A 288,358-nucleotide genomic window follows, 5' to 3' on the forward strand; every position below is an offset into this window, starting at 1 on the left:
ACAGACTGGCAAACTGGATAAAGAGTCAAGACCCATCAGTCTGCTGTATTCAGGAGACCCATCTCACATGCAGAGACATACATAGGCTCAAAATAAAGGGATGGAGGAAGATCTACCAAGCAAATGGAGAACAAAAAAAAGCAGGGGTTGCAATCCTAGTCTCTGATAAAACAGACTTTAAACCATCAAAGATCAAAAGAGACAAAGAAGGCCATTACATAATGGTAAAGGGATCAATTCAACAGGAAGAGCTAACTCTCCTAAATATATATGCACCCAATACAGGAGCACCCAGATTCATAAAGCAAGTCCTTAGAGACCTACAAAGAGACTTAGACTCCCATACAATAATAATGGGAGATTTCAACACTCCACTGTCAACATTAGACAGATCAACGAGACAGAAAGTTAACAAGGATATCCAGGAATTGAACTCATCTCTGCACCAAGCGGACCTAATAGACATCTATAGAACTCTCCACCCCAAATCAACAGAATATACATTCTTCTCAGCACCACATCGCACTTATTCCAAAATTGACCACATAATTGGAAGTAAAGCACTCCTCAGCAAATGTACAAGAACAGAAATTATAACAAACTGTCTCTCAGACCACAGTGCAATCAAACTAGAACTCAGGACTAAGAAACTCAATCAAAACCGCTCAACTACATGGAAACTGAATAACCTGCTCCTGAATGACTACTGGGTACATAACGAAATGAAAGCAGAAATAAAGATGTTCTTTGAAACCAATGAGAACAAAGATACAACATACCAGAATCTCTGGGACACATTTAAAGCAGTGTGTAGAGGGAAATTTATAGCACTAAATGCCCACAAGAGAAAGCAGGAAAGATCTAAAATTGACACTTTAACATCACAATTAAAAGAACTAGAGAGGCAAGAGCAAACACATTCAAAAGCTAGCAGAAGGCAAGAAATAACTAAGATCAGAGCAGAACTGAAGGAGATAGAGTCACAAAAACCCTCCAAAAAATCAATGAATCCAGGAGTTGGTTTTTTGAAAAGATCAACAAAATTGACAGACCGCTAGCAAGACTAATAAAGAAGAAAAGAGAGAGGAATCAAATAGACGCAATAAAAAATGATAAAGGGGATATCACCACCGACCCCACAGAAATACAAACAACCATCAGAGAATACTATAAATGCCTCTACGCAAATCGACTAGAAAATCTAGAAGAAATGGATAATTTCCTGGACACTTACACTCTCCCAAGACTGAACCAGGAAGAAGTTGAATCCCTGAATAGACCAATAACAGGCTCTGAAATTGAGGCAACAATTAATAGCCTACCCACAAAAAAAGTCCAGGACCAGATGGATTCACAGCTGAATTCTACCAGAGGTACAAGGAGGAGCTGGTACCATTCCTTCTGAAACTATTCCAATCAATAGAAAAAGAGGGAATCCTCCCTAACTCATTTTATGAGGCCAACATCATCCTGATACCAAAGCCTGGCAGAGACACAACAAAAAAAGAGAATTTTAGACCAATATCCCTGATGAACATCGATGCAAAAATTCTCAATAAAATACTGGCAAACCGGATTCAGCAGCACATCAAAAAGCTTATCCACCATGATCAAGTGGGCTTCATCCCTGGGATGCAAGGCTGGTTCAACATTCGCAAATCAATAAACGTAATCCAGCATATAAACAGAACCAAAGACAAGAACCACATGATTATCTCAATAGATGCAGAAAAGGCTTTTGACAAAATTCAACAGCCCTTTATGCTAAAAACGCTCAATAAATTCGGTATTGATGGAACGTACCTCAAAATAATAAGAGCTATTTACGACAAACCCACAGCTAATATCATACTGAATGGGCAAAAACTGGAAAAATTCCCTTTGAAAACTGGCACAAGACAGGGATGCCCTCTCTCACCACTCCTATTCAACATAGTGTTGGAAGTTCTGGCTAGGGCAATCAGGCAAGAGAAAGAAATCAAGGGTATCCAGTTAGGAAAAGAAGAAGTCAAATTGTCCCTGTTTGCAGATGACATGATTGTATATTAGAAAAACCCATCGTCTCAGCCCAAAATCTCCTTAAGCTGATAAGCAACTTCAGCAAAGTCTCAGGATACAAAATTAATGTGCAAAAATCACAAGCATTCTTATACACCAGTAACAGACAAGCAGAGAGCCAAATCAGGAATGAACTTCCATTCACAATTGCTTCAAAGAGAATAAAATACCTAGGAATCCAGCTTACAAGGGATGTAAAGGACCTCTTCAAGGAGAACTACAAACCACTGCTCAGTGAAATCAAAGAGGACACAAACAAATGGAAGAACATACCATGCTCATGGATAGGAAGAATCAATATCGTGAAAATGGCCATACTGCCCAAGGTTATTTATAGATTCAATGCCATCCCCATCAAGCTACCAATGAGTTTCTTCACAGAATTGGAAAAAACTGCTTTAAAGTTCATATGGAACCAAAAAAGAGCCCGCATTGCCAAGACAATCCTAGGTCAAAAGGACAAAGCTGGAGGCGTCACGCTACCTGACTTCAAACTATACTACAAGGCTACAGTAACCAAAACAGCATGGTACTGGTACCACAACAGAGAAATAGACCAATGGAACAGAACAGAGTCCTCAGAAATAATACCACACATCTACAGCCATCTGATCTTTGACAAACCTGAGAAAAACAAGAAATGGGGAAAGGATTCCCTATTTAATAAATGGTGCTGGGAAAATTGGCTAGCCACAAGTAGAAAGCTGAAACTGGATCCTTTCCTTACCCCTTATACGAAAATTAATTCAAGATGGATTAGAGACTTAAATGTTAGACCTAATACCATAAAAACCCTAGAAGAAAATCTAGGTAGTACCATTCAGGACATAGGCATGGGCAAGGACTTCATGTCTAAAACACCAAAAGCAACGGCAGCAAAAGCCAAAATTGACAAATGGGATCTCATTAAACTAAAGAGCTTTTGCACAGCAAAAGAAACTACCATCAGAGTGAACAGGCAACCTACAGAATGGGAGAAAATTTTTGCAACCTACTCATCTGACAAAGGGCTAATATCCAGAATCTACAAAGAACTCAAACAAATATACAAGAAAAAAACAAACAACCCCATCAAAAAGTGGGGAAAGGATATGAACAGACATTTCTCAAAAGAAGACATCCATACAGCCAACAGACACATGAAAAAATGCTCATCATCACTCGCCATCAGAGAAATGCAAATCAAAACCACAATGAGATACCATCTCACACCAGTTAGAATGGCAATCATTAAGAAGTCAGGAAACAATAGATGTTGGAGAGGATGTGGAGAAATAGGAACACTTTTACACTGTTGGTGGGATTGTAAACTAGTTCAACCATTATGGAAAACAGTATGGCGATTCCTCAAGGATCTAGAACTAGATGTACCATATGACCCAGCCATCCCACTACTGGGTATATACCCAAAGGATTATAAATTACTCTACTACAAAGACACATGCACACGTATGTTTATTGCGGCACTATTCACAATAGCAAAGACTTGGAATCAACCCAAATGTCCATCTGTGACAGACTGGATTAAGAAAATGTGGCACATATACACCATGGAATACTATGCAGCCATCAAAAAGGATGAGTTTGCGTCCTTTGTAGGGACATGGATGCAGCTGGAAACCATCATTCTTAGCAAACTATCACAAGAAGAGAAACCAAACACCGCATGTTCTCACTCATAGGTGGGAACTGAACAATGAGATCACTTGGACTCGGGAAGGGGAACATCACACACTGGGGCCTATCATGGGGAGGGGGGAGGAGGGAGGGATTGCATTGGGGAGTTATACATGATATAAACGTTATGCACATGTACCCTAGAACTTAAAGTATAATAAAAATAAAAAAAGAAAAAAAAAAAAAAAAAAAAAAGAAAATTGCATGACTAGGTATGGGAGATATTATTTTTTCTCTTTTATAGTTGGGGAAACTGAGGATCAGAGAGTTTACAACACTTGCCTAAGGTGATACAGCTATAAAGGGTCCACCCAGGTCAAACCAGGGTTCCACTTAACTTAGACTCTTCATTTATCTGTTAAATTTGACTTATGTGAAAATGGTCTATAAACTATCAAGCATCAAAGAGTGAATTAATCATGCAGTTATTAAGTTTAAACTTCAGGGACCCTGGCTGGGCATGGTGGCTCACGCCTGTAATCCCAACACTTAGGGAGGCCAAGGTGGGTGGATCACCTGAGGTCAGGAGTTTGGGACCAGCCTGGCCAACATGGTGAAACCCTCTCTCTACTAAAAATACAAAAATTAGCTGGGTGTGGTGGCAGGCACCTGTAATCCCAGCTACTCGGGAGGCTGAGGCAGGAGAATTGCTTGAACCCAGGAAGTGGACATTGTGGTGAGCCGAGATTGCACCATTGCACTCCAGCCTGGGCAACAAGAGTGAAACCGTGTCTCAAAATAAATAAATAAATAAATAATAAATAAATAAATAAATAAATAAATAACCTCCAGGGATCCCTCACTTTCCAGGGCCTGTTCTAGGACCTCGGGAGGGACCTCATTAATATTTATTTATAATTTTGCATTTTTTAACTTAAAGAGCCCCCAACCCCACCAATTATGTAAACTTTGGGCCCACAAAACTTGCATCTGGCCCTGAAAATACCATATTATTCTAGACTAGATGGTCACATGGTCCTTCCATTCTTATCACCTACCGCCTCATGGAGAATGTGGTATGAGTAGAGCCTTCTCTTTTCTTTAGTATTATTCATCATTCAAATTCCTGATATTTCCCTTCTCTGGAACCTCATTTTATTTAGACAGCAAGCTGTGTTGGGGACCAACAGCTTCTAGCCACTCAGCAGAAAAGTATTAATCTTTTCTCTGGCCTCTCACATGTGACATCGCCAATGGTGTGTTTCCAACCCCTTGTGAGAATGTCCAATCTTTTAATTATAGTAAATGCAGTCAAGGAAAAAGGGCCTTGATTTTAAACAAACAGCTGTGAATTCTGCATTTGCATGTCATGCTCTGAAGTAGTCTTTTTCTGAGTCATGGATTATAAATTATCAATGTAGATCAAGCCACAAAAAGTACTGTGTTTGTTAATTTGGGGCCTTTGGAAAGGGCAAAAAAATTCTAGTCAAATATCCTAAGAGATTCTGCACTCTTCAAAGTAAAACATCTTGGTAAGTCACTAATAGTTCTTGAGTGACTACACATTTAGGACGAGAATATATTTATGCTAAGTGAATTACGTTTCTAGAGCTGTGACAAGGTTGAATATGTGATTACTAGAAGATTCAATAAACACTTGAAAATGTAGAATTAATGTAAAACTTGATTTGGAAACTAATTTGGACCATAAGATTACTGGGACAAGACGTATTTTTTGTTTTGTATTAAAATAAACCCAGATATGCGTAAGGGAGTATTTGTTTAAGCAAAAGTAATGTCACTAATAATCCATGTGACTTTAGACTGCAATGATGATAATAATAATAATGATAAAAATTAGCCCTATTGATTGTTTACTAGGTCAGGTACTGTGCTAAGCACTTTATTATATCCATTATCTCACTTATTCTTTACAAGTCTGTCATTGTCCCCGTTCTTCGGATGAGGACCCTGAGGTCAAAAAAAGTTGAGTGATTTGCCAAGGTAGTTTGATACATTGTGTACCTGAAATTTGAGCAAAGTCTGTCTGATAGCTGAACACAAGCTCTTAACCACTCTGCAAGCTATTTTGCCTTTTGGGGTTCAGCTTTCCTATCTGCAAAATGAAGGGCTTGGCCTTCCTAATCTCTGCCATTTCTTTCAGCTCTAAAACTCTAGAGTGCTATGATTTCAAGTTACAATCCTCTGGCAGCAAAAGAGCTCTTGGTAGTTTACTAATATGTTTGTTTTTCTAATTGATCTCTACCAGCTCAGGGTAATTAAAACCCCACAGCTCTTACATTCCCCAAACAAACAGAAGCATGCATATTCACCACTCCTCACAGCAGTGCACATGGCATTGTTTATGCATGGCACCTAAGATAAAAACCAAATATGGTGGAAAGTAGCAAGCTTTGTGAGAACAGAGGAGTAAGTGTGTGTACCTTCCAGTCTAATGTTCTGTAAGTTTCTGCTTATTTACCAACAGTAGTAAGTGTTGACCTGATCCAAGGCTCCCATCAACAACCTCAGATGTTCTGTTGGTAAATCATACTTTACATTCATGGTAAATGCATGACAGAATGATGGGTTTAGAAATTTAGAAAATCGTTTAGCAGCTAGTGATCCAGGTAACCATTTATTATGGCCACAATAACAGAATTATCAATATGAGAAAAAACACTCAGCCTTTCTGGATTAAGATACTCTCATGGCTGATTCCTTTGTGCACAGCCTTAGTTACCATGGGGATCATGATGAAGAGTGTTCTAAGTTCTTGTCTTTGCTGCCTGGTGAGTGCGTCCTTTCCTTTGGGGTAAAGCTATATGCCTGAATGAAGACAGAAACAACAGGATTTCCTACAAGGAGTGTGGATGATGCATCACCTTATGTAGCCAGAGCTCTTCAAGTGCAGTCTGTTAGGACAAGGAAGAGGATTCTTTGTTCATTTCATGAAGAGTTACTGATTACTTCCTTTCCTGGCTTTGTGTTAGGTGGCATTGTAACCATTATCATGAAGTATTTGAGGCCGTGCCCTCAGGAGCTTATAGCAAGGGTGAGAAGATGTATGTAAAACTCTATCTGTAGGCTTACCACTGCACACATTTCTTTCTCTAACTTTTCTTAACTTCATGATAAGGTGATATTGGAAATAGACCTTATGGGATAAGAATCTGGACATACAGAAATTGGGGTAAGGATGTAGAGGATGAAAAGGCAGGAGGAGAGGTTAGGTGAGGCAAGACAAGAAGCAATCTGGGCCTAGGACAACACTGTATTTTTCCTTTGTAACATCATTTTAGTTGTCATTTTTTGTGTGTGTTATTATTTATTTATTGACTGTCTCCTAGATTGGAAGGTAAGCCCTTTGAGATCAAGGACTAGGGATGAGGTCTCTCCTATTCATTGATGTATGCCAAGTGCCTGTGACCACATATAGTTAGATAAAGAGGCTCAGAAAATACATATCTTGTAAAAGGAGGAAGGAAAGTTTGGAAAGGGACTCGCCAATGGTGAAGGCATAGCTAGAATCTCAAGATCAGAGGCGTAATAGTAGTTTAATTGCCTGGAGAGTTAGACAAGTGTTTTTTTTTCTTCCTTTTTTTCTTTTTTCTTTTTTTTAAGTCAGAGTCTTATAGTGGTCATAATCCTATCTAGGCAGATAGCAAGAATTTAAAAAAATAGAAGAGCAGGCATTAAGACTGAGCAACAGAGGAGAGAATGGGGGCAGTTTAATTTAGTTCAGCAAGCAGGTACCATCTATGAGCCAGGCATTATGAAGTGGCAAGGGTATGAGTGTGTACAAGAGAGGTCAAGATCAGCTTAAATAGAAGTTTGAAGGAGGGAAGATTGTATCTTTGGGATAAATAGTAGCTTCACAGAAGAGGCAGTGTTTCAAGGAAAATTTAAATAACCAGATTTTATCATTTTTCCTAGAATGCAATCCAAAGTCTAATCTTAGATTTTTCTAGAATGGAAGTGGAGAGGCCATTCCAATAAAAAATAGAGGTGGGAAGAGAAATAGCTCCAATGGAGCAAGATTATAGGTGAGCAAACTGACCTTCCTAATGGGTCTGTGAGTTGAATCCAGGTCTATCTGACTCTAATCTGGCAAGAATGATTACAATAATAATTAATCATTATTGAGCTACCTACTTTCTTATCTGCTTGGGAATCTCTTTTCTTCATGAATCAACTCAAGCATGACTACCCTGATACTTTCCCTGTAAACCTCTGCATGGGGTGCTTTGTATGTGCTCTAATTAGAGTATTTATCTCACCATATTGCAGTTGTCTAAAAACACCCATTTGGAGCACACTGGATTGTGAACTTGATGACGAAATAGACTGAATATATCTACTGCCTTCTACAGATGAACTCCAGGTGGCTCTTCTTTTTGTAACCAACAATTGAATTCAAAATCTCATGTGGGATCATCAGATGAACAGAATCTGGATTAAATGCTGTGCCCTAGCTGAAAGAGAGGCTGGAGAAATGAATTCCTGGTATCAGTTTTGTGACAAGGGACTAATAATGTGGGGAATCTCCTGTCATAGTTGTGGCAGGTAAACACAGATGAGGTAAACATCCAAAAAAGAAATACAGAGAAAGCAGAGCTGTTAAATTATTTCCTGAAGCAGCTCTGAGTAAAAATTAGACACTGGTTTGAGTATGGGTTACGGATAAAGGAAGAATGGGAGAAATGATAAAGGAATTAACATCCTTACAATAACGCAGGTGAGCCACACTCTGTGGAGGCAGCAGGTGGCAGAATTTACCATCTTGAGCTCAATATGGGCATCAGTGGTGGGACATAAGTGATCTTAGGGGTATATGAACATATTTAAAAATATTTTAATAGTTATTTTAATGTGTTACAGGAAAATAATTAGCACATCAAACCTGTGAGTTCACAGCTGTTATTGCTTAGGAGAAGGTTAAGTTTAAGTTCAGTTTAAAAAGTTATTCAATATTAAAATGATTAAATAAATAATACAGCAGGTGGCACATAGCTATGGCATGATTTCTGAAGGTAGCATGGGAATGGCTGAAGTTTGGGGAAGTTCATACATGGAGACAGGAGGCCAGAGCTTCACTCATCACCTACGTGTGTTTTATCTCACTGGGCCTCGTTTTTTGGGGGTAATCTATCCATCTATCTATCTATCTATCTATCTATCTATCTATCTAATTTATTTTTAATTCAGCTTTGAAGTTCAGGGGTATATGTACAGGTTTGTTATACAGGTAAACTCATGTCATGGGGCTTTGTTGTACAGATTATTTCATCTCCAGGGTATTAAGCCTAGTACACATTCATTATTTTTCCTGATCCTCTCCCTCCTCCCACCCTTCACCCTCTGATAGGCCCCTGTGTGTATTGTTCCCCTCTGTGTCCACGTGTTCTCACCATTTAGCTCCCACTTATAAGTGAGAACAGGCGGTATTTGGTTTTTCAGTTCCTGCATTAGTTTACTAAAGATAAGGGCCTCCAGCTCCATTTGTTTTCCTGCAAATGACATGATCTTGTTCCTTTTTGTGGCTGCATAGTATTCCATGGTGTAAATGTACCAGATTTCTTTATCCAGTCTACCATTGATGGTTCTTTAGGTTGATTCCATGTCTTTGCTATTATGAGTAGTGCTGCAATGAACATATGCATGCATGTGGCTTTATGATAGAATGATTTACATTCCTTTGGGAATATACCCAGTAATGCAACTTGCTGGGTGGAATGGTATTTCTGTGTTTAGGTCTTTGGAGAATTGCCATACTGTCTTTCACAGTGGTTGAACTAATTTACACTCCCACCAACAGTATACAATATACAAGTGTTCTTTTTTCTCTGCAACCTTGCCAGCATCTGCTATTTTTTGACTTTTTAGTAATGGCCACCCTGACTGGTGTGAGATGGTATCTGATTGTGGTTTTGATTTGCATTTCTCTAATGATCAGTGATGTTGAGCTTTTTTTCCGTGTGATTGTTAGCCACATATATGTCTTCTTCTGAAAAATGTCTGCTCACATCCTTTGACTGGTTCTCAGTTTATACTTTATGTTTTATCTAACTGGGTCTCAGTTTTATACTTTATGTTTTATCTCACTGGGCCTCAATTTTATACTTTCAAGGGGAATAACACTATCTTGGCTTCCTGAAGTTAGGGTCAAGACTAGACTAGACTTGTAATCTAGACTAGACTTAGAGTGTCCAAGTGACACTTACTTGGTTTGCCAAGACTAGTTGTGAATTCTTAGGAATTTGATCTATTCATTCTCATTATTCAGCCGAACCTGCAAAATGTCAGAGCTCTGAGTTATCACTCTTTAAATGCGAGACTTCACCTGAGTGGCCTTTGGGGAAAATGAGTCATCACGGGTGGGCGGGTTTCTCCATTTGATAAGTGATTTAAGCTCAAGTTTTGATTTGCACTAGACATGAGTCCATTCCCTGGCTCAATGTGGCCTCCTACAGCTTTTCCATTCACACATCCTCCCACTTAGTTACTGGCCACTGTCTTTCCCACTGTGAATTACTGAAAAGTATGCATTCTCTTCTCAGTGTCTAGCTCCTAGTCTGGTTCAGTGTAGGTCCCTGGTGAACGTAAAAATAAAGCCCTTGAGAGTGGACGTTATTCTACCATGTCAATTTAGCTCTCAGGAAATTGTATGGACTTTAAAAATGTCTCCCCCAAGAATCATTTAGTTACTTATTCCTTAGGAACCACTGTGGTTCAGCAAGACCTGGTGCTTCAGGAAGCAAGGTTAGAAAGAAAGGCGGCTGGGATGAGCGGCGTGGGATGGGTGCTGTGGAGCACGTTGTCTTTGTTAAGATGTTGGAGCAGCTTTGGCATGGGGAGAATCTGGCTGAAAATGAAGTCATAGCAATGAGGAAAACCTGGACTCACTGCTTTCAGGACTTGTGCAATGGTAGCTGGAGCTGTGTCTTACTGGGATTTGTATATAAGACAAACATGATCCTACATTCATAGTTACCTTGAATGTAGGATCTACTTAGAGATTATTCTTAAATTTAGCTTAGATTACATTGGCAGGCGTTTTTTGACTCTACTAGTTAAGGTAGGTCAGCCACTACACTAAATAAAATGGGGCTAAAGATTATACCTTCAGTCAGCAACCTCAAACATAAACCTTTCCATTCATGAATAAACCAAGGATGAACCATTTGATAAGTTACCTGCCTCATTTTATCTTCAAGTTAGTAATAGCAATGTTGATAGTATTACTGCTCACCAAATATTCAATTTTTCTTATGGTACCTTTTCTGCAGGACAGTTATATATTTCCACCTTGTTAAACTCACAAGCAGCGCTATGATTTGCCTTAGCCAATGAAGAATGGGCCAAAGCAATGTATATCTCCCTGTGCTGAGAATTTTAGATGTTCTGTCTCATTTAATATGGTAGCAACCTTGTGAGATAGATACTTTCTTTAATGTCTAGATGAGGCTGCTGAAAATCAACGAAGCTGAAAAGGTTTTTGTAGTCACATCACCTGCACATGTGTTCAGGATTTGACCTGGCCCTTGCTCTTAACTGCTTCACTTTATTACATCCCTATCCCAACAACTTTTGTTAAGCCGTCATCTAACACAAGTGCCAAAGATTCTGATTCTCAGATACCTCAGGTACCAATCCCTGCAGGGAACAAACCTAGAAAAGTAAGGTGTAGCCTTTCATAATCTGGGGAACAAAAGAAGAAAATGTAGCTGATCTATTGCTGACAACCTACTATTTATTTTATAAGAAAAGACTAGAGTCATATACACATAAAACAATGCCCTATACCTGTAAAAATAATCTAGTAATTTTATTACACTAGCTTGATAACATGTTGGAAATTATATAAAGAACACATATTTATCACCAATAAAATGTCATTGTACAAACAAACTTGGGGGAATATAAATATATAGCATGTATGTTTACACAATAGGTTTATATTATAAATGTATACAAAATTTGCTTTGGAATAATGGTCTGGATGATGCATATTTAAACCTCAACATATACATGTCTTAAAGTTTAGTTTAAAATACTGTTGGTGCCAGTATGCACCGTTCACACAGTAGGGTTCCCCAAACAATGACAACAAACTAAATTAATAATGATGTAACTAAACCACAGTAATGTGTAATTGAAAAACAAGGACAGCAGCAATTTAAAAACCACAACACTGATAATATGCTGACAGCAAAGGATTCATCCTGTGACTTGAAAATTTCAGCTGTTTGTTTGTGAGCTTGTGTTGGAACTGGCAATGTTGCCAAGCATTGTGTAGGAATCAGAATTGTTAGCAGAAGCAATGAATTTGTGTGCTCAATAAACTAGTAATGTGCTAACTTGAATTTATGAAGACTGAAATTTAGTGACCTAATTACCTACTTGCTGTTAGTCCTCATGCCTATGAATTAAACCAGGATCAGTTTCCATTAGGTCAAATGGCAGCCAATCAACGGGTCTCACTGGTCACAGTTTGATAATCATTCTTCTGGAAGTCAGCTTACCTAGCTTTTCACAGACCCTTATTTTGATAAATCTTCTGGCAAAATGCAAAAAGCTTCCCAACTGAGGCTCCAGGCATGGGGCGTCCACTTCCCATACACTTTCAAAAAAGTCACTGGGGATCTATTGCTCACTTTGTAGAATGCATTTGGTTTGCCAGGTGCTTCAGGTCTGGGAGAGAAGTGTCTTGTGTTGAAGGCTTGCATGGTTTGCCGCGGTCCAGTGGTTACCATCGTGTTTCCTAAAGTTGGGAGAATTCCAGTCCTACTGTTTCATGACCAACAGGACCATCCTATTGGTATTACCAGCTTCCTTCATAGATACAGTGCCAAGTATATGGTGTTTCAGGCCCTGGTGGAGAAGTTTTTTGGTTCCTGGTGGGAGAGCCTGGCTAAAGGCCCTTAGGTGGCGTTTCCCCAGGGCTCCTGTCTGGATCACTATGCAGGTAACTTTACTAGCTTCCTCTCACTTCTCAGTCTTGCACCCCTACCTACTAATTGCCCTCAAGTAGAGGTGAAGGGTAATGCATGACTTAGAGACTCTTCCAATGAACGTCACCTTTCTCAACTGAAGGCATTTTTTTAAGTTCAAATTTGGTCACTCTCAACTTAAGGTATCCTGCTAGCACAATTTTCCTGTGTGTTTTCTCAGCATTTATAACTTATGATACTCTGTGTTATGGGTTGAACTGTGTGTCTCAAAACAGACATGTTGAAGATCTAAGCTCCCAGCACCTCAGAATGTGATCTTATTTGGATATAGAGCCTTCACAGAGTTAACCAAGTTAAAATGAAGTTATTAGGGTGGGCCCTAACATGTCATGACTGTTGTCCTTATAGAAAGGAGAAATTTGGACACAGAGACAAACACGCATAGAGGGAAGACTGTGAAGACATGGGGAGCATGGCATCCACAAGTCAAGGATGTCCGAGGCTACCAGAAGCTAAGAGGGAGGCCTGGAACAGATTCTCTCTTAAAATGGTCAGAAGGAATCAACCCTGTCCACATTTTCATTCCAGACTTTTAGCCTCCAGAACTCAAACAATAAATTTCTGTTGTGTAAGCCATCCAGCTATGGCAGTGCCAGGAAACTAGCATACAGTGTCACTTTGTTGGCAGTATTAATCCATTAAAATTGAATCCAGTTTTTGCAGTGGCATGCATCTATAGTCCCAGCCACTTGGGAGGCTGAGGCAGGAGGATCACTTGAGCCCAGGGGTTTGAGACCAGCCTGGAAAACATGATGAGAGCCTGTCTCTAAAAAATATTTAATTCAGTATAACAAATGCCTGTAAACGAATTCAGGCAGAGGTGGTAATAGTTGATAATGGTGTAATGTGCTCCTCCCTCCTCAAGCCCTCCATATCTCTTCCCCACTGAGACCCACACTTTCCTATCATCTTTCCACTGTCCCTCTTCTCAAGCAGGAGGAGGTTCTTGGTTTACTCTCTACCCAGTCTAGACTCCTTGGACCATCATTATCATCACTTTATTGCATTCCATCAACTAGTTCACCCTCTCTGTCTTCATTATGTTCCTCTGGAAGACCCCAACCTGGATTAAATTCCACTGTCTGCTTGTTCCTGTGCAGTTCAATGTGGTGGGAGAAAACACACAGGCTGAACATCACATCTAAATTAATAACCACTAGGGCTGCCAGAACTGCCTGGTCTAGTCTTTCCCTTCCTTTACTATGGACAATTTTACTTCCCTCTCCTCGAAATTCTAGTATCCCTTTCCCTCCTCTTCTGCTCTCCACTCTCAGCTAATGATTTTGCTTCCCACTTCACACAGAAGTAATCAAAAGATGTCTACATGTTCCAATTTCCACACCTACCTGAATCTGTGCTGTTGGGCTCACTGGCCTCTTGTGACTACGACGGGCTTTCCACATGCCTTTCTAAGGCCAGCCCCTCCTACTGGCCACCAGACCTCAGCTCTTCTCCCTATTCAAGATTTGGTTCTTGGGCTGTTTCCTTCTTTCTGGCATCATTAATCTGCCTGTTTATTTGTTTCCTAGATATTTCCCATTAGCATACGAACATGCTGTGATTTTTCACATCTCAAAGAAAAAGAACCTCTCCTGACACACACCTTTTCCAGCTGCCACTCTATTTCTCAGATCTTCTTACAAGAAAACGAGTTGAACAAATTGTCTTTATGTTTTTCTCCAATCTCCTTTCATTCTCTCTTGAAGTCACTTGAATCAGTCTTCTGCTCCCAACACTCCACTAAAACTGATACTGTGAAGGTCATACAAGGATCTCCAAACTGCTAAGTCCATTGGAGTATTCTCAGTCCTCATCTCACTTGACTTATTAGAAGCACTTGACACAAATGATTCCTTCCTCATCATTGAAATATTTGTTTTTCCTTTGGTGCTACGACTCTATACTTACCCATTTCCCTCCCATTTTAATAGCCACTCCGCTTGCAACTCCTTTAATGGTTTCTCTTCATTTCCCAAACACCTTAATGTTACCATGTTCCAAGACTCAGTCCCTGGAATTCTTATCTTTTATATGTATTCCCACTTGGTAGGTGAGTGTGGTGTCTTCCTCAGGGTTCAAAGTACCTACATGCTGATCATACATATGTTTATCTTTCAGTTTTCATCTCTCCCTTGAATGCCAGATTGAGGTGACCACTTGACCACTCCATTTAGATGGCGAATAGGGTCTTCAGTTTCACATAGCCAAAATGAAACTCCAGGTCTCCTGTCCCACCAGTAAATTTTTTCTTCCAGCAATGTCCTTTTTGTATTTTATATGCATTCTTTTAGAGACCGTATCTTGCTGTGTCACTCAGGCTGCGTGCAGTGGCTTGATTATAGCTCACTGCAACTTCAAACTTCTGGGCTTGGTGATCTTCCCACCTTAGCCTCCTAAGTAGCTAGGACTACAGGCACATGCCACTATGCCTGGCTAATTTTTCTATGTTCTGCAGAGGCTGGATCTCTCTGTGTTGCCCAGGCTGGTCTTACACTCCTAGGCTCAATCAGTTTTCCCACCTCAGCCTCCCAAGGTACTGGGATTACAAGTGTGGGCCGCTGAATGCAGACAGCAATGTCCTTTTCACAGTACGTGGGAACTTTCCCTTTCAATTGCTCAGACCTCAAACCTGACATTTACCTCTAACTCATATTTTTATGTTCAATTTCTGAGAAAGGAAAGATGTTGATTCATCCTTCAAAAGGAACACAAAACTCAGTGACTCTTTCCACCTTCACCAATCACTTTTTGGTCCAAGCCACCATCACCTCACACTTGTTTTTTGCAACAGCCTCCTAGTTGGTTTTCGTGCTTCTGCCCTTGACACTCTATAGTTTCACCAAAGTAGCCCAAATGATAGACTGATTTTTAAAAATAACACTTTATTGGGTTATCATTAACCTACCATATAATTCACCATGTAATGTTCAATTCTCTTTTTTTTTTTTTGAGATGGAGTTTCACTCTTGGTGCCCAGGTTGGAATGCAATGGCGTGATCTTGGCTCACCACAACCTCTGCCTCCCAGGTTCAAGTGATTCTCCTACCTCAGCCTCCCAAGTAGCTGGGATTACAGGCGTACACCACCACGCCCACCTAATTGTGTATTTTTAGTAGAGATGGGGTTTCTCCATGTTGGTCAGACTAGTCTCAAACTACTGACCTCAGGTGATCCGCCAGCCTCAGCCTCCGAAAGTGCTAGGATTACAGGCATGAGCCATCATGACCGGCCTGATTTTTAATCTATTTACAGATTTGTGCAATTGTCACCACAATAAATTTTAGAGCACTTTCATCACTTCTAAAAAGAAGCTCCATTACCATTTTCAGTCACGTCTTATTTCTTCCTAACCTTCCCTGCCCCCTTAGTCCTAGGCAACTGCTAATCTACTTTCTGTTTCTATCAATGTGCTTATTTTGGACATTTTATATGAATGAAATCTTACAATATTTATCCCTTGTGAAGCCACGCCTGGTGGCTCATGCCTGTAATCCAAGCACTTTGGGAGGCTGAGGCAGGCAGATCACTTGAAGTCAGGAGTTTGAGACCTGCCTGGCCAACATGGTGAAACCTCGTCTCTACCAAAAATATAAAAAATTACCTGGGTGTGGTGGTGCACACCTATAATCCCAGCTACTAGGGAGGCTGAGGCAGGAGAATCGCTTGAACTCGGGAGGCAGAGTGAGCCAAGATCGCACCACTGCACTCTAACCTGAGCCACAAGAACAAGACTGTCTCAAAAAAAAAAAAAAAAAAAAAAATATATATATATATATATATGTATATCCTTTGTGACTGGCTTCTTTCACTTAGCATAATGTTTTCAATGTTTATCCTTGTTCTAGCATGTATCACTATTTCCTTAAAGTGTCTAAAAATATTCTATAGTATAGATAGATTACATTTTATTTATCCATTTATCAGCTGATGAACATTTGGGTTGTTTCCATGTATTGGGTATTATGAGTAATGCTGCTATGAACATTTGTATACAAGTTTTTGCATGGGCATATGTTTTCATTTTTCTTGGGTATAAACTTAGAAGTGAAATTGCTAAGTCATGTGGTAATGATTGTCTAACTTTTTGAGGAACTGTCTAACTTTTTGAGGAATTGTTTTCTAAAGTGACTGCATCATTTTACATTCTCACCAGCAATGCATGAGGGTTCAAATTTTTCCACATCCTTGCCGACACTTGCTATTATATGCCTGTTTTTGTTCTAACCATCCTAGTGGATGTGAAGTAATCTCTCATTGTGTGGGCTGATCCTTCAATATGTAAGTCAAATCCTGTCACCTGCCTCTTATGGGCCCTGGATGGTTCATAGCTCACAATGGTTTTTAAGGCCCTATATAATTGCTCCTCACACATCCTGATTCAACTTTCTCATCTCATTTCCTGCCACTTCCTCTTTTGCTTACTCTGCTGTTTGGACTTGAAGTCTTTGCAGTTACTGTTCCTTCAGCCTAGAACATGTTTACTCCATATGTCCATGTGACCTGCTCTGTCACCTCCTCTGGGTCTGTGTTAAATTGTCATGTTGTCAGTGGGATCGTGGTCACCCACTAACTCATAGCCCTTCCTAGCACATTCCCTGCTGGACTTTTCTCCATGGCTCTTGACCCCATCTGAGATGCAATAATAGATTTTACTTGCATGTTGTCAGGTTTTCCCCACAAAAGTTACATTCCTTGATAAAGGGAATTGTGCCTTCTTTTTCTCTATGCCTGTTCCTTATGCTTATAACAGTGCCTAAAACATACTAGGAGCTTGAATGATACGGAATGAATAATCACCTAAGAGAATTCTGTGCAACTCTTCTTTAAGCCGAAAGAATTAAGTTTGCTGTGGAGTTTTAGATACCACAGCCAGCAAATGAAAGTATGTTGGGCTGGAAAAATCTTTCAATAGATAGGTATCCTGAGCTACATTAATTTGGTAGCTTATAGCTCTTTCTGATGAGGTCTATATTGCTATGGCCTTGACAAAAATTGATACTTAAAAAAAAGTTTTTTTTTTTTTTTTCCCATCTAAATTCTCTTAGTTCTTTTAGGGTAAGGGAAAATAAGGTGGAATTGGAATGGCTGTTGGGTAGGGCAGTAACATATTTGCCAGATATTTACTGTATTAGTCTGTTTTCATACTACTATAAAGAACTGCCAGAGTCTGGGTAATTTCTAAAGGAAAGAGGTTTAATTGACTCACAGTTCAGCATGGCTTGGGAGACCTCAGAAAACTTACAATCGTGGGCAGAAGGGGAAGGGGAAGCAAGGCACCTTCTTCATGAGGCAGCAGGAAGGAGAAGCGCCAAGCGAAGGGGAAAGAGCCCCTTACCAAACTATCAGATCTCCTGAGATCACCATTATCAGGAGAACAGCATGGGAGAACCTCCCCTGTGATCCAGTCACCTCCACCTGGTCTCTTCCTTGACACATGGGGATTATGGGGGTTACAATTCAAGATGGGGACACAAAGCCTAACCACACCAGAGGAGAGGTAGCGTTAGAAATTTGGCTCCATTTGCCCCTTAGATACCCCAAAAGATGGTGCCTCATAACTATCTGGAATAACAAAAGATGATGGGCATGTGTGTATATGTGTAGGGGGGTGCCCATAAGGACAGGGTTCTAATTTCTGCCATGTCACTAATTTTCTGTGTGACCCTGAGTATGTAACTTAGCCTTCCTGAGCTTAGTTTCCCTATTTGTAAAACAAGGAGGTTAGACTACATGATTTTTGAGCTCTTCCCATCCCTGAAAGTTCATATCCTGTCATACTTTTTACCTAATGAGATGTTAACTCTGGCTTCATTTTAGGACTTAGGGTCCTGGGAACTGGCAGCTATCAGCAAATAGTCTCCAAATGAAATTTGAACACAGTGGAGCTTAATGTATTTTTGTATTTGGGCTTTGGGTGATCAAACTTTGAACTGGCAATATAGGGAATTCAGTTACTATTTTTGACAAGCGGTTGGACTTACTGAATGATGGCAGCATTACTAATGAATCAAGGAACAAGGACTGAGTTAACATTTTCCAAATAGTTGAAGGGCCTTAAAAGGTTGACCCTAATGAGGACACTAGATTCTTTTTAGGAACCATAGCGTTTGCCTTGCAAAAACCCTCATTATGCAGAATGAGCTACTTAAAGCCAGAGGAGAGAGGTGGTATGAGGGGAGGAGGGTTAGAAGAGGAAATAAAGCTTTGGGGATGATGGGAGCTCAAATGGTCTAGGCAAGAGGACTATTATTTTGCTCACAATAGATCAGTTAGATTCTTACTTGTGTTTGTTTGTTGGGAGAGGAGGAAAGTGGCGCTCATGAAATTGTGAGGGTAGGAAGGTGGGGTTGGTGGGTCTTTGTGATGCTTGTGGAAGTAAAAGATTTTCTTTCCGTACAGCAAATTTACTATTAATGACACAGAAAAATCAGAGCTAATTTGCACTAATGTGATGACACATCCTAAGATCGTCTTTTTGGGTGATAGTCTGACCCTGTGTGATTGTTTGACATGCCCTAGGGTTACCTCAATCTAGAAGTTCCCTAGTGGGTTGAGTTAGGGATGGATGGGGCTGGAACCTAAGCTATGGATGAACTCCCTGGCCATAGCCTGCCAAGAGGCAGAGAGGATGAAGGGCATTGGAGAAAGTGGAAATATGGTCTAGAACTTATGCCTCAGCTGCTGAGTGTCTCCATGGTCTTTCTGCTGACATGGGATCCTAGGGTGTGTATACACAAGAGTTGCTGGAGCTACCCTGGCTTGTGAGTCTTCATGCATGGCTCTGCTCATTGTAACCTGTGGATGCGAGAAGGGAACTTTCATTCCAGATCATGGTGATCTGTGGGTTTCATGGTGTTGTCAACATGGATTAGTCAGTAGTGATTTCCTGGAGCACTTTGTTGAGAGGATTCTAAGTTTCATATCTAGGTTCAGCATAAAAGAGTACCTTCATGCATTAGCAATGTCTGCCTTGAGTGAGAATGGTAAGAAGTATGTGCTAGCCATGTATTTTCAGTATCTGACCCAATCTTGGAGACAAATTGAGGTCAAAAGAGGGGAAGTGACCTATCTGAGGTTACACTGCTAGTTAGACAGGTGGGGAATAAACCCAGGTCTCCTTTCTCTGATGCCAAGGATTTTTCATTTTGCCATGCTGGGATCTACTTTCATAAAGTCTTCTGTTCCATAAGGATAGTCACAAAGTATGTAGGAAAACATAAAGCCAGGAATGACTGGGCATGTGATAACATATAAACAACCCGCTTTGAGCCATATTGTGAACTCTGCTTTTGTTCTTGGTCCAACAGGGCCCAAAATAGCGCATGTCTGCTTGCATTGTCTGTGAAAGCTGCAGTACTGTGGAAGCCACAGAAACCCTGTTCTTTGAGCAATTAACCTTTTTAAAGGAAAGTTCATTATTTTATAGAGACACATGAAGTATTTACATTTCTTTCCAATATTTTACCCTCATAACTTATAATTTGGGGCCTTTGCCTTTTGGAATTCTTAGTATCTGCTTTCCTCTTAAAGGTGAAGTTGCTAACTTAGGCTTTGGAAGATTTTCATTTTATTTCAAGCGTTTGTGTCTAATGGGCTCTCTAATGCTGATTCCCTCTTCATGCCTCCAGCGGCTGGGAGGGGAGGCTGTTCTTCAGCAATTGCCTTGGTGGAAGGGAATTGCCTTGTTCATGGTGTGCCCTTTGTCTAGGGGCAGTCTCCATTTAGGAACTGTCTGCAAAAGTGTTCAAAAGTGGCTCTGAAGAGCCATTCTGGCTCCAGTCCTCCCCATGGGGTCAGCTGAAGTTTCTGTTGCAAGCACAACAGTTAAACTTTTTCCTATGCTCAATCCTACTTAACCTTCCCTTCTTACAGGCATTGTTCCTGAGAGCACACACCAATAAACATTTTGTATGTATATCACCATCTCAGAGTCTATTTTATAGAATAGCTACCCAAGCTATTCCGGTTTCTGAAGGTGTTGAACCAAGGGACAGAATATAAAGTTGGATAATGGAGAATTTACCCAATATGAGAGCATTTTTCCCTGGACACACAATTTTAACACATTGGCAAAGACCCTGGGAGACAGTGCTAGAATGGCTCTTGGAAACTCGGAGAATGCAATGACCCACACCAAATGAAGTAGAACTGGCAGAACTGCCCAGGTAGATGGTGAAGCCATCAGAAGGCTCATAGAAGAAGCTCTGCTAGAATATTTATACAAGATAAGGCCAGAAAAATGATTAATTGACCATTTTCCATAGACGGGTCAGGAGAACATTCTTACCAAAGCAATAAGGAATATGCTAGTGAAGTGAGCACTGACGTGGCCTTGGATACATAGACCAGTCATTGATCTGGTGAGTGCATTTATTTTATCTCCAATTGTATTAGTCAGGGTGCTCCAGAGAAACAGAACCAATGGAGCCAATGGTATCAGTCCCAGTCTGAGTCCACAGGCCTGGGCGCTAGGAGCACTGATGTCTGAGAGCAGAAGATGGATGTCTCAGCTTAAGCAGAGAGCAAATTTGCTCTTTCTCTGCATTTTGTTCTGTCGAGGCCCTCAGTGTATTGGATGATGTCTACTTGAAGAGGGGGATCTTCTTTGCTCATTCTGCCAATTCAAATACTAATCTCTTCCAGAAACACTCTTATAGACATACCCAGAAATAATATTTCGCCATCTATCTGGGTATCTCTTAGCTCAGTTAAGTTGACACGTAAAAATTAACCATCGCAAATTCACCCTTTATCAACTTGGCACCCATATACATTGCCTTAAACAGTACTTCATCTCTCCACAGAGACAATAGCAAGGTCATAATTCTGTTTAATGTGATAAAACTAACTCTGTGTACAACTGAAAACCTACTTATCCCTTCCCTAGAAGAGGAGGTAAAGTCCTTGAATAGTGTTTACTGTTCTACTGATATTCCATAACCTAAATACTGTGATGTAAAATTAACAATACTTATATACTGACAAAAAGTCACTATAACTTATGTTACATGATAACATAATAGGAAAGAAAGCAAGGATACTTGCTTAATATATGTATATATACACACAAATGTGTATGAATAAAAATAAATTCCTCATAATGAATAAAGAGGAAATCTTCATGACAATTACAGTCATTGCCTCTGTTACTGGTCCTGTATATGGTCATAGCTGCTATTTCTAACTGCCTTCTTCTACCATCCATTCTTTATTCTCTTTGCCTTCAACAAGCATCTCTGCTGGTTGTGGTTCTTTACCTGGGATACTTAGGGAAGAGTTACGCAAACTTTCATTCCTGAAGGGTCTGGACCATTAGTAGTCCTGCCTGGATTGGGTTGCTGTAGTTTTCCATTGACCTTAATTAATCACAGGACATGATAATACTAAGAGATGCCCTAAGGGAAATCCTGCATTTCAGACAAACTCTTCCTCAACTGCATTGTGGAATAATATCCCAATTTACCCTTGGTAATCGGGATCAATCATCCCTGCCAACAGTATAACTCCCTTCTTTCCCTGTTGATTCAGAGGCACAGGGAACCCAAAGTGGCCAGGTGGCAATCTTAACTTCTAGTTTAATGGAATCATTATTGTGTCTCCTGGTAGAGGCATTCCTCTGACCTCTGGGCCAGTGAAGGTCAGCGACTAAGACCTCTGAACCAGCAGGGCATAAAGTTATGGGAATAGGAAGCAACAATTTTGTTAGTGGGTCCCTAGGGGTAGTGATGAGTGGTGCCACCCCACCTTCATCATTTCATTCCTGGACCCATTAATCCTGGATATGGGAGACACAGAACCATATAATGTGCATTTCTTCAGAGAATCTATCAAGCCAACTGCTTCTGGATGGTGGAGAACATGATAAAAGCAGTGAATTCCATGAGCATAGGACCATTGCCACACTCCTTTTGCAGTGAAGTTAGTTCCTTGATCCCTTGATCAGAAGCAATGTTGTGTGGAATATCATAATGGCATATAAGGAATTCTGTAAGCCTATGGATAGTAGTTTTGGCAGAAGCGTTGCATTCAGGGAAGGCAAATCCATATTCAAAGTAAATATCTATTCTAATAAGAACAAAACATTGCCCCCTTCATAATGGAAGCAAGTCAGTGTAATCAACCTGCTACCAGGTAGCTGGCTGATCACCCTGGGGAATGGTGCCATATCAGGGACTCGCTGTTGGTCTTTGCTGTTGGCAGATTAGGTACTCGGTGGTGGCCACAGGCGAGTTAGCTTTGCTGAGCGGAAGTTCCTGTTTCTGAGCCCAAGCATAAAATGCATCCTTCCTACTGTGATCACCTTATTCATGAGGCTATTGGGTGATGACAAGAGATGCTGACTGGTATTTTATCCACTTTTGTTGAACATTAACATGGAACACAAATATCTTCACTTTTCTGATCATTCAGAGTCATTTATCCACGTACCCTTTCTCCATATTTCGTCACCAATTTTGCAGTCATGTTTCTTCCAGTTCCCCGACCATCCAGCCAAAACACTGGCTACAGCCCATGGATTGGTATAGAATCACATCTTTGGCCATTTCTCCTTCTAAGCAAAGTGCACAACCAGATGCACTGCCTACAGTTCTGTCTACAGAGAGCATTTCCTTTCACCACTCTGTTCAGGTATGTTCCAGAGAGGGACTGCAGTGGTACAGTTGTATACTTTTGAATGGTGCCTGCATTTCATGCAAAACCATCTGTAAGTCTGGCTTGAGTCTTCTCTTTCTCTGTCAGCTGACTATAGAAAACTCCTCATGTGACCATCTCAGTGCAGGCTAAGAGACAGAAGGCAGTGTAGCTGTAGCAACAGTGGGGACCATGGGCATTTGGGCCACTTCTTCACATAACTCATTTGTGTGTTCAGGCCTGCTGGGGCCCTGATCACATAAGTACCACTGCCATTTGATGATGGAATGCTGCTGGGCACACTCATCTTTATGGCTAGGTGGATGTAGGTTTGATAATCTCCATCATAGCATTTTTAAATTCACCAGTCTGACTCCCACCAAAAAACTGATAGATTCTGGTAGTTGACAGTAGACCACGGTAGCTTCAGACAAGTAGTGATCCCAATTGTGGTTGCTATGCTTGATGTTGTATCTTTGCTAGAGTAGGTTAACATAGTTTCAGATATGTAGACCAGTGTGTGACTATTGAGCTGATGAGCGCATTTTTCCCATCTCTATCATAAGAAAGATCAGAAGCATTCTCATTTATGTGGAATGGGCATTCTTTGCCTAGGGATTTGTTGTTTTTCCTTTTTATTGTCGTCATATAGTCTGAAGGGACCTAGATCATAGGGACATTGCACAGAGCATCACCCTGGTCCTTTACATTGATGATATCATATTCATTGGATCAGATAAGCAAGAGACAGCAATTAACTGGAGGTTTTGGTAAGATATATGTGCTCCAGAGGGTGTAAGTTAAACACTAGGAGTACATAGATGAAAGTTGGTGACACTGATGAAAGTTTTAGAGTTCATGTTGTCTAGGTTATGCTGAGACATCCCCTACAAAGAAAAGGAAAAATGGTGTAACTACTTCCCTCTACCACTAAGAAATAAGGACAGATTTTAAGTTAGGCTTTTTTTTGGGGGGAGCTCTGGGGCAGAATATTTCACCTTTGGCAATACTGCCTCAATCCGTTTATATATGACATGAAATGCTGCCAGTTCTGAGTAGCATCAAGACCAGGAAAGAGCTCTATAGCAGATCCAGTCTGTAGTGCAACCAGCCCTGCCACTTGGACCATTAGACCTGGTAGGTCTTATGGTACTATAGGTCTCTATGGTGGAAAGGACTCTATGTGGAGTTTATGGCAAGCCCAACAGGAAGATGACAATGTAGACTTCTAGGATTCTAGGGTAAGGCCATACTATCTGCAGTATAGAACTATATAGCTTTCAAAAAGTAGTTCTTGGCATGCTATTATTCCCTGGGTGGATAAGCTATCTGACTTTGTACCATCAAACAGCTTTGTGGCTGGAGTTGCTTACTATGATCTAGACTCTCTCAGATCTACTAAGAATGGCTAATCCCCTCATGGTCACCACCACCATCATCATTATCATCATCACCTGGCATTGGCCATGAACAGGGCCAGAAGGCACAAGTAAGCTGCACAAGGGGTGTCCAGACCCTTATGTCATCCTCCACTTTGGCTCTAAGCCCTCTTTCTCAGCACACACTTATAGCCACATGAAGGGTTCCTTATAAACAGCTGACAGAGGAGGAAACTGTGGAGGAGAAAAGACTAGATTGGTTAGCTTAGTATGTGAATGGAAGTCGAGAATGGGCTGCTGAGGCTCTACAGTCCTACCCTGTGAAAGGGAACAGTGAGGTGAGATCATCTCAATGGGCGGAGCTTCATTGGTTACACTTGCTCCTCCACTTTGTGTAAGAAAAGAAGTGGCCCAAGGTAAGAATACACGCAGACATGGGCTGGGCATGGTGGCTCAAGCCTGTAATCCCAGCACTTTGGGAGGCCAAGGCGGGCAGATCACGAGGTCAGGAGGTCGAGACCATCCTGGCTAACACGGTGAAACCCCGTCTCTACTAAAAATAAAAAAAAAAAAATTAGCCAAGCATGGTGGCAGGCACCTGTAGTCCCAGCTACTTGGGAGGCCGAGGCAGGGGAATGGCGTGAACCTGGGAGTTGGAGCTTGCAGTGAGCTGAGATTGCGCCACTGCACTCCAGCCTGGGCCACAGAGCAAGACTCCATCTCAAAAAAAAAAAAAAAAAAAAAAAAGAACACACACAGACTCATTATCAGCAGGAGATGCTTAGATTGGTCAGACAGGGGCCTGGGAGCAGGAAGATTAGAGGCTGGAGGACAAGATCTGGGGAAGAGGTATGTCAGCGGACTTGTGGAAAGGGACAGTAAGTCTGAAGACCTTTGCATCACTTATTAACCCTCACCTGCGAGCATTCTCCCTAAAAATGGCACTAGCAACCAAGTATCTTCTTATTGTGAAATCTTGGCCTTTGACCAGTAGGTTGGCTGGCTTATCATTTGATTTTCAGGTTATTTGCTATGACTCCAGAGAGAACTTTTTTGACCACCTTAACAAAGGGCTTTCCCTCACTGCTCTATCATATCACCTTTATTTTTATTGTTCTTACATAAAATGATTTTGTTTGTAGTACGTTATCTGTGGCTTTGAATGGTCTCCAACTATGGAGAAGGGGTATCTTTGTCCCATTTATCACTTTATCTCCTATGCTCAGAACGATTTCTAACTCAGAGTCTGCATTCATTATATATTTGTTGAATGAAGGCATAGAAGCAAGCAAGGTTAGTAAAGTCATACAACCAATAAGTGTTAGAAATGAGGTTTGAACCCAGGTCCAGAGTGCTAGCTTTGTGACTTTGGACAAGAGACTAAACATTTGTCTTTGTGCCTTAGTGTCTTCATTCCTGTATGCAGGAATGATAATAGTATCTATCTCTAGGTTATTGTGAGGATTAAAGGAGTTAGTATATAAAAGTATTTAGAATAGTGTCTGGCATATATTTGGCATGAGAGAAGTGTTTGCTGTTATCAGGTAGTGGAAATGTGATTGAACTTGGCTCTGATTGGCTCATCAGCTTTGGTAGACCCCGGAAGTGGCATTTTTGAGGGTACAGGGAACTTGTAGGAAAAGGAACAGTGACTGATAAAAGGAAAGGATAGGTAATTGTAAATTTACCTTTATAATCCCACCACTCCTATATTGCGTATGTAATGTACACAAAGCAAAGTGTTGGGCACCATGGGGAACTCAAAGACAGCTACAATATGATCTCTGTCTTCAAGCAGGTCTTTTCCTAGGTCACAATTCCTTACAGCCACATCAATGAGTCTCAGGTCACCGGGGCAGTGCTGAGGCAGGAAGTGTCCTTCTCCAGGGCTGAGGATAAATAGCTATTGACACCTGCTGTCATCTCAACCGGTTTATATACTTTCCCAGTCCAGGTGTATGAGAACATCTGTGGAAAACCTGGGAAGCCTTCCTCTGACATTGACTCCAACTTCACTTTGACTCGTGTCACTGAATTTGTTCTGTAGTCCACCATAGGTCTTGTCTGAGAAAGAAGTAAATGTAGCCTTCCTGAGAACCTTAACCTGACCACTTTGGGCTTGACTTCTGGACTTCTGAGCACAAAGGACCTTGAGTACTGGTTTAGGAGGAATTGATGGGCCAGAACTGCTTGGGTTTATATCACTGGCTGATGGAAGCCTGTGGCCACGTTTTCACTCTTAACACTGAAAACTTTACCCAAGTTACTCTCTGGTGAATTGTATTTAACTTTGCCTAGTAGTTTGTGCCAGCATTGTTTACTGCATACTACAGTGAGTGCTGAGCTTATATGTATTGCATGATTTAACTGTTACGTTTTATCATTTGGGTTGAACTTCATGCATCAAGGTAAATAACAAAGTCCATTATGTCTTAATTTTGTACACTCGTTCATTGCTACAGGCACAGTGGATTCTGTATGTCTGACAGTGGGGGCTGATTTTTAACATAGGATGCCAGGAGAGTCCTTGCTTTGCTAATATTAGAAATAGGGTCTTTTCTAATGTGAATATATGTGAAAAATTCTTATTCAGCAACTTACATTGCTCTTCTTTTTGCTGCTAGCAATGTATTGTTGGTGTCTCCTTTGCTCTTGGTCTCAGGAAAGGTTATATGTTGTTTTAATAGCATGTGTATATAATGCCCATTAGTACTAATGGGATGTATTCTTTCATCAGGACATAATCGCCGACAGCATGCAAATCAGCACATTTGTTCTTCTTCAACGTTTGCTGAAGGCTCTGTTCTTGGGCAACATATGGTCTCCAGTCACCTCCTCACTTTGCTCTGAAAATTTTCCATTACACATCTTAATCACCAATTTTCCCCTCTGTTTAAGAAATGAATTAATGCAATACAAATAGGAATGATGACCACTTTGAGATTGAAAAGTACCTCTTCTTTTGGCTGCCAAAACCCAGTGTTACATTTTTATTTTTCATTTTTTAAATTTATTTTTTACGTCACTAATTAGCTCCTCAAAATGATTTTTATGTCTGGCATGCATGGGGTGTGAACTATAAAAATTATAGTTTCTAAGCTTTTTTTTGCTGTGTTCTGTGGAAAAAATTTCCTTTATCAAGCAATTTCATAGGCACAGGGGATAGTCGTTTAAGATGCATCACGGACAGCATTTATTCAGACAGTCAAAGTAATTTTAGAAAATGTGTGGGTCTGATAACAGCGAATCTGATGAATACCCAGAAAGAAGAAATTATTGAAAGAGCACCTACTATGTGTCAGACACTATTTATCATTTAATTTTCTTAATGGAGAAGGCATCTAAAATAACTGACCCAGATTTATTCATTCATTTGGACATGACTCTTTTACACACACACACACACACACACACACACGCACAATTACTGATGTCTACTTTGTTCTAGGTGTTGTGCTAGGCACTGAGGATAGCATAATGAGCGTGATAGGCTTGGTTCCTGCTCTTATGGGGTTCGCAATCTAATTGTGAGGATAGATAAAATATAGTGAAACAAATAAATAAATCAATAAAAAACAAATGGTAAACACTCCAAAAGGCTATAAATAGGATGTTGAAATAGAGGATAATTGGAGTTCACTTTAGAAGGCCCTTCTTTGATCTTGAATGCCAAACTGCAAGTAGGGACAAGAGGCTTGATCCAAATCCAAGTTTATCTGGCCCCAAAGCTGTTCTCTCTATTACACCTGCGCCTCCTGAGCAGCTGCCTTCTGAGTTTTGATGATCTCTATGATTGCTAAAAGTTCCTGAGTCCCTACTATGTCGCAGGCCTTATTCAATTTTGTATGTTGCTTTAGCTACCTTATGAAGTGGGAATAACTTTTTTCCTTATTTTGCAGATGAGAAAACTGAGACTTAAGAAAAATCTGCAACTTGCTCAAAGTGACAGTGCCACTTTCTTGTCAGTTCCAATGCTCATGTTCTTTTTTTTTTTTGGATGTAGATTTTGTTTTTATTGTTGATTTGTGCTGACAGAAATAGACATTTCATCATGTAAAATTCCTGTTTTTCTGGGAAAACCTATTGTTTTGATCTTCTTGTTTTCTGACTCGGAAGTATCCTTTCTTTTTTTTTTTAATTTAATTTTATTTTTTATTATACTTTAAGTTCTAGGGTACATGTGCATAACGTGCAGGTTTGTTACATATGTATACTTGTGCCATGTTGGTGTGCTGCACCCATCAACTCGTCAGCACCCATCAATTCATCATTTATATCAGGTATAACTCCCAATGCAATCCCTCGCCCCTCCGCCCTCCCCATGATAGGCCCCGATGTGTGATGTTCCCCTTCCCGAGTCCAAGTGATCTCATTGTTCAGTTCCCACCTATGAGTGAGAACATGCGGTGTTTGGTTTTCTGTTCTTGTGATAGTTTGCTAAGAATGATGGTTTCCAGCTGCATCCATGTCCCTACAAAGGATGCAAACTCATCCTTTTTTATGGCTGCATAGTATTCCATGGTGTATATGTGCCACATTTTCTGAATCCAGTCTGTCACAGATGGACATTTGGGTTGATTCCAAGTCTTTGCTATTGTGAATAGTGCCGCAATAAACATACGTGTGCATGTGTCTTTATAGCAGCATGATTTATAATCCTTTGGGTATATACCCAGTAGTGGGATGGCTGGGTCATATCGTACATCTAGTTCTAGATCCTTGAGAAATTGCCATACTGTTTTCCATAATGGTTGAACTAGTTTACAATCCCACCAACAGTGTAAAAGTGTTCCTATTTCTCCACATCCTCTCCAACACCTGTTGTTTCCTGACTTTTTAATGATTGCCATTCTAACTGGTGTGAGATGGTATCTCATTGTGGTGCTCATGTTCTTAATAGAGAGATTTTGCAGCCACTCTTTTTTCCCAGGCCCAAGGGTTTTTATTGCACTCCTTGAGAACAGAAACTTAGGCAATGCAGACTGGCTTAAGCGATGTTCTCTCTCTCTATCTCTTGCGGTAAAATAAAATAAAATAAACCACCCTCATCCCCCAGCCAAAAAAAAAAAAAAAAAAAGACACACAAGAAAACCCCCCAAAGCATTCATGCCTAGATGTTGAGAGTGAAGAATAAAATGTATTTGGAATGGTGCTTTACTTCTTAAAAGCATCATATATTTTTTAGATTAAAAAAGTGATATTTGCTTATTATAAGCAATTTGAAAAATAAGAAATAATAGAAAAAATGTAAAAGCAAGAATAAAAATCACTTAAAGTTTTGCCACCTGGAAAGTGCAGTATTTTGGTTCTTTGAAGCAGTTTTTGAATGTATAGTAACAAAGATGACTGGCCCGTATACAGCACTTACTATTTGCCAGGTGTAACTCCGCACGGTGTACAAATATTAACTCATATCCACGGTAGTCTTACATGGAGGGTATTATTATTATCCCAATTTAATTGATGAGAAACGTGAAGTAAAGAGTGATTAAAGTAACTTTCCCAAGACTACAGGGTCAAGCTACTCAAACCGCACAGCCTGGTTCTGGAGCCCATGCTTCTCTTCTCCTATCTCACTTTTCTCTGTAAAATGTATATTCACATTATCTATCTATCTATCTATCTATCTATCTATCTATCTATCTATCTTAAAAACCTGAAATCAAATTTTACTTATAATTTTATTATTTTTATTTTTATTTATATTTTTTTGAAACAAGGTCTTGCTCTTTCCCCCAGGCTGGAGTGCAGTGGTGCGATCTCAGTTCACTGCTGTTTCAACCTCCCTGGGCTCAAGGGGTCCTCCCATCTCAGCCTCCTGAGTAGCTGGGATTATAGATGTGGGCCACACCCAGCTAATTTTTGTATTTTTTGTAGAGATGGGATTTCACAGTGAGGTCCAGGCTGGTCTTGAACTCCAGGGGCTGAAGTGACCCTCCCTCCTCAGCCTGCCAAAGTGCTGGGATCACCGGCATGAGCCACTGTGCCTGGCCAGATTTTACATACAATTTTAGATTCTGTTTTTTTTTTTTTTTTTTTAAAACATAACATTATTCAATGGGCATTCTTTCAATATCCTTAAATTTTCTTTAAAATATTTCTAATGAATGTATAGACATGTGTTATGTAGGAATCCCCACTGTTGCACAGTTGTTTCTGGTTTTTGTTATTACAAAAAATGATTACAAAATAAAAAAAGGACTACAGGTGGCCCATGCCTGTAATTCCAGTGTTTGGGAGGCCAAGACGGAAGGATTGCTTGAGGCCAGGAGTTTGAGACCAACCTAGGTGACATAGCTAGACCCCATCTCTGAAAAAATGAAAAATTAGCTGGATGTGGTGGTGCACTCCTGTAGTCCTAGCTACTTGGCAGGCTGAGGACCTGTCTTTTAAAAAAATTCAATGAATGTCCATGTTTGTAAATCTTTGATCAGGTTTTTGATTATTTACTCAGGACAGACTCCTGGAAGAGGGTGACTTGCTCAGAATTTTGGCATTTGTTCAAATCTTTGGTGGAGTGGAAAAAGGAAGAAAAAATAGTTCAGAAGTGTGGCACAGATTTACATGACAGAGAAACTCAGGAGAGTTAGAGATCTGAGTGAGCAGAGGAAAAAATCATGGAAGCCTTCTTTGAGGAGGTGGGACAAAGCATGAGCTGACCTTGGACAATGGGAGCCTGCTGAGGAAGGGCAATTCTCCGAGACTCTGGATGCCCTTTTTCTCTAAGTCAGTTGACACAGGCACTGGGCTGGTAAGACAATACTTCTTTGAGCAGAGTCTTAAAGGACAGAAAGGAATTTCTAAGACTGACAAGGATGTGAGGGGAAGAGGTAAGTGGGCCTGTTAGGTGGTGGGAACCATGTAGGCAGGCCCAGATGTAGAGATGTGAGAGAACCTGGAGGGCCTTGAGTTGATGCAGGGAGGGTTTGAGAAATGCTTAGGAGAAGCAGGCAGGGGCTAGATGGAACCTCATAAGGTCCAGCACATCATGTTAAGGATGATGGATTTTTCAATGTAGGCAATGGAGAGCTGCTGAAGACTTTGAGCTCACAGAGAGACATGATGACATTTGCATTTCTGATAGACCACCGTGGGGCCAGGGAGTAGACAAAGACAGAGGAAGACCCTTGTAGGAGGATGTTTTGGGGGCCTGGAGGAGAACACTGCCCCGACACAGGCCTGCTTCCAGTTGCTGTGCACACAGCAGGGCCTGCAGCCATCTTCATCACTCCTCATGCCCTGAGGAGTACAGACCGAATATTTATAAAATACTGACATGGAAATGAAAGCGCTGCAGAAACAAAGAGCACAAACACTTCCTCTATTTTGTTGAGAGTTAACATCCATGAGGAATATGCGTGTATGTCAGAGCAGAAAATAATGAGGCAATATACTTCCTTAAACAAATTCAGTTCATCATCGCCGGGGCCTGTGCAGGGGAGGATGGTTGGGGGCACCTTCCATTGTCGGTGTGGCGGCTCCTTTCCGAGCAGACAGGTCACTCAGTGCTTTCTTTCAGGCAATTATTTTCTAGATGACTGGAGATTTCGATCAACCAATCAAGCTTTTATAGAAGCCACTTTCCTTGATTATGTTCCTGATCTTTAACTCAGGGAGAGATTTTCCTCAGTATGGCTTGACAGCCTCAAGTTTTCAATTAATTTCTCTCTCCTACATCTTGCTTTTGCTTTCAGTTGGGCAGCTGGAGTGTTCACAGGCTCACGTGAGCTCCTGACATGATGTGTGTGTGTATGTGTGTATGTGTGTGTGCACACGAGTGCATGTGCGTGCTTTGAAGGCATCAGAAATCTCTTTCTGGCCTTTCCTTGATGAGAAATGTCCTGTCAAAGAGCAGTGGGACTTGTGAGCAGGAAGCTGGATGAACAAGGGGAGTCGAGAAGAGGTACTGTGGATGTGGAGGATCCTGATGCCTAGGGTGGCTGCGCTCAGGACCAGCCCAGAGATATGTAGAATAAGGCAGCACGGATCAGTGCTTTCAAATGCAGGAGCCATATCCCTGCTTCCAAATATACTGACAAATATTTTGAATCATAATGAATGCAAATCTATTCTAGTGTGATTTATTCCACAGAAATGATTGCTTTTCTTTCAAAATAAAATTATTTGAATAATATATAAATGACTTAAAGGTAAGTATAATTATACTTAAGGTATATATAATCTATAATAACTTGCATAATATTTAAATGACTTAAAGTTTCGGCAAATACAAGTTAAGATGTTATGTGAAAGTTGGTGAAACTCTTGAAGGTGGCACATGTATTTCTTAAGATGAGGAGACCCTGGTGTTATGGAAAGGATTTTGGAGTCAGAGAGACATGGATAAAATCCAAGATCTGCCTGTTATGTGTGCCTGTGGGAAAATAACTTAATTGCTAGACCTCAGTTTGTTAGTCTGTAGAATGGGCATTTAAAACCTACCTTTCATCATTGCTCTGGGGTCTGGAGATTCATTCATGTATTCATGCAACCTTGAGATATTAATTGTCTGCTATGTGCCATTCACTGCTCTGGGCACAGGGAATACAGCAGTGAATCAAAGTTCCTGTCCTCATGGAGCTCTCATTCTAATGGGGGAGATGGACAATAAATATATAGATAGTTATATAAGAAACTACCAACTACTGTGAAAAATATGTCAGAATAAAGGAGATGTTATAGCAAAGCCTCTGAGACAGGAATGTGGTAGAGATGTTTGAGGAAAGCAAGGTGGTCACAGTGTGGTGAGAATGAACAGAGGGAAAGGGAGAAAGGGAGAAATGAGGTTAAACAGGTAGTCAGGTGCCAGGGCAGAGAGTGAGTGCCTGGTAGACTAAGGTAAACCTTGGGTTTTACTTTAACTGTTGATAGAAGATGATCAAAAAGTAGTATCTATTAAAAATTATATTCAATTAATATTAGAATAGTTTTATATCTTGTACCCAAGCTGTGCAGAGCACAACGTTAGGCTCCTAGGTTTTGGGTATACCAAGATAACCTGGACAGAGGGGCTCAAATTCTTGCTAGGGGAACAGTAGACTCTAATCAATTAGTATCTGACATTCATTAAGTACTTGCTACGTGCCAGGCCTAGTTCCAAGTGTTTGCCTTTAATGGAATAGCTTGTGTAGTCCTTATAAAACAAAAGTACAGTATATAGTCAGTTATTATCCCCATTTTACAGTTGAGGAAACTGAGGCACAGAGAGACTTACCATTATACATACTGCCTCTCAACTTCCAAAGAAAGCACAGTGGCCTAAAGGTGCTTCCCTGAGGTTGGAAGTGCAGTGGGAGCACAGAACAAACATTACCCCAAAGAGGGATGCCATAGCCACGGGACTGCAGATGCTCTGAAGGGAAGCCGCCCCTGCTAACTGAGACAAACATGTTGCCTCTCCTCTCTGTGCTTCAGTTTCCTCATCCATAAAATGGGATCAGCAGAGGGTATCCATTTTATAGGCTAGGCATGATGATGAAAGGAAACAGTGGACAGGAAATGCTTTTGCACAGAGCCTACCACATGGCAAGTGGCATTCAAGTCTCAGCAAGAGATTAAGGAGCACTTATGAACTGGCTCTCCTGGGCCTGGCCTTGAGGCACGAGGAAGACTTTAACAGAAAACAAAGGTAGAGAAGTTAATTTCAAGTTGATGGGGAATATTTCTGGAAATTAATAGAATGTTCAAAGTGCATGGTGTGGCTGGAGCTCCAGACTTGTGGTGGGTGAGGGTGTAGCAGATAATTCTATCAGTCTGTGACATTGAGGAGACCTGAACTACCATCCGAAGAGCAGTGGAGTAGTCTGCGAGAGGGGCCATAACAAGATACCACAGATTGGGTGCTTAAGCAACAGATATTTATTCTCACAGTTCTGGAGGATGGAAATCCAAGACCAAGGTCTTAGCAGGATTGGTTTTCTCTGAGGCCTCTCTCCTGGGCTTGCAAGTGGCCACCTTCTCACTGTGTCTTTCTGTGGTCATTCCCTGGGCCAGCATGTTTTCTGTGTCTTAATCTTTTCTCCTTATGGAGACACCAGTCCTATTGGACTAGGGCCTATCTGTATGACCTCATTTTACTTTGATTACCTCTTTGAAGGCCTTATCTCCAAGTCCAGTCATATTTTGAGGTATTGGGGGCTAGAACTTCAGCATATGAATTTGGGGGGGCACATAATTCAGCCCACAAGAGACAATTCAACATGGTGGGGGTGGCGGCTGTGATGTACCCTGTGCTGTCATAGACATGTCCAGCAACAGCAGGAGGAGAAGAGAACACTTTCCCAGGTTGCAAATCCTCCAAGTCTGACTTGCACAGTGGAGAGAGGGTGGATAGGAAGGTGAGGGATGAGACATTTCAGGGGTGGAACCTACAAGGCTTGGATACTGATTTCTCTGACGCCTTGGAGCTATACAGAAATAAACACAAAAGCAAGAAAATCCAGATTTGCCTTACCCTGGCCTCTTTCTCTGTCCCCCAGGGATGAGTCTACTTATAGCTCCTTAGTTTTCCCATCTGTTAAGTGGGAAAAATACAACCAGGATCTCATGGCTCCCAATGGGATGTAGTCATATGTTACTATAGCACTAAGACTTTGTGCAAATGCAGACTGGTTTTGTTCTCCCTGCTAATAAACTGTCTTTCTACCAGAATACAGTACCAACAAACTTACATTTTCTGGATATCAGAAAGCAATGGTTTGGGTTTGAGCTATTCACTCACTTATGATCTGAGCTTATTCTAAAAAGACTTTGCAGTTTAGTCTAATTGGGTAATTGGGATGTTTCCAGATGAAATTCAACTTGTAGTTTTAAAACACGCTTTGAAGAACTGGTTGCCATGGCGCTTTTCTGCTGACAAGATCCTTCACTGGCTCCCACTAAGCAGCAATAATGGGCTTCTGTTTATTCTGTTTTAGGTTACCCCACCTGAACATCCTCCTGGGAGGAAGCAGGGCATGAATCTGAAGGAATTAGTGAAGTCCTTCCCTAGCCATCCTTGATGGCGGAGTGGGGGTATGTCTCAGCAAAAAGCTTTGTCATTGCAGGGGCTGGAGGGCTTAGACCTAGTAGCAGCCCAGCTGCCATGCTGGGCTTCCCAGACCACTTCACTCCTGGGCAGCTGGGAGTTGAGGAAGAAACCACTGTGCATTTGTCACCGTATAAACCAGATGGCTGCTTCAGGATATGAACACTAATCCCCTCATATTTGTGGGCAAATGAGTGTCTGGCAGAGAGAATTGCCTTTATTTTAAGAAATAACATGGTCTTAAATATTAATATTCATATTTTTATAGTATCACTGTTTTAAATTTGAGAAGATCTTTGTTCAAAGTCAATTTTTCAACCTATTGGACACCATTCTTACCCCTCGTCCTTAGACTTTTTGTACCCAAGTGTTTATTGTTAGAATGTGAAACATCTGCCCCAGATGCAGTATTTTTGGCCTCATTAAGAGTTTTTCTAGTTCCTCTTCAGTTATGTCAATATTTACCTTGGACAATGCTTTGTATCCTTTTGTTTATAATTCCAGAATTCTCCAAGACAAACTGATTATTCATGACTCTCTGGCCTGGGTTACAATTTAAACATACCTTATGTTGATGTTTTAAGAGTATGAGTCCCCCAAACTATTTCTACTATTTCTCCTAGATTCATAGTTCATAATCTTTCATTCTCACTTCATACCTTATATTTTTCGTCCTTCCAGGTATCTTCTAAACATATCCTTTTTTTGTGTGGATTATATTCTTAGAACATGAGATGCAAACTTTTTCTTCCTTTGCCTTTAAAATTCCATGATCCTAGCTGGGTGTAGTGGCTCACACCTGTAATCCCAGCACTTTGGGAGGCCATGGTGGGTGGATCACCTGAGGTCAGGAGTTCAAGACCAGCCTGGCCAACATAATAGAACCCTGTCTTTACTAAAAATACAAAAAGTTATCTGGGCATGGTGGTGGACACCTGTAATCCCAGATACTTGGGAGGCTGAAGCAGGAAAGTCACTTGAACCCAGCGAGTGGAGGTTGCAGTGAGCTGAGATCACGCCATTGCACTCCAGCCTGGGCAGTAAGAGTGAAATTCCATCTCATAAAAAAAAAAAAAAAAAAAATCCCAGGATCCCTCTCTCCTGCCAAGGATGTTTTTGTAACAGTGCATTGTACCCACATTCTTCGAACACTTCCATTGTTTTCCTAGAGAGCACACTCTTCCACACTGCCTGCTCCCTCTTATTAAATTTCTGATCACTGATATAAAAGACACATGACCCTTGTCTTCCCTGTCTGAAAACTATAGTTTAACCTCAGGACAATGAGTATAAGGAGGCCTTAGTGGGTAAACAGACATCAGAAAGCTCAAGCATGTTTTTCTCAAGTGACCCAATTATACAGAGTCAGTCATCTTTCCTTAATCACTCAGGATTTTATGAATCTACATAATAGTTTCAGTTCTCGACGTGTGTCTTGGAGTTGTAGATGACTTTAAATTTACTATTTTACCTATATTATTACATTTGATCCTTATAAAAACATTATGAGAGAGACCCAGAGGGTTCAAGTAACCTGTTTAAGATTACATTGTAAGTGGAATAAGAATAGTTTTTGCCCTTAAGAATGTTTATATTAATATACTATTTGAGTTTATACAAGTCTTTCTGTTCCTCTAAAATAGTACACGGTTTCTTAATTTGGGAGACATTGCTTGTGCCGTTTCCTTTGCTTGAACTACCTAACTTCTCTCTTTGATTAGATAAACTCTCACCCGTTTTTCAAACCTCAACTTCAAGTTCATTTCCTCTAGAAGTATTCCCTGATCTCCCGAGACTGGGCTAGGATTTCTTTCTCTGTGTTCTGTAACACCCTTCAAAATATGTAAATAAATTCATCCCAGTGTCTGCCACCTAATGATAAATATTAGTTGTGATGTCATTCCCTATCCTATCTCTTATACTTTATGTATCTTGCTTGCCGTTGTATCCCCAGTTACTAGCTCTGGGGAGGTGCACAATAGTTGTTGAGTGAATGAGCAATGCACAATGAGTCTTATAATTGAGGTAGTCTTGGGTCCTTGAACTGAAGAGCAAATGCTGGAGAGGGCACTGAGATTGTCTAGAGAAGTTTAGGCATTTCCAAGTCTAATCCATAGACTACCATCTGAGTGTTAGTGCTAAAATGGTTATCTGTTGTTTGTCTGCCCAACACCCTTTTCCCTTATTTTGCCATCACTCTCTCACTTTTCCTTTGGGGACTGTCCCCTCCCCCTCTTTTGATCAGTGTTGTTCAGGTGGGGATCCCAACATCTCTTGAACAGAAATAGGTCTAATAAGCATATTCCATCCCCTAGGTGCAGTGTAAAGCTTATGGATGGCATTAAACCCAAACTGGGTTGATGCACGTAACCCTTGGATTTCTGCTGAAACTCTTAGAGTAGAGGGTCTGTTTTTTTTCTTTCTAAGATTGCAAGCAACAGAACAAGCCTGGAACTATATAGGTTCTTTGGGAATTTGTGAAGACATCAGTGAATCCAACACAGAATATCCAGAGCCAGGAGATGGTGATAGAGTGAAGGCATAATAAAGACATCATTTGAGTATCTGGGGTTCAGTGGTACCTGAAGCAGGATAGAATTTCCAAGTTTATGAACTGATAGATGCCCTTTCTGTTTGCAGCTAGTTTGAGGTGAATTTTTGTCAGTCACCAATAGCTGATAGTGTTCCGACTAACTCAGTTGGAAACAAAATATCATGATATTTTTATTACTGATATTAGTGCTTTATTACTGATATTAGTGCTTTATTACTGACATTAGTCCCTTTGTGGATGTGCCTTATGCTTTCACTTTTTCATATATGTTTTGCATTCATGCAACTTGTCTTAAATAGTTAATCATGAACTAAGTAAGCGAGCATATTTTTGACTGACTTTTCCCAAGTCCAATGTCACGTGACAGGCTCATTGGATGTCCCCCAGTTCATATTTGAGCTGAGTACATGCTTGGGATTCTTTTTCTGGGAATTGTGTTGACTTTACACAGATTCATCTTTCACCCTCTCACACTCTGCCTGTTGGGCTCCTGGGGTAAACTGTGGGAGAGTGAATTTGCTGGGATCTGGGAGGGTGACCTGTGATCTCAGAGTGATGTAAGCAGACTCCTGAGCCTGTGGAGTCAGAGCCTCAGAGCTGAACCTAACTGAGTTTTGCATCCAGATCTGGGCAGACAAGGCCTTCAAACCCTCTTTGGAGAAACTTCATTCCCCCTTAGAGAGCTGAAGAATCACAAGGAATTGCAGGCTATTTGGTTTTCATGGTTGGTGGACACTGGTCTCTAAGTGCATGGGCTTCTTTGTCCTATGAACTGAAGGATGGATGCATTCCTTTTTCCCAGAAGCCCTCTATGAAATACCAATGAAGCTCCCTATAGTGCTTGTTTACCATAATCAATAGATGAATCAATTGCTCTCTATACCTGATTCAAGGAAGTAATTAAAGCAGGGAGGCAGGAGTATCATTAATAGAAATTCAGTCCTCACTAATTGCCAAAATCTATTTCTGGAAACTGGATCATTGAATGCATCAGTGTATAATGGATAATATATTCCCATTCAAACAGTGTTATATTTGGGAATTGTGTTCTCAAACAAGGCTACAGCTTTACATATCTCAGAGGTGACCTTTCATTGTCCTGAAATCCAAGATACAAACTGCAAAGTCTTAAGATAATGACGTTAGGATCTAATTACTATTAAATTGCAAAAATGTAAAGTGACAAGTTTAAAATGGAATTATATGTTCCATACCTATTGTTTATATGAGGGCCTGTATTATTCATGAAGTATTCATATATCATTAAAAAATGTATTTGACTATCACAAAAAAATGTATTTGACTATCTCTACTATCTCAGAGAGTAGTGTTACACTCTCTGAATCTGGTAAAGACATGTAGGAGTAACATGCAAATCATCACGTATATAATAGAGTAAAATTTCAATTAAAAAGGCATAAAATTATCCATGAGGTGAAACCCATTTTTGCCGTGAACCACATTTATTATTAAGAGGTAAAATCAGCTTCTCTTCTTCAGGAGGCAGAAGTAGGCAAAGTTTAGCACTCACTTCCATGTGGCATATTAAGCAAGGATATTTTGCACTTTCTTCTCATTGTAAACATTCTTTATTTGCTCTTTTCCTGTGATGTCCTAATAATAAGATTTGGCTTTAGGCACATGGGCAGGGTGAGGACCTAAAAATCCTGAGCTAAGGCATGGGCTCCAGCTCACCCTATCAGAGAGCTCTACCTAAAGGCCTGGGACACAAGCACAGCTGACAATGAGGTATTATTTGCCTTCTTTTTGTCAGGATTTCTTTTGCATATGACTTCCCAAGAAATTTCCTAGGAACATAGGTCCCTGGGTCTTGAGGACACCATCATTTCCATTCCGTCAGTACTTTATAGGATTCCTACTGGAACCAAAAAAAGAAAAAATGTTTTCTTTTCTTTTCTTTTCTTTTTTTTTTTTTTTTTTTTTTTGAGGCGGAGTCTCGCTCTGTCGCCCTGACTGGAGTGCAGTGGCCGGATCTCAGCTCACTGCAAGCTCCGCCTCCCGGGTTTACGCCATTCTCCTGCCTGAGCCTCCCGAGTAGCTGGGACTACAGGCGCCCGCCACCTCGCCCGGCTAGTTTTTGTATTTTTAGTAGAGACGGGGTTTCACCGTGTTAGCCAGGATGGTCTCCATCTCCTGACCTCGTGATCCGCCCGTCTCGGCCTCCCAAAGTGCTGGGATTACAGGCTTGAGCCATGCGCCCGGCCAAATGTTTTCTGCTTAGCCCCAGTTAACCTGAAAATTCAATTAAACAACATTCTCCAAACACTACCGTTCATTGACGATTAACTATGCACATTCTTGGAAAGGCCAAACTGGATGAAACTGACATTTTGAGAACTATATTTTGCACTGGAATAGAAGTTGAAATAGGAATATATTTTTCCTTGCTTGTTTTGATAGCATTTTACTGATAGGAAGTTTGGGGAAGCTTGAGGGGGCAAATATTGAGCTTTTGATTTATTATCAGTGAACATTTTCTCCAAGTTGTACCCCATTGCTTCACTGACAAGTAATGTTTCACAGAATTATCTTTTTGCTTTGGAATTTTATTGCTGCTTTCTCTCTTGCTTCCCTAGAAGATTGTTGGATATATAAGGGTTACAGTCACTGAGGTTAGTGTTGTCTTCTGCATTGGAGGAATTTTCTTGACTTTATCCCAGAATTAGTGAGTATAGCCAATGACTGTGCTGATAGATCCATTCTACTTGGTGACATACTCTTGCCAGAGCAACTGGCAGATGGTCCAGTGTGGAGGATTGCACTGGAATGGGGAAGATGCTGTTAGGAGAGTGGGTCCTATTTATTTAAAGTCATAATCCTCCATTTTTCTCCTGATATTGAGCATTCCTGCTTCATAACTTTGTTCCACCACTCTAATTAGGCAGGCAGCCTTCCTCTGCCATTTTATTTTATTTTATTTTATTTTTGAGATAGGGTCTCACTCTGTCATCCAGGCTGGAGTGCAGTGGTGCAATCTGGGCTCACTGCAGCCTCAGCCTCCGGTGATGGAGTGTTCCTCCTGCCTCAGCCCCTCAAGAAGCAGGGACTACAGGCGTGTGCCACCATGCCCAGCTAACTTTTGTCTTTTTTGTAAAGATGAGGTTTTACTGTGTTGCCCAGGCTGGTCTTGAACTCCTGAGCTCAAGTGATTTGCCTGTCTCAGCCTCCCAAAGTGCTGGGATTATAGGTGCGAGCCATCGCATCTGGCCCTCCTCTGCCATTTTATATTTCCACTTGGTTGTACTTCATTTTCAAATCCAACATTTTTATTCCTGACACAGGAAACTTTGCCCAAACTACTCTTGGGTGAATGTCTGAGGACGTTATTCCATAAGTCTACAGCTTGATTCAATCTTCTGCTGAAATTATAACCAGGAAACAACAGAGTCAATGAAAGGAGACAAGAGGTGCTAACTGAGTGACAAAGGCAATCTCATTGCACTAGGGTTTTTCAGACCAGTGATAGACTGGACACAGAGCACATGCCCTGTAAGATGTGTGTGGTGTTGTTTTGTCTTTGGATTGTATTACTGTGCCTTGAATGACATTAGCTCTTATACATCTTACGTTTCTCTCAGAACATTATTCTCAGAACATGCTACCTTATGTTCCAGGCCCAGGGTGTAAGAAACCTATGAATAACACATTTGTGAGTGTCTAGAAATCCAGATATTGTTTTTTGTTTGTTTGTTTTAAAGTGTTCTTGATGGAAGGAAAAGGAAGCCTCCATTTGCTTTTAAGGAAAAGATAATTTCTTTCCCCCAATGTCCCTTGGATAGCTAATGCTCTAGAGACAGGCATGGACGTGTCTATGGATATAGTCGTACAAGCTCAGAATTTTATCCTTGATTTGTTGGGAATCTTTTCCTTAGAGTCCTTTCATGGATATTAATTATCAATTTTTATTTTTAAGCTGTGGATAGTTTACTCACCCTTGAGAGAAACTTTCTTATGTAAAAGTTGTTTTCCATGGTCCCAAGATGGAAAACAACAACTCTTTAATCAAAAGACTCTGAGATACTGGCGCCACCTTTGTCTCTGGTTCCCAAAGAATGTTCTTGGAATCCTGACACCATAAGGAAAGTGTGGCGCAGCAAGCCTTAAGGGAGACTGTTAAAGCAAGACCCAAATCTTCTGTGCATAGCCAATACGTACTTTTTCTCCACCATCTTCTTCCAAGTAGTTATCATTCCTCCTCCATGGAGATCCTGCTTTTCCTGCCCTTTCCAGCCTTTAGCTGATACAGGGAGTATGGAAAACGTAGAGTGTTCCTTTAGTACTTTATAAAATCAGATCTTCTCAGGAGGTCACACCAAGGGGAATGTTGCTAAAAACAACTGGCTCTTTGGCAATGCTAATCTGCATTTTCCTAAAACATATACCCAAGAGGGAAAAAGTGCATGTGTTAAGATGAAGATGGAGAATGAAGTTATTGATCTTCTTAAAGTTCATAATGTTGGAAGGGTCATGAGAGTAACACACTCTCAAACTGAGTAATAATCTACAAAGAGTTAAAACAAAAGTTCCTCCAGCCATAGCTGCACCCAAAGAAGTGGGACAGAAGTTCTAATTAAGAACTTTGATTTACCACAGATTGTTTGAGTCTTATATGAAATTTGGAAAGTTTCCCTGACATCAAAGGCTGTTTCTTTTGGCTAATCTATTGAGTATGTTGTACCTGTCCTCCCATGAGCCCCCCACGACTGGGAACATATGTCAGATTCTTCTTGTGCCAGTAATTTAGAGGCTCGTGATAATAAAACATCCTTTTTCTAAGTAAAAAAAGAGAAGTCCTGGGGAATGTTAATGCAGCAGAGAATAGCAATGATTTACTCCTCCTCGAAAAAAATATACCAAGTCTGATAGACCCATATCAGAATATTATCTGCATAATTTGAAAATAACACATTGAAGGAAATAGGCCCAATCTCAGTATCCTGCTCACATTTACATCTGGAACAGCTGCCAGGGCCTCTCAGAGTAGATTTTGTTCAGTTCTGCAGGACCGATCTGAAACCCAGGCAGAAAATGAAAGTGAGCAAATTTACCTCTGGCATTCAAAGAAATGCTTTTGGTCAAAGTGAGTATTTCTGACCATGACTCATTTTCAAAAGAAGCATTGAATTCGCTTTGTCATCTTTGCCTGGATCGGGCTCAATCAGCCCTTTTATGATTTTTAAAATATCCTATATAGCCGGGATGGCATTTATTAGGCTTCAGCTATTCAATATTGCATTTCAATGTATAAAAGTCACTGTTCAATTGAATATTGAGTTTTCTAAGGAAGTAAACCTACAGAAAAGAAATTTGCAAGAATCTAAAATAAATGAGTTTGAGAAAGATCAAACTGCCCTATGGCTGTTTCAAAGATCAAAAGATCTCTCTTTTATAGAAATCAGGAGCAGTTTGAATAGCCTCTTTCCTCTATCGCAAAGCCCCATTTTTTCACTATCATTGATAGCTTGGGACTGCACCATAATGGTATGAAAGGCCTTGGGGAGGAGGGAGACGATTTCATTCCCAAAAAGGACGCAGGACTTTTTCGTCTGAAATAGCTGGCTTTTAATTTAATTTGATCTGGAGTCCAGTTGAGTGAGCAAATGAAAACCTGTCCTCAGCTCCTTCAGGAGGAGCAGTGGCCTTGAGGGGCATGAGAGGGTCTCCTGATAATTGTTTTTAAAGGCTACTGTGTATCTTTGTTTCTGCCTCTAGGAGAGGCTGGGTTATATGGTAGATCACCATCTTTGAGTTCATGTGTTGTGCATAACCTTAGGAAGTTACTTAATCTTTGTAGATCTCAGCTGCTTCATGTGTAAAATGGGGATAATAATATGTACCTTATTCTTGAAGTAAGCTCCTTCCAATTCAGGGCCTTTGCTAGTGCTGTTCCTTCCACTGGGCTAATTCATGCTTGGCCCCAGAACCCAGCTGGAGTAGCTTTCTTCTGGGAAGGTTACCATGGACCCTCAGACCAAGTCATGCTAACTCTTCCTCCTCCCCCTCCATTAGACCTTGTGCTATGATTTTCCTTGTAGTACTTGCCTCAGTTATAATTGAAAACATTTTGTGTAAGTACTAATGTCATGTTTGGCTCCTTCTATAAGGGATTAGGAAACCTAACTTATTCATCTGTCTCATAAACTAGAACAAAAACAAAATATTTATTTAATGAATGAAATCAACAGAGACAAAGTCTACTAGCAAACGGTAGGTGATTAAGAAATGGCAATCTCCCTTATTCCCCTACACTGTGAGATCCTGGAAGCCAGGACAAGCCTCACCTCTTTACCAGAAGCCCCTAGGATGGGGTCTTGACAAAGTAGCTGATTCAGGAACATGTGTGGATGTGCAGGTGGACATTGTCAATCATTTCTCTCTACCTATTTGCCTTCTTCCTCAGCCTGTTCTCTGTCTTCTGTCTAAAAGTGCACTATCAATTTTCAGAGAGATGCTAGAACCCTTGTTCATTTTCTTATATGCCAAGTTTTCTCTATATAGTTTCATGAAAGCTCCATAGATGAAGTTTGCAGTAAGAGGCAAGAAACTGGGTCGTGATCATGGTGTTTCTAGCCCCATTTAGAGGGTTAGGTGGAGAGGGTGAGTTGAAGTTGTCAGCCCAGGGAACTTTACATGTGAGGACAGCTTTTAAACATCACCAACAACATTATCATCATCAGCAACAACTAATAACAGCTTCTCTAAATTTTAAAAAACCTTTGCCTTCTTGTCTAGGGAAAAAAAATCTCCATCAACATCATAGACCACTCATGGGTGTCTACCATTAAAATCTTTTGCTGTGATTAAGGCCATTATTCATAATAAGTTCCTATATTAGTTATTAACTATTTATTGTGAATTAGTTTCTCAACCATTTCATCTGAGAAGATGAAGGGTCAAGTATTAGGTCACTTGGTTGCCTATGTGGGAAGGAAGCATTTCTGTCAGAATTTAGTTGTACATAACATAATTCAGTGTAGTTTTTTAGCAGAAATGAGTTTCATACAAGGAATAAGAGCTTACAAAGATCACTAGAAAGGCTGGAGTTCTTTAGGCAGAACTTCCAGGAATCACACCTCAGAACAACGCCTCAGGACTGGCCCACGAAGGCAGTTGCTGCCTCTGCCATGATCAGGTTGGTGAATAAGGAGGTCACCTCTACAACTGCTGGCTCTGCACCTCACCACGTCTATCCAACCTGCACTTGCCTCTCAATAGCCACAGTGATAGGGTCTGGATCCTGGGGACTCTGTTATAGTTCCCACATGTCTCCACACTGTGCTGATTAGCAGAAGTAGTGGGGTGCAGCCTCAGCCTTGATGTCTGCTTCTATCATCCAGCTCTCATGAGGGAGTCTGTTTGGCTCACGCTGGGTTTCACATGGAACCTAAGCTGCAGGAGACTCTGGGAAATGAGGTCCTTGGCTTTTCTGACTCTTGAGGGCCATGCAGTAGCGTTGAGGAGGGATCTTTCAATGGACCAGAGTGAATCAGTCTGCAGATTCTATTGCAGGGGTTACATAGTCGGGGCGAGGCGGGATGGGGGTGCCAGAGGAACATTTTTGAGAGACATATAAATGGAGAGGGGACTGAAAAGAATCTTGACTGGCCTCACAACTTTGCCTAGAGCTGGTCCTGGTTATTAATATGAGGCATTTTGGGAGTGCCACAACAGGGAGACATTACTGTTTTCCTTGGGTAAGTGGTTTTGAGGTCTGTATGTAAAGTTTCTTGAGTAAATAGGCTCCTTCTTCTATGCTCCTGACATTTATGGTGGTGTGTTTTAGTTTCCTTCTGAGCAGAGACGGAAAAGTGTTCCTATGCCCTGTTCAGACACATCTACTACTGGGTAATCTTTCCTCATGCTAGTGTCCATCTTTAAAAACATCCCCATGACATTGAGTGAAAAGAGAAGCTTTAGATGCTATCCAGGAATGTCCAGCACTTTTATCTACTGGGTAAATTGCTATTTTCCTGATGAAGAGACCCAAATGAGAGCTGGAAGTCAGTTATTTTGGATGGATCATGAGAGCCCCTCTGAGTTTTGGAAGCAGGCACTATCCTGCCATCTTCTTTTTAACATTCCATCTAGCAAACACCTTAAGCTTTAATAAACATCTTCTTTAATAGTGTTGACTCCAAGCTAATAAGGCAACTAGCAAATCCAGTGAAGGTAAATTTCTCATTAACAATTTATTTAACTTTGTTGAAGAGAGTAATTCCAACTTCTGCTAATTGAGTTTGTAATAAAAACATGGATCCATTTTACTGCCACCCTCAGGACCTTAATCAAACTCCAGGAAAGGTAAAGTCACTCTCATTAGCAGACTAAGAGGCAAAATCCAGGATGGAATGGAAGGTACCGGAACACTGTTAAATTCTAGAAACTTCAACAGGATTATAAAGCAGAGGCACAGACTGGCATTTCACAGTGTTTTGAATTTCATTTGCCAGAGGAAGAGCCCTTTTGACATGAAGCTAAAGCTGTGTGTAAGACTTTGAAGATACTGGCTTTAGTATGTGGGTGATGTGTTCAGTTTCTCCCCCTTTATTTAAGATCTCTCTGTGGAATATGGAAAAGTGTGCTGGCTAGACCTGTAAGAGGACTTGCCCTTTTTTCAGTCAATCCAAAGCCTTTTTCTCTGGCTCCAGGAGGTGGCTGTAATTTAGGAGTTTTATAAGGAAGCACTGAGGAAGACCGCCTAAAGTGACGGCCCTGTGGGCAGAGGGACATGTGGCGTGTCTGTGATCGGCCAGCGATTGAATTTGAAGGGATTTAATAATTCTTCATGAAATTCTCTGCTTTTTCTTCAGACTTTCCTCTGGAAGCCTGCTTAAATGCGTATTATTTCTTCTTAAGTGATTTTACAGGTCGTTTATTTTGGATTTATGAGCATCAACATGTTTTAAAAGGTATTAGCGAGCTGTACTGCTGGATACTTGTTCTGTAAATCAGTAACTCTACTCTCTATCAGCATCAGATAATAAGAAATCCTTCAAATTATTACTTTTTTTCTTCTTATATATTCATTCAGGCAACAAATATTTTAAAACACCTACTGGGTGCCAGACATTGTGCTAGGTTCTAGAAATACTCCAGTGAAAAGATAGAAATGGCCCTTGCTCTCAGTACATTGTAAACAAAATGTTTAAGTTCGGTGTCTATATTATTGTGAAATTATAGGGAAAGAATCTGAGTTAAAGTTCCATTCTCATTCAGCACTCTTCGTCTACTGAGTCAACATCTATATGGAGAGGCATGACCAGAATATGGTTCCTCTGTGTTTTTGACATATGCTGGTATGTGGCTCCGTTTAAGATATGAAGAAAAGATGAGTGGGGGGAAAACTTCCCCTTCTCACCTCATCACTTTCTCCCAAAGTACCTGTCCCACAGAATTTGAAATTGTTCAATTGGTCCAAGTTTTTGCCCCAAAAGAGAAAATGCCCCAAGTGCTGTCAGAAGTCCTGAAACAGCCTATTTCTGGGGGAGACATCTCAGTTCCTACATCTGCATATACAGCTTTCTCTTTGTCTGTGTCCCATTCACAGGGCTGAAGTACAAGGTGCTGGGACCAGTTGTCGGTAAAGGGAGTGTGATTCAGTGAGTTAATTACATCAGGATGGAGAAGAGAAGCAAAAAGCCCAAGCCAGGTAACTGGAACTACCTATGAAACTGGAGGGGTGTGGTGAACAAAAGCAAAAGGATCAGTCATAAGGTCAGGAGCAAGGTGAGTCAAGGGAAGTGGTTCAGAAAGTAGACTGTGAGGAACATTGGGAGGTGGGGAGTAGGGTGACTGTGTTTTATCTCAAGCCCTGCTTCTCAGTGTAATGGGTAGGGGACTGTCAGCTGAACAGCTCTTATTAGGCCACATACATGGAGCCCACCAGAAGTAGTTGGCTGTGCAGCAGCTGGAATTCTCCCCTAGGACAACTTGTTCACTTCACCCACAGCATTGGGAAACCTGGATGAAGAAGAAGGTGGGAGAAGAAAAGGAGGCCACCATTTTCTCTGCAGGAAATGGTGGTTAACTCAAAGCAGAGGAGAATTCAGCAGTGTACATGAAGCTTGAGACTTTACAAAATACTTTCCCATCCTTTTCTTTTGTCCTTCTCAGTAACCCCAGGATGAAGAAAGGTAGCTAGATGGAGGATGGTTCTCCCCATTCCACAGATGATGAACTTGAAACCAGCAAGAGTGAGTGAGTTTAAGGTCATATAACTATGTAGGGTCAGGGCTTGAGTGTAAATCTCCTCATTCTAGCTGTAACTCTTTCCATTACAATTTACTAGTATTCAAATGATATGTAAAAAATAAGCAAATAATGAAAAAGAGCATTTTGCAAGACATAAGGGTAAGATTGTAACCACATCTCTGTGATTCCCCTGGAGATTTTGGCATTTGCGCTTGGCCACCTCCTGTCTCACTCTTTTGGCCCTGATTGGGCACTGGTAAAAAGGTGTCTGTGAGTATCTACCACATCTGCCTCCCCCAATACACAGACTGGCATTCTTTCTATGGCCACAGTCTTAAGGGTAATTAAGATTGTGGAGTAACAGGAAATATTTTATTCAGTAAGATTATACTCATTTGCTTATTCAGTTGCTGAACTATCTTCCAGGAATACATCAGAAGGTTTTACCATTCTATTTGCCTGCCTTAGTTGGGAGATCTGAAGGAAATGAGTTTAATTCACCCTTCACATTTCTAATTAAAACTTTTTACATTTCAAGCTTTTTGACAGGAAAATAAAAAGAAAAATTATGTGGAAGGCAGCTTCAAGAACACATAATCCATGTGTGATTGTTTGAGAGCAAGAAGGGTTAAAAAAGGCAACAACAAAAAACCTGCTCATTTTTGCTGCTTGCTTAAGAAAAAAACAACTCAAGCCATCTCCAAATGTAGTTTAATCCATTTTCAGACTCTATACATTATGCATCAAGATTTTGTACAAAAGAAATTTGAGAGGAGCGTTTGCATGAAACCACTTCAGTGGATTAAATTTGCAGTTCAGCACATTAGACTCAAAAAGTATACAAGACATTTTGAGAGTCCTGTCTCCTTCCTTTATATGCATAGTTCCTACTTCAGGTCAATAAGTTTTTAAGAATGAGTGGATTCCAGCAGCTGTCTTTAAGGAAAAAATTAAGAAAGGATTTGGTCTACCTTCCACTTAGCTTCCCAATGACTGTAAATGTTTGAAGAACAGAAAGCCTAGTTGAGAAGGTGGATCTAAGCTATTCTGTGGACCTCGAAATTCTTTTAGGCAAAGCCGCCCTATCCAAGGTGGAAAAGCTAATGTGAAAAGACATTCTCAATAGAAGGAGTTCACACAGCGACGTCATAACTGCAAACCCCACACACCTTCAGTTCAGAGTTGAGATGCCACTTGCGTAGACCACCTGGTTAGGAAGCTCAGTCAGTCATCCAGATGTCTTCATCTAGTGGAGGCCAAACATCACTGAGACCACATCTGGATGTTTAGTGGGCCAATGACATTTTTATTTCCTGCTGTTTAAATAATGGATTTGGGGGATCTCGGGAACATAGTTTCTATTTCCTCTTACCCCAGAGTTGCTCTGCTGCAGGAACACACTTTATGGCAATCGGGTCAAATCAGGAGCAGCCAGAGAGCCACCGGTTTCTGGGCTGTTAATGATGGGAGGTCCTAAACTGACAGGCGGAGTCTGACGTCTAAACATCATGACTGTTATAAACCAGGAGGTGTCCAAACAGCCTATGGAGCACCTGAAAGTTTCTATAATAACTTGTATTATTTTTTTCAAGTGTTGAAAAGTTCCTAGCAGTGTGGCTGGTTGCCTGGGTTACAGTGTTGTGTTGACAGCTCTGTTCCTTTTCCTGGCAGCTGAGGATCTGCATAGTGACCAATGAGAGGGGAGCATTCTGCTCTGAACTTTCCATTAGGCTGGTGATTCACTTTGAAATCCACACTTTATGAATGCTGTGAATTCAATGTAATGTAGCTGTTGAGGTGTCTACATTCGAATTGGATTCCATTAACTTTATGGTGTGATTAAGTGTCTGACTCATCAGGACTTGGGATTGAATTTATGTGCTTCTGAGAGCCCTTTTGTAGACTGGCAGTTTTGATGAGTGTAATTTGATGTGTGGCATTGGGAGAACAAACCTAGTTGATACCTAAAGAGATATCACCTCAAATATAACAAGGATCTGAGAAGCCAAAGTTGAGCATTGAGGTGGGTGGTCACTCTCAGATGTGCATAGAGGAGCTACTCGTCAGCATGCATATTTTTTTCTTTAAAGAACTTGATTTTTGTTTGTTAGGAGGGACTTAAAGGTCTGCCGTTATATTGGCTTTCAAATTTTAAAGTACTTAACTATTAATTAGGGTGCTTCTTAAAAAAATGCCAATTTCCAGATCCTGCCTTCTGATTCTGAAGGGCTGGAATGGGATGCAGGAACGGAATTATAGACCTCCCTGGGAGAAATGCTGACTTAGTTGTTTTGCATTTGGAGGAGTGACAGGCCTCATCCATGGCCTTCCTCACAGCTAATGGTAAGAGAGTCAAGCCCAGAACTGGATCTCTACGTGTTGCCTCAGGGATCGTTCATCAGGTACTTAGTTCATGCTCATGCGAACTGACATTTACGACACGGAAATTATTGGTAGTATGAAAGTCATATGTGCCATGTTAGAAAGGAAAAGAACATGGAGTGGCAGAGAGTGGCATGTTGCAGTTTAGCAAAAATCAGTTCTGAAATCTCATTTGAAAATTTAAAGTTCTCCTTAACACATAGGGGTTAAATGGGAGATGCACAATGCTTCACATATTTGAGTCAATTTTAGGCAGTTGCTAAGATAGCAGTGTACAAAATATTTTTACTTTTGCATTTCCCTTTATAGATTTCTTTGGACTTAAATACACTGAAATTTTAATTTAAATTCTCCATGTATTTAAATTTAAGAATTGATGAAATTAAACACTTTTTCATTGTTGCTAACAATTTGTATTTATTCTTTAATTCTTTGTGAATCATTTTTCAGATCCTTTGTGAACTTCTCTACTGAGTTGCTGGCTTTTTTTGGTATTGTTTTTAAAGAGCTGTTTTTTATTAAAGTTATTAACTCCATATCTGTCATACAATTTCCTGAAAGTGTTTTTCTGTTTTTTGTTTATTTATGGTTAATTTTCTTTTATATGGAGCAGTTTAAACTTTTTCTACAGAAACATTAAACTCATTGCTTTTTTTTTTGTTCTTTGTGATGATGTTTCATCAGAGTTATTTGTTAAAGCTCTCCCTATCACAAGATCAGGAAAATCATTACTTATACTATCTTATAGCTATTTTGTAGTTCTAATACTTGGATTTGCTGCTTTCACTTGTTGGTATGCTTTGTAAAGTGTAACATATACAATATAAATATATAACATATAAACATTATTCCTCAAATAGTTGTCCTAGCATCATTTCCTGTATATTACTTTCTAATTGGTTTGTGGGGTTTCAGGATCGGGGAAGTACCAAACTCAATTCGCAACACGCGAGTTAGTTTGAATTTCTTTCTTCTAAATCTTTCCTTGCCACCTCGTAGTCGGCAGGACTCGAACTTGCGCGGGGAGACCCCGGTGCATTTCTAGTACATCGCCTTAACCACTCGGCCACAACTACCCGGCCTTTCTAATTGGTTTGTAAAATACATGGTAACTACCATTTATTGTATACTTAGGTACAGTGCTAAATATATTTAATGAATTATTCATTTTAATGCATATATATTTTATTTGGTTCTTACAACAACATTCTAGGAGTTATTTTTAATTCCCTTTTACAGATGAACAAACAGAGGCTTAGATAGCTCAAGTTGCTTGTCTATTAAGAGGCAGAGCAGAGAGGCAACCTGAAGATAGAGTGACTCCAAAGTCCACAGACTCAGTTACCCAAATCAGTTTTACCGCAAAACACATTCTTAGTATTAAGGTCATTTTAGGGTTTTGTATTCTGTTTCATTAACTAGGTTTCTATTTTTTTGCACTAATATCATACTTTTAAGTGTTTTAGCTTTATAATGGTTTTAAAACTGAAAGCTGTCACACTTTATTACTCTTCAGCTTTTCAAATATTGAACTCTCACTGGTTCAATATTCATGTTCACCTCAGACTAACATCAGCAAATACAAAAATGTTTCCTGAGATTTTCAGTGGAGTTACTTTTAAAACTTGACATCTTTCCTATATTTAAACTTTGCATCTAGCAAAATGTCCTTTAGAAGAGTTTTATAATTTTCTTCAAATAGGTCCTTTACATCTTACTGCCACTTTAAGTATTCTGTATGTTTGTCACTCTTGTAAGAGATTTTTTTCCATTATATTTTCTAACCATTGTTAATTTATAATCTTTTTTTTTTTTTTTGAGATGGAGTCTCACTTTGTCACCCAGGCTGGAGTGCAGTGGCACGATCTCGGCTCATTGCAACCTCCACCCACTAGGTTCAAGCGATTCTCCTGCCTCAGCCTCCTGGGTAGCTGGAATTACAGGTGTGCACACCATGCCCTGTTAATTTTTGTGTTTTGGGTAGAGATGGGGTTTTGCCACGTTGGCCAGGCTGGTCGCGAACTCCTGACCTCAAGTGATCCTCCCATCTTGGCCTCCCAAAGTGTTGGGATTACAGGTTTGAGCCACCGACAGAGCCTGGCCAGATAATCTATGTTTTAATATTTATTTTATCATTTGGCTTCTTACTGAAATTTTTAGAATGATTTTCTCATGGGTTTTCATTGTAGATAGTCTTACAGTCTACAAATAATAACGATTTTGGCTTTGTGTTAATTATACTTTTAAGTCCTACATGCTGTCTTATGGCAGTGGTAGAAAAATCAAAATACTATTGGTGAAAACAGCCAACCAACCATCGTATCAGTTTGCCTTCTGCACTTTCTTTCACAAGAAATTTACAAAGTACCTATTCCGTACCAGACACCGTGGTGGTCGACCTTGGGGATAGAGCAACAAACGAGATAGAAACAGTTTCTGTCCTTCTAGAGCTACAGCCTAGGCTGGAGACAGACATTAAACATGGAATGATACAATTACTTCAAATCATAACCCTTATCTCATTCTTGATTTTAATGGGAATGCATCTGGTGTTTCAATTTTTAGTCAATTTGAGATATTCTTTAAGATGTGTTCTTCTAAGACTAGTTTTCTAGTTTTTTTTTTTTTTTTTTTAAATAAAGTCAGTTTGTCTCTTGACTTTTAGGAAAAGATTTCTCAGTGTTGCCTCCTTTCACCTGTTTTCAACTTCATGCATTTTATAAACAATAAACCTGAAGCTTAGTTGGGGTGATGTGACAGGCCTACCATTATGAAATTGATTTCGACTGAATCCTTGCTGGAATCTATCTCTAGAATGTATCTCAGTACTGCAAGGGCAATGTGTCTATTTATCAGATGTCGTGAGCCTGTCAATGTATCTAACTTAGATTGGAAGCTTTTCCAGAACAAGACTGTTTCTGGGATGCTCTTTGGGCTTTCCTGGGTCAAAACAGTGCCTGCTGCATTCTAAAGATTGCTACTTTTAATCTCCAAGCTTCCAGTGGGTTGATCTGGAGGCTGGCAAATGACACTGAAGGCTGGGATGCAGCATACACCTGTCAGAAGCAGTGGTTAATTCTTCTTATTCATAAAAAGTCAATATAGAATGCATGAAAAACACAAAAAGATTTTTAAAAAATCACCTGTAGTTTCACCACTAACAGATAACCCTCCAATTTGTTTGAATTCTTTTTCTTTGCCTATCAATGTTCCCCCACAAACACAAGTCATACTAAATGTTAGAGTTCACCCTTTGATCATTCGATAATATATTATAAACAATTTCCCAAATCTGTAATTGTCTTATGATTTTGTTTGTTTTATTTCCTCCATTGAGTGCTGTGCAGTGTCCTGGTGATCCATCTGTCTATTCATTTGGAAATAGTTCTAACAAATAAAGGAGCCTATGAGGACACCTTGAATAAAGACACTTAACTAAATCTGAAATAGCCACACTTGGTTGAATGAGTGATGACCATGTCATCAAAATTTCAGCAGAAAGGAAATGGCAATAATAATTCAATATGAGGCCAGCACCCTAAGAGCTGAATAGACTTGGTTTCAAAAATTTCTAGCTATTTTTCACAGACATGTTAGAATGCAGTAGCTTTTTCTATGACAATTATTTTTAAACCACACCCACACATAGAGATAATAATTAGCACCAGTAGCATAATCTTTGAAAAAGAAGAAAATTTCTATCTATTTGTTTATCTATCTACCTGTTATCTATATCTAAATTTGGACATGAAGAATGAAGAGAATGTTAGGTCATTTCAAGATATGAAATATTATAAAGGAAAGATCACTTTGTGGAGTAGAAATGGCAATTACCTGCCCAATAGCTGTTCTTTTTTTTTCCCTCTCTAACAGAATCCCAGTTTTGTTCAAGTATTGGCTGACTGTGTTTTTCAGGGCCATCCTCTAGTCCTGGTTAGCAAATCTTAGCCCACCTAAATCTATCATGAGAATTCTACTTCACTTATCAATATCTGGTTTAGGGTTCACCATGCGACACAATTCTGGCTAAAGGGACACAGAAAATTCTCTTGGCAGGCTTTGGGAAGTTTTTCTTGTTCTTAAGAAGAGATATAAAAGAAGAAAAAATGTTTCTTAAAAATTTTTTTTTGAGTATTTAGTCCTTTTGAGAGTTTATTGCTGCCATTTTTGGACTATAAAGGAACAATACTGGGGACAAAAGCCAAGGTGCTGGTGAGGGCACCACAGATAGAGAAATGATCTGGGTCCTCCATGACGTCATGAAGGGTCTCTACGTCTTTTTTTTTGTTATTTTTTGGGTCATTTTGAGTTGAGAATTTTGCTTTCTTGCAGCCAAGACTATGCCAGCTGATTCAGGTGGTATCCATCACAAGTGGACAACTACTGACTGAGCATGTTTGCAGGAGGGAAAAACGAAGTTCTGTTTCTCTTTCCAACTCTGTGTATGATCTGACTGTGCCTTTTATTTTAACCTACGGAACTGTCTACTATCCAAGCCAGATTAATACTTCAGAAATACATACTAGTATTTAGAATTGGATATAGTTAATATCCATAGCAGTCAACACATCAATATTGGCTCTGCTGAGGGACTTAGCTGGGTTCTTGGAGTAGGTATTTAGTAAATAATTTTTATTTACTAATAGTGAATTAAAGACTATATCAGCTGAAAAAATGACCTTGGCCTAAGGGGAAAATTACTAGCACATTAATAATTTAGGGTCTTGTTTTTTACATTTCTTATTAGAGAAATCCCAAGCCAATCATAGACATTTAAAAAATTACTAGCCTCACTTGAAGGAGAAAGCAGTTGAGGTGTGGACCCTGGTAGAAAATTCCTAAGTGTGCAATTCATCATACTTGTGAAGCTCAGTCAACTATTTCATAGAATGCCAGTTTAGGAGGGACTGTGGGCTTATATAAACTAAGAAGTAATTACCTTATATAATAAAACTATAAGCAGGTCCCTAGTTAATGAATTTGCTAGTTGTTTTTCCAGTTTATAGACATTGACCCATATGAGACATATTATGTATGTATAACATAGAAAGACCTATCGATTGAGTTAATTAGAACAGGCTAAATTGTTGTAAAGAAGGGACCCAAGAATGAAGTGGCTCTAAGACGTGGAAGTTTATATTTATTGCTCATCAGACAGTCTGGATGTGTGCTCCAGTTTGGTGAGTTTCTCCTGTCATGTGTTTATTCAGAAACTGAGGCTGGTAAGTGCACTGTTACCTTCAAATTCTCATTGTCCTCACTGCTATGCAGCCAGCAGAAGACAAGAGGAGAGAACATGCAGGAGGTGTTGCCTGGTCTTGAGCAAAGCCCTTAACCTAGCCAATTTCATTTCTGCCCACATTTCACTGCGTAGAACTTCATCACATGGCCATACCTAACTGCAAAGGGATCTGGGAAATGGAGTCCAGCCACATGGTTAGGGAGAATGGGAAAATGGATTTTGGTGGGCAGATTCTGACACATATGTAGGGTAATAGAAAGAGCACTGGGCTGGAAAATATCCTAATTGGGGTGACCCCATCCTCCCAGGTCTCTTCTTCATTCTCCCTACTGCAGCTAGAGTAATCCTTGCATAGTGCAAAATGCCTGTCCTTCACCAACCACCTCCAAGTTTTGCTTAAAATCTTTTAGTAACTTCTGATTGTATTTAGGACAAAGACAAAACTCTTTACTCTGACTTACAAGGTTCTGCATTATCTAATCTCCACTTACCTATTCATCCTCAACTTTGAAAAATGCTCTTTCTTACTTAGAGACTTCAGCCACACAGGCCTCCTTTCATACCCTCTGCCTTCCATATTCTATTTCCACAGGGATTTGCACTTGCTGTTCCCTTCACTTAAAAACTTCCTCCTCTCCTTGCTTAATGAGTGCCCAATTCATCCTTGACATGTGACTCTCCACTAGAACCTTCCTTGATTTAGTCAAATTTCTCTATGTGAGCTCTTGCTGCAGGGTATACCCTTCTTCATAGAATGCATTATAGTTTTTTAAAACTAATTGTTTATGTGATTGATTAAAATCTACCTCTCTCAGTAGACTATAAACTCCATGAGGCAGTGGTTTTATCTGTTTTGCTGATGTATGCTTAGCATAGCTTCTGACACACAGAAGACATCTGGTAAACATTTGTTGAATATAACCATGTTTGAATGAATGAATGATAATGTGGATGCTAATTTGGACTTTGCCATAAATTACTTGTGTTATTACAGTGTCTTTTCACTTTCCTGGCCCTCAGTTTCTTTATTGTGAAAGGGTTAAACTAGAAGATGTTTAGGACTTTTACCACCATGGTCCTACGGTAGTACTATTTTTAAATCGAATCTCGTTGGTCATGGATTTTGTTCGATCATTCAGTTATGCATATTAAGCAAATGCAACAATTCTGGCTTTGGCAAAATCAAGTGAGAACACTTTTTATTTGGAATTTTTGACTATTGCAAATTCAATGCAAACTTTAAATTTATCCTAATCCATAAAGTCCAATAACAACCCAAAAAAGGACTGGGTAGAGTTAATGAAAAATAATCATATCAATTTTTATACTAAAAAAGAAGAAAAAATCTATATTTTGTTGGTCATTGTAACAGTTTAACTCAACTCCCACGTGAGGTTGGAAGATGAGTACTATATTACTTTTATTCTGTTTGAATTTGGGCCTTGGTTTTGTGAAAGCTATACACGTATTGACAATGCATTAATATAAAATGTCACTGGTATAAACAGGGCCTAGGGGCCGGGCGCAGTGGCTCACGCCTGTAATCCCAGCACTTTGGGAGGCTGAGGCAGGCATATCAGGAGGTCAGAGATTGAGACCATCCTGGCTAACATGGTGAAATCCCGTCTCTACTAAAAACACACAAAAAAATTAGCTGGACGTGGTGGCAGGCACCTGTAGTCCCAGCTACTCAGGAGGCTGAGGCAGGAGAATGGAGTGAACCTGGGAGGCGGAGCTTGCAGTGAGCCGAGATCGCGCCAGTGCACTCCAGCCTGGGCGACAGGGCGAGACTCCATCTCAAAAGAAAACAACAACAACAACAACAAAAAAAGGGCTACTTTTTTCCTCTTTTTGATTTTGAGATGAATATTTAATGAAAATATTAATAACCAGGCTATTTTGATCTCTTTGTTTTTGGTGCTAGGATGGCAGGTGATATGATTATTACCAAGCTTGATTTCAAGTAGCTGGATAGCATTTATTTGTTTATGTATTTATTGTGTTTTCCATGTTATATAAAACAAGGACTGCTCATTTAGAGAAATCTTAGCAGAATCTAAAGAAGCCTTACCTCATTGTGAGCCGCTTGAGAGACTGGGGCCATTCTATATATGGTTGATTTCTCCCTCTGTCTCTCTCTCTCTCTCTTTTTGCTTTAGAGATGGGGTCTCACTCTGTCGCCCAGGCTGGAATGCAGTGGTGCAATCATAGCTTACTGCAGCCTCGAATTCCTACGCTCAAATGATCCTCCTCGAATTCCTACGCTCAGCCTCCCAAGTAGCTGGGACTACAGGCATGTGTCACCAGGCATGAATAATTTTTAAGTTTCTTTTGTAGAGATGAGGGTCTCTCTATGTTGCCTAGGCCGGTCTTGAATTCCTGGCCTAAAGCAGTTCCCCTGCCTTGGCCTCCCAAAGTGTTGGGATTACAGGCGTGAGCCACTGTACCCAGCCTGGTTGATCTCTCTATTTAAGATCAGCTGATAGAACACATTATAATGTTGTGTCATACAATGAGTTTGGTACTAAAATAAATCAATGTTCTCTGCTTTTATAAAGTATGCATATTTTTGGAAAGTTTCAAATTCTACTATGGAACTAAGAAGGTATGAATAGGTCCAAAATGGATGAAATTTACAATTACCTCTTTAAAATGGGATGTATTACTTTCTCTTTTTTCTGAGCATATTTTTTCTAATTTGCAAGATGACTATATTTCATTTTCCATGTGGCATTTGCAAGGGGGTATCATTTTATTAATAGTGACATCTGACTGTGGACATTTTTTCTTCTAAATAATTTTGTTTTGACTAAGATTCTTTTAAAAAATTAATAGATTTTATTCTTTTAAAACAGTTTTAGATTTTTTAAGGATAGTTGTAGATTTGTAGAATAATTGAGCAGATAGTACAGAATTCCCCCATGCTGTCCCCACTCCAGCACTGCACACAGTTTCCTCTTAGTATTATTATTAATCTTACGTTAGTATAGTACATTTGGTGCAGTCGATGAACTACTACTGACACATTTTTATTAATTGAGATTCATAGTTTATTCATATTTTTTAAGATTTCCTTTTTCTGTTCCAGAATCCCATCCAGGATACCTTATTACATTTTAGTTGTCATTCTCTTTAAGCTCCTCTTGGCTGTGGCATTTTCTCACACTTGCCTTGTTTTGATGATTTTGGCAGTTTTGAGGAGTACTAATCAGGTAGAGACTGTTCCTTTATTGGAATTTGCCTGATGTTTTCTTCATGATTAGACCGGGGTTTTAGGTTTTTGGCATGACGATCACAGAGATCGTCACCATTTTCACCTCATATCAAGGGTACATGAATTAACATGATTTATTGACTGTTGATGTTGACCTTGATAACCTGGCTGAAGCAGTGTTTGTCAGGTTTCTCAACTATAAAAGCACTATTTTTTCCACAGTATATTCTTTGGAAGTCACTATGTACAGCCCATTCATCAGTGGAGTTACACTCCTCCTCCTTTGGAGTGGAGTATCCACATAATTTATTTGGAATTCTGCAAAGAAGATTTGGACCAACATTATTTTAAGTAAGTGGGTTTATATGGGTTTGAGGATTATCCTTATAAGCATTTTGTGGTTATAATTCTGCATGTTATTTTGAAAAAATAATTCACTTGTGTGTCTTCTGTCTCTAGATTATAAACGTCATTAATTCCATGGACTCCCTCAAGTCAAGGACCTTAATTGTCTTCTTTCATTGTGGTACTTAGAAAGCCCAGAATAAATTGCAAACTAAATTAAAAGGAAGAAACAAACACCAAAATGACCATTGAAGACATTTTCAATGAACATTCTCTGAAGCTAAAAATTATATTAACATAAAACACTTTGGCAGCTCTGACAAATACAATATGATAAACCAATCTTCTTCACTGAAGGTACTTCTGTGAAAAGGAAAGTCATCCTGAAGGCAAAAGGAATTTTTAGTATTCTCTCTTTGGTTTGAAATTATTTTGATCTGGATGGAATTATTTTGATCTGGATTCATTTTTCTTTGGAAACTTAAATTAATAGGTATTTTGGCTGTCACGAGGGGGTCTTGACTTCTCTTATTTAACAAATGAATGTCCAGGAAACAAATGACTTTCATGTCCAGAAGAGGGACGTCTTCCAGAGGCTGAAATTTGAGATGTCAGAAGTATTTCTCCTCTACAATTGTTGGGAAAAGGAGCACATTTATTCTCTAGGGGAACTGAAACATAATGAAATGCAATCTAAGAACATGCAAACTTATTATCTACCAGGATGATTGAATGGTTCCAATCAAATGAAGGACAGAAATAGGGGCTTTATATTCAGATTTTGGAAAAATGATTCCACAGTTATATTTAGGCACAAGAGTGCCTGCAAATACCTGAAATAGTGGCAGTCTGTGGCTTGTTTATAACATAATGAATATGTTTGCTCTTTGAAACTTATCATGGGATCTAGGCAAAAAGTTTTCCAAATTATGCCTGCAAATGGAAGAAACATACTTTATTGTGGATGACGAGAGAAAAACTGCTCCTAAGTGATAGGTTGGTATTATTTTTAAACTGGCTCTTCAGAGGGCAACCTTTATGCCAAAGACTACTTAGAGTAGGTGGACTTTGTCACTTTAAAAAAGTCAAACATTTTCTTTATTTCTCCCTCTCTTAGAAACTGCTATGAAGTGTTGCTATGACATCATTAGCAGTAGGACTCTTTTTATAAGAATATTCCCTTTTCCAGGTCTCCATGGCTAGAAGTCTTGGTACCAGAGAGATGACCTTTTTAAAAACACAAATCTGATGTCACTTGCTACTTAACATTTGTCAACAATGAGTCATTGTTGAAAAATAAAAATCTGTGGCCAGGCACGGTGGCTCACGCCTGTAATTCCAGCACTTTGGGAGGCCAAGGCAGGCAGATCACGAGGTCAGGAGATCGAGATCAACCTGGCTAACAGGATGAAACCCTGTCTCTACTAAAAATACAAAAAAATTAGCCAGGTGTGGTGGCGGGCGCCTGTAGTCCCAGCTACTCGGGAGGCTGGGTTGGGAGAATGGCGTGAACCCGGGAGGTGGAGCTTGCAGTGAGCCGAGATCGCGCCACTGCACTCCAGCCTGGGCAACAGAGTGAGACTCCGTCTCAAAATAAATAAATAAATAAATAAAATATAATAAAAATAAAAAATAAAAATAAAAATCTGTAATGTGGTCCACAACCCCACAACAGCGTTGGCTCTGGACAATTCTTCAACTTCAGCTTGTGTCCCAGGGACTTGGCACATGCCTCGTTCTGTCAGAAACATATCTTCCTTCACCTTCTCTTTGGTTAAATTTTACTTCTTGGGCCCAGCCCTGATGTTGATACCCATAGGAAGATTCTCTGACCTTTTAGATGCCACCAAGCTCCTTTGCCCTGTATTCTCCTAACTCCCTGAGCTTGTCTTTATCACAGTTACTATTAATTGCCCCCACTAAGTTATTAGGGCAGATACCATGTCTATTTGGCTCACCACTAAATGCCCAGGCACACAGAAGGTGCTCAACGAATACATCACAATGAATAGATGAATGGAAATGAGTTATATATTCTATCCTTGGATACATTTTTCAAAAACTTAATGCACTCATTAGCATAAGCAAGTTTGTTCCCTTATTATAGTAATAAGGGAACGGCAACACACTTGCTTATTCTAATAATATTATCATATAGTAAGGAAAAGGAAAGGTCAGCTTTCTCTTTATTTCATGTCAACTACGAGATGGCTAGATGAAGATAAAGGTTAAGCACTTGGGTTTTGTGATCATACCGGCCCAAGTTCCAAACTTAATTCTACCACCTACAGGCAGTACGATCATGGAGAGTTACCTAAACTTTCTCTGTATTCCAGTTTCGTCATCTGTAAAGTAGGTCAGACTTGGTTTGGAAGCCCCGTCCCACCAATCATTAAATGTGTAACTTAGTTTAGGTTAATAATCCCTCTAAGCTTCAGGCTCCATAACTATAAAATGAGGCTAACTCTTAAAGACTAATAGTATCTATCTCTCTCTCTCTCTCTCTCCCCCCCCCCAGGGTTATTAGGAAGACTAAATGAATATCATCTTCCTAATAACCATAATATATTTATATTATTAGCACACATTATATATGCTAAATGAATATATGTATATATTTTCTTATAAATATATGAAAAAGTGTTCAACCCATGTGGAGTAAAACAATAAAAGCAAATTAAAGCAATAGTGTGACATTATTTTCTATCGGAACATCAAAGACAAAAAATTGACTAACGTATGTTGTTGGTAAAATGTAGAGAAAGAGGTATTCTTATACACTGTTGGTGGGCATACAAATTGGTGAAATATCTTTGACAATATCTAAGAATATTGGAATGCACATACAATTGGACCTAGGAATTCCGCCTCTAGAGTTTTGTCCTACAGGTATAATCATACACATTCACAAAGATGTGTGCGCAAGGGTGGCCATGCAGCATGGCGATAACAAACTGCTGAAAACAAAAAAGTTCAGCAGGAGGACCCATCAAAAAATCATGAAATTGATAAAATGAAATATTACATGGTTACTAAAATGTACTGATAGGAAATTATCTCTCAGATATATTACTTGCTGAAAAGGAATGTAAAGAGCAATATTAAAAAAAGACCACTTATGCATGTATTCAATTGTTTGAATGGGCAAAAAATACTTTTGAAGGTTGTGGTTGCTCTTACTCCTATTATTATATCTTCAAGTTGGGCTGCCAGAGCGATCCCTGGGCTTCTCCACCATGGAAAATACAGGAGAGCAGAGTGGCAGGGTGGCTACCATGGGATGACTTCAACAGAGGGAGAGGACATGCTGCCCCACAGGTGCCAGTGGAGAGACAGAGAAGGCTTGGAATTCTGGCAGACAGCCTAATCAAGCAACTGGGCAATGGGTATTAGGGATGGGCAGCGGCATATTGAGTCCTCATAACCACTTCAGAAAAAGTATTACTTCCAATTAACAGATGAGCAAATAGAAGTTGAGTAGCCTGTCCAAGGTCACACACTCACCAGTGTGAAGCCAATATCACACTGTGGGAGTCTCAGTCTAGAGACCACAGCTTTAGGCATGTTTACATATATTGTCTCTATATGGTGTTTAGGGATCCTAGTGCTATTTTGGTTCGGTCTTAGAGTCCTGATACTTCTGACTGATATCCTTGCTCAAATAAGCACTCTTTATTGGAAATGCAGGTCTATTCTGTGCCAACGATTGCACGTGAAGCTGTTTTTGGTGATTTCTGGAAGCTCCTTTATTCCACATTTGCAGTCTCCCGAGTTTCAGTTTGTTCTGGAGAAAACACTGCTTGATAGAATCCAGACTTCATGATCCCTCCTACTGATCTGCAGCCATCAACATTTTCATTCAGAAAGGACAGCTCAGAGAAGAAACACATCTCCAGACCTTTTAGTCTTGGAACTGCAGGAACAATAAACATTGTTTTACCTTAAAAGGTACTCTTACTTCGCTGATCAGTGTAGTTAGAAAATTACCAAATGCTGTCAGATCTGCCTGTGCCCCCAGTGAATACATTTTGGGCAGTTTCTTTGAACTGATGGAGAAAGTAGGGCTAAAGCTGATATTCAATCAAGTGTCACCCTGATCCAAGTACTGTATAACCTGGAAAATTTTTGAAGAAACTGCTCTCCATTCCAGTATACTCTGAAGTATAAGAACTTTGGAAAAGAGTTTGGTAGTAATTAATTAATTTGTCCAACTGGGGACAATCAGCTGGCAAATTTATATTTTTTTCTTTTGAAATTATATTTTAATAAAGGTATTTAAAGACTTGAGATTTTAAAAAAATCATTCCACTGCAATATAATGGTTAATTTTGGGAACTCTATGAGTTTGATTTGTATTTTAGATTTTTACAATCTATATATAGGTTGGTCTTTAATAACCATTTATACATTGCTTCTTTTTATATAGGTCATGTATTCTCCTGGGAGAGTAACAAGATTAGAAATAACAAATACAGTACAGAATAAATTAAAGTGCTTCAAACTGCATTATATAATTTCAGAAAATTGGTTTCACACTGAAACGTTTAAATAAGAAAACCAAATGATTTCAGTAAAAAAAAAAAAAAAAAAAGAAAGAAAGAAAAACCTCGTAAATGCACTTGAATTGCTATTGTTTAACAAATTTTATCCTCAGTAGTGTGGTACTGGTATCTTTTCACAGTGTTCCAGTAATGTGGCAGTTCATTTGGGTCAAAATGGATAAAGTTATTATCATTTTTCTTTATTTCTGGTTATTTAAAAAGTTGGCTTCATTCTCCTTGAAGATGAATAGCATTTATTAGTCAAAACATCAAAGGACTATCATAAAAGTAATTGTATTTTTATATATAATTCTCCAAACTCTTGTATACAAAATATTCTTATTACACTTGGTGCAATAAATTCAGAGGCTGTTATGGGATGGGAGATAGCAAAATTGGGACCAATACTTTCCTAATTACTTAGGAAAATAAAAAGTGGGGCTTGGTTTTCCTTTCACAACTAAGTGATGGAGATACGACGCTCCAGAGAGTCTATTATTCTGACTGGTTTTGTTTGTTTCTGTGAAGTTTAGCATCACTCTCCTTGTACCGAGTCCTCAGGCCTTTTTCAATTTTTCTATTCGTGCATTAAAGGCCTCTTCCTGTATTTGCAGTTTTTCGTTTATCTCGGTCTGTGAAGACAATCATAAAAAACGTGGTTATGATGGAGCTATCTTTTGCTGCACATTGTCTTTGTGGTTTTGACATACTATAGTGCCTAAAGACAGACATTATCCCTCACACACCTTCCTGTTTTGCAGACATAGCTGTGTTTCAGCCTGTAGTGATGTGATAACACTTTATCATATTTCTCTGCACATTTCCAATGTATAGCATGTCTGCTATGAACAGGAAGTGGTATTTGGACGGCCATTTTTCACATAGCCTTGTGTTGGAAGATAGGATAATTTATCTGTATTTTCAGACAGACTTTACCAATAAGCACCGAATCAGAATAACTGCTTTGGGCTCAGTTATTGCAGTGCTGTGGGTCCCTCCACCCATCTGCAATGGATGTCTGTGTCTTCTGTGTAATACATTCTAAATGAGATCCCAGGAAGCTTCTGTTGCGAAAAAACAACACAAATAATCTTACAATTAGAACAATTCCCATAATTAAGAGTATTCATCATACATTAGAACTCTTGGAATGATGCCACTTTGTGGTATATTTTTGGTAAAAAAAAGTAAGCAATTACTCTCAGGCTTTGTGATTGCCGAGGTGGTGATAGCATTTTGCCTCTGGCAGTGATCTTCTGTGGACTCATATTGCTACCTGCACAATTCCACAAACACTTTCACATTATCTAAACATTAGTAGCCCTGGAAATGTCTTCCCTTTTTCACAAGCAATAATAAAATTAGGTACAGATAAACCAGTGGTGGTTGACTGGCAAAATTGGTGTTTTTGTTCTTGTTTAGGTGATTTAAAAAATGTCTACCACTGTATAAGGAGTAGCTTATACACATCTGTGTTAATAAACTCAAAGGTTACATTTCTAATAGCTATAACATTATTTGAGGGCTTCAGGGTAACTCTACTTTGCAAACCTTTTATTATTTTAATTTAAATAGAAGACATTTAAAAAAATCAAATACTGTTTTAAGCCCAGACATAATTTTTCATATTTATTTACAAGAGTGTAACTGTAACAGATAGTTTTGAAATGTCCATGCTGCCTTATCTGATGAGATTTGATCTCATCTCACAGTAAGATACGATATTTCTGGAAAGATCATATATGTGCCAACAATTCTGGGTTCAGAATTCTCATAAGTATCAGTCTTTTCTGATTCAGGCTTTAGTAAACCTTGGAATCAATCTCTGGCCTCTGGTTTCTTATCTTTTCCTTTCTTGGTGGTTGGGTAGAGGAGGCAAGGAGGAATGGAACCGTCCTCCAGGTCACAGAGGAACTCTTTCTTTAGGGTGTACTGACTCTAAAGAAATCATCATCTACACACGATTTTAGGTAGGGTTGAAAGGAGCACTGGTCTCGGACTGGGAAGATCTAGGTACTAGTTCAGCTATGTCGCCTTAGGTAACTCATTTCACCACCTGGATTTTAGCTCTTACCTTAAAAACTAAGTAGGGGAATAGGATTATGTTAACATCACACTCTAGTTTTTGGATTCGTAATTCCAACTTCCAATTTTGTGACATACTTCACCAATGTTATCTTTCATTGTTATGATGTCATGAAATACTTAAAAATCTGTTACTCCTGCCTCATTAAAATAAATAAATTTATGGCATACAACATATTGGACCACATGGGGATTAAAACGGATTGAAATAAGTTTACCACAATTTCAAAGGATTGGGAAGAATTGCTCCACTCAAACAACTGATTCTTCCCACTTTCAATTAATGTCCCTCTATGTCCACCAATAATCTCATTTCTTTTCAGCTAAGGATTAATGTGCTTATCATCTACCAGTTTCTGTTTCACTACCGCAGAGGGATTTTACATTTATTTGGAGGCCTTTCTGGTATTTTACTGAGACAGAAATTATCAAAACAAGTGTAGGCCTTGGGAAAAGGTTCACGAAGGTGCACCTAAAAGAGTGGCATACTGACAGAGGTGAATAATGTTTCAGATCTCCAGACTTTAGTGCTTAGTACTTTAGTTCAGTCACAACCAGCGGAGTTTGGATCTAAAGGCTCTGCTTCTAGTCAAGAACAGGCTGCCATTAGTCACTTTTCTTTATCATTCTTCAGAACCTTGCTGAACAGACAAACAATCCTGCAAATACTGTGGTTGGGTCTGGCTCTACATTTTTTTTTTTAAGGAAAAAATAATAGGTTCAGTAGTCTCTCATTGACCACTTCTTTGAGATGATCTCACGCTCAGCTTTTCTAACCTGGAAAATTCAAGTTGACCTAAAAACATCTAGCGTCCCAAGATGGCAAACTTCCCTCAAACTTTTTACATTATTTTACCCTATTGCTTAGACAGGGCCAACAGCCAACATGTAATGTAAGAATTTAGTGTTAGCATTCATATTTCTCTGAAATGTAGTTCTTTAAATATATTTAAGTTTGCTCCATTGGGTATAATTTTTATTACACAACTCAGGGCCAAAATAATTTCATTTTGAATGTATCTTTAAAATTAAAATACCTAAACTATACAGGCTTAAAGTGTTTGCTCTATTCAGTGTAATTTTAATTAACATCTCAGGGCCAAGATAACTTCATTCTTAATAAATCTCTAAAACCATAAAATGAGTCAATGGGAAAATAAGTGAATTAACATAAAAAACTTAAGGATTTATACTACATTTTCAGAAATTTCTGTATTAGAGAAGGTAAAATATGCCTGAAACCACATAGAAAAGGAGTTTTGAAAAAAACTGTACTTAAAACATGAATTATTTACTGCCAGTTTTTTTTGCAGAAATTGTAATAACAGTATGACCTTTATACAAAGCAGGAGAAAAAAAACTGTGGGAAAATTTAAAACATCTCACAAGCAGTAATTCATTAAATGTTCCTACAGCAGGTAAATGTGTTCAAATGGCATATATACACTGACCACTGACACACAGCTACCTTTGAAAAGGGATATGGCAGTTCTTAGAGCAAGGAACACTGGAAGGCAGGTTTTAGAAGTGGAAAATAACCTATACATCTATAATAGGAGGAGGAATTTAGGTAAGCAGAGAGTAATTACCCAACTTGGAATCTGACCAAGACACAAGGGTAAACACGGAAAAAGTGCCACACCACGGGAGTATTAACATCCAAAGTAGTCTGGTTGTGATATTAGAAGTTATGTGGTTTTTGTGGATAGCACTGGAATTAGAACTAGAACCCAGGTCACAGCTCCCATTCAGGGTCTTTCATTAGTTGTCGACCCTGGGAACTCTGGACAAATAACTTAAGTCTTTCTGTGTCCCATTTTTCAATTTATCAGGGGAAGTGCCTGCCTCACTCACGTGGAGTTTACTAGGATTACTGAGAAAAAATACATAAAGGGGTTTGCCATCTCGAACCATTGTATAAATCCACATCATCATGCTATTTCATTGAAAAATTGGCAGTAATTTGGCCCAGGCTGATATCTACAAATCCACTTACTATGGAAATGATTGTGGCACCTAGCGGATTTGCATCCCTGTTCTCTGGTCCATGTCCTCTCCATGCTTAATTACATTTAGGTGAGCAAGCTATTGAACCTCCAGGATGGCTTCAGGCCAATGGGAAGATAACATACAGATACACAGCTATCATACAGAGTAGGGGTATAAATGCTGTAGACTGTAATACTTAAAATAATTTCAATGAATAGTTAAAAACATACTGTTCACTGCATGGAAGACAGCTTTGGTAAAGACGTTTTCGAATTTTTGGGCCTGCAAACAATTCAGTTATTGTCTAGTAGTTCCTCGGCAATAATTTCAGAGCTGCAGGATCGCAAAGGAGCCCAGAGCCATGATTATACATAAACTATATTTAGATGAAATGTTATCAAATCTAAAAAGGAGATATGTTCTGAACTCAGCTTAATTCAACTGCACTCTGCCCTTCTACACAATAACCAGTTATTACATTCATGGGGTTGTTAACAATAAAGCTTTGTGTAAAACGTGTTCTTCCACTATTTCTGGTAAACACTAAACACCCCTTATTAAGCTGAGGACTTTGGCTGAGCCTGTTGGCACCAAATCATTAAATGTTCGTGTAAATAGTGCAATAACATTTGATGATTAAACAAGTAACAAGGTATGTTTATGCCAAGCTAATCTTGTGCTCTTTTTAAATTAGTTGTTAATACAGTGGGCTTTTAATATATGGTCTCATGTTCAGATGACAACTAAATCTTCTCCTGAGGTGCATTAATATTTTAAATATGCACTAGATTGCCCTCCTGATTTACAGTCATTTCTAAAGAAATTGCAAGTGTGCCCAGAATATGCATTTTACTTATTTAATCATTTGGTCTGAAAAATTATGTGAATTCCTGTAAGTCTTTGAGTTGGGGTAGAAATGGCTGTTTGTTTTTTGAACAGAATGAGAAAGAACTAAACATAAACCTAAGCCAGTTAATAAATCATTGGCAGCTGCTATTCATATGGCTGCTGCCATCACTATGTTCGTGTAGTTATTGGTGTAAACTGCTTAGCCATTAATGATAGGTGAAAAGGAACAAACTGTCTGAAAGGCAGTTCAAAGATCTGAAAGTCTTTAGAAATTTGGGGAAAAGACTTAGCTAAGGATTAAGGTTTTATCTTCAGTGTTTGCCATTTAGAAATGCACTCCAATTCCTTTTGTATGAGCAACATTTACAGTTTGATGAGATATAAAGCCTTTACCGTGTTATTGGTTGGATTTTGTCGTTGATTTTGTTAACTGATAACATGCACCACACTAGATGCTGTTGGAAAATCTATTTTGTGATCTTACTGAATCTCTGATGACGCAACTGAGAATTACGTGAAGCTGTTAAATTGAACTTCATCATAAGCATCACTCGTGCTGGCAGTGTGGGGAGTGTTTATAGACATTAAAGTTAAGGTTGGCTAATTAACCAGTAATAAAGTAAGTGAGCATACTATCAATACTGAGTACCTGAATGCTGATTAAAATGTCATCTGTGACTTGATCCAGCACTGATTTTACATCTTCAATGGTGAACCCAACTAAAGGATCCATGTTTGAGGTGTCAGTTTCTGGCTGAGACTCCTCAGGACTTTGTTCTTGATCCAACCCCTAGAATATTGAAGGTAAACAACACTCAGGTGATTTCTAGAGCATTCGGTGATTTATATGGAATGTAAAACTTCTTGTTTTAAATTTATTTTATTTTACTTTAAGTTCCAGGATACAAGTGCAAAATATGTAGGTTTGTTACATAAGTATACGTGTACCATGGTGGTATGCTGCACCTATCAACCTGTCATCTAGGTTTTAAGGCCCGCATGCATTAGCTATTTGTCCTGATGTTCTCCCTTCCCTTCCTTGCCCACCCTCCAACTGGCCCAGATGTGCATCGTTCCCCTCCCTGTGTCCATGTGTTCTCACTTGAACCTCAAATTTCTATTGGATACTTTTCTAGCAGAAACAATGTCAATCTGGAGAGAGATTTTGATTTGATGTTACTCTGCATTTATATTCCTATTCATAAGGATTATGACAGATCAAGTCATGGTATCAACGTGGTGCCTAGGGGAAAGTGAAGGTGGAGATTAGGAAGGGTGGGGTGGAAAGGATTAAAATTGCTGAACTACCATCAGCAGACTCATCTTTGAATCGACACTTCGAGAAATATTTGTATTTGGTTGGGAAAAATCAGAGACAAAGAAAATGAAGAAAACATTTAGTTTGTTTCCTCCCATCCCAAGAGAATATAATGATGAGGTAGGGTGAATGAAAAGACAAAAAGAAATATACCTTCATTTCTGTATCCAATGTTGTGGGGGGCTCTATGAATGTTGAATAAATATCAGACGACATTCCTTCTTCCAGAGGATTTGGGAAAGGGCCACATGCAGACTTGACAACCTCTATCACTTGCTGATGGGAAGAAAAAAGTTGAATTATGACACAGCCTTTGGTGAGCAACCACAGTTTCGGTCAGTTCCGTTACGTATGTACCATAGTTCCAAGTCTGTTATCTTTCAAGTGCCACCTCCTTTGAATTTTTGATGCCATTGCCCTCTTGGTTCTCTAGTGCTTTTTGAGCTCCATTTCTCAAAATTAACACTTTGTTTTCCCACTGTCTCATTCCCTTTCTATACTCTGTGGTTTACGATTTCATGTAGTATCTCCTCGATCTTAACTGTTTTGTGCTTCAGTATCCCCTTTCTCCTGACTACAAGCCCTCTATAGGTGGAGAACCAAGTTTTAGATGCTATGTGTATCTTCTCTAGTTCTGGCAGAGGATTAGGTATTTAATACACTTAATGACATCCTGATGGGGACTGCTATGACTCGGCAGAATGTAGCTGCTGAAGTGGCCATCAAGAATTTGGTGATGCAGACAATAAGGGCCGCAAAGGTTAATATATGAAGCTGGTAGATCAGGGAGAAGATTTGCCAAAAACACAGAGGGCAAGGCAAGACTTCACTATGAGCATTTAAGAATTCTTTACAGCAGCGTGCCGCTCAGAAGGAGGCTGATGGTTGGTTAACACTGGAAATGAAGGGAAAGGAGAGTCAAGGAAGCCAACTTTGGCAGTGCCCATCTCTATCTCGGGGGAGGGAAAGGGGAGATGAGGGTATTAATAACATTAAACATCTGATTCATTTAATTGGGTGTTGTTCTAATTCCATGTTTAATAAGCAGTATTTTGGTTATAATTTGAGTTCCCATCCCAGGTGATCTGTAGAGACATGCCCACTTGAGGGTTCTCGTTTTCACCCCTGCTACATGCCTCATTGTAAATTGATAAATTGTTTTACTTTATAGGAGCCTGTTATTGTGGCCCAGAGATGAAGTCACCCACAGTATGCTGACAAAGTCAGGCCCTGAGATTAGAGCTTCAAACGTAAGTTTGAAGACAAAAATTTGAAAATGTATAAATTCACCAAATAATTATCATCCTGTGAAGCCTGAAAAAGAAAAACCAATGAAATAAGCCTGAATTCATTTTTAATGTCTCCACGAGATTTCAAATGAATTTGTATGTTACATGTCACCATTTAAATATTAATGTTTTTGATTTAGATAGGTTTTGGAATGTACTGGAAGCTAAGTTTTATTTTTGGTCTTACAAATGCTTATGTGTTTTGCATTGAATTAATATTATTAATTTTAACTTGATTTTATACAAAGTTGCTGCTTAGTGTAAATATATAGAAGCCCCAACATGTCCTAACTTTATAGGCAAAAAGATTTGGAAACCAAGAGGTTAAATGATTGGCCTAAGGTCAAATAATTACTTCTTGACAGGGCTGGGAGTTAAACTCTGATGTGCTGACTTCTTGTCCTTTGTGGTTTTCAGTAAACTGTAATACGTCATTAAGTTGCCATATTTGGAAATTACTGCTATTATCAAGCACTTAATTTTTATTCCGTTAGGTGACATCACTCCAGATTGTTTATCTTAAGTCAACTAAATGTTAATCAAAATAGAATATTTGGGAAACATAACAGAACGGTTCTTTTCTCTTATGCACTTCCACGAGCCATTGCATTTTTCGTAAATGGGGCATACAAGAATTTCATCTTCCCACAAAATGATTTGTACCTTTTCTCAGCACTCTTGTTTTTCATCCTTCCTTTACCTTCTATTGCTCTTTATTTTACCAAGCTAGGAAAAGGAGACAGCTAAACATATTTTAGTGGCCTCTGAAACATTATAGGTAAAATAAATAAGCTGCACATGGGAATCAGAGACAAGGGAAGATGATGAGGTATTTACTTAGTGGTATAGACTTTAATATACACTGAGGAATAGGAGTGGGGGTGGTGGGGATGAGTGAGACGGCAAAAAGAAGAGAGAAAGGAATTGAATGGAGTTTACTGAATTTACTGCAGGCACTGAGATAATCTGCAAGGTAAAAGTGTTCTTTTTAAGGCGGTAGAATTTTCTCTGGTCTACTGTCACCATATTTGTCTTGTTGCTGAGCTTGACCATACACAGGCTAGGCCTTCCTGCTCACTTGCCCTCACCCCCTGTGGAAGTTCTCAATAGGTTGCCTCTCCAGCCTGGTAGTAGCAGATTCTACCATCGGCCCTTTTCTACTTGTACCCATTTCCCCGTCAGATTATACACTTCAATGTAAGCAGGTATTTGTGTCCAATTCTCTCACATCCCTGTGCTCTGGACTTCTTTATAAGGCTCATCTGAATGACTCACCAACTACCCAGTTTCCTGGTCTTTGGCACCGTGTGTGTGTGTGTGTGTGTGTGTACTGGGCACACACTTGGAAACTTGGAACTTCCCAGCTTCCACATCATCATTTCTTTGGTGGAGTGAAACTCCCAAGAACCTGAAGTTCTGACTGAGAGTTGAGCTTTTCTTTGCCCTCATTTTTATGAGTGTAGCCCACATAACTATTAATTTGATTTAATTGGTGCACAGAAACTAGGGGGTGAGAATTTCTTCAGGGTGTTTTGCATACTATTAGTGAACCAAACCCTAGCTCTGTTTTTCTTTTTTATGAAGAATTACGCTTAGCTGTGTTAGTGAGATACTGCAAGGGAAAGAAATGTCCCAATTTCAGAAGAGGGTAAATATAAAGTCTTTTCATTAATAATAATAAAGTACATTGTCAAATATATGGCTTGAAATAAACATAATGCCCAGAAGCATCACAGTGATTTTTTTTCACATTAAAAATGGTAGCCTTTTTAAAAAGCAAGTTTAAGGAAAATTAGAATCAATAATTGTGGTGAGAGCCCAGAGCCAGAAAATATGTTTAAATGAAACCGTCTGATGCAATAGTTTCTTTAAAAAATACAATTAGGCCTTTGTATTTTTTTTTAACAAAACCTCATGTTTTACAACATCGCTGGTTCTGTAATAAAATCTATTTAAAAACAGAGAGACATGGTCAGCTTTATTAAGTTAGATTTTCTGAAAGAACGTTATAATTTCCTCAAGTCTATGAATAGTTGAAGCAAATTAAATAAAGCTAGTTTTATAACTATTTTTATACATTCCTGCAGAATTGTAATTGTCTCATTTTTTTTCCCTCAAAAGTCTAATATGTTACCTCTTAAATCTGGAAAAATAAAAACAGAAAAGGATCAAGAATGTTTATTAAAAAAACACTCCTATTTGGTACCCTGATTTAGCAACCTCCCTTTTTCTATATGAGAATAGCACCCATAATCTTCAGATCAGGAAACAAAGGGAAGGCCTTTAAGTGAGTTGCCTGAGGCCTAATGCTGAGATTAAAAATCAGGAGTTTCTGATTATACACATATATCCATTTGGCCAAATGATTGCTTTTGTTTGACTTTCAAATACCCCCTAAATATTACTTTGAATGTAAAGCAATAAATGTATTTCTCTTGCCATTTTTGAATGCTTGAACACAAATGGATATAATAAAAACAATCATGTTGTTCCATGTGAATGCCATTTATATTTTTTCTGATAATGAGCAGACCATTTGAACTAAGGTGAGTACATTAAAAGCTCTAATAAAGAAGAGAATAGATTTCTAAACAGAATAATGGACTGTTAAGTGAACATACAATAAATAACATCTACAGATGTGGTTGCTAGAAAATTAGTTTTGCATAACTTGCCAATATACATTTCCCCCAGATGTTATCTGTTACATGAAAATTAAGTTAGTTATATTGTTCATTACGTGCACATTGCATTAGTGTTATTTAAGATGGTTTACATCTTTACTTGACTTGTGCTATGGTATTTAAAGTTGAATTGTGCTATGGTATTTGAAGAATATCAAGTAAATGGCTTTTTGGCATAATTTAATACTTGTAAGTATAAAATTTCATTGACAATCATTATGTATCTTAAAAAATCAAGGTTGTTATTTACAAGCCAAATAAAATCATAAGAAATCTTTAAAAAATTTGCATATTCAAGATGAAATGGACATCTGCCATGGGAATAAATACTAAGAATTTTGAACTCTCTTGGAACTAAGTACAGGGTCAGTTTGAATCTAAAAACATGCTATAGGAATTAGACTCTGCTTCTAGATCTTACTGTGTCTGAGAAGTGGTATAAAGATTTTATCTGAAAATTTGGTCACTTCATGCTTTCTTTTTTCTACTTTCTGTGTTAACATTATCAATAGTATGAGCTCTGATGTAGTGTTTTACTTTAGTAATGCTTGTTTGGAGAAAGTATAGTGATTTGTGTATAGTGGTTGTGCCACTGAAATCTATGACTAAGGGGGTAATTATTAAATTATTAAAATCTATTATTAAATTTTTAAGATATTAAATATGCAGTTGAGATTACAACTTTCCACTATTTTGAATAGCAGAAAGCAAGATAAATCTGCTCAAGCTTTTTTGAGACACAGGCACATAGACAAAATACTGGTTTGCTTTGTAAAGACATTTGTTTGGAATTGTCAGATGATGACTTCATATGTAAATCAGAACTTACTATAAAATGTCAAAGTTTCAAAAAGTAAACTTTACTGCAAACTTTCCTGACTATTAACTAAGGGAAAAAAAGCACAGAAATTCCTGTAATGTTTTAACGATTTTCCCCACTTGAAGAAAGGCATTACTCATTTGCAAGTCTAATTAAGAAGTACTTGTGTGGTTCTGGAAATTTTTAACAAAAACTTGCAATCCATTGCCCACAATATATGGCACATAAAGTAACAACATATGAATGCCACCTGCAAAATGCAATAAACTCTAGTAATGTCATACTGAGGCCATAAATTTTAAACGAAAAGAGGAAATTCAAAAGCCAACATTATCAGAGAAACTAATTAATCCATTTTTAAAGTATTTTTCTTTTGTGATAGGGCCATTACAAACTTCTTAATATACTCTGTAAATGTAGAATATCAATTCTACTAACAAGAGTCCTCCTCCTCCTTTGCATTTTTGACTTGGAAATAAATTTGCAAATGCAGCACATTAATTTTCTTTCCTATGCTTAATATGCAGTATTTACATTTTGAAAAGGTTCAAAATGTTGCCAGGCTTCTGCAGAGTATGAATAGACATCTAATAGCAAGTTCTATTTTTATCCACAGCATACTGGTAGTTTGAACATTTATAACTTAATAGAGCTTTAAGACCACCAGATCCACACATGCTAATCACCTAAACAGTGAACGGTAACACAGTACAACAAGTTAGGACAGGAAATGAAGATTACCCATTCCAGCTGAAGCTGCAGGGAGAAATTTAAGTTGGCAGGCCACGGTAAACCAATTTGCAATCTGGCTAGGACACTCCAGTTAACACCTTGTGTCCATTTTTATTTATCTCTTGATTTGATCTTGTTTTGCTTGGGCTTCAAATAATAATTTTTAAAAAATTAGATAATTAAAGTAACTGATTCCAGAGTATTTTAGATATCTTTTGAATTTTTAAGTGTACTCCTGCTTAAGGCCAATACTACAATTTGGAAAGAAATCTGAGTATTCCTATTTTAATGACCTCAGACAATAAAATCCTCTCTCATGAATCAGAAAAGGAGCATCTTCTTGTAGTGTAAATGCAATTTAAAAGGAAAAGATGTTTTGATCTGGCCATGGTGCAAACATTTCCTGAGGGATAGAGCAGTGCTTCAGATACCCAGATATTTTCTAAAGATGCAATAATCTGGAAGATAGATCACGGAATTATAGGCTTTAGACTTGGCTCTATTCCTAACTGTGGGATGCTAAGAACAACCCTAGACCTCAGTTTATTTATCTGTAAAAGGAGGACAATGATAATTGCCACCTGGCTACTTCATCGAATTGTTTCAAGCACAAACTAGATAATGTGGATGAAAATGCTGGGAGTTCTTCAAAGGGAAAGCATTATTAAACCTCAAGGTGTATTATTATTATTACTTATAATTACTGTTATTATTGAAAGGATCATCTTTCTAATGCCATCATCGAAAGACAGACTAGAGTAGCCATACTGAGGACGCTGGTCCATGCTATTTTTATACGTAATTGTTAACATTGCCCAAGCAGCCCAATTAACTGGGAAGAATTTGTTAATGAGGACATGCCATCACTGTGTTTCCATATAGTGACAGTCTTTAAAATATCAAACATATATTCAATACCATGTTATTTGAAGAGTTCTTTGGTCCCAAACAATTTCTCTTTTGAGACCTAGATAGAATGACATAATGAGGTAGATATGTAGCATGATCAGGAGTAGGGCAAGACACCTATTTAGAAAAGGAGAGTGTTTACACCTAACTTTCCAATTAGAAAATCTGCCTCTCCCCTTCCCCCACCCAATTTATCACTCTCTTTATCTTTTGTTTTTCAGCTTCAGATATGGCCTGTGGTTGCCCTGATTGCATTCATTTTTAAAAGATTGCCTTTAACAAATTTTGTCAAAAGTAAAGAGTCAGGGCTTACAGGGCAAACTTTCAACACGTCTCTCTTGTGAAAATGAAATACTGGAGCTCTTCAACTACTAAATTCAGCATTGTACTTTTGATTCTTAGATTGACCTTACCTTGCAACTTCCTCAGGGTGAGAGATGGAAAAGTATGGTTCCATTATAAATAGTTTAAAAAATCTAATGCTTTTCAAAATATTTTTTAGAAGCCACTCAGAGTATATTTGTTTAGCTTACTAGGTTACACTCTAAAAGGCATACCCTTGAACTCAGTATAAAATATTTCAAACAATTCTAAGCATAGATTTTTGTTCGGTTTCTTCTAGAGTGTTCTATTTAAAATTGAGGTTTTTAATATTTTAAATTTTATTTTATGGAGATTGCATTTTCATTACACAGTATGATAGCTTATATGAAGATGAAGCTATTTCAAGGCTCTCATATTATACTCTTTTTGAATAAGCACCTATAATTTGCAGAAATCATATGAGATAATAAATTATAATGGTTAGAACAGAAAGAAACGACAATGGAAGAATGCTAGGTCCTTGGTTCGAGTCTTTCTTTTTTTCATGCACTTCCTGTTATGTTGACAGTTGAAACTACCTGAATAGGAGGAGGCTGAAACTATTTGGATAAAGCTATCATATAATTTACTTAACTTCAAAGCATAGTGATTGAACTGCACTTCAGTCCTGAAGTCTGCAATTGAAAGATGGGGGCGAAACTTCTTAAAACCATATTCATTTAGAAATAAAAAGTTTTTGGTGCTAAATTAGAATGTTTGTAAAGTGCTATGAAATCTTCAGAGAAGTCAACCTAATATTATTATTTCTGACCTCTTAAAGCCAAGATGTCTATTTTAAGTAATCTGACATTAAAAATACGCTGACAAATATAGATTTAAAAAACAACACAGGAAATTGTAAATCAGTTGGTAACCCTTAGCATCAAGGAAATAAGAGACCATGAAAATGTAGTCATTTACTTTAGTCAACCTCAGCCTTAATTTTTAACTAAAGAACATTTGCAGAAAGCATGATGTTTACGTTTAGATATTTTATTCATAGTTTGTGTATTTCCCTTTTCTCCAGTAGGCTCATAAATTATTACCAGGAAACATGTTACAGTTCTAAATATTTCCCTTTCTGCTTAGCTCTCCCTAGCCCCTACCCTTTTTTTTTTCCCTTTTTTAAAAAAAGTCTCATTTAGTGATTCTTTAACCATATTAGGCACTTTTCTCTGGTCAGCAGGCAGGATTTTCTTGCTTTGGAGGAAACTACTGCCAATTAGTTGTATGTGCTTGGCATTCTAGAAACAGGACACTTGCAGTGAGCACCCAAGTCCTTCCTCCTAGGCAAGACAGCTTTTTATTCCATACATGGCAAATGTCATTATTTCAGTGACCTAAAGAAGCATGTCTTCCCTTATAAAGAATGGGTCTAGGTACTCTAAATTTCTCTGGCTTTTCATGAAATCTGAAATCTCAGAAATTAACTACAAAACTGATTTTGTGGACAAAGGTGTACATAGCAATACATGTTCTCAAAAGAGACCTCTCACCTACAATCTGTGAATCACACTAGTTTAGTTAAAAATAAACAAACTGAAATAGCAGCAGCTCTGAAAAATCTAGGTGGTATCTTTATTCCAGATTTGAATGTTCTAAAAATGTGGATTTTTTTTCCCCTTAAATGTGTAGTCAGAGTTCTGGATTGGCTCTGCTGCTCAGTCTGGGATGTGGTTTCTTTGTTTGTAAAATTAGGGAGTTGGACTAGGTCATCTCTAGTCCAGCTACAGATGTTACATCTTATGTTACTAAATTTCAAGTGGCTTTTTCTCTATTTAGACAAAACTCAAAGTTGCTTGCCTGTGTAGATCCCCAGATTCAGTATTTTTCTGTCATGATGTAGAAGAATATTTGGATTACACATTTAGTGCTTACTGGAATCACTGACAGGCTGAAGCTTGTCCATTTATTTTTCCTTAATTACCTTCCCCAAACCCGCTCCTCCTCCAATTCCTTTATCTTTTGGTGGCATCACCAGCTTCTCAGTTACTAGACTCAAAGCCTTGCAGCTGTCTTCAGCCCTCTCACTCGTCCCTAACGTTAAGTCAGCCATAAAACTCATTGGGGGCACCTACTGATGCAGGTCCCACCTGCGCCCTTCTATTTTTTGAAGCCTTCAGCTCCATGTTCTTGCCTTCACAGATCTTGAGCTCCAGCTGTACTAGACTACTCACTCTTTTCCTGCTTGCCCAGTGCCTGCAGCAGAGTGGATGCTCCATAATTGTTATATGGGAAAAAAAAAAAAAAAAAAAAAGGCAAAGCAAAGCAGAGCAAAGCAAAGCAAGGCGTGGAGGAAGCTGCGGTCTCAGCCCCGTCTTGCCTGTGCTGCTCCCTCTGCTGGGGGCGCTTTTCCCCACATCCTGCCAGCCCATCTCATCCATCTGGACTTCTCACCCAGCTCAATCACTTCTGCGAAGTTTCTCCTCACCACCCTTGTGCTCTCAGAGTTTCTTGCTTATTCCACTTCATAGTATTTGTCATATTGGCCTTGAGTGACAGCCAGGCAGAGTGATCTCTTGCCATTGTGTGGAAACAACTCAAGGACATGGGGCACATCATATTCAACTTAAGGACCCCTAGGCTCAGGTCTTTGTACACAGGGGGCAGTCATTGGATGTTGAGTATTTCATCAGAGTGTCCATTCATTTAAAAATCTTCAGGGCTGCCTCGTTTGTTAGACCAGCTGCAAATCACTTTAAATATTTGTCTTGAAAAATGGTAACACTTGGAGAAGCAAACCTAGTCATTGTATTGTGGCATCAGGTGCAACTGTCTGTATTTCGTATCAATGGAGCCCTAGAGTATTTGTTTGATTAGCAGAATTCCAAACAACCAAACAGATTCTCACTGATTTGACTTCATTGATAGTTCTTGTTATCATTTTTTTTTGAGACAGAGTCTTGCTCTGTCGCCCAGGCTGGAGTCCAGTGGCACGATTTCGGCTCACTGCGACCTCCACTTCCCAGGTTCAAGCAATTCTCCTCCCTCAGCCTCCCAAGTAGCTGGGATTACAGGCGCCTGCCATCACGCTAAGATAATTTTTGTATTTTTAGTAGAGACAGTTTTCAACATGCTGGCTAGGCTGGTCTCGAACTCCTGACCTCAGGTGATCCACCTGCCTTGACTTCCCAAAGTGCTGAGATTACAGGCATGAGCCACTGCGCCTGGTCTGATAGTTATTTTTAACTGACTTATAATTAAACTGTTTTATAGACACAGTGTAGTTTAAAATCATAAAGAGTTCTTCAGAGATAACACACCCCTCCCTTAGCTCCTGATGAAAGTAACTTCGGGAAGTGAATTTCTAGGAGGGCTGACAAGTTGCCTGACTCTAGGGGCCATGATTCACATCGCTTTCCATGAGCTTCCTCTGGTCCCCCACTTACAATACAATGTGAAAGGTACCCCCTGGGGTTGTGCAATGGGGAGGCCCTAAGGGCAGTGCTGGCCACCATTCAGGAAAATAAAGTGTGATGATGAAAAAAAAAAAAAAAAGCAGTTCTCATTTATTGAGAACTTACTCTGTGTTTGGCATTGGGTTGGTTAGAAAGCACGTTATAAATAGTATAAAAAGTCGTACTGCATTTGGAGGAAAGGTTTTACTGATTTCATTTTTTTGATAAAGAGCCAAAAGCTCAAAGAAGTTAAATAACTCAGCCAATGCCCCACAACTAAAAAATGGAGAATTCTTTCAGAACTTGAACCCGGATCTATCTGACTCTGAAACCCATGCACCTAACCTTAGGGGGAAGGGGAACCCTAGTAGTTCATTACGGATTCCAAAAAATGTTTATCTCTAGTTTATAAATGAGGAAATACAGGTTCAGAAAAGTAAAATGACATGTATATACTGGAGCTGTGAAAGCGGGCATTCTCTGGTAAATTCAGAAAGAGAATTTGTTCACTGGCTTTACATCGTGTTGGCACGAACTACAGTGCATTGTTCCAAAATAAGTCAGTGAAAGTCAGGAATGAAGGGTTGAATAGGTTTTAAAGATGGCAAGATATAAAAAGCATTTCATGTATAAAGAAAGCTGAGAACACACTTAATTCATTTGTGTAAACAGGAAAGCATAGGGACATCAGTTTGCTTTTGGCCACTAAAACTGCATGTTCCTGCTCAAATGGCAATTTGTCCTATTTGTTATAAGTGTAATGACTGTTTTCACTGGAATCACAGTTTTCTCTAGGAACAGGCATGCAGAAAAACAACCAATAACCTAGACAGTTAAAAAATACATAGAGAAATGAGGATGGTCACGTGACCCGAGCTCCTGTGATTACTCTTCCACTGTGCGCTGTAATGTGCTTTAAATCCATTTTCATATTTTTAATTAACACTTACTTCCAAAAAAACTTTCTGGAGGCCATTTAAATCACAAATGGGGAAAAAACAAATTTACTTTATCAGAAAATTGACTATAGACTATGTTGGTGGCTTTTATTATTTTTACATACGAATGATTAAAATTAAATATAGTCCGATTGTTCACGACAGAAGGCAGTGAAATAATTTTCATGGCTGATATAATTTTCAAGTCAAACCTGGGTGAATAAGATATTAGTTCTGTTGTGGATGAGTCTCATTGTCCATCCCGTGGCTCTGATTCCTGATCAGACCCATTCATTTCATAAAAGGAATTATACAGCTGTACCAAGTAACTCTTCTAACAGAGACCCAGGGGTGCATTGGAGTTTTCTCAACAATTGTCCCACAGGGCCTAGAGTGCTGCTTCGGCCCTATGGATTTTAGGCACCTATTTTCACGGTTTGAATAATTTATTTTCTTTGAGTGGGAAACAGAGAATGCCATCTTACTGCACAAATACTGTTTTAAAACTCGAACACCAAAAAAGCTGTATCATCTGCTAGGTCAGAACACTGCCACTGTCACCAGTCAAAGGCATAACTGCAGCTCTCTGAGGATTCATGTTCATTCACAGTTCTGCAGCAAGGGTCACAGTTTCCTTGTCTAGAAAATGGCCATAACAGTGGTTACCCACTGCCTGTTTTCTTCAGAGGACTAAATCCATATGTGGAAGGTACTCACACAGTGCCTGGCGTGTAGAAAAAGCTTAAAAGTGTGAGGCTTTTTGTTTTTTAAATTTCCATGTCACATATTTATGTCTGCAACAATGCTAAACAAAGCTCTCTGAGGGTAGGGACTTGGTCTGTTTTGTTCCCAACTTCACTGCCTGGCAGGTAGCTAAGAAATAGTGGGAAAATAAATAAATACTTACTGAAGAATTAAATAATTGTAGGAAATAATTGTAGTTTTATATGGTCAGTAAGTCACTATATATTGCGATTGTCCCCTTTATAGAGTCTCTTGATTAATAGTGCCAAATTTTAGGGTTTTGTTTTTCTCCTGTATCTCTCCCCACTTCAACCTCCCCAATACAACCTGTACATCAGGCTGCTCCTCAGCTGGGTGTCCAATCCTGCTCCTTGGCTTTTCCATATTCCTCCTGTGTTAATGGTCTTCCAAAAAGTGTCCATGCTAGATGAAGTTATGTAGAATGAACTGATTGTGGTGATAAGACCGGAATATTAGGATGGGTATAGCCTGTTATCTGATGAGAGAATTATTCCCACCAAGAAAACCTTAGAAGGGTCCTTCTGGTTTTCACACTTGTATGAAGGCAGCCTTGATATGAAGGTTTGCTAATGAAGCCGATGAATCTGGCCCAGTATGTTAATTTACTTGATCCAGGGAACTTTCCAGTATTTATAAATTAACTCTGTACACTAGGCAACTAATATTTATATAAGAAAATCAGAAAACAGCACGTTCTGCAACAGAGCACTTCAACAGATTGAAGTATCAATCGACTCTAGCAAAGCTAACATCGTTTAAGTAATCAAAAACAAGCAAGGACAATGAGCTACTACTGTTGGGAAACTCTGCTAGAAATAAGAAACCAGGGCTAAAAACATTCAAATAATAAAGGAGCATTGCAAAACCAAGCCATAGCATTAATTGGCTTAATCTAATTATACAATCTACAATTAAGCCTTAACATATTTCAGATTGCTAGTATCATTGGAAACACCAACCCACTGATTATTGTCATTGCCCCAGGAAAAGATGAAGGTTGTACCTTTGAAAGATCTGGTGTTCAAGGTATGTTTTGAAGAACAGATAGACTATCAAAATGTTATGAAATGACACACTCTGTTTCTTTAGCTTCTGTTTGTGTTAGAAGCTTATTATTCTCATTCTACTCAACAATGCTGTGTAAATACTAAGAAATGACTGGGAAAGTAATGTTACTACACAAATTCTTTATCTAAAAAATACCAGTTTCCTTGCAGTGTATTTTGCTATAATTGGTATATTTATCTACTTATTGGTAAATAATTTTATTTTGGTTTTAGACACAGAAATGCAACATTATAACTAATTTATTCTTTTGTCAGATTGATTTTTCTGTTGGTAGATCATAAGACATTTTATTATTTTTACAAGAATTTTTTAAAAGCGTTTGCTGTTATATCTCTGAACTTCACCATCTCACTAGCATCTGTCAGATATAATCACCTACAGAACTACCTTATAAAGATTACCTTATCAGAAAAAGTGTCATCTTGTGAGCTTAGGTGTGAGAGTTGCAAAATAAAGCTGAGCTACACTAACAACTGCTGTGCTAATTTATTGTAAATTATGTTTTTTTTTTTTTTGCAGAGATAAGACATGAGAAGTGTTTCTATTTAAATTCATTTCCTATTATTTCAACATATACAAAACAGCTTTACAAAACAGAGAACAAAGAATACTCCTTAAATAGGCTCTAGTGACAGTGAAATTTATTTTCTAAGCTATTAGTACCAGTCATGTCATACCATCCTAGGTGCAGAATCAGACAGAACCATTAAGACAAAACATGGATGCTTAGAACACGAGATGGTAATTACTGATTGTCATGTGAAGAGTGATGATTTATATGATATGAACTGGAAATAATTGTATGGCAAGCTGATATACAGCAAAGCTTTAATTCACTAGGCTGACACTATAAACTCATAATCTGCAGACCAAGCACCAGCCATGATAGATTACAGCGGTTCAGAATATATAAGCATGTCTTTTTCATGAACATTCTGGAAACCATAGTTCAGATGACCCCAGTAAAAACAACCGCAAGGTTTTTAACCAAGCTGGTTCCCTAAGAAATGTAAAAATCATAATGAGTCATTATATGATGAAAGTTCAGAACTAGGTGGTAGTGAATCACATGAAGTTATCACCTTTAAATCACCAAGGAGAGCATAAATTGTGTCCTATAAAGCACCACGATTCTCGGTGCATTTTAAACAAGATGAACGTCTTATATAAACATGATTTTATTATTATATTTATTGTGATGATTATTAAAACGAGTAAAATTTAGTGCATATAAAAGTGAAGAGCTAATGTTGCTGACCAGAGCCAGGAAAAGCATAGGCCTATATTTTGTAGACTCCTTTGTGTGACTCAGCCAATATATGTTGACCTATTCTGGTTTTTATGAGTACATGATAAACATGGGAATTTGTGTGATCCTTAAAAAATGCATTAGCAGATAGGGTTTGTGGAAAGAGGCCCTCAAATCCATCTTGGTTTTTAATTCGAACTAAGATTTGAACTGTAGTGTCAGAGAACCAGTTGTAGGTCAACCCAACTGTTCCATCCTCTCCTTTTTAAAGAACACTTGAGGTCTTTCAAAGAAAATGGAGTTGAAATACATTTGAGAAAAAAGTGAAAAGCCATCTTGCTGTGACCCTCTGCCAGTACGCTTTACACTACAACACATCACACGTTTAAAAGAAGAGTCTTGTTTTTTGCGTAAGATTTAGATTTTGGTTCAATTCAATCGATCTGTGCGCGTTCCATGTGCAAAACATGTCATAGGCAGGATTTCTGCCTCAAAAGAGTTAAGGTCTGAAGGTGGAGAAAGAAGGCAGGGATACAAATGCCTGTATGATTCATTGTAACACTATTTAAAAATGTCTACAGTTGGGCCACAGGGGTAGAGGACTGTTGGGTGAGTCCTTGATTTTAGCTGACAGCAAAACAATGTACCTGTTAGGGATGGGCCAAAGAGAAGAGCAAGGACAGGGAGGGGATAGTGGGGTTTGTAGGTGGACCTTGTCAACTAGCTATGCCTCATAATAGTTACCCAAAGCCAGAGGAATAACTGGCATTAAGTGACCTGGAATATAAAAACATGTCAAAATAATCTTGGCTCTGGAAGAATTTGAGTATAATTGTTAACTTCTGATAAATATTACTTTGATTATAAAGAAGAACAGAAGAAACACAGTTTTTGGTCAATGGTTATTTTTACTTAAAACGTTTATAGTTAGATGGATACAAATAGACCTCTGGTCATAGATTATGAAAAACACATTTGATAGTAGATATAAAAATTCTAATATTAATAACTACTGACATTTATGTAGTCCTTTCCTCCCAAAGCTCTTGACAAACATTACTGACTGTATACACAGAGGAATAGCATTGAAATGCTGCTACCCTTTCAAAAGACTAGACATTAATTCAAGGAAAAAGTAGCAAATGGAAATATAGGTCTGCAGAATATAGTGTGCATTTGGAAATGAACTCATACCATTTCAACTTGCTTGCAAAGTGTTTGCCATATTTTATTTTTATTTTATTGAATTGCTGGTGTTATTTAAGTTAATTATCTTACTAAGACCTCTATGGTGTTTGTCATTTTTCTTAGGTAGGGCCTAAGCTGATTTATGTTACAATAGGGCAGTAAGTACCAGGGCTGATGTTGTCTCCTTTCTGAGGACAATAGGTCTGACTCTCTAGCACCTCCTAGTGTGAGGAGGGCTGATATGCCAGCACAATATAGGAGTGCCATGTACTGAAGGACTAGTTTTATTTCATCACAAACTGAGATTGTACGTGGTTATCTGAGAAATACGAGAAATACCACCTGGCTCAAACAAGTTTAATCATACATTAGGCCAAATGAGTTGCTGCTGAGCTGCTTGATGACTTGATTAAAATGATGCTATGTTTGTTCATTTGCTTGAACAAAGTGTAAATTACATGGTAGTAATCATTTTTAAAAGCCAGGAAACACGAAATGTTTAATGTGCACGTTTAGAGCCCTCACTACAAAATACGAACAATTTTGCTGCATTCTCAAAGTATGACTGAAATAATAGAAATATAAATTAAGGTTATTTACATTTCTTGTAATAATGTTATACTTTGGAAATTTCAATTCAATTCAGGGTTTATTTCAAATCACTTGTTTTAGATTTTAACATTCCTCCTGCCTTCTTCTATAAATCCTGTGTATCTTCAAACGTTAAGTTAAGGTCTCAGCAATTATTTAAAGCTTTCATTTTTTTTTTTCAGAAGACAAGGAACTTTATATTTTATAAACTCTCATTTACATTATCATTTTCACCTTCACTGAACATGCACTCCAAGCCACGTACTGTACTAGGTTATGGGGATTCAGAGACAAACAACACATAGTCTCTGACTTTCAAGGAGGTCTCAGTCTATTGTGTGGGTGGTGGGGACGCTTGGTAGGAATAACATAATTTGCAGAATGAAACAATTATTAGAAGCATATGTAGAGTGTTCTAGAAATATAGAAGAAGGATAGCCAATTTATTTTTGGTGGGAGGGAAGAGAAGAACGGATTCAGAGAAAGCTTAAAAAGGGAGGTGGTGCTTGAGTTGAATCTCAAAGGAGAAATAGGAGTTAGCATGCAGATGGGGTTGGATAGGGAGGGAAAACACCAGATAGACAGACAGAGGAAGTGGCATGTACAAATGAATAGATACATAAGGAGAGCATTCTAGAACAAAAGATGTGTGTGACATTGGTGAAAAGCTAGGGTCAAACAGGCCTGGGTTCAGCCCCAGCTTTGGTATTTTATAACTACAAGACCTCTGGGCAAATCATCTAATCTCCTACAAGCCTTGGGTTTTCCACCCGTTAAATGGGAGAGATGACCTGCTGATTGATAGTAAACCAATTGGTAGAGCCAACTTTCTTAGAAACATATTTAAAAATGCAAAAATTAGAAAAATGGAAAGGAAAATTAAAGTGAAATTTAGTCGAGTGCTAATGCTTTAAATATTGAAATGTAAGTGTTTTAAATTTAAAATGTGATTTACAATCTTTCAGAGTAAGTCATGCCTAGAAGTAAGTATCTGTTTGTCTTTTGCTATGGCTACATTGAAAGATGGAGAAAAAAATAAAAAAGAAATCAAGGGATTTATTTTCCATATGTCCAAATAATATCCAGCTTTTTAAAAAACAAGTTTAGCAAAAGTTAAGACAATGTATTTCCCTCATCATTTGTTGAGAGGAAGCCTGCTTGATTAATGTAATTAAAGGGTTGCTTGTAACTCAAGACTCAATTAAAAAAATAAATTTGGCCTTATTACTTTACTTCCAACTGGTGGTTTTCCTAGTGTGATTTTTGAGCTAAAATCTGCGGCTGCTTTGTTCATGACACATGAATTGTTTTAGCACATCCTTTCCCCTGCTGTGCATATGATTAAGAAAGCAGAGGTTAAATAGTGCAGTAAAGAATTGGGTAAATTCATTCTATTTTTGCTCACGGTGCCTTTTAGTCCCCCTCCTCCTTTTCAGGACTAGAAGAACACAGAAACCTATTATCTTCTCCTGAAATTATTTAAGATATGTTCTTATGCTGAAAAAAATAACTTCTCTCTCAGCATTTTCTAGTACACTGATTTTGTGATGTCTGTGCTATAGATATTGTCTGTATTGGCAGGAAAACCAAATGCAAGTACATCCTACCATTTATTGAGTGCTAATGTATGCTGGGCACTGTAATAAGAATTTTGCACACATTGTTTTATTTTTACTTTGTGATAATCCTATAAGACAGGGATAATCATTCTCATTTTTAGACGAGGAACAAGAAGCTCTGAGAGGTGATGTTACTGTTCCAAGGCCCCACAATTAGCAGGTGACAGAACTAAGGTGCTAAGTCTGGTCTATCTCATTCCAAATCTGGGCTCTTATCCACTTGTCTTTTTTTTCTTTGTAGCTTGAGTTTGAGTCAAAGGATTTGAATCTAGTTCTGGTGGAGCATCTTGCATAGAGTTGGTGTAACACATGTTACATTCAACGGAATAGAAATCTTATGTCATGAGTGTAAAAAGCAGTCAGTTCTTGCCCTCTTTGAGTTTATAGTCTAATGTGGGTGGCACAATAAAGTACAATACAGTAGGCAGCATGGAGGAAACATGACAAACTTAAGGTCCCGGGCAAATAAGCTTTTTTTCTTCCCTTAGCCCTGTCTCCTCCCCAGTGTTTCAGCTACTCAAACTAAATCCTGGAAAGCATTCTTAATTCCTCCCTTTCGCTCACTCTTTGTACCCCATTCTTCGGCAAGTCCTGTCATATATGCGCTGAAATGAAACTGAAGTAGACTTCTCTCTACCTTCCATGCCACCATTCTGTTCCATGTGACTCAGACCACAGCCATTACCTTCTACCTGGTCTCCCTGCTCCCCCACATTTGGTGAGAACCATGTACAAACAGCAGCCAGAGATTTTGTGAAGCCTGAAGCTAAATCGGGACACAAAATTAGGGACAGAAGTGAATCTATAGAATTCGCAGAAGCGGGTATACGGAATAATAAAAGAACAACAAATTACTTTTATTAAAAAGCTAACAAATTCCAAAAATAGCACAAAATTAAAAATTATATTTAAAAATTAAGTGCTTAACCTATCTCAATAATACACTTTACCCTACTTTTTTGGACTTCAATCAGCTCTTCAGGTACAACAATATTCGGATATTATTTTCCTTAGAAAAAAATAGAAAAATTAGTCTTTCTTCTAGCTTGGTTAAAGGATATGTTTTTAAAGTTATTAATAGTTTAGAAAAACTTTAGCCTCACAATTTATTTTTGGTAACGTCCTGTAGATTTTAGCATTGATGTCCAATTTCAGAAAACATTTAGCAAGTTTTCTTCATACATTAACTATAAGATTTAAGCTTCTTTTCAGGTTATTTTATGCAGGAAACAATTTAAAATACTCTTTACTCCTTAAATAGGTGGCACTCATTAACCAAGTTGTGTTGTTGCCCTCCTTGTAAAGTCATATTGTACAATTTATGCTACCTTAATCAATACAAGGTTTTTTCTTGTAAAAATGCAAGAAGCTTAAATCTATTTTTAATGTTGTCACATTATTCACTTCTATTAATTGCGTTAGCAATTAATAATACGCAATTCACTGCTTCCATTTAAAATGTATTTCTTCCTCTTATTGGATTTTTGAAACATATTGTTATTTATTTTATTTTATTATTTTATTTTTTTCTTTGAGATGGAGTCTCACTCTTGTCATCCAGGCTGGAGCGCAACGGTGCGATCTTGGCTCACTGCAACCTCTGCCTCCTGGGTTCAAGCAATTCTCCTGCCTCAGCCTCCCGAGTAGCTGGGATTACAGGTGCGCACCACACCCAGCTAATTTTTGTATTTTTAGTAGAGATGGGATTTCACCATGTTGGTCAGGCTGGTCTCAAACTCCTGACCTCAAATGATCCTCCCGCCTTAGCCTCCCAAATTGTTGGGATTACAGGCATGAGTCACTGCGCCCGGCCCTCTTATTGGATTCCTACTTTAGTTATGACCTCAATTTTGAGGGGTTATGATTTACTTCTTGTAAATTAATTTACAAGAAGTTGTTAAATTAATTTCTATTGATTTCATTGCTCATTTATATTGCTCCTGTTTCACATTCCACTATATTTTAATTTTTTTCTCAGTTCTCCATAAATAAGTCAATTTAAAGATGACAAAAGAAGGTACTCTGAATATAATTCCAAATCTGAAGTTGTAATTTCTCACTTGTTGAACTAAAACATTCCAAAAGTCTGCCCAAATTGCAGTTAAAATGGTATATTCAAAATTTACTGAATAAAATGTTTGCATTTCATTTGCACTTTGGTTTTTATTCCAAGTCTTCAAAAATATATTTTAGAGTTCTTAAAATGTCACTTAACTCATGGCAAGACTTGAATAGCTTTTTACACAGCTGATGTTTAGATGAATATCCCGTAGGCTTGCTGCTTGCTCCATACATTTCAAACCTGGTTTCCCCTCCATTACTCACACATGTCCAGAGCCTGGCCGCAAAGGACACACAGTCACACTGCAATATGACAGGACCTGGCACCTTTCTATCATGATGTCACAGTTTATGGTATGAGAAGCTGTATCTACACAAAGATGGGTATAGATTATTATACAAGAGTTCCCTCTCCCAGTTGAGTGGATGACCTTTCTAATATACATATCCAGTCCTATCTGTTTGTTGGAAGTTTATATTTTGTCATTCTAATATCACATTAAACTTAATGTATTTAAAACTAAACTTGTATTCACATCTCTTACTATTATTATGAAAATTGGCTTCGAATTATGTTAATGGCTATGTTAATGACACAATTTCTCTTTTAGATCCTGTTGTTCAAATGTGTGCAAATTTTGGTTTGTCTTAACTTCTCAGGTCTTTTATATCCAAGTGATTACCAACTTCTATGTTAAATTTCCTTTATAGTTTTTTTTTTTTTTTTTTTTGAGATGGAGTCTCACTCTGTCACCCAGGCTGGAGTGCAGTGGTATGATATCTGCTCATTGCAACCTCCGCCTTCTGGGTTCAAGAGATTCTCCTGCCTCAGCCTCCTGAGTAGCTGGGACTACAGGCACGTGCCACCATGCCCGGCTAATTTTTTGTATTTTTAGTAGAGACGGGGTTTCACTGTGTTAGCTAGGATGGTCTCGATCTCTTGACCTCGTGCCTAAGCCTCCCAAAGTGCTGGGATTAAAGGCATGAGTCACCGCACCCAGCCAATATATTTTACATAAGTCCATTCGTTTCCATTACCATTGCTATATGGTAGCATTAGAAAAAATAACTTAGCAATTTCCTAATTTTCTAATTAATCTCTCTGTCCCTAATCACTTTTCATTTCAAAATGTTGTTATAACATTGCCAAGTTACTTTGCTCAAAATACTGCTGTTATACCAGTCTCATGCTTAAAACTTGCAATCTAAATTGCTGTTTATAACATTTACATGAGAACTTTTACCAAAGATATAATTTTAAAAATGAACTCAAATTTCTCAAGAATTAAAGCTACTTTCATATCTAGTAAATATTTTTAATTTGGATGAATTTGGTGGAAAGCCAGTCTAAATTTGAGAGCAGTCTGAATTATAGAATATTTCTAAATAAAACTTCACTTTCAAGTGGTAGCAATTCTCAACCTCTCAAGCAAGATTCCTAGAGAATTTATCCCTCATGCCCAAGGCATCAACTTTTGTAATGAGTTAATTTCTCTCCTATGCATCTAGAATCTTACTAACTATGCAGCCATCCTTGAGAAAATTCAGAAAATAGTCATTTAATTGTTTTCTGTAGAATGTAGTTCTGTTGCAGATCCCTATTAAAAAAGACTGGTATAGTAACTGACAGAGCTAATGAAAGGTTACAAGTTGAGATTCTGGATATACCTTAATGACTTAAGAAAGAAAAAAAAACCTCACTTATAATTAGCAATGTACATTTGCATATAAACAACAAATGCTGCCAAATTCAAACTGCTCTGCTTAAGAGAGCAAGAGCTGGTTTATAAACAGCCTCCATGTAATATTCTCTAAATTAGGAGTGCCTTTGTTCTTTTATAGACCAAACTTTACTATTAGTGCAGACCAAGTTGATATATTTGAAATTCAGTTATTTGGGTTTGATTTAATATAGTTTTTACTGTGCATAATTTGCAAGAAGGTTCAAGCCACTACAACATTTATTGTACAATTGTTAAGACGTAGACTACAATAATATTTACTTACAATTACAAGAAAAAATTTTTTTGAGAAGACAAAATATGTTATAATAGAGGTGATTCTGGACTTATCATTAAGATGTTTTGAATTTAAATATTTAAAAATTAAAGGTGGCTAATTTTTGTTTACTAGCAATATAATATTTGTTTACTAGCAAAAATATATTTGTTTACCAGCAATATAAAGTAGTGATATTGGTATATTTAGATGGTATTATATTTAGCTGTTAAAGTGACAGAAAATCCAAAATTCCAGCAGCTTTGACATGATAGTATTTTATCTTGCCTTCACATGAAAGTCCAGAAGTAGGCAGTACCAAGCTGTATGGTGGCTCTGCTTTTCACAAAATCTTTTGGGATCTAGGCTCCTGCTACCTTTCTGCTCCTGTAACTGGCCTCCATTCCTGTCTCTTTGGGGGAGTGGATGGTAGATGAATGTATGCTGGCAAATTATGCACAGTTGCAGCAAAATTTAATTTGCTGGTTTTCAGCCATTGGTTGTGCATTAGAATCTCCACAGAGCGTTTAAAAACTAGAGATGCCAAGCCGTATCCCAGACCGATTGAATTAGAATGCTGGTGGGGGAGGTGTTGTAGTTTTTTTAAAAAAAATTTAATTTATTGTTTTTTGTATACTCTTTAATTGGTAAGCAAAGATATTTGCTTGTTTTTCCCAGATATCATTTAAAAATTTTTTTGTTTTAGATTTGGGGGTACATGTGGAAGTTTCTTACATATATAAACATGTGCCACAGGGGTTTGTTGTACATATTATTATATCACCCATATATTTAACTCAGTACCCAATAGTTATCTTTTCTGTTCCTCTCCCTCCTCCCACCATCCCCCTTCAAGTAGACCCCAGTGTCTGTTGTTTCCTTCTTTGTGTTCATAAATTCTTATCATTTAGCTCTCACTTATAAAGAGAACATGTGGTATTTGGTTTTCTGTTCCTGTGTTAGTTTGCTAAATACGATAGCCTTCAGCTCCGACCATGTTCCTGCAAAAGGCATGATCTTGTTCTTTTTTATGGCTGCATAATATTCCATGGTGTATATGTACCACATTTCCTTTATCCAGTCTGTCACTGATGAGCATTTAGGTTGATTCCATGTCTTTGCTATTGTGAATAGTGCTGCAGTGAAAATTCGCATGAATGTGTCTTTATGGTAGAATGCTTTATATTCCTCTAGGTATATACCCAGTAATGGGATTGCTAGGTCAAATGGTTACCAGTTCTGCTTTTAGCTTTTTGAGAAATCACCACACTGCTTTCCACAATGAGTGAACTAATTTACACTTCCAACAACAGTGTAGAGGGGTTCCCTTTTCTCTGCAACCTCACCAGCATCTGTTATTTTTTGACTTTTTAATAATAACCATTCTGACTGGTGTGAGACGCTATCTCATTGTGGTTTTGATTTGTATTTCTCTAATAATCAGTGATATTGGGCTTTTTTTCATATGCTTGTTAGTCGCATGTATGTCTTCTTTGGAGCAATCAGGCAAGAGAAAGAAATTAAGGGCATCCAAATAGGAAGAGAGGAAGCCAAACTATTTCTGTTTGCATACGACATGATTCTTCCCTATCTATAAAACCTCATAGTCTTGGTGCAAAAGCTCCTTCAGCTGATAATCAACTTCAGCAAAGTTGCAGGATACAAAATCAGTGTACAAAAATCACTAGTATTCCTACACACCAGCAACAACCAAACTGAGAGCCAAATCAGAAAGGTAATCCCATTCACAACAGCCACAAAAACACAATAAAATACCTAGGTAAACAGCTAATGAGGGAGGTGAAAGATCTCGACAATGAGAATTACAAAACACTGCTCAAAGAAATCAGAGAAGACACAAATAAGTGGAAAAACATCCCATGCTCATGGATAAGAAGAATCAACATCATTAAAATGGCTATAGTGCCCAAAGTAATGTGCATATTTAATGCTATTCCTATCAAACTACCAATGACATTCTTCACAGAACGAGAAAAAATTATTTTGAAATTTATATGGACCCATGAAAGAGCCCAGATAGCCAAGGCAATCCTAAGCAAAAAGAACCAATCTAGAGGAATCATGTTACCCAACTTGAAACTAAACTACGTAGCTACAGCAACCAAAACAGCATAGTATTGATACAAAAACAGGCACGTAAACCAATGGAACAGAATAGAGAGGCCAGAAATAAGGCTGCACATCTATGACCATCCGATCTTTGATGAAGCTGAGAAAAACAAGCAATGGGGAAAAGATTCCCTGTTAAATAAATGGTGCTGGGATAACTGGCTAGCTGCATGTGGAAGATTGAAGCTGGAACCCTTTCTTACACTACATATAAAAATCAACTCAAGATGGATTAAAGACATAAATGTAAAACCCAAAACTATAAGAACCCTGGAAGACAACCTAGGCAATACCATCCTGGATCTAGGAATGAGCAAAGATTTCATGACAAAGACACCAAAAACAGTCTCAACAAAAGCAAAAATTGACAAATGGGATCTAATTAAACTTGAGAGCTTCTGCAGGCAAAAGAAAGTATCAGAGTAAACATACAATCTACAGAATGTGAGAACATATTTGCAAACTATACATCTGACAAATGTCTAATATTTAGCATCCATAAGGAACTTAAACAAATTTATAAGAGAAAAATAAATAACCCCATTAAAAAGTGGGCAAAGGACACGAACAGATACTTCGCAAAAGGCGGCATACTTTTGGCCAACAAGCATGTGATAAAAAGCTCAGTATCACTGATAATTAGAGAAACATAGTTTGTTTTTAAAGCACTGCAAGTGATTCAGCTACATGGTCAGGGTTCTGAGCCACATTACTTCAGAACTGCTATGGGAAGGAATTATAGGAAAGACTGAGTGAGAATTGTGAGCACCTCTTCAGACCTCTCTTTCTTCCCCTCACTTTCAGACTTGGTTACATATTCTTCTCTTCTCCAACTCTCATCAAGCCTTTGGAGCAATTTTTGCCATGGCTCATGTGACAGAAGAAATAGAGAGGGAAATGAAATTTAGGATTAAAACAAAAACATTCCTGAAATAAACTTCAGTGATAGATAAAAGCTAACATTCACATCTGTAAGGTCAACTCCTTGAAAGCAAGGCCCTCATCTTTTTCAACAAGACCTCCATTGGACAACAGAAGCTCCAGAGAGGTTGGCCGGGGAATAAGCTATATTGGTACCAGACTGTAGCTCTCTGTCTAACTTTGGTTGCTCCAGGGTGGGAAACGAGGACTAAAGATGTAAGGGTTACAGCTACCTCATCTTAGATGATTTCATCTCAATGACTTTATCTGATTTTATTGATAGAAAACTGCTCTCAGATCTGCATGGAGCCTACAAAGAGAGCAAACCAAGTTCTTGATGATACTAAATTAGATTTCTGGAGAGGATGTGTTCTGAGCCCCACACATTCCCTTTTGACTATGAGCCCTGTGATGCTTACTTTACTTTATAAATGGCTTTTGGGGGTTCATCCTGGATCGTTTTGAGGGATATTTTCTAGCTGGCTCCCAATTTTATTCTCTTGACTTGAAACTATTCTAAAGAGGTATCTTAGATATCACCTTCACTCATTAATGGAACTTTATGTATTCCTGGCCTTGGAAAAATCTCATTCTTCTAAATTCTCTTTTGAACACAGAACAATGAGAATGCGCAGTACTAAACATATTTTATTTAAAATTTTAAGGTTACTTTCAGGTTAGGTTGAGTTTCTCAGTTATGTTTCTTATCTAATCTGGTCCCACAAATTAAGCCATTTTTACTAAAGGAAACGAACACCATCTTCCACCCTGTTCTGCATTTTCTCATCCTATTTCTGTTCTTGTTTTAAGATTTTATCCAATACTTCTAGTTTGGATGAGCTTACTTACAATCTCTTTGATCATGGTCATTCCTACAGAAAGCACTCCACTTACTTCTTTAGTTATGAACATTGCCAGTTAGCTAATGGTCTGTAATTACAGACATTTAAACTTTGAAAAACCAATGTTTTCTCCTTCCCATTTTCAAGAGACAGATTTAAAAAGATTTATGTGAAGAGACAAAAATCCATTGTATTTCTTGTTGACATAAAATGCTGCATATAACTTTCTGGTTTTTCTCTTAAGTCTTTTTAGTTTCTTTTTTCCCCCTTCCTACTTCTTGAATAAAGTCTTAATTAGGTTCTATGATTCTTAACACCTGTTTAATATCCCATTGAAGAGTGAAGGTGGGCTTCAGGTTTTCAGTAGTTAACAGGCATCCCTGGCAGTCACAAATTAGAAAAGCTTGGGTGGTGGAGCACTGGGCTGGGCTGCGGAGGAAAAGAGGAAATGCAAAAGGAAATACCTAATCCATTGACCTGAGAATTTTGTATACATTGAAACTTAATTATAAAGGTGTACAAAGGATAAATGTGTAAATAGGTCTCAGGGCATATATGAGTGTGCATGTGTCACATATGATAAAATTCACATTTTCATACCCTTGAAACTAAGAGGAAAAGGAGGCTTAGGGCAGAGAGAAAAAATAAATGAACCAAATTATTTTGAAATAAATAACTAATAAGTAGCATTACTTTATCTTCAGAGAAAAGGTTAACTCTTTAACTGGGGGTGGGGGTAAGCGGGGGGAAGTATCACACTTTGAAAAAGAATCACTGTTTGCACATTTTTTAATGAATATAAATGAGTGTATAGTCTAAACTTTTGTTGCTATTTTTTGTTTTGTGATTCTACAATATTATAATCTTTATGCTTTTAACAAGAAAACTCTTTTTATTACATAAATCTCTAAATATCTTAGCTGAAGAATTTATCTTCCTAGTTCAGGAACTGATTATGCTCTCTCCTTTTTAATATTCAATTATTTAAGTAAAAATTGAGGTAACATCCACTAAAATAAAATAAGAAATGTAGATAAAATGACAAGTCTCAATTTGTATTTTGAACTGCAAATCTTCTGTACTGTGAATGTTTCTTGTATTTTAAAAGTAATTTAAAGTCTAGTTGCAAATGAAAAAAAATGACCAAACTATATTGAACTTTGGCAAATTTGAATGTGATGACTCTCACTTAGTTTGAAAATCATTCTCATGGGCACAAAAATGAAGTTTTAACCAAACCTCCACAGGAGGGCACTATAGTGTGACTCTGGTGTAAGTTGCAGCCACAGCAATTCATTCTGTCCTTCTCCAGCTCTTGGTTAAAAACCTTAAACAGTGAGTCCTTCTCTTGGATTAGAAAAGTCTAGATTTCAAAACTCAAGCTAGGTAGATTTCATATATGGTAAATATTTTTTCTTTGCTAAAACATGGCTATAGGTAATTTAACCTTTCTTTTCAGGCATACATTCAACATAAAATCTTGTCTCAAAATACAGCAAAAAATGGCAGGATGCATGCTCTGAATGAAATAAACTATAAGTAGGTTAAAATTATATAATGCTTTAAAATAACAGAAATAGTTTAGAACATTTGGTTAAGCAATCAAAACCAAAAGACATTACAACAGATAAATGCATTTATTACTTATAAATGATACTATGTATAAAAAGCACATATAAATGGTATTACTTAAACATGGTATATATTACTTGCAATGGTATGTCTAGCTAATTAGATGGTAGACAGTTACACAAAACTTAGTAAATGTAGAAACAGAATCAAAACATAAATACCAAAGCATTTCCAAACTGGTTCGCCTCATCCCAATAAAAGCTCTGAAAACATTCACTGTAATGCTAAAGATGGAGATGAAGGCCATAAAGATGGCCAAGATTAAGATTGAATAAGTGTTTCTCATCCTAACTTTCAGTTTCACTAGTTTATTTTCAAGTTGTTCTTCAGGAGATAACATATTTTGATATTTTACTAAAGTTTTTAAAATCAATATAAAAGGAATTGTAATCTTGGCAATTGCCATCTGTCTTTATGAGCATTGCCTTATTATTTTGAGGACTAACAGAGCCTTGCAAATCCAAGAAAGCTGTATCGAATAGACAGTTTCATTAAATTTGAAAAGTCGCAGGAGCAGTAGTTATAGATACAGATTATATGGTTCTAATAACTGTTTACATAGCAAATCTATTTCCAGTAAGGAAACTTTTCATTTTTCAGTTTTGCCAAAAGGATTTAGGTAAATCCAAGACCGGTACAAAGTCAAAGTGGGCTATATCAGCAGGGCTTAACTTTTGGGTGTAGTTGTTGTCTTTACAGTCAACTATTGATAGATTTAATGTTCTGGGAATTTACAATTGAAACAAAGTAATGTAACCACAGTACAAATCTGACAGCTTTCTGAACCTGCATTCTAGATTAGACATTGATGGCATCATGTTTTCCTAGAAATGAAAAGTACTTGCTTAAAGCAAAGGAGTTCTCTAAATTTTTGATGGTTCACACCTGGATTGAATAATTAAATTTGTTAGTAATTAAAACGCTAGTTCATCACTCCCCTGGGGAATCCAGGCAGACTGTATTAATTTAAATATCTTTTCTTTCAGCTCATACAGATCTTTATGCCAATAAAGGATTCAAAAAGTAGATTTAAAGAAAGACTTGGGTAATCTGCTTTCACATAATAAAATTACTTTTAAATATTGTTATAAAAAACTGGCAACTTTTATACAGTCAGACAAACAACAGAACCATATACAATCAAAATTTTCTTTTGCTTTTAAATCTGGAATCTAGTTAATCAGAACATTTTAATTATGAGATTCTTCATTGTTTAGAAATTTTAGAACAGGTAAATTGTAATCAAATGACTTGATACCAATCACTCAAAATAATGCAACTTCTGGCATCTATCTTAAGGGTGAAGCAATTTCTACTGGATTTTATATGATTTTGAGGTACTAAAAGATCTCCCTTTAAAAAAGAAACTTTCCCCTCCTTCCCTTCCTCCCCCTTTCCTTCCTTCCTTCCTTCCTTCTTCCTTCCTTCCTTCCTTCCTTCATTCCTTCTTTCCTTCTTTCCTCCCTCCCTTCCTCCCTCCCTCCCTTCCATTTTTAATGTTTTTCCAGTCAGAAAACAGTGCCAATAGATTTTTCATAAAATATCGTATGTCAAAAGCAAATTTTGGTTAAGCAAAATGCTCCATACTAATCAAAATTTTGCTGCAAAATTCTGTTTAATTTCCAAGTTTGACTCCTTGAAAGTATTTTGAGGGGCAACTGTTGTATTTCTCTTAAAACAAAAAAAAAAAAAAAATGAGAAAGTGAAATATGAGATTTGGTAAATACTAAAAACCTCTACAATGCAAGGGAGATAAGAGGAAGATCCTGGGTTTTATTTGGGTTTCATCTTCAGGTGAAGGACTGAAAGAACCATGCCTCCTCGGGGAGTATTATGTAACAAAACCCAGTGAAAACAAGAGCCAGAATGTATGGAAGCAGCTTCTCCTGATAGCTCAGATGAACATTCCTAGAATTCCCACGATTTCGGGAATTCTGTTTGTTTAATTTTTTTTTGAAATAACGTCACATTTACATATAGTTAGAGAAATAATACATAGTGCTCCCATATAACTATTGAAAATAAATTGCAGACTAATGCAGCATCCCTTGTCATACTTCAATGTGCATTTCTTAAGTACAATCACACTTTCCTACATAACCAGAAAACAGCTATTAAAATTAACTTAGATCTAACATTACCATATGATCGCTCTACTGCAATAACATTTACCAGTTATCCCAATAATGTTATTTATAAGTCCAATATCCAATTTAGGAGCATGTGTTGTATTTAAATATTCCTTTAGTCTCTTTCAATTTACGAGAGTTCTCAGTGTTTCCTTATTTTTCTTGACCTTGACATTTTTAAAGAGCCTACAACAGTTACTTTTTAGGATCTTCCTCTTTGGGTTTATCTGATGTTTCTTCATAATCTATGCATTTTTGACAGGAATATTACAGAATTCATGTTGTTTATCTCGATGCAGTATATGAGGAGGAAACAATGATAATTTGCACTATTACTTACATTATGAATGTTTATTACTTAGATAAAATGGTATCTACCAAGTTTCTCAACTGTGAAATTAATTATTCAGTACATTATATTTATTACTTAAACAATTAATAATAATTTTATGGGAAAATACATTGGCACTCTTTAAATATTTGATTCCTTACCAAACTTACACCTACCAAGTTTAGCACTCTTTGATCATTCATTCCTAAATCGATTACTGGGATGGTTACTAAAGGACAATATTCTAACTCTATTGTTTCTTTTGGATTTATTAGTTGTCATTCTACTGATGCATCTTCCTTCCTCTTCATATATCTACTTTTTTTCATTCACCGATTTATAACTGCAGTGCTTCATGGATATGTATTTTACTCAAATAGTTACAATTTGTTCCTATCATAATTTACTTGGATGTTCACATTGGCTAGTAGGAGACCCTTCAAGCTGGATCCTGTGTCTTTTGGGCAAGATCCCATCATTCTTCTTTACTTTTTGTCATGATAACATATTCCAGCCCCATCGAATTTTTTCCTTTCCCAAACCCAAAGTCAGGCATTTCTTAAGAAGCCATGGTTTCTTTTATTGGACAATGGTATTTAGAAACCAAGAGCTGGGTGCTAAGAGTGCTCATTGTTTTGTTTTGGATAGCGTATTTTACTTTTAGTGGTGAGAATGCAACGTGAGATCTATCCCTTTAACAAAATTTTAAGTCTACAATACATCATTATTGACTGTAGGTACAATGTTGTGCAGGAGATCTCTAGAGCTTTTTCATTTTACTCGACTGAAACCCTATGTCCATTAATCAGTAACTCCCCATTTTCCTCTCCCTGCTGGCCTCTATTTTAGATAACTGATATAAGTGAAATCATACAGAATTTGCCTTTCTGGAACTGGCTTATTTCACTTAGCAGTATGTCCTCAAGGTTTATCCATGCTGTCCATATTGCAGAAGTGTCTTCTTTTTAAAGGCTGAATAATGTTCCATTGCATGTATACACCACATTTTAAAATCCATTATCTGTTGATGGGCATTTTGGGTTTTCTACATCTTCGCTATTGTGATTAGTACTGTGGTGAACATAGGAGTGCTAAAATCTCTTTGGGATCTTGATTTAAATTCTTTTTGATAAATATTAAGAAGTGTGATTGCTGGATCATATATGGCAGTTATATTTTTAATTTTTGAGGAACCTCCATACTGTTTTCCATAGTGGCTAGAAATTTTGCATTCCCGCCAAAAGCATACAAGTGTACCAATTTCTCTACATCTTCACCTTGTCTTTTGTTTGTTTTTGATAATAGTCATCCTGACGAGTGTGTGATTTTAATATGCATTTCCCTGATGACTAGTGACATCGAGCATTTTTTTCCCATATACCTGTTGGCTATTTGTCCGTCTTCATTGGAGAAATGTCTTACACTGGATTTATGATTCAATGAAAGCACAACAACAACTACTAGAAAATGAAATAGTACATCGTATATAATCATAGATAATAGTAATCAGAATCTCAAAGTAAATCATAATCCTTAAGTTTGCTCATTGCTAATAAAGTATCATTGTTCCAGCCCTCTTAGAAGACAAAGTTAGAAAAAATATTATATTATGCCTTATTATACCTATCTGTCTATTTGTCTTAAAACCCTTAGTTCACACTGATACGTCTAACACCACATGGTTTATTCTAGTCTTCCCCCTTACCACAGGTATAACTCCCTTCTACAGTCATAAAGCTCATTGTTTTTGATATATTTACATATTTGCCTAGTTCCCCCCATATGTAACCACATTTCAAAGCCGTGCTATGAAAATCTTGACTGTAGACATGCGCTGCCATTACCCTCTCTCCAGTATCCTGGCCATGACTTCAAGAAGGAGAATGCAAATGGGATGAAGAAAGGAGGAAGAAGGAAAGGCTTAGGAAACTTGCCTCTGGCTATAGTAGTCTCCTATACTACTACCAGTTGTGTTGACTCAAAGGTGGCCTGTGGATGGATAAGCTCCATCTAGCTAGCCTCCTTGTGGTTGTGCTGGCAGAAGCTTAGCTTGGTCAAAATTTCTGAAAATTCAAATTCTGAAGTAATCTTTTGGGATCTATTTAATAGTAATTGAAACAATCAAATTGCATATGTATGTGTATTTTAAAAACTGGTAATTCCTTGTACTCTCAAGGGTTCAATACATTTTTCACCTTTAAGGAAGTTACAAATGTGAAGAGATAATACAAATTATTATTTCTTTGTAATTGACAAGAAGAATTCTATTGAATTCACTTATGAGGATTGATATGTTTTTGCCCAGAGATCTACAGGGGCTGGGTGATATTTGGTGCTGCTTTGCCAAGACTGACAGGCCATTTGTAATGTTGGCAGGTCTGTCTCCACAATTCTGTATTTCAGGAAAGGTATTTTGTTACCAAATATCGCAGAACTGACATGTCAAGTGTTAAAGGCCTTGTACATAAACGTAGGTAAGAGCTAACTTTGTGTATTTAAGGGAAAAACAAACAAAAAAGTAGAAAAACCAACAATACACAAGAAGACTTACAGATCTAGAAGAAGCTAAATAAATCAGAAAGAAAGATAAAAAAATCAGAAAAATATAATACCCATATCTTTATATGTTTTCAAACGCATATTGAAACAAAGGTTCAAAAATGGGTTTAGTCCTTTGAAATTACAGTCTAAAAATACTGATGTGTGTAACCCACAGGTTTTAAGGATCTAGAAATAAAATTTAAAACCAATTCTGTAACAGATGCTAATGTAAATGATGCTTACAGGCATTGATAAAACACTTTGCCTTCCTTCTACTAACATATTCCATAATTATACTGTGACTTAAATAGTTTATATATAGAGGGACGAATGTGGAACAGGAGAAAAGTATTCATACATTAGCATTCAGAGTAAGTAATTCAAACATCTAATTGTTCCAGCTCAAGGCATATTTAAAAATATTATCAGTTAGGTGTTCAAAATTATTTTGGTCTATTTTGTATTGAGTCATGCTGATAATTTGCAAAATTATAAAATGTTCCCAATCAACGTAAATACATGCTACAGAAAATACAGAAAAGGAATAGAATGATAATTATCAGGAAAATATTTCTGCTTTTCTTTTATCCTAGAAACATGCAAAAATCTTTCTTTTTCCTTAACCAAGCTTCTCCTATTTGAAGAGAGTTATGGATGAAAACAGACATTTCTAGTTTTTTCTTCTTTTACAGGAGAGAAATTCTGTGTATAAGGGGTTTGATTATACATTCTTTGAACTCTAGAGCTCTTTCAGATGCATTTTAACTAACTTAAAACAATTTAAATCTTTCTTCAATATTCTGAGACTATCAGTGAAAATCTTATTAATGTAAAACTATTCTTGAGATTTATGAAATGAACAATTTATACATCTTTCTTTTTTTTTTTTTTTTTTGAGATGGAGTCTCGCTCTGTCACCCAGACTGGAGTACAGTGGCCGGATCTCAGCTCACTGCAAGCTCCTCCTCCCGGGTTTATGCCATTCTCCTGCCTCAGCCTCCCAAGTAGCTGGGACTACAGGTGCCCGCCACCTCGCCCGGCTAGTTTTTTGTATTTTTTAGTAGAGACGGGGTTTCACCGTGTTAGCCAGGATGGTCTCGATCTCCTGACCTCGTGATCCGCCCGTCTCGGCCTCCCAAAGTGCTGGGATTACAGGCTTGAGCCACCGCGCCCGGCCATACATCTTTCTTTTTGTAACTAGATAAATTTGAAATTCTTAGATAATTGAAAATTCCAGTTTTATTAGTGTAGGTATAGAGATTATGATGGATTTTTTTGATTGTAGAGTATAATTGGTTCAATTCAATAAGCATTTACTGAGTACTTCCCTATGTTAAGATCTATGGTAGTCTAAAAAATAAGAAATAATCCTACCCTTCAAGAAGTTTATAATCTGATAGAAGGTGATAGCTCTAAGATCACATTTTATCTCTTATAATTTTGTGTGTGTGTGTGTGTGTGGCAGGGTCTTACTGTGTCGCCCAGGCTGGAGTGCAGTGGCACAACCTCGGCTCACTGCAACGTATGCCTCTCAGGCTCAAGCAATTCTTGTGCCTCAGCCTCCATAGTAGCTGGGATTACAGGTGTGCGCCACCACACTTGGTACTTTTTTTTTTTTTTGTAGGGATGGCCAGGCTGGTCATTTTGCCATGTTGGCCAGGCTGGTCTCCAACGCCTGACCTCAGGTGATCCATCCGCCCCCAGCCTCCCAAAGTGCTGGGATTACAAGAGTGAGCCACTGCGCCTGGCCTTATTATTATAATTTGTACAAGAGCCATAAATGAAGGCTGTAGGAGTAAAAAGGAGGTCATCCAGTTCTGGGCCATCATATATGATTCCATGAATAATAATATTTTTTAACTATTATGAACGCACAAAGTAACCCCTCTTACAACATTTTCTCCACCAGATAAAGGGGCTTTATTGCTTTTTACTCATAAAAATAAACAGAATCATTGTAAAAGAGTTCAAGCAATACAAATAGTAAAAATATTTTTAAAAAACAAAATCACTCCAAATCCCATTGTAAATAATTAAACATTTTCCCAGATATTTTGCACTGTAATCAAGTAAAAATGTAGCCCACATTTTTTATATTGTGACACTTAATATTATATATGTACTTATTTTAATAAATAAGATACCATGATACAGGTATTTTGTAATTTTGTTGTCAATCTCCTGTGGAAATGCACAAGCTCATAATTTTTAATCAGTATGTAGCCTTATGTTGGATGTATGTACAAATGTGTGCTTAATCGATTTCTTATTGAGGAACACTATTTTCCAAATTTTCATGATTGTAATAAATAACACTAGAACAGAAATCTTCATGGACATATTGTTACACATATTGAATTATCTTCTTGGAACAAAGCTTTGAAATTAAAATTGCTGTGTCAAGGGGTATGCCTTCCTAAAATTTTGATTTTAAATAATTGCACTATAGTGGAGTTCCAATTTAAGATTCCACAAACAGTATGAGAGTTTCTCTCACACAGGGCTAACATACAAACTTGCCAATCTGATATAGGAGGGACAGTGTCCTACTATCTTGTTTGTATCCCTTTTATTATTAGCAAGCCTGAATATGTTTTTCATATATTAGGGGACATTTTCTTTCTTTTTTTAGGAAATGCCTGTTCATGTTGTTTATTTTGCTGTTGTGATGTTTTCCTTTCTCTTATTGATGTATGAGATGCTGAAGATATTAACCCTTTAACCTGTGTTACAAATAATATTTCTTTTTTAAAAAAGTTCAAGCTTGTTTTTGGTGCCTGATTCAATTAAAAATATAATTTTGATGTTTTACAATTATCCATCATTGCCTTTGTGATTTATGAGACATTTTCAAAGGACTTCCCATCCAAAACTATAAACAAATTATGAATGTTCACTTATATAAAATCTACTTCTGGTATCTAATTTTTAGATATGGGAGTGTTTTCCCGTTTTCCATATTTCAATCATTAATTTGAATGCCATGTTTATCAGATATTAAGATAAAGAAAAGGCTCAAAGCTATTTCTAAACTCTTTATTGTGCTACAGTGATCTGTTGGTCTTTTCTATATCCTGTATAATTGTATACAGTATAGTCAGCTTTTCTTTATTACATCATATGTTCATTTCTCCAGATGAAAGAATAATTTTGCAATATTCTCTATTCTCAGTCTACATATCCTGAATGGGGATACTCCAGTCAAAAATTTTGTTAGAAAAAAAAAAAATTTTGTTAGAGTTTTGATTGGCATCGCATTGGATTTAAACATTAAGAAAGGGCTTGAATTTGTATAATATTGAGTATTTCTATCAATGAAGAAAGTATGCTTCGTCTGTCAAGGTCTTCCTTTAGTTTTTTCAGGAAAGTTTATAGTTTGATCATTTGGGTCATTCTTTTGGGATTTTCATAGCTATCTAAAACTTTTCTTACTTTTGTGAATGGACTTTTTACTCTGCTATATTTTCTAATTATATTGCTTAAACATAAAAATGCTACTGACTTTTGTGTTTTGGCTTTTAAAGCCAGCATACTGAATGCTACTTTTTTTTTTTTCTCAGAATTTTCAACTGATTCTGTGGGCTTTTTCAGATAAATAGTTATACAGTTTAAAGGTATCACAATTTTACCTTCTTTCCAGTATTAATACTTTTTTTGCCATGATCAGTTGTGTTCCCTCCAGCCTCAATTCATATGTTGAAACCTTAACCTCCAATGTTACTGCATTTAGCCTAAGGAAGTAATCAAGGTTAAATGAGGTCCTAAGGGTGGGGTCCTGATCTGACAGAATTAGTGTCCTTATTAAAAGAGACACTAGAGAGTTGGCTCTTCCTCTTTGCCCTGAGAGGACACAGTGAGAAGGTAGCCATCTGCAAACCAAAAAGAGACCCCTCACCAAAAGCTAAGCATGCTGGCCCCTGGTCTTGGGCTTCCAGACTCCAGAACTGTGAGAAAACAAATTTCTATTGTTTCCATCACCTAGCCTGTGGTGCTTGGCTATGGCAATCTGAGCACACGAATACCCTGCCTATTTCCATCTCTTATTACATTGACTAGTAAAAGCCAGTCATGTAAATGTGAAATAATGTAGGACCTTGTCTTAGCATCATTTTTAATGGGAATGCTTCTAGTATTTCATATTTTCACTTTTGATTTGGGGACTGTATACTATAAAAATATTAAATATCCTTATATTCATATTTTAGTAAAAGCCCCATCAGTAATGTGTGAGGATATTAAATTGTATCAAGTGTTTTTTAGTGTTTATCAAGAAGATATCAAAATTTTAACAGTTTTTCTTCTTGTCCACCAAATGGTGACTTATGTCAATGAGCCATCCTTGCCGTCCTGCAATAACTCCACTTGATCATAATGTGTTATTCTTTTAAAGTGTTGCCGAATTCTACTTGCCAGCATTTTAATTAGGTCATTTGTACCAATATTCAGAAGTGAATTGTTTGTAATTTGCCCTTTTAGAGTACTTTTGACAGGATTTGAATCATTATTTTTCATTTATAAAAAATGTGAGCAGCTTTTCTACTTTCTCTAGCCTTGTTAAATACGTGTCAATTATCAATTATTTGAAAGTTTAAAAATTCCCCTTTGAAGACTTCTTTGTTTTCAGTTTTTCTCCCATAGGTATTGGTTGATTAAGGCTTTCAATACAATCTAGTGTCTATTTTGATAATTTTTACTTCTCTTTCAACCACATTTCTCTGTGGTGATCTATGGCCATCGTTGCTTTGTAATTTATGTATTTTTTTGTATTGGTGCTTATCCTTTAATTTTTTTTTTTAAATTTAAACTAGCTAGTATTTTACCTAGTTTTTTTTTTAGAAGAAGCAATTCTTGAATTTATGAGTTCTACCACTTTTCTTTAAAAAATTCATTTATTTCCACTGTGATCATTAATGACTTTCTTCTGATTTCTTTGCTGTTAATGTTTTTTAATAAACTCTTGAGTAAATGCTTTATTAATTTTTGTACTGTTTCACACTAAAACAATTTTAGGGGCCTGAGTACAGCTCTGGTTATGTGTCATAGGTTTGGCAATTAATTTGTAGATTGTTATTTTTCTAACAATTTTCATTTAGATTTACTTTTTGGCTAAGAGTTGTTCCAGTAAATTTAAAAATTTGCAACAGCTGTTGTATTGTTTCTTTATACATTTGTTTTGCACTCCTAACTTTAAAGCATCATTGTCAGACAGTTCATTATGTACTATTTCTAATATAGGAATTTATTGAGGTTTATTTTGTGGACAAAATATTGCATTTAAAAATTTGTGATGGCTGCTTAAAATAATGTTTTCTCCTTAGGTAAAAAGAGGAAATATAGATATAGTTTGTGTGTATGTATGTGTCACATGTTAATGCCCACCAGAGACCATTCACTACAGAAGAACTAAACAAACAAGTATAAAAAGTGACTCATCCAATTGACAACAAATACTTTGGGCCATCAGCCTTTTTCAGGGCTGTCACAATGGGCACATGGCTGAGCATTTTGGCCCTCTGTGGAAGATTTTTATAGATAATTCTTAGGTCAGAGCTCCCCAGTGGACTGGCTAAAATTTTGTAGTTCACTGTCTGCATAATTACGTTCAACATCTTTCTCTGTCCAATCCTGATTCTTCCCCCTTCTCTTCACAGGTGTTGATTCCTAATAAAGATTTTGCACCCCAAATCTGTCGTAGCATTGGATAATGGGAAACCTGGCTTGTGACACTGAATTCTATGGAATGCATCACTCGTCAGTCTTCTGCTTCCAGCCGGATTTGGTGAAAGGGAGCCACAAGCAGTAAGTAAAATGGTGGGAGGAAAGGGAAGTCAGGGTATTGTTGCCCCACATCCAACTGCTTCATCATGGCTGTGGCCTATGCTGTACTCTGTGACTTCAGTTCCTTTTTTTGTGGCTCCTCTTCCGTGATTCCATCCCTTATTAGACTCTATTACACATTGCCCTTCCCTTTCCTCTTCAGGCTGAGGAAAGGTTAGATTTGCTGCTACAAAATTACTCCCAAATATCAATGACTTACAACTATTGTTTGTGGTACATATCCATCACAGGTTGGTTGTGGTGCTTCTTCCTGATGTCTAGCTAGGGATTCACGTGATGGAGAAGCACAAACCGGCTTCAGAAGCTTCTTCCCATCTGTTTCATGACATTTCAGCTCACATTTTATTTAGGTAAATAGGCAAATCTAACTTTAAGTGGGGCAGGGAAGTATAAATCTCCCCCAAAAAAAGCAGAGGTGGGGCCGGGCGCGGTGGCTCATGCCTGCAATCTCAGCACTTTGGGAGGCAGAGGCGGGCGGATCATGAGGTAAGGAGATCGAGACCATCCTGGCTAACACAGTGAAACCCCATCTCTACTAAAAATACAGAAAATTAGCCGGGTGTGGTGGTGGGCACCTGTAGTCCCAGCTACTCAGGAGGCTGAGGCGCCATTGCACTCCAGCCTGGGTGACAGAGTGAGACTCTGTCTCAAAAAAAAAAAAAAAAAAAAAAGCAGAGGTGGGTGACCAGCAATACAATCTAACAGAAATATTATACTTTCTTACTACTGCTTGTACATGGGTGCTTACCAGCCCACGGAGGTTCACTACTATATAAAGAGACCGTTCTTTAAGTCTTTTTGAAGATGCTGTTTCATGCCCAGAATCCTGATAGATACTGTGGTATTCTCTGAAGGTTTTGTCCTCATTACCCGCCCCCCCACCATATGATGTAGTGTTTCTTTCAAGAATTAGAAACATTATACCGTTTTACACTAATTAGTTGTTTGGCCTTAATTTTATGTTCAACTGAATTTAATAATCACCTGCCATTTCTCATCCTGTGACTTTCCCATTCCTGTCGTTTTTATTTGGATTAATCTGGATATTGGCTAGACTGTGACAAGTAGATATTTTTAGAAACGTTAGCTGGATATGTGGGAGATATACTTCCTCAGACTTTGTACATTTGAGATCATTTCCTATCATCTGGACATTTAAATGCCAATTTGACTAAGTTTATAATTCGAAACGCTCTTTTCTTCCAAAATCCTGTTGACATTGTTCCACAGTTTTTTTGCATGTAAAGCTGCTAACATGAATTTGTAAGTCAGTGTTTTTTTATTTTTATTTTTTACTTCTTCCTTTGTTGGTGACGCATTTTTATTGCTTGCATGCTTAAAAAGACACTGAGGTTCAACAACTTTGTAACTAACACTACATCTCAGAGTGTGTCATTCTTTATCTTTTTCTTTTAGAACAGTGGTTCCTTTTGTTCTTCAGATCCTGCGTTTCTTCCTTGCCGAAATGTTATTTCAATGATGTCTTTGAATGATTTTTTATTCCATTCGTTCTACTATTTCCTTCAGAGACAGCAGTCCGATGCATGTTGAATGGCTCTCTGGCAATCCTTGTTTCTATGTCTAGTCCCTCACAGTTTTTGTGTGATTTTCTTTGCTTTTTCCTTTGTCTATTTTTTCTATTGAGATGGAGTCTCACTCTGTCGCCCAGGCTGGAGGGCAGCTGTGTGATCTCAGCTCATTGAAACCTCTGACTCCTGGGTTCAAGTGATTCTCCTACTTCAGCCTCCAGAGTAGCTGGGATTACAGGCACCCGCCACCACGCCCAGCTAATTTTTTGTGTTTTTAGTAGAGATGGGGTTTTATCATGTTGGCCAGGCTGGCCTCGAACTCCTGACCTCAGGTGATCCACCCGCCTTGGCCTCCCAAAGTGATGGGATTACAGGCATGAGCCACTGTGCCTGGCCTGATGACAACACTTTTAATTAAAAGAGCAGGTCAAACATAACAAGATGCTGTTTTGAAAAGTCATTTCCCATCTTGCTCATCAGCAGTGCAAGTGTAGACCCTATGCTAAGTATTTTCTGTGTTTTTCAAAGCTAACCAAAAAAATGTGTGTGTGTGGAGGGTGTGGGGGTGAGTATCTAGATTTTTTTTTAATCATGTGTAACCTGTAACTATATTGTGTTCATTAACTGGAGAGGTTAAGTTAAACTAGCATATCAGTGTCTACTCTCAATATTGTCTAACTAATATTTACCTAATAACTGCTCTTTGGAGTTTATAAAGTAGGCCTAGCCTTCCTTAGTTTAAGTTGGAAATCAAACAAAGCAGTTTTGTAACCATGCCCTTATGCCATTACCTTTCCAAGAAGTCCATTATAACTTTCATAATTTGTTTTTCTAAGACTCAAGAAAGCAATAATCAAACTTAATGTTTGGTTTAAGATACAGGAAGCAGGGCCTTATTAATACCTTCCTGAAACTCTGAGGCATTCAGAAGCAAATGATATATTGGAATTATTTTATTCCATTAGTAAATGTACCCAAAAAGTGATTTATGCAGCCTAATGACTTTCTGTAAAATTAACAAGGTGTTTTCAAAGCATGTTTTTAAAATAAAAAGTAATTGATGAAAGCTTTTCATTTGACAATTTTACTGGATTTTTTATTATGAATTGGAAATCAATTTCTAAGCACCTAGAAGATATAGGTATTGGGTAGAAATGAATACCTTTTTGTGAGAAATATGTCTCCTCAGTTTAATCATATTTATTTGTATAATAGAGTGACAAGCTGTTAGATATGGTAAAATAATAGATATATTAATACTTTTCATTACATAAACTTACGGCAACTTTTCATAATGAATTGGTAAATATTTTATTTTAAACATAATTGCTTGAACTTTTTCCAGTGATCTGTCTACTTTGTAGACAAGGACAAAGACCAAAATGACAACTTGATTGGTTGGCTTGGCCCCTTGTAGTCCTAATCTGCCTCCTAACTCCCACTTAGGAAATTGAAACAGAAACACACATGCATGTAAACACACCCAAATCTGACCTTTGCTGTATGTTTAAAGAATAATATCTTTATGGAAAATTATGCTTATGCAAAATTATTCATACCTTTTTAAAATAAACTGTGGTTGCTTTTTACAAACAATTCATAACTATTTTAATTTACACTTAGTTGATTGAGCATTGTCCAGTGAATTGACTACTTTTTGGACTGAAACAAACAGCTTGATTGGTTGTCATGACACCATAGCCCTAATCTGCCTCCTGACCCTGACTTTGGAAATTCAAACACCTACACACATCATAATGTTCATGGACACAAATACACACCCAAATGCTGACCTTTGCTTCATGTCAAAAATAATAATCTCTTTATGGAAAATCACACTGATTTTATGGAAAACAAGTAAGAAGATTTCATTCCAACTACGCTTTGGGAGGACTTTCCTATGTTAAAACTCAGTAAAGGTCCCCCTTAGTACATTAAATACTCTCACAGTCAGGGATGAAAATGGCCTCAGGTTGTTTTTACTGTACTAAGCCTGAACCACGCTGACCAGCATCCATTCAGAGCTTGTCATAATCTACTTTACCCATTAGATTCTATTTTCCAATAATCTCAAATACATAACTCTGCTCAAGATGAGTCATCTCTTCCCTGCTATTGGGTTAAAATATTACAATCATTCTTGCCTCTATACCCTTGCTTGTGCAGTTACTAATTTTCACCTTCTCAAATCTGGAATATTCTTTGCTAACCTTTCTAAATTCTGCCCTTCTCTGAAGGCTCACCTCAATTCCCAGTGCTTCCAACAAAAGTTTATTTTGCTGTTATATTCCAAAGTGATTCCTCCCTTTCCTGACCTCTATCTTGTTTTTAAAACTAAAGCTTTCCTGTTAATTTCCTAAATATTTAATTTTATCTTTTCAAATAGATTGCATAATTCTCTGATGTCTGGTACCATATTATACTCCTTGTCCATTTTTCCACCATTATAAAGCATAGTACTGAACAGGCAATACTTTTTGGTTGTTAAATAAAAGTATCAGAAATTTGTTTAATTTTGTCTCATTGTAGTTGTGGATCTCTAGGTACAGCACAATTTTTAAAAACTAAGTCACTGTTAGGCTTTTCTTTTCCTGGCAGTTAAAGATGTTAACATTATATTAAAAGTGAAGGTAATTTGAAGACCTCAAGGTTCCAATCGCCAGATAATTGATGTATTTATTTTCAAAAATAAGAATTCACAAAATAGTACTCCATTAAATATGGAAAGAATAGATTAAGTCATAGGAAAAGTGCCCTTTATTCCAAAGTTCTTTCCTGTGTATGTTCTTAGAAGCCAGCTTCCCTCACCATGTAGCCAACTTATGTCAGAATTTCAGATGTTTTGGAGCTCTTCAGGTCTATAGGATATTTTTTTCTGCCTCTTGTTTCCTTTGTTTTGCATTCCTTGGTAATTTTTTCCTTTTCTTCGAAACCTTGCAGGATGTTAGGAGGATGAAGTCTTTAGAATTGTGCCTGACACATAGTTAAGAATTCGGTAAGTGTTCGCCATCACACTATTTTCTTTTTTTCTCCCCAATGTAAGTCGGGTAAAATACACACAACTATTATTTAGCTTCATTTTACCTATCTGTATTTAAAAATATATGATTAGTATACAGAAGAAAGTTACAAGCCAAACAATCTCAGACATACCTAGTATTCACCTATTAGAAAGTTTGGATTTTATTACAATCTTCACTTATTAAATGTTTATCAAGCATTTCATATTTGCAAAGCAGTTTGAGAGAGGTATTATTCAGAAATGAACCTTGACAATTTTCTCCAATATGAGTTTCTTATTTCAGTAACTAGAAATAAATGTTATTTAAAATGTAGAGGAGATAAGACTCATATAAATAATTCAAGATTGGAAGTTAAAAGTGCCCCAAGAAAGGTAGAGATAAAAATGAGAGTTCACAGGGGAAAATGGAAGAGCTATTTTCAGTTTAGGAGTTAATAATTCATATGAGAGAGGATTTGAAATGAACTTTGGTGATAGGGCCGGTTTTGGACAAGCATAAATTTGAGAGAGGTGGGAAGATGTGATGAATTGTGGGTGCCTGCTAATTCCCTGTCACTCCACCCATTGAAAGGTGGGGTTTATTTCTGCTCCCCTTGCGCCCTAGCTGACTCTGTGACTGCTTTAACCAATGCAACAAGACTGAAGGGACACTGTGCCAGTTCTGGGCCTGACTTCTAAGAGGACTGGCAGCTTCTGCTTCCTCCCTGTTGCAACTCTCACTTTTAGGATATACTAAAATGTAATTTGTGTGTTCATAAGGAAGATAATGTCAGTAATTTTCCTTTCTTACAATGAATGTCCTTGTCATGTTATGGCATTATAGGAAATATAGAAAAAATAATAAATATTAAAAATTTATAGGAAAACTTCATATAATTTTATATCATCTTAAATATGAAGCAATTTACACTGGGAAGTTTGCTTGTGGAAAATGTTTTTAAATATTATAATTTAATTCCATTTATTTTAATTCCACAAAGATACTCCTCAAGAAGAGCAACCCCAAGAAACCAAGTTAGAAAACACTCTTCAGGATATTATCTAGGAGAACTTCCCTAAACTAGCAAGGGAGGCCATCATTCAAATTCAGGAAATACAGAGAACACCACAAATATATTCCTCGAGAATAGCAACCCCAAGACACATAATTGTGAGATTTGCCAAGGTTGAAATGAAGGAAAAAATGTTAAGGGCAGCCAGAGAGAAAGGTCGAGTTACCCACAAAGGGAAGTCCATCAGACTAACAGCGGATCTCTTGGCAGAAACCCTACAAGCCAGAAGAGAGTGGGGGCCAATATTCAACACTCTTAAAAAAAAGAATTTTCAACCCAGAATTTCATATCCAGCCAAACTAAGCTTCATAAGTGAAGGAGAAATAAAATCCTTTACAGACAAGCAAATGCTAAGAGATTTTGTCACCACCAGGCCTGCCTTACAAGAGCTCCTGAAGGAAGCACTAAACATGGAAAGAAACAACCAGTACCAGCCACTGCAAAAACATGCCAAATTGTAAAGACCATCAATGCTATGAAGACACTGTATCAATTAATGGGCAAAATAACCAGCTAACATCACAATGACAGGATCAAATTCACATATAACAATATTAACCTTAAATGTAAATGGGCTAAATGCCCCAATTAAAAGACCCAGACTGGCAAATTGGATAGGGAGTCAAAACCCATCAGTGTGCTGTATTCAGGAGACCCATCTCACGTGCAAAGATGCATATAGGCTAAAAGTAAAGGGATGGAGGAAGATCTACCAAGCAAATGGGAAGCAAAAAAAAAAAAAAAAAAGCAGGGCTGCAAGCCTAATCTCTGATAAAACAGATTGTAAACCAACAAACATTAAAAGAGACAAAGAAGACCATTACATAATGGTAAAGGGATCAATTCAACAAGAAGAGCTAACTATCCTAAATATATATGCACCCAATACAGGAACACCCACATTCATAAAGCAAGTCCTTAGACACCTACAAAGAGACTTAGACTCCCACACAATAATAATGGGAGACTTTAACACCCCATTGTCAATATTAGACAAATCAATGAGACAGAAGGTTAACAAGGATATCCAGGACTTGAACTCAGCTCTGCACCAAGCAGACCTAATAGATATCTACAGAACTCTACACCCCAAATCAACAGAGTATACATTCTTCTCAGCACCACATCACATTTATTCTACAATTGACCACATAATTGGAAGTAAAGCACTCCTCAGCAAATGTCAAAGAACAGAAATCACAACAAACTGTCTCTCAGACCACAGTGCAATCAAATTAGAACTTAGGATTAAGAAACTCACTCAAAAGTACACAACTACATGGAAACTGAACAATCCGCTCCTGAATGACTACTGGGTAAGTAACGAAATGAAGGCAGAAATAAAGATGTTCTTTGAAACCAATGAGAACAAAGACACAATGTACTAGAATCTCTGGGACACATTTAAAGCGGTGTGTAGAGGGAAATTTATAGCACTAAATGCCCACAAGAGAAAGCAGGAAAGATCTAAAATCAATACCCTAACAAAACAATTAAAAGAACTAGAGAAGCAAGAGCAAACAAATTCAAAATCTAGCAGAAGGCAAGAAATAACTAAGATCAGAGCAGAACTGAAAGAGATAGAGACACACACAAAAAAAACCCTTCAAAAAAATCAATGAATCCAGGAGCTGTTTTTCTGAAAAGATCAACAAAATTGATAGACCCCTAGCAAGACTAATAAAGAAGAAAAGAGAGAAGAATCAAATAGGCACAATAAAAAATGATAACGGGGATATCACCACCAATCCTACAGAAATACAAACCACCATCAGAGAATACTATAAACACCTCTATGCAAATAAACTAGAAAACCTACAAGAAATGGATAAATTCCTGGACACATACACCCTCCCAAGACTAAACCAGGAAGAAGTTGAATCCCTGAATAGACCAATAGCAGGCTCTGAAATTGAGGCAATAATTAATAGCCTACCAACCAAAAAAAGTCCAGGACAAGACAGATTCACAGCCGAATTCTACCAGAGGTACAAAGAGGAGCTAGTACTATTCCTTCTGAAACTATTCCAATCAATAGAAAAGGAGGGAATCCTCCCTAATTCATTTTATGAGGCCAGCAACATCCTGATACCAAAGCCTGGCAGAGACACAACAAAAAAAGAGAATATTAGACCAATATCCCTGATGAGCATTGATGCAAAAATCCTCAATAAAATACTGGCAAACCAAATCCAGCAGCACATCAAAAAGCTTATCCACCATGATCAGGTTGGCTTCATCCCTGGGATGCAAGGCTGGTTCAGCATACACAAATCAATAAACATAATCCATCACATAAACAGAACCAATGACAAAAACCACATGATTATCTCAATAGATGCAGAAAAGGCATTCAACAAAATTCAACAGCCCTTCATGCTAAAAACTCTCAATAAACTAGATATTGATGGAATGTATCTCAAAATAATAACAGCTATTTATGACAAACCCACAGCCAATATCATACTGAATGGGTAAAACTAGAAGCATTCCCTTTGAAAACCAGCATAAGACAAGGATGCCCTCTCTCACCACTCCTATTCAACGTAGTGTTGGAAGTTCTGGCCAGAGCTATCAGGCAAGAGAAAGAAATAAAGGGTATTCAATTAGGAAAAGAGAAAGTCAAATTGTCCCCATTTGCAGATGACATGATTATATATTTAGAAAACCCCATCATCTCAGCCCAAAATCTACCTAAGCTGATAAGCAACTTCAGCAAAGTCTCAGGATACAAAATCAATGTGCAAAAATCAATCACAAGCATTCTTATATACGAATAACAGACAAACAGAGAGCCAAATCATGAGTGAACTCCCATTCACAATTGCTACAAAGAGAATAAAATACCTAGAAATCCAACTTACAAGGGATGTGAAGGACCTCTTCAAGGAGAACTACTAAACACTGCTTGACAAAATAAAAGAGAACACAAACAAATGGAAGAACATTCCATGCTCATGGATAGGAAGAATCAATATCGTGAAAATGGCCACATTGCCCAAGGCAATTTATAGATTCAATGCCATCCCCATCAAGCTACCAATTACTTTCTTCACAGAATTGGAAAAAGCTACTTTAAAGTTCATATGGAACCAAAGAAGAGTCTGTATTGCCAAGGCAATCCTAAGCAAGAAGAATAAAGCTGGAGACATCAAGCTACCTGACTTCAAACTATACTACAAGGCTACAGTAACCAAAAGAGCACAGTCCTGGTACCAAAACAGATATATAGACCAATGGAACAGAATAGAGGCCTCAGAAATAACACCACACATCTACAAAAATCTGATCTTTGACAAACCCGACAAAAACAAGAAATGGGGAAAGGATTCCCTATTTAATAAATGGTGCTGGGAAAACTGGCTAGCCATGTGTAGAAAGCTGAAATTAAATCCCTTCCTTACACCTTATACAAAAATTAATTCAAGATGGATTAAAGACTTAAATGTTAGATATAAAACCATAAAAATCCTAGAAAAAATCCTAGACAATACCATTCAGGACATAGGAATGGGCAAGGACTTCATGACTAAAATACCAAAAGCAATGGCAACAAAAGCCAAAATCGTCAAATGGGATCTAATTAAACTAAAGCGCTTCTTCAAGGCAAGTGAAACTACCATCAGAGTGAACAGGCAACCTACAGAATGGGAGAAAATTTTTGCAATCTAGCCATCTCACAAAGGGCTAATATCCAGGATCTGCAAAGAACTCAAACAAATTTACAAGAAAAAAAAACAACCCCATCAAAAAGTGGGTGAAGGACATGAACAGACACTTCTCAAAAGAAGATAGTTATGCAGCAAAGAAGCATATGAAAAGAAGCTCATCATCACTGGTCACTAGAGAAATGCAAATCAAAACCACAATGAGATACCATCTCATGGCAGTTGCAATGGAGATCATTAAAAAGTCAGGAAACAACAGATGCTGGAGAGGGTGTGGAGAAATAGGAATGCTTTTACACTGTTGGTGGGAGTGTAAATTAGTTCAACCATTGTGGAAAGCAGTGTGGTGATCCTTCAAGGATCTAGAACCAGAAGTACCATTTGACCCAGCAATCCCATTACTGGGTATATAACCAAAGGATTGTAAATCATGCTACTGTAAAGACACATGCATACATATGTTTATTGCAGCACTATTCACAATAACAAAGACTTGGAACCAACACAAATGTCCATCAATGATAGACTGAATTAAGAAAATGTGGCATATATATACCATGGAATACTATGCAGCCATAAAAAGGATGAGTTCGGCCGGGCGCGGTGGCTCAAGCCTGTAATCCCAGCACTTTGGGAGGCCGAGACGGGCGGATCACGAGGTCAGGAGATCGAGACCATCCTGGCTAATACGGTGAAACCCTGTCTCTACTTAAAAAATACCAAAAACTAGCCGGGCGACGAGGCGGGCGCCTGTAGTCCCAGCTACTCGGGAGGCTGAGGCAGGAGAATGGCGTAAACCCGGGAGGGGCGGAGCTTGCAGTGAGCTGAGATCCGGCCACTGCACTCCAGCCTGGGTGGCAGAGCAAGACTCCGTCTCAAAAAAAAAAAAAAAAGGATGAGTTCATGTCCTTTGCAGGGGCAAGGATGAAGCTGGAAACCATCATTCTCAGCAAACTGTCACAAGGGCAGAAAACCAAACACTGCATGTTCTCACTCATAGGTGGGAACTGAACAATGAGACCACTTGGACACAGTGCAGGGAACATCACACACCTGGACCTGTCAGGGCATAGAGGGCTGGGAGAGAGATAGCATTAGGAGAAATACCTAATGTAAATGACGAGTTGATGGGTGCAGCAAACCAACATGGCTTGTGTCTATCTATGTATCAAACCTGTATGTCGTGCACATGTACCCTAGAACTTAACGTATAATAAAAAATTAAAAAATAAAAAGGTAGTATTTTTAGATATTATAATTTAATTCCATTTATTTGATAGAGAAGTTTTCAAATTTTATCATTTTTATGTAGTATGAAAATTTAGATACAATGTTATTCATATTATCTTATCTTTTAGTTTATGAGATCTTTAGAGACGCCTCAATTTATTACTGACATTGTATTTTCATCTTTCTTTTTTTATTCTTAAAGTCTTACTAGAGGATTATTAATTTCATTAGCCTTTCTAAAGAATCACCTCATAGCTTTATTTTCCTGATTGTATATATTTTCTTTTTCTTTAATTGCTGCTCTTTTTATTTACTTTCTTATCCTTTCTTTCAGCTCAATTTGAGAATATTGAGTTTTATTTCTCTAACTCTCTCTGACTAAGGAGTCTTGAATCTTCTGCCAGTATCCACAAGACAGAGACAGGCTAACCTGTAAAATAGGTAAAATCTGACTCTTCACAGTTTTTGACAATAATAATACTTTATTATTCTTTTTATATTTGTAGAAATTTTAATAATGTCACCACTCTCATTCCTGATTTTGGTAATTTTGTCTTCTCTCTCTTTTCCTGCTTGGTCTTGATAAAGATTTATTAATTTAGTTGATTTTAAAATAAAAAGCTCTGTTTTTATTTTGTTTTTTATTTTTTATTTTTGTTATTTGTTACTACTTTTCTTCAGCTTAATTTGTGTTTACACTTCTCTTCTTTGTTAGCTTCTTAAGGTGCAAGTTGAGGTTAAAGATTTAAGACTGTTTAGCGCTATAAATTTCCCTCAAAATGCTGTTTTAGCTTTGATATTTTGTGTTTTCATTTTCAACCCATTCAAAATGCTTTTTAAATTCCTTTTTTATTTCTTCTTTTATCCATGGGTTATGGAGAACTGTGTATTTAGTCTGTACATATTTGGGATTTTCTGTTACTGACTTCTGAAACTCAATTTTGATCAGAAAGCATACTTTGTATGATTTGAATCTTTTGAAATTAATTTAGACTTGTTTTATAGTCTAGAATATGAACTAACTTGTAAATATTTTTTGTGCACTTAAAATGAATGTGTTTTCTGTTTTTTTCCTTATATAAACGTCAATGATGTCAAATTATTTGATAGTCTTGTTCAAGTTGTCTATATTTTTACTAACTTTGTCTTTATCAATCGTTAAAAGAGGGTGTTGACATTTACCATTATAAGAGTAAATGTGTCTATTTTCCTTGCAGGTCTATTGACTTTTGCTTCATATATTTTCAATCTCTGTTAAGTATATAAACATTTAGGATTGCTATGTCCTCTTGATGATTTGATGCCTTTTTCATTAGGAAGTGACCTTCTTTCTCACTGGTCATATTCTTTGCTCTGACATCTATTGAGTCTGATACTTATGAAACCACTCCTGCTTTTTATGATTGCTGTTAACATGGTATACATATTTTCCATAATTTCCCCACTTGTAAACTGTTTATGTCCTTATTCTTGTAGGGATTATATAGTGGGTCATATAGTTGGCAATCTGATCATCTTTGCTTTTTTCTTTTCACAAGGGGTGTTATGTTTAATGTGATAATTTATATGGTTAGGCATATATTTCTTTTTAGTGTGATAACTGATTTAGTTCGGTTTAAATCTACCATCTTCACTATTTGTTTCTATTTGTCCCATAACTCCTTTGTTCTCTTTTTCTGCCTTCTTTTGTATTGAGTATTTTCATGTTTCATTTTATCCCTTCTGCTTGCTTTTTAGCTATAAGTTTTTGTTTGTTTTTGGTGATTGTTTTGGGGTTTATAGTATACATTTGGGTCATTTGACCACCAAGGCTTAAGAATCAGCAAATGCCTGGAGTGAAAAGCTGTCACAGAGTATCAGGTTCACTTCTGTGTACCCCCTCTTCTTCCTGTAATCTTGTCCTCTTGATCCTGGCTACCTTAACATGCTCATATTCAGAGTTTTGTTTTCTAGTCTTAGAAAACTGTCAGAAGTTCTATTGGCTTCTCTGCTTCTTAAGGACTGTCCTCCTCTTGCTTCTCAGCTTCTTGCCTTGTACTTCCTAAAACTCAACAAATTCCCCTAGAGGAAGAGCAACACAAATATTGGGTTCACTTCAAAAATCTTCACTTCTCTCTGGGATTGTGGCCTCTTAAATCCTGAGTACCTTGGAAAATCTCCAATGCCTTCAAACTTACTTTTAAAAAAGTTTCCACTTTTTTATGTGTTCTTGATTAGAGGATGATTTCTTACAAGGTAGTCCATCAGAGCTAAAAACCAGGTGGACCAGCATCATTAGTTTTTGGATGAAGCATTTTTCATATTTGAAAGATAAAATTATTTGTAAATTTTATGCTTTATTGTTAACATATTTCTGCTATTTTAAAAAGTGGAATATTTTGTGTTTACAGTATATTCAGAGAATATAAGTAGCATCACAACTACTTTAGAATTCAAACTGTGTTCAACGAAAGTTAGGGTTTCTCCAGTTAATTCTAAGAGCTCCCTAAAGAAGCTATTACAATGATGTCTCTATCATTATCTCTATATTTATGTCTCTACACACACACACACACACACACACACACACATTAATTCAGCATGTCAAGTCTCCGGTCACAAAACTGTATGTGGAAATGAGAATCTGTGGCACAGAATAAAAAGTTTCCATCAGTGATATACACACAAAAAACTCACTGGAAAAATCATTTAAAATAATTTTAATCAGTAATCAAGCAAATTTCTTCTTGTTTTTGGCAAATAAATGCATTATGTTTGTAAATCATTCTGCCTACATTTTGAGGTAACAAAAATTTAAATTTACAAATTATATAAAGTGTTTATTTTTATGAAGTCACTCATGCTTTAATTCAAGTCGTTCCCCCTCTTAATTCATTTTATAGTTTTGGAATGGCAAGTAGAGCTAATGTTACCACAAACATTTCCATTAATCTGAAAAATGTGTTTTTTGAAAAGCTGCTCAGCACAAATCAGGCTATAAATAAAGCTTCTTTTGCTAAATAAGTTTAAATTAGTTACATTTCAAATAGTGATAGAGTGCTGGAACCCTACGAAAAATGAGAAATGTATTTTTTTTTTTTTTAAGGGGAAAAGTAAGTCAGGCCAATAGTGATTTAAATGATGTTAAAAAAGTTTTCCACTTTTTTGCCTTTTAGTTTTAGTGATTTAGTGGTTATTGGCATTTCTTTTAGTATGAAAAACAAATTTGTTTAGAGGTACTGATTTTGTGAATTTGTGTGAAGGCACTAGGCACTTACTGTGAAATTTTAACTGAGTTTTTATGGTTGTGGCATAAAGCTAATAAAACAATCCAAACATGGTAGCCATAATTTAATGAAAGGTGACTCTCTTAAACTGACTTAGTTCCAAATGTCTGGCCTTATTTTAATTTAATGGCTCTGTTTCTAAGCAATAATCTAATTTTAAGCTTTTTGTTTATTCCAAGCAAAGTCAAACAATATGTACATTTGTTAGGAATAATCTTTGGGTGACACTTGAGTTGATGTATCCTATTAAAAAGGATTTGGGGAGACTCTTTTGAGGAACCTGTCCAAACTGTTTCTTCTTATGGTTTGTAGAAATAAAAGGGATAAAATCAACTACATGTCTCTTACTCAAAATTAACCGTTGAATGTTAAATATTTTCCACATCTATTAATTTCGGATTTATTGAAATAACTTTCAGAAGTAGGACTTCTTCCAAATTCTTAGAGCATTTTAACCATAAAAGGCATAAAAATATTTTGCAATCCCATGGGCAGTAATCTGATATTTGGGAGTTTTTTTTTTTTTAAGAAATGAACAGTGTATAAACTTTCCAAATTAGAAGTTTATGCGTGGTCCATAATGGACATTTATTTCAGTGTCTATAATGTGTTGAGTCCTTGAAATACAAATTGGACAAAAGAAAGGAAAATAAAATTTATGGAGTACTCCCTATTTTGTAGGTATTTAGACTGTTATCTAATTTATTTCACAGCATTGCTACGAGGGTAATAGGTTGCTATGGTCTGAATGTTCCCATCTCCCCAACACTGATATGTTGAAACTTAGTCCCCAATATATGGTGTTAAGAGGGGTGGCCTTTGGGAAGCAATTAGGTCATGATGCCTCCACCCTCATAAAGTATTAATACCTTTATGAACAAGGCCAGAGGGAGTTTGTTCACCCCTTCCACCAAGTGAAGATACAGTAAGAAGGCACTCCTTATAAAGCAGAGAGCAAGTCTTCTCTAGACACTAGAAATCTGCTGGTGCCTTATCTTGGATTTACCAGTCTCTAGAACTATAAGAAATAAATTCTTGTTGCTTATGAGCCATCCAGTTTATATTTTTGTTATAGCAGCCCGAATGGACAAGAGAGAGACGTCATCTCAATTTTAATGAGGAGAAACCTACCGCAAACCTGCGGTTAAATAAATTGTCCCTGACTATAAAGGCAACAAATGAAGAGGTGAAATGTAAACACCAATAGAGGGAAGGAAAGAAAGGTACACCTTAAAGTAACCACTTGCATTGCATCCTCACAATAACACATTCATGAATTCATTCAGTCACCCTCACTAGTTAGGATCTAGTGTGCGTCTGTGAAATAAGCAGTTGTGGAGCCTGACCTCAAGGCTCCAGTATAGGATGTAGTAATAGATGGCAAATGCCAATGAGAGAGGAATGCCCAAGGCAAACTTACTTTGCCCTGTTAGTTGAGATGCTGTCCTATGCCAGGCCCTGTCTTGTTTATCCTCACAACAATGGGATACAGATATTAGTTATCTTATTTTGTAGATGAAGAATCGAGCTTCATAGAGATTAAGAAAATAGTTAATGGTAATCCAAGTACTTGCGGGGGGATGCTTACCTTTCAACTAAGCTTATGTATCAGCTTCTGTTTTTACCTTGTGCAAAACTTGAAATAACTCTACATACTTTTTTTGTGTGTCAATTATACAGAGTACATTCATGCAAGCATTAGTGAGCAGTGTATATTTTCAGGAGATTTCTTTTAAAAAAGTTGCTACATTACTATACGTTTTTCTCACTAATACTGAAGATTCATTTAGTGATTAAAAACCTATAAGCTTGTCATTAGAATGGTGTGTGTGGACTGTTCACTTTAGCAAGCTCTTCATCCCAAACATGGTTCAAAGCATCTCACGCCTCTGATTATAAGTCAGCCTACTGAGAATAGCCACTACTGGGGTGGTCAGTGATGATGGAAAGCTCCCCAACAAGGGATTCCCGAATGCCTGGATAAGAGGAGTGCATCCTCTGGACATTCACAGGCATGATAAGTAGAAAATGGCTAAACAGATAGTACATTATTTCATCTCCCTGCACTATCAAAATTCTTTCTTTTCTTTGCATCCTGCCAGGGAAGTTCTGCCACAACAACCTAATTGACTGTATGGCAAGCCTAGCAGCCTAGCAGACTCTTAATGTCACTCCTGGGTGCTGGAACCACATTCTCAAGTCCCAAATCCTGAGTGCACCCATATCAACACATTCGCCTGCCCAACTTGCTATTTGATTATCTTCTGTCGGATATCCTTAGAGTCAATGCTCAGTCATGTGCCTCAGTGTTGCATCCCAATTTCTCCCTACACCTACTCCTGCCCAGTAAGCTTTCTGGACACCACACACATATGTGAACAACCCAATTCAGAATCTCATTTGAGGATCAGTTTCCTGAGGCCATTCCTGGTATCAATTACTATAGAGTTAGAGTTCTAAGAGAAAATAGTGCACTGAAAATGGGTCATTGAGGAGGGTTTAATAAAAGGACTTTATACAAAGGTGCAGGGTGGTTTGAGGGAACGTAACGGGGATGGCACAGCACCCTATCTCTGTTATTATCCCTCGGGTGATAGGGAAAGAGGAAGGAACAGTTTCCAGAATGCAGGGAGAAGAGCTGCATAGACAGGACAGAAACTATAACCTGTGAAGGATGCACCCAACATGTAGTGATTCAATGCGGAGGGAGCTGGGAATGAAGCCACCTCAGCCTCACGCTTTCTCCCACCCAGGCACCCTGCTGGCACAGGTAGAAGCCCAGGAAGCAAAGGAGCCTCTGGATGGTTTCCATAACATTAGCATTCTGAGACACGTGGTAGGGTAGAAAAAGGGGTCTGGAGAGGCAAATACAAGATATCCAAGCAGTAGGCCAAATATTTAACGTAGGACTGTTTATGTTATTTAAAATGCATTTGGGAAGCAGCTATGTTCAATTATAATTGTTTTTCCCTAGATAACTAATTATGTTGAATAGGTGACTGCATTCATTTTGTGAAAGCGGAACAATTAAATATTAAGAATTCAGCCAAAGAGTTTATCTTAAGGAACATTTCAAGTTTTGAAAAATTTACATTTATATCAGTTATGCTCATTTGCATTTAATGATCATATTATTTCAAAAACATTCATTATTTAACAAAGAATAATGAACTGCGTTCCCTTCTCTTTTCTCAATTTTGGCTGTAATTTAATACACGGTACAGTGTTGATTTTCATAAACGGCACATACACTGAAACATATATATTTGGTTAGCAGTATTTATTATATAAAAAGAGCATCATGGGGTTCTTGGGTAGAAAGTATTAAGCAATGGAGAGGATTGTAAAAGAATAATTGAAAATAACTTCATTACATTACTATTTATATCATCCTTTATTCTTTTAGAGTGCATGTTTGGAAGGCAGTAATTTAAACTAAGTTCTATTTTGTTTGGGTTTTAACTGTTGAAACTTCTGTAGGTAATCAATATCACATGCTGCTTAACTGAAAAATGATCTAAACAGTCTTTCATTCAAGCTTTTCTTTGATACTTTTGAGGATTAACTCAAAGTCTTTGCAGAGGAAGCTTGGGACAGCAGTTACGCTTGTGGAGATTAGTCATAGGTTTCATGTTTTTAAAATACAGTTGAAGAGGTGTTCACCCTTTATGGTGGTTGTAAAGATTATGTGTGTGAGATATTTAACGTGCTTAGTGCCTAGAATACAGTAAATGCTCAACTAACTCCACTTCCTTTTGCCCTACACATTTGCCTGGATAACAGGTTATGCCCAGACCTCTTCACAAAGATAACTAACTCAGATGAGCCTTCCTTGATCCACTGATTATAAGAAGCCCTCTAATATATCTCTTTAAAATAACCTCTATTTTTCCTTTACAGTACTTGGTTTGTAATTATATGCCTGTGGGTTTACTAAATTAATGTCTGTTTCTCTTGCTAGGCTCTTAGCATTTTGAAACTGTGTTTGTTTTTCTAGCCAGTGTCACACGCTAGCAGTAAAAGTAATATTTGTACAGGAACTTACTGACTGACAGAAAGTCTCCAGAGTACTTAGAATGCTGGTAGGCATACTGCATTTGTTCGATAAATAACTTGATAATCAGGTGGCCACAGACACTGACCTGTAAAATGCATTTAGAAAAAAATGATCTTGAATCCAGAATTGTTCCTGAGAGGAAAGTACTTGCTGGGCTTTAACTGTACAGCAGCTTTGATCATGTGAAATTAAAATGTATGCTTCTTCCTGTTTCAGAAGCTGAAGAAGCCAAAGAGTACATACAGTCCAATGTCTGTCTGGCTCAGGTGCCAGACAAGGTTTTAGAGTTATCAGTATTGAGTCTTGCTCACAAAAGCCTTAGCTTCAAACACTGAAGCACCTCTCTCCATAACTTCAGTCTCAATTGTTAAGAAAATATTTTTCAAATGAATAAATTTTGTTTGCACAAGTCAAAAGAATTTGAAGTTTCCTTATACTATGAACAGATATTTATTAAGCACCTATTATGTACAATGGTTTGGAAGACAAGCCATTCATGGAGGAGAACTGGTTTTTTTTTTAACCAGAAATCCAAGGAGACTTTTCTGAAATTGAAGAGCAATAACAGGAGGCTAGAGTGGGTTGTGCAAGGAGCAGCCAGACACAGGGGAGGAGAAAATGAAAAAAAAAAAAAAAGAAAAGTAAGCATTTTGGGGCTGATTGAAATATGGGGCAAAAGAGAGAGATTTCAGCTGCTGTTATGAATGGGAAATGTATTGTTACCTATTGCTATGTAACAAATTACCCCAAGCTTGGGTGCTTAAAACAGCAAATATTTAGAAATACACAATTCTGTGGGTCAGGGATCTGAGCGCAGTCTAGCTATGTGGTACTTGCTCAGGGTCTTTCATGATGTTTCAGTCAAGCTGTCAATCAGGCCTGCATTCATCTTAGGGATCAGCTAGAGGAGGATCTACTTGCAAGCTCACTCAGGCATCTGTAGGTGGGCCTCAGGCTCTCGCCTTGTGGGCCTCTCCAGATGCTGCCGAGTGTCCTTGTAGTGTAGCAACAGGCATCATCAGTGCAAGAGAGAGATCAAGAGAGGAACCAAGATGGAAGCCACAGGTTTTTTATAGCCTCATCTTGGAAGTGGTATTCTGCCATTTCTGCCATATTCTATTCACTAGAAGAAAGGCACTAAGCCCAGCCCACTTTCAGGGGGAAAGTTCTAGAACATTTGGAAGAATTTGGGCATATATTTATATATGTGTGTGTATGTGTGTGTGTGTGTATGTGTGTATTGTGTGTGTGTGTGTATATATATATATATATTTTTTTTTTTTTTTTTTTTTAAGACAGGGTTTCACCCTGTCACGCAGGCTGGAATGCAGTTGCACGATCTCGGCTCACTGCAACCTCCACCTCCCAGGTTCAAGCGATTCTCCTGATTCAGCCTCCTGAGTAGCTGGAATTACAGGTGCCTGCCACCATGCCCAGCTAATTTTTTTTTGTATTTTTAGTAGAGATGGGGGGTTTCACCACATTGGCCAGGCTGGTCTCGAACTACTGGCCTCAAGTGTTCCATCTGCCCACCTCAGCCTCCCAAAGTGTTGGGATTACAGGCGTGAGCCACTGCACCTGGCCTTTGCACATATTTTTAAAACTAACAGAAAACTTAGGAGAGTATCCAGGTCTCTGTGTGATGCCCTATGTATCATCTTTGGGCTGAGCTTTTAAAGAAAGCTAAAGATATATAGTAAGGAGTCACCATTTCCCTCAAGCTCCTAGGAATCAGTTGTGTGTAGGGGGCAGCAAGAGGAGTTTATGTGAGTGCATATGTGAGAGAGAGAGAGAGAGAGAGGAGAGAGAGAGAGAGAGAGAGTGTCTGTGAGTGAGAGAGAGAGCGTGAGCGAGAGAGAGCATGAGAGAGAGCAGAGGCAGTCTTGAAGGCCGCCTGGCTAAAGTCAGATTACATATAACTTGATACCAAAAAGCACAGTGCCTTAGTTCAAATCAATGGTTGTCTACAGAGGGGAGGATTCAGCATGGTCTACAGAAGTCAGAAAAGTCTTCATAGAAGAAACATGAGTTGCTCCAGGTCATGAATATTAGTATGTTGTATTTATTTAATGTATTTTGCTTATTACTGAGGAAAATATCATTCAAGTCAGATTTCCACTCTTTAAATGAAGTAAAATAACTGGGTTCATTTGTGAGCTTATATTATGTCTTTTTTTCCAATCTAAAATACTTTATATTTTTTATATGAAAGTCCCTTATTCTTTAAGTTACTGTGTATTGAACAGGAGCAAAAAAAAATTCCTAGAATAATGGATGATCTATCTCTTTGGTGTTCCCGCTGTTTAGAGTATGACATGTGTATGTGTGTGTGTGTGTGTTCACGCGCCTCCTCACAAGCTTTGGTACATTTATATGATACTGTATGTACCAGGCATGCAAATCTTGAAATAAGGGAAAGTAGGTTGCATCTCTCATCTAAATTCTTCTTAGTCCAAAATCAGTGCTCTGGGAGCTATGAAACTCCATATTCATCAGTCAAACTTGCCACTTGTGCTGTGGTCATTAGTGGTTCAGGCAAACAGAAGAAAAAGCAACTTCCCTCTACCACATCTCCCCTTATATTATTTCCTTGATCGAGCACAGAGCTATTTTGCTACAGAGAACTTTGTTGTGTTTTTTTTCCCTCTTCACTCCTATAATGTCAATGGTGCCGATGCAGCTGCATAATTTGCATAGAAAGTTTCTCAATTCTGCCATCAGAATACCAATCAGGTGGCCTCTTTCTAAGCATGTTTATTCTTTCTTAATTGACTCTTCACTTGCATGCTTTCCTGCACAATGCATATCTGCTTGTATATTCTCAGCCATCTGTCAAACACTCACCAAGCCTAAAGAGTGGCCTCATAAGCCAACTTGAACACTATGAAAACATTAGTATGTGGCCCAATATTATAGAACTGTGATCAAAATCTTATTTAAAAAAAAAAAATCAATAAAAATATATTACCCTAGAGTCTTGGTTGACTTACATTGACATGTAAGTCTGCATTCACCAAGATAGAGCCAGCTACATATTTATGGTAAGTGACCTTTTAGTTATAAACAACTGCATTTATCCACTCCAACTGTAAGTAATCCTACATGATTTCCAGCCCATAGAAAGGAATTCACTTTGTCATTCTGTTAGTAATTGCTACCCAGAGTAAGACTGGCTGATCATAAATTTTGGACTTTACTAATGAGAATAACATTTGGAAGTATACTCGTGGGAAGAATAGGACAAAATAGTTTAAATTGAAAGTCCTAAAAAATCCTAGAAAAATCTGGGTTTGATGGTCACATACTCATAGATCATCTAGTTCAATTTCCCTTCTAGTGCTTTAAACAACTTCAGAAAATATCATTCAACAAAAGCCATATTGCTAAACTTGAAATATATTCAATGAAGATGTAACCTATTACCTCTCAATTCATTCCGACAAACTTAAAGTGCCATCTGTCTGCCAGGACCTGTGCTGAGAGTTGGTAGTATAAAACTGAGGAAGGCCTAAGCCTCTGCCCTCCCACATTTCATCCCTTCCATTTCTAGATACTTCTATATTTAGAAAGGAATTGCATTTATTTAGTAAAAATCCTCCCTAGAAGATCCAATGATCTTTGGTTTGCCATCTGGGAGTTATGCAGACAAGACAAATCTCTTCTTTATCTTGCTAGTCCTTTAGATTTGAAGACAGTTATTATATCCACTCTGAATCTTTTCTTTTTCAGAGGCCTCTGGTCCTGGAAAATCCAGGTTATTTTCCTTTGAAAACATTTTGATTTGAAAATGTTCACTTCAAAACGTGGGTTGCTGAACCTGACACAGTTTACTTTAGGCATGGATGTCTGGGCATCCTAAAAAAGACTGAAAAGAACACTTTAAGCCAGAAGTATGGATTATTAATGGATTCTGTGGGTTTATAATCACAGAATGGAAACATGATTTTTCTTAGACTGCATTCATCCCCCCAAGTCCTGCCATCTATTGGCCAGATAGTATCATAAATAGCAGAGTAAATCCCCTTAGCTAAAGCCCTTGTTTTCTAGGTCGTATTGTTATCACCCTGGACATTTTTTATGACTTATATAACTCATGAATAATAACATACTCATCCTCAAGTAATAATTAAATCTTCATTTGCAGTAGAACCTTTTGCTTTAGGGAAAAAGAGCACTGCCTAATCACATAAACATGAAATGCATCTGTTCAAAATAAAACAGACATTTTTATAATGTTATGCATTTTTAAAAAGTTAAATAAGCAAGGAAAAAAGAAATAATGCTGAGTAAGGAAAATAAAAGGGAACGCAGTAAAACTTTGGTAGTTTAAGCTGTTACTTTTTAAAAATGAGAACATGTATATATGCTATAATACATGCTGATTGCAAAAAATAGTTTCAGAAAAATAATTTCATAAAGATAAGTACAAAGGAAAGAGAAAGCGAAGATTGTCTGGTATACCATCAACATCAAATGCTCTTCATCATTTTCTTGACAACCCAGGACTACTGCTAGTAATTTGATGTATGTCCTTCGGGACTTGTTCTCTCTCTCTGTGTATGTATATGTATACATATACATAAACAGATGTGGATGTAAAACTATAAACTGCAGTCACAATGGACACAATTAGCTTGTTATCAAATAACTAACACAGTGTGAATAACTTTCCATTGTAAGTACAACACTATATGAATACTCTTAATGATGACAGAATTATATAGAGGCACTATAAGAATTTTAAACTTCCTTCTAATAACAGACATTTGGCTACTCCACAGATTTTTTTCCATTATAATCAAACATATATGCACCCATATTTCTGCCCATTGTCTTATTATCTATTTGGGATAAACCCAGTGAAGGACAATCCTTGGCTCAAAAGGTAAATACAAATAAAAAAATTGATATATCTTGCCAAACCACTCTCTGAAAAGTTTACCAATGTACATTCTTCCCAGCGGTTATGAGAATGCCATTCATCACATTCTCACAAGCCAATGGTTTCATTTTAATTTTCGAGAATTTGATTTTTGTTGAATCTACGTTTCTTTGGGTACTATAAAGGCTGAAAATCTTCGCATAAGTTTATTGGCTATTTATATATTTTCTTTTGTAAATATGCTTTGTTAATTTTCCCATTAGTGTGGTAACCTTTTTCTTATTGGTTATATAGAATATTAAGACTGTTATGTCTTTTCTGTCATTTATACTGGAAATTTTATTTTTAGAGTTTGATTTTTAACTTCGTTTATGATGTTTCCTTCCCCTAGAACAGAAATTTTAAATTTTGATATAGTCAATAATATTAGTGGCCTCTGGTATCTTACAGTCTTGACTTACAATGGGCTATAGTTAGCCATTTCCCAAGGTGGTCCATATAAGGCAGTTTATAATAAAAAACATGACTAATATAAACATGTGTTATTCTATTACCAGCTTTTAATTTCCTGGTCATGGACTTAATGATTAATAATTTAAGAGACTTATCTAGGTTTTTCAGTCTACACACCAAAATAATATTTTCCAAATACAACTTTGTGTAATTAATCAATAAAATAAAACCTTCCTCCTTTACATTAATTGATTAGTAAACAATTATTGAACACTAGGTGAATGTATGTAACTCCTATACTCAGAAAAACAGGAGAAACAATAATGTCAGTTATCTGGATCTCATGGAATTATAGATAGTAATTGGTTGCTTGAGATATCACTTTATAATTAGAAGTCAATTTCTAGGAGAGTGTATGATGACAGTATTTTTGAACAAGACATTTAATGTAGGGGAAATAAGTAAAAGGTAATGTAAGAGAAAGTACTTTTTATTCCTTCCTTCTTCGCTAATTTTTTTTTTCTGTAAGAAAAGTGTCTCTCAAACGAAGCTATGAGGGGATAGTAGGCATGGCTTGGTAGCAAAATGTTGGAGAACTTTTCAGGCAGCAGTAAGAACAGCCTCATACTGCGAGGCAGAGGGAAATGAGAAAGCTGTAATTATGAAAAGGCCAACCTAGCTCAATCAGAGAACTGGTCACAGAGGAGCTAAGATTGATGCTCTTGGGGCAACAGATGGGAAGACTTGGGTGACAGACTCAAGAGTTGAGATGCCATGTGATCTGTGATGGAAATCATCTTTAAATTATGCTCCTGCCATTTATCAATTATTTTGCTGGAGACAGATTCCTTGAATTTCTCTTAAAAGATTTATATTTAGAGAGGGATGATTATTTTTCTGTGCTTTGGAGAAAAAGGACTGGAGTGAAGTTTGATAAATTGTATATCCAAGCATCAACCATTTTCTTTAAATGATAGATTCTAAAGTCAGTTAGTCACACATGCCAGGTAGAGCAGATAGAGTTATTTTAACACAACAATTTCTGATTGATTTTCTTTAGCAACACCCAATGTGAGTAGGGCAAACTACAAATTATGCCCTGTATGATTTTCCCTTCCAGTAGTTTGCTAATAGGATCATCCAACAAGAAAAAAGCCTTTTTCAAGATTAAAAACATCATCTGGATAAGTTTAGATTATTTTGATAGGTACATCTCAAGGGTAAACTGAAGAGAAAAAAGATATCTTTATGGCTATGCTTCAGTTGCCTTCCTCCTTTCCAAAATATGATCTAATGTGTAATGCTGTTTTGGTCCTTTTTTTTCTTAAAAGGGTGAATGTTTACATAAGTCTCATAGTTTGTTTATTCAGGACACTATAACCTTATAGTTTAAAGAAAGAAAATAAAATTTATGTTTTTATATGGTTATTTTCTGCCACAAAGCTAACAATGTTTAAGCATAGTGTCATTAACACCCACAATCTGTGTAGGTTTTGAAATAAGGAAGGAAAAAGTGTTTTATTTTGTTTTTGCTATAGGAATAAGTGCTCAGAACATGAAATTATATACAGTTGACATTCACTGACTTTAGAGAGGTACATTTATTGACCTTAAGTGGTATTATTTCGGGTTATGAAAGGCTGCCAAAATGTGACTCTAGTCAAGGTAACTACTTAGGCATGTTTATGATTTTCTTTAAATATCCTTCTAAATATATCATATTTATTATAGTCAGATTCTGCTACAGAACCGCTTTTGAAAACAGGGCCTCCACCAATGACTGCACCGTCTGTACAATGCACAACTCCATTAAACACGTGGACTGCAATGTGAATGGTTTCCCTGGAGCTGTGCAATGGGGCTTATGTGAAAAATGTCCATGCTGCAAAATAAAATCTTGAAACAGATTGAGTGAGTTGGCTTAAATGGTTACAAATAAAGCTATACCTATCACATTTTGTAAGTTAGAGAAATTATTAAAGCAGATTTATTCTTATTTTTTATATCCAAACACAAATGCATATATATGTGTGTGTGTGGTGAAATGCATACATAGGATATAACCTTTGAAAATAAAAACGATCTAAGATTTCATGTGTTGCCACTTTGGTGAAATTAAGCTGAATAAATATTTTTACAATATGATAAATATGCATAATTCATGATAGAAATTTTATTTTCTTGGGGAAAATTTGGGATGTTATAGCACAACACCAGATTTTTACTCTATAAATGACTTTTTAGCCAAACCTAGTTTATACTGAAAATTTAAATATGGTAGCAACACACTTGTAAAGCACTTAATATTTTATGGATTGAGAGTTCACGTATTTTTTCCCACGCAGCCTTTCATCTTGTAAAAACCCAGATGAAGTCACTCTATCAATATGTTAGTATATAAGCTTGCTTATATGCTGCACTTAATTCACAAAATGTGCCTTAGTACTTCTCGGGAATGAACTAGGGAACAATTTTATTATTGTACAAAAATATGCGAAGACACTCACATTGTAAAAGCCTAACATTAAATCTGAAATATACAGAATAAAATGTCCCTTTGCACATGCTATTCCATTCCTATTTCCACCCAACTGCCCAAAGGTAAGCCATATTAATTGTTAATATAAATTCTTTTGGTTTTTATACAATCACTTACATGCGTATACACGTCGATATATTTCCATTTTTATTTGCTTTTAAAAATAAATGGGAACACTATTCATATTGTTCTACTTCTACACTTTTTAAATTAAGAATATATTGTAGAGATATTAACATAACCATACATAGGAATCTACTACATTCATTCTAAAGACTTGATAGTTTTTTATAGTGTGACTGTACTTCATTTTATTTAAATGAATGTACACATGAAGTATTTATTGAGTACTTCATTTAAATAAAGTATTTCCCTTCTGATTTACCTTCTGCAATTTTTAGCTGTAATAAACCATGCTTTGATGAATATTCAGGTATGAATAGCTTTATATAATATGAGTACATATGTCTATAGAGAAGATACTTTGAATTTAGGGAAGAAAGATATTCACATTCACAAAAACTTTATAGATTTTGCCAATCTGCTCTCCACAGTGGCTTTACAAATTTAACATTGCACCAACTAAATATAGCTATGTTTTCTTGCAGCCTCATTAACAAGATATTAATCCATCTTTTTACTATTAGCCAATCTTATATTTAAGAAATACATATTTTTTGCAGGTCCTTGATAACTATTAAGGTTGGATATCTTTATATCTGTTTATTGGTAAAGTATGTTATCTGTTCATATTCTTTGCCCATGTTTCTGTTGCCTTGTTTGCCTTTTTCTTATTTTATCAAAGAAACGATTTGTGTATAAAATATTTTTGGGCTGGAATTGGTGGCTCACACCTGTAATCCCAGCACTTTAGGAGGCTGAAGCTGAAGGATCTCTTGAGGCCAGGAATTCAAGATCAGCCTGGGCAGCAAAGTGAGACCTCCATCTCAACCAAAAAAAAAAAAAAAAAAAAACTTAGCTGGGTATGAAGGTGTATGTCTGCAGTCCCAGCTACATGGGAGGCTGAGGTGGAAGGATCACTTGAGCCCAGGAGTTCAAAAATGCAGTGAGCTATAATCATAACACTGCATTCCAGCCTGAGGAAAAGAATGAGACCCCATCTCTAAAACGATAAAAAAAAATTTTTTTTTGACCTTCATATGTTAATTTGCAAATGTTTTCTCCCAGTGACTTAAAATTTTATTCATGGTATTTTTCATCACATGTTAAAAAAATTTATATAGCCAATTCCACAATTAAACTATTTTCCTTAATATTTTTCTCATATTTATTACTATAGTTTTGCATTTTAAATTTAGTACTTCAACAGATTTTATTGTTCCATCCTCCTCCTCTCTTAGCTTAGCATTATCATTTATTCAATGCTTACCCCAAGGATATAATATGCATCCTCAACTTATTAAATATTTATAAATAAGTACTTTTACTTTCCTCAAACAACAGGAGGGGGCTTAGAAAACTGACTCACTTACCTTGCTGTCAACTTATATGCTATTGTCATTGTGTATTTTAAACCTCACAAAACATTTTGTGTAACACGTTTGATATTAATTTAGATTGATCGATCTATCTATCTATCCATCCATCCTAATCTGTCCCGTTTCACTTGCTCTTCATTCCTTTCTATTTCTCTCACTTGCTGTTTGGAATCATTTTCTTTATGCCCAGAGAGCACCCGTTAGTACTTCCTTTAGTGTGTTTCTGTTTGTAATAAATTTTCTTATTTTTTAATCTAAAAATCCCTCTATTAAAATCCTCATATTGTCTGTTTATATTCTTTGCCCATGTTTACGCTGCCTTGTTTGCCTTTTTCTTATTTTATCACAGAAAGTGTTTTTTCTTTGAATGAAGTTCTAGATTGACAGTTATTTTCTTAAGACGATTTGAAATTACTTTGTGGTCCTCTGGCTCTCATTGTTACTGTTGAGAAGTTGGCTGTCAGTCTCATTGTTACTTCCTGAAGGACATATGTCTTTTGTTTTCTATGGCCGGTTTTAAGATTGTCTTCATCTTTCCTTTTTAGAAATTTTACTATAATATGCTTAGGTGGGGATTTACATGTATTTGAGGTTCAAGTAAATCCTAAATCTGTGTCCTAATGGTGTTGACTAGTTCTGGAAAATTAACTCTTCACATGTGACTTCTATAGTCTCATTCTAGAATTGACTTTTGTTCTCTCATTATACCTTTTACTATATCCATACTCTCTCATCCATTTTCTGTGTTAACCATGCTTTTGCATCCCCATGCTTTATTTTAGATTTTTTTCTTTTGATTTATCTTCCAGTTTACCAATTTTTCTCTTCAGCTATGGACTAACTTGTTAAACACGTCCACTTGGTTTTGAATTTTTATTGTATTTTTCTATTTCAGAACTTCCATTTAATATTGTAATCATTTTTATCTGCTAAAATTTATATATTTTATTTTCAAGAGTATTTTTTAGAATATTTCTTAAGGATAATTATTTTCAAGTACATGACCAATTACTCCATCATCTGGAACACTTGTAGTCTATTTTTGTTTTCTGTGTGATTTTTATTATGTAACAGACATTGGTTATGAAAAACTGTTGATACAATCTGGAGTGTAGCATGATTTTATTTTACAGATGAAGTTAACAACACTATACACAGCTAACCTGAATCCACCAGAAATGGAGAAAATTTGGAATTGAAGTTCAGTCCATGGTAGTTAGGGCTGATCTCCTAAAATGTGGTCTTGTGCAGACCCAACATGCTACTTGTAAAATTTGCTATATTCTCTTCCCCCTCCAACTTTTGTTCTCCTAGCTCCATGTGTCTACCAAAGCTTCACTTTTCAGCTTTTAAGTTTCTTAGCCACCTTTTCCAAACTTGTAGCTGTCTATAGGTAGAAAGCATTTGTGACTGTCAGGCTCATAATCTTTTTTGAGCTTTGCTAGCTGAGCTTTCAAACATTTAAGTCTTAAAACAATCTTGTCCAGTTTTTCCAGTTGTTCTCAGTGGAAGTATTGACCAAATTATAGTTTGCCATTAAGGAATATGTCTTCCATTATGGGAAATGAACCTCTTAATAAATTGGATTTATTTTTAAGTTTGGTATAAGGTAAAAATCTAATTTGTTTTTAACAAACATGTAGCCAATTATCCCAAGTAACTTTACATGACAATTTACTGAATATTAATATATGCCACATACTAAAAATCCACATATGCACAGGTTTATTTCTAAATTTCCTATTTAAGAAAAATGAACAATAATAATTAAATATTAAAAAGAACTATGAGAAGGAGATGACAAGCCAGTTGATAAAGTTGTGGCCTCTTCCTCCAACTTCCAGGCCAACAGTGTGACATCTTCAAATCTCCCTTTTTCTGACCCTGACCCTCCTGCCTTCCTCTTTCTCTTACATGGAGATTACATTGATCCCACTTCAGTAATTTAGAATAATCACTCCATCTCAAATTCATAAACTTAATCAAATCTGCAAAGTCCCTTTTACCATGTAAAGGAATACACTAACAAGTTCCAGGAATTAGTAACAGTCATCATCAACTATGTGGCCAATATTCAAATGCTCCAATGATCTCATAACTGTTTTGTGTTTGTGGTTTGGCTTGTCTATCTGTCTGTTTGAAGTAGGATCCAAATAAGATACCTACATTGAATTTGATTCAGTCATTTTTTAATCCACAGGTTCACCTTTTTTTTTTTTTATTTCTTTGCAATTTATTTGTTGAATATTCCATGTCTTCTGTCCTATAGAATCTCCTATACCCTGGTTTGCTAATTGCCTTTTTGTGATATCCTTAACATATTCCTTTATCTTCCATATTTCCAGTAAATGAGAAGTTAGTGTTAGAAGACTGACTAAAAGACTATCCAGTTCAAATTGCAAGAGCAATTTATATGGGGTTTTGTATAATTTTATTAACAAGCAAGTGATGTCTGGTTTTCTTTCTTTTTGTGATGTCAGGAGCTACTCATCATCATTGCCTAGATCTATTTTATTAAAGGTTGACAAATGGTGATATTCTATTTCATCATTCTGTTCTCACTTACGAAATGGACACTTCTATGATTAGAGGGGATTTATGTTTTTTTCTCATCTATCCACGATTAAAGAAACTAAATTTCATCAGTGTTATCTAACTTGAATGCTTGCCTAAGAGTTAAATTTCGAACATTCATGTGTTTGTCTTGTGGCCATTATTTGGTCCCAGAGCCCTGATATCAGCATGAATAATCATATTACTGGGGCAGGCCCCTACGTCCTCCATGAAAGGGTTAGCAAACACTTCTAAAATGTACCAAGGGTTAGCAAACATTTCTAAAATGTCGTAAAATACTTTCACTAATCCTTTAAAATGCCATGAGTGGCCTAATTCTTAAAGACCCAACATCATTCTCTTAAAGATTTTTTTTTCATTGCTCTGGTCAGCCTGGGGAAAATACAAATGACAATGGAAAATAAAGCAGCCAATCCCTGTCTACTTTCTCCATTTTATCTTTCCATAGTGTAAATGTCACCTAAATATATCCTTACAATACAGAAGAAAGGCATGATTGTGTAATTAACAAAGGGAAAGGGAGTTCTTTCTGAAATTTTTTCTTGATCACTCTAAATATCTACTTATGCTGTTATTGAAGCCACTATCATTTCCCCAAAGTTTTGCTTGAATAGATGAGATAGGATTATATTTCAAACTGATAATTATTGCAAGGGCTGTCACACGATATGATGTAATTCTGAAATGGAAACGTTTTTCAGTGAAACTTTGTCAAGTGACACCTAATTTAAGCTACAGTATGAGGAGACTGCAAAGAAGTAATTTTTAGGAAAGTCAGAAGCAAAAAGGGTTCCTTGTTTTCTGGCAGTTCACTTTTAAAAGGCTGGCATTAGAGCAAGTACCCAAATGAAGAGTGAGTAATGGTGACTGAGGTGTTTATGAAGCAAGTAATTTATAAATTCCAGAATAACAATACCCAGGAAGTCAGAATAGCTGGCATGTTCCGTGTGTTTCTTAATATCAGGAAAATTACAAAGGTAATGTGAATATCCCCTTACTCACTGTTTATTTCTGATTATTGCCACTCCTGTCCCTAGTACTTCTAGGAGGCAACAAAGCCCCCTAAAGTAATTGAGGACCTACAGAGGCACTATTTTTTAATGGCATCTTTAGTCTCTTTAAAATGATTTCCTGGAATCTACAAGGAACTTAAACAAATTTACAAGAAAAAACAACCCCATCAAAAAGTGGGTGAAGGACATGAACAGACACTTCTCAAAAGAAGACATTTATGTAGCCAAGAAACATATGAAAAGAAGCTCATCATTACTGATCATTAGAGAAATGCAAATCAAAACCACAATGAGATACCATCTCATGGCAGTTAGAATGGCGATCATTAAAAAGTCAGGAAACAACAGATGCTGGAGAGGATATGGAGAAAAAGGAATGCTTTTACACTGTTGGTGGGAGTGTAAATTACTTCAACCATTGTGGAAGACAGTGTGCAATTCCTCAAGGATCTAGAACCAGAAATACTATTTGACCCAGCAATCCCATTACTGGGTATATACCCAAAGGATTATAAATCATGCTACTATAAAGACACATGCACACGCGTGTTTATTGCAGGAGTATTCACAGTAGTAAATATTTGAAACCAAGTGAAATGCCCATCAATGACAGATTGGATAAAGAAAATGTGGCACATATACACCATAGAATACTATGTAGCCATAAAAAAAGGATGAGTTCATGTCCTTTGCAGGGACATGGATGAAGCTGGAAACCATCATTCTCAGCCAACTAACACAGGAACAGAAAACCAAACACTGCATGTTCTCACTCATAAGTGGGAGTTGAACAATGAGAACACATGGACACAGGGAGGGGAACATCACACACCAGGGCCTGTCGGGGAGTGGGGAGTAAAGGGAGGGATAGTATCAGGAGAAATACCTAATGTAGATGATGGGTTGATGGGTGCAGCAAACCACTATGGCACGTGTATAGCTATTTAACAAACCTGCACGTTCTGCCCATGTATCCCAGAACTTAAAGTATAATAAAAAATAAAATAAAACAAAATAAAGTAAAAAAAATGTTTTCCTACTCAGGATTCATTTCTAGGAATTACAAATATATGATTATAAGTAAGCCTGTTTGAAAGTGTCTCCAGATAGGCCTTTCATTGTAGAACTGCTGTCCTAGGCACTGAATTGTTTATGTAGCATTAATTGAAGGGTTACTGTATCCAACATTGTACTATATGCTGTAGCAGAAAAGCAGCAGATATCCTTGTCTTCAGGAAAATTACTGTTGAGTTGTACTAACTATATCAACCCACAGGAAACAATTAGGAAACCATATAACACAGTGAATATTAATATGCTTATTGGTGCGGCAGTAGCCCAAACTCAGCAATAAGAGATCAGTTAGCACGCAATAATAGGATTGATTACAGAGTTTGTCTAAACCTTTTGTTTGAGATTATGATGCAATTAATGTAGGTTTGATTCATTGAGGAAGTGGGACTTAAATTAGGTCTTAAACAATGAGTGGAATGAAAAAAAAAGCGAAAATAGAAGGGATTTCACTGAGTTATTACATTTACTTTATATAATTATTCTTTTTGCAAATTACTAGTTTATCAGTTTTTCTGATTTTGTTTTTATGAAGACATATGTACCTTATGCAATTGAACTTTGTCAAATAATCCATAAATACACAAAGTATAAATGATTCACAATGCTTTCAATGCCAAAAGACAGCTTATTTTCCTAATTCAAAGATCTCTTTATACAATTATTCTTTTTGCAAACTACGAGTTGGTTATATTAACACTTGAATAATCTTGACAAGAAGTTGCTTTAAGCAGTTAAAGATCCAGATGCTGATCAGCATGCATTAAGTGATTCTGCTTAATTGGTTCCATCTAGATAAATTACTTACCTCAGTTCCTATCACAATTTCTTCCCTGGCAGAGAAGAACATAAACTCATATAGCTTGTAGTGTTGAAATAAGCTGAAATATAAAATAAATGTGCACTCTGATACGTTGATTTCAGGAAAAAAACCCACAATATGTAAAAACATTTATTAAAGAAAACTTCATATTGACCAGGCTAATGCTACCAAACACCAAAATAGAATTAGCACCCTCCCTTATTCCAAAAGAAATTGTCTGGAAATGCTAAGAAATTAAGAGTTTTAGTTTTTAAGGAGATGACAATATAACACAATACCTAGAATAATATCAGTAAACCCATCTGTAATGAGTGGGTAAGTTAGAAATAAGGGAGAAATTGGATGGCATCTTGACCTTTCCTAGCTTAAAAGCAAATAATGCACCATTCCTAAATAACATGAAACTTCACATTATTTGCTATGTTTTGCTGCAAACAGGAGTCATTTTCCTCTGGTACAAATAGCACTGAATTATATAATCTACCTCTATATCAATTACTTCTCACATTCTCAAACCGTTTCAATGTTAAATTCATCTCTAATAATACCTGAAAAATGAGGGCACATGAATTAAAATCCATTTAGAAAATGTCTGAGTTGTTTGCAGAATATTTGGTCACACATGAAAGGGAAACATTAATTTAAGAAAGATAATTCCTTCATGCCTGTAATTCCAGCACTTTGGGAGGCCAAGGCGGGCAGATCACAAGGTTAGGAGATTGAGACCATCCTGGCTGACACCATGAAACCCCATCTCTACTAAAAATACAAAAAATTAGCTGGGCATGGTGGTGGGCACGTGTAGTCCCAGCTACTCGGGAGGCCGAGGTGGGAGAGTGGCCTGAACCCAGGAGGCAGAGCTTGCAGTGAGCCAAGATCGTGCCACTACACTCCAGCCTAGGCGACAGAAAAAAAAAAGATCATTTCTTCAGTTCTTACCCTAAAGACTAGGTGGTCAGCATACAAAACCCTACAAAGAACCAAAGGATAGGAGGTCCTTAAAATAAGTATTCTAGTAAGTTTAAGGAGCAATGCATTATTAAGAGTTAAAAATTTACTGAAGGGCTGACTTCTAATATCCGGTTTGTGATAATATTTGAATTTTTCTAGTTCTCTTCCTGCTGGTTGAGAAAATTAATAGACTCATAATACAGCAAAATGCTCAAGAACAAAAAATTGTCTTAGTGGTTTCTCTTTCACTCTGGTGCCTTTTGCTATTTAAGGAAATTGATTTTAATATAACTGAGAAATTAACATTTGCAAAATGTAGCTACAGAGCATGTATAATAATGGCTTCTCCTGGATGTTGTAATGGATCAAAGTTTCAATTCATTTGAAATCAATGAAGAAATCCTCAGGCAGCTGAGTCTCTCTGAGTTATATTAGCAGTTGATCTCACTAGTAACACAATCCATTAAAAAGTGATGGGTGTGCAGACTCTGTCATGGTATTTTTTGGGGAAAAAAACCTCTTGTACATTCAAATTACTCATCAATATTCAGAAAAGTAACTTAGCTTTTGACATTACTTTGATTTGTTGGCTAGAAAAATACATCAAGATTAGTGAAGTTTGATAATTCAGTGACGCAAAATAAATTCAAACTCTCCCTAACTTACACTGGTTATCTAGAGAAAGCCTTAAGGTCAAAAATATTACACTGGCAACAACAGATTTTAAGTAGAAAAATTAAAGACTATAGAGTATTTTGGAAACAACTTGGCTTCCTCTCAATGAACCAGCATAAAATTTCCCTTTCTCTATCTTGTGTCACACAAAGAATTTAGTTCATAGATCTTCCTTCCTGAAATTTCATAGTCTTTCAGCCTTATTCTTTTCATTGCATATAGGAATTAGGTTGTCCCATGCCAAGAAGGAAATTCACTTCTTAACACTGAAAATAAAATGTGTGATTTGGATGTGGTGGTTAAAGGTGCAGACTTGGGGGCAAGGCCAGGACTTGTCCAGATTTACCAGGAGCGATTAGGTAGTGCTGCATGGGAACAAAATGACACTTCAACTGCGATAATGCATTTTCTTCCTCTTCTGACTGACTCAACATCCTAGATTATTTTGTCAAACATTTAGTCTTAGTTCTAAATTGAAGAGAGATGAAGTGAAAATAATTCAAGATGTCTGGCTTGATGCCTGGAAGTGCAATACCCTGTGGTTTACAGAGCGGCAGGGTTGATTTTCTTATTTTGGGTACATGCCTCTTATATTGAGTGTACACCTGAGATTACTATCGCCTAATTCCCATAAATAGGTAGAATCCACAATGACAGATGTGTACTTGGGCCATATATATGTAAATGATGTTTTATACTAAAAAGCTGCAGAAGTATTTATATTTGTATACATTATACAATACATTGTACAAATGTAAAACTAGATTTGTACAGCTAGATTTGCCAGTACTTACAGTCATGTAGGGGAGGAAATTTGGTATTAGTTTTTTTCAAATCACAGACACAGGACAGAGTGTGTTAGGGGCATCAAATGAAATTTCCATTTTATTGTCAGTTAAGTTTCATGTGCTATAGGTCATGTTCTAAAAACTGCTCTACCTAAATTGACTAGGGCTTTTAGTGGTTGGGTAAACTTAGTATCGGGTTAAATTCAAACACTTATACTTTTGATAACTGGGTTACCTTCATATTTATAAAATTGCTTTGTAGTAATCAAAATGAAAAATATATGATTTCGTTGTTATTAAACTGTTTTTTTCCTTCAACTTTTCACTGTGAGGGTACATGTGCAGGATGTGTAGGTTTAAATGGGTGCCATGGTGGTTTGCTGCAGAGATCAACCTATCACTTAGGTATTAAGCCCAGCATCTATTCTTATTCTTCTTGATGCTGCCCCTCCTCCCAGTTCCCCCTAAACTCTCATTTGTGGACTTTTGAGGGATTCTCAACAGGTGTTGTAGAAAAGCGTATTTTCTTTTACCCAACTTCAGAATCAATTCCAGATATCCTACTAACTGATATTTTATAGTTCTGTAACAGGGATATTTAAATTGCATAATTTCTTTGAAATAACAATATGAAGACTTAACAGCATCAATAATTGTTGTGATTTACTTTGACTAATTTCTTAAATACTACTTTTCGTTTTATTTTTAGTGAAGTAGTAATATTAGGGATTTATAATATGTGAAATTACCCTGGTTAGGATCTAAAGATGACGAACATGGACATCCTCTCTTAACTTAATTGTTTTCTGAAGGACAATGTCAAGAAATATGTCAATGAACATTTGCCCAGAGAGACAAGATGAAGGGGAAAATAGCTGCCATCCTTTACCTTCTAGAAGGGGTCATTATGGCATGGGTTTTGAGGCCCTGGTTAACTACCAGTCCCTGTGCCCATTAGAAACTTCCTGGGCTAGCTCAGTTGTAAAAATGTGTTCTGCAAGAGAAACTGGGACTGTTCAAATAGAGAAGGAAAAGAAGGATGCTAACACAATGTGCAAAGTAGAATTCCTCTTGCCCAGTGATTCTCAAACCCTGATGGGTGGAAAGACCTTGAGGAATAGGCTCTCCTCCAATTCTGGATTGCCATCGTCTCCCCCAATACAAGGACCTTGCCTTACTTTAATTGATATGAAAACTACTCCAGCTTTTACTGAGAGATACCCCTTAGGAGCTATGTTTTAATATTAAGAAACCACATTATATCAAATTCTATTACTTAAAAACCATATTATATCATATGACATTATTAATGCATGCCAGAAACCAATATATAAACTTTATCATATTAAACATGCTAGTATTTAAAAAGCTCTCTAGATTTCAGCTAGAATCCTTGCCAAGCAAATCATGAGCATGTCTAGGATATCAGTCAGCACTCTTATTTTAGCATTTTAAATTTTAAAGTTGAAAAACACTGGAGTATATAGTATAAGAGGAACAAAAATATTATGCAGAAGCTTTCAGCTTGACAAAAGATTTTAACCCACTCTTGTTTGAATATTTGCAAACTCTAAAAATGTCCCTTTAGAGAGATGCATGACTGCTGGAGACCTTGTGACAGATTATATAAAAAGACAAATTTCTTAGTTCACCAATGAAGAATCACTGTAATAAAAATACTTTCCTTCCATCATTTTCTAAGCAGTAGAAAGACTTAATGAGTTTAATTGGTCAATATTACAAGATATTTCAGGGGATGTAATAAATTTGAGGAAGTATATTCATAAATCTCTTCAATTTCTAATATAAAGCATTCAAAATAAATATTTAAATAGCAATGAATGTTGCTCTTCAAAATGTAGAATCAGGTAGTTGGAAAGATCAACTACCTAAAATATAGAGTCTATTGTAATTGCATCTGATTAATCTGAATCATCCTATTAATAAGTATTAATTAGAGATGCAAAGAAAAATGAAGGTCTTAATTTATTTTAATTCTAGATGAAATTATATTTATCACACACAAAATCTTTTTTTCTGGGAATGCAAAGTTAGCCAAACTGTTCACTGTTCTGACTTTTAGTTATTAGATGAAAGATTTGAACACCTAATTTAAAGAAGATTTAATTACCTAATTATTGGTTGGGCTAATTACAGCATAAATTCTGTAAATATCTGAATTTGCCAAAAACTGAATTACTTTCTACTTAACAGACATTTTCCAGAAGATGTGAAATGAAAAATAAATGTTACTGAAAATAATCCGTACCTGATTTTTAAGTAATCAATGATAGCATTGGCTTGTTTTACATCAAAGATATTCCAGTCCTCACTTTTTTGCAAATGTGTTGGTCCTATTTCAGCCATAACTTCTCCAAGCCATTTTATGCTGTCCTCTAAGGACATATGTAGTGCTGAAATAAAATCCAGAGAAATCTTAAATATTAATTTGATAGATGTTTACAGAATAAGATAATCTAAGATGTTTTTAACGTGCCAAAATTTACTTTGTTAAGTATTTGTGAGGATAAATGGCAAAACTCTTGTTTCTTCTTAATAAATTAATACATTTTATGCAAAAGAATAGCAGCTGGCTGGACACGGTGGCTCAAGTCTGTAATCCCAGCACTTTGGGAGGCCAAGGTGGGTGGATCACTTGAGCCCATGAGTTAGAGTCCAGCCAGGGCAACATGGCGAAACCCTGTTTCTTCAAAAAAATTCAAAAATTAGCCAGGCACGGTGGCACATGCCTGTGGTCCCAGCTACTTGGGGAGCTGAGTTGGGAGGATGGCTTGAACCTGGGCGGCAGAGGTTGCAGTGAACTGGGATGGTGCCACAGCACTCCAGCATGGGTGACAGAGTAAGACTCTGTCTCAGGAATAGCAGCTGACCCCGCCCAAACATTTGTAAATTACTATAATGCTACAAAATTGTCTGTAGAGTTTATGTTTCCATTTTAGGATAAAAAAAAGAAAAAAGTTCACAATGTACTTTAAAATCTTTCTTTAAAATGAAAAGGGTTTGGTTTTTCTTTTTTCTACAATCTTAGAATAAAAGCATGAAAACTGCAAAAAAAGATGTTTGACAGCTGGTGAGGAATGGAAGACTTAGATGGGAGGTTCAGTTATTAGACAGCAGAACTGAACTTAGAGCTGAAAATGTAAATGAATGGAGTCAATCAACACCAGGCTTTAGCCAATTGTTTCCATGTGTAAATCTGGGTCTGAAGATTTTCAGTGGAAGTCAGAAATATGGATTTTTATGTAAAACATCAAGTTTTTTTTTTTTTTTCTTTTCCACAGTCACAGACTTATAACTCACGTAAGCTGTTTCTCAAATGTCTGCCCCGTGGTGCTGGTGAAAGCCGGATGAAAATGCACAGAGTGACACAACCTGGCCACCACTACCAGAAGTAAACAGCTCGGTGATTCTCGTCTATTCTCTCACAGCTACACACCAACGGAAACAAACACCCGAAACTGTCTTCTGTGGCATTTGTCCAGTTGAAAAAGAACACCTTAGACTTAACTTTTAAAGTGTCTGTAATAAAAACATAAACTTCCATTTTCTTTTCTCGTTTCATTCCGTTATGCTCAGTGTTACTTGTGACAGATAAAATATGATTTACAACCCACACACACACTATCCACCCTTCCCCTGGAAGATGGAGTCAGGTAAGTGGACTGGCCAGATTGTCCTATGTTTGCGGAAAAGCGATGGGTATGTGGACATAAAACCGAGGATGCTGGAGGTGGAGAGTAGAAAGACACTAAAGCCAGGCTGGACTGGCCGCTTGGGGGAGGTGAATGTCAGCCGGGAGCCTGAACGTGGGATCTGGGGGAATTGTGCTGCTTGGTGTGGACCCCACCAACTAAATCTCTGTCTCTCTCTCTGAAGTCATCAGTCAACATTACACTTGTTGTAACGGAGTTGATTTGGAAGGGAGGAGGTGGAGATTAAAAGAAGTTACGAGAACATAGGCTGATTGCTGGACCAGGTATTTCTGGATTACACAGCTGCTCGTTCCCACTGGAGTGCAAGTGCTCTACCCTAAATACCAAAATTACTAATAAGGTGAAAGGAAAGTAATTTAAAATGTTAGGAAGACACTATAAACACGAACTTGTAATTTGTTTAGTATAGCTTCTTTTCTACTTACAGGAATTAGAAAGAAGCATAAAACCTATATACAACAATTAAAATCTGGTTTAATGAATTACAATTGGTTCATTTCCCATTGCCTCCCTCCAGATCATCTTTTATGTATGTCAGATACAGTGAATTATTTCTGGATAACTAGGTTTTCCTATATCATTCTAAGTGGAATTCAATTATTATTGTACATTTCTTTCTCCATGATAAACTTCTTTTGATAATAGTGTAAGTAGCTTCAGAAATGAAAAATCTGTTGGATAAAAGCAATTCATAAATGAATGGAAAATCTGAATCATTTTGTTAATAAAATGATATTGATTAGAGATGCAGAGAAAAGAGAAATTCTTAATTGATTATAATTCTAGATGAAATTATACTTATCAAACAAAAATACATTTATATGACTATTTCCTTCTGAAAATAGTTGAATCTTTAAAACTGTTTTTCTATGTCTAATGTCTTTCTGTAGATAATTGCTTTAAAAATTAGGGAAGTTATAATTTCATTTATTGAACTGAAATATTTGCTCTTTTAAAAATCACATTTAGTGATGTGATTAAAATATAAAAGATTAAACCACTCAAATAGCAAAAGCTTCTAGAAACAAAGTGTATTCTTGAAAATTTAGAGTAATGAAAGAATATACCAGACTTAAAATTAATTGGAAAATGTAGGATGATACCTCATAACTGACTTTTACTGTTAGTAGTTAGGTGACCTGAGTCTCTTTTTATTTATTTATTTATTTTTGGAGACAGGGTCTTGCTGTGTTGCCCAGGCTGGAATGCAATGATGCAATCATGGGTCACTGCAGCCTCAGCCTCCTGAGCTCAAGCGATTCTCCCACTTCAGCATCCCAAGTAGCTGAGACCACAGATGTGGGCTACCATACCTGGTTAATTTTTCAGTCTTTTTTTAGATATGGGGTTTCTCTATGTTGCCCAGGCTGGTCTTGGACTCCTGGCCTCAAATGTTTCTCTTGCCTTGGCCTCCTAAAGTGCTGGGATTACAGGCATGAGTCACTACACCTGGCCTCATTTCCTTTCTATGTAAAATGAGAATACTGCAATACCTATTTTCAAAATTATAGTGCCGTTGTGAGGATTAAATAAGAAATTCATGGCCAGTCACAGTGGCTAACGCCTGTAATCCTAGCACTTTGGGAGGCCAAAGTGGGCAGATCACCTGAGCTCAGGAGTTCGAGACCAGCCAGGCCAACATGGTGAAACCCTGTCTCTACTAAAAATACAAAAATTAGCTGAGCATGGTAGCACGTGCCTGTAATTCCAGCTACTTGGGAGGCTGAGGTAGGAGAATTGCTTGAACCCAGGAGGCAGAGGTTGCAGCCAGCAAAGATCATGCCACTGCACTCCAGCCTGGCTAGGCGACAGAGCTAGATTCTGTCTCAACAAAAAAAAGTTCATCTGGAACTCCTAGTACTATTACATGTGTATAGTGCTTTCTAGATTTAGCCCAAAGCCAGCACATTTGATGTAGTATTCAAGAGGATGGGCTCTCACTTGCTAGTGTAGACCCTGTGTGACCTTAAGGAGTCACTGAACCCCTCTGACTCTTACCAATTTCTCTCATAAGGTGGCATGTGAATTAAATAAGACAATATTTTTAAAGCAATTGGCACTGTGACTGGCACAAGTTAATCTACATAAATGTTACCTGAATTTGCCGTTCCTATTGAGGGGAAAACCAATTTAGCATCATAAGAACTAAAAAATATTCTACAGTTACTTGCAAACATTCACATCATACACAGGGGAGTCCATCTAGGCCTATGGACCTGGCTGAAGGCCCAATATCCAGTCTATCCAATACTTTACAGTGGGAACGTCGAATCTTTTAGGTTCCCTGGGCCACATTGGAAGAAGAAGAATCGCCCTGGGCCACACATAAAATGCATTAGCACTAACAATAGCTGATGAGCTTAAAAATAATCGCAAGGAAAATCCCATAATGTTTTAAGACACTTTACAAACGTGTGTTGGGCCGCATTCAAAGCCGTCCTGGGCCACATGCAGCTTGCAGGCCATGGGTTGGATAAACTTGCTCTACAGCTTATGTTCGGTCAGGTCCTAGAAAAACTAGACCTCACAATATATACTGTTAAGACAAGTCTCCAAATTCTGTGTCCCATATTTTTTAGCTTGATCCAATTTGATTCCAGATGGGTTGACTGTAGAATGCCTGGTAGATATGCAGCTCAAGTTTGAGACAAGGATCGATCACAGACTGAGCTAGCATGAAATGGAATTCCCACACTGGACAGAGTGCACCGCTGCCAGAGGCCCAGAGTGTGCTCTTTTGGGCTTTTTCTATTATGACGTTGCTGAATGGGAGTGGTGGCTATGTGCTCAGGACTCTAGTGCTACCTCGTTGAAGTGTAAACATACTTTACCTTTCTCCTTGGCACATTTGGCTAAAATTACATTCTTTCCTAATGATGACTATAACTTTGTTCAGTTTAAAAGTGTGGAGGGATTTTTTTTTTTTTTCTGCCAGAAGGAAAAACTAGATTCCTTGCTTTTTTTCTGGTTAGGTTCTACATATATACTTTCTTTCTCATGGTTTATGAGGAGCTGGAGGGATCCTGCTCAGGTTTTAGAAATTCATTTTTACAGTAATATCAACAATATAAAGTTTCATCTAGAAAAAAATGTTATTGAGTCAGTTACAAGTTATGGGAAAAGGTTAAAAAAGAAGTATCTTCTCAAATTTGGGATGTGAGGTCCATGAAAATTTTTACCTTCCTTTATTCTATTTCTAGTGTATGAATACTCAGCTCAGAAGTTGCCAAAACTTAGGACTGTTCATGTTACATATTCTCTTTTAAAATTTAATTTTTGTATAAGTGACGTATTCATATTTCAAAAATACATACGAAGAAATCTTGTGAAAAGACTTCCTCCAATATCTGTTGCCCACATGCCCGGTTCTTACTACCATTCACCCCAGGGAATATCTATTATTAGTTTTTTTCTGTATCTTCCAGCATTTGTGTACACACAAATAAAAATATGGATAGATTCTTATTTTTGCCTCTTTTATAAATGAAAGCATGTAGTTCTGCACCTTGCTTTACTTAATAACTATATATTGCTTCCCATACAGTACACAGAAAGCTTCTTCATTTTTTCCTTTTTGTAGATGCCTGGTATTCTATTCTAGAGATAGCTAATCGTTACTGATAAACCTTTAATTTCAGTGTAGTTTTAAATTTATGGAAAGGTTACAAGAATATCACAGAGTCCTCAGATATTTAGAGGGTGGATGACACTGATACAACATTAAAATGAAATTAACATACCTTTGACAAATTGACTATTACGAAAACTGTAACCTTTGTTAAGTATTACTTGAGGTTTTATAATTCAATGGAGATATGAACTATATATTTGCTATACTCAGGAAAAACCCGTATTTTTCATTAAAGGAATTACAATAAAATCTGTAACTTTTACTTAAGAACCTCAATTTAGATGGTAAACTGAATTTGTTTTACTTAAAAAAAGAAAAATAATGTACTTACTTTTAAGATTTTGAAGTAACATAGCTAGTAAAGTCATAAATTTTGAATACTGAATAATAGAAAAATCCATTCCTCTAGCCCACAAAAATCCAGATACATAATAATCTAGTAGAATGGCATCCTTTAAACAAGTTTCAAGGTTTTTGAAATTCAAAAATGTTCCCAGTTTTCTGTAAAATAAAAGAAAAATTCACACATTAAGTCAGATTAGATATTGAACCATTTCTTTTCCTAAGTTTTGAAAACAGGTCTTTTTCTTTAATGAAAATTCTATAATGCCCATAATCTGAAAATATTCAGTTACATCAAACTTCATAAAACCAAAATGACATTCAAAAAAGAAAGAGAGAGAGACAGAATGAGGAGTGGGGAGCAAACTCTATTTTTGGTCTCCTGCCTCCTCTTCCTCTTTATTTTCTGATTCTCCTCATTCTTCCCCCTTCCCTTTCTTTCTTCCTTGTGTATGTATAGCAATTTTACTAGTATTTTTTTCTCTGAAATTCAATGTCTTTTTTCATTTATAAAATTAAGTTTATTTCTGAAAATGTTCTGGAACTAAATTGTTAAATATTATGATATATATACATATATATACATATATACACATATATGTACATACACACACACACTTTTTTTTTTTTTTTTAAGGCAGGGCCTTGCTCCATCAGTCAGGCTGAGTGCAGTTGTGTGATCTTGGCTCACTGCAACTGCTGCCTCTCCAGTCCAAGTGATTCTCCTGCCTCAGCCTCCAGAGTAACTGGAATTACAGGCGCCCACCACTGCGCCTGATTAATTTTTTTGTATTTTTAGTAGAGACAGGGTTTCACCATGTTGGCAAGGCTGGTCTCGAACTCCTGATCTCAAGTGATCTGCCCACCTTAGCCTTTCAAAGTGCTGGGATTACAGGCGTAAACCACTGCACCCAGTTCATTCTGCTATATTTTAAAAAGAATTCCAATTATGTATATTTTAGTCATTTTTTCTAGAGTTACAATTTTCTCCTCAATCTTAAAAATTTTTCAAGTCTATTTTGTTTTCATTTTGGATACTTTTCTCATTACCGTCTTCTATGTGTCTTAGTGTGTTTTTAGCAGTGTTATTTCTTCTGTGGGTGGCTCTAAATTTCCCCCCAAATTCTGCAAGATCTTTCCTTTTCTACTCTTTCTTAAAAACGAGTTTTATAATTTTTTATTTCTTTATCTCTTCCTTGAGCTTTTATATCTCTGTTGTATGCTTTTTGTAATTGCTTCATATGTTTTAAAATTCATGATAAAATAGTTGATTATATTTTTTGCCTGCTCACGGTTGTATGTTTCTGGTGTGTTTGATTTGCTATTTCTCTTTCCTGTTCCTCTTCTATTTTTTCTTGCAGTGTCCTGGAATGCATATTCTTTGTTTACACCTTATCTTTGGATGAAGTGAGTTTTTGTCCTTGCATACATACTTTTGGGAAGTACACTGGAGGTGGAGTCCTGGCCAAGTTACAAACTAGTAGGCATTTTCTGTATGAAGTAATTTTGTGTCAATTATTCTAGCATTTGTTATTTTTTTTTAATTGGTAAGGAAAAAGAAAGAAAAGAATGGATAGACTCTCTTTATTATCATATAAACAGTCAATTTCCTGTGCTACAGAATCTGCTCCAAGCCTGCACACCCTGGTCCTGCTATTGCAGACAAGCGTTCCTGGAATAGTACTTTAGGGTTTCTCCTCCTGGGAGATTAGTAGATAGATTGGTAGATAGATATAGATATAGATATGGATATAGATATAGATATAGATATTAGCTCATTCTAAGCTCCGTGACTATGAGCATCCTTCCTTATATTTTCTCCTGCACTTCTGGTTGATCTATAATGACAGTAGCCATCATCTTTATATTTTGTGGTTCGAACCATTAGCATTCTCTTGGTTTTGACAAAGATGAAGGTGGTGTTTCCTTGTTTTTTTTTATGTGATTTTGAGAGGGGTAATATGTGTGTGACAACTTTTTACTGCCGTCTTCAAAAATGGAAGTCCTTATTATTCTTAACATCAAAATAAATGATATAATCAGATTAATAAATACAGCAAGATTAAACAAGTTTGGGAACAAATAAAGCTGATGTCGATACGGGTCTATTTCTTCAACATCCATTTCATCTACAGTGGTATCAGGGTAGACCTCAAACCCAAAAGCGAGTTCTGATTATTCTAAGCTAATCATGGTAATTTCACCCCTTGCCTTAATGCCATTTGGTATTTGGCATGTCTCAATAATAATTATTGTCCTATGATGGGCACACTCCTAAATTATTCTAAATAATTCATAACAGAGGATGAAGTTTCTTTTTTTTCTGTTGAATACAAATAAAAAAGAGCAAGTAAGTGGCTTTAGTTGCTACTGCCAGTTATCTCGTAACCCTAAGAAAAATGGGTCCTAAGATTAAGCCTCATTTCTCGATGATACTATTTAGACCTTCACTCAATTAACTTAGAAGTTAATCTATCTCTGAATTTCCTGTTATGTCATATATATGTACATATATGTATATATGTGAACATTGTATATTTTTAATTTTTAGGTCAATAAGGTCAGTTTTTTATATTGCATGTCACTATGCACTTTGATACATTTTTTTCAGGCATTCAACTCAAATGGCAGATATAGACATCCTGATGATGGTATGATGGTGGTGGTAGGGTTTTAGTCTATTAGCCAGGGATCTTTAATTTGCACTGGATATTACTTGGCAAGGTTTATTTCTCAATGTTTAATGTACAGTATCATTTACTCTTAAGTGAAAGTCAGTATGAAAACTTCCACAATAGTGAAAAATTGCGGTATTGTTATGAGATAAATAAGTTGGCCAGTGGAATATGTAGAAAGTCCAGAAACAGACCCAATACATGTGGGAGCTTGGTATATGGCAGAGGTATTATTTCAAATCAGTAGAGGAAGTATAAATTCTTCAAAAATGGTGCTGAGAGAATTGGTTATCCAAATGGAAAATAAAATAAAATACCATCCCATACAATACATTAAAATAAAATCCAGCTAGGTTAAAGATTTAAATGGCAATAGCAAAAATTACAAACTTTTAATAAAAAAAAATTTCTGACATTTGGATAGGCCAAAATTTCTTAAAAGTGACACCAAAAATTACAAATCATAAAGAAAAAGACTAATAAGTTGGTGCTTGTTAAACAAATGAAACACTTCTGGAGAACCAGAGACAATCTAACTATGTTGAAAAGACAAGCTGCAGATGGGGAAAAAAATTGTAATGAACATAAAAGGATTAGTATTCAGTAAGGAAGGAGAAGTAGGAAGCCTTCATACATTCTTAAGTCTTATCAGTAGGAGAGAGGTCTAAATACAGTTAATAATAGATCAGAAATATGTATTCCCAAATTGGCTTTGATGTCCTCCATTGGTTAAGAATCTAAAGTAAAGAGAAATGATCAATTAAGATCTTTCCAAAACTCCAATTATCTTTTGCAATCAATTCCTAAAATTGGGACTGCTGGATTATATTGGCCATGGTGAGATATGCTGCTAACCTTCCCTCCAGAAAGGCAGTGCCAAATAGGTCTTTCATCAAGACCACACAGAAAAGTCCACTTCTCTATACTCTAATCTAGTTTGGATTTTGTCCATTATCTACTAATCTAATAGAAAAGATTACTTTTTTCTGTTTTTTTTTTTTTTTTGGAGACGGAATCTCACTGTGTCACCTAGGCCAGAGTGCAGTGGCACGATCTCGGCTCACTGCAAACTCTGCCTCCCGGGTTCATGCCATTCTCTAGCTTCAGCCTCCTGAATAGCTGGGAGTACAGGCACCTGCCACCATGCCCAGCTGATTTTTTTTGTATCTTTAGTAGAGACAGGGTTTCACTATGTTAGCCAGGATGGTCTTGATCTTCTGACCTCGTGATCTGCCCGCCTAGGCCTCCCAAAGTGCTGGGATTACAGGCGTAAGCCACCACACCCTGCCAAAGATTACAATCTTACCTATTTCTTTGCTTATTTACTGGATTGGATTTCTTTTTAATGTCCTCTATTGGTTACTTTTTCGTGTAAGTTTATAAAAGTTTTTTGCATACTTAGGGATATTAACCCTTTAGATTTATGATACAAGTTTTTAAAAGCATTTTGTTATGAGCCATTTCTTAAAGCAATTTTCTTGTGATTTTATGATTTTTGTGACACTAATCTTGAAGTATTTGCAATCACTCACTTTCAATTTAAAATAGCATTACTGTAAATAGGGGTCAGCTGCTTCAATTCAGTTTTATTTTGGTGAGAAAAGGAAATTCAATTACCTTTTTTCTCATATGCTTGCCTATTTTTGTTGACAAGTTCTAGAATAACTATTTCAGTCTATTATTATCATATTGGATTTAATTTTAATTTTAAATGACCCGTACTTACTACCAGGCTTATATCACAATTTCTCATTGGCAGTTTTGTTGTTTAAAATTCAAAATGTATCTTTCAGCTGGGTTATGAAGTAAATTTTTCAATAACACCACAGGAATACTGTATTTTCTGAGTTGTTCTAAATATTGGAATGTCTTGTTGCCCCTATAACTAAACATCAGACAAAATTAGTATTTTATTTTGCAATCATACTCTTTTGACTTCCTAAATTTTGGTTACTTGTTGCACCACTGATTTTTGCAGACTAACTTTGCTAAGGAAAAGTCTGAGGCCTGTTATTTTCCTCTTTAGGTGACTTGCTTTAAATTTCTCCCACAAAAAGGCAATTCATGAAGTTTTATTCTACTAAAATATTAAAATCAAAGCTTTTATGAAGTGTAGATTATTTTTTTCTGATTGACTATGTTGAATGTATATTCTAGCTTCTTCAAATAATTGCTTTAATCTACACTTTATGTAAGTTTTCTTAAATTTGTCTTCCATGTTACTGACTTGATTTTCAGCAAGGTAAGTTCTACATTGGTTTTACTCTTAGCCTTAGTTTCTTGCCTTAGTTCTAAAAGCTACTTCTCTATATATTTTACCATGTTTTTTAGTTTTTGGTCTCTTGTTTTGTGAAGCTGATGCCCTCTTTAACTATTAGCTTCAACCTAACATTTTCTTCTGTTTCTAGCAGTTAGTTTTCCTTCTAAGTGTACTCATCATCTGCCATCTGCACACTATGTATTTTTAATTAAGTATTTGCCCTGAATATTTGCATATGTTCTTTGCTTTTTATTTTTACTTTTCAATGTTTAGCAGTGTTTGAATGACAGTAACTACTTGCCAAAGAATATTTTGGTGAAATCTCTTTGACCTTTTTCACTTTTGCTGTCCCCGACACTCTCTCCACCACTTTCCCTAATACCATTTGTCTCTTCCCTTTTAACTTGAACCACAGGGCTAAGGATTTATCATTTCCATTCTTTGCTCAGTCATTTCACTTCAAAGATTATGTAGGGAGGCATTTGGAGCAAGATACTGCTACGGTTTGAATGCACAGTTTCCAGTATTTTACTGGCAAATATGTAAACTTTTTCTCTGGGAATAAGGGGAGCTGGAACAGGGGAGAGGGGAGAGATGGCTACAGCTGTAACATGAGAGAATGTAGGGAAAGAGAAAGATGATTCACTGTGTTTTAGGAAGTTTGGTATAGTGATGATAGGTGATATACCTATCTATTTTGTCTCACCGAGAATTTGGGTAAAAATATTACATTCTTCTTGCATGTTCTTGACAATGGGGTGCATTTTGATTCTTAAATATGACATGCAGAAATAAGCCTCAAGGCAAGAGCTAAATAGCTCATGGAGGCCCAGTTACCAAAAGGTTATTAAAGATGTCTCAGTGTTATTTTTGTGTTTATATAGTTACTTTCATTTTAGTCCTTATTCTTTTTTAAAAAGATTGAGATGGATCTATAAATAAAGTCAAGGTTACATTAAAATATTTATGATGGATAGCAGCTAAGGGATCATGAGAGATGTACCCAGACATTTAACTGCTTACAGTGAATTTCAGAAATATGTTTTAATGATACTTTAATGTTTCATTTGGTTGGCTGCTTTCATGGAGAGCAATTTTTAATTTTAAGAGGTAGGGAAATGTGCTGATGTCTTCTAACTTATTTAAATAGGCTTATAACTTTGTAGACTCTATGATTTTCACATACTTCTGTCACTTGGTGATAGGATATTTAAACTATATTTCTGTCATTTTGAAAAGCATATAACCCCCATTTATAATAATGCTATTTTAAATTGAAAGTGAGTGACAGATTGCAAATATTTCAGGATTACTATTACAAAAATCATGTAAAAAATCTCAAGAAAATTGTTTTACAAAGAAATGGCTCCTAACATAATACTGATGTTATTTATCCAAAGATGATGTCTTAAAATTTGAGGTCACTTCAGGTGATTTCTACATTAATGAGACAGTCTAAAAAGATCAACCTGCTATTGAACCTGGCTGTTGTTATACTGCTAACTTCTGCAACACCTTCTGTATCATTTACTGTATCCTAGGCCTTACCCCCTAAAGATTAAAAATATGTTCAGAATTTAGATATTTAACAACAAAGAGAGCCTATAATTTAAAAAAATCATCACACAAAGTATGATACATAGCAAAATTTACAACGTGGGAAGAAATAATTCTAAAAAGCACTTATTTGCAATATCTTTTATTTAATATTAATTGTATTTAATATATCTTTTACTTGACATTTAATATAAATACATTACGAACTGTATAAAATGTGTGCCATTTGCATTGTGCTATTTTGCCTAGTATCAAATACCTATTGTTTTGTATTGCAATGATCAATAACATTTGGTGTTACCTGGAAAAGTAAATATAACATTTTATGTAAAGACATGATCAGTGGTATCATGGATCAATTCTTACATTAAGAATCAGAATTCCTAACAAACCTTAATTTCTATAAAAATGGTAAAATCATCAGGAGATACTTGCTTAAAAATCTGTGAAATTTTAAATTCACTCATGCTTGTAGAGATGCAGATAGTAAGCGGTGTGGCTGATCACAGATCATCAATTTCCAGCAGAGGTTGCTAGCGCTGGAGCTGAGAGTTCGGGAAGAGCCCTGTCAGTATTATTCACCCGTTCTTGATAAACCTTCCCTTCTTGGATTTTTCTTCCAGCCAGGACATTTGTCATATTCCTTGTAGGTAGCAAGTCATCTTTATGCTATAACATTTGTAAGATTTGTCAGTGATAACCACTGACAGAGTCATTTTCTATTTGTCCGTTATGGTCCATGACACCCTGCTTGTGTCCCAAGGACTGGCCTGCAGAGACCTGATACCAGGATGCTAGTGCATGACATCATTCCCACTCTCCACATGTGATGGCCAATTAGGCTTCCATTCTAAATTAGGATCATTTTTTAAATGGGTGATTACGAAAAATACCTTTTAGGATATTATGTTGTTGGATATATCTGACAAAAGTTCTAAATAGATGATCTACTATAGAAATAAATGGCCTAAAGAGTGAGATGTACATATATTGGAATTACTGCCTATAAATTCCATCGTATTCACATTTTTAAGCAACATGTACTCAGAGTACTTAGTATAGCATTATTTCTGATGAAAATCACAGGCGGATGGCAAATACTCAAGATTTCCAAAAAAATAAAGTGTATTGGCCATTATCATTACAGAAAGCACAACTTACTTTTCTTACAACGAGGGAGAACATCCTTTAAGTTAATGTGCATACTGACAGTTTTATGAATGAAAGAGAAAAGAAGATGGCATAAGCTACAGCTTGCTTTTATCAACAAACTTCTGCTCTTGGTAAGTATTAGTAAGCTGGTTTGCAATACATTTTCTTTATAAAGGAGACTGTTGAGTAGTGCAAAAAGTCAGTTATTTGAGAATTTTTGTGTTTCGGAGTCCAGATATATTTCAGCGCATAATATCATAATAAATATTTTGAAGAAATCTTAAATACGTAATCACAATGGTTTACAGATGCAAAACTCGAATTGTTCTTCTACATGTGATTGTAATAGTGAAGTGCTTACTCTTGAACTCCATCGACGTCCTCCGTTAACAAATCAGTGATTTGGGCAACTGAAAGAAAATCCGGAGACAGAATCTTTTCATGCTCCTGGAATTCAGTGTCTCTCTACCAAAACACAATGCAGAGTGAGTTATTGCAATCGTACATTCATATATTAAACCCAATAATATCAAAATTGGTTCTTCTTATGGTCTAGTTGCTGTCAGGACAAACATTTAAAAACAACAACCTTCGAGATGACATTTTTTCTTTTCCATATTATGCAATGGTACCTTTTACCTGAAAAGTCAAATGGCTAACAGTCAATCTGTCTTTGGGGCATATGTACAACTGGGCGATGTTTTCCAATTCAACAAATATTTATCATCTGCACATTCCTCATTGAATCTAGGGCTTATGAGGAGGCAAATACAAACAAGAAAGATGTGCTAACCTCAAGAAGCTTAACATCTAGTGAGAGGAACAAGCCTAGGATGATTTTAAAAGAAGAAAAGAACACAAGTAAGCCATAATAAATGCAGCATTCAGTCTAAAAGAAAGGACAAGTATAGGCAAAAGACAAGGAAACTCTACAGAGAGGAGTTCCAGGAATAGGATTTGGAGGGTTGGGTGTGGCCAATGCCCCATGTGAATGAACCAGCAACACCGAGGTTATGAAGATAGGATAGTTAGGAATGAGTTCTGTAAATATCAGCAATTCACAATGTTACCTAGGTTACATGGGGAGGACTAGTTGGACTTAGGTGGAAGTGGGCATTGGAAAGGTATGGTGGGCGATCTTAAATTTAATGATTCAACAAGTGAGTGTTCACAGAGTACAGGACATTGTGAAGGCATCATAGATATTTTAGACCCTGGCTGGTTGAACAGTGGTAGTCTGAGAAGTTTGTTTCTGGTAACACAGCTAGTAGCGCTCAGAACCATGAAGGTTCTGAGCAGGTAAATGACAAGACATAACTGTGCTTTAAGGAAGGGTAATCTACTGGAGGGTGAAGGAAAGACAGGAGCAGAGGAAGAGTTAAACAAAGAGGTCATTTAAACAGTGCAGGGATGAAGCATTGCACTGCTCTGGTCTCCTTGGCAGTGTGGATGAAAAGAAAGTGGTGAATATAGTCATGTTATGGGGGCCTAAAAGAGGAAAGAATGGAGATTCTGAGTTTCTGAAATAGGTGAGTTGGAGAAAATGGTGGTGATACTAATAATACATACGCCACCTTTATGTGCGTTAGACAAAGGTATCCTCTTTGGGTGGAGGAAGTGCTAAAAAGATTTGCCTAAGGCTGACACAGCCCTGTGTCCAAGTGTATTGCCTGTGAATAGAGTCTAGTTTTAGACCCCACTCACCCCTCAGCCAAGTGCTTTTGTTCAGAGCACAACCTGCATAACTGTACATGTCAACTTTTTTTTTTCTTTTTTTTGAGACGGAGTCTTGCTCTGTCCCCCAGGCTGGAGTGCAGTGGCCCAATCTCGGCCCACTGCAAGCTCCACCTCCCAGGTTCACGCCATTCTCTTGTCTCAGCCTCCGGAGTAGCTGGGACTACAGGCGCCTGCCACCACGTCCGCCTAATTTTTTTGTATTTTTAGTAGAGATGGGGTTTCACCGTGTTAGCCAGGATGGTCTCGATCTCCTGAACTCATGATCCGCCCGCCTCAGCCTCCCAAAGCTTTGGGATTATAGGTGTGAGCCACCGCACTCAGCCAACCCTTTCTATATGCTAGAAATAGAGTGTTGGAAGATGATGCTAATTTTTAAATAGCAAGATGATGAGTTGATTTCAGTGGCTGAGTTTAAGGTGGAATACTAATAGCGAGAAAGAAATGTTTAGAGTTTAGTTAGAAAGGCTGGAGTCACAAAGGTCAAGTTTACAGACGTTGGTTTAGGAGTCAACTGCAACTGTGACAATGGATGAGACTGCTCAAAGCCAGGGCATGCAGAGAAGAGCTGTGAAGGGGAGACGGAAGAGGAGATTGGGAAATAGAGGCAAGACAGCAGCAGCTACACAAAAATAACAAATTATGAGACTTTGTGGGGAAAGAGGCAAATGTTTCTCAGTTCAACAAATAGTTATTGAGTGTTCCATGCGACTGAGTTCTGATAGATAAGGGCAGAAAAAAAAAAAAAAAAAAAAAAAAAAAAACTGCCTTGCTGTAGTTTACCAGATAACATACCAAATTCTTTTTCTTTTTCAAGAGTGGAAAAATATCAAACCTACCACTTATTGGTAATGGTAATTGGCTTAATGTTTGTAATTTAATGTTAGGTTATTGTGCTACGTTTTTATGTTTGAAAATCTAATTTAGAAATAAAATATGCTACATTATTAGCCACTTTTTTTGTAAGCTAGGGTGGGTCTAGGTCATATCATTAGGTCATATAATTAGATTATAAACTCATTAAGGAAAAAGTATTTTAGTATGCTGCATCTAGTAGGTACTCAGATACTTACAAATTGAATTAAATGCACCCAGTTTTTGTTTAGGATACTGTTTTGATCTATAATATATGGTTATATATTTGTTTAAATGATTTTGGTTATATACATTTTTATATAGCCTGCGTGTGGCGTCCCTCCGGAGCGGCTTTTCTAGGAGTGGGAGGGCAATAGGCGGGGCACGGGTGTGTCAGGGGGCGTTCCACAGGTGCGACCAGGTAAATCTTGGTCTCTTCGGATTGACGTCACCTGGCGCATGCCCAGTTGGTCTGCACCTTCCCTGGGCGCTGGCTGCATTTTCGCGCGTGCGGGAAAAGTTGGTGAAGAAGAACCCGGAAGTGCACCATCTTGCCTCTGTTCGTCCAAACAGTAAAGTATAATTATTCCTACGGTGTCAATCCCATTAGATTGTAAATTCCTCAGGGACAGTCATTCAATCTTTCATTTCTTTTTAGAATTCCGCAGTTCTTGATATGTCAACATAGGTTGCTAACTGACTGTCTAAATTCATCTTCATCATCTGATGACATTGTTAGATACTGGAGCATGATGAAAAGCAGGACTTAGAGGAACTCCAGATCTCATGATAGTTTGACTACTGATTAATTTTATGACTCAAGGCAAGTCATTTGAACCTAAATTTGAATTCATATTAAATATCATTTTTATGTGTTTTAATACACACAAGATTACTGTCATATTAATAATGAATAAAGATACACATGAAAAGTGAATTATACAGACATTCAGATCAATTTATCTGATTTGAAAAATCTCTGGATAGGAGGAAAGTAGGTCACACAAGAACTATATGAAAGAGAACCCAATAATCTTAACCTTTTGGACAGTACTAATTCTAGCTAAGATGCCTAATATTAGAGCCTCATTCTTTTACTAAAATTTGCAGGCTTCATAAAATCATCTTTTAGGGGAGTTTGCCTCTAGGTTTTTTCTTTTGTTTTAAATTATACTCCTGGACCTATTTTAAACCAGACCGCTTTCTTGTTTGTTTATACAGTGCCTTGCATGAGAAGGATATCAGATGGCTAAAAATGTTTAATCTTTCAACACATACATTCTGCTTTGTAAAAATTAAAGATTTAATAGAAAATTCATAAATAAGCTAAAATATGTGCTATGTAATTGTGGCTTTCTCTGTAAAATTACATCTCCAACTAGGAAAATATGTAAGTTAAATGGCATTGTTAATTCATTTTACTCCACCACCTGGTGGATTTTAGGAGTTATTCTAAGAGCAGTAAAACTATAAGCCTGATACTATCTGCCAGATAATGTTTTTCTCTAATTTTTTCCCCTCTCTAATGTCAACTAAACTTTTCACATTTGTATATATTTTTTCTTTCTAGAATGTAAACTTTTAGGGACATCTTTATATCCATCACTGGTGGTGCTTTATATTAAAAAGATTCTTAATAAGTATTCATCAAAAGAAACATAACAGATTTCACCAAAGATTACTAAGGAGAAGTTTCCTAGTCACAGAGGACATAGACTGGTCTGCAAATTCTAGACTTGGAAGGTGTTTTTGCTTTTGTTGTTGTTATTGTTGTTGTTGTTTTCAAGCCTGAAAGTAAATGAACCAAGGAGCAGGAGCAGTGCTGTGCTAAGTCATATTGGAGCTGAAGCAAAAGGAAAAGTCAGTAATACAGATCTGGTCTTTATTGAAAAATGTAATCCACCAGGGATTTTTGGGGGGCATTAGGTTTGATGTTTTAAAGTATTGCATTAACATACGACTTATCTTGATTACTGAGTATTTTGGCACTTCTTTCAATTCCGTGCCCAAGGAGAGTGCCTCATTCACCTTACCATAGTCCTGCTATGAAGCTAAAAAGCCAGTATTTTAAAAAACAATAAAATAAAGTGAAAGAAGAATAAGTAAACACAAGAGCTGATTCCTTAGAATAGTTAATAAAATAGGCAAATTTTTGACAAATGTGACTAAAACGTAAAATAAATTTTGTCACATTCGGGGGCAATATATTAGAAAATTTTAAGAAAGTGGGTGATTTCCTGGGAAAATGTAAGTTCTCAAAATTGATCAAGGGTAGATGACAAATTGATCTGATCAGAGATGAACTAAACTGGAAGTCTGCTTTCTAAAAAGTCACCACGCCCAGATGGTTTTACACATGTAGTTTTACTTATTAATCAAAGAACACATAAATTCTATGTTAGAATAATATTTACAGACTATAGAGAGTTCATTTTTAAGAGGCCAGCATAGTCTACACACAAAACCCTGAACTAACAAAAAAGGAAATTATAAACCAAAATCACAAATCAATGCAGATGCAAAAATTATAATTAAAATACATCTTAGAAAATCTAATCTTAAAATGTACTAAAACAATTACAAGATATACCTATGACCAAATAAGATTAATTTTAGGGATTCAAGGATGGATCATCATTAACAGGTCTAATATAATTTTTATGTCAAATTAAGTGGTACAAATTTTATGATTTTTTAAATATATAATAAACGTGCACTTACTAAGACTCAGCAGCAAAACTCCCAGTAAAATATGAAAAGAAAAAAATGCTAAACATGAAAAAGACTGTTTGGCAAAATCATATTGCAAGCATCACACTGAATAGTGAAATCCTAAGTCCTTCTTACGAAAACAAGGAACTAAAAAAAGGTTACGGATGCTAACATTATTGTAATTCAACACACTATAGATGTTCTAGCTAATACAGTAAGAAAACTAAATATGTAACTTAAATAGCAGAAATGAGGAAATTTAAAAATCCTTTTTTGAAGATTACAAGGTTGCATACCTAAGAAAGCTGACGTTGTACTAACAAAAATGTTATTGCTAATAAAAAATTTGGCAAGATGGTTCTATATAACATAAATATATAAAAGTCAGTTTTCTCCTATATAAGAGGCTAATTAGAAACAGAAAAGGTAAAATCTTGATTGAATTATACTTGGTTATAAATATAATGAGAAAGGTAGAGTATCTATATAAATTATAAAACTATCAAAAGTTCAAGAACAAGACTTGATAAAAGAGATTTATTAAAAACTTTCAAATTCAAAGAACTAAGTCCTTCCTACATTATAAATGCAATGTAATGACAATCTCAAACCCCAATGAGATTATTCTGGAACTTTACAAAATAACTTTTTAGTTCCTATGGAAGAAGACATACTTGTCAAAAAAAATAGAATGAACTTTCCAAAATAGATTTTAAAGATGAATATAAAACAACATGATATTGACACATTAATGGACAAACATGTGAGTGGAAAAGCATAGAGGATCCAAAAATTTATTTTATATAGACATATATAAATTTTTTTAAAAATAAAAATGTATGTAATAAAATATATAATTTATACTTATATATGATATGTAAAATGTATGTGCAACATATGATTATATTATATATATAAAATTTATATATAATGTAATTATATTTATATAGTATATAAAATTATATATATAATATACACCCATATTTTTGGATTTGCTATTCTCTTCTGCTGCCTATTTTGTCCGTTCATATATATGTATAATGTGATAGCAACAGTCAGTCTGTTCTCAATAGGAAGAGACAGGATAGTTTATTTAGTAAATGAAGCTGATATAATCGGTAATTCACTTCTAGAAGGAAATAAAATTAGATCCTCATTTCAAATATAAAAATATTCTAGACTTGCTAAAGACCAAATTCATAGTAAAATAAAACTTTAAATATTAGAAAAATTTTGAAGATGATTTGTGCCATCTAGGGAGGAAGACAAAAGGGAGAGGAGAAGCAGGACTTCTTAAATAAGACAGTAAACCCAAAGGCCGGCAGTAAGAATGACAAGCCTAAGTGTTTGTCAATATCTCCATGCTGCAGCCAGAATTTGCTACAGGTTCTAAGTGTCTGATAAATACAACTACCATGTACTCACATTTTGAGTTCCATTAGTACTGTTTTCTCAACAATATTTTAAGTGACGTTTTTGGCGTTTTCCCCATAGCCTGCATAGGTTGATCTGTACTATGTGATCACAATGTGTTCACTTACACTGAATTATTCATAATTTCAAGAAATACTTCTTGAATGACACTGATGTTGCAGGAAACGGATGCTTTTGCTGCTCAATTGAGCCCTGAGTTTTCTCTGTAATGATGGAGTGAGGTCTGTTTTCTAAAATCTTTAGGGACCACCCAATGTAGAGAGAGTTGTCTATGGCCTGCTCCAGGACATGTTGATGATCTCCTAGAAAGGTTACATCATCTTTCCCCTCAAAATTATGTAAGTGTCCTATGCTGATAAAGCCGTGAATGCATTACTTGTCACCTATTGGGTGATGTGGTCATACTGTAAGAGACACTATTCAGAAGAAGCAATTGGGAAATAATCATTTGTGTTTTCTTTTCTTTTTTTTTTGAGACGGAGTCTCTCTCTGTCGCCCAGGCTGGAGTGCAGTGGCCGGATCTCAGCTCACTGCAAGCTCCGCCTCCCGGGTTTACGCCATTCTCCTGCCTCAGCCTCCCGAGTAGCTGGGACTACAGGCGCCCGCCACCTTCCCCGGCTAGTTTTTTGTATTTTTTAGTAGAGACGGGGTTTCACTATGTTAGCCAGGATGATCTCGATCTCCTGACCTCGTGATCCGCCCGTCTCGGCCTCCCAAAGTGCTGGGATTACAGGCTTGAGCCACCGCGCCCGGCCTGTGTTTTCTTTTAGGTCTCTGATGTAAGTTGAAGTATATTCCTTGTAAGTCTACTACTTATGATTCTATTCCCTAGATATTTTTGAAGATATTAAGAAAGTCAGTATATGAACAAATTATTGATACAAGATTGATCACTGAATTCCAAGTACACATTTATAAACTCCTTTCACTTACAGGTCTATTCATAACAAACATTTATTTTCAGATTTTTGTCCTTTTTTTCTGTTATGCATTCATACAGATATCTGCCAAAAGTTTAGTTTTACCATGTAAAGGGAGGCATTTCCTCCAGTATTACTAAAGAACTCAGGATGATGAATTCAGAAGGCTGGCAAGCAGGACTTATTCAATGTCACAGAAAAAATTAGTTCTCTGGATCTGCACCTCATATCTGCTTGTTCACAGTAACTCACCAGGTAGATTTTAATCTATGATAACCACCTTTCCTGGCATGCCTCAGACCATCCATGATTTTAATTAGTCATAATTTACTGAGCGCCTACTATGTGATTGGGATAATTACTTCTATTCTAGGTATTGGCCACAAACAACAAATGGGAAACATGGGACTACTGAAAGCTTATGCTTTCTTTCTGATACACTTGGCAAGAAAGGAACTAATTCAGTACTGTTTCGCTCAGTCGACTACATGGGCTATTGGCTAAGTCATTTTGGATACAGAATTTATTAGAAATGACACCATAAGTGATTAGCTGTTGGGGGATCAACACTGTAAATAATCTGATCTGAGAAGAACCTTTCAGTATTTACCTAAAAAGTGGTGGCCTTGGGAACAGACCACAAGAGAGAATCTTGCCATCTTTTCTATCTAACATACGACACCCCCAACCAGCACAAATGGGTGGCAGGCAGGACTTGTTTTAACGAATGACACAGCTCTGTGGATCAACTATATTCCCCATGAACTACAGGAACTCTGCTTTCATTAAAATGGAAAATGGAGTTTCCACCAAGCAGCGAATTAGTGTGTTATCTTAGTAAATGAGCACTGCTAATTGAGTCTCTGTTTCAACTTGATTTCTTCTGTTTGTTACTAAGTGATTGAGCACATCCTGAATTGCATGTCATGAGAATACCTGCCCCTCCAAGAAGCTGACAAATGTGCAAGCTGACAATCCTAAGAGGGTAGATAATCATGTAAGGCCTGTAACTAGCTCATTCATCTGACTCGACCATTATCAAATGATGTCTTTTCTCCCGAAGCATAGCACTTCTTTACATCTTTTAAAAAATTATGTAATTTTTAAAGTCCAGATTCATTAAAACCCCGAATGATCAGTCTTTTTGGAAAGGACATGATCTACATGGGTGAGCATCTGTATGTGTACACTGACAATTGTGCATTGTCTTAAGCTTGGTATATATTTAAATAACACAATTTAATTGGAAAATTTCCTGTGCTACTTTTGAAATTGTATTACTTACATTAGAGATCACAAGGGAATAATAGGCTTAGTAACCAGTTTATCACATTAAAATGTACTTTAATGTCTGCTAATTTCAAAAGGCTCATATGAGAGTCCGCATGCCTTAGCGGTCTGCATTTGATTTTGGTAGGAATCTCGGCTGGGAAAGGCTTACATATCTCTGAGCAAGGCATGGAATTATTGGCTCTCTGTGTTTCCTCATTATAAAATTGTAGCTAACACTTATCTTCTGCACAAAGAATGTTGTTTAGAACAACGAATAATGAAGACAAGCAATGTTAATTAAGACATGATTATTCACCTTTAGAGCCTTGACGGAAGAAAAACAACTTCCTAGGAACAATAATAATAGACTCTGTGTGCAAAGATTTAAACATGTTTTGTTTGTAATATCTGGCACGGCAGATGTGTTCTTACAATCTCAGGATATTAAGTTTATGAGTAAAGTTACTTAAAACCCATTTATTATGGAGAGCTGGTGACGGGAGGGGCCTAAAGATCAACCTTTTGTCACACAGGAGGCCATTGGTGTCCAAGGAGATTAAATAACATTCCTTAAAGTCAAGTTGATGAGCAACTAAAGCCATAACGAGAGAAGATTTTCCAGCCAGTGTCCTTTGACCTGTATTTATTTGCTTAGAAAAATGGTAAAATAAGGGAAACACCAACCTTCTAATATTAATCAGTCCATCACCAGTAAACAGCTATTATTTCATGACATCTTTTGAGCAATCGCAACTGTAATCATTACAGAATTAGTAGCAATTTCAAAGAGACTGGCTCATTTAAAAATCTGAGATCACTTATTTTACTTAGAATTAAAACAAAAAACAAAAAACAAAACAAAATAAACAAACAAAACCCCCAAAAAACAAAAAACAAAACCTGCGGTAGAAGCGCGTGGTTATGAGGGCGTTTGGGCAAGAGCCGTCCAATGGAAGAATTCATACATTTAGACCCGCTGGCACCGTGCACGGCGCGCCGGGGACAGCTGGGGGGCGCCGGGCAGCAGAGGGTGTCCGGGACCCCAGCGCAGCTCCCAGCCCCGCCGCCCTCCCGGGCCGCTCCCCAGCCGGGGCCGGACGTGCGGCGCCTTTTCAGAGACTGGATTTGGCTCGGCCGCGGACTCAGCGGACGGGGAATGAGCGCTCGGAAGTCTCTGGTACCGGCATTGGGACCCGGAAGGGAAAGGGGCGGCGTACCTCCGATTCGGGCGTTGTTCCCGCCGGGGTCGGCCCTGCTGGGGTCGGCCCACAGGGAGTCGTCCCCTGCGACATCGCCGCGATCTCGGCCGGCCGAGAGAAGCGGCCCCTCGTCACCTAGGCAACTGGGGTGGGGCCGGCGCCCCTAGGCCTGGGAAGAGATCCCAGCGGAAGGCGGCGCCGGGCCTGAGCCTCCTCCCGCCCGGTACAGGGCTGGGGACCGCGCCGAGGAGCAGGAGGCCGGGAGGGAGGCCGACAGCAGCCCGCTGCGGAGGCTCTGAATCCTCTTGAAGAGACAGAGTCGTTCCAGTTAGTAGGAGTGAACGTGGGGAAAAGGCAATTCAAGTAGCAGTAATTTAAATGAAATGATGTATGTCAAAGTACCTACTGCTAGCATATTGCAAGTTTCAACAAGTATAAAAGTAAGATATATTATTTGAACTTCAACCACTGATTGATGTTTGATACTAAGCAATCACTGTAAATTCTAAAGTATCATGGTGGTATTGTGGTCATGTTTAGAAGGAAAAATATGTCTTTATCTTTTAGAGATACATGCCTAACAATTTAGTGATGATAAAATGATGTAAAATATGTGATTTATTCCAAAATTATGAGGGAGGGGCACAGGAAATGAGTGGAGGTATAGTAGATGACTCTAGATTAGGTGTGTGAATGGAAGGGGTTCCGTCAGTGTACTATTCTTTCTACTTTTGTATATATTTGAAGTGTTACACAACAAAAACATTTAAAAACAATAAGAAATATCACATTGCAGCATGAGTATTCTTGACTTCTTTGGATGATCAACGCCTGCTTTGAAAATGAAATGTACTTGGCTTGTATTTACCTGCATGGAGGTTGCTATGCAGGACACTTCCTGTAAAAATCAGACATTATTTAAGTGATTCAGTTTCCTCATCTGAATGAAATAACAGTGTTGCCTCCAAACATGACTATGAGGATTTAACAGGTTAATATATATATGAAAATGCTTATATCAGCCTTGACACCTAGTAGTGGTCTGTGTTTGATATTATTAGTGTTAGTATTAATATTGTGTTGCTCCTGACGTTAGTCCCTTGTACTCAGCTGCCAGGATAATATTTCATCATGAACCTCTCCTTTATGTTAGCCCATTGTCTTTTAGACCAAATTTAACACGTTAGCTTTATATAACCTCATAACTGTGCCTTGCCTTCAAATTGTCTCATAGTTCAAAGTTTACAATTTGTACTGTCAACCTGTGTTTTCAAGTCGTCTCTAGTCTTGTATGGCCCATCTTTTCAAGTGGGTTTTACTGTTTCCCTTGATATTTTCACTACTGACGGGGCTAGTTTAGTTCTCAGTACAAAGAATGCATGCAACAATACGTTTATGACTTGCAACCTCATTATATAGGATCCCATTATATAGGACATTAATAGGACCATGCTAAAACTTCTTCATTTGGTGAAAATATAGTCACGTTTTAGTGATTGCTAGAGTTAATACAAAAGTCACCACCTTAGAAAGTCATTACAGTGCTTAATTTTTTTCATTACTTCCTTCTGATCGCTGCTCCAAAGAAATTGAAGATAGCTGGTCACCTTCTTCAAAGTAAGGACCCTACCATATTCCTTGAATTTAGTGTTTGGTGACATGATAAAGCATTTATTTCTCTAACGTGGAGTTCCAGTGATCTCAAAGATTTGGCTTACTTTTCAGGCCTTTAATTTTGCTGCCATTTATTGGACAGTTTTTAGGTTTTCTTCTCCTGTTTTTGGTTTTGGACCCCAGAACCAGATGCAAAACTCCATTAAAGATGGAATCAATTCTAACAGTAATAGGAAGGTTACCTCAGGGAGTGGGGAATTGTTTTGTAGGAATTACAATTTTACTTTAAAAAATTCAATGTTGTAATTTGTTAGAGAAGTCGGTTTTGAGGAGGTAATTTAATTTTATGGGACACAAATGTTTTGCTCAGTAAGAAGTAGTGTTGAAAACCCATTAGCCTGAAGGTTACTTTTAATTTGCACAAGTTGAAGCTGATTTTAGCCTCCCATTTCTTTTGTAGATAGGTGCCAACAAGAAAGACAAATCTCAGTAGGTGATATGCTTTCTTACGTGGGAAGTCATTTAAGCCTTCCTTCCTAGGTCTCTTTTGAAGATACAGGCCTCTAACCAAAGCCTGCAAAATTCCATTTGTTATCTTAGTCTATTGCTTTAGGACTGGAAGAGAAAAGGAAGCGTATGGGTCTAGTTCACAGTTATTTTTTTAAAAGACCACTGACTTTTACCCCATCACATTGAAATGTGGGGTAGCTTGATATTACTTGATCAATTGAATTCAGGTTTCTGTTCTAAAGAAAGTTTTCCAATCGATGTGTCCATAAACCTGTGAATAGTACAACACTTTATCAATAAAATCAGGTTCTCTTGAAGAGGGGCATTTTCATAATTTTACCAGTTTAACCAAGTATTGGATGTTTAAAATAAAGCATACTTTTAGGTATCAGGAAAACGCTTAAGAAAGGGCTAGATAATTTTATAATGGATATCGACAGTCCAGTGTGGCAATATTTGGCAATGAATACTGACAGATTTTAACTGTGTTCTTAGGGTGGGTAACCATTTCTACTCCATTCTTCATGGTTCCTGTGTCTCTGGCTCATTTTAAATATGGTGAGGCTCTTCAACAATAAACAAAATAATGCCATTAATGAGATTAATGACATGTTAGTAGTTCAAACACTGTGATTCTTGAGGTCTTCAATCTATTAAGTGATAGATAATGATAATCTTAAGAAGATCAGGCAGGAAACAATTCAGTATGCCCCTAAATGGTAATGAGAGATCTCATCATTCTAGAGATCGAATTTAGACAGCGCATTGTTTCTTGCCTTGAGATCCGTGAAACTTGATAGATGTACAATGAAAAAAGACTGAAAGCGATTTAATTTGTAATTGCCTTCACTCTGGTTACATATTTTATTTTTAGCAAAGAAAGTATTCCAGTAGTTAATTTTGAAACGTATTTAAAGTTTTCTTAACCTTTACCTAACACTTAAATCTGGTCTTCTCATTTCAACCAAGTACTATAGTCTGTTCAGGTCATATGTGAGAACATTGTGAAGTTTTACCTTAATAAAACACACTTAGAACATGATATAGTAAACATACCATAGTATACATTCTAAGAGTGAGTGATTATTGTAGGGAGGGAAAATGATTTCCAGAAAACAGTTGGTATAATACTATTTTGAGAATATTTATGTAACACTAATACTTGTCTTCAAAACTCTGTCCTTTCCCATTTTGGGTCCATATGTTTGTCCCTCTTTCTCTAGTCACTCCCTTTACAATGGATCCTTCTGCTCTTCAGATGAAACTTAAGTCCTTTTTCCAAACCAGACAATACTATATTTTCCTACTACAGAGATCTCTTTAAGATAGTTTTGTGCCATTTTGCTTTCCTTCCTGATCAAAATATTGAAAAAGTAGTCCTTCTCTTATCATCTCTCCTTACCCACTCCAGCTCTGTAATCAGTCTCTCATCTCCTTAGCTCTCCTAAGCCGACCTCCCCAAAATTGCCACTGGTTCCTGTCTTTCTTAATATGTGGACACTTTCACTCGCCCCTCATAGCCACTCTCTCCCCATCTCCGCTTGGTCTCGTGCCAACCTTTATGGGCCTCATCAGCTGATTTTGCCACATTCCTTGCCCTCTGACTTGTGGTTGGGTTTTGCCAATGGGAGCATCACCAGGGGTTTGGAAGGTGGAAGAGTGAGATCAGGATATTTATTCTCCCAGTCCCCTCTCTGCAGGATTACAGATTAGAAGTAGCTGAATTCCTACACCAAAAGCCCTGAAGGCCACCTTCTGTCCTTCGGCCCCCTCCACAGCTAGAGCCGTCTTGGGGTTTGGGTAACCATTCCTCCCCTCGCCCCTCCAGGCCTAGAGGTGGTAATGGCTTCCTCCTGCAGCTGTTGATTTTACTTATGGCTGCTCACCTGTTTGTGAACAGTTCCTTTAATAAGCTCTCCTCAGTTACCACATTTGTTCTGCTTCCTGATGGGACTTTGACTGATTTTAGCAAAAACTAACTCCAAAACATTTAATAAGGAAGATGTCTGGCTTGTTCAACACCGTTGTTGTTGCCCACTGCTTAGTTGCTGTGCAGCGAGCAGTATTGTCTGTAAGTGATCCTGGCTACTTCTTGTGGATTTCTTGCACAATTATCTAGGTAAGGCTGCACCCCAGCCCACCCCTTTCTCCAGCTGGAGAGGCTGTACCCAATTACCCTCAGGACTGATGGCAGACAGTGGAGACTGTAACTACCTGTGGGACCTGTGTTATCCCTGTCTTGGACAGCCGGCTATCTCAGACAACTTGTATAGATTGCTGATTTCTCAAATCTTAACTTTCCAATGTCAAGCAGACTGTGTAGTATAGTCCCCCTGTTGACAAGACTCATTTAAAATTTGTGCTATAAAAAGTCAAAAAGAACAGGTCCTGGGCCCTGGCAAGCCTTTCCATAGATGCTGGGGTGTGTCTGAGAAACAACAGTGCCTTCCTTTTTTGTTCTTGCTGATCCTGGCCTTGAAGCTTTGATCTTTCCCAATAAAACCTGTCCCATATCACAGGAGGTTGTCAATTTGGAAGCCAGGAGGATCATACCTGGCAGGGGCTACTGCTTGTGAGAATGCGTGTCGTTCACACATTCACTTGTCCCAGCGCATTTAGATTCATAATCTGTATTTGCATGCAAGTCTTGTTAATTATTTCCATTTACAGATTGTTCTTTATGGCAGTATTTACGTTAGTATTTTCATCACTCCTTTTATGCTTCATTGAACCACTTTTAGGTCACAGATCCATGTTTGTGAACTGGTAGTTTAATGCAAAAAACAAGTTAACAGTCCTAAGCAGGGACATACGTATTATGTGAAAATACTTCAGCTGAGAAAACACTGCACCCTATTTCCAGAATGTTAGCCAAGGTAGACTTACCCAAATTCCTAAAGCAAAGGCAGGATTTTTAAACAGATGATTTGAGCTAGCTATAAAGAATTTTTGTAAAAATCAAAATTCATCCTGCACTTGAAATTTGCAAAATATGTATGATCAAACGGTTTCACAGATTTTTTCTTTTTTCCTTCTGAAACTGCCTAAAAGTCATTGGGTGCCACTTAATTAATGACAGGGGACTCCATTGCTCTTTGAAGACATTTTTGAGGAAACCTAGGAGATTCTGGGAAGTGCCTCCACTGAACAACTATTGCCCCCTTCTCTGTACTACTACTCACCCCCCTAACTTTGAAAAATAGCAATTCTAGTTTTACCTGTTTTACATAACACCTTCTTATAAATTTTGTTAGAAGGAAGGATTTTGAGCTTTAAGAAGTTTAAAAGCCACTAGATAATCTCTAAGGAAGCTTCATCTCTGAAAATTCTATTGTGATGTAATTTCCCAAAGAATTCATTGCCTGAGACATTCACCTTGGCAAATACAAAGCATTACTGTTATTAAACATTTCTGGTGTATTTGCAGATTTATAATTCCGGGGAAATGAAATAACATGCATTATTTCATCTCATCACCAGACTTGCACTAAGAGGCATATAGTATTATTTTTGTTTTGCAGACAAGGACACTGAGGTTCAGAGGGCCAAGGTAACTGACCTAATGTCTCATGGCTAAGTATGTGGCAGGCAGGCACAGGTATTAATTAGTTTCTATGATTCTGCAGCCCGCCCACTCTGCTCGCTATGCCGCACTACTTCAGCTGTGTGCCCTGCTCAAGACCCTGGCCAGGTCGATGAAATTTGTCTCTGGAGCCTTTCCATTTCTCCTTCAGTGCCTCTCCTCTCAACACATACTTCCCACTTCCCCAAGGTCTTCACAATAATTGCTAATCCATTTAGTGTGTTACTCTTGTAGGTTATCAAGCCAGGTATATAGTCATAACTAAAGTATGAGATGATATGGCTTAGCTCTTACCAGGAGGCATTTGTTTTGTTTTGTACTAGGAGACACTTGAAGATGGAAAATTCTTTTGCAGCTCAAATGAACGAGGTTTTAATAGAGGATTGCCAACTCTTGGGGCTTACATTTTCAAAACAGAAGGTCTTTTCTGGTGCCTTCAAAGACTTCACCTGAGAGACAGCTTTATTCCACTTACTAGTATCAGAAGCTGTTATGATGATTTCTTCTACCCTCCACAGAATCTATTACAGTGCTTTGATAAACATCCAGTAAATGGTAGAGCATGATGATGAAAAAAAGCAAATTAATCAGTAGAAAATATTCTTGTAGCTATGGTTAATCCTGATTCGAGTGCACTACATGGATTTTTGTTTGTTTGTTTGTTTTGAGACAGGGTCTCACTCTGTTGCCCAAGCTGGAGTACAGTGGTTCAGTCTTGGCTCACTGCAGCCTCCGTCTCCTAGGTTCAAGTGATTCTCCCACTCAGCCTCCTGAATAGCTAGGACTACAGGCACATGCCACCTGTTAGCTTGGCTAACTTTTGTCATTTTTAGTAGAGAAGGGGTTTCACCATGTTGGTCAGGCTAGTCTCAAACTCCTGACCTCAAATAATCCGCCCCCTTTGGCCTCCCAAAGTGCTGGAATTATAGGCATGAGCCACTGAGACCAGCAGGAAAAATTTAAATATTATTTTTCTACATTGCTAAAAGGCCCATGTGCCTTCTTTTTGAATGAAATGCATTTCATATGCCTCAAAGCTAGGTTAAGCATCTACATGAGAGAAATTCAGGGTGTCATTGTGCAGCTTTCAGAAGATTGTGACAAATGATCACAGGATTTACTAGCCATTTTCTGTTTTATTTTATAATAATAGAAATCATTAATTTTGGGAGGAAATAGACTGTTTGCCTATGTGTGCTGGAAATCTAGGTCTGTAAAGAGCATGAGAAGATTATATATGATATTTCTGAAGCTAGAAATCATAGCCTCTTGATGGTTAATGGTTGGTCTCCAGCCTGTTATTTTGATGATAGTCTCATCATGCCCCTTATGGTGCCACCTCATGGTCACTGGTACCCAGATAGGCATAGCTTTGGTGCAAGTTAGAATAGTGAATTCGGTTGAGGGATATTTTTGACCAGCTAAGAAACCTTAGGAAAAATTACTCTATCTCTGGGTAACATTGATGATTCTTCTCAGAAAATTTTTAAGCAGCTCCTTATGCTAAGGAATACAAACTTAGAATGTTTGCACAGAAAAACAAAAGTAGACAATTGGAAAAGAGAAAAGAAGGGAAGGTGGATGGCAGAACAGAAGTGCTGTTCAGACTTTGGAGAGAGAAAATGGAGTCAAACGGAACATCTAAGTCAAAACCAGCATGACATGAGATCACACAGCTGTCATCAGGAGTCATATGAGATTAGGCCACAGTATTCCAGTAGATTCTGCTTTGCTCAGGAATTAGCCTAGTAATTACTAGGAAGGTCACTAGGACAATGCCCTTTTTGGGACCTGCATCCTCTAGACAAATGACACTCTGAAATGAGTCTTTTTTTCCCTTTTGATCGTTAAACTTAAATTGATGCCATGGCCACAGATGCAAGTTGCATGCCTGATGAAACTTGATTACAATTCAGCAGATGAATTAGGTAGTGGAGATTTGTTTAAACTATAGATTCTTAAAGGCCTGGTGGGTTACTCTTGCCTGGGCAGTCTTCTCCTGAATGTCTGGCTATTCTTGATGTGGCAGCCTTCCCATCAAATCTTGGGCCATACTCAAGAAGAGTCAGACTACTCGATGGACTCCATAAGTGGGAGAGTCCGGTGGTCACAGGTCCAGGGTCCAAGGACAGCTTAAGATAGCAGAGCAGCGTATGCTTCTGATTTCATGTTGCTGTTGCATCCTCTAAAAACCATTGGCAAAATTGCTGTTCCTTCCTTGACTGGACAAAGAAGGGCCCATTTTTCTTGTGGACACATAATGTTGGAATAATTTTTCTCTGGCAGCAGCATATGCTAGATGAAACATTGTAGACCTTAGCTTCTGTCTTTGCCCAGATAGCTGTCCCTTTCTTCCTTATGCAAACCCTAAATCCTGGGGGATACCAATGAAGCTGACTTGGGTTGTATCCATACATGGAGAGTCAGACTCCTTATTAAGGCCTCGTTTCTAACTCCACCTTTAGTGATTAGTGATTAATTATACTATTGCACTGAGAATCAGGAACAACAAAATGGAGTAAAGAATTTTTTTCCACAATTTAAGACCAGATAAAATTGCTGAAAATGCATACCGAGACATTTTCCTATTATCATGGATTCATCCAACGAATATTTATGGACTACTGTATAAGTATCCGGTACTATTCTAAGCATTTGGTCAACAAAAGAGGCAAAAACTCTGTCCTCTCAGAAATTCTATTCTGATGAGTTGAAAAAATCTACATTCTATCTGAAGATTCACAAACTTGCTAATTATTATTTTGGAAGGCATCCTGTTTTTGTGACTCTTGAGAAGTTAAGATGTACAAAGAGCCTAATTACGTGTGATTTTTAAAAAACGGGAAATCCTATAGGCTGATGGTTAATAGTTTGTTTAGAAAGTGGGAAAAATGGGGCAGACTGAGGAGATCAGAAGTGTGGGGTTAAGAAAATCAAGGTATGTTGCAGTCTTGAATAAGACAGTCAGGATAGGCCTTAGACAAAAGATGAGAATTGAGCAAAGTGTATCATCACTATTGTCATAACTAGCATTCTGGCTAAGTGCCTTTTGTGTGTTTCTTCCTTAAATCTTGCAACAGATGTGGTCACCGAGGCTTAAAAAGTTAATTATCTACCCAGTATTACACAGCTATTTAGTAGAGACAATAGAATTTTAACTCAGGACTATCTGATTAAGAACCCAAGTTACATACACTGTACTATGTCTCAAAACAGTAGCTTACAAACTGTATTTGTATTTATAAATACAGATCACCAGGATATTATTAGCTTTTAAAGCATCTATTATTAACCATATTTTCATACTATACTTGAAAGCACATACTTAAATATATTATAGTCCACATATTACCATATTGGAGGGACCCAACTTACTAAACCGTATTAGGTAGGTACTTTTTGCAGATGTGCAAACGTTTTCTTATCTCTATGCATTTGAACAGTATGTAAGTGTTTTCTTGGCTAGGAGTGTTTTGATTTTTCATGATGTAAAAAAAATCAGGCCTTAGCATGCCTGTTTACATAAAATTGCTTAACAGCTCAAGTATAGCATGGAGTAGAATCAAGTATGTCTGGTGGTTACATGTTCACATCGTAGTGGAATCATTGATAGCTCATTAATAAGGGAACCTATAACATATTTATGTAGTGTGATAGTAAAAGTATTTCTAGTGTTATTAGGTTTAGGTGCTTTTTGCCTGCCTTATTTTGAGAAAAGCTGGGATACAATTAGTGATTAAAGTTTGATTTTCTTTTAAGCTCTGAATTACCTAATTGAAGCATATCTTGAGGCAACTAGGGAAGGTTTTTGTTTCTTTTTCCAAACTATCATTTGTAATTACTTATATAGTTCAATAATTTATTTTAGTACTATGAAACCAAGTCAGAATATTGAAATAAATTTGATGTTGAGACTGATGTGACTGGAAGAGTCTCATTACACTAGCTTTTACAATGACAAACATATGTATGTCATAATAAGTAAATATAGGTTTATAGTTATAAGTATATTAAAATATACTGTGGACAGTAATTTATAAAAATAATACAACACATTCATTTATTTACCTTTGAAGTTTAATTTTGTAAAAATTAGCAAGGGAGATGAATGGGGTAAAATCCAGTGATGTAAACATGGACATGGATTTCTAAAATGGCAACTACAGCAATATCTGCTTTCCCATGGTTTTGCCTTTCATACACGTGGTGCAGTGCAATAAGATATTTGGTGTGTGGGGGAGGGGGGAAGAGCGAGAGACCACTTTTATGTAACTTTTATTACAGTATATTGTCATAGTTCTATTTTTTAGTCATTGTTACTTTCTTATTGTGATTAATTTTTAAATTAATCTTCATCATAGGTATGTATATGTAGGAAAAAACGCAGTATTTATAGAGTTCAACACTACTTGCAATTTCAGGCATCCACTGGGAGTCTTGGAATGTATCCCTGAAAATGAGGAGTGTCTGCTGTTCAAAAGAAAATAGAAAACATAGACTGTGCACATACTTGCTTTAACTGAAGCTAAGGAATATTGCACGTTTTGTGAATATAAATAGTCCAATGACCAAAATAATCTGTTTTCTCGGCCGGGCACAGTGGCTCACACCTGTAATCCCAGCACTTTGAGAGGCTGAGGTGGCCAGATCACCTGAGGTTGGGAGTTTGAGATGAGCCTGACCAACATGGAGAAACCCCCGCTTTACTAAAAATACAAAACTAGCCAGGCGTGGTGGTGCAGGCCTGCAATCCCAGCTACTCGGGAGGCTGAGGCAGGAGAATCACTTGAACCTGGAAGTTGGAGGTCGCGGTGAGCCAAGATTGCATCATTGGACTCCAGCCTGGGCAACAAGAGTCAAACTCTGTCTCAAAAAAAAAAAAAAGAAAAAAAAAATTGTTTTCTCTCACCTATTTTAATCTGTATAATTGTACCATTAAAGGAAGTAAAATAATACGAAAACCTCCACAATTTCATTTCTCAGTCATTGACTTTAGATGAGTAAACTTGGGGAAGGGTAATTGCTGAAGTGGTGGGGGTAAAGGAAAATTCACTTGAGTTTAAGATTGCCACTGCTATGTACACAGAACCTGTCCCTTCCATTCACTTGCAGACCTACAACTAAAGGTCTTTCTGTAGAGTTTTTATTAGTTTTCTTCGCTTACTCGTTAGTTTTTCTTTTTTGCAATTAGTGTTAAGTTGTCATAAGTTTAAAATAATAGGTTATAAGATGTTATTTGCAAGCCTCATGCTAACCTCAAATCAAAAAACCTAGAACAGATACACAAAAAATAAAAAGCAAGAAATTAAAACAGACAACCCGAGAAAATCACCTTCACAGAAAGGAAGACAAGAAAGAAAGAATGAAGGAAGAGAAGACCACGGAACAACCAGAAAAACAATAAAATGGCAGGAATAAGTCCTTATTTATCAATAATAACATTGAATGTAAATTGACTAAATTCTCCAATAAAAAAATGTAGAGTTGTTGAATGGGTTAAAAAAAAAAGACCCAATGATCTGTTCTTGCAAAAAACATACTTCATCTATAAAGATACAAATATACTGAAAATAAAGGGATGAAAAAAGATGTTCCATGCAAATGGAAACCAAAAAAGAGCAGGAATTGCTATCCTTATGTCAGACAAAATGGATTTCAAGACAAAAAGTATAACAAGAGACAAATCAGGTCATTATATAGTGATTTAAGGGATCAATTCATCAAAAGTATAACAATTGTAAATATATATGCACCCAACACTGGAGCACCCAGAGTATAAAGCAAATATTAGAACTGAAGGACAGATGATTGTATAGACCCCAATACAGTAATAGCTGGAGACCTCGACACCCACTTTCAGCATTGAACAGATCATCCAGACACAAAATCAACAAAGAAACATTGGACTTAATCTGCACTATAGACCAAGTGGACCTAATACATGTTGACAGGACATTTCATTTGATAGCTACAGACTACATATTATTCTCCTCAGCACACAAGTCATTCTCAAGGTTAGCCCATATGTTAGACCACAAAACAAGTCTTAAAAAATTCAGAAACATTGAAATTATATTAAGGATCTTCTCTGACTACCGTGGAGAGAAATCCATACAACTGGAAATCAGTTACAAGAGGAATTTTGGAAACTACACAAACACATGTAAATTAAACAATATGCTTCCTAATGACTAGTGGGCCAATGAAGAAATTAAGAAGAAAATGTAATCATTTCTTGAAACAAATGAAAATGAAAACACAACATACCAAAACTTATGCAATATAGGAAAAGCAGTACTAAAAGGAAAGTTATAGCAGTAAGCACCTACATCAAAAAAGTAGAAAAAGTTCAAATAAGCAACCCGTGATGCATCTTAAAGAACTAGAAAAGCAAGAGCAAACCAAACTAAAATTACCAGAAGAAAAGAAATGGCAAATATTAGAGCAGAAATAAACGAAATTGAAACAAAGAAAACAATAAAAATAATGAACAAACAAAAGTTGTTTTCTGAATAGATAAAAAAAATGACAAATTTTTAGCCAGACTGAGAAAAAATAGGGAAGACCCACATAAATAAAACCAGAGATGGCAAAGGAGACATTACAATTGATACCGCAGAAATTCAAGGATCTTTAGAGGCTACTATGAGCCAGTATATGCCAATAAGTTGGAAAACCTAGAAGAAATGAATAAATTCCTAGACACATGCAATCTATCAAGATTAAACCATGAAGAAACCCAAAACTTGAAGACCAATAGCAAGTAATTAGATTGAAACTAATAAAAATTCTACTCACAAAAAAGGCCTGAGACCTGATGACTTAACTGCTGAATATGATCGAACATTCAAAGAACTAATACAGATCCTAAGGAAACTATTCCAAAAACCAGAGGAGGAGGGAACACTTCCAGACTCATTCTATGAGGCCAGTATTACCCTGATACCAAAGCCAGACAACAACATATCAAAAAAGAAAACTACAGGCCAACATCCCTGATAAACGTTGATGCAAAAATCCTCAACGAAATACTAGCAAACCAAATTCAACAACATATTAAAAAGATAATTAATCATGACCAAGTTGGATTTATCTCAAGGGTGCAAAGATGGTTCAACATATACAAATCAATAAGATACATCATATCAAAAGAATGAAGGACAGAAACCACATGGTCATTTCAATTGATCATATGAAAAAGGATGGGATACAATTCAACATCCCTTCATGATAAAAACCCTAAAAAAATACTGTGTATAAAAGAAACATACCACCAGACAATGAAAGCCATATATGATAGACCCACAGCTAGCATCATACTGAAAACTGAGAAAAACTGAGAGCATTTTCTCTAAGATCTGGAACAAGAAAAAGATACCCATTTTCACTACTGTTATTCAACATAGAATGCGAATCCTAACTACAGCAACAAGAGAAAAAAATACAGGGCATACAAGTTGGAAAGGAAGAAGTCAAATTATCCTTGTTTGCACGATACAATCTTATATTTGGAAAAACAAAGTTTCCACCAAAAGAGTATTAGAGCTGGTAAAAAAAATCCGGTGAAGTTGCAGGATACAAAATCAACATAGAAAAATCAGTGGCATTTCTATATGCCAACAGGGAACAATCTGAAAAAGAAATCAAGAAAGTTATCCCATTTGCGATAGGTACAAATAAAACAAGATGCCTAGGCATAAACTTAACCAAAGAAATGAAAATTTTCTATAATGAAAGCTATAAAACATTGATGCAAGAAATTGAAAAGGACACAAAGGAAAAGATATTCCATGTTCATAGATTCAAGGAATCAATATTGTTAGAATGTCCATACTACCCAAAGCAATTTACAGATTCAATGCAATCCGTGTCAAAACACCAATCACATTCTTCACAGAAATAGAAATAATAATTCTAAAATGTATATGAAATCGCAAAAGACCCAGAATAGCCACAACCATCCTGAACAAAAGGAACAAAACTGGAGGAATCACATTACCTGACTTCAAATACAGACGTATAGTAACCAAAACAGCATGCTACCGACATAAAAATAGACACATAGACAAATGGAACAGAATAGAGTACCCAGAAATAAATCCATACATCTACAGTGAACTCATTTCAACAAAGGTGCCAAGAACACACAGGGAAAGGATAGTCTCTTCAAGAAATGGTGCTGGAGAAAACTGAGTATCCATTTGCAGAAGATTGAAACTAGACCTCTATCTCTCACCATATACAAAAATCAAATCAAAATGGATTAAATACTTAAGTCTAAGACCTCAAACTATGAAACTACTAAAAGAAAACATTAGGGAAACTGCAGGACATTGATCTGGGCAAAGATTTCTCGAGTAATACCCTACAAGCATAGACATCCAAAGTAGACAAATGGGATCACGTCAAGTTAAAAAGCTTCTGCAAGCAAAGGAAACAATCAACAAAGTGAAGACTCAGCCCACAGAATGGGAAAAATATTTGCAAATTGTCCATCTGACAAGGGTTTAATAACCAGGATATATAAGGAGCTCAAACAACTTAAGAGGAAAAAAAATGTAATAATCCAACTTAAAAATGGACAAAAGTTCAGCCAGGTGTGATGGCTCACGCCTGTAATCCCAGCACTTTGGGAGGCCAAGATGGGCAGATCACAACAAGGTCAGGAGATCGAGACCATCCTGCCTAACATGGTGAAACATGTCTCTACTAAAAATACAAAAAAAAAAAAAAAAATTAGCCAGGTGTGGTGGCAAGTGCCTGTAATCCCAGCTACTCGGGAGGCTGAGGCAGGAGAATGGTGTGAACCCCAGAGGCGGAGCTTCCAATGAGCCGAGATCATGCCACTGCACTCCAGCCTGGGCAACAGAGCAAGACTCTGTCTCAAAAACAATAAAAATAAAATAAAAAAAAAGACAAAAGTTCAGAGTAGACATTTCTCTAAAGAAGACAAACAAATGGCAAACAGATATAGAAAAAATGCTCAACATCATTGATTGTCAGAGAAATGCAAATCAAAACTAAAATGAGCTATCATCATATTCTAGTTAGAAAGGCTTTTATCCAAAAGACAGACAATAACAAATGCTGGTAAGAATGTCAAGAAAAAGAACCCTTTACGCTGTTGGTAGGAATGTAAATTAGTATAACCACTATGGAGAACAGTACATAGGCTCCTCAAAAAACTAAAAATAGAACTACCAGATGATCCAGCAATCCCATTGTTAGGTATATACCCAAAAAGAAAGGAAATTAATATATCAAAGAGATATCTGCATGCCCATGTTTATTGCAGCATTGTTCACAATAACCAAGATTGGAAGCAACCTAAGTGTCTATTGACAGATGAATGGATAAAGAAGGTGCAATAGATACACGTAACGGAACATTGTTCTGCCATAAAAAGAATGGAATTCTGTCATTTGTAACAACATGGATGGAACTGGAGGTTATTATGTTAAATGAAATAAGCCAGGCACAGAAAGACTGACTTCGCATGTTCTCACTCATCTGTGGGAGTTTAAAAATTAAAACAATTGAACTCATGGAGATAGAGAGTGGAATGATAATTACCAGAGGCTGGAAAGGGTGGGGAACAGGGGGGAGGGGGAAAGTGAGGATTGTAATTGGGTGCAAAATATAGTTTAAATAGATTAAGATACAATATTTAATAGCACAATAAGGTGATTACAGTAAATAACTTACAGTACATTTTAGAATAAAGGAATGCAATTGGAATGTTTTTTGCACAAAGAAACGATAAATGCTTGAGGTGATGGATATTCCGTTTACCTAGATGTGAGTATTACACATTATATGCCTGTATCAAGATATCTCATGTAACCCATAAATACATATACCTGCCATGTACCCATACAAATTAAAAGTTGTAAAAAGTCCACTTACTTACATAGGTGGAATGTAGTTGTTTTTTGTCAGTGATACAAGGGGTGAGCATTCATAATATTATTTCCATAATTACTACTTTGGCCACTAGACAGAATTGTCTTCAGTGGCCAATTAACATATTGAGGATGGTTTCAGTTGTATGGAAATCATGTCTTTTTATTTTTTTAATTGAGACAGGGTCTTGCTGTGTTGCTCAGGCTGAAGGACAGTGGCATGATCATGACTCACTGAAGCCTTGAACACCTGGGCTCAAGTGATCCTCCTGCCTCAGCATCCCAAGTAGCAGAGACTACAGGCACATGCCACCACACTTGGCTAATTTTTAAGTATTTTGTGGAGACAGGGTCTTGCTATGTTGACCATGCTGGTCTCGAACTTCTGGCCTCAAGTGATCCTCCTTCTTTGGCTTCCCAAAGTGCTGGGATTATAGGCATAAGCCACTGAGCCTTTCTAGAAATCATGTCTTGTTATGGGGCAATTAAGGCATAAAAATTTAACCAATTTTTGTATTGCATTAGTGGAATTATTGAAATAAGTATGAGGTAATAAGAAAAAGACAAATCTCCTGCCCCTATAGAAAAAATAAGAATGTAAATGAGTGTATCTCAAAAGAAAAGATAATGAAAAGAAAGACATGAAAAGTGTTCAACTTCACGAATGCTGAAAGAAATGCAAGCTAAAACAATCATAGCTCCTCTTGCCCGTCAACATTAGCAAACATGGGGGCAGGACAGTCTCATGCACTTTTTGTGGGCATGTGCATTAGCAGTATTTCTGGATGTTCTTATGACAATATGCATAAAAATTTATGCATACTCCTTGACAATATGCATAAATTTTTGCATACTCCTTGACTTGGAAATTATATTTCTAGAAATGTGTCTTAAGGACATAATCATAAATGTCTGCAAATACACCTATAATTTTTAGTCTAACATTGTTTATAATTGTAGGGAAAAAGGGAGAAATAAGGTAATGTCCAGTAATGGGTTAATGATAAAGTAAATCAAGTCAGACTCATAAAATGAAATTTTAGATGGTTACAAAGTATCATATTTGAGAAGTTGTTAATGATAAATTAAGCGAATACATTACCAAGTAAGATATATACAATATGATGCTCATTTGTGTATCTATCTGTATAATTATAATAATATATGTTTATTTAATGGAAGAACTAGAGGAATGTTGTCTAAAATATTAAATGTCTTTTGGTGATTTTTTCTTGTTTATTTGTACTTTGCAAGTTTTCTGCTATATATATGCAACATTATTTTTACTTCTCAATAGAAATTTACAAACTTACACAAGAATAGAGAGAGCAGTGTAATGAACTTCTGTGTAGCTATTCCTCCCATTTCAACAATTATCTACTACACTTCTTTAAAAAGAAAAATGAAAATATTTTTTAAAAGTACAATTACTCAGAAACCATTGTGCTCAAATTTCCTGGAGCAACTTATTGTAATTCTTTATAAAGAATTTGTTATATTTTCCCTTGAAAAACGTCGTGTTTCCACTGCCAAAGTCCTGGTTTTCAAAGCTTCGGCCTACTCACCAACAGTGTTTGTATGAGAAAGCTAAAAGCATTTCAGTGTTGTTAATGAAAAAAGTAAATCAATAATGTGATTTCTTATTTTTTTATTCCAGTAAAAAGCACATAAGTTTTCTGGCAGTTTATTACTATTTCTTTGAACACATAAACAAGAAACTTAAGAACAGTAAGATCTAAAAGGTGATGTAGCCAGCCGTGTGTGTGTGTTTGTCATCTCTTTTCATCTAGTTTAGGGATCAGGGCAGAACTTGGTAAAACACATTTCAGTAAAAGGGCTGTCTCTCTGCTCTGCAATCAGTTTTGGGAGCACTTTCATTCTTGAGTTCAGAATTTGAAATATAGTCTGTGCTGTGCAAGCAGATGTTTATAAGGAGCTTCTAGAAGAAGGTAAGAATCAAGGGTGCTCCAAAGGATTATGTGCCTACATGCCAAAAAAAAGACTCCTGTGAGTTTAAGTATTTTCCCCATTGAAGCATAAAAGACACAAAGAAGTGCAACAACCACCATTTAGTGTATTTCCAACTAAAAACCTCACCTCTAGATTCCTGTGTTTCTACCGAGCGTTAAAGGCACATTTTTCACACTGTGTGTTAGTGGGAGTGTGTGCATTTTGATGGACTAACCCCTTTGGTGAACTTTAATGTGTACTATTTTTAAAAATCCTGGATAACTTACTTTTGGAAAGTGGATATTGTTTATTTCTTTAATTTCCACAAGGCCCAATGCTGTGGTTCCAATACACTGGGTATAACTGGACCATAAAAATAATAAATGCATGACAACATGAGTATAAACATAATAAATGTCCTGCATTCACATGGCAAATTGTCAATATCTATTGACATTTGTTCTTATGGCATCTATTAAGGCCACACTATATTTATTAACTTTGGTTTGATTACACTGCTCCATTAAGTTGGTAATTTCATTATAGTTTAAGAGGGATTTTAGCTGCCGGATTTAGTTTAAATTTTATGCAAAAGTCCAGAAGTCCTTGGGCAGTGAACACATTTTATATAAATCAAATAAATAATTAATGAATGAGAGCTATTTCAGAGGAGCAGAAAACAACGGAATCAAGATCAGATAACTTTTTAATAACACATACTGAGAAACTGTTCATAGAGATTAGAATCCTAAAGCTGTGTCAGGTATATTCATATACTTGTTAGTCAAATATTGTCATGTAAAAATATCCATGTCAGAGGGAAACATCGCTTTAGTCACAAAATTGGTCTTCAGCTCACATAGACTGAACAACAAAGAGAGATGCTTACATGGGGCAATAGGATGAGTAAATTTGCTTGTTTCTGAACTCATTTTAAACATGACACAGCAGATATTTGATGAGTAAAATGCTTCCCTGATTAAAAAAAAATCCTATAAAAGTTGCCAAAAGAACTGCTTAGGAGTGAATATATTGGGTAAGGGCCTCTTTAGCATGTAGTCAGTCTCATCTGTAAAATATAAAGATGTCATTCTGTGTTATTTTAGTTACTATCTATTGACAAATCATAGATTACACCTAGGTTTGACCTTTCTGTTCTCAGCCCACTTATTTGTTTAATTTATTGTTCTCTTTGAAAGCCCTTAGAACCAAAAAGAAAAAAAATGTTTTCAAAGCCTTGAAAACAAATGAGTAAACACATGTTCTACTTATCATTTGTCAGACTGAGCAAAGCTCTTTGGATGTGCTCAACAGCTTTTGGAGGAAGACAAACACTATCAGTGAAATAAATGAACAATTTCATTGGGACCAGGAAGTTTCAACAGAAGCTATTAATTTTTATGAGCATTAACTCTGACAAAAATCTATGTATCTGTAGGCTCCCCCACCATATTAACATCAAGAATAAAGAATCAGGCAATTCAGATGAAAATTGTAGCATATGGTAGGGTCTTTACAATGGTGGGAAGATAGGCCAAAAATTATGTTTGTAAATTTCTGAAATGATTTCCAGAAACGCATTACAGGCTAAGTGCTTTATACAGTAGGTATTGTTAGCAGGTGTTGTGAGCACTTTATTTCTTACACACAATGCTGACATTTTACTCCTTTATACTCTTTAAGGGAACAAGCAGTATAATTGGAATTCCTTTGAGAATGATTTGTTAGTTATTTTGGACCTTTACAGGGAGTAAATGGTAAATAAGAGCTGAGTTTTTGGACATTAGTATCTATTGGTTGAGTGGATTATACTGTAAATTTTAAAAAGGAAGGGCAATTTAGGCAATGATACTAACAGCTGCACGGTTATTGTGTAATAGTGGCCCACCTGGGCTGAATTGTGAATTGCAAAACAAAGCTGAATGCTTTCAATTCCATGATGTATTATGCTACAAGGGAAGCTCTCAGCTAAGCAAAATGTAGAGCTACTGTCAGACCATTCGTCTGCCAAATTACTACTGCACTGAAAAATGACTACAGTGATATCACTTGGTGAGATCATCACAGTCTACTTCTCTTAATGTTTCCATCATTTCCGATCCCAATTTTACATCTCAGTAATTTATTTTCAGTAATGAAGTATTTTCTCCTCCTTCACTTTGGTAGAGCATATACTACATTAAAAAAAAACTTATTCAGCTATTTGAGAATGAAAATACATGCAGTTTCCTCCCTCCATCATGAGCAATGTAATAAGTGAACAATGTCTAGCTAATGAGTTACTTGTTATGATTTATACTGGTAATGTGCAATTATTTTAAACATAGAGGAATGTTCTTATAAGTGGGTTAAACGTAGCGAACATAAGCCTTCTTGTACTTAAGTATTTACTACCAAATGATGTGACTGATTAGCTTTGTTCAAGTTCACTCACAAAGAAAAAAAAAAAAAAAAGATTCCTACATCTCCATCAAGATCCTGACTTTTCATTTCTCTAATTTTCCTCCATACTCTATAGTGTTGAAGAGAATAATGGAGGCTTCTCGAAACATGAATTCTTAGAAAAGGAAGGAGTTGAGACATAGGGAAACCATGTGGTCTTGCTGTGAATCATTACAGATATGAGCCAAAGAAAAGTTGGGCATGATATCAAGCATTGTTTTCTTTCCAGGTTTTTCTAAATCTGGCTGAGTTTTACAAACACTTCAGGGGAAGTTCAGAGTTCTGCATTTTATTCCTAGATCTTTCATATGACCCTGAGAAGTCACTTAAGCTTACAGATGTGGGGGAGATGGATTTTAAGCCACCTTTCAAAATCGATCTGTAATAAAAGATATTCCTTTGGATGCTTTCTCTTCGTACACACTCAGACGAATGCATGGAAACAGTGATATTGTATTTTGATGCAAAGAATAACTCAATTTTTAATAAAGTGAATGGCTGCCTGCATACATTTGTTAATCAGTTTTCTCTTTACTTGTTTTCTTCCAGTAATGTGGTTTCCATTATACATTTCAATTCTGCTTCATTGCTGGTAAGCATCTGTTTTAAAATACAGTTAAAAATTGGTACTCTTGGTCCAATTCCAAGGGGCAAAATCAGCAGGAATAAGTAATCCCACAGCCTTAAGAAGAACCTTCTTAACCATGGAAAGAAAAGCAGTAAGTACTAAACTTTGAATAAAAGAGCCATAAATGAGTCTGGAAGCCTCATTTACATTGTAATGTGCATACCAGCATGATGTCATTATCAATTAGTGTGAGTATTTTCTAACAGCCATCTATTCGGAGTATGTAGTCATTTAGTTTATGGTTATGATTGTAGTGTGTGTGTGTTGGTATCAGAGAGAGAACACTAAAGCAGCAATGTCCATGGCAAGTAGTAATACTGAAAAAATTTATGCCCGTCATGAATCAGTCCTCCTTCATTTAATATTATTTATTGATAGGAGGTAGGTAGAGTATCTCAATAATCCATGTGTGTTGAATAGAATAATAAAAATCCAGATGTAATTTAATCTTTCTACTGTATGAATTAAAGCAATAAATAAATATATGTATATTCTTTTTTTGTCAGTCCTATCACAGTGTAATTTTTTTTCTTTGGGATTTTGGAAAGCTATAGTTACTGTTGAAACTAATATTTCATTCTCTGTGTTTTGTCTTGCTCGATCAATTTCATTATGTTTCAAGACTACTGGTGCATGGATTAGTGTAGTCTGAGGTGTGAGGTGAGACTGTTCTCTTGAGTTTTGGGTTTATTCTTTATAACTCTGTGAGAATAAAGGGCATTTGCATGGACATTCATGTAGAGGTGTGCAGCGATTTTGATGGAGCAACTATGCATGCTAGGCCTGGTTTCTTGCTTTTAGACTGTCTTTTAAAATTAAATTTCCTTTATTTCTACTTCCTTCTGTACACATGCTCTGAAATATTCCATAGATTTTTAAAAAATCCTGTTCTTTATTGCATTTCCACATATAAATTCATCCCAATGATTATTAAATATTTTCTGATTTGTGAATTCAGAATACAAATATGATGGCTGAGACTCACGAATGAAAGGTATCCACGTCGTTCATATATTTGTGGAGAGTATTTCTCAGTGATATTATTGAAAAATATAATGGGTTATCTGAGAAATGTGCATGTTGCTTAAGAAAAAGAAAATGCTGGAAATGGTGCTTGGTTTACCTGTACAGTAAAGTACAAAATAGTAAACAAAACAAAGCAAAACAACAACACCTTGTTTCTGGGCTCTGCTGTAAGCAGGCTTTTTTTTTTTTTTTTTTTTTACCTGAAAGGCTGTGTTTTTTTGTGGGGGGCGGGGGACAGCGGTATCCGTCTCTGGGCTGTCTGGCTGGGGCTGTGGTGCTTTGCTGTGAGCACGCTGCAGTTTGGTGATCTGTGTAATGTTTTGTGTCTTTGTTAAGCACACAATGGAAGGACGGAACTTACTGAATCATGTGCTTCATTACAACTCCAGATGAGCACTGTAACCGCCTCGTGGGAACTTTCTTGGAGGGAGTTATTCTGGTTGCAGTCACTATGTAAATACATCTCTTCAATTCCTATAAAATGGCACCAAGACATTCTGCTACAACCGAGTTAAAAAGCAAAATAACCCTTTTAATAAGCTTTCCTAGTGGAGGTTTTTTATGCTGCATTTAATACTTCATGGTGTTAGCATGCTAAATTGCCAGGGTGGTAACTGAATGAGATGACATATGTAAGATCGCACCGGTACAGTGCCTGGGAGATGGTAAGCGCTCAACACATGGTAAATATCCCACAATGATGCTGGCGATCCACTGTGTTCACAGTGTGTATTAGGTTTCAAGTGGGCATCCATCTAACTGCTTTGTTCGAAAATTTGGATGTGCTCCATTTTTTCCCAGCACACGAATGTGCATTTTTTAAAAAGCTTATACACTTTTGCACCTGATTCCATTCTCTCTTTTTCCTGCACTTTATCCATCAGAATCCTAACTCGTGTCCTATCCATCTCTCTTGCTCCATCGTCCTCTTTCCTGTATCTTATTATAAATACTCTTATGTTTCCCTCTAAGCCCTGCTCATAAAATCCTCCTTGATCCAGCCTTCTCTTTTTTTTTTTTTTTTTTGTTGTTGTTGAGACGGAGTCTCGCTCTGTCGCCCAGGCTGGAGTGCAGTGGCCGGATCTCAGCTCACTGCAAGCTCCGCCTCCCGGGTTTACGCCATTCTCTCGCCTCAGCCTCCCGAGTAGCTGGGACTACAGGCGCCCGCCATCTCGCCCGGCTAATTTTTTGTATTTTTTTTAGTAGAGACGGAGTTTCACCGTGTTAGCCAGGATGGTCTCGATCTCCTGACCTCGTGATCCGCCCGTCTCGGCCTCCCAAAGTGCTGGGATTACAGGCTTGAGCCACCGCGCCCGGCCGATCCAGCCTTCTCTTTAAGCAATTAACTTAGGTTTATTCATTCCTTCCTAGCCAAACTTCTCAAAAGAGCTGACTACTTGATGTCACCTCCCAACTCCCGTATAAGTCGAAAATAACCAGTGATATGGCAGAGTGAATATAAAGATACAAAGCGGTCTGTGCAGCATTTAGTGATCAATTGCAAATTGAGTGTGAATGAGGAAAAAGAAGATGCTGCCTCTCTAAGTCATCCTCCCAGTATTTACACTGTGAGTCTGGATCGTTAGTCATTGCCTTACATACTGTGGGGGATGCCAAGAGAGGCAAGGCATGGTGTCTGTCTCCAAGCTGCTTATGAACTGCTTGCAGAGAGGACCCCATACATAGCAAGAAAATTGAGAATGAAAAGGAGTATCAGGTGGGCGGTCCAGGCAATGTAAGTCATGGAGTCAAGTGAAACAGGCTCCTTAGTGCATACGGAGGCACATTTGAAACTGAGGTCAGCGAGGATCATGAAGACAATGACTCCCGAGGTTAAAAGGCAAACAGACACCCCTTGTTTGGGAGGGGAATAGTGGCAATATTGGAGCTAGGTTTAAAGGTTGGGTCCTTTAAATGTGACAAGGTTGAGGATACAGTTCCGGGGGAGGGAATAGTATGTAAATATGGTAAATGATTTAATATGGTAAAATGTTTTCAGTAGTCAGAGAGGAACAATCTGGTTAAGAAAGAAAATTCTTATGGGCGGGTAATGCAAGTCAGCACAAAAGTAGTACCTAATGCTCACGTATTCAATAAATACGTTCCTGGAAAGTGAAATAAATAAGGATTAATGTATTTTGCTCTTTAGAAATCATGACACCTGGCTCTCTTGCCAGTGAGTGAATGCTCAATCAGGCTGTCATTGTGGCCAGTCTTACCTTTACATAAATTAAGCGATTGCATTAACTCTTTCAGGTTTTGTGGGACTCTATCATTTGCTATGTGAATAATTAACAAATGCCAGTTAATACACTTGATGTATTAATAATGGATGCTACCTACAACAGAGAGTGTTACTGACTTCCTGGATGTAATTTCAATAAATATTTGAATGTGATTAATGTCAGTGCATTTTTTACTATTAAGTATCTCAAGAAATTATTGAGTTATATGGTACTCTGTGGGGCAAATTTAGGAAGGGATTATATTATGCTTATTAATTACCAGATACTTCACAGGTCCTAAGTCATTTTTAAATTCCACTAAGTTCATTATGCTCATAAGGATAGGGCTAAAAGGCCTCAATTAGCCCCACCTTTCCCAGAATGTAACTTACTCCTCAAAACGACTCATCAGATTTTACATGGCCAGAGGTTCAATTAATAAAAACTTTTTCTGTTAATTAGAAATGACACAAGATACCTGACATTGTTCTTGTGGCTTCCAGTCACCCACAGACTTAATGTGCTTATTTATTGCTTAATGGCAATATTTTATTGGTATCTATGTATCAATTTGTCAGATTGGGTTATTCTGTGTAATGTTGCAAAATATTCCTTATTTTCTTTTCCTTCTGAAAGTTTGTGTTTCTCTAAAGAGGTTCTGTGGAATAACATTCCGTTAGTAATTTTGAGGGGTGCTGCCAGTGGGGTCTAGAGCTATGGGAAGTAGAAGGTGTAAACAGAATGCATTTGCTTGTTTATATACAACCTGGTGGATGTCTAAAGAAAATTGAGTATTATTATGATTGAAAACATTAAATCAGGTCATCAAAGGAATTAAATCAGGTCACAAAAGGAATGTCTAATTATAACATACAGTAGATGATTTTAGTCTCCTATTCAAAGACTAAACATACAGTAGATGATTTTAGTCTCCTATTCAAAGACTACACCTGTAACCTCACATAGTGTTGCTGTGAAATCTTCCTCTGACAAGGCTCACTAGACAGTAAAAGCTGAAAGGGAAGTTAAGTATTGTTCAGTTCAAATGCTCAACATGACTAATCATCAGGGTTTTAGTCTAATTAAAACGACAGTGAGATATCAACTCATACCTGTTAGAATGGCTTGTATCGGAATGACGAAAGATAACCAGTGTTGGTGAGGATGTGGAGAAAAGACGCCCCTTGCACACTGCTGGGGGAAATGTAGTACACACATTATGGAAAACACCAGGAAGGTTTCTCAAAACATTAAAGATAGGACTATCATATGATCCAGCAGTCCCTCTACTGGATACATATCCAAAGAAAATGAAATCAGTATCTCAAAAAGATACCTGCACTCCTGTGTTCATTGCAGCAGCATTCACAGTAGTCAAGATATGGAATCAACCTCAGTGTCCACCAGTGAATGAATGGATAAAGAAAATGTGGTATATATACATAGTGGAATACTATTTGTCCTTTCAAACAATGAAATTCAGTCATTTGTGAAACATGGATAAAACTGGAGGACATTATATTAACTGAAATAAGCCAGGCATGGAAAGATAAATATCACATGATCTCACTTATATGTAAAATCTAAAAAATTAAACTCATAGAAACAATGAATAGAATGGTGGTGGGTGGTGGGGAATTGGGGAGACATTGGTCAAAGGATACCAACTTTCAGTTAGACAAGAAAAATAACTTCAAGAGCTCTATTGTACAACACGCTAACTGTAGTCAATAACAATGTATTGCATGCTTGAAAATAGCTTAGAGAGTAGATTTTCGGCCGGGCGCGGTGGCTCAAGCCTGTAATCCCAGCACTTTGGGAGGCCGAGACGGGTGGATCACGAGGTCAGGAGATCGAGACCATCCTGGCTAACACGGTGAAACCCCGTCTCTACTAAAAATACAAAAACTAGCCGGGCGAAGTGGCGGGCGCCTGTAGTCCCAGCTACTCAGGAGGCTGAGGCGAGAGAATGGCGTAAACCCGGGAGGCGGAGCTTGCAGTGAGCTGAGATCCCGCGACTGCACTCCAGCCCCGGCGACAGAGTGAGACTCTGTCTCAAAAAAAAAAAAAAAAAAAAAAAAAAAGAGTAGATTTTAAATGTTCTTACCACAAAACAATTTTTTGGTAAGAAAGTGTGGTATGTGAAGTGAGACATATGTCAATTAGTTTGATTTAGCCATTCTACAATGTATATATATTTTGAAACATATTATACAACATAAATATACACAACTTCTATTTATCAATTGAAAGATAAATTAGTAAAACAAACAAAAAAGAATTATTTAGTTTGCCAGGCTATTTGCCAAGTGAGGAGCCTGAGGCCCAGAAGGTGGCTGATTCTTGCATCTAGACCACATCTCTTCCTTGTACCACTCTGCCACTTACATGAGGGCCCTGGATTCTGAAAGTTCTCTAAGATTCTATGGTTCATTATTTTGTTGTGCTTTGGAATCAAGTGGTTCTTTATTTTTCTTGTGAGTGCAGGACATATTTCCATAGTAATACAAACTACTTTTTGTAGTTTAGTAAATGAAAAATATTTACATGACTGGGCGCAGTGGCTAACGCCTGTAATCCTAACACTTTGGGAGGCCAAGGTGGGTGGATCACCTAAGGTCAGGAGTTCGAGACCAGCCTGGCCAACATGGCGAAACCCCATCTCTGCTAAAAATACAAAAATTAGCCAGGCGTAGTGGCACATGCTTGTAATCCCAGCTACTTGGGAGGCTGAGGAAGGAGAATCGCTTGAACCCAGGAGACGGAGGTTGCAGTGAGCCAAGATTGTGCCACTGCAATCCAGCCTGAGTGATGGGAGCTAGACTCAATCTCAGAAAAAAAAAGAAAAAAGAAAGAAAGAAAAGTATTTACATACATGGAGGATGTAGTAAAATTACTTTTCATTTACTAAGGTTGGGATACATGGTGGGTTCAGAGGCTGAGCTTTGCTGTCTGACCGGCGTGGATCGAAGTACTGACTGTGCCACTTCTTCAGTGACATTTGATAAGTTACTTAACCAAAACCTCAGTTTCTTCATGAGCAAAATAGCATGTTTTTGGTTATATGAGCATAGTGAATAGTCAATAAATATTGCCCTCATTATCATTCAATCAATACTTATTGATCAGTTGAATCCGGAAACAAAATTCAAGGGCTTCATTACTACCTTTAAAAATGTTTCTCATTCCATATTTTTAAAAAAGTGATAGTGATAGTATTTAGAGATAAAATTTGTGAATTTGTTCAAGTATGTTCCTTATTGGTGATATTTCTAGATTTATGAACTTCATGACCTATGGGTGCTGAACTTGTCTGAATGACACAGAACAAAAACAATCCGAAAGGTAATTTATTGACTTACTGGTGAGTCAGAGGTAGGTCAGATTTCAGGCCAGGTTTGATCCAGAAATTGAAACCATGTTACCAAAGATTCCATTTACTTTCCGACTATCCTCTTTGCCTTCCCAAGTGTCTACTTCATCCAAGAAAGGCTCAGTTTCTGGGAACTGAATGCTTCCTAATTCAAATTAAGCAGTGAAAGAGAGAAAATCTCTTTTGGTAGCTCTCAGAGTATAGAAATTTATTTTTTAAAGAAACTCTCAGCAAAGATCTTCTTGTGTTTCATTGACCCCCACTAGGCTCTGGTTGTTATGTCAGAGACTGAATGTGTTAACTGGTTTGCCAGAATCCATTTCTGGTGTGGAGAATGGAGTCAGCTTTTCCTGAACTAAATACTGTGTTGGAGAAGCAAGGACACTCAAAAGAAAATTAGAAAATGCTTACTAAGAGAGGACAATGGATAAGGGTAGGCCAAAATATGCACTACATATTTCCAAAGCTACTGGCGTGTCCCAAATTTGAGGTCTAGTGTTAGCTGTGACCACAGCTCTCTATTTTATATAACATCGAATTCTTTGCCCGTACACTGATTAAAATAAGCATTATGAACATAGCATATTAGCATGGACGTATTTAAAGAATTACATCTATTTGTACTCAAACTTTCTCAATCTCTTCTCAAAGCAGTGACCCACAGAAGAGTTTGCTATTCTTAGACAGGAGGTCTAGATTAATTATAATAAATATAGCACATTCTGAGCAATTCTGAATCTGGAGTGTGGTATTTGAAGCTTTGAAACCAAAGACAAATTACTGGCATTATTTTGTATTATCATGTAACTGAATTTTCATCTTCAGAAAAACGTCTTATTAAGCAAGATAGAAATGAGGTTGGAATGGATTCATTGGAATCATTTTGGCCAAAAACATATTTTCTACTTTTAGCAAATTACAGCATTATCAACATGTAATCCTTCTTATTTTCCCACATGTTATTTAACAAAATATTAGTCAAGTTGGAAATTATTTTTTTGTTGCTATCAAGGAAATGTATGCTCCCAGTTCTGGCATCCTTCAAGCATTTACAGATGATGCTTCAAAAATGTCTGAGGATACAGTGTTTATCCAAGCTGCAGTAGACTAAAAATAATCATGGCTCCAAAGTGGTTTGCATCCCCATGGAGAATATATACCTCACTGACAGGAATATTATCACAGAACTAAACGATACCAAGCACAACAAAGTGATGCAACCATAAACTCTCAGAGAATTTTCAGAATACAGAATTATTTTGGACTTTGTGGCTTTTGAGTGCACCAATGAGCCTCATGATAGTGGCTGAGCTCCCCGGAAGAATGGCAATATTTTGGACAGTCTGTTAGTACTTGGAGCCATGGATTTTTTTGAGTCAGATGAAAGACACAAATGCTCATACCAGAAAACGTCTTTTCCACCCCAAATTTCATATAGAGTTTTGGGGGGTTTATGTACTCCCTAAAGCCAATTTTTAGACCTAAGTAAATATAAACCATTTTTTTTTTTTATCAGAATGCAAAATGAAGCCTGACTTCCTTGAATTTTAAAATTTAATATCTGGCTTCTTACTGGCAAAGATGTAGTGATTTGAAAGACTTGAGTTCAGTGTTCCCCAAAATATATTTCTAGTAGTTTAACAGGAATAAGAACCTCTGAAGGAGTAAGGAAAATGTAGCATCAATGGATTCTTCTAATGCCTTACACTTAGTAGGTACAATGAATCCTATATAACTTAATGAAAACTCAGTCTTAAAATTATGCAGAGCTAGCAGCTCAATTCCAATGCTATAAAAGTAATAATGGGCAAGTATTATTAAATGATTCCTAGTTATTTTGGTCATACACAAACTACTTCATTATTGTACAATTTTTAGGCTTCTAAATAAGGTTTTCTTAATATGTGAATTCATTAGAATATGCAAAGTAGTTAAAGTGCCTGGCTAGTTTCCTTCAATTTTTTGCTTTTATAACTTCAGCGAAATTTTTTTTAATGAATAATATATTATGTTTATGCTGGTATACAAACAATTCCATGAAAATATTTCTTACATTCTAGATTTTAGAGTCGATTTTACTTCTGTCTTTTGATTTTTATAATTGCTAATAGGCTGAGTGTTTTCTAAAATCAGTGTTCTCACTGGAGAGATCCGAAACATCGACTCAAATGACTGAAAAAACACAACTGGTCCTAACACTGAGCAAAACTATGTGGAAAATTTGTAATGATTTGTAAACATTTCACACTTATTATGATTCAGATATGGACTGTGGCCCAGAAAAGATTTGGATTTATTTTGATTATCCCTGTAATTAGCTCAGCAATGTTTTTCTAAGTTATGATTTCATGCTGACTATTAGAAGTTGCACGTTGTTGAGATGCCACATGTAAAGAAGGTATGGGATTATATGGCAATAATTAAACACACTATAAGGTAAATTGAACAGGACTGCAAACCAAGAAAACATGAAGTAAATGTAACATAAATAGACTTAAGAAGGCAAATTGATATCTTGTTCTATGTTTTAGATAAAATTCTAAGCACATAACCCAATTCAATTTTGTACAAGCAGAGGAAAACTACAGTGCTAATGAGAAATATGGGCTTTACTACTATATTGTTACCCTCAGTGTGGAGATCAAGGCACCACATGTTGGCCCACATGCTATGCCACTGATATCTTTTCTCCTGGGATGAATGACAGCAGGACTGGCTACTAGTTTGTGGGGCCCAGTGAGAAACAGAAATGCAGGACCCCTTGATCACCATTCATTAAGGATTTCAAGATGGCGACCAAAAGTTTTAGACCCTGCATGGAGCCCCACCTGAGGACCTGTCTTGGTAAAAAGAGAAGAAGGGAGTTATAGAGGTGCTTCTGAATTCTATCTGTCCATCTCTCCCACTCCTCCTGGGCTCTGCAGAGATGTTCAGAACAGGACGAAGGAAAGAGCCAGCTCTCTGTTTGGTACAAGGTTTGAAGGCAAGTAAGATGACAAGGGCTGCTCCTTTCTAAAATCTATCCTCAAGATAGGCTGTGAGGATTAATGAGTTAATATCAGAAATTGCTACAGGGTAAATCTTCACTTGCCTAAAAGAGCATAAAATTTTTATTTTGTCTTTTATGCTTTCTGACAATCCCTTCAGTCTGCCACTAGGCTTTTAGTGGAGCGTGTGGAGAATTTAGGACAAGATGATGAATCTTACTCAAGGGCATCTTGATAGCTTTGCAAACTTAATGCAATAATGTAGGTCTTGGGCCCTGTGTCATGAAGTAAACAAAGACAGCTGAAATTTCAGATAAAAGAGGCTATAGCTCATCTATTGTCATTATTTAGGAGACAAATTACGGCAATGAGTATTTTTTTCCCTTAAAATCCCTTTTATTATTGCATGTCTAGTTAATTTTATTTTGAACAACTAGAAAGCTACAAAGATACTCTGTTGAATGTTTAAAGCTGTAATTTATTTTAAACAGTGCATATAAAATATATCTTGGCCTTGAAAAGTTAAAAAAAAAAAAAGGTAGGTTGTACAACTTGGAAGCTGGGTAAAGCACCAAATGAAGGCTGTTGGAAGAACTAGGACAGAAGGAAAGTGGCAGTCTTCTTGGGTTTTGCACAAATGTGAGAGTCCAGAGTCCAGAGTCCAGAGTCCACATGGGTTCCTGCTCTATTGCCACAACCTGGGCTGTGCCTTTGGTCTTAGGAGCCACTTGAGGGCATCTACTCTTCTGAGTAGCTAAAAAAAAAAGTGCTAATGAAGCATTTAACATTGTATTGGGTTGAGCTAAGAAAGAGGCTGCCTATAAGCAGGGAAAATAGCCAGAGGCAGTCAAAGATACGAAGGGAAGGGCAGGGATGCCAGCATACATCTAACAGTTTAGGACAGTAACTGGTTCAACTGTATTTATTTATTTATTTATTTATTTCTGAGATGGACTCTCTCTCTGTTGCCCAGGCTGGACTGCAGTGGCTCGATCCTCCTGGATTCAAGCGATTCTCTTGCCTCAGCCTCCCCAGTAGCTGGGACTACAGGCACATGCCACCACTCCCAGCTAATTTTTGTATTCATTTATTATTTATTTTTATTATTTTTTTTTTTAGTAGAGACACAGTTTCATCATGTTGGCCAGGCTGGTCTCAAACTCCTGACCTCAAGTGATCTGCCTGCCTTGGCCTTCCAAAGTGCTGGGATTACAGGAGTGAGCCACTGTGCCTGGCCTGGTTCAACATTTAGACTTGGAGGCTTCTTTTTCTTTTGTCCAGTGCCTGTAAACCAGTTCCTGCCTTCAAGGAGCTTTCAGACTTGCAGTAGAGATCAGGGTATCAGTAAGTGTGGAAAATACTGATAACCTTGGGAAGGATTTGAAGAGGATAAGAGAAAGAGAGAGAAAAGGAAAACTTTACTAAAGATGATGCTTTCAGGAGTCAAACCTTGAGGGCTGTTGATGGGGAAAATGGGCAGAAATGGGAAGGCAACAGGGACTGTACTCTGAAGAGAACATTATGGAATACCGACCGTACCTGGATGGAGCAGAACACTTTTCATGTATCTGTCTCCTGCAGTCTTCACAATAGCGCCGTGAGACCAACTGCTAATTAGCTTGTTTTTGAGACAAAAAAGGCCTTTATTTCATTAGAGACCCACCCCTGCCTCCCAAAATGGAACATGATTAAGATCCTTAGAATAGCTAAACACCAAAAAGATTATGGTAACCCCCCTATATAATTCAAAATAAAAATAATTCATAACACAATACATTCATGTGTATGCTAGAATTAAAACATTAGCTTATGTTCTGAGTTTTTCTCAGGTCTATGTCCTGGGTAAGTTAATTGAGTATGGGCCTGCATCAGGTTTGAGTAGCTCTTCAGCTGCTGCACCCTGGTGAGGTGCTCTTAGCTAGCTTACTGTCTGAAACAATACTGCACAGAGCCAGTAAGTGGCAGAGGAAGGATTCAAACTTAGGTCTAGCTGACCTTTGATAATATGGCTTTTAAGAACATGGCTTTCCCAGTGAGCCATGCCTGGGGTAAGTCTAACTCCTGTGTGTCTGCTTACCTCAGGGGGACCTGCTTGTCACTTAGGCGCAGACAAAGAGGTCTTAACAGAACATCTGTGAAGAGGTAAAAGGCTTCCTGGGACTCTCTGTAAAACTTTGTCAAAGGATTTTTCAGTGACATAAACTTCCTCTCATCTATGTTGTATTGTTACGTGAGAAAAGCATGCTACAGAGAAATATATATATATAGCAGGACCCCATGTTCTCCTAACAAAATGCTCCTATATTTACATTTATAGATGCTGTCATATGTTTGTGGGGTTACCTTAGGTACTTGGGGGAGAAAAGGATAAAAAAGCTGGGAGAAATGATAGGTTCCTAGTGTGATGTGAATGGAACATATGACTATATCGCAGTCAGGCCTCCAGCATTGCCACAAATAGGTCATCTTTGACTGTTCCTATGAACATGGTTTCAAGGTAACCCGGTTAAAAGAGAGCACTGGGCTGGGTGCGGTAGCTCACACCTATAATCCCAGCACTTTGGGAGGCCGAGGTGGGCAGATCACCTGGGGTCAGAGGTTCGAGACCAGCCTGACCAATGTAGTGAAACCCCCATCTCTACTAGAAATACAAAAATTAACCGGGCGTGGTGGGGCACACTTGTAATCCCAGCTACTCAGGAGGCTGAGGCAGGAGAATTGCTTGAATCCAGGAGGTGAAGGATGCAATTGTGCCATTGCACTCCAGCCTGGGTGACAAAAGTGAAACTCCTTCTCAAAAAAAAAAAAAAAAAAAAAAAAGCACTTATTTGTTTAGATGCTGGGGCTATGGTCAGTTTTGGTCTTGGATTTCTTTTGTTATTTGAGTTTAGCTTTTTCTCTAAGATAAAATAATAAAACAAACAAAGAATTACCCCAATCTGTGGACATTTGTGCTTCTAGGTGTTCAGCCAGCAATGACACACCTTGTAGCATGAAAGGCAACTTCACCAGGCCTCTTGACTCCTCTCTCTGCTTATATATAACTTTGTTTTCTTTATTTTATATATAACTTTTTTTTAAAGACTGGGTCTCACTATGTTGTCTGACTGGCCTTGAAATCCTGGGCTCAAGTGATCCTCCGACCTCAGTCTCCCTCCCAGCAAGTAACTAGAGCTACATGTGCACACCACTGCACCCCGCTCCCCTCTGTGTTTCTAAAGGGGAGCTACCCACTCTGTTCTCATGGGCCACATGCTAGCAGTGACTGAAAGTCCCTAACCACACAGCCCTCCCTGCAGTCAACAGTAACAGAGGTAGCCTCTGGGAAGTTGGTAAACAGCAATGCGCATGACCTGTCTAAAAGGGGCAGGTGAGGCTCCCCTCTTGGAGGCTGTTGCCTTTCAGGGTGGTGAGGCCGGTATCTTCAGATCTTCCAGTTCTTCTCGAAAAGTACAAAATTCAGATTAGAGGTGAGCACTCTTTGTTTTTAATGAGTGGCACTGAATCGGATCTGAAAAAATGCTATGCAAGCCAAATTGGATACATTTGCAATCACATGCCATTGTGCCTTGAAGGGGAAAGGGCCTATTTCAATCCTTTAACAAGAGCTCAGGAAAGTTCAAGTATATGGCTTTTGGATGGGGTCCCATATAATGTGGGTGAAGTGGTGGAGTGTGGTCATTAGGTTGGGGAAAACAGAGCATATATGAGAGATTTCACAAAGTCACACACTGAGGAAGAAGGGTAGCCGTGGTCCCATAAAAAGATACTGTTGATTCTTTTTGCTGATTTTTCAGTTTTGCTAATTGTCTTTTTCCAATTATTTTCTCTGTCTTAGACCAATTGTGAAAGTTGAACTCTGGAGCTCAAACTCCAACAGTGTCACACTACTTCCATAAGGAGGGAAGACATTCTCACTGCAATGCGCACGCGCGCGCACACACACACACACACACACACACACACACACACACAGCCCACACAGCCCAAGCATGAAGAAACGTAAAATGTTGTTTTTCTCTTTTGATTACTTAAGAGTGAGGGGTAGGAATGGACTGAAGTAAATACTATAGTGCGTCATGGCATGTTCTGAATTCCAGCATAATTCAAACACCTCCCACAAAGATTTGTCATTCTGCCTCTAGGCAGGACTGTTCTTAAATTGTGCTTGACGTATTTAAATTGTCCTTGACCTGTGGTATTCATTAAGCCCTCCTGGGAATCAACTGTCCTTAGAAATTCTCAGAAAGTATCTTTCTAAAAAATGAAATTCTCTATCTCTATCAAAAAGATAAAGGTATTGCCTTCACTCTGCTGTATCTTAAAGGGCAAAAAAATGTAGGTTATCATGTAGACAGTAGAATTAAGTCAGTGCCAGCAAGAATTCAAGAGGTATGCCTTATATAGCTCATGACTTAATATCGGCAAAAGCCTCCTCCCCAGTCTGTCTTCAGAAAAGAGGCACAAGAATTCTGGAACATCATACTCTATTAATTTTTAAACAGTGCTGGAAAACTACTGCTTTTAAAACATGGAAATATTAAGAATTGTTCTGTGCCCAAAACAGATATTCTTATTTTAGAAAGTGCTTCTTCACCAACTATCATAACATTCTTTTGCAAAGAGCTAGTTAAAAAGGAGTAAAATTTTTTCTGCATTGCAAGTCTGTCTTCTCTGTTCCGTTTCAAGCCAATAGCTCATTTTATGCAGGCACAAACCAAGAATTTTGAAATTTCTGAGTCATCATCAGAATAGCATATTCTCCATGATCCTGAAGACACATTTCTTGATAACACTTTGATTACTATATCCCTAGATGGATATCTCTGGTACATTGTCTGTCTAGCAGCCATATATTCCCACCTATTTGTCTTGGTAATTTCAGGCTCCAGAAGAACATATGGGCCATATTCACAACTTCTACCATTTTCAGTGTTTATCTTTATTCCATCAAATTTCCTAAGAGTTCTTTCCATTTCCCTTCTGTCTCTCTGTTCTCTTCATTGTTTTGAGTGTGCTGATCAGTAATCCATCTTTGTAGAGCTCCAGTTTGTGGGATAGGGAAGTTCAGTGTTAAGAAAATGGCAAATCCATAGGCTAAGGTTTTAGTCCTGGCTCTGTCATTGTTTAACATTAGTAATTCTTATAGGTCGTTTAGCACTCCTATGTCTTAGATTCACCACTTACCAAATGCAGTGACAGCAGTTTCCTCCTACCAGCTAAGCAGGACTATAGTGGCAATGAATAATGTACATGAATTACTTTGAGATTCTTTAGAAAAATCTTGAGTTCTTGACCTCACTCTGCCAGCAGCTCTGTTTGCAGCCTGTGGAAGTTGCTTTGACTGTTCCTTGCTTTGGTTTCTCCACCTGAACAATCTGAGTGATAATTACTTTATCTACTTTATAGAGATGCCTGAGTTTCCATAGGCAATTGTGCTACTTTGAAAAGAATTTAAAGCAGTATGGCCTAGCTTCTGGAATAGAAAGAGTAGTGCACTATGGCTATCAATGGCCTGTTATGTGTAGACACCTGCACTTTATGTTAATTACATGATTTCTCATAACCTTTTACCGTCTCTGCCACTGTTTATAATAATCTCTATTTTTCATGCAGATGAGAAAACAGGCTTGGTATGTGAAAAACTGGTCCAAGGCCACAAAACCTAGTAAGAGGCAAAAACCAGAATTTGAATCTAGTTTGTCTCATTTTTGAGTGTTTTTCAACTTAAATAAGTTATGGCTGGTATGTTTTTATTAATGTTTTTTTTGAGATGGAGTTTCACTCTTGTTGCCCAGGCTGGAGTGCAATGGTGTGATCTTGGCTCACTGCAACCTGTGCCTCCCTGGTTCAAGCAATTCTCCTGCCTCAGCTTCCTGAATAGCTGGGAATACAGGCATGCACCACCATGCCTGGCTAAGTTTGTATTTTTAGGAGAGGTGGGGTTTCTCCATGTTGGTCAGGCTGGTCTCAAACTCCCGACTTCAGGTGATCTGTCCACCTTGATTTCCCAAAGTGCTGGGATTACAGGCATAAGCCACTGCGCTTGGCCTATTTTTATTAATTTATATGCCCATTGGCATAATTAGCCTTTATTATAAAAATTTTGGAATATATAGAATTTTGATCTAAACTTCTGAATATCACCTGTTCCTGCATCAAAGACAATGGCAACTTTAGAAATGACTTTAGGGACAAAGTAGCTGAGTATGATTTCTGATAAGAGTTTAACTACAGATGTCACAAGGAAGTATATACTGTATTAAATCTATAATGACAGAAAGCAGATCATTTATTGCCAGAGAACAGAGTGGGTGGGAGGCAACTTTGGAAATGGCAAAGGGAACCCTCTGGGTTGATGAAAATAGTCTATATTTTAATTGTGTTTACCCAGGTTCATAGATTTGTCAAAATCTGTTTGTCTTCACACTTAAAATGAGAACATCTTACTGTCAATAAATTTTACGTCAATAGACTTGATTTATAAATTACAGATATTATCATTCAATTGCATCTGATCGGGCAAGTGACTTAACTGTTCTGTTTCATATTCCTTCTGTGTACACATGGACACTGACTGTACCCACCTAAAAAATTGGGGGAAGTATTCAATAAGGTAATCCATCTAGAGAACTTACCCTCATATTTGTCCATAGTAGGCACTCAACACATGCTTATTGAGCAAAAATATGTATCAGACATTGTTCTCAGTAGTAAATAAGACGAAATGCCTGCCCTCACTGGGCTTATATTCTAGACTTGAGGAGGCAGAGAGTAAGCAGCAGGGAGACAAAGAAATGACCAAGATACTGTCAAACAGCAGTGAGGGCTGTAAAGCCAGGCAAGCGGGGATTCTATAATGACTGAGGATGGCGACCATTTCTCTGAGTGGTCCCTGTGAGGAAATGTCCTTTCCAGTGAGACCCAGATAATATCAAGGAGACAGCCACAGGGAAATCAGGCTAGTGTTCCAGGCAGAGGGAACAGAATGTGGAAAGGACCCAAGGTAGGAGCTGGAAGTAAGAGGAGTAAGCCAGAAGTTAAGAGAAGCAAGCCAGAAGTAAGAGGAGTAAGAGGTGAGTTTGGGAAGCAAAGCAGCAGGACAACTCAGCTCATCTACGCAATGGGAGGATGATGGAGATCTGATAGTAAGTAGTGAATCTAAGATGTAAGTGTGTTCAATGACCTATAAGAATTATTAACCTTAATGGGAAGGATGTGATCTGATTTACATTTAAACGAATTTCTTTGGCTGCTGCGTAAGGTATGGATTCTGAAAGTGTGAGAGAAGAAGCCGGGAGACAAGGAAAGAAATGCTGCCTCATGGCCTAGGGTAGTAGGAATAGAGACGGTGAGACGTGGCCAGATTTGGAATCTATTTTGAAGCGGAGAAAATAGGAATGCCAACAATTTTGATGTAGCAAAGAATAAGGCATTTTTTTTTTTGGCTTGAACAACTGGTTGTAATATTGTTGCTGTTTAAACACTGGCTTGACATTCACTGATTATATTTTAATAATTTTTACTGAAAAGCCATTTAGTGAGCTATTAGGCATTATATCATCAAGTGTTTCTGGGCTAACTACTGATAGAAAGTGTGTGTGTGCTAAGTATTAGCTTGGGGTCAAATCCTTAGCTTTAGATTTTAAGCTCCCTATTTGTAACGTAAATGGTTGTGCTGGAACCATTTCCTAAATCAGAGGGGCAATTGTGATTGCATGTGAGTGTGCATGTGTAAGTGCGAATGTGTGTGTATGTGCAGTGTGCTATCGAGGCTCCAGAGTTCTGCTTTCAAGAGTGACATTAGAAGATAGAGCCTAGAATTTCATACCAACAGGGGTTTTGAAGTTACCCCTTGCTCACTTCACTTGTATTTTTCTACAACTCTGCATAATGTTTATGGAGCTGAGATTTTGCCCAACTGTGGTTCTCTCATTATTTCTCTCTGTTTCTAAAGCAATGAGAATTCTACCAGTCATCCCCAGTATCTCTGGAGTGGCAAGTGGGCAAATGTCTAGGAGATTCCTCTAGTTTCCTGTCCTAGCTTAAAGTTCAATGGCTGAAGCTTAATTGTAGCACTTTGGTGGACAGGTTCAAAGTCAACATCACAGTAGTTGGTGAGTACAGCTTTCCCTCAAACCTTTACTTTCTTCCTCACAGATTATTCTTCTTGCTTCCCTCTGCTTGGCTCTCCCCTTGAAAAGTCACTGGAAGTTTTACTCAGTGTGAAGGACTACTCTGGGATAAATCATTGAACCACATTTCCCAGGGGAAAACTGATAGCAGGTGGAAGCTTTAATTCAATAATAATAATTAATAATAAGTAAACAGTCATTGCAGGCTGTTGAGCACATTCTACCTGCCAGTGCTTTATAGGAATTCTCTTTCTTAATCCTTCTAGCTAACTCAAAAGTTCTCTTGTGCAAACTTGTAAAGCATTTTTTTCCCCTACTTCTAATAGTGGGTTACACAGGCACAGAGAGTAAGATAATTTGCCCAAGGACACACAGCCAGTAAATGACAGAATTGAGACTTAAACTTAGGTCTGTATGGATCCACATTCCAAATTTATAACTACTAAACTATCAGACCTCAATCCATCTCAACTGTTGAAAATGGTATGCTATAGCAAGATTTCCCAGAATCTTGGCTGGTAGTTTCTTGGCTGCATATTAAATCAACTACTGTGATGCTGATCGTGGCATGTAGAGAACAGTACCACGAACATGGTGGCTACTGCCCTCATTAAAAACCAGATTTTTGGTGTTGCTTATATGGATGCCTCCACTTACACGGATGCATCTTTTTGTTATGGTTTTGGCCTTCCATCAAGACATGGAAAATAGCATCACCTTCATATTCAGACTCGAAGTTTCCTGATTTTATGTGGGCCAGTCTATGTTTTTATGTTTTTTTAAGTACACCTTTAACCCCTAGGTGTTAATTCACTAAGAATCTGTTCATTAATATGATGATTAATATATTATTAATCATGAAATTGTATATGCCTCGAAATCTCAGTCAGACCAAATACTTACAATACTTCCTGTCCCTATATAAGGAAATTCAGATATGTGATGTTTAGCAAGTTCAGATATTGGCATTGATGACTGACAAAAAGCACAAAGACTATTTTTCAGATTCATGTTGCTTTAAGTTCTGGCCAGAATATGTGAACAGAAACAACACACACGAGAGGGAGGGTGAGAGAGACAGAGAAAAAGAGAGAGAGAGGGCGGGGGGGGAGGGGAAACACAAACAGAATGTATTCACATGATATTGCTGGCCTGTTTAAAAGCAGGAAATGCTGGAAATATGTTTGAAAGCATGATCTCATGGGATTTCTACGCCACTTCAGAGGAATGAAGTATTTGGTTTACATACATAATCAAACACTGGGAGCTGGCACTAGAACCAGCCCAAACAAAACCTGCAACTCTTCCATTGCTACTTGCAAACTTTATTTGCTGGAATTGGAAACCCAAAACTATTCGCCCTCTTATGACAATTTATTATTCAGAGATGATGTCTTTATGTGACTCAGATGTACTTCATTTGAGTGATGGAAAAATGGAGGTCTGAATCACAGAATACTAACAAAGCGATGCAGATGAATCTATTAAAGTATATCTCCTCACTGTTTTGTTTTTGACTTTCAATTGGCACTTTTTCTTGCCTCTCAGCTTTGAAACTTGAGAATAAAATGCCTCTGGAAACAAAGCAAAGCAAGCTGGAGTGTGTGTGTTATACAGAATACTGAGAGAGATCTTTGTGCTGTTCACAGCTACAGCTGTCACCAATTTTTCATCTACAGTAAGGTCAGCCAGACAAAAAGACCCAAGACAACACATTCAGTAGCGTCTTTGTTCCCATCTCAGCCTAAAAGAGATAACTTCTTGTGGTAACTTCCAATTATGGTCATAGTGATTTTTCAGCACATCATTGGTTTGGATTAATTGTTGGTCATATGGAAGAGTCCTTTCAAGTTTCTAAAATAAAACAAATGTAGTCTCTGTTAATGATGCTAACCCCAAAGCTTCAGAGATAAATTCCCTAACTTTCCATACTGGAACCTCCACTTTGTTTTGTGGGGAAAAGGATTCATTATTAATTCAAAATGAATGTTAAACATAAAGAACCTACTCTGTTATTCAATGTTTGATAATATAAATTACTATTGAGATCCTTTCTCCGATTTGCTGTTTTCCTTCAGAACTTTTTCTCCATCCTTTTTCACCTCTAATGGCTAGATAGGATCAATCTTCTACTTATTAGGTACTTAAGGAACAGTTAGTAAACTAAGGTTTAAGGATTATTCATCTATCAACGGAATCCATCTTCTAGTTATTTATGGCTATTAAAATGTAAAGTTTTTGCACGTATCTTCTTTCCATTCATATTAAGCATAACAGAAGGTAAATTTTAAAAAGCCAAGGAACTTTTATTCCTAGTCTTCCATATTTTTTATTTAAAAGATATGATTTAGAAATAATTTTTGTCTTTGTTGAAACATTTGATATATAAGATGTTTGTTTTTCAGGATTAAACAGAATTAAGAGTACCAACTTCATTTGTCCGGTAGGGCTTCTTTTTTTTTTTAATGTTGAACTTCAGCTTGAATGGAGATCAGTGTCTTCTTTGTTTTCTTCCCAAAAGATTGTCTGATGTTCTCTCTGCTTCCAGAACTTCATTTTTATAAAAAATTCCAAGTGAAGGAATTTCACCTGTACCAGGACCTGTGCGAAACAGCATTTTTCTTGTGTTACTCTTTACTTTTCTCTGTTACTCGTGTGGCTACATACTGAATAGAAAGAGGTAACACAAGCCTTCACAGACCTCAATATCTATAATTAAGAACTGTATCTGACAAGGTTTTTTTTTTTTCCTACTGACAAATAAATGACACTTAAAAAAAAAAAGCAAAAGGGCAAAAATTGTTCCTTCTCTTCTTCGTGGAAGAACACAGGGAGATGATTTTTTTTTTTTGGTAAGTCCTTACAATGAGTACACTGTTGACTTGGCATGCAGATCAAAAGACTGACAGATTTAATTCATGTTTCCATGCTATACAAACAATGACATGTACAAGCCAATCTGGGCTGCTTTCAGCAAGTAATAGAAGGTAGTGCAAACACAGACTTTAAAAGATCAGTGGTGCACAACTGAACTGTTCGACAAAAAGAGATCCGACAGCGCATATTCTTTTTACTGTTTCGCTGAGATTCCTCTTTGCCTGCCCTCTGCCCTGCCCTTACCCTCCTGGAATTAATAGCGACTGATAGCCTGTGCATTGTGTCAACGGAAATGGACACACGCACGCTGTGTATTAACTCGCTTGTCTGCTGCTGGGTGAAGAGATAAGCTCTGAGAGTGCACAAGAATAATCTGAAGACGCCTGGAAGTTAACCACGAGAAATCAATGTTTGCATAAGCTTCCATTACACAGGCAGTACTTTTGCTCTATAATGAGGATGGTCTGGGTAATAAGGTAATAAATTCATCCACAAATATATAAAGGATGACCCTGCAGGATTTTGACATGACATTTTCTGTGGATCTAACTTGGTTGGAAAATACAGGAAGCATTTTTTTCCAGTAATTTGTGTACTTGATGTATTTCTTTTTTTTTTCAAATTGCATGGTACCAGCAATTTGGTTTTTAAGTACAATAGTCTTTGAAAAGTACTGAAGAAAATGAATAGAAAATCACCAGCATCATAGCAAATTATCCCAGGTCAACACATAATGCCTTCATTTTCTAGATGTCTCAATTTAGGCAGCTACTTTGGGCATTTTCGTGTAAGGAGGCTTATAAGTATTCCATGTTTAATAATACATTTTCTGTTGTGTGTTACTGTAGGCTAACACCATTGTATGTGTATCTTCCACATTAAGGTTTCACAAGAAATGGATTTAAAACAATGTAGCCAGGGGCAGTGCTTTTGCCTAAATGTTTCAGATGAATTATTTGTTCAAAATTCTTGCCTTTACTCTAGGGTCATAGATAATTTCTCATGATTTCTCCACAATTATAAAACAATCACTGCTTTATACAAAAAAGTTTTAACATGTGGTTTCCAAGTTTTTTTAATGCCGAGAGTTTGAACATTTGGAAGTTATCTATCCCATAACAATTAATTGGCAAATCTGTTTAAGAATAGTTGGTCTTGCTTATGACTGCCTTAAAAAGATTTACATAAACATTGCTAGCTTAGTGTAGAAAAAATTAGACCTTCTAAATAAGCAGAAACAACAAAAAGAAAGTATCTATTAATACAATACTTTTACCCCAGAATAATTATTATCATCATTTGAGTCATATCCTTTCAAACTGTATGCCCATTCTGTTAGGAAATAAATAGGAAGCTTGAGTCATTAATCATTTTGGGTATATACATGAAAGTTAATGTGTTTTGTTTTGTTTTTGAGACAAGACCTCACTCTGTGGTCCAGGCTGGAATGCAGGGGCACCATCTGCAACCTCCACTTCCCAGGCTCAAGTGTTCTCCTGCCTTAGCCTCCTGAGTAGCTGGGATCACAGGCACGTGCCACTACCGCCTGGCTAATTTTTGCATTTTTAGTAGAAACGGGGTTTCACCATGTTGGCCAGGCTGGTCTCGGACTCCTGACCTCAAATGATCCTCCCACCTCGGCCTCCCAAAGTGCTGGGATTACAGGGGTGAGCCACTGCACCTGGTCAAAATTTAATGTTTTTTTTTTCTCCCATGGAGTTGTGCAGAGTGCTTTGCCTGATTCATCTTTTTCTCTACATTGAGTTTCTTTTATGGATTTCTTAGAATCTAGAGTTTTTGAGTAGGAAGGATCAGCCTATGCAGGTCTGTTATAAGGTGGGAAATGGTAAAGTAATATTTTCTGAATCACATGGACTGATTAGTGGCAGGGAGAGAAACTGGTAAAGATAAGTGATTCCTAAAAACTCTGAGCACAAAAGTGAAATCTTTGAGAATTATGAATGTGAGGGACAGCCAAAGAAATTGGGCAGGCTTAGTCTGGAGAAAGAGCTTCAGAGAAATTTAATTGTCTTTTTATTAGAATGGTTACCATGTGGAAATCTTTATGTCTTAGTAGTAGCTGCTATAGCCAAAATACCATAGATTGGGTGGCTTAAACAACTAATGTTTATTTATCACAGTTCTGGAGTCTGGAAGTTGCAGATCAGGGGGCCAGCATGGTTGAGTTCTTGGGGAGATCCTCTTTCAGATTTACAGTTGGCCAACTTGTCTCCTTCTTTGGTGAAGAGGGGTGGGTGGGGAGAAGGAGGGAGAGAAAACGAGGGAAATGGAGGGAGTCAAGGGAGAGGGACAGGGAGGGAGAGAGAGCACAAATTCTAGTCTTTTCTTATAAGGACTACTAATCTCATCACGAGGGTTCCACTCTCATGACCTAATTACCTCCCAAGGGCCCTGTCTCCAAATACCATACCATACCATCACATTGGAGGTAAGGGTTTCAACACAAGAATTTTGGGAAACACAAACATTCAGTCTATAACAAGTGCTGCAGAAGAAAGAAAAGTAAAACTACAATACAGCTTGGAAATTACCACAAGGAGACTTGAAATCCTATTGACAAGGAAGAAGGGATCAGCAATTGGAAATTTTTTCACAGCAGTATCAGCTGCATTTAAAGTACTGAACTCTTAGTCATTGAAGGTAACTGGGGGATGCAGAACAGCTTTCAGTCAGGGTTGCTGGATGTGGGTTTGCTTCGTGGGGAAAAAAGTTGGACTATGTGAGAAACCTCCTTCTTCTTCAGAACCATGTTTCCTTCATGCCAGGCAGCCCAAAGGGCCCAATACCGTAAGAGTAAGATTGCATGTATATATCATGTTGAAACCTAAATGGCAACTGCACAAAAACTGTGAGCAGTAACAAAATCAGTTCTGGTTTATATGGTGGTTTGAATAAAACCTCCGATTATCAAAATATCAACAGCTCTTTGACTATGCCAGATGTAAGACATAATTTTAATTCTAGAAACATAGGATTTACAATCTTCAAAGTAATCAATAGGAATTAGAGCTTTTACTTCAGTGATATGGATTCTGTATCTCACCTCAAAATGGATGTCATGAGGAAACCTAAGAAAACAGGGACTGACATGTAACACATTTGATTAAGTGAACTGTGTTCATTTTGTTTTGCGCAAAATCTAATCAGTCTGCATATGAAAGCACTGCAATAGCATAGTCAAGAAGCAAGCAAATATAAATCACCACTTTGGCAACCAACCAAACCAGCAGGGGACAAACTATAGAGATAATTCTTAGGTAGTAGAATAATCGCATAACCCACATGACTTTATGTTATTCCAGAGACAGAACAGGCTTCAGCATTATTCCTAAATACTGTGCAATATCTGATAATTGTAAATCAGGATGTTACAAAGAGAAGGTGAGATGATCATTGTAAATTAGGATATTACAAAGAGAAGAAAAGAGCTATAGCTAGAACCAGATGCTCCAATTAGCATGATATCCACTTCCAAATTATTATGTTTTCAAATAAATTCTGACATGCAATTTTGGAACATTGGAAAATAATACTAAACCAGCCTGAGTAGAAACAGGAAGTAAATCTTGGCAGAGCTGTAAGCCTTCAGCGTATTCCCAATAATTCATTGCATCGTTGAATAGGGGCTGGTGCACAGAATGATTTTCAAAACCAGTCTTTAACTTGAGATGGTTTCCCCAAGCTTGGAGTTATAAATTGAAACTTGCAAAGTCAGAAAAAAAAAATCCTGTTATTACTAAATCAGGTAGTTCATCTGGATAGTTTCAATTGATCTGTAAAGACCCTCATGTTCCAAAGTACCAAATACAGCTGAAAAGCCTTATGAGCTTACCTTTACCCTTTGGTCCATGGTATGCATCATTACACAGCTCAGCAAATCTGTACTGATGTTACTCACAGGCATCAAGTTCTGTTTTATTTTCATTAAGTCGATTCATACCATATAGTTGTGACCAATGTACATCCATAAAAGTATTAACCCCACTCCCATCCCCCCCAACCACTAATGCATAAAAACCAGTTTTTTCATAGAGAAGAGGACATGAGATGCATGTGTTGAGTTCAGAAAGCTCCTTTCTTAATAGTAGGGGAAAGAAGAGAAGGGCAGTGTGATCCACAGGTGGCCTATGTCAGAATCAGCCATATGCTTCCTACTAAACAAAGCAACTTCTAGGCCCATCCCAGGCCTATGAAATCAGATTCTGTATGGGTTGCAGTAGCATTTAAAATATGCTCACTAGGGATTTTATTGCATTAACATTTGTGTATCATGGGCTTGAGGAGAAGTGTTAGGGTTCTTTTCTCCAGCACTCTCCACAACCTAGAGAATTTGTGGGTGATGTAGAATTGGTATTAAGTAATGAGTACTGGAAATAAAAAAGAAAATAAGGCCAAGGGAGATGAGATGAGGAAGAAAAACATGAGGAATGACAAGTTGGAAGATCAAATAATTTGAAGTCTGAATGTCTGAGTACAGACTAATGTATGATATATGTAGACATAAGCTATTGAAATCAAAAGCAATGGTTGGGGGATAGAGTTTGAGAAGGATATAAAATGGCTGTGTACTTAAGCTGTCATTTATGTCAGCCTCTTGCCTGTCATTGGAAATAAGCTGAGAACCCCCTTTGTATAACACAGTGATGAATCTTGGAAAATCTTACAAGCATGTTTAAGTGCCATTTGAAACTCAGCTGAATCTTTTCTCTTTGAGTTAAGTTGATACAGCTGTTACCAATGTGATGCTAGTAATGATGTTTTATGCCAGGCAGTATTCTAAACCCATTAGATATATTATTTCAATTAATCTTTACAATACTTTTCTCCAGTAAGTGCTGTTAATCTTCCTGTTTTACAGATAAAGGCACTGAGGCCCAGAGAAGTTGAATACTTTTTCAAAGTTTCAGTTACTTGGCAGCAGAACTAGGCTTTAAACATCGAATACTGACTTCAGAGCCCATGCTTTAAGCGAGGATGCTGTTCTGCCTCAAACTCTGGGACTACGTTATATAGCAGGGGCCAGCAAATGTGTTCTGTGAAAGGCCAGATAGTAAATATTTTAGGTTTTGTGGGCCATAAAATCTCTGCCATTACAGCATGAAAACCATAGACAAACTGTAAATGAATAGACGTGGCCATGTTCCAATAAAACTTTATTTATAAAAACAGATGGCAGGCTGTGGTTTGTGGACCACTGTTCTATAGTATTTTAAAAATGTCTACTCTTCATGGTGATGTAAAAGAACTACGAGTTTCTATTTTTAAGGTAAGACTTCTGTGAGCAAAGATTTTGTATTCTCTACTGATGTATTTGAAAGATTCTACCCCTTATTTGTGCCAAGAGGCAAAAGGGCATGTGCGTAGTAGAGGAGCTTCCAGAAGTGATGATGGGCCTGCTTTGAGGTCTTCACACTGCCTCACTTAGTTGCCCCTGTGATCAGAAACATAGATTCATGAAACAGCCAGCTGGGCTCAGGGGTGGGGCTTTCTAGAAGAGAAACAGATTTTACACATGGAGAGTGTAACTCACCTGGAAGAGGGTCTCACCTGTGATCCAGGCTTCTTTCTCTCCATGCTTTCATCTCATGGGATGACCAAACCAGGCAAGATCAATGAGTCTGAGGACTACACTGGTATATGTGCTATATGTGCTGTAAGCTTTTTTGCTTTGCAAATGCATATTCCAACTGAACACTGTTTGCAAACATTTGCCTCCTATTTCATCAAAATGAGAGGACCTTTCCAGGCTATACTCTTTCAGATGGCCTGTTAATGAGTGACTTGCAAAGAGTAAATATTATTGATAGTGGCGCTCGGAAATTCTCTATAGCTCTACAATTTCATTTTTCTCCATCTGTGAATGGGGACTATGACAGCTGCCATACTTCACAGAACTGGGAAGATGGTATGAGGAAATAGACACCAAAAAGCCTTGATAAGTTCCAGAGGGCCAAAATAGTAACTCTTGTTGGCAAGGGTATTCTATAAATCATTTGGGGTCAGGTAATTATACCCACTGCCTTTGTGTGTACAGGGGGTTGGTAAGTTGATGGCAGCAAAGTAGAATTTTCACTATAAAATAGCACTGGACAAGGTTCTCAGTTATAAGTGGAAGCTAAGCATCGGGTACACACAGATATAAAGATTGAAACAACAGACACTGGGAACTACTAGAGCGGGGAGAGAGAAAGAGAGGGGCAAGGACGGAAAAACTACCTATTGGGTACTATGCTCACTATCAGGGTGCTGGGATCATTCATACCCCAAACCTCAGCATCATGCCATAACAAACCTGCACACATATTCTCTGAATCCAAAATAAAACTTTAAATTAAAAAAGCACTGGATAATATTTTCAATTGTTGAACTAATATTTTCGATTGCTGTTATAGTCATGGTAGAATATTCTGCAACTGTTTGAGGGTATGTCAATATGTACTGCAAAAGGGGAGTGATGGCCTTCAGGTACACTGTGCTGATATATGGCAAGAGTGAATGTTGGCTTTGAATTCAAATGGCTTACAGTGATAACTGGCATTTTTTGTTTGTTTTGTTTTAGAAAAAAAAGTGAAAGAATAAGTCGTCATTCTAACAAAACTGGAAGAAGTGGAGCTGGGACATCAGATACTGCTCAACACTCTATCAACAACACTCTATAGAGTGGTTCATTTCCCTTGCTTTTTGTAGGCTGTGCATTTGGAAGCTTTAGCATTTATATAGCCAACAGCATGGACTGTCTCAGTGGCCAGCAATTACTTGGTGACATAGGGGAGACTGATATTCACATAAAGGAAATAAACCAGATGGACTCTACACAACTCCTCAACGTGTCCACAAATCAAGTTTAAAGCTAAGAACTTGAGGATAACTTATTTGATTTTTCATTTCTTTTCTTTTTTTTTTTCTTTTGGAAGGAGTTTGGATTGATGAAGGTGAAATAAGTGTAATTAGGAAGAACAGCAGAAAGGGCAATGTGGCCACAGTTGCTCAATAGTAAACCTGCTAAAGTTGTTGATAAAGTTCTGATTTTTATTGTAAGTACTCCCTGTTTATTGAGCACTTAACTGTCAGTAACTGAGAAAAGAACTTAAACTGTTTCTGACCGGGCGTGGTGGTTCACGCCTATAATCCCAGCACTTTGGGAGGCAGAAGCGGGCCGATCACCTGAGGTCAGGAGTTTGAGACTAGCCTAGCCAACATCGTGAAACCCCATCTCTACTAGAAATACAAAAAAATTAACTGGGCGTGGTGGTGGGTGCCTGTAGTTCCAGCTACTGAGGAGGCTGAGGCAGGAGAATCACTCAAATCTGGGAGGCGGAGGTTGCAGTGAGCAGATATCATGCCACTGCACTTCAGCCTAGGTGATAGAGCAAGACTCTGTCTCAAAATAATGATAATAAAAAAAGAGCTTAAAATATCTCATTTATCTCCATGATATCTCTATGAAGCAGGAGATTTTATTTTCCACATTTTTTTACAGATGAAGAAAATGGCCAGAGACACACAACTAGGAAGTGGGATTTCAACCCAGATCTGTCTGAGGCCAAAAAATAGAGCATGTAGTCACTAGTTAGAAAAATACAGGGATCACTGTGAACTGAGCTTGGTTCATATGGAATATATAGTTCTATTCTACAAGAATGGAATTTATAAGTGACTTTGAGGATATGATGAAAGAAGGGGGAAAGACAACATTTAAAAAGTTTTATTAATTTTAAAATTTTTTTGGAGAAGGAACACAAGAAGTCACAGTGGAAGACATCTCAGCTGAAGTTCCCAAACCAGTGTAAGTATCCCTTCCTCAGCCCTTCCCCGGCCACGCAATGGAGGGGCGTGCCTGTTCGTTACTTTTACTCTCAGCATTCTATTTGTTTTTTCACCATATGAACTGGCAGAATGTGAAATGATTATATTTACATATTTTATGTTGTGTTTATTTCACTCCACAAGTGCTTGTTCTTATTCATCATTGTATTCCCGGCACCTCCTATTCACAGGCACACATTAAGCACCTAAAATTCCAGAGTAATAATCTTTACTGAGCACTTACTGAGTGCTAGGTGTGCTTCCAAACACTTCACGTGTATTATCTCCTTTAATCTTCACCATAGCTGTCTGAGGGAGGTGCCCATTATTAGACTCAGGGGGAGGATGTGACTGTGTTCTCTGTGGACTGTTTTATTCATCATGGCTCATTTTCATTCCTTGCCCTGCAGCTCCACTGCCTGCCATTTAAATGTGTTTTCTTTCTTAAGTCCATAACAAATTGCTATATTTGTTTATTTATATTTGATTGCTTGCTTATAATTTTATATGATGTGTAATACATTGTATTTAATACACACGTATACACACATGCAGACACACATAGAGATTTACCTTGTTTTTTATGAAGTTGGGTTACACTTGCTGGACAAATCTCTGATAATACCCACCCATAAAGCTTAATTAAAGTCACTTTCATATACCAGCTAAAAAAGAGCAAGGAGCTGTTTCCAGAAAGAAATAACATCCAGAAAGGGAAGGAATAAAGTCTATTTAAATATGTATCTATTGAGTTTCTGTTTTGTGTTCCATTTATATCCCTGTGCTTCTGAGGAATACAAGTGAAATTCAAGACCCAGTCACACCATAAGGAAGTTTACAGCTCTTAAAATCGTGAAGGTATGGGCCTTCTTGAGAAAACTTTTGGGAAGAACAAATTTACCTTGAAGTTTACACAAAACCCTTAACTTGCACATTAAATTGGCTTGCTGGTAAAAGGATTTATAAAGAACTATAGAGCATAACTTAGTAAATATCTACCCCAAACAACTACTCAGTGTACATGTGGGTGGGGAAAAAGCTTCTATGCCTAACAGCCAAAGTTTAATAAAATGTTATAGTAGCTTAGAATAAAATGAGAAAATAGGAGTTGAGCAGAACTCTAGGTTGGAAAATCCAGGAGGGATAAGAAAAAAAGGCAAAAATCAGCTAAACATGAGATAAAGCTGAACTAGTTCAAGTACAGAAGGTGAAATTATTAATAAATTCGTGTACATAGTAAATATTCAATAACCATTTGTTTTGAATGATTTGATTTCAAAAATATTTATGAGAAGTAATGGCCTGTCTCTCCACCCACATGTCAGTACAAGTCTTTCACTCAAGCAGAAGGAAAGATTAGCTATTTATTTTTAATCATCCTTGAGAACAAGGCTTATGCAAGAAATTGCTTTATTCTCTTATCTTCCTGCACCATCCCACACTTTGACTATCATAAATCATTCTCCCTCCCTTCCTCTGTTCTCTGCCCATGGGACCTGTGACTTTGATTTTGGACACATTTGTGCCATATGGGTAAAAGAACAAAGTAAGTTCTTTATCTGTTTCTATAAACAGCCCAGGAACAGGAGGCTGGATCGAGGGAAGTTTATACAGGAAAAGGCATGATGTATTTGTGTCGTCAAGGGAGGTTAAAGAGAGGGGTGTGACCTAAGGAGATTAGAGGTGTCACCTTAAAGGACAACTTAAAGGGAGAGTGTTGTTGTTAAGAGGCAATCATCGCAATTTGTTTAAGATTTAAATTAGTCTGCTTTACCTTTTTTTTCCTTATTTAAAGAGCACTTGTTAAAGGCATAGCCATTAACCTGTAAAAGGCATGAATCTAAGCGTTAAAATCCTCTCATTGAAAATGTTCAGTGGTCATTGGTAGATGAGCTGCAAAAAAGATATTCTACATCATGTTTCTGTCATGCTGAGACTGGGGAACTCCCTGGCACAGGCCCGACACACTAGAGCCAATCTCTCTGTCTTCTCAACTTGGAAATCTGGAATGGTAGCTTTTGGAAGAGTTTGATTTATTGAAATATGTGTAATGGTACAAGAAGCAATATCTTTGATCACTGGTTCCCAAATCATCTAAACAGGGCTGTTCAAACTGGCTAAAGAACAAATAGACAAGTAGGCGTATGGTCATAGCCTGTATAGGTTCACCAACCTGAACATTTGCCCCAAGGCACACACCCTCCACTCTGTACCATAGAACAGATGGAGGAAAGGAAGTGGACTAACTCCATGGAGAAGATCTGACAAAGGGAATCATTTGCCTGCTTTACTTTCTTGATAGTTGTGGTTTCATGTAGGTTATCTAGAATAATGTGTCTCCCTCTCCCTTCTCCCTTCTTCCCCTTCTCCCCTCCCTCTCCGTGTCTCTCTCTTTCTTCTTTCTCTTATTCTCCTCTGTCCTCTCCAGAAAAGTTATCAAAGCTCTGTAACTCTACAATGTATATCTATATGTGTCCCTCCATTCCTCCCAATTTGCCCCCCCCCCTTTTTTGGGGTTAGCAACTGACAAGATTTATGCACATTTGGCACGTGTAAGCTTGTAATAAAACATTCAACTATTTTTGGAAATTGAACAGGGCCTAAAAGATATGTAGATATATAACAAACACTTTGGAAAGAGTGAGAAAAATATGGGACTAAGTGGATTTATAAATTAGGCGTCTATCAATGTTGCAATTTAGTTTTGGTAGGTAACTGTTGGAACAAGAATGCTTTCCTGAGTAGTTGGCTCCTTTAATAGCCTGGGAAGGGAACTGGCATTTTTTGGGGTGGGCGTAGTGTTTTGTTACTTTACTTTAGAATCACTTTGTGATTTCCCTAATCAGGGAAAAGAGATTAAGCTTATATATATAGGCTTCTTTGTTGGACAGAAGAAATTATTAGGAATTCCTTTTCTTGACTCTGTAATCTTTTCTAGAGCATATTGCAGTGCCTCAGTAATTTCAGAGTGATAGAGCTAAAGAGAGAGAGCAGAGGCTCTGAGTGCCTGGGTGCCTCGCCCAAGGGCATGCTCCCAGGGATGCCACGCTCCACATGGGAAGAGGTCTAGATCTGAACTGTGGACCAGGAAGAAGTTCAGCCTTGGCTAGTGCTGTGCTCTCACATGAAATTTCTACTCTCTCTGATTCTCTATTTCCTCTTGAGCAAAACAGGAGGTTCTAGTAAGGCTGTGGTGAGGATGATCAAGAAGCTCTGTAAATTTTGGAGCACTGTGTATACACAAAGTATGCAGATGGGAACTTAAGTGATGGGATGTGTACTTCGAACCTACTTGTCTTTTATTGTTAATTTTTTCTAGAGTGAAATGGTATTCAGCCAGGATCTGCTGAATTCACTGTTGGAATTTTGAATCCTTTTGGGGTCATGACTTCTACGAGAAGCTGATTCAAGCAATGGAGCCTCGCCTCAGAGAAATGTGCCTGTATGCATGCTCACACATTTTGCAATCATATATAATGTTATACTCTGCCTCTGTCAATTCCAGCAGGGCATAGTGGAATAAGCATAGACTCTGGAGACTGACAGACACGGGTTCATGTTCTAACCCTGCTACTTGACAGGTTCATGACTTTAAATAAGCTAGTTAATAGTTAATATTTTGGAACTTCACTTTAGGTTTTTCAGCTATAATACAAACATAACACCCACCTGACACATCTTGGCTTATAAGGTGGGCTTATGTATTGGGTTCCCAATAAGTGATATAAGTGGTAGTTATTTTTGCTTTTTTTTTCTGTCTACATTTGACATGATATACACCTCACAAGATCCCGCTGTTGCGGAACTTTGAGTGATGTATTGATCAAAATGGCCCCAGGGAGATTTCCAATATTGTCAAATTAGAGAAAAAGAGCATTTTAACAAATATTTAAACTCACTATTGAAAATGTTCTCGACTTGGGAACATTTAGTAGCCGTAACCACCATAAATGTTTTTACTGGAAAGGGTAGAGAAAGATGTACAACAGATGGACAAATGCAGTTGTAAATCTAATTGAACATTTTAAAGACAGAACTCTTGTCTGGGTGATGTCTATCATTTAGAATATCATGGAGATATAAATTTGTATTATAGATAGAATAAAATATTTTGAAGTCAATTAGGCTAACATAAGGGTTGTATTAATGGGATAGTTCACGTTCCTGGCTTTGTCAGTTTCCTTGACTTTAGCATCTTTTAATTTCCTTTATGTTGAATAATACGCTCTGGTTTATAGCAACCAGTCTTTCCGTATGGGCCATTTCTGTCTTGTTTTTTTCTGTCAAATGGTTTCTTTTCCCAAGTTTCTGATGTTAGTGTAACATCTAACATAATTTGGATTCCCCTTTATGCATTTGGTTTTAAACAATCACATCCAGATGTTGTTTTCATTATAGCCTGATTCCATTCAATAAAGCTTGGGTATGTCAGAATGTTTTACTATCAACAGCTTCCTTCACTTGCCTTTCAGTTCACAGTGATTTAGATTTTCCCACAATCTTTTTGTTTCCAGTATAGGGTAATATCGCTAAAAAGTACTTTAGAGGTCATTTAGCCCAATCCCTGTGTTACAGATGAGGAAAAATCCCTTGAGAGCCTGCGCCCAATGCTAGTCATATAGCCAATATTTGGCAAATCTGAGAATAAATGATGGATCTCACTTCTCTCTGGTTACTCCAAGCTTGAGCACTACATGATTGACCACTAAAATATTTTTAAACTTAAAAAAAAGTTTCTCTCGTTTATGGAACTATATTCTAAATTCAACCCAGAAAGATACTTAGAAATCCCTAAGAATGGCTGGCTGCAAATTAGAGATGTTTCATTTTTTGCTTTTCTTTAAATATGTAATTTTTAAAGCAAATCACTACTTTTGTGTCTATGAATTTGGAACAAATTTGTACTTCCAACTTCTATATTCTTTGATTTTTTTTTTTTTTTGAGACAGTTTTGCTTTTGTTGCCCAGGCTGGAGTGCAGTGGCGCGATCTCGGCTCACTGCAACCTCTGCCTCCTGGGTTCAAGCGATTCTGCTGCTTCAGCCTCCCGAGTAGGTGGGATTACAGGCGCCTGCCACCATGCCCAGCTAATTTTTTGTATTTTTAGTAGAGATGGGGTTTCATTTCATTTCAAGCTGGTCTCGAATGCCTGGCCTCAGGTGATCCACCCACCTCGGCCTCTCAAAGTGCTGGGATTACAGGCGTGAGCCATCGCACCTGGCCTATTCTTTGCATACTTTAAACAAATAGATCAGTTTTTAGGCAGTAATTCTTCTCCATTTAAGAACTTTCCAAATGTAAAGTCTGCAAATGAGGAGCAGTGAAGTCATCAGTAGATCATATGTCATTTAGGGCTGTAGGGGTATGTGTAGAACTACAGTATTTTCCTCACTAGAGAAAGAAAAGTTTAAAATCTAATTCATGTGGAAGGGAAAAACCAAGAAGAACTAAACCTTTCATTAAACAATACCAAAAATAATATGATTTAGAAAACGTATACTGTAAATGCTAGTGCATAAAAATATCTCCATTTTAATGAGAATCCACTTTTGATTTAACTAGTATTGAAACGAGGAATGCAAGGCAAGTTTAAAGTCTTTTTTTTTTTTTAATGGGAGATCTGCCAACTACTAGCAATTGAGTAATTATTTTTCCTCACAGGGCACTTTGGGCTCATTGGAATGTGGCTTAAGATAATAATCAGATTCAAAGACATTCTGATGCCAGTGGAACATGGAATTTGGTTACAATGCTCTTTTCAGGAATATATTAAACTTTTTTTAGATAACTGAATTTCTATTCTGTTTTAGTAGGATGTATGTGAGGTAGGCAAAGTCTTCATTTCTGCCACTAACTTAAAAACCCCCAAAGACTTAACCTATAGGCTTAGAAGACTCTGATTTAATCATTTATCCTTCATTTTTAGTAATACACATCTTTGGCCAGGTGCAGTGGCTCACGCCTATAATCCCAGCACTTTGGGAGGCCAAGGTAGGCAGATCATGAAGTCAAGAGATTGAGACCATCCTGGCCAACATAGCAAAACACTGTCTCTACTTACACAAAAATTAGCCAGGCATGGTAGTGGGCACCTGTAGTCCCACTTACTCGGGAGGCTGAGGCAGGAGAATGTTGAATCCGGGAGATGGAGGTTGCATGAGCCGAGATTGCACCATTGCACTCCAGCTTGGCAACACAGAGAGACTCCATCACAGAAAAAAAGATAATAAAATAAAATAAACATCTTTTACACACCCATCATATAAAGGGTACTGTGCTTGATGCTTAGGATTAGAAGTTAATTTTGTTTAAATCAGTGTTACCCCCACATGTGAGTTTAGTAGAATACTAATTTTTTTAGAAAAATAAAATATGCATAAAAACCACTAATAGTGAATATTTAGACATACCATGTACAAACACTGTATTAAATACGTTATGCATATGATACATAACATTTCACTTAGTCCTCACAAAAACCCTATGAAATAGGTACCATTATATTTCATTTTTCAGAAGGATCATTGAGGATTAGGAAAGTTAACTAAGATGTTCCAGGTCTTATAGCTAATACAAAGTGAAGCTGTACTTGAATATGTTCTGATTTCGGACTTGATACTTTCAACTCTCTGACACAACAGTGCCTCTGGAGGACTTCAATGGTTATTTCCCAAGATGGGCCAGTTCAGTTGATGCTAAGATTTAACGTTAAAGTTGAATTATTTATATTCATTTTTGGAATCATGTGATGTAAATTTTAATGTACCTAAGATTTAATGTCTTCTAGGTATATATTATTATGTCTGAGCTAACTGCAGCATCCAGAATTATGACGATTAATTTTCAATTCAAGTTCTGTGATTCTTTTGTCAAAAGGCTTGAGTGATAAGGGGTTTACCAAAAAATCTTGGAAACTGAAGGCAAAAGGATGGTTCATAGAATAGCACTTAAAGGCTGGCATCCCATGATTCACAGGGCAGTTTTCATGCAAGGTGATGATGAAATTTCTAGGTATGTACATTGAACTTGTTCCACATGTCTGTGCTATGAATATGCAATATACTCTGAAAGACTAGAATGACTTGGAGCACTGGAGTTGTGAAGCATGGATCTCTGGTTTGCTCAATCAAAACTATATACTCCAGGCTCACAAGACTTAGCTCCTTGAATATGTGAAAAGGAAAAGCTTTATAAATTAAGTAGCATTAAAATTTTGCAAAATCTAATATGCAACTCAAACCTTGCATCATTGGTCTGGACCATGGGTTGTTCTGAACAACAGACATAATTTTAAGCAAATGGAAGTGTGAGAAATTTGAAAAAAAAAAATTGAGCAAGTCTATTATTAGTTCCTTGACTCCAAATTAAAACATTAGTACTGGTATAAGACTGGACTGATCACAGAAAGACAAGTTATTCTCATCAACAAAATGATGGGCTGTGTTTTACAGAATGATCTTGCCTCCTTGCTGTTTATATTACCTAATACACAGCATGTACATGAAAACAATCTTTTATGATAATGTATCCTTCATCTTGGAGATTCATCTTGTATTTTTACATAGTTAAGGTGCTGAAAAATCTTCCAGTCTTTTCTAACTCACAGTTTCTCAGTCTTATTTCACCACATAATACCATTTTCCAGCACCAACAGGGAACTATTATTGTGTATAAGATGACAATGTTCACCTGGGAATAACCATTCTGATTCAAAATGTCTCCTTTCCCAATAGCTCATGGATTTCTTTTTGTTTCTTTTTATTTTGTAAATTTTTCAAAATTTCAAACATACACAGGAAGAAAAGTATAATAAGTCCTATATACAACATACATATAACAACTATTTAGATTTTTCTGTCTATTTTTTGAGGTGGTTTAAAGCAAATCTCAGACATTATAACATTTTATCCTTAGATATTTTGGGATGCTTTCATAAAAAACAGATTTCCTTACACATTTACCATGTCATTATCCCTTCTAACAAAATTAACAATGCTTCTCTAATGATGTCTGACACACATGTGATATTCAAGTTTTCTAAATTATTCCCCATATGTCTTCTTTTTAGAGTGCCTAATCCAATGGCTTTCCATGTATTCACAGAATTATGCCTTCATCACCACATCAATTTTAAAACATTTTTATTACTCCCCAAAAGAAACCCCACTCCCCTGAGCCATCATCCCCAAATGCCCACATTCTCCCCAGCCTTAGGTAACTATGAATCCACTTTCTATTTTCAGAGGTTTGACTATTCTGGATATGTCATACAAATAAAATCATACAATATGTGGTCTTTCTTACACGTCCATACATTTTCAAGGTTGTCAATACTGTAGCATGTATTATTACTTCATTTCTTTTTATAGCCAAGTAACATTCAATTGTGTGGATATACTACATGTTATTTATCCATTTGTCAGTTGATGGACATTTAGGTTGTTTCCATTTTCTCATGATTTCTTAATTATAAGAACCTTTATTATGAAAAAATTTCAAAGATATGTAAAAAAAGGGGACTATAATAAACTCTCAAGGGGTGTCTCACAGTTTCTACATTATCAATTCCTGGCCCAGTGTAAATTGGGTTTCATCTATGCTTCAGAACTTTCTTGCTTTTCACATTGTTGAAGAAAACATCAGACATCACATTATTTCATGTGTAATATTTTAGCATATGTTTATAAATGACATGAGCTTCTTTTCCTAAAAAATGACATCACTTTCAAACAGAATAAAGAAATCATGAGCTTGAAGACAGGCTATTTGAAAATACACAGAAGAGATGAAAGAAAAAAAAAGAGAGAAAAAGCAGACCTACAAGATCTAGAAAATAGCCTCAAAATGGCAAATCTAAGAGTTATTGACCTTAAAGAGGAGTTAGAGATTGGGGTAGAACGTTTATTCAAAGAGATAATAACAGAGAACTTTCCAAATGTATAGAATGATACCAATATTCAAATACAGGAGGTTTATAGAACACCAAGCAGATTTAACCCAAATAAGACTATCTGAAGGCATTTATTAATCAAACTCCCAAAGGTCAAGGATAAAGAAAGGATACGAAGAGCAGTCAGATAGAAGAAACAATTACTATACAAAGGAGTTCTGATACGTTTGACAGCAGACTTTTCAGCTAAAACCTTACAGGCCGAGAGAGAGTGGCATGACATATTTAAAGTGCTGAAGGAAGAAAACTTTTACCCTAGAATGATGGTATATCCAGAGAAAATATATGTCAAGCATGAAGGAGAAATGACTTTCTTAGAAAAAACAAAAGCTGAGGGATTTCATGAACACCAGACCTGCCCTACAAGAAATGCAAAAGGGAGCTCTCCAATCTGAAAGAGAAGGATGTTAAGGAGCAATAGGTGCAAAACTCACTGGTAATAGTCTACAGAAAAACACAGAATGTTATAACAATGCAACTGTGGTGTGTAAACTACTTATATCTTGAGTAAAAAGACTAAAAGATTCACCTATAAAAAATAACTACAAGAACTTTTAAACACATAAACAGTGAAATAAGATATAAATAGGAACAACAAAAAGTTAAAGTGTGTATGGTGGGGATGAATTTGAAGTGCAGAATGTTTATAAGTTCCCTCTTTGCTTGTTTGTTAGTATATCTGTTTGTTTTTACAATCAGTGTTAAGTTGCCATTAGTTGTAAGATATTATTTGTAAGCCTCATGGTAACCTCGAATAAAAAAATATACAACAGGTACACAAAAAAATAAAAAACAAGACATTAAAACATAAAACCAAAGAAAATCAGCTTCACATGAAGAAGATACAAAGGAAAGAAGGAAGATCACAAAACAGTCAGAAAACAAACGACAAAATGGCAGGAGTAAGTCCTAAATAATCAATAATAACACTGAATGTAAACAGACTAAACTCTCAAATCAAAAGACATAGAGTGGCTAAATTGATAAAACAGAAAAGATCCAATGATCTGCTGTCTACAAGAAACTCACTTCACCTATAAAGACACACATAGACTGAAAATAAAGAGATAGACAAAGCTGCTTCATGCAAATGGAAACTAAAAAAAGAGCTGGGGTAGCTATACTACATCAGGCAAAATAGATTTCAAGACAAAAACTATAAAAAGAGACAAGAAAGGTCATAATACAATGACAAAAGGGTCAATTTAGCAAAAAGGATATAACAATTTAAAATATAAAGCAAATATTACTAGAACTAAAGAGAGAAATAGACCCCAATGCAATAATAGCTGGAGACTTCAAAACTCCACTTTCAGCATTGGACAGATCATCCAGACACAAAATCAATAAAGAAACATTGGACTTAATGTGTACTACAAGTCAAATGAACCTAATAGATATTTAAAGAACGTTTCACCCAATGACTTCTGAATACACAGTCTTCTCTTCAGCACATGAGTCATTCTCAAGGACAGACCATGTATTAGGCCACAAGTCAAATCTTAAGCACTTCAAAAAATTGAAATTATATCAAGTATCTTCACTAACTACAATGGAAAAAAAGTAGAATCCATAAAAGAAGATTTTTGAAAACTATGCAAGCACATGAAAATTAAAAAATATCCTCCTGAATGACCAGTGGTTTGATGAAGAAATTAAGAAGGATTTTAAAAAATTTCTTCAAACAAATGAAAATGGAAGCACAACATTCCAAAACCTATGGAATACAGCAAAGGCAGTACTAAGAGGAAAGTTAATAGCAATAAGTGCTTACATCAAAAAGTATAAAACAAAACAAAACAAAAAACAAACAAAAAAACCTTCAAATAAGTAACCTAACAATGCATCTTAAAAAACTAGAAAAGCAAGAGCAAACCAAACTCAAAATTAGCAGAAGAAAAGAAATAGTGATGATTAGAACAGAAATAAATGAAATTGCAACACATAAAAAAAATACAAAAGGTTAATGAAACAAAAAGTTGATTTTTTAAAAGGATAAACAAAATTGAGAAACATTTAGTCAGATACAACTAAGAAAAATAGAGAGAAAATTAAAATAAAATCAGAGATGAAAAAGGAGACATTATGACTGATACCACAGAAATTAAATGGTTAGAGACTATTATGAGCAACTATATACCAATAACTTGGAAGATCTAGAAGAAATGGATAAATTCTTAGATACCTATAAGCCTAATAAGATTGAACCATGAAGAAGTCCAAAGCCTGAATAGACCAATAGCAAGAAATGAGATTGAAGCATTAAGAAAAAGTCTGCCAGCAAAGGAAAGCCCAGAACCATTGGTTTCACTGTTGAATTTTACCAAGTATTTAAAGAACTAAAACCACTCCTACTGAATCTATCCCAAAAAATAGAGGAAGAGGGACTATTCCAAACTCATTCCACATAAGGGCAGTATTATTCTGATACCAACATTGGACAAAGACATCAAAAAAGAAAACTACAGGCCAATATTCCTGATGAATATTGATGCAAAAATCCTCAACAAAATACTAGCAAACCAAATTCAGCAAAATATTAAAAAGATCATTCTTCATGACCAAGTAGGGGATTTATCCCAGGGACGTAAGCATGGTTCAACATATACAAATCAATGTGATACATCATATCAATGAAGTGAAATACAAAAGCCATATGGGACTCAGGCTGAAAAAGCACTGCGTAAGATTCAACATCCTTTCATGATAAAAACCCTCAAAAAACTTGGTATAAAAGGAACATACCTAAATGGAATAAAAGCCATATAAGACAGGCCCACAGCTAGTATCATACTGAAAACTGAGAAAAACTGAGAGTCTTTCCTCTAAGATCTGGAATAAGACAAGGATGCCAGGTCAGGCATGGTGGGTCACACCTGTAATCCTAGTAGTTGAGGAGGCCCAGGTGGGTGGATTGCTTGAGGCCTGGAGTTGGAGACCAGCCTGGGCAACATGGCAAAACCCAGTCTCCACAAAAAAATACAAAAAATTAGCCAGGCCATCCCTGTATTTCCTGAATTTGAATGTTGGCCTGCCTTGCTAGGTTGGGGAAGTTCTCTTGGATAATATCCCGCAGAGTGTTTTCTAACTTAGTTCCATTCTCCCTGTCACTTTCAGGCACACCAATCAGACGTAGATTTGATCTTTTCACATAATCCTGTATTTCTTGGAGGCTTTGTTCATTTCTTTTTACTCCTTTTTCTCTAAACTTCCCTTCTCACTTCATTTCATTCATTTGATCTTCAATCACTGATACTCTTTCTTCCAGTTGATCGAGTCAGTTACTGAAGCTTGTGCATTTGTCATGTAGTTCTACTGTCATGGTTTTCATCTCTATCAGTTCGTTTATGGACTTCTCTGCATTGGTTATTCTATCAGAAAATACAGAAAATGCCACAAAGATACTCCTGGAGAAGAGCAACTCCAAGACACATAATTGTCAGATTCACCAAAGTTGAAATGAAGGATAAAATGTTAAGGGCAGCCAGAGAGGAAGGTCGGGTTACCCACAAAGGGAAGCCCATCAGATTAACAGCAGATCTCTCAGCAGAAACTCTACAAGCCAGAAGAGAGTGGGGGCCAATATTCAACATTCTTAAAGAAAAGAATTTTCAACCCAAATTTCACATCCAGCCAAACGAAGTTTCATAAGTGAAGGAGAAATAAAATCCTTTACAGACAAGCTACTGCTTAGAGATTTTGTCACCACCAGGCCTGCCCTACAAGAGCTCCTGAAGGAAGCACTAAACATGGAAAGGAACAACTGGTACCAGCCATTGCAAAAACATGTCAAAATGTAAAGTCCATCGATGCTAGGAAGAAACTGCATCAACTAATGAGCAAAATAACCAGCTAATATCATAATGACAAGATCAAGTTCACACATAACAATATTAACCTTAAATGCAAATGGACTAAATGGTCCAATTAAATGACACAGACTGGCAAATTGGATAAAGAGTCAAGACCCATCAGTTGCTGTATTCAGGAGACCCATCTCACATGCAGAGACACACATAGGCTCAAAATAAAGGGATGGAGGAAGATCTACCAAGCAAATGGAAAACGAAAAAGCAGGGGTTGCAATCCTAGTCTCTGATAAAACAGACTTTAGACCATCAAAGATCAAGAGAGACAAAGAAGGCTATTACATAATGGTAAAGGGATCAATTCAACAAGAAGAACCAACTATTCTAAATATATAGGCACCCAATACAGGAGCACCCAGATTCATAAAGCAAGTCCTTAGAGACTTACAAAGAGACTTAGATTCCCATAAAATAATAATGGGAGACTTTAACACCCCACTGTCAACATTAGACAGATCAGTGAGACAGAAAATTAACAAGGATATCCAGGAATTGAACTCAACTCTACACCAAATGGACCTAACAGACATCTACAGAAATCTCCACCCCAAATCAACAGAATATACATTCTTCTCAGCACCACATCTTACTTATTCCAAAACTGACCACATAGTTGGAAGTAAAGCACTCCTCAGCAAATGTAAAGGAACAGAAATTATAACAAACTGTCCCTCAGACCACACTGCAATCCAACTAGAACTCAGGACTAAGGAATTCAATCAAAACCATCAACTACATGGAAACTGAGCAACTTGCTCCTGAATGACTACTGGGTACATAACAAAATGAAGGCAGAAATAAAGATGTTCTTTGAAACCAATGAGAACAAAGATACAACATATCAGAATCTCTGGGACACATTTAAAGCAGTGTGTAGAGGGAAATTTATAGCACTAAATGCCCACAAGTGAAAGCAGGAAAGACCTAAAATTGACACCCTGACATCACAATTAAAAGAACTAGAGAAGCAAGAGCAAACACATTCAAAAGCTAGCCAAAGGCAAGAAATAACTAAGATCAGAGCAGAATTGAAGGAGATAGAGACACAAAAAACCGTTCAAAAAATCAATGAATCCAGGAGTTGGTTTTTTGAAAAAATCAACAAAATTGATAGACCGCTAGCAAGATTAATAAAGAAGAAAAGAGAGAAGAATCAAATAAATGCAATAAAAAAAGATAAAGGGGATATCACCACTGACCCCACAGAAATACAAACTACCATCAGAGAATACTATAATCACCTCTATGGAAATAAACTAGAAAAGCTACAAGAAATGTGGATAAATTCCAGGACACATACACTCTCCCAGGACTAAACCAGGAAGAAGTTGAATCCCTGAATAGACCAACAACAGGCTCTGAAAATGAGGTAATAATTAATAGCCTACCAACCAAAAAAAAAGTCCAGGACCAGATGGATTCACAACTGAATTCTACCAGAGGTACAAGGAGGAGCTGGTACCATTCCTTCTGAAACTATTCCAATCAATAGAAAAAGAGGGAATCCTCCCTAACTCATTTTATGAAGCCAACATCATCCTGATACCAAAGCCTGGCAGAGACACAACAAAAAAAGAGAATTTTAGACCAATATCCCTGATGAACATCAATGCAAAAATCCTCAACAAAATACTGGCAAACTGAATCCAGCAGCACATCAAAAAGCTTATCCACCATGATCAAGTGGGCTTCATCCCTGGAATGCAAGGCTGGTTCAACATACGCAAATCAATAAACGTAATCCAGCATATAAACAGAACCAAAGACAAAAACCATATGATTATCTCAATAGATGCAGAAAAGGCCTTTGACAAAATTCAACAGCCCTTTGTGCTAAAAACTTTCAATAAATTTGGTATTGATGGAATGTATCTCAAAATAATAAGAGCTATTTATGACAAACCCACAGCTAATATCATACTGAATGGGCAAAAACTGGAAGCATTCCCTTTGAAAACTGGCACAAGACAGGGATGCCCTCTCTCACCACTTCTATTCAACGTAGTGTTGGAAGTTCTGGCTAGGGCAACCAGGCAAGAGAAAGAAATAAAGGATATTCAATTAGGAAAAGAAGAAGTCAAATTGTCCCTGCTTGCAGATGACTTGATTGTATATTCAGAAAACCCCATCGTCTCAGCCCAAAATCTCCTTAAGCTGATAAGCAACTTCAGCAAAGTCTCAGGATACAAAATTAATGTGCAAAAATCACAAGCATTCTTATACACCAATAACAGACCAACAGAGAGCCAAATCATGAACACAATTACTTCAAAGAGAATAAAATACCTAGGAATTCAACTTTTTCAAGGGATGTGAAGGACCTCTTCCAGGAGAAGTACAAACCACTGCTCAGTGAAATAAAAGAGGTCACAAACAAATGGAAGAACATACCATGCTCACAGATAGGAAGAATCAATATCATGAAAATGTCCATATTGCCCAAGGTAATTTATAGATTCAATGTCATCCCCATTAAGCTACCAATGACTTTCTTCACAGAATTGGAAAAAACTGCTTTAAAGTTCATATGGAGCAAAAAAAAGAGCCTGCATTGCCAAGACAATCCTAAACCAAAAGAACAAAGCTGGAGGCATCACGCTACCTGACTTCAGACTATACTACAAGGCTACAGTAACCAAAACAGCATGGTACTGGTACAAAAACAGAGATATAATCCAATGGAACAGAACAGAGTCCTCAGAAATAATACCACACATCTACAGCCATCTGATCTTTGACAAACCTGACAAAAACAAGAAATGGGGAAAGGATTCCCTATTTAATAAATGGTGCTGGGAAAATTGGCTAGCCATAAGTAGAAAGCTGAAATTGAATCCTTTCCTTACTCCTTATGCGAAAATTAATTCAAGATGGATTAGAGACTTAAATGGTAGACCTAAAACCATAAAAACCCTGGAAGAAACCTAGGTAATACCATTCAGGACACAGGCATTGGCAAGGACTTCATGTCTAAAACACCAAAAGCAAAAATGACAAATGGGATCTAATTAAACTAAAGAGCTTCCGCAGAGCAAAAGAAAATACCATCAGTGAACAGGCAACCTAGAGAATGGAAAAAAAATTTGCAATCTATTCATTTGACAAAAGGCTGATATCCAGAACCTACAAAGAACTCAAAGAATTTACAAGAAAAAAACAAACACCCCCATCAAAAACTGGGCAAAGAATATGAACAGACACTTCTCAAAAGAAGATATTTATACAGCCAACAGACACATGAGAAAATGCTCATCATCACTCGCCGTCAGAGAAATGTAAATCAAAACCACAATGAGATACCATCTCACACCAGTTAGAATGACAATCATTAAAAAGTAAGGAAACAACAGGTGCTGGAGAGGATGTGGAGAAATAGGAACACTTTTACACTGTTGGTGGGACTGTAAACTAGTTCAACTATTGTGGAAAACAGTGTGACGATTCCTCAAGGATCTAGAACTAGAAATACCATTTGACCCAGCCATCCCATTACTGGGGATATACCCAAAAGATTATAAACCATGCTGCTATAAAGACACATGCACATATATGTTTATTGCGGCACTATTCACAATAGCAAAGACTTGGAATCAACCCAAATGCCCATCAATGACAGACTGGATTAAGAAAATGTGGCACATATACACCATGGAATACTATGCAGTCATAAAAAAGGATGAGTTTGTGTCCTTTGTAGGGACATGGATGCAGCTGGAAACCATCATTCTCAGCAAAGTATCGCAAGAACAGAAAACCAAACATCGCATGTTCTCACTCATAGGTGGGAATTGAACAATGAGATCACTTGGACACAGGAAGGGGAACATCACACACCAGGGCCTACTGTGGGGAGGGAGGAGGGGGGAGGGATAGCATTAGGAGATATACCTAATGTAAATGATGAGTTAATGGATGCAGCACACCAACATGGCACATGTATACATATGTAACAAACTTGCACATTGTGCACATGTACCCTAGAACTTAAAGTATAATAATAAAAAAAAAATTAGCCAGACCTGGTGACAAGCATGTAGTTCTCGCTTCAGGAGGCTGAAGTGGGAGGCTCACCTAAGTCCAGGGAAGTCGAGGCCGCAGTGAGCCATGATCACACGAGTATGCTGACTTTTACTACTGTTATTCAAAATAGCACTATACATCTTAACTAGAGCAATCAGACCAGAGAAAGAAATGAAGGGCATCCAAATTGAAAAGGAAGACATCAAATTATCTTTGTTTACAGATGATATGATTGTATATTTAGAAACACCTAAAGACTCCACTAAAAAACTATTAAAACTGAGAAACAAATTTAGTAAAGTTGCAGGATACAAAATCATCACATAAAAATCAGTAGCAGTTCTATGCCAACATTGAACAATCCAAGAAAGAAATCAAGAAAATAATCTCATTTACAATAGCTGCAAATAAAATAAGATACCAAGAAATAAACCTAATCAAAAAAGTGAAAGTTTTCTACAATGAAAACTATGAAACATTGATGAAACAAATTGAAGAGGACACAAAGATATGGAAAAATATCCTTGTTCATGGAATGGAAGAATCAGTATTGTTAAAATGTCTATACTACTTAAAGCAATCTACAGATTCAATGCACCCTATCAAAATAAATACCAATTACATTCTTCATGGAAATAGAAAAAATAATTTTAAAATTTATATGAAACCACAAAAGATCCAGAATAGCCAAAGCCATCTTGAGCAAAAGGAGCAAAACTTGAGAAATCACATTTCCTGACTTTAAATTATACTATAGAGCTATAGTAACTAAAGCAGCATGCTACTAGCCTAAAAATGGATTCATAGATTAATGAAACAGAGTGAACAACCCAGAAACAAATCCATACATCTATAGTGAACTCATTTTCAACAAATGTGTCAAGAACATATAATGGGGATAGGATAGTTTCTTTAATAAATAGTGCTGGGGAAACTGGATATCCATATGGAGAAGTATAAAACTAGACCCTTATCTCTCAGCAGATACAAAAATCAAATCAAAATCGATTAAATACTTAAACCTAAGACCTCAAACTATGAGTCTATTGAAAGAAAACTTTGGGAAAGCTCTCCAGGACATTGGACTGGGCAAAGATATCTTCAGTAATATCCCACAAGCATAGGCAACCAAAGAAAAATGGACAAACGAGATCACATTAAGTTAAAAAGCTTCTGCATAGTAAAGGAAACAATTAGCAAAGTTAAGAGTCAACCTACACAATGGGAGAAAATATTTGCAAACTGTCCATCTGACAAGGGGTTAATAACCAGAATAAATAAAGAACTCAAACAATTCCATAGGAAAAAAAATCTAATTTGATTAAAAAATAAGTGACAGTTCTGAATGGACATTTCTCAAAAGCAGACATACAAAGGGTAAGCAAATATATGAAAAGGTGCTCAACATCACTGATTAAAAAAAAGCAAAGCTACAATGAGATATCTCATTCCAGTAAAACTAGCCTTTATCCAAAAAGCAGGCAATAATGAATGCTGGCAAGGATATGGATAAAGGGAAATCCCTGTACACTGTTGTGGGAATGTAAATTCGTACAGTCAGTTTGGAGAACAGGTTAGAGGTTCCTCAAAAAAACTAAAAATAGAACTACCGTATGATCCAAGAATTCCACTATTGAGTATTTATCCAAAGAAAATGAAATCAGTGTGTCAAAGAGATATCTGCACTCTCATGTTTATCACAGCACTATTCACAACAACCATAATTTGGAAGCAACGTAAGTGCCCATCAACAGATGAATGGATAAAGAAAATAGTACATTTTCAGCCATAAAGAATGAGATCTTGTCATCTGCAACAACATGGATGGAACTGGAGTACATTATGTTCAGTGAAATAAGCCAGGCACAGAAAGACAGAGTTCACTTGTTGTATTAGTCTGTTTTCATGCTGCTGATAAAGACATACATGAGAATGGGTAATTTGTAAAGAAAAAGAGGTTTAACAGACTCATAGTTCCACATGGCTGTGGAGGTCTCAATCATGGCGCAGGGAGAAAGGTACGTCTTACATAGTAGCAGACAAGAGAGAAATGAGAGCCAAGAGAAAGGGGTTTTCCCTTATAAAGCCATGGGATCTTGTGAGACTTATTCACTACAATGAGAACAGTATGGGGGAAACTGCCCCCATGATTCAATTATCTCCCACCTGGTTTCTCCCACAACACATGGGAATTATGGGAGCTACAATTCAAGAAGAGATTTGGGTGGGGACACAGTCAAACCATATCACTTGTTCTCACTTATTTGTGGAAGTTAAAAATTAAAACAATTGAACTGATGGAGATAGAGAGTGGAATGATGGTTATCAGAGGCTGGGAAGGGTAGAGAAGGTGGAGGTGTTTGGATGGTTAATGGGCACAAAAATGTAGTTAGGGAGAATGAGTAAGATCTAGTATTTGATAGCACAACAAGGTGAGTAGGGTCAACAATAATTTATTGTATATTTTAAAACAAGTAAAAGAGTATAATTGTAATATTTGTAACATAAATAAATGATAAATGCTTGAGGTGATGGGTACCCCATTTATCATGATGTGATTATTATGCATTTTATTCCTGTATCAAAATATCTCATGTACCTTGTAAGTATATATACCTACTATGAATCTATACAAATTAAAAATGAAAAAAAGTAAGTAAAAAAATTACATGACCATTACACCTAAAAATAAATAATATTACACCTAAAAAATAAATAATAATCAGTTATATGTTTCATTGATATGTTAATGTTCAAGATGTTTGTCTTCATATATTTGATTTACCTAATGAATATCAAAATGTCAATGCCAATTGATTTATATACAGGATCATTTGATATACTAGAGGAAAATTCTTCTTTCCTTGGAACTGCTAAACATGAAAACTATTCCTGGTGAGGGTTATCATATGCAGAATGTACCTGTCACTCCTGGATTCCCCAAATGCCACTCCCTAGTTTTATAAAGTACATGAGGCTAGAGCTCAGAGAGATCAGCAACGCTGTCATTCTGAGATCTGGAAGAGACCAGCTGGGCCAATGCTCCATGAACTGTAGCATTGTGATACTGATCTGCTGCAGAAACAATGATCTGCCAGCCAGGAATCCCTTCACGTCCAGGTCATTGGTTGGAGTCTAGACCAAGACCAGAGCCGTGAAGGTGAAAGCAGTACCAGAAATGAGCTGGGGAAAATTAATGAAAGTGAAGGTTCCAGGTAAAATATAATCTGCTCTTTCAGACAAAATGTCTGGGACTCAGTGATTTTATCAATGTATAATTATGTTAATTTTTTTCTTTCTTCTCTTCCTGGAGACACATTGTACTATTTGTTATTTAACTTAGCCTTTAAAATATTTTTAAAGACTTCTAAAATTCTTTTTGAATTGCAATAGTTTGTGTTTATGTAGCCTATACAAAAAAAGAGAACCACTCTTCTACTTTTTCTGCTGAATATTTATAATTTTTGAGAAAGTGCATTTTTTCCCCACAATAAAGTGATGAATGGCAGTGAACTTTGCAAATGGTGTGTGTGTGTGTGTGTGTGTGTGTGTGTGTGTGTGAGAGAGAGAGAGAGAGCAAGAGAGAGAGACAGGAGAGACCCAAATCAGTGTTCTCATCTCTCAATTCAGTGTTCTCAACACTCAATTGGTAACGCTGATGAATAAAGTGTTAAAGTGAATGCTGAAGATGGAAAAAGTATGACACTGCCTTGGTGTATACCATCGGCAGCTAACTGATTAGTCTTTAGCTAATTATTTAGGTCTTTAATCTAGAGCAGTGGTTCTTAAGCATGTGTCCTTGGGTAAATTTTAGAAACACTTGAAAACCCTTGAAGTAGCATGTAAACATTTGTGTATTTGTCTGGATTTAGGTGTCTTTTTGTTGTTGGTGATGTTGTTTTTGAAGGTTTACAACTTTCAACAATTTCTCTACAGATTCTGTGTCCCTTCTCCTCCATAAGGTTACAAACCAGTCGTTTGAGAGTTTGACAAGACGAGCCAGTGAATTTCTTTAACAGCAATATTATTTTCTCATAGTTTCTCATCTGATTAGAAACTTTAAAAGGCCAGGTACAGATCAATATTTGTTGAATAAATGAATGAATAAGTGAACAAAAACTTGCTGCTTTTACTTTACTCAAGTCTTTCAAATTTCGGTCAGACCAAACAGCAGTCATTTATTGATTGCTCCACTGAAAACCCCAGTAACACCTTAAGTGTGCAATAGGAGGTCTTGGTGTAAAGAAATCCGTATGTTTCATGTGGAACTCAACACTCTAGAGTTCCCATATCCTTTTAGACCATTGCTAATATAGAAGCGCTAAATGGTAGATTTTACAGTCGAGTTTAAGGATACAATTCAGTGGTTCAGTTCCTGTATCCAAGGAATATGCTGGAATTATTAACATTCAAATAAAAAGATGTGTTTAATATGCTGGGTGCAGTCTGGATCCACTTTTCCTCTTTCCGTTAACCTTCTTAGAGAGATGAACCTTTGCATATGCAAAGTATTTTGCCTCCTAATAAGCTATTATTTAAACTCAGACTAGAGTCAAACTCTGGAGTTGGCAAAATCTTTGAGAATGTGGCTGTTTGTGTAATTCTGTGCTTTATTGACTCTGGACCTTTCCCTCATTAGGGAGAAGTAAATTTTTCTCCCCCCAAAACAAAATGTGATATCATTAAAGATGGCAGAATCTAGATGATATCAAGAGATTAACACTGGCTGTCTCAGGGGATTGACGAGACTTTTCACATTCACACCGAAAATGCATCTGAACCATAATCCCTTTACCTCTTATCAATAACAATTGTGTCTAGGGTGTCCAGCTTTCAGATAAAGCTGTTTACACAGTTGCAGAGGTCTTACTATATACAACACTATCCTGAAAAAAGCTGTAACTGCAAATTAAAGCAGGAAGTGAGGACTGTTAGGTCTAATTCAAACCATAGGGCAGTTTTCATTAGCTATAGTGCTAGCATTCAGTCGGAACAGAACAAGTGACCTGGTTCTTAAAGGCCCTTATGAGTGGCAAGATAGATCTACATCTTATTTGAAAAAGACAGTCTAAAAACCAAGGAGCAATCTTTCTTGAGCTCCTGCCTCAATCTGCATTTTGGAACCAAGAGAAGGAAAATTCATTTAAAATAGATTATCTGATGACAGGGAGTCAGACTTATGAAAAGAATGTTTAAGCTTTGTACTAATGAAAGGAAGAATAAAATACCTTTCTTACTGGAGCATAATCTTTGTGAAATTAAACATGTTTAATGATTATACTCCAAAAATGTCAAGAAGCCCTGTAATAACAATGAGGTCATCATCAGAACAGACACAAAATATTATCTCATCAAAGGGGATATATGACTATGTAAACACATGTTTAGAATATATATATTTATATATATTTATATATACTCATATATATATCTAACACATTTAGATATATATATCTAAAACATGTGTATAGATATATATTCTAAACACATGTTTAGAATATATATATATATGTCACACACACACATATACTTCAGAAAATGTTTTGCCCTACTAAATTAATAGAGTTATTATATTATCATACAGACAAGTAAGATTAATGTTAGGGAAACAGTAGTTCCAAATTACTCCTAAATGAAATCAGGTAAAATATTTAGTTTAGCTATGCTGTGAATTTCACAGTTGTATAATGAATATCTTGATGAAATGATGATTAAATATGCCTTGATCAATTTTGGGGAAGTTCAGATGTTTTGTTTTCTTTTGTGACTAAATTCAGTCCCTAACATTCTGTTTCTTATTTATGTTTAGATATGTCTTCATGAATGAAGCTGCCCCAGAGAAAATATATTAGACACAAATATCAAATCAAGTATAGTGTATTGTAAAAAAACAGGTGACTAGGAGTTAGGCATCCTAGATATGTATTCTTCCTCTACAGCTAAACTAGTGGTGTGACCTTGGGCAGGTAGCTTAATCCCTCTGAACTTAGATTGTCAGAGCTATACTGTGAGTAAGTAGGACTAGATTTTTTTAAATGTCCTTTTGGTTCCAATAAAAATAAAATTCTAAATTGCTCTGTGAGCTAAATCAACATTGCCAGTCTGGTTAATTCTGAGCCTCCAGTCCCTTTAAAAGGAGAAGAGTTTATGTGAATTATACAAAAAAATTGATTCATCTCTTCTCCACTCCACTTTGCCTTTGAACACACAGTCTCAGATATTTAGTCTGTATGGTGGCATTGTGGGTCTATTTATTTTTGCAAAGACCTTTTTACTCTGATGATTTGATAAGAAACAGTATTTTTTTTTTTTCAAATGTATTGAGTTATTCCCTTGGTTTGTATTAGGGTAGATAAGTCCTTTGAGTTTTTAAATGAGTTTACATTTTCATTCCTTCTTTTTGATTCAAGTTTGAAGGGATTCTATTTTGGCTATTTTATCTCTCTGCCCCTAGGAAAACCAGACTTTAAGTTATCCCCAAGGTATCACTGGCAGCATTCCACACCATCTGCAATGTATAAATATATTCAGTTATTCAGTATATTCCAACTTAGCTAGCTCTAGTAATTTTATATTATTGGGGTCTTTGAGGAGAAAGGCATTCATTGTCTCCTGATTTATTCCTTATTATTAGTTCTGAACATTCGATTCAGCTGACAAGTAATCTAATACAGAAACAAAACCTTAAGATTTTTCACAATGAATTAAGTAACGGAAAGTTCTGGAGCCCATTCATTGTCTTTATTACAGTTGACTGGCTGAACACATTTGAGCACCCTTGACAGATTCCAGATTTGAATTGAAGAGACTTAAGGCAGGTCAAATAACTCGCAATAAAGGGTACCTGTCTTTGGAACTTGTCACTTGATACAGCCTTCTGCTTAGCTTCCCAACATGGTATCAAATTGGTTTCTTTGACAATTAATTCTCTAAAAATTCCTCTTTCTTTCCTTTTTCTATCACTGTGATAAAAGAAAACACACCTTTCTCCCATTAGTGCATGTTTCCAAAAATTTGCTTTTTAAATTTAAATATTAATATAGCCTTTTTTTGGATTTTCATACACACAACTGTATCTTCATGAGAGCTCGTAAGTATAGGAACGCTTGGTCACTATAGATACCTCTTATAGTGTGAGCTCTTGGTGAGGGAAGAAGCACAATGGAGAATGAAGGCGGAAAAAGCTTCTATGATGGTAAAATAGATGAGAGTTCTAATCCCAGCATTCTCATTACTAGTTATATGACCTTGAGAATGTCTTAACCTTTCTCAGCATCAGTTATTGTTATCTGTAAAACAGGACATCTTTTATAAAGCCTAAATTATGATAATCTGCAGGATTTACTGTGCAGGGTAGGCCTTCAATAATGGGAAGTCATTTTTAAGAACCTCTTGTGTACTTAACACTGTGTTTGTCTTTGGATAAAATACAGAAAGCTCACAAGTATGACTGTCCTGAGGAGTTTAAAATTTAGTTGAAGTTTAAAGTTAGCTGAGATATATTGCAGTAGATTTTATACTGCAATCACTTATTCTTTCACTCATTTATTAACTCATTCATTCAATAAATGTTTCTTATATGCCAAATACTACTTGTAGGGCCTGAAGGGTAAATTAGTGAGCATAAGTACACAGCTAGAGTCTGTGAAAATACACAATCTTAACTGACTAATTTTTTTGCTTCCTACACATAGTATACTTAGTGAATTAGAGTGGTTATAAAGACATTCTGGCTCCAGACTGCCTGGGTTCAGATCTCAACTCTGTCAGGAACTATGTGAGTAATTCTGGTCATGTTATTTTTAACTACTTTGATCCTCGATTTCCTCATCTGCCAAATGAGATAATAATCATATATATCTGCATGTGAAGATTAAATGAGTTAGTATAAATAAAGTGTATAGAATAACTTCCTGACATACAAGACCAACAAAATGTTAATATTATTGTTATTGTTATTTACTATTTTCCAGACATCAGATTCTTAATTTTCTTTCAAGAAATAACCTCCTTTGTTTTCTCAGTCCATTATTTGGCCTGTAACTTAAGCTGAAGCTAATTAGCATGGTTCATTTTTCTCAGCCATGGTGCTTTGTTGAGTTAGGACAAAAGCCAGTCAATCAAGTTCAATCACAGTCCTTTCTAGGGCTTTTGCTTGAGTTTCCAGAAAGATGCATTCTCTCTTTTCTAATAGAATTGAACCTTAGTTGATACAGTTCTAGAGTTTCTGGCAACTTTCGTATCACTGTATGGATCCAGATAATGACAGCATCATGGAAGAAGACAGAACAAAAAGACGGGGAGAAACCAAACGCTAATGATAATATATAAGCCTCTAGATAGAATGATGACAAAGATATTACTACTGAATTTTTCAGTTATAGGTGCGAACAGATTACAATTTTTCTATCCCTTTTTATTTTTAGTGTTTGGCTAAGTTAGTCAGATTTGGTTTCTGTTGCTTACAGTAAAGAAACGTAACGGATAAATAACTGGGTTACTTAGAGGTTGACTCAAGTTTCTGATTATGAAATCTCTTTCCTTTTTCTTTCTCCTTCCTTCTAATATAGTCCATCTTATACCACTTTATCAATATTTGTAGAAGTTTTCTTTTTTGAATAGAAACCTGTGATTGTTTTTTCTAAGACTAGAATATTTCCTGAATCTACTAGGGGTGACCAGAGTGTAGTCAGGAAGAAATGACAAAGTAAAGAAAGCTATAGATTGATTCAATTATAGGTAAATGGTGTGTTTTTGTGCTTGGTAAAATGAAAAATTAAATAGTACAAGTTTGTCAATGTGTATGCAGCAGTATAAGAGATCTAGTGTATATGTTCTAAAAAGCTACGTCGAGATTAAAGAAGGATAATCAATTAGGCTATGAAAATAAATATGTGGCTACAAATGTTGGTAAGCACTATGAGGGAAAATATTGGGTGCAAATATTAAATAACCAGAATATCACCGAAAATCAAAATCTTCACTAATAGTATAGCTGATATTTATTGAGCACTTAAGCATACAAGTACTTGCCAAGTACTTCGCCTTTGCAACCTAGCAGCCCACTAGGGTACCCTGTCCTTTGGCATTCACATAAAATTCACCTGAGTTCTCATTTCATATATAGATGTAAAACTCAAGGATCCCTTCTAATGTCCCCCCAGATTCTTGGGTTGAGGGCTTGGGTTTTTCTGGCTCTAATTGTTTTCTTCTACAGAATTAGGTTTTTTTTTTCTTTTCTTTTCTTTTCTTTTTTTTTAATTTTAGTATCCGTCTCTGGGCTTGTTGTCACTAATTTGCCTTCCCAATACTAAATTCACTTGGGTACCTTATTCTTCAAAGGACCAGTGATACAAAGTGAAATTTATAAGAGATTTGTACAAAAGTTGGGTATGGGTGTGGAATTGAACCAAGTACATACAACAGTTCACATTGTGTTACTGCATGATCAATATCTTCAATGGGGACATACAGAAATTGTCCAGGGACAATTTCTCAATTATTGACCATTGTCCCTTCTGTTGCTAAGGCCTCCATCTCTCCATCTTGTTAGGTTTCTTCTCTTTACTCCACTCTGGGCACCTTCCTCTCCTGAGTTGTTTACTAAAACTTTACTTTTTTATTTAATACTTGCAGCCACATTATGAACTCTGTTATTAATGTCATATAAATAAATTAGCCTCACTCAAATAATTTGGGGTTAGGAATTGCCAGTGCAGTTTGAGGCTAGAAAAATTCCTTGGTATAATATATCAGATTCTGACAGAAGAAGCGAGAAGACTGTACCTTCATGACTCTTAAATGAGCTGTGAGAAATCTAGCAGGTGTGTATGAGGAACAGGGATCAGTGGGGTAGAAAGAAGTAGGGGTTACCAAAAATCCAAGACAAGTTTTAAAAATCTTTGGAGTTTTCATAAAGTATGATTTCTGAGTTTATAAGTAGAAGGGGTTAATTAGTAGGGAAAATAATTGAAAGCCTGGGAACAGATCCCAAGGCATAGGGAGAAAATTGTTCTTCCTTTTTCTCCTTCACCTTTTCTCTTCATAGCAGAATCACATAGCTCACAAATGTCTTTTTTATGACTATGCAGTCAAAGTGTATTGCTTTGTTGTAAGACAATTAGTTCTTATTTGTTTGAGCGAATGTTCTATTATTTATATGGAAAGGATGGAAGAATTTATCCTACCAAATTTTTTCCTATCTTTCATTAAATTGTAATGTTCACATTAAAAGTGGAATGTCCAGTTCCTTCAAATTTATTCCCCAAATGGTGATCACAGCTGAGAGTTTATCTGTAATATTTATGATGATGATCGTAGTAATGGGAAATATTTATGGAGCTTTTATTGTATGGCAGGCATTGGGGTTTCATTTAAGTCTCCAGCAATCCTGTGCAGCAAATACTGTTATTACCTCCATTTTATGTTTCAGAAAAAGAAAACAGACTCGGAACAGTTCAATGACACACTCAACGTCACATCAAGCAAATAAGTGGTTAAACTACATTTGTGTAGGGAAGGTTAGCATCGTGATGATTTTTTCCCTCGGATATTTCATGGTTGCTTGGATGCTTACAATCATCATTGGATGCTTTCATGGCTGATTCTGTCGCAATTTGACATTTATATTATCAATTGGTGAGCTGGTCACTGCTGAATCTTTTCTATTCCATAAATAATGATTTCATTTTGAAGAAATGAGATGGATACATATAAGGGGGAAAAAACCTGTCACTACAAGCACACAATCATAGAAATTTTAGAATTAAAAGTTTTCTTAAGGATGATTAAGAAAACATTAAGGAATCTGAGGCACAGAGGCATCAACTGACTTGGTCAAGGTCGAACAGCTAGTTACATAATGACATTTTCCTTTGCCAAGGAAGTAAAGTGTTTTAAGTAATTTATTTTAATGTTGAGAGATCTTTATAAATCCTCCTGCATTACTTAGATAAATAATTCTACACTACAATTGTTTTTCAGTAATTTTGTTTGGCTATTTGAGTGTGTGTTTTTCATAATCTCTAATCCTGAATTTCTCATCAATTCAACCCTCCAGATTTTATTAGGTTTTGCATGCTCAGGAAATAACACCATCAAAGCAGAGTTATCTCCACATACGCAGGACAATTATATTGATATATCATGTGCTGTATTTTAATTTCAAAATTATTGCCTCATTGTTTTTTCCTGGAGCCCAGTTTTATTTCTTTCCTCTCATCATTAAAGGTACAGCAACAACTAATTCACCCTTAAAAGGAAGAAGAGAAAAGAAAATATTTGCTTAAAAAAATGTAGCTAGAAAAATCTCCCACAGAGTGAATTCCCACAGTGTTATGGAGGATGTAAATTTAGCCCAGTGTGATTCAAACAATCAAGTTAGGAATTTTAATTTAATGGTTTGTTCCTTTGAATTGTTAGAAGCTCACCTCGTTGTGGAAGTTGTGTTTGAATTGGAGAAAATTGAACTGAAATGTGTTGAACTTGCCCCAATCAGGTTGTTCTAGGAGGTCTGATTCAGAGGACTAGAAAGAATAAATCAACATATCCAACAAAAGGAGGCTTGAATGATTTCACTTTAATAATAATGATTCTATTATCCCCCAATATTTTAGAATTTAAATATTTGGTTTCTGTGGTGGCTATATTGTCTTAGTAGTTTTAATAGGGCTAGGGAATTATCTCCTTTTCCTTTCAACATAACCCAGAGTCCCATTATTTGGTCTGTTGGTCAGAAACCTCAGTGCCTCACAGTTTAGAGGGCTTGTGAATCAGCTTGGCAGTGGCAAATAAAATGCTGGAGGAGACTGAAAAAAGTGTTGGAGGAAACTGCAGATAAGAAAAGGGAGCAAATATCTTTTGTGATATCTTAGGGAATAGTTTAACAGATCTAATGGGTCTAGAGAATCATGGCTCATGTTTGAAATTATAATAGTAAAATTTGGTAAAATATAGTACTTTTCTTAGAAAGTAAGAAAACATACAAAAAAGCCCATCAAGAGGAAAGTAACTTGGTTATAAACCTTTTTACATGTTTACCTGTAAAGAAAGAAATGTTAATAAAGTGAACTCTTTGACAGTAAAATGGAGTTCTTACAACTTAGAGGCTTTAAAAGTTAGGTCGGGTAGGAACTTCATAGCCACATATATTATTCAATTTCACCTCAAATACATTGAGACTAAGGTTCCAGGATAGTGTGTTATGCCAAGGATCACACTAATACTGAGTTACAAAAGTATTTCCTTTCCCTTCATGCCATGATGTCTTCCTGCCTTCTCTCAGGAGTGCTTGTGACTCAAATAACTGTCATTGCTCCTGAGTCCCTTTCTTTGAATATAATGTTGGTGTTAGTTTATGGTGTGCATGTCTTTCATTTTCAAGGGCCACAGTCATGTCACACATATGGTGGCATAATTATTCCAACCACAAATACTAACTGTATAGTGGCTCAGGACCTCTTCACTGCTTGGTGATTCTGAAAGACCCAAGCCCTTTTCAGGCAGATCCAGTTCCTGCATTATGGTAACTGAGTTCCTTTTGCCGTGAGAGATGACATATTCACAGTTCCTGGGATGGAGACCTAGGCATCTCTGGGGAGTCCTTATTCTATGTACTACTCATAGTTCATCACTTTTGGTCATTTGATTGCTAACTCACCTTAACTACTTTCACACACAGATATCCATTGTACACAATGTCTTCCTTACTTCCCCAAATAGGAAATCTAGATGTAGTTATCCCCTTTGTCTGGAAGACGCAATGGAGCTTCAGAAAGATTCCATTAGTTGTCCATGAACATAAAAAGGGGCAGGGGAGCTGGGATTCAAACCCTGTGTGTCTGATTTGAAGTCTGGAGTTTTAACGTATTTACTGTAAAGTCCTCAGCCTTCATTCACAATAAGGCAGTGATTTTTCAAATTTACTTTAGCAGCAAAACCTTATGTTAAATGAAATCTTACACATGTAACCAATATGTCCCACTTCACCACGTAGGAGTTCAAAACAAGGTCATCTCTGTTTTCATATTCAAATTAAATGATGCTAAGTCCCATCGTGGTGTCATGAAAATGTCTCTCTCTTCTCCTTGGACCTTTCATTCCCATAACAAGCCCAACAATGCTAAAAGTGTATATTCAGTTCATGACATATAAGACATCACATGAAGAAAAAATCCAAAATAATCTAATGCACTTCCCAGGAGCCAAGACCTCCACTGCTGTCGTTGCTGTTGCCACCACATGGTGTCACTGGTGGAGACTGTAGTACCAAAGCCACGGCACTGTGTGTCCGTGGAAGACCACAGCAGAGACCTATCTGCACACACTGCCATTTTTGGCTGGTGGTAGACTGCAGATGTGAGGGGTGAATGGAGACTTCTTTTGCACTGTGTTAGGCAGAGCTATGGTCATCCGTGCTCCTGCTCATATGGCTCTACCATTTAGGTAATTGCCCTTTCAAAATGCAATCTACAGCCATTTGTCCAAAGCATTCTCACCCACAGTGTCTGTCTGGGAAGCTAGGGCATGAGGGTTTTCCTGTCTCAGAAACAGTTCATATCCCAAACCAGCCTCCCTTATACATCAACACCCTAACCCATGATATTAGAGAAAATCCTTTTTTGGGCCCACGGTCTGTCCCAATTAATGCATCCAAATGAGTGATATTTCTTTAGACATGCTAGAACTAGATTAGGCTGCAAGGAACAGAAAAAAATTAAATCACCAAATGAATAAGACACAGGTTGATTTCTTTCTCATATTGTATCTTGGTGCTCCACCATGTGTTCCTTACTTTCCAAAGGTCCAGGTACTCTCAAAACCTGAAAGCTATAAGCATCGCATCCAATATTTCAGTCAGAAGGAAGCAGGAAAGGGCAGGAGAGAGAATGACACCTCCTTTAAGGATACTTTACATCCTATTTTCTATAACTTAAGTGGTCAGGTGACCACACTTACCTGCAAGGAAGCATGGGCAATGTGAATTGTATTCTGAGTGCCCACATGTCCTGCTAAAATTGGAGGATGCTGTTCTTAAGGAAAAAAAAAAATCACAACCAGCAGTATCCATTTTAAGAGGGAACATCCTTCCTTATCACATAGTCACCCCAGTTTACAAAACAGTTGGGAGCAGATTGCCCTGGTTGAAGCAACAGTAGTTTCTAAAGTCCTGCCCACTCAGCCTTCTATACCTGTGCTCTGGTCCTTGAGGCAGTGATAAGAAATATGGGACTGCAAAACTCAGCTGGAAAACCATTGTACAGGGATGACAGCTTGCAGCTCAAAGGGTTATCTGCTTCCTGCTTTTAACAAACACATTTACCTATTTTTCTTGATAAATGTAAAACTTATGGAAAAATTAAGGAATAGTATAATAACAATATGCCTGCAACCCAGATTCACCCTCATCACATAAGGTACCAGTGTTGTTTAAAAAATAAAAGGGGTTTTGGATTCTGCTAGAATTCCTTTGAACCACCACACAGACTCACTGTCCACTTTCTCCAAGTCTGTGGCCAACATGGCTCTCCCCAACTTGTGTCATAATACTGGTAGGTATCCTTCTAGATCATTTTTTCCCCAATTAGCTAGAGTCCATACTTTATTTTTATTTCCTTTGTTCTTACCTAATGTCCTTTTTCAGTGCCAGGATTCCATACAGGGATGTCACATGATATTTAGGAGTTTAGTAGTCATGTCTCCTTTGAGTCCTCTTGTGGTGACAGATTCTCATATTTTTCTCGTTTTTGATGGCTTTCATAATTCTGCTTAGGCATTTTATAGGATGCCTCTCTACTTGGATTTGTCTGATGTCTTTATCACGACAGTGGGTTATGGAAAATTTTGGTGGAGGAAGACCACAGAGGTAAAGTGCCATTTTTATTATGTCATACCAAGGGTCCATTTTATCGACATGATTTATGACTGTTGATACTCACCTTAATCACCTGGCTGAGGTAGTGTTTGCCAGATTTCTCCATTGTAAAGTTACTCTTTTATCCTCCTCTTTCCATGCTGTAGTCTTTGGAAGGAAATCAGTAAGCCTGGCTCACACTTAAGCAGTAGGGAATGAAGCTCCTCTGCCCCCCATTTGAGGGAGGAATATCTTCTACATCTAGGATATAGCACTTGGAATGCTTCTGCATGAGGGATTGATCACTTCTCTCCCATTTGTTTATCCAACCATTTATTTATGTCAGTATGGATTCATGGTTATTTATTTTATAATTTAGGTCCAATTCTACTTTATTTGTTTTTGCTCAAATTGCTCCAGCTTAGAGCATTGGGAGCTATTTCAGATAACTGCTATATCCCTTTGACACACCCCTAACCTCCCAGGGTCATTTTATTTAATTATTTACTTTAGCAATTCTTTATTTTCTGGTACTACAAGATGCCCCCAGGCTCATTATGTCCCAGCCAGAGAATCAGCCATCTATTCAAGAAGCCCTGATTTCTTTTATTGGAGGATGATATAAATTGCTATTTCTTTTATTGGAGGGTGTCTATACACACGTATACATATATATATATACACACACACATACATGTATATACATAAATACATATATATGTAGAGGATTTTCATTTTAACAGGATTTAGTTGTGAGCTAACAGCAACACAGTTCCAATTGTGCCATTTTTTAGCATTCAAGGAACAGGTGATAGAATACTTAGGGGGTGGTCCTTGGGGCTACTGGCCCCTACCACCATCACGTTGTGAAAGTAGTCACTTATTCAAATAGGTGACTTCAAACCTTTAAACTTTCTTTGAGTCATAAACACCTTTTGGAAAGCTGCAAGAAGGTTAACAAACCTTTTGCCCAGGAAAAGAAAAAGCATAAGCAAACACACACAGAATCTGCTCAGGATTCCTAATGTTCATAGGCTCCTTGAAGTTCTGACCTAGAGCAGCCGGTGACTCCTGGACAGGGGACCATGGTGTAGCGGAACGGCCAGGATGGCCACGTGCCTTGGTTCTTGGTTGCTGTTTTTCTCAAGCTTTATTTTCATTGTGACCTCTTTTTGGCCCAGGAAATGGAGTCATTTAACAAATAAATAAATAAAAGCCTGATTTAACATCATAGTTTCTTCATTGGTTGATTACAAACATTTTATTTTAAGCTGCTTCTTTTATGTACAATCATGATGGAGTTGTTTTGGGTTCTTTTTTGGTTTGTATGATTTAAAGAAAAAAAATCAGAGGTAATTTGCATGGTTTCTTTAATTCATATCTCTTTGAATTTTGTTTGAGTCACTTCCTCTTTGCATCAATGGTTCCTATTTAAAACCGGTACAGTGAGAAGAAGTGTATATTTAGCATAAAGTTGTGCCTGTGAGAGCCGACATCAGTGCAGAACTGAAGGAGTTAACTAAGTTAAATCTCAGTACATTTTTCTGAAGCTGTGTTTAACACTGATTATTTCAAGGTGGTTTTTATAATCACTTCCAAATGTTTTAATGAGGCTGTTTTTCATTTTTCACTAGACTTTTAAAAAAATTTTTTCCTTTCCATATTGATTTTCCAGCCACTTTCCTTAATGCCACCATTGGCAGGCCCCTCCATGCACTTTTACAGTTTGTTCCGGAAACTCCCCTCCACCTCCTGGCCCCACCTCTCTTCCTGTCTCCTGGGTGCTCTTCATCGGAGGAGGATGCTCTTCTGGTCTGATTCCTCCTGGTTTCTCTTGCAGCCTGAGTCCTAGGCCATGTGCAGTTTTTATTTCAGTCTATCCATCTTAGCTACCTCCTGTTGTCATTTTAGTTTTTAAAGATCCCTCTGGAATAGAATCTATAAGACTTTGTGATTTTATTGAGTTTTCGATTAAAAGCATTGGAAGATCTGTTTAATCATATGTACCTTCCTTTGACTTCAGACATGGCCTCAGAAGCACTTGCTTTCCTTTCCCTATCTAGGTTTCCCTGGCCTGGCACGGGGCCCGTCCCCACTGTATCAGGTAGCAGTAGTTAATTAGGTTGCCCAAAGAAGGCAGGGCTGTGACACTTATCACATGCCAGAGCTTTCAGACAGTTCTGTGTAAACACACGTTACCAACCAGCCCAGGCTGATGTCAGAGATTAGAGTCAGAATGCGCCTGCCATTCCTTCAGACAGAGGTCCTGTTAGGTCATGATAAACAGCCACAAGATTTATGGTTTCCCAAAGAGGAAAACCAATTCCCCAGACTATCTCTGAGAGTGATATCTGTATGCTGGACACTCTTCTCCTTGAAAACATCATGACGCAGAAACGAGATCACTTATCAAATGTGTTGTTGTATCTTGCTGCAAGAGTGTTGGGTGTTTTCTAAAAGGTAATGATAATAAATGGTCCCGTTTTCCCTATTTTCTTTTCCTTACTCTTCTATTTGAATCCAGGGCCTATTCTCAATTTAGTTAAAATCTTTATAAATACAGCTTCCCACTCTTCCAAACTAAATTACTTACATAAGCTTATTGAGAGATGCTGCATTTTTCTTTTGAAATCAAAGTAGTATATTTATTTTTAATGGAGAAAGAAGGTATGTCTCAGGTTGACGTCATGGTCTCTGTCAAGGTTATCAGAACTAAAAGCATGAATATAGTGTCCTTTATGTATGTGCTTGGGTATTTAAGCTTGCTAATTGACTATTCCCCCCCAAATGAGAAACTATTTATATATGAATATTAAAGTAGTTCTACCACTCAGTGGGGGAGAAGGCAAATTAGATACTTTGTTTTTTTTAAAAAAAGCTTTTTAAAACTTGGATTGTTGTACAAATTTAATGTTAATTTTCAAGACCAAATTGCTATTTTTCAATGTAGTGGTAATACTAAAATAACAATAAATTAAGGACACATAATAAGAATCCACATTTTCCTAGGAACATTTAGATGGAACAATATGAATTGTTAAATCATTTGGATAAATACAGTCCCCAAAACCCAAATGTTTTCTTTTCACATATCTAAACATGTGAATATTTGGAAATGTCAATTTAGGGTTGATATTTTTCTTCTTTCAAGCAGATGTTTGGCACCCTGTGAACAGGACAGTGGGTGTGGCTAAAAATTATGTGTTAAATGCATTGAAGGTTGAAGCACAAAGGCCCATTTGAAAAGAATCTTTGGAAAATCACAGTATCAGGGTCTCTGACCATGAACTGGGTTCCCAGATAATATCCTTTCATGATTTCCTCATGAATGCCCACAGAAGTGATTGATCTGACTGTAGTCCTAGTCAGCTCGAGCTATCCAAACTCAAGAAAAAAGTGTTACTTGAATCTGGGATCTTTTATTAATAAGATTAATTGGCATAAAATTTAACAGTTGAGAAAGGATACCAAAAAGTAAGATAAAATAGGGGTTCAAATGAGAAACGGATACCCATCCCCAAGGAAATAAATGTGAGCGCAGATGTAATGTTAATACAAAGAAAAGGGGAAAATGTGTAGTTGCTGTGCATAGTGGCGAGCTCCCTCCTAGGGCTATGTCCTGGCTTCCAATTCTGTTCCCCCTATTATCTCCAACTCAAAGATTCTGCTTTTGGAGCTGAAATTCTCCATGCTTTGCTCTACCCTAAGGGAATGTATTCAGTTTTTCTGGACGCTTGTATTTTGTGAAAGCTAAATCTCTTTGCTTTTATCTCGGCAATGATGTATTTTAACAAACGCAGGGCTGGCAGTCCCAGCAACAATTAGTCCAGCCTCTGCCTGGTCCTGCAAGGGGATGGGAAGCACCAGCTCTCTCCTACTGGCATCCGTATCCTCATTAATGTTTTTTCTTTTTTGACATGCTTTTCTTTTTTGGTTCTTTTAACTGTGACCAATCTCAGGGTCAGCTTGAGTTCTGCTTGTTCCATAAAGACTTTCTTAGGGATTCTGGCCTCCTTGTTCTCTCTTTCCTTGGATGCTGAATGACACTGGCTCCTGATTGAGCCCTTGGTTATATACTATCTTCTACTTCTTTCTCTCTCTCTCACCTCACATATGTTAGCTTCAGTCTTATCAGCTAGACTGTAGGCAGCTTGAGAAACAAGAGACTCATCTTCCAGGAGGTCTCTTCATAACCACACTCATGATGAGGGGCATGTAATTTTTACTATTTGCCACATCTCCACTGTGGGCTTGATGGACTTGGGTAACACGGAGTTTCCCTTTTCTTGAGAGGAAGGAGGCCCTGAAGAACGTATTGGAAAATATTCTCTAATTATATCATTAATGGATTATAAGAGATGATTGGGGTTTCTGAGAAAGATATCACAAGTTATTAACTGTCCACTGTTGTGAATAAATTTCAAATTCCTGGGATCGATTATTTTGGGCAAAATTAGCCTAACATTATTGTTTCAGCAAAGTATCTGACAATGCTATCTTTTTGTAATCTTTTGAGACATGCAAACTGAGCTAGCTTAGTGCTTTACAGATTGTTTTTCCATGTGCTAAAATCAGTTACACTTGCATTTTTAAAATGTGGCTTAAAAAATTCATAATGTGTGTTTTCCCAACTGGCACATATCCCTTATGGCACTAAACCACATTTCTGGGGTAAGGTGGATGAGATGTTTTAGGGAGATGCACCAATGGACATTTTTAAATGAAAACATTTATTTTATAGATTCAGGCGGGGTGTACATGTGCAGATTTGTTATGTAGATATATTGCATAGTGTTGGAGTTTAGGCTTCTAGTGTACCCATCACCTGAATAATGAACATCATACACAATGGTTAAGTTTTCAACTTACATCCCTCAACTCACCTTTCCCCCTTTTGGAGACCCTCAGTCTCTGTTATTTCTCTCTGTATGTCCATGTGTGCCCATTGTTTAGCTCCCAACTTACAAATGAGAACATGTGATATTTGGTTTTCTGTTCCTGAGTTATTTCACTTAGGATAATGGCCTCCAGCTCCACCCATGCTGCTGCAAAAAACATGATTTCATTCTCTTTATGGCTGTGTAATATTTCATGGTATTATATATATAATATATAATTATATATTATATCATCCATAATCTATATTATATATTATATATAATCTCTCTCTCTCTCTCTCTCTATATATATATATAGAGAGAGAGAGAGAGAGAGAGACAGAGGGGGAGAGAGAGAGAGAAAGAGAGAGAGAGAGAGCATCATATTTTCTTTACCCAATCATCTACTGATGGATACTTAGGTTGATTCCATGATTTCACTATTGCACATACTGATGCAATAAAAAATGCATGCAGATGTCTTTTTGATATAATTTCTTGTCCTTTGGGTAGATACCCAGTAGTTGGGTAGATACCCAGTAGTGGGGTTACTGTGTCAAATGGTAATTCTAGTGTTAGCTTTCTGAGAAATCTCCACGCCGCTTTCCATAGAAGTTGTACTAATTTATATTCCCACCAACAGCAAGTAAGTGTTCCAGTTTCTCTGCATCCTCAACATCTGTTGTTTTTTGTCTTTTTATTAGTAGCAATTTTGACTAGTACAAGATGGTATCTCGTTGTGATTTCCATTTACATTTCTCTGATGATTAGTAATGTTGAGCATTATTTCATATCTTTGTTGCCACTTGTGTATCTTTTTTCGAAAAATGTCTGTCACTTTTAAATGGGGTTAGTTGGTTTTCTTTCTTGTTAAGTTGTTTGAGTTCATTGTAAATTCTGGATATTAGTCTTTTGTTGGATGCATATTTTGCAAATATTTTCCCCATTCTTTAGGTTGTCTGTTTATTTCTTTTGCTGTGTGAAAGCTTTTTTTAAAGTACCGTCTATTTTTGTTTTTGTTGCATTTGTTTTTAGATCTTAGTCATAAATTCATTGCCTAGGTCAATGTCCCAAAGAATTCTCCCTAGGTTTTCTTCTAAGATTTTTATAGTTTCACGTTTTACATTTAAGTCTCTAATCCATCTTGAGTTAATTTTTGTATATAGTAAAGGATAGGGTCCAGTTTCATTTCTCTGCAAGTGGCTATCCAATTTTCCCAGCACCATGTATTGAAGGGTATCTTTTCCCCAATGTATATTTTTGTCAATTTTGTTGAAGATCAGTTTGTGGTAGCTATGTAGCTTCATTTATTGGTTCTCTATTCTGTTCCATTGGCCTATTTTTTTTTTTAAACTAATACCATGTTCTTTTGGTTACTATAGCCTTGTAGTATAATTTGAAGTTAGGGAACATGGTGCCTCCAGCCTTGTTCTTTCTGCCTAGGATTGCTTTGGCTATTCTGGCTGTTTTTCAGTTCCATATGAATTTTAGAATAGGTTTTTTCCTAATTCTGTGAAAAACGACCTTGGTAATTTGTTAGGAATTGCATTGGATGTGTATATTGCTTTAGGCAGTATGATCGTTTTAACAAGATTAATTCTTCTAATCCATGAGCTTGGGATATTTTTCCATTTGCTTGTGTTGTCTATGATATCTTTCATCAGTGTTTTGTAGTTCTCCTTGGAGAGAGCTTTCACATCCTTGGTTAAATGTTTTCCTAGGTAATTTGTCTCTGTGTGTGTGTGTGTGTGTGTGTGTGTGTAGCGTAAGTGGGATTGAGTTCTTGATTTGGTTCTCAATTTGAATGTTATTGGTGTATGGAAATGCTGCTAATTTTCATACATTGATTTTACTACCCGAAAATTCACTGAAGTCATTAATCAAATCTATGAGTCTTTTGGAAGAGTCTTTAAGGTTTTCTAGGTGTATGATCATGTTATCAGCAAACAGACATAATTTGACTTTCTCTTTTCTAATTTTCATGCCTTTTATTAGTTTCTTTTGCTTGATTGTTCTGATTAAGGCTTCTGACATTTTAGATTTTAATAATATTTTAGTATGAACTAGAAAAGACTTAGAAGACAAATAAAATCTCAATTTCACTGGCATTATTTCTTTGGATAAAATATGTAAGACATTGTGAACCAGGATAAAGAAAACTATCAAATATTTAAGTATTTACTTATTCTTTGTAGGTGGACAAACAGATAGAGCCAAAATTGTGAATTTAATAGAAGGGAACAACTAAGAGGAAACACAGCTCAAACCAAGACTAGATCATTCAAGAAGAGGGGAAAGAATAGTTGTTTATTAGCACCCATCCAATAAGAGAGACATATGTGGCTAGCATGGTGCTGACTCCATTGCCATTGGTGCATTCTCCCAAGGGCCTGCTGCATGCTGCACCCATAATGCTTATTATACATATCGATATAGATATAGATATAGATATGCATATACATATACATGTACATAGTGCTCACTATAAGTTGAACACAGCCTGAAGCCATTGATGACCAGGCTGTATGTCTGGCAGCATGATTAGAAGAAAGAGTGAATATTTTTCTAAGCTCCATATCTTGGCGTTACCACATGCTTGTGCATCCTATAAAGTATGTCACAAGAAATCTGCTGGAACATATCTATTGTACCAAAGTAGATAGGACTTCTCTTTCATTATAAGCTAAAGCAGATCCTCTTACATCTCTGTAAATATCATTGCTTTCACTCACATGTAGTACTTTTTCTTGAGTGGAAGAGAAAACGTGGGGAGATATAGGAGAGAGCTGAAACTATCTCTATCTCTGGGTCCATCTTAAAAATTGAGTCATATTTAGGTCCATCATCTATTCTATGTGGCTGTCATTCTAGAGCATCTTATTATAAAACCTCCTTCTTCCTCAGCTGTGTCTGAACACAATGATTTATTTCTATGCTTTAAACAAAAATGTACTTTTACAATTTGACAGCATCTAAATGACTTTAGCTTTTTTACCCATGGTCATAAAAGTTGGCAAATTAAAAGAATAACTCTTGCTCTTTCTAAGTATCACTTTGAATGCCTGAGAATGAAAGAAACTGATAAAGGGCAAGTCACACCTGGAAAGTCACACCAGACTTGGCCAGCATTACGCTAGGCTTTCCATGTTACAGAACTCAGCGACTGTTTCACCAGAACCCAGAGATTCATTATAGATTTTGTTGTTTGCTGGACATGAGAAATCTCCTTTCAGAAGAGACGTATGAAGAATTAAGACCTGCCATTCTTCTGCTTTAATGAAGCTACTGGTAGAAATAGTAATTAGTACTTAGCGGGGATTCTAAACTGTCAGCTCTCCCAGGCAGGTGCCATATCTTACTCATGCAGGGATTTTTGGTGTGTAATTTTTGGTGTGTAGTGCATTACACACAAAATGTTTGATGGATGTATATGAAGTAAACACAGTGTTATAGAAGAAGCCTGGGGCAGAGAAACAACTGAACTGCGTTCTACCACCCATGCTGCCAACAGCTCTCATTTGACATTGGAGAAATTACTTCCTTCTCTGGAAATCTACTTTAGATTTATCTTGTATCTCCAGAATAAGGGCTCTTAGAATATATAATTTCTAAGGTATAAAAATGTGCTTATATTTTAGATTATGTCCATTGATAGATCATGCCTATATGCAATAAAAAAATTAACAATAACCTCAACTATCTCCTTACATTGAATACTTACCACGTGCCAGTTACTTTACTAAGGTCTTAAATATATTATTTAATTTGATTATCCTATCAAACATGTGGGAGTAAACATTACAATTTCCATCTTACAAGTAAGAGTACTTTGAATTTAGCACTGTTACTTTCTGAAGACATCAAAGCTAGTAAGTGGTGGACACTGGATGGGAGTCCAGGGCTGTGTGACTTGTCAGTGTCGGCCCTAAACCAATTTACTGCCTCCCAAACTGTGAGTAGTCAATGTTACCAGTGACTAATTATATGTTTATTGCTGGCCATGCCTCTAATTGGAAAAGGAAATGGTGAAAAGGAAGAGATATGAGGGGCAGAAGATACGACTATCTGGTTTATTATTTATTTATTAATTTGATTTAAACATACTTTATTACTGAAAAAGTAATCTCTAAGGATAAGAAATTTAAAACCCTGTTGTATGATTGTTTAAACTTTGTTTCTTTTCACTGACTTCAGTAGATCATAATTATTTTCCACAACTCTGATACTAAAATGAGTATTTAGTCAATGTGTTAGTAACTTTTTAAGCAAAGCAAAACATTGGTATAGGTTGAAACAAGAATTCTTTTCATTCCCATTCACTATGAACTCTCCATTAAGCACAATTGGATAATAATGTAGTGTGACCATGTTCTCCATCTCCCTTTGCCTCCATTTCAAGACAGTAGTTCTCATAATCTCAAATGTATTCATTTGAAATCACGAATGCTACAGAATCAGTAAAACCAATGCTTTCAAAGTTTACAGATCATTAATTGAACTTAAATTGATTTAGTGATTCAAATATTGCAATTATCCTCTACTGAACTCTTCAGTGGGGAATTTGAAAATACTGTAAACTAAAGTGCTGGTTTAGAACCGGAATCTAATGTGGATAGCCTCCTTGTTTTCCTTCCCTCCCTTTATCTCTCCTTATCTTTCTCCTTTATTCCCTTTCTCTTTCCCTTCCTCCTTTCCTTTCTTCCTTCTTTCCTCCTTTTTTTCTTTCTATCTTTCAGCTGAGCTAGACTCAGTATACTTCTGCCCATAGACTGCTTGGATTAAAACATTTGAAGAAATTAAAACCACATTTCTGGCTACTGTTCTGTCTTGATACAGAAACCTTTGTATAATAACAAACATTTCTTCTGATGACAAATATCCTGTATTAAATGTTTACTAAACAAGTTTTAAGTCTTAATTTATGCATACAAGGTTGAAATGATACAAAGGAAAACCAAGGGAATTTGGTTATGAATACACATTTCAACTTGCGAAGCCTCCTAGGAACTGGCCAATAATGCTTGTGCTAAAGGCTATTTTATTTACTATTATATTACCTAAGTGAATTTAATGCATCAGTAATTTAGATACCTGGATTCCTCTAAGACTATGGATTTGGGAAGTTCTCATTACATGTAAAAGCATCCTGCAGTGTTCTTTGCTAAGGGAATCCAACCTGTGTCTATAAACCTTTGCAAGGTTTTCTTTGTTCACTGCAGGGGGGTCTAGCAAGTAAGCAGATAGAGAGGTTTTAAAGTAAAAAGAAAGAAGAACCCATTCTGTCATAATGGCAATTCTACAATACCTCTGAGGAACAATGTTAGTGATCAACACTGGCAGCAGAGATGACGATTTGGGTTGTGTGTGTATGTAGGGTGTGCATGGAAGATCTACATTTGCAAGGCTATTTAATGACTGTGCAGAGTGACTTTCAAAAATAAAAATATTGCGATTGATGCAGTGTAGGGTAATGCTTCCTTCCACCCTCACGATGCATCTCTTTACCCTTACTGGCCTGGGACAGCCTACAAATGCAGACTTTCTGATGTAGAATGAGGCATCAGTAGGGCTCATGGCTTCAGAGATTCACCAGGGATGGTCAGGAAGTTCCTACCCACAGCCCTCTACTTCTCTGATTTTTGTTTTTGTTCTTTTTAAAACTTAAAATAGAAGAACATTTTTTCTTTCTTCAGTGTTATTCAGAAACCCAACATAAAAGAAAGAAAAAGCAGAGCAGCTGCTTCTAAAGTGCTAGTAAGAGCCTCAGAGCTCTGACCACTGAACTGTCTCCTGTCCAAGGCTCTCTCTAAAACCAGCTCCTCTAAGAATCGTTCTAGAGTATGATAACTGTTCTATTGATTCATTCATTTGGGTTGAAACTCTGAACCCCTGAGCTACAATGTAAACACCTGGGAAGGTTTTCACACTCTGCCATTTCTTATTTAGCTGTTCCTACTTTCATTCTCTTCTGTTAGCTAGTGATGAGCAGAGGCCTAAGTGGCTGAGATAGAGGAAAGTGATCTCTAATTTAGAAAATTAAGGAAAAAATAAAACCGTGGGCTATGCCAGAGAGAATATGAAAAGGCTAACTCAGTTAGAAGGACTGAACATTTGGGAACAGTCTTAGAGCACTAGTCATCTGGTAGAAGGAAATACACAGGCCAAAGGGAGGGAAGTATTGTGGACAGAGAGAAAGTAGGAGATGAAATAAGACCAGTACCTGCTTTTACGTTAGGCAGTCCCTAGGCTCACCGATCTGCTACTGTGTTTGATTCTTTTGGTGAGAGGCCTCATTAACATTTAAGACCCTTTAAGAACTTGTTTTGCCCAGGCAATTGCCTGTGAGACCAACAGAGTACTCCAGAAAGGAAGAAAAATTGGCCAGAACTTTCCAATGTAGATCCCAGACGGAGCTTGGCTTTCAGAACACCTTTGGCTTGGAAGTCCATTTGGGAATATTCTGGAGCCCAGCTACATGATGACTAGTATCTGAATCCTTGCTTGGCTCAGCTATCTATCCCAAGGATGACTCAGAAACAAGGAAGGGCAGGAAAGCCTCTTTCTTAAATTTACCCCAATCTCTGCTGGACCCTCTAATTATTTCCTTTCCTCCTCATTTGAGTTGAATGAAAGTTCTGAAAAGTTATCACCACTTTCCAAAGGTGATGATGCAGAGGGATGGTATATATATAAAGCAATTCAGGTAAGCCACTCTGTATAAGTGTCTTCTAGTTGACTTAATTAGTATTCATGTATAAGTGAAAAAATAGCAAAATTAGAATATATTTTCCCCAATCAACTTGTTCTCATTCTACACATTTATGAGGAATAAATCAGTATTTTCTAGGTGCATCCATTTCCATGAATGTGAGTAACGCAAATGCTTCTGCATGTGATATTTTCAAGGCAGTGTTTGTATGCAATTTTCACCTATGGTTTGTGTTTTAGGGGTTTAGTTTAAGATACAAAGATACCTTCCGATGTTATGCATAAACTTTTTCTTTAAGCTTTTTCTTTCTGCTTCATTCTTTCTATTATCTCCTCTGGGACTTCAAATATACATCTATGAGACCATTTGCTATCATCCTACAGATTCTGAAAGCCTTATTCCCTTTTCCCCCTATTTTTTTCTCATCTTCTGATTGAATAATTTCTACTTACCTTTTCTCTGTCATTTCCATTCTAATGTTAAGCTAGGTGGTGAAATTTTTATTTCAGATACTGTATTTTTAGTTCTAGAATTTCCATCAATTTCTTTCTATAGGTTTTGTTTCTTTGTCTTTTCATTCACTGTGAGCATATTTTTCTTTACATAATTGAATGTATCTATAATAAATAATTTAAAATGTTCTAGTAATTCAACATATGAGTCATCAGAGGTTTGGTCTCCATTGATTATCTTTTCAATTGAGAATGGCCAGCATTATGTTGTTACTTCATATTTTAAGTAATTTTGAATTTTACCCCGGACATTGAGAATGATATGTTGTAGAAGTTAATTTTTTATTTTTATTTTTTGAGATGGAGTCTCACTCTATTTCCCAGGCTAAAGTGGAGTGACATAATCTCGGCTCACTGCAGCCTCTGCCTCCCACGCTCAAGTGATCCCCCTACCACAGCCTCCTGAGTAGCTGGGACTACAGGTGTGTGTCACCATACCCGTCGAATTTTTGTATTTTTTTTTGAAATGAGATTTCATCATGTTTCCCAGACTGGTCTCAAACTCATGGGCTCAAGCAATCAGCCCTCCTGGGCCTCCCAAAGTGCAGGTTACAGTCATGAGCCACTGCACCTGGCCAGAGTTCTCTTATCATTAATTAGTCTACTAAGTCTACTTCGTGTATATGTTCAAGTATCAGCTACAGATTTGTGTAGAGTATCAGTACACCAAAAACTTGGGGCTTCCTTTCTTCAGAGTTTGACTTTCTGAAATTTCCCCCCTAATTTTCCTACTATAGTCGTTGCACTGAACCTTGTCCTCTGGTTTTTCTAGCAAGATAATCTGTGTATTTTATGTCAAAGTTTTAACCAGCTCACATAGTCCTCACTGTGGTTTGCTCTCATACTTAAAAAAATTAATTTAAAAATTAAAAAAAGCTCACTGCGTCCTGTTTCCTTTTCCCCTCTGGTGTTTTCTGGTTTATTCATTCTCTATGCCTTCAAGTCGTTTTGTCCCTCAGATCTTATAGTTGTTTCAATTTTGTAGTTTTACCTTACACATTTGTGTGTTTAATCCATCCCATTGCTCTCTATGTTTATGATGTTAAGTGGAAGATTAGTTTTATTTTTCCATATAGTGAGCAAGTTTCCCTCCACAAGATCTACTAAACACCTGTTTCTTCCTCCACTTTCAAAATCAAATCAAAAGTTGATTTGTAGTGCAACTTTTACATATAAAAGTGATCTGTCTCTGGGCTAATTATTCTGTTATATTTGTCTATTCCTGTGTGAGTAAAAAAAATTTATTATAATGCATTTGTAGTATGTCAGTACCTGGTAATGTAAGTCCACTCCTTTGCTTTTCATTTTCATATTTTATTTAGCAATTTGTTTATATTTGTTTCTCCATATTAATTGTAAAAATAAATTTATTATCTTCTTCAAAAAATTCAGGGAATATTAATATTTTTATATTAGTAAGTCGTTACAACCAAGAGTAAGGAATGTCTCCCCACATATTCAAATATTTTTTATGTTCTTTTATGATTTAAAAATGTTATCCTTAAAAGTCTTTTAAGTTCTGGATTATTTACAGTACCTTTGGTACCATTATGAATAGCCTTTTTCATTTATTATATTTTCTATTATGTTATTGCTCATATAAAGAAATGTTACTGATTATTTAGTTTACTTTTAATAGGGGTATAAATTACATATAATAAATTGCATAAACCTGAAGAGTACAGCTTAATGAATTTTTATTTTTGTATACAGCCATATAAATACTGCTCAAACCAACGTGTAGTAGCTTTCAAAAATTCTAAAGTCTCCTTCATGTCTTCTACCATTTATATGAATTTTGTATAACAAGAACCATATATTATGTAATTTTTGTGTCTGCATTCTTTTGTTCAACACATGATGTTTGTGAGATTTATTTATGATGGTTTATTCCTTTTTCATTCTTGAGTAGTATTTCAGTGTGTGAATACACCACAATTCGTTTTCCCATTCTCCGATTGATAAACATTTGGATTGTTTGACTTAAGGTCATTGACAAGTTGCTATGAACATTCTTAGACATATTTTGTGCTGGACATTAGTAGTCATGACACATGCTTTAGATTTTCATTAGTTGATTTTTAAAATCTCATAAACCTTATTGAATTATCTTATTAGTTTAAAATTTGTTGAACCTGTTAATTGTATAGATGACCATATAGTTTGAAAACATTTACAGTTTTAACTCACACTTTAATCCTTACAGTTGTATTTATTTTTCTTTCCTTAAAACATTTACCAGGTTCTCTAAGAGTTTGTTAGAAAACAGTGGTAAAAGTGAGTATCTGTGTGGTTGCCCCAATATGTAAAGAATAATACCTAAAATTCTTTTCATAATAAAGTATTTCTCTATTAAGTATTACATTTCTATATGTTTTTGGTATATAACCTTTGGCAAATAAAGTTGTTGACTGTTCTTTTCTTGCCAATAGCACTTTTGTTTAAATTTCAAATGGGTACTAAAGTTCCCAAATTGTTTTTCTGAAACTTTTAAGATAATATGATTTCTCCTTTTTGTTTGGAGAAATATATTGATACATTTTCTAATAAAAATTGATACTTGCTTTCCTGGGATCATGAAGTTTTCTTTTAGTACAATGTTTAATTTATACAACTAATATTTTATGGAGGATATTTGCAACTATGTTTTATGTAGCATGCACCTAAAATGTTCTCTTCCCTTCCATTTGCTTCTCTTTTCTCTTCTTTTTTCCTTTTCCTGTTTTGGAGTCAAGGTTACACTAGCCAGAGAGCCAGTGAAGTTGGTAGCTTGGCTCAAAGCCTCAGAACCAGGGAAACTGATGGTGTAACTCTCAGTTGGCAATTGAACGCTTGAGGATCCAGGGGGCTCCTGGTGATAGTCCCAGTATCTGAAGGACAAAGAACTTGGGGTTCTGATGTCCAAGGGCAGAGGAAGAAGGGTGTCATACCTCCAGGAGAGAAAGAGAAAATTTGCCCTTCTGCCCTTTTGTTCTATCCAGGCCCTCATCCAATTAAACAGTGTCTGCCACATTGGTTGAGAGTGGGTCTTCCTTGCTCAGTCCATTGGTTCCAACACCAATCTCTTCTGGAAAGACCCTCACAGACATACCCAGAATGCCTTACCAGTACGAGTCTGTCCCCATCATTATTATTTTATTATTTTTATTTTTGTGATTCAGCTCTATTGTTTACCCTTCAACTTACTGAAATAAATACTTAGCTCATTTGTTCTCAACTTTTCTTGCTTTCTGATACATGCATTTAAAGATACGTTTTCCCCTCTAAGTACTATATTAGCTTCATCCCACAAATGCTGACATGAACTATTTAATTTTGGGCACCCAGCTACTTGGGTATCCCTTAATCCAGTCAAGTTGACACCTAAAATTAACCATCACAACCTGGTTGCTGGAAACTTAGTAGAAGGCATCTCTTTAACTATGTAGGTCCAGGGCATTTTAGAAAGAGAGATCTTTGATTACAATTTCAATGTATTTTGTGCGTAGCTGTCTCTTTGTTTCCTATTTTTTCTTGCACCAATTTTTCATTTTAGGGTATCTGAAAATTTATCAGTTTTATATAGATTTTCAAATGTATGCATGTGTTTTAAAAATAATATTTTTTAAATTTTCATTTTTTTACACTTTGTACTTTTTGGTAACTCCTTTCTCATTTTCTCTTTCACCTAGTCTCTTTGTTCTTTATTGAGATATGAGTCTGTCCTCATCATTATTTTATGATTTGCATTTTTGCTGTTGAGCTTTAATGCTTACCCTGAAACTGACCAAAATAAACGCTTAGCTCATTTGTTCTCAAACTTTCTTGATTTCTGATACATGCATTTAAGGTATATTTTCCCCTCTAAGTACAGAATTAGCTTCATCCCACAAATGCTGACATGAACTATTTAATTTTTACTTTACAATATTCCTTGTCATTTCTAATTAACTAGAGGGTTATGAATTAATATTTTATCTTCTAAAATTGGATTTTTAGCAATTTTTTGTTAAAATTTTCTAATTTTATTGCATTATGTTCAGAGAAAATAGTCTGTAAGATATTGATTCTTTACAATTTATTTAGGCTTATTTTGTGGGAGAAATGTAAATGTAAATGTTCCCTATGCCCTCGTATATAATAGTTTCTTTCTCAAGTATAGATTTTTTTGTATAACTAACTCAAGCATGTATATTATTCAATCAAAGAGATCAAAAGAAATATCAAGAGATTTGTGTCTTTATTATTATCTGCTTCATCTATTAAGTTCTAAAAGAGGTGTTTAAAAATCTCTAATTTCTATCAGTTGTCACTTTATATAATTTGAGGCTGTATTTTAGGAGTATATTCTCTACGATTCTTTTTTTATAACCAATGTCAAAAGATACCATAGTGCATTATGGTAAATTCTGCCTTAAATTTTATTTTTACAAAATTTAAGACTGTTATCACACCCTCTTTTTGTCTATATTTTTTTCCTGTGTAACTTTTCAATTATTTAAATTCTGAGTCTTTTTGATTCTTTTGCTTTAAATGTACCTATTATAGAGAATATGTTATTGATTTTTCCAAATCTGAAATTATTGGAATACCAATATCCAAGAATATAGGTGAGTTTAATCTGTTTATTATAATCCTATTTATATTTGAATTGCTTTCTGTTATTTTATTGAATAATTTCTATTTTAACTTTCATTTTTCTTTTCCTACAGGTTGTCTTTTGCTAGTTTGTATTTTAAGCTATGCACTTAAAAATTTATGTGTTTATTTATTTCTATGTTGCTTGCCTTTATCCTAAAAGTCAGACTTATGTTTATTAATCCCTGAAGATCTTTGTAAATAGTTTTTGATTTTGTAAATTTTCTGTCAATTTAGAAACAGGGAAAACAGTATAATGAAACCAATGTATCAACCATCCTACTTAAACTCTTAGCAACACGTTACCAATATTGTTTTATTTCTAACTTCTTCACTGTCTGCCACCCCACCATTCCCAAGATTATTTTGAAGCAAATCCAAGATTTCATATCATTTCGCTATAAATATTTCATACTGAATTTCCAAAAGATTAAAGACTCAAAAAACATTTCCACAATACAATTACCAAAAGCTAAAGAAAACTGTTGTATGTAATCTAATATTTAGTATTGTCATTTTGTTGTCTACCAAATTTTTCTTAATCAATGTTTGTTTGAATCACAATCTAAATTATATGCTTATATTTAACTGGTTGATAAGTCTCTTAAATATCTTTTTTTTTTTTTTTTTGCCATTTTCTGGGTTGTAAGAGGTTCAATACACTAGAGGTTAGGTATGCTAACTAGATGTATGCTACACTAGAGGTTAGGTAATGCTCCACATGAGTACTGAGTCTGAATCTGCATTTTATTAAGATTTACAGTTGTTAGAAATACGTATTAGTATATGTGGAACACTGTATTATTAATTCCTCCTTTCTCATCCCCGCTCTCTTTTTTCATTATTTTATTTTATTTTATTTTTTGAGACGGAGTCTCGCTGTGCCGCCCAGGCTGGAGCGCAGTGGCCCGATCTCAGCTCACTGCAAGCTCTGCCTCCCGGGTTTACGCCATTCTCCTGCCTCAGCCTCCGGAGTAGCTGGGACTACAGGCGTCCACCACCTCGTCCAGCTAGTTTTTTGTATTTTTTAGTAGAGACGGGGTTTCACCGTGTTAGCCAGGATGGTCTCGATCTGCTGACCTCGTGATCCGCTCGTCTCGGCCTCCCAAAGTGCTGGGATTACAGGATTGAACCACCGCGCCCGGCCTTTTCATTATTTTTTAATTGAGCAAACACTGGGTTGTCTGTTTCGTAGATTTTTTTAGTCTGAATTTTGCTGATTGTTCCCTATAGTATTCTTAACACGTTTTTCTAAACCTTTTATTGTCTGCAAATTGATAGATCTGGAGTTTGAATTATATTCAGGTGCAAATTTTTTTGAAAGGATTCCATAAACAGATGGCATGTACTTCCATTAGGAGATACACAATGTTCATTTGTCTCTGCTTTTGTAATGCTTGTTAAGTCTTTGTTACACTTGAAGACTTAACAGATCACATGGGAAAAATAGGATAAAGTCTTGATTCTTTTACTTTATTTAGCAATTTTCAAAATAATGAAATGGCTCATTGGCACCCTCCAAAAGTGACCAATTAAAACTTTTATGTTGGTTTATTTGCTTTTATGTTATTCATTCACCTATTTATTCATTCATTTTGGCATCATTATATACTTATGGATAAAAACACATTTCGTATATTTCAACTCGTTTCTGCTTTTATCCTTATTGATGCTCAGAGTTTTCCATCTTAGACAAGGATGACGTCTCAGCCCTTTTGGCTTATATTTAAGAGTCTTTTATAACTTTTCTGCTTTTTGATATGATAAACTTTCTGGTATATTAATTTTTTATTCTCCCTATCTTGAACCATTAGTAATTTCTATAAGGAATGTGGTTCCATTTGGTGTGACGTGGTTTTCAAGAACATAACCTGATTATCGGAAAGGCTCATTGATTCTATTATTGTTATCCAATGTAGTGAATTATGAGGGCAGAGCTGTGAACCTGGAGGGTACAGCTGTGGGCCTTAGAGGATTATTCCTAGGACTTGAAAATTAATGGAGTTTGCTCAGCTGGATTTCAAAATTGCTTGGGACCAGTAACTCTTTTTCTGCCCTTCATTCCTCCCTTTCTGAATGAGAAATATATGACTGTTAGCTAATGCTTGTACTATCATTTTATTTTAGAAGAGAATTACTGTTTTCTTAAATTTCAAAGGTTCACAGATAGAAATTTTACTACAGAATGGATCATATCAGAGTCTCCTTCAGACCTAATTTAGATGATGTAGTGAGATATTTTAATCTTGAGCTGATGAGACATGAAATTTTGGACTTGAGCTGATGCTTAAGTCATACAATTTTGGACTTGGGTTGAGACTTTTGGTGACCTTGGGATGGGGATGAATGTATTTCGTATGTGAAAAGAATGTTACTCTTTAGGAGCTAGAGGGTTATGATAGGCTGAATAATGATCCCTGGAACCTTCACATATATTATCTTACATGGTTCATTAATCAAGGTTCATTAGTCAAGGTTCTCCTATCAACAGGGCTGATAGGATAGATATATATATGAAAGGGAGTTTATTAAGGTGTATTGACTCACATGATCACAAGATGAAGTCCCACAATAGGCCTTCTGCAAACTGAGGAGCAAGTAAGCTAGTCCAAGTCTCAAAACCTCAAAAGTAGGAAATGGACAGTGCAGCCTTCAGTCTGTGGCCAAAGGCCTGAGAGCCCCCAGAAAATCACTGGTGTAGGTCCAAGAGCCCACAGGCTGAAGAACTTGGAATCTTATCTTCGAGGGCAGGAAGCATCCAGCATGGGAGAAAGATGGAGGCCAGAAGACCCAGGCAGTCAAGTCCTTCCATGTTCTTCTGCCTGCTTTATTCTAGCTGTGCTGGCAGCTAATTAGATGGCACCCATCCAGATTGAGCATGGGCCAATAGGATATATATCCTATTAGTTCTGTCCCTCTATAGAACCTTGACTAATACAGATTTTGGTACCAGAAGTGGTTCTAGAGGAACAGAATGTTAAGGATGGAGTTATTTCTTTGGTTTTAGGGTTTCTGGAGTTGGATGCTTAATATGATTAGACCCAAAAATGCTAAGGACTCTAATTCTAGTAGTATGGAGAACACTGATAGTCCTTCACATAAACTTCTTAGAGAGTTATGCAAAATAAATGCATTTGACACTCCCGATTCACCTCTCATGAGAGGCAAGGAGTTTAGTGGCTCCATACGTAATACCTTTGACCATATGTTGAGAACCAAGGAACATAATGAAGCTGGTTGGTTGCTTCTAAGTTCAGTGGACAAAGTGCCACTATCTCCAGTAGTGGCAACATCCCCTCCCTGACTCACGTTGCCATCAGCCTTTTCACCTTTGTCTGAGGAGATAAACTCTGCACTGCCTGAGGCAACAGTGATGGCCTCCCCTAAGGCAGATGCCAGGCAAAATAACGTTGATTCTCCTCAGGAGCCACACCCAACACCCTGTTTGCTTCTAGACCTACAACTAAAGTCCTAGTGGGTCCCTAGAGGTGAGGTTGAGAGTGTGACCCATGAAGAGGTGTGCTACACTTTAAAAGAACTGCTTGAGTTCTGTAATTTATACAAACAGAAATCTGGAGAACAGGCATGGGAATGGGTATTAAGGGTATGGGATATATGGTGGAAGGAACACAGAGTTGTATCAGGCTGAATTTATTGATTTGGGCCCACTAAGTAGGGACTCTGCTTTTAATGTTGCATCTCAAGGAGTTATAAAAGATTCCAATAGTTTATTTGCTTGGTTAGCTGAAATGTGGATTAAAAGAGGGCCCACTGTGAGTGAGCTGGAAATGCCTGATCTTTGGCTTAATGTAGAGGAAGGCATGCAAAGGCTTAGGGAGATTGGGATGGTGCATTAGTCACGTTAGACCTACTCATCCCAGCTTGGAGGGTCCAGAAGATATACCCTTGACCAATGCCTTGCAAAATAGGCTCATGCTCATGTAATTTATTGGTCTTACCAGGTTCCCCATCATCCTGAAGCAGTTGGATTGATAAAACAGTGGAATGGCCTTTTGAAGTCACAATTACAACACCAACTAGATGACAATGCTTTGCAGGGCTGGGGCAACGTTCTTTAGAAGGCCATGTATGCTCCGAATCAGCATCCAATATATTGTACTGTTTCTCCCGTAGCCAGAATTCACGGGTCCAGGAAGGGGTGGAAATGGAAGTGACACCACTCACCATCACCCCTAGTGATCCACGTGCAAATGTGTGCTTCCTGGTTCCATGACATTACGTTCTGCCGGCCTAGAGGTCTTAGTTCTTAATATTACCATGCCATGTGATTAAGGTCAATGGGAAACTACAGCAGTCCAATCCAGGTGGGACTGCAAATGGTCCAGACCCCTCAGGAATGAAGGTTTGGGTCACTCTACCAGGAAAAAACCATGACCTGCTGAGGTGCTTGCTGAAGGGAAAGGGAATACAGAATGAGTAGTAGAAGGTAGTCATCAATACCAGCTATGACTACATGACCAGCGGCAGAAATGAGGACTGTAGCTGTCATGAGTATTTCCTCCTTCTTTTGTTAAAGACATTTTTGTTCATGTATACACTTGTACTAAGAAAATATCTTCATTTTATTTCCTTTTCCTTTATCGTGTGACATAAGTTTTATTGACTTCATATCGGCATTTAAGTATTGTTAACTTTATGTAATAGTATTTGGATTGGGGATTGGTGCGTTTTTGGTTGTACAAAGGAAGTTGTATTGTGTTAGGTATAACTGTAACCTTGTTATTGTTTTTATTTGAGGATTGTGTATGATCTCAGGAGATGTGTATGGGTTCAAGCTGACAAGGGGGTGGGCTTGTGATGTAATACTGAGTGTCAACTCGATTGGACTGAAGGATACAAAATATTAATCCTAGGTGTGTCTGTGAGGGTGTTGCCAAAGGAGATTAACATTTGAGTCAGTGGGCTGGGGAAGGCAGATCCACACTTAATCTGTTGGGCACAAACTGATTAGCTGCCAGCAAATATAAAGCAGGCAGAAAAAAGTGAAAGGTGAGACTGGCCTAGACTCCCAGCCTACATCTTTCTCCCATGCTGGATGCTTCCTGCCTTCAAACATCAGACTCCAAGTTCTTCAGTTTTGAGACTCGGACTTGCTCTCCTTACTTCTCAACCTTGCAGAGAAACTATTGTGGGAACCTGTGATCATGTAAGTTAATACTTAACAAACTCTCATATATATATATGTATGTATCTCCTATTAGTTTTGTTCCTCTAGAGAACCCTGATTAATACATCAGTTTTAGAATGATAATAACACTACTACCACCAAAAATCTGATTACCAAAAATGGTTTAATTTTAGATTATTTCCCACTGAGAGTGTAAAATCAAATTACTGTGTCTTAAATTCATTTGTAATAGATCTTCTCTGTGTGATTATGCCACCAACTGGAGATTGACTTAGCTTCATTTGTTTCATTTTTAGATTTTAATGATTGCTTTTTGATTGAATTTTCTCTTATAACCACGTAAAATATTTTTATGATTCCAACATTAAATCTACAAATCAAGAAGTTTGGCTTCTTTTTCTGTCTTTTCTACTATCTCCTTCTTCCTTTATAAGCACATGTTTTTTAAAATATTACTGGACAAATGTTATTGATGTATTTTAAGGAACTTCTCAGAGAGCACTTGTTCTTCACTATGCATTAGCAGTATAAATAAAAACCTGAGGTCATGGAAAATTTTAAGCATATTAAAAGAAGACAGAAAAACTATATGAAGCACCCTGGACTCACCATCAATCTTGCAATCAATTAACTAATGGCTCCTGTTTTTTCACCTGTAACTCTCACACATTTTTCCTCTTCTTGCACTATTTTGAAGTAAAAGCCCAAATACTACATCATTTTATCTATAAATGTTTTATTAAATATTTCTAAATGACAAGGAATCTCAAAAATAAGTAAAATTATTACATCAGTGATTTTTTAATAGCATCAAATAAAAAGTTTAAGCTTGCATGTCATAATCCATTTTTATAATTATCCTTTTTGAAATAGAATACAAATAAGGTTCACTTACAGCAAATTTTTCTTTACAAATATTTTCTCTTTAATCTGGAGTTTCCCTTTGTATAGGGCACCTATAGAATAAATTGTTTCTTACAATTAATTTTATTTTATTGCTATTATTGATAAAACCATATTAATTTTCCTGTAGATTTTGCACAGTTGACATTTTACGGATTGTATTCCTGTGATATAGGTTAAGATATTTTTCAGTGTATTCCCTCTAAATTGGCATTTTGATCTAGGATCTTGTAAGATTTCTTCAAACTGGTGTTTTGTTTTTCCATCAAGAGGTACATACTGCATGGTTCTCTCTCTTTCTTTCCCTCTCCCTCCTCCCCCTTCTTTTTCTTTCTTTATTTCTTTCTCTTTGTGATGATCAATTCTTAGATCCATTAATTCATTAGGGGTTGCAAAATGATGATAATTTAATTCTATTGTTATGGTCTTCATTTTTAACTGGAATTCTTCCATAAAGTGAAATGTCTCATGTCCTGTTCGATTATACAATGATACCATTCACATAGGGAGGCAGGCAGGATAATGTTTGATTCTTTCCTTCCTTTGTTTTTTTTTTTTTTTTTTTTTGCAAGTTTTCAAAATAATTAGAAATTATTTTTGCAAGTTTTCAAAATAACCCCTGGCATCCACAAATGTAAGTTGTTCCCTTTTTCCCCTACTTTTTAATTTTTTAAAAAAGTCATTATGAACTCAAGGATTTAAACATATTTGATGTATTTCCACTCACTGAAATCATCTTCATTATTAGTGCTCAAATTGTTTCTTCCATGGACTCTTCAATTTGACTTCCAAATCATTTTGACACAATTGTAGTAGTTTTAATAGCTTCCCTCATTTTGGTATATTTCATGCTTATCTTGTACATTTCTTGCCCTAAATTTGAATCAGTCATTTCTCTGAGGAGACCAGCTTCTTTTCAGAGTAAAATGCTATTTCCAGGCCACAACCTGGGTGCTACAGACATACATCATTTACCACCAGATTGATCATTATTTTTGGGCCTAGCAATATGTAATTAATTTATTACCATTTTAATTCAGGACCACAGAGGTTTTTTTAATGAAACCTCTTTTATATTACATCTTTATATCTTCTTTCCCACTAGGTAAATCCCAGTTACCAGTAACACTGGTAAAATTAGTCTTTCAAATAATGACTCACTCACTGGATCCCACATTACACAACAAGTGTATCAGAAGAACAGTACCCACACTACTACCAACAATATGATTATTAAGACAGCTTAAAAATTATTTGTAATTTCTTTACCTTTATGATTTGTATTCACTGGGAATATGCAGTCAAATTGCCATATTTTAAAGTCATTTGGAGTAGTTTCTGTAAGACTGGTAATGCCACTAGCTGGATACTCATACATTAATTTAATTTATTTTAAAAAAGTGAGTATATTTTATTTTTAATACAGTCTTAGATTTATAGAATCATTTAACAGATGATATAGAGTTTCATATAATCACCTAACCACCTCTCCCTCCTCAGCATCCTCTGTTATTAACATTTTGCATTCATGTGGTACATTTGTTAAAATTAACAAACCATTAATACATTATCATCAACTATAGTCCATCATTTATATTAAGATTCATTCTTTGTGTTGTACATTCTATGCGCTTTGACAAATGTATAATGACAGGTATTCACCATGACTATTTCACACTGACTAGTTTTCTCACCTAAAAGTCCTCTGTGCTTCACTTATGCTTCCTTCCCCTACCCCTCCCCTGAAACTTGGCAACCACTGATCTTTTAATTCTTTTAACTGTCTATATAGTTTTGCATTTTCCAAAATGTCATATTGTTGGAATCACAGAGTAAGTAGCCTTCTCAGTCTGAGTTCTTTCATTCAGCAATACCCATTTTAGATTCCTCCATGTCTTTTTATGGCTTCATAGTTTAATAATTTCTGTTTGTCAGTGAATAACATTCCATTCCATTGTGTGGATATAGCACAGTTTATTTATCCAGGAATCTGGTGAAGGATGTCTTGGTTGTTCAGTGTTTGGCAATGAATTAAGCTGCTGCCATAGACATTCATGTGCGGTTTTTGTGTGGACAGAGGTTCTCAACTTAATTGGGTAAGGACCTAGAAGTGGAATTGCCAGATTTTATGGTAAGCTCATGTTTGGGTAACTTATGTGAAATGTGTAAGGAGTATGTCCAGATTCATCTTTTTGCATATGTATGTAGAGTCTTCCCAGCATCAGTTGTTGAAAAGACTATCTTTCCTCCATTAAATTGCCTTTGCTCCTTTGTCGAAGGTCACTTGGCTATATTTGTGTGGATCCAGCTTTTATCACTATCCCTGCATCCTATGCCTTCCATTCCCATGCAGTTGATCACTTAAAAAATTATGTACCCACTCACTGTAATAGATAAAAGATAGCATACTATACATATTTTACTTGCATATAGTTGCATTGGTCAGTAACTTCAAAACAATATTTAATAGCAAGGGAGTCAGCAGATAGGCTTTTCTCTTCTTGATTGTTGCAGGATAGTCTCCAATGTTTCCCTGTTAAGGGAGACCAGCTTTTGGATTAAAGAATAGACAGGTAGAATACATAGATACATAAAATCATGTTAACAACATCTCCATCAATTCCTATTTTACTGAATGCTTTTACAAATGAATGGGTGGTAAATTTTGTCAAATGCCTTTCCTGTGTCCATGGAGATAACAGTATTACTTTTCTCCTTAACTTCATTGAGATGAATTATAAGTGTCCCAATGTTGAAGCACACACATATTCTTTTTTTTTTTGAGATGGAGTCTCGTTCTGTCGCCCAGGCTGGAGTGCAGTGGCCAGATCTCAGCTCACTGCAAGCTCCGCCTCCTGGGTTTACGCTGTTCTCCTGCCTCAGCCTCCCGAGTAGCTGGGACTACAGGTGCCTGCCACCTCGCCCGGCTAGATTTTTGTATTTTTTTTTTTTTTTTTTTTTTTTTTTTAGTAGAGACGGGATTTCACTGTGTTAGCCAGGATGGTCTCGATCTCCTGACCTCGTGATCCGCCCATCTCGGCCTCCCAAAGTGCTGGGATTACAGGCTTGAGCCACCGCACCCGGCCGAAGCACACATATATTCTTAGAGTTAGCCCCATTTATTCACAAGACTCATGCTTAATGTGTTGTTGGATTCGGTTTCCTAACATAACTTATATAAAAATTCTATAGTATTATTTATAAGTGAGATTAATCTGTACTTTTTTTATGGGGCAATCTTTGTCAGGTTTTGTAATCATGTAATAATTGTTTCATAAAATTAGAGTTAGCAGAATTCTCCTATGAAATCTGGGCCTAGTGCTCTTGAGTGGGGGGATCTCTTTAACTACTATTTTTCTTTCTTTTGTGGAAAATGATCTGTTTAGACTGTTTCCACTGGAGTTATTTTTGGTAAGTTGTAGCCTTCTCAAAAGAAACTATTCCTTTTATATTGATTTGTTAATCATCTATTTCAGGGGTCCCCAACCCCTGGGCTGTGGACTAGTACAGGTTGGTTCGTGGCCTGTTAGGAACCGGGCCACACAGAAGGAAGTCAGTGGTGGACTAGTGAACATTACCACCTGAGTTCAGCCTTCTGTCAGATCAGTGAGGACATTAGATTCTCATAGGAGCACGAACCCTATTGTGAACTATGTATGTGAGGAATCTAGGTTGCACACTCCTTATGAGAATCTAATGCCTGATGATCTGAGGTGAAAGACTTCCATCTTGAAACCATCCGGTATCACCAAGTCTGGAAAAATTATCTTTCACAAAATTGGTTTCTGGTGCCAAAAAGATTGGGCACCACTGATCTGTATCTTCCTTCCCATGCATTGTTTTCTCTACTGTTAATTTTTCTGGAATTTTAGTTCCAGTTTGTTTTCGATGTGTTTTTATTTATGCTGTTCTTTGTTTGTTAGACAACAATACATTTTAAAAAGGGATTTGATGGCATTTATTGTCCAGATCTCTTCAATTATCCTCCTGAAATTAACCTTGTTTTTGTTTTAATATCTTGTCTAAGGAGGAATTTGAAGGTGGGATCTTGGCAAACTTTGTGAGTTCTTAGAAGTCTGAGAATATTTTTTTCCCATCAATTTAAATGACATACTGGCAAATATAAAATTCTATAATCAGAGATATGTTCCTTCTGCAGATTAAAAATAATACTGTATTGACTTCTTGCTTCTTTTAAATGTAATTCTTGTTTTTTTCTCCAATATGTCTAGTTTTTCATTTTGGAAGCTTTCAGAATTTTATCTTGTTTTTTATGTTATCACATTTTACTACAATATGTCTAAGGGTAAGTTTTTTTGTCTATTGTTTTGTACTCTGTATGGGCCCCTTTCAGCTTTCTTTAAATTGGGCAATTTTATTTTCCTTATTTTATCAAATATTTCTTCATTAGTCTTTTAAAAACCTCCATCTATTCTTCTATTCTCTATACATTTTCACTTTGATAAGACTTGTGGAGATCAGAAATCAAAGTGAAAATGTATAGAGAATAGAAGAATAGATGGAGATTTTTAAAAGACTAATGAAGAAATATTTGATAAAATAAGGAAAATAAAATTGCCCAATTTAAAGAATGATCTCCACAAGTCTTATTTTCTTTTATATGTCTCATCATTATCTTTTCTTGCTGCATTTTGGGAAAGTTCCTTAGTCTTATATTCCCGCTCACTAATTTGTTTTACAAACTGGTGTTCTTTATTCACCTATCATGCTTTTCACATCTCACACTTGACCTTGTTCTTTTTTCTTTCTTCTTAGTACTACTAACAATACTAATGTCTTCCATTCCCTGCTTGAGAATATTTATTATGCTTATTTGGATTACTTATGCCAATAGTTCTTCTTCATAAGGCTATTGTTGTTGATTTTATTATTTTTAGAGTTGTAGCTCTCAGCTGTCTGTAAAGTCATATTTCGCTAGGGATAACAAGGGATTTCAGACTTTATTGACTTTTCTACAGTCAGAAATACATTTTATCTCTTGACTCAATATATATTGATAAAAAGTATTTTAAAATATATTTGATATATATTACAAAATATTTATCATCATGTTAAGCAATGCACTCTATTATTTCTTAGTCAGTTTGATTTTATTCAAAAATACCAGTGCTCCGTACTAAAGTGATTTAATCATTTATTAATGGGTAAATACCTACAGTTTGAAAACTCTATGAGAATTTACATTAGGGAAGGGCTAAAGGTCAGGCATAGTTAAGAAGGAGGGGTTAAAGTGTTGTGCCCTAGAGCCCTAGGCATCACATAATCCCTCAGATGAATCTAGTTTCCTTTATTTCATTAGGCAATAACTCTGTTTAGGCATTCATATCTAAATTCTTAGACAGGAGCAGACTATGAGATGGCAGTCTCTTTAGGTAACAAATTACCAGCTTTGTAATTTTTTGAAGAAGGGTTGGATGGATGACTATCCGTGGGAGACTGGTCAGCTTACACCTACACCAGCTCCTCATCCTCAAAGGCTGCTGTAAGAATACTCCACAGCTATGGAAATCAGTTACTGCTGATTCTGAGGCCAAGGAACAAGCAATGATTATTCCAAGGAAATATGGGCTGAGATAAGAGCAGAATTTAAAAATATTTGCCCCGATCTATATTTACTGTTGCTGCTTGGCTGCTCTTGACCCTAGAGGAACACCCTGTCACTCCCAGACCGATTCACATGGCCTTTCATCTCTCCGGAGTTCCTTATAGCTTTTGTTATTTCTTCAGATCAATGCTTCTTTTCCTTCCACAATTTTTCCAGAGGGCATCTTGTTTGGGAAAATCCAGTGGATTGTGTTTAGGAAAAGACCTATGTTAAGTCTTTTAGGAGCTCTTAAAATTTGCAGGCTCAAAATCATGCTTTTTCGTGGTCAAGGAAGGACTCATGATCAATCTGAGATGAATCTATCTCAGAATAGAAATCAGGTTGATAGAAAGAACACACAGGTTTACTTATTTTTTCTTTAAGACTACCTTTGCATTTTATTTTCTTCTATTGCCTAGGTAGCATTCATTCTAACAATTTCCAGGCTGTGTTTAAGTGATGCATTTTGGCAGTATCTGCGTAATCAAAACTACACAGGGGACTTCAGTCACAAATGCACTGGGAATGCAGTGAATCTGAAGAGCTCAGGGAAAACAGTCTTTGCATTTGTCTGAATTTTGGGGCTCATTTAAGGTAATTCAGGTCACTGCTTTTGTGGGGGGTATATTATGGCCCATATGTGGGAATAAGTATACATTGGGGTGATCCAACAAGCAAAGGGATATGCCTCTAACTCTATCATATGATATGAAGAACTCCAAAAAACACCTCTCCCCTAAAAATCACCTCCATACCTACTCTGACCTTTTCTTCAGGTTGGCCTTAAATCATCTAACCTATTTTGCAATTTCTGTTATTCCTGATCCCTTTGAGTTAAACAATAAGGACCACAGAACTGTTTCTAAGTCTCACTGAGAAAAGACCTTCAGTTGGCATTTTAGTACACGTCTTGATTAGTGATCACCCTCCATTCCAGTTAAGCAGGTAATCTCTTCTCCATCTGACCTCACCATTTTCCTTCACAAAGATGCCTTCTCCTCTTATGTTCTCCAGATCTGTGTCTGCCGCTGTCATCCATGCAGTTACACATAGTGATCCTCAGCTCTTTCCTCACTCTTGCTACCCCACAATCTACTGTTAGTTTTAACTTCTAAGTTTCTCTAGAATCCAGACATTTCTGTTTATCCCTGCTGCCACCATCCTAGGCATTTCTCACCGACTGTCTCTCACAGCTTCTTGACTAGTCTCCATATCTTCAGTCTTGTCCTCCTCTAATCCATTCTCAGCCAAATGTTTTGACCATGTCAGCACTTTCCTAAAATTCTTCAATGTCACCCAATTGCCTTTAAAGCAGTTTGCCAATGTTTTTCACCCACTAAAACATACACAAGAAATACAATGCCCTTCTTTAGTGTCTGCAACGAAGGCAGTTGATCTCCTAATTGCATTGCATGCCAGAGTGTGTAGGGGGAGGTATAGGGGAACATATCTGAAACCTCAGAATGAGGACATTTCTGCAACACTGTAGATATTCAGTAAATATTCCTCTAGTAAATGAATGATGAATGAGACATAGGAAAAACCACCATGTTTTTTATACAATGAGGTTAAAATAGAAAAATGGAAGTGCTGATATTAGTAATAATACATTGAGGTATAATTGGAAGTTATCAGATAAGCTAAAGGTGTTGTATGTGTTTTTCTTTTTTAAATAAATTTTGTTGTGTATATTTAAGGTAGGCAACATGATGTTATAGGATCTATATATATGTGTGTGTGTGTATATATATATATATAGTAAAATGACTACTGTAGTGGAACAAATGAGCATACCTGTCATCTTACGTAGTTACCCACTATCCCTCCTACCAAGAGCAGCTATACTGTACTCATTTAGCAAAAATCAGGAATCCAATACACCATTATTAACTGTAATCTTCATGTCATACATTAGATTTTTTGACTTATCCTCCATATATGCTACTTTGTATTATTTGACCTGTATCTCCCCATTTTCTGTCCCCACCTCAACCTTGGTAACCACTGATTTATTCTCTCTCTCTCTCTCTGATCTTTTAAAAAATAAGTTTCCACCTATAAGTAAGATCATGCAATATTTTTCTTTCTGTGTTTGGCTTATTTCACTTAGCATAATGTCTGCCAGGTCCATCAATGTTGTGACAAATGGCAAGATCTCCTCTTTTTTAAAGACTGAATAATACTCCATCATGTGTGTACACACACACACACACATACACACACACACACACAGAGTTTCTTTATCCGCTTGTCCATTGATGAACACCTAGGTTGTTTCTATATCTTGGCTATTGTGAATAATGCAATAATGCTTTAATGAACATGGGAGTGTAGATATTTTCATGAGACGGTGATTTCTTTCCCTTTAGGTATATACCCAGAAGATGAATTTCTGAGTCGTATGGTACTCATATTTTTAATTTCTTCAGGAAAACCACCATTTTTGTATAATGGCTATACCATCTACATTCCCATAAACATTATACAAGGCGTCTCTTTTTCCTACACGCATGCTAATACTTGTTATCTCTTGTCTTTTAGATAATAGCCATCCTAACAGGTGTGAGGTGGTATGTCATAGTGGTTTCCATTTACAATTCCCTGATGATTAGTGATGTTGAATACCTTTTCACGTATCTGCTGGCCATTTTTATGTCATCTTTGGAGAAATATCTATTCAAGTATTTTGCCTGTTTTAAAATCAGGTTATATGTTTTCTTGCTGTTGAATTTAATAAGTTCTTCATAAATCTTGGATATTAACCACCTGTCTGACATATGGCTTGCCCTACTTTTTTCCTATTGGTAGGTTGCCTTTTGATTTTATTGATTGTTTTCTGTGTATAAGCTTTTTAGTTTGATGTATTCCTATTTATTTATTCCTGCTTTTTTTAAACAGAGCTTTTGGTGTGATAGTCAAGAAATCACTGCTAAGACCAATGTCAAGGGGATTTTTCCCCTATGTTTTCTTCTAGAATTTTTATGGTTTCAGGTTTTATATTTAGGTCTTTTATCCATTTTAAGCTGATTTTTGTGCATAATGTAAGATGAGAGTCAAATTTCATTATTTTGCATGTGGAAATCCAGTTTTCCCAGCACCATTTATTGAAGAGACTATCCTTTCCCCATTGTGTCTTTTTGGTGCCCTTGTTGAAAATCAGTTGACCCTATATGATGTGGTTAGGCCTTGTGTCCCCACTCAAATCTCATCTTGAATTGTAATCCCCGTAATCTCTATAATCTCCACGTGTCAAGGGGGAGACCAGATGGAGGTAATTGAATCATGGGGGCAGTTTCTCCCATACCGTTCTCATAATAGTGAGTGAGTTCTTGTGAGATCTGATTTCATAAAGGGCTCTTCCCCCTTTCCTCAGCACTTCTCCTTTCTGCTGCCTGATGAAGAAGGTTCCTGTTTCTCCTTTGCCTTCCGCCATGATTGTATGTTTCCTGAGGCCTCCCTAGCCATGCAGAACTGTGAGTCAATTAAAACTCTTTCCTTTATAAATTACCCAGTCTCGGATATTTCTTCATAGTAGTGTGAGAATGGACTAATACAGTATATGTTTGAATTTGGTTCTGGGCTCACTATTTTGTTCCACTTACATCTTTATTTTCTATAGCATGTTTATTGGGCTTACGAATGTCAACTGTCTGTTCAGTTGTTGAGTTAATGTAATAAAATTAAAGGTAATACACTACATCATTGAATCATATTATATAACAAGTTGTTTTCTTCCTTCTCTACAGAAGAAGGGCATAGTGGAGAAATAGAGAAAACAAATATGTCTTTAAAATTATAGGGTGGGTATGAAAAATGTTTTCACTTCATCTTTTTCATACGGCTTATTAAGCCAAGACTTTAATTTTATATCACATTAATTTCCAAATGGATCACAGATACAAGTGGATAAATGTGGGGAACAAGAAAAAGAAAGAGAACTACACAAAACTGTAAGTACTAGGAGAAAACACAAGTGAATTTCTCTATATGAAATTTGGCAAAATGTTCCTAAATTTGACTCAATATCTGAAAGTGATAAAAGAAAAGCACAACAAATTTGATTCAACAAAACTTAAAAAGCTTATATGGCTAATTAAACACAGTAAAAAAAAAAAAAAAAACCATGGGAAAATACTTGCACTTTATCATAGACTAGAGTTAATAATGCCTAAAATATGAAAAAGGAGAAAAATTCCCTATAGGAAAATATGCTAGTGGTATGAAAAGACAGTTGACAGAAGTAGAAATTCAAATGGCTCTAAACCAAATGAAAAGATGCTTAACCTCATTTGCCACAAAAGTAATGCAAATTAAAAGTACTGTAGGATGGCCTGGTGCAGTGACTCATGCCTGTAATTCCAGCACTTTGGGAGGCCGAGGCAGCAGGATCACCTGAGGTCAGGGGTTCGAGACCAGCCTGGCCAACATGGTGAACCCCTGTCTCTACTAAAAATACAAAAATGAGCCGGGCATGGTGGTCCTGTAGTCCCAGCTACTCGGGAGGCTGAGGCATGAGAATCATTTGAACCTGGGAGGTGGAGATTGCAGTACTACACTCTAGCCTGTGTGACAGAGCAAGACTCCGTTTCAAAAGACACAAAAAGAAGAAAGAAGAAAAATAAAGTGCTGTTGGAAACATTTCTCCCCATCAAATGGTCAAAACTCTGAAGCCTCACAGCATACTTCTTTGGAAAGGCTATGGGTAAGTAGACACTTTTATATACTGCTGGTGATAATTAAGAAATACAAACTTTACAGAGAGGGATTTTTCCAAAATCTAGCAAAATTGCATAGGTATTTACCTTTGGATCCAGCAATTACATTTGCAGAAATGTATCATGAAGAAACACTGGCAAACATTTGGAAAAATGCACGAGACTATTACAATATTAGGGATAATAGAAAAGACTAGAAACAATCCAAATATCCATCAATAGGTGACAAGTTGAATGGAGGATGTTGAATAAACTATTGCACATCTACACAACGGAGTACTATAAAACAGTATAAGAAATCTCTCTGTATACTCTTATGGAACAATCTCTAGGATACATTGATAAGGGAAAAAACAAGGTAATAAAAGAAAGCTAAAGTTCATCTAAACAAGTGGGAACATGAGATATGGATATGAATATTTACTAACAAAATAATGAAAGGTTGCCATAAAATAAAAGCAAAAAAAAAAAAGTTAATAAGCTTACCTATAGAAGAAGAGAGGGATAGTGTGATAGAGACAGCTATACCTTTTCAAATATACTGTGTTTTGAAGATTTGACTTTGAGGCCTTAAGTTTTTTTGTTTTGTTTTGTTTTGTTTTTACATCATTATAAAATAAAATTAAGTACAAAGTAGTATTTTAAAACTGAAAACAAATAAACCTAACCCTATATCCAGTTGACCTAATCTCATAGCAAGAACTCTTCTAAATTACTTTAAAACTCAGTAATTTGATTATGTATTACTACTAGGATATACTCAAAGAAAAGAATAGTAAAAAATGTAAACTATTTTTAATAATCACATTGTTGTGGTGGTGCTGTAACTACTCTGAGAGGGCTTTACATGTGGTGTGGGATAAAGCAAACGAGTGATTAGGTTGGTATCATTGAAAACCAAGTTTTCTCTTCTTTTATTTTTTTATTTTACTGTAAGTTCTGGGATACATGTGCAGAACAGGCAGGTTTGTTACATAGCTATACGTGTGTTCTGTGGTTTACTGCACCTATTGACCTATCCTCTAAATTCCTTCCCCTCACCCCTCACCTGTTTATGTGATGGATTACATTTATTGATTTGCATATGTTGAACCAGGCTTGCACGCCAGAGATAAAGCTGACTTGATCATAGTAGATAAGTTTTTTGATGTGCTGCTAGATTTGGTTTGCCAGTATTTTATTAAGGATTTTTGCATCAATGTTCATCAGGATATTGGCCTGAAGTTTTCTTTTTTGTTGTGTCTCTGCCAGGTTTTGGTATCAGGATGATGCTGGCTTCATAAAATGAGTTAGGGAGGTGTCCCTTCTTTTCAATTGTTTGAAATAGTTTCAGAAGGAATGGTACCAGCTTCTCTTTGTACCTCTGGTAGAATTCAGCTGTGAATCCGTCTGGTCCTGGGCTTGTTTTGGTTGGTAGGCTATTAATTACTACCTAAATTTCAGAACTTGTTATTGGTATACTCAGGGATTCGACTTCTTCCTGGTTTAGTCTTGGGAGGGTGTATGTGTCCAGGAATTTATCCATTTCTTCTAGATTTTCTAGTTTATTTGCATAGAGGTGTTTATAGTATACTCTGATGGTAGTTTGTATTTCTGTGGGGTCAGTGGTGATATCCCCTTTATCATTTTTTGTTGTGTTTATTGGATTCTTCTCTTTTCTTCTTTATTAGTCTAGCTAGTAATCTATTTTGTTATTTAAAAAAAAAAAAAACAGCTCCTGGATTCATTGATGTTTTGGAGGGTTTTTTTGTGTCTCTATCTCCTTCAATTCTGCTCTGATATTAGTTATTTCTTATCTTCTGCTAGCTTTTGAATTAGTTTGCTCTTGCTTCTCTAGTTTTGTAATTATGATGTTAGAGTGTCAATTTGAGATCTCTCTAGCTTTCTGATGTGGAGATGTAGTGCTATAAATTCCCCTCGTAACACTGCTTTAACTGTGTCCCAGAGATTCTGATATGCTGTCTCTTTGTTCTCATTGGTTTCAAAGTACTTCTTGATTCCTGCCTTAATTTCATTATTTACCCAGGAGTCATTCAGCAGCAGGTTGTTCAATTTCCATGTAAATTGTGCAGTTTTGAGTGAGTTTCTTAATCCTGAGTTCTAATTTGATTGCACTGTGGTCTGAGAGACTGTTTGTTATGATTTCAGATCTTTTGCATTTGCTGAGAGGGTTTTACTTCCAATTATGTGGTCAATTTTAGAATAAGTGCCATGTGGCACTGAGAAGAATGTGTATTCTGTTGATTTGGGGTGGACAGTTCCACAGATGTCTATTAGGTCAACTTGATCCAGAGCTGAGGTTAAGTCCTGAATATCCTTGTTAATTTTCTGTCTCATTGATCTAATATTGACAGTGGGGTGTTAAAGTCTCTCACTACTGTTGTGTGGGAGTCTAAGTCTCTTTGTAGGTCTCTGAGAACTTGCTTTATGAATCTGGGTGCTCCCGTATTGGGTGCATATAGATTTAGGATAGCTAGCATTTCTTGCTGCATTGATCCCTTTATCATTATGTAATGCCAGTGCCTTCTTTGTCTGTTTTGATCTTTGTTGGTTTAAAGTCTGTTTTGTCAGAGACTAGGATTGCAATTCCTGCTTTTTTTTTTCTTTCTGCTTGCTTGATAAATTTTCCTCCACCCCTTTATTTTGAGCCTATGTATGTCTTAGCACATGAGATGGGTATCCTGAATACAGCACAACGATGGGTCTTGACTCTTTATCCAATTTGCCAATCTGTGTCTTTTAATTAGGGCACTTAGTCCATTTACATTTAAGGTTAGTATTGCTATGTGTGAATGTGATCCTGTAATGATGATGCTATCTGGTTATTTTGCATACTAGTTGATGTACTTTCTTCAGAGTGTCATTGGTCTTTATGTTTTGGTGTATTTTTGCAGTGGCTGGTACTGGTTTTTCCTTTCCATATTTAGTGCTTCCTTCAGGAGCTCTTGCGAGGCAGGCCTGGTGGTGATGAAATCACTCAGCATTTGGAAAACCAAGCTTTTCAACATGAGGGAAAGGAGATACAGATGTAAACCTGTAGTCCTGAATTTTAACTGGAACATCAGTTTGACCTATCAAAATATCTTTTAATAAAATAGATATTTCTTTTATTGGTTCACTCTGTAAAAACCAAGAAACAATGGTCAACTCAGCTGAGCCCCACTGACACCCAGATTGGGGTATTGAAATATTTTCCACTAAAAGAAACTGGGGGTTTTAGAGAGATGAATGAATTCTGGATCTGGTTTAGGAAATGTGGAGCTACCCATCCTTCAGAAACACACACACACACACACACACACACACACACACAAGAATCTGAATCTTATCAATGTATTATATTTCATCAAGGAGAGGCAATCAACAAAATTCAGGCTGTGGAGAAACTCCATATGGCAATAGAACCAATTTCTTCAACAACATCAACAACAAAAAATGCAAAGATTAAAACCCAGCATATTGAAGGAGAACCTACAAAGCGACAAAATGTAACAGTGAACCACAATATATGTACTTACTTGAATCACAAGTCAAATAGGCAGTATTTTAAAAATAGTGGAAAGAAGATAATTGGGGATCTGTGAACACTGATGATGAATATTTTAAGGATTTAAGACAATTTTTAGGAGAGGATGGTTTTGTGTTTTAGGGTAAACACCAAATCCTATCCAGGAGTTTAAAAATTGTTGAAGATGGGTGGTGAGTATATCCCTTATTATTTTAGTCTCTCTACTTCTGTTTGTGTCTAAAATTTTCTGCAAGAATAGTTAAAAATGTTTCCATTAATTGAAATTTGCATAGTTACTAATAGCAACAATGAAAACTCTTTTATCAAGAGAAGATTTTTGATGTTCAACTTTTCTTATTAATATTTCAAGGATGTTAATAAGATACCATTTAAGTCTGAAACTCAATTAGCTGTTTAAGCTTAACACTGGCAAATTTTCTTCCCAATCAATTTCCTCTGCTTCATAAAAGTCATTTCAAGTAAACTGAAAGAACTGGAAACTAGAACTGAGTGATAACAAATACCTTTGAAAATTTATTTTATGATTTAATTTCATTCTAATGTAGGCTTTTAGTAATTGTATATACATTGCCAAACACTCAAAGTTTTAGAAAAACTAAATTATGTATCATATTTAGAGATATTTCTCCTATGGTTAGCTTTCTATTAAGGTATACTCCCATTTTACTCAATCTTCTATTACTCCATTGAGTAGAACAAGTTTTATATAATAAAGTTGGAAAATCATGTCAGTGAACCAAAAACTGATGATACCTTTAGCATGTTATTGTAATTGGCTAAACATATGGGGAAAGATTCACATCATATCCTTATTTGATACTTTTACCAAAATTAACTCTATAATGGATTAAATATTTAAATATTGAAAATGAAATAATAAAAGTAACATAATATGAATTATTGATAAATGTTTATATAACCTATGTTGAAGAGTAACTTTCTCTTGTGATATCAAGGCAGATGCTACATAAAAAGATTAGTAGACTTGAGCACACAAAAACCTTAACCAAAATATCACAAAGTACTCCTCTTCTCCCAGTTAGTGACCCACTGGTAAATGTTTAAAACATATGTAATTGAGGGTTAATATTAATATATTAAAGCTTTTTCCCTTATGAGTAGATGAGAAAAAGATAATGTCTAAGAAAAAAGAAAAAGATAATCTCTAAGAAAAAATGGACTAAGGGCATGAATAAATAATGCAGAAATAAATAGAAATCACTGATACATATGTGAAAAAATGTTTATATATGCTTGCTAGTAATAAAATAAATGCAAATTAATATGAAGACGAGAATTTCTCATCTACCAAAGTGGCAAAGACAAGGCGCCTGATTGGGCGGGTGTGTGATATTAGGGACTCAAGTACTGCACCGCTGGGAGAAGTAGCAATCAACACAAGTCTCTCTCGAGGCGATTTGGCAGTATTAAGACTCATAACATTTACATAACTTTTAACATGGAATTTTTTTCTCTAGAAATTTTTTCTTAAAAAGAAAAAACAGAATGAGTGTGGAAACATTTAGCACAAATGTTTATTGCAGTGTTATTTATAATAGCAAAATATTGTAAGCAACCTGAAATCCAAGGTTGGAAGAATATGTTTAAACCCTTGGTAGATATACACAGATGCTAAAGAGGTGCTTTATTAACAGAGAAAGATGTTATAGCTGTTGTTAAGTAGGAAAAGAAAGGTTCCAAGATATTTATATTGTGTTATTCCATATTTATTTATATGTAGTCTATCAGCATTTTATATGAGAAACCTGTAATTTTGTGATACATTTAAAAAAGATGTCTTATTTCCTATTTATATTTGAAAAGATTTGATAAGAACCTATGTTGTAAAATGTAACTATAGGAAAGATCATTCAAAATATTGTAATGCTTGTTCTATTTCTTAATTTTTTTA

The 288,358-nt window shown here is 37.0% G+C and overlaps 1 protein-coding gene, 2 long non-coding RNA genes and 1 other non-coding gene across 6 annotated transcripts; 2 read left to right on the forward strand and 2 right to left on the reverse strand.

The window, feature by feature from the left end:
- The first annotated feature begins 6,480 nt into the window (after positions 1-6,480).
- On the forward strand, positions 6,481-60,431 carry LOC117082123. Its single transcript, XR_004436479.1, has 6 exons — positions 6,481-6,730; positions 7,966-8,059; positions 35,617-35,713; positions 47,849-47,950; positions 48,415-48,494; positions 59,790-60,431. It is a non-coding gene; the product is annotated as an uncharacterized LOC117082123 (long non-coding RNA).
- TRNAS-AGA lies at positions 51,869-51,950 on the reverse strand. Its single transcript has one exon. It is a non-coding gene; the product is annotated as a tRNA-Ser (tRNA).
- Positions 60,432-64,004: 3,573 nt separating the features above from the next.
- Positions 64,005-169,271, reverse strand: CABCOCO1 (ciliary associated calcium binding coiled-coil 1). 3 transcript variants are annotated; one of them, XM_033209055.1, is made up of 8 exons: positions 169,081-169,266; positions 159,298-159,401; positions 151,282-151,451; positions 145,855-145,999; positions 141,157-141,229; positions 70,611-70,733; positions 69,789-69,929; positions 64,005-64,848 (listed from the first exon to the last, which is right to left on the reverse strand). In XM_033209055.1, exons 1-8 carry the CDS (start codon positions 169,153-169,155, stop codon positions 64,774-64,776), a joined length of 906 nt encoding a protein of 301 aa, XP_033064946.1. In that variant the 5' UTR covers positions 169,156-169,266; the 3' UTR covers positions 64,005-64,773. The 3 variants fall into 3 exon arrangements, with proteins under 3 accessions (XP_033064946.1, XP_033064949.1, XP_033064947.1); XM_033209058.1 differs by lacking the exons at positions 64,005-64,848; positions 69,789-69,929; positions 70,611-70,733 and adding an exon at positions 112,537-112,995 and having other exon boundaries at positions 169,081-169,268; XM_033209056.1 differs by lacking the exons at positions 64,005-64,848; positions 69,789-69,929; positions 70,611-70,733 and adding an exon at positions 129,945-130,182 and having other exon boundaries at positions 169,081-169,271.
- On the forward strand, positions 119,375-147,154 carry LOC117082389. The gene is made up of 2 exons (XR_004436591.1): positions 119,375-119,435; positions 146,888-147,154. It is a non-coding gene; the product is annotated as an uncharacterized LOC117082389 (long non-coding RNA).
- Positions 169,272-288,358: the final 119,087 nt, after the last annotated feature.

The sequence above is a fragment of the Trachypithecus francoisi genome, unplaced genomic scaffold (assembly GCF_009764315.1).
Source record: "Trachypithecus francoisi isolate TF-2019V2 unplaced genomic scaffold, Tfra_2.0 Lachesis_group9, whole genome shotgun sequence".
NCBI classification, from domain to species: domain Eukaryota; kingdom Metazoa; phylum Chordata; class Mammalia; order Primates; family Cercopithecidae; genus Trachypithecus; species Trachypithecus francoisi.

Coding starts and splice junctions, on each gene's coding strand:
- CABCOCO1 (XM_033209055.1), bottom strand. CDS start 169,155: ATGTCGCAGGGGACGACTCCCTGTGGGCCGACCCCAGCAGGGCCGACC. Junction 141,230..145,854: donor ATTGATTACTTAAAAATCAG/GTACGGATTATT, acceptor TTTATATTTCAG/CTTATTTCAACACTACAAGC. Junction 70,734..141,156: donor AAATTGTGATAGGAACTGAG/GTAAGTAATTTA, acceptor TCTTCCCATCAG/CAAGTGATAGAGGTTGTCAA.